Source organism: Dendropsophus ebraccatus, chromosome 9, assembly GCF_027789765.1.
Source record: "Dendropsophus ebraccatus isolate aDenEbr1 chromosome 9, aDenEbr1.pat, whole genome shotgun sequence".
NCBI lineage: Eukaryota > Metazoa > Chordata > Amphibia > Anura > Hylidae > Dendropsophus > Dendropsophus ebraccatus.
The window spans coordinates 63,466,729-63,712,417 of NC_091462.1; the positions used below are offsets into that span (position 1 = coordinate 63,466,729).

At 44.2% G+C, this 245,689-nt stretch overlaps 3 protein-coding genes across 9 annotated transcripts; 2 read left to right on the forward strand and 1 right to left on the reverse strand.

Moving 5' to 3' along the window:
• The first annotated feature begins 19,144 nt into the window (after positions 1-19,144).
• Positions 19,145-49,732, forward strand: LOC138801076 (growth/differentiation factor 8-like). The gene is made up of 3 exons (XM_069983520.1): positions 19,145-19,609; positions 27,704-28,068; positions 43,414-49,732. The coding sequence occupies exons 1-3, from the start codon at positions 19,246-19,248 to the stop codon at positions 43,792-43,794; spliced, it is 1,110 nt and encodes a 369-aa protein (XP_069839621.1). The 5' UTR covers positions 19,145-19,245; the 3' UTR covers positions 43,795-49,732.
• A 20,687-nt stretch (positions 49,733-70,419) lies between these two features.
• PMS1 (PMS1 homolog 1, mismatch repair system component) lies at positions 70,420-185,632 on the reverse strand. Of its 7 annotated transcripts, none has more exons than XM_069983522.1 (13): positions 185,133-185,632; positions 171,457-171,602; positions 166,493-166,675; positions 152,302-152,404; positions 146,916-147,079; positions 100,297-100,413; positions 97,580-97,702; positions 95,888-96,025; positions 87,445-88,247; positions 81,164-81,649; positions 75,659-75,789; positions 72,708-72,865; positions 70,420-70,990 (listed from the first exon to the last, which is right to left on the reverse strand). In XM_069983522.1, the coding sequence occupies exons 2-13, from the start codon at positions 171,586-171,588 to the stop codon at positions 70,814-70,816; spliced, it is 2,715 nt and encodes a 904-aa protein (XP_069839623.1). In that variant the 5' UTR covers positions 171,589-171,602; positions 185,133-185,632; the 3' UTR covers positions 70,420-70,813. The 7 variants fall into 7 exon arrangements, 5 of the variants coding, with proteins under 5 accessions (XP_069839623.1, XP_069839622.1, XP_069839625.1 ...); XM_069983521.1 differs by having other exon boundaries at positions 185,079-185,632; XR_011364560.1 differs by lacking the exon at positions 70,420-70,990 and having other exon boundaries at positions 72,781-72,865; positions 81,436-81,649; positions 185,079-185,632.
• ORMDL1 (ORMDL sphingolipid biosynthesis regulator 1) lies at positions 185,169-217,113 on the forward strand. The gene is made up of 4 exons (XM_069983527.1): positions 185,169-185,374; positions 189,790-189,970; positions 193,436-193,587; positions 211,937-217,113. The coding sequence occupies exons 2-4, from the start codon at positions 189,797-189,799 to the stop codon at positions 212,070-212,072; spliced, it is 462 nt and encodes a 153-aa protein (XP_069839628.1). The 5' UTR covers positions 185,169-185,374; positions 189,790-189,796; the 3' UTR covers positions 212,073-217,113.
• The last annotated feature ends 28,576 nt before the right edge of the window (positions 217,114-245,689 follow it).

Below are 245,689 nucleotides of genomic sequence, written 5' to 3' on the forward strand. Positions count from 1 at the left end.
TATTTGCAAATACACTTAATTATTTTTTTAACTGTATTTTTTAGATATACACACTTTACTTTCCTGTCTCGCGCCGGCTCTTTTCAAAAGAGCCGGCGCGAGACAGGAAGCTCCCGTCATGCAGAGTGGCAGCAATGCCGGGGGCGCCGCCATATTGATGACGTCACTGTGCGTTCCACCGCTGGAACGCAAGTGACTAAATTAAGATGGCGGCGCCCGGCAGCGGACAAAAGGATTGGGTAAAGTATAAGATACAGACTGCAAAGGCAGTCTGTATCTTCATAAATAGACAAAATGAAGATACAGACTGCCTTTGCAGTCTGTATCTTATACTTTACCTCATCCTCTTGTTCCGTACAGCAAGGCCGGCCGCCGCCATCTTGAATACGTCACTTGCGTTCCAGCGGTGGAACGCAAAGTGACGTCATCAAGATGGCGACACCGGCCTTGCTCCACCGGAACAAGTGGATTAGGTAAAGTATAAGATACAGACTGCAAATGCAGTCTGTATCTTCATAAATAGACTTCATAAAGATACAGACTGCATTTGCAGTCTGTATCTTATACTTTACCTACTCCTTTGTTCCGGTGCAGTAATGCCGGGGCGCCGCCATCTTGATGACGTCACGCTGGAACGCACGTGCGTTCCAGCGTGACGTCATCAAGATGGCGGCGCCCCGGCATTACTACACCGAAGAAGAGGATTAGGTAAAGAATAAGATACAGACTGCAAAGGCAGTCTGTATCTTCAGGAATAGACTTAGGGAGAGAGGACCTTTAATAATAGGGACAGTGATTTTTAGGTGATAGGTTCTCTTTAAGAACATTGTTGTAGTGCCTCAAGGGCTTGTGTACATATCTTAGAATATATATTTTATACTTAAAAGCAATGTAAATCTGCTTCAGAACCTTTAGATATATCTATGGTGAAGATAAGACACAGGAGATGAAAGTAATAGGTCCTAAGGCCTGATTCACACGTATCAGTACAGTGGCATGAAGATTTAAGTATTTCGGAGCTCACTACATCATCATGAATGATGATGCCGGGAGTTCCAAAGGCAGGTCTGTAGCACATAGTCCATAAATACTGTCTGTGCATGTGTGAATCAAGCCTAACTGTTTTACCGGCATAGTCTGCTGCTGTTATTACAATTGCCTGTATTTTTAAGTGAAGTGACTGAAGATGATAAGATGTAGTTACTGTAAACAACATGCCTCCCAGGAAAAGTACAGTAAATACTTCTGCTTCCTGCTGGATCCAGTTCTAGCTTTGCCTCAAAAAATTTGGTTTGTTTTTCCAGCATTAAAGATGTATTCTGTTTCATGTCTCACACAGATATTGGCTCTGATTACGACGATTTAGCAAATGTTTTGCAGTGCTTCCATGGATAGGCATACAAAGATGTTCTCTGGGAAGGGGTGTGCTTCTAGAATCACCTACAGGTAGCTACCATGTAAATAAATGGCCACCATCTTAAAAGTCTTTACAGCATGTACTTTAAAAGATGCATTAAGGAACCTGTAGGGAGTAGAAATTTTAATAACATATTTAAAAATGACAAAATGTTACTGATTTTACACTGCAAACCTTATTTTATTGTTTGCTTACTTTTGTACATAAAATAAATAATGCTTAAATGATAACATTGTGTTGTAATTTTAATCCATCCAATTTAATCATCCTGGTTCCCTGCACACATGCGTCTAAAGCAGGGCAGTTTCTAGGCCATTTTGTCAACAGGGCAAACCTTGATAAAAGCGCCCCCACCCCCACCCTGCCCTCCCTCTGTTCAGCCCTGGGGAAGGGAGGGGGGCTTTTATCAAGATTCAGGTTACTAGGAAGAAGCAGTGTGTGTATTACGGCATAGAGCGGTGTTGCACCCCCACCAAATAATGTTCTACTGAATACAAAAAAATCATTCAGGGACTCACAGGTGACGTATTCTTTGATCTGAGGGGTCACTTTTCTTTTCCTCTCCATCTGGCCAACCATATCCATTGCCCCATATATACTTATAGTGTCCCCCTGCATTGCCCCCATATACTAATAATGCCCCCCTGCTTTGTCCCCATTTACGGAAAAAAAAAAATACATATACTCACCGAATACTGGCATGGAGTCTTCCTCTCTTCTCCCCTGTTAAGCCTGTCAGCCTCTGGAGAGATCCCCCAGCAGGTGCGATGACGTCATTCCTGTGCCTGCTGTAGGATGCGTTGTCAGCTGAAGAGATGGGGTGAGATCTGGGGGAAGGAGGAGGGGGCTGCGGCGAAGACATCAGTGGAGTCTAGAGGGAGGAAGAGTGGTGTCCACATCCCAGAGCGGTCCATTACACCGTCCTCTGGGGGGGGGGTGCCGATGATGCAGTGACTGCACATGAGCTGTCGGCACCCATTGTATCAAAGATACCAACTACTACTCAAGCCTTCCTCCTGTTCTCTGTGCTTTTTACAATTTGTTACTATACCTGTTTTAGCTCCCCATGCCAGTGTACCTTCCTTCCTTGTCCTTTCTCCCACTCTCAGTTTCTGCAGAGAAGTCAGCTAGTCTTTCACTGCTGATTCTCTCAGGCCCTATTAGACACCATAAGAAGTGCCTCTTACGTTTCCTTCTAATAGCTGCCCATATGGTCATACCCAGAAAATAGAAGTCATCTGTTCCCCCAGCGGTCTCTGGGTTTCTTAAAGAAATTCTCAACATATATTGAATGTAAGAGGATAGGGCAGAGCTTAATGATAGTCAGATTTCCAATGAAAAGCTAGATATGAACAGGCAAATAAAGCAGGGAGAGTTTTATTCTACAACATATATATCTCATCTTAAAAATGAAACAGGAGAGGCTATATACCACCCTAAACAAATTATGGGGCTTTAGCAGAGAACGATCTTGATGATAGGATCCTTTCATAAATGCAGGATACTGCCCTTCTTAAAGGAGAAGTCCGGCCAAAATTATTTTTTTATATTTTATTACTTATGGAAAGTTATACAATTTTCTAAAGTACATTAATTATGGGAAATGCTCATATACTGCTATTTCCCTTAATTTAGTGTATCAGGAAGCGTTAGAATTATCTCAGAAGCAGTGACGTCACGACGAAAGGTGTAATTCCTATGGAGTGTCCAGCAGGGGGCCCTCTATATATAGAAGTCAATAAGTACCATTGACTTCTATATATAGTGCACCCCTGCTGGACACTCCATAGGAATTACAGTGTATGTAATGTAATCTTATGCACTGTACTTTTGTGACTTCATGAATACATTTATGGAATACTTTGGGAAGCAAGTGTCCTTGCTCCCCAAAGTATCCCATAAATGTATTCAATGAATACATTTGCTGGGCACCGAGCAGGGAGGGAGAGAAGTGCCATCTATCTCCCCCCTCCCTCCCTCCCTGCTCGGTGCTGGGAACATATACAAAGTACTACTCCCCCATTATCTGCAGATAATGGGGGAGTAGTACCTTTTGCTATCCCTATCACCGCCCGCACCGCCGCTGCCGCTCACACAGGGGCTGCTTTTCATGCCCCCCGCCGCTCCCCCTCCTCCTCAAGGCATCAAACTTACTATCGCGCCGCTGATTCCCCGCCGCCCGCGCCGCTCCTCACTGGTGTCCCCGGCCGGGGTGGGGGCGGGCTGACGCGGCCGGCATGCAAGAGCAGAGAGCGGTGGCCAGATAGTGTGAGGAACAGGGCGTGCGAACGGGCGAGCGGACGGGCGAGCGGGCGGATAGTGAGGAGCGGCGCGGGCGGCGGGGAATCAGCGGCGCGATAGTAAGTTTGATGCCGGGAGGAGGAGGGGGAGCGGCGGGGGGCATGAAAAACAGCCCCTGTGTGAGCGGCGGTGGCGGCGGCGGCGCGGGCGGTGATAGGGATAGCAAAAGGTACTACTCCCCCATTATCCGCAGATAATGGGGGAGTAGTACTTTGTATATGTTCCCAGCACCGAGCAGGGAGGGGGGAGGTAGATGGCACCTCTCTCCCTCCCTGCCCGGTGCCCAACAAATGTATTCATTGAATACATTTATGGGATACTTTGGGGGAGCAAGGACACTTGCTCCCCAAAGTATTTCATAAATGTATTCATGAAGTCACAAAAGTACAGTGCATAACATTACATTACATACACTGTAATTCCTATGGAGTGTCCAGCAGGGGCGCACTATATATAGAAGTCAATGGTACTCATTGACTTCTATATATAGAGCGCCCCCTGCTGGACACTCCATAGGAATTACACCTTTCGTCGTGACGTCACTGCTTCAGAGATAATTCTAACATTTCCTGATACGCTAAATTATGGGAAATAGCAGTATATGAGCATTTCCCATAATTAATGTACATTAGAAAATTGTATAACTTTCCATAAGTAATAACATATAAAAAAAATAATTTTGGCCGGACTTCTCCTTTAACATTACTTTAGAGGACATGGAATTCCTTGACATGACTTTGCAGACTTTGAATTGAGCTTAGCCATCTCTGAAACAAAAGGAGGGAAAACTCCGGGTACGCTTGGATTTACGTCCATTTTCTATCAATCACTCTGAACCTTGTTGTCGTCGACAATGCTTCTGGGGTGCTTTAACAGCATTTCTGACACAAGTCTCCCAAACAAGCTCTTGAGGCACATGGTGGTCCTGTTCAAACTTGGCAAGGATCCAGCATACTGTCAAAGTAATCGCCCGATATCTCTTGTTAATTGTGATGTTAAACTCTACTCTAAAATGCTTGCTAATAGGATAAAGGGCCTTTTACACAGGCTGATTATTGACCATAAGTATTGCCAAAAGCACTCCTGTGGCTGATAATCTGCCCGTCTAAAAGTGACAGTCAGCCGAGTCAGTTGGCTTGGCAGGTCTTTAGAGCAGGCTTTTAAATTTATTGTTGTTGGCCACACATCATCCTGTGTAAACAGGGTTATGTGTGTCCGGCAATGACAAAAGAAATTGACAGCACAGATCTGTATATATCTTTGCTGTCAGTTTAAAGATCACAAACAGCAGGCTATACTTACATCCACGCTGCTTGTCATCCAGAACTCCTCCAGTCCAGTAGCTGGCTGAATCTTCAGGCCCTACCTCCTCCAGAATGATTTACAGCCGGAGGATGCGGGGCCTATAGATATAGCCGGCGGACAGACTGAAGGAGACATGCCGGATTACAGGCACTTGTTTATGGCCTCTACAGCTAATGGTTTGTGACCGCCTAAGGGTCCTTTTACACACAAAGATATCTGACCAGGAATGGATTTGAAAAGAGGACAGATCTCAGTCTTTAATTTATGACCTGTTCTTTGTTTAGAGAGTTCCTGGCTTTGGCTTAAAAAATCTGTCCGATTAATTGGTCAGAAATTTGTGTGTAAAAGGGTCCTAGGTTGTAATCAAAATGGGTTTTGTGCTCAAAGCAGGTAAGGGACAACACCCTCCAAACCATTGCTTACCCAATGATCTGGAACCCCAGTGTGCATTTTGTCAGAAGATGCCGAAAAAGCGTTCAGCAGAGTTCCCTGGAGGTTTCTAAGAGTCTCTTTGATTGAGATAGGCCTGGGTCCTTAATTTGTTGACAGGGTTATGGCTTTGCATTTTATGCCCACAAATAGAGTTCACGTTGAGACATGTGATGGTGTCTCTGCGGTGTTTTGGTTGATCTCCCTGAGGTTAACCAGCGTCCTTTTGCATGCACTTACTAGTCATTGCTCCCACTAGCCAGAAACCTACTCCACACTGATGAGGGGCAAAAACCCCGAAACAGCTGTCTGTGGATGGATACCTTGCTGAGGTGGTTTCCTTGACTGGAGAACGCTTTGGCTTGGTTGTTCCTTCCCGGAGGGAAGGTCTGGCTAGTTCACTGACGTCGAGACATGTGATGGTGTCTCTGTAGTGTTCTTTTGCATATTTGATTTCCCAGGGGGCAATGTTCTAGAATACACTGACGTTGAGACATGTGATGGTGTCTCTGCGGTGTTTTGGTTGATCTCCCTGAGGTTAACCAGCGTCCTTTTGCATGCACTTACTAGTCATTGCTCCCACTAGCCAGAAACCTACTCCACACTGATGAGGGGCAAAAACCCCGAAACAGCTGTCTGTGGATGGATACCTTGCTGAGGTGGTTTCCTTGACTGGAGAACGCATTGGCTTGGTTGTTCCTTCCCGGAGGGAAGGTCTGGCTAGTTCACTGACGTCGAGACATGTGATGGTGTCTCTGCAGTGTTCTTTTGCATATTTGATTTCCCAGGGGGCAATGTTCTAGAATACACTGACGTTGAGACATGTGATGGTGTCTCTGCGGTGTTTTGGTTGATCTCCCTGAGGTTAACCAGCGTCCTTTTGCATGCACTTACTAGTCATTGCTCCCACTAGCCAGAAACCTACTCCACACTGATGAGGGGCAAAAACCCCGAAACAGCTGTCTGTGGATGGATACCTTGCTGAGGTGGTTTCCTTGACTGGAGAACGCTTTGGCTTGGTTGTTCCTTCCCGGAGGGAAGGTCTGGCTAGTTCACTGACGTCGAGACATGTGATGGTGTCTCTGCAGTGTTCTTTTGCATATTTGATTTCCCAGGGGGCAATGTTCTAGAATACACTGACGTTGAGACATGTGATGGTGTCTCTGCGGTGTTTTGGTTGATCTCCCTGAGGTTAACCAGCGTCCTTTTGCATGCACTTACTAGTCATTGCTCCCACTAGCCAGAAACCTACTCCACACTGATGAGGGGCAAAAACCCCGAAACAGCTGTCTGTGGATGGATACCTTGCTGAGGTGGTTTCCTTGACTGGAGAACGCTTTGGCTTGGTTGTTCCTTCCCGGAGGGAAGGTCTGGCTAGTTCACTGACGTCGAGACATGTGATGGTGTCTCTGCAGTGTTCTTTTGCATATTTGATTTCCCAGGGGGCAATGTTCTAGAATACACTGACGTTGAGACATGTGATGGTGTCTCTGCGGTGTTTTGGTTGATCTCCCTGAGGTTAACCAGCGTCCTTTTGCATGCACTTACTAGTCATTGCTCCCACTAGCCAGAAACCTACTCCACACTGATGAGGGGCAAAAACCCCGAAACAGCTGTCTGTGGATGGATACCTTGCTGAGGTGGTTTCCTTGACTGGAGAACGCTTTGGCTTGGTTGTTCCTTCCCGGAGGGAAGGTCTGGCTAGTTCACTGACGTCGAGACATGTGATGGTGTCTCTGCAGTGTTCTTTTGCATATTTGATTTCCCAGGGGGCAATGTTCTAGAATACACTGACGTTGAGACATGTGATGGTGTCTCTGCGGTGTTTTGGTTGATCTCCCTGAGGTTAACCAGCGTCCTTTTGCATGCACTTACTAGTCATTGCTCCCACTAGCCAGAAACCTACTCCACACTGATGAGGGGCAAAAAACCCCGAAACAGCTGTCTGTGGATGGATACCTTGCTGAGGTGGTTTCCTTGACTGGAGAACGCTTTGGCTTGGTTGTTCCTTCCCGGAGGGAAGGTCTGGCTAGTTCACTGACGTCGAGACATGTGATGGTGTCTCTGCAGTGTTCTTTTGCATATTTGATTTCCCAGGGGGCAATGTTCTAGAATACACTGACGTTGAGACATGTGATGGTGTCTCTGCGGTGTTTTGGTTGATCTCCCTGAGGTTAACCAGCGTCCTTTTGCATGCACTTACTAGTCATTGCTCCCACTAGCCAGAAACCTACTCCACACTGATGAGGGGCAAAAACCCCGAAACAGCTGTCTGTGGATGGATACCTTGCTGAGGTGGTTTCCTTGACTGGAGAACGCTTTGGCTTGGTTGTTCCTTCCCGGAGGGAAGGTCTGGCTAGTTCACTGACGTCGAGACATGTGATGGTGTCTCTGCAGTGTTCTTTTGCATATTTGATTTCCCAGGGGGCAATGTTCTAGAATACACTGACGTTGAGACATGTGATGGTGTCTCTGCGGTGTTTTGGTTGATCTCCCTGAGGTTAACCAGCGTCCTTTTGCATGCACTTACTAGTCATTGCTCCCACTAGCCAGAAACCTACTCCACACTGATGAGGGGCAAAAACCCCGAAACAGCTGTCTGTGGATGGATACCTTGCTGAGGTGGTTTCCTTGACTGGAGAACGCTTTGGCTTGGTTGTTCCTTCCCGGAGGGAAGGTCTGGCTAGTTCACTGACGTCGAGACATGTGATGGTGTCTCTGCAGTGTTCTTTTGCATATTTGATTTCCCAGGGGGCAATGTTCTAGAATACACTGACGTTGAGACATGTGATGGTGTCTCTGCGGTGTTTTGGTTGATCTCCCTGAGGTTAACCAGCGTCCTTTCACAAATAGAGTTCAGGCTTATGGTTTGCTCTCAGATACTTTTTCTATTAATGGGACACAACAGGGTTTTCCCTTGTCTTCCTTACTGTACATTATTACGATGGAGGACTTGGCGATAGCTTTGAGGTCCAATCCTCCACACCACAAGTTGGCATTACATGGCAACTAGAAATAAGCGAACTGGGTTCAGGTTCGAGTCCATCCGAACCCGAATGATCGGCATTTGATTAGTGGCGGCTGCTGAACTTGGATAAAGCTCTAAGGTTGTCTAGAAAACATGGATACAGCCAATGACTATATTTATGTTTTCCACATAGCCTTAGGGCTTTATCCAACTTCAGCAGCCACCGCTAATCAAATGCCGAAAGTTCGGGTTCGGATGGACTCGAGCATGCTCGAGGTTCGCTCATCTCTACATATCAAAAACAGAGGGGCTAAAGGGGTCACTTTACCACAAAATGAGTTCCAAAGTGTTAACACTTCCTATTCATTCAATTGGCAGAGGGGTTATCTGGTATACGTTATAGATGGCCACCCTGTGTTGTCCCCCTCATAGATGCCCCCCATGTGTTGTCCCCCTCATAGATGCCCCCCATGTGTTGTCCCCCTTATAGATGCCCCCCTGTTACCCCCCTTATAGATGGCCCCCATGTTATCCTCCTTATAGATGGCCCCCATGTTAACCCCACTTATGTTGCCCCCCAGTCTGTGCAAAACAGATATGGGAAAAAAAACACACCTCACCTGACAACACGCTCCCCCGTCGTGGCTCCTCTCATCTGCAGGCTTGGTCTGGCCCCCGACCAGGGGCGGGCTGGGCCGGGGGGCAGGGGGGCATATGCCCCCTGGGCTGGTCTTCCCCCAGCTGTCAGGGCCGCATGGCTGCTGACAGCTGGCTGGAGTCCTCAGTACCTCCCCTGCTTACAGCCCTGTCCCTCTTCTGTCATATTTACCTGTGGCTGTGGATCCGGACTGTGATGGAAGCGGCCGCTGAAGCCCCGCCCCCATGATGTTAAGCCCCGCCTCCTTTATGGCCATTATGCTTTCCTATAAGCCTATGAGGCTTATGGTAAAAAGCAAACTGCTGTAGGCAGTATCTTCCTCCGGCCACCAGAGTGCGCTCTCTCCTCCCAGCTGGTTCTCCTGTGTCTGGGCTAGAAGAGCCTGAAGACCGAGAAGATGGTGTCTGCAGGAAGCCAGGTACCTATACAGCAGGACATCTACACAGCAGGCCATAGGGCAGGGGGAGGGGACCAAGGCTCTCCAGATGTTGCAAAACTACAACTCCCATCATACCTGGGCAGCCATAGGCTTACCATAGATGATGGGAGTTGTAGTTTTGCAACAGCTGAAGAGCCAAGGTTCCCTATTCCTGACATAGAGGATACATATATACAGGAGGATACATATATACAGGAGACCTACACAGGAGGATACATATATACAGGAGACCTACACAGGAGGATACATATATACAGGAGGAGACATACAGAGGAGTATATAGAGGATACATATATACAGGAGGAGACATACACAGCAGTACATAGAGGATACATACAGAGGAGTATATAGAGGATACATATATACAGGAGGAGACATACACAGCAGTACATAGAGGATACATATATACAGGAGGAGACATACACAGGAGTATATAGAGGATACATATATACAGGAGGAGACATACACAGCAGTACATAGAGGATACATATATACAGGAGGAGACATACACAGGAGTATATAGAGGATACATATGTACAGGAGGAGACATACACAGGAGTATATAGAGGATACATATATACAGGAGGAGACATACACAGCAGTACATAGAGGATACATACAGAGGAGTATATAGAGGATACATATATACAGGAGGAGACATACACAGCAGTACATAGAGGATACATATATACAGGAGGAGACATACACAGGAGTATATAGAGGATACATATGTACAGGAGGAGACATACACAGGAGTATATAGAGGATACATATATACAGGAGGAGACATACACAGCAGTACATAGAGGATACATACAGAGGAGTATATAGAGGATACATATATACAGGAGGAGACATACACAGCAGTACATAGAGGATACATATATACAGGAGGAGACATACACAGGAGTATATAGAGGATACATATATACAGGAGGAGACATACACAGCAGTACATAGAGGATACATATATACAGGAGGAGACAGACAGAGGAGTATATAGAGGAGACATATATACAGGAGGAGACATATATACAGGGGTAAATAGAGTATACATATATACAGGAGGAGACATACAGAGGAGTTAGGGCTGGGCGATTAATCAAATAAATTTGCCCAGAAGGTTATAATCGATTTCGATTAAAATCATAAATTAAATTTTCACAAAAAATCATTGCAGGTGGAGCAGCGTAGAGTGATGGGTTGGCGGCTGGGCTGGAGTTGCAGGTCAAGCAGGCGGCGCGGAGGTGAGGTGCATGGCGGGCGGCGGTGCGTGGAGTGTCGCGCCGGAGGTGAGGTGCAGGGCGGTCGGGCAGTCCGCCTAACAGAGCCGCGACTGACCTGCCCCAGCTATACATATCACGTCCAGTTCCCCTCCCGGCCACACGTGCAGGTCCCTGGTCTCTGGAGGAGGCTGCAGGGACTGTAGTGGTGATAGCGTCGCTTCAGGTCCTGGAGCTGAACAGCGGGATCTGCATCCCCCGATCCCGCTGTACAGCTCCAGTAATGGCAGTGACGCTATCACCACTAGAGTCCCTGCGGCCAGGGCCGTATTTACCACTAGGCACCTGTAGTCCGATGCCTAGGGCAGCACCTTGCAGGGGGGCAGCACCAGGGAGCAGGGGGACAGAAAAAACTAATTCTTTTGTTTTTATTTTTTTAGTTTCCTTTCTCCCGTTCAGACTTGCCAGTAAATCTGGTGTCTTTTCCAGGGGGGTGGGGGGTATGGTGGTATTGGTCCGGTCTGGTATCGCCAATAGGTGCGTGAAGATGGGGCGTCTTCAGGTTTAGTGCCTAGGGCAGCAGAAGCTGTTAATACAGCCCTGCCTGCGGCCTCTTCCAGAGACCGGGGACCTACACGTGTGGCCGGGAGGGGAACCTGTGTGCCGGGGTGAGAGGAGGAGGGATATGTGCACTCCTGCCCCAATCACGCCCAGCTGCCCCAGTTTCCCCCAGTATGCCCCTGTCACCTCTCATTTATACCTTTATTACTACTTCACCCCTCATCTTTACCTGTACTACTACTACTACTTCTACTACACCCCTCATCTATACCTGTACTACTACACCCCTCATCTATACCTGTACTACTACTACACCCCTCATCTATACCTGTACTACTACACCCCTCATCTATACCTGTACTACTACACCCTTCATCTATACCTGTACTACTAATTCCCCTCATCTTTACTACTAATACACCCCTCATCTTTACCTGTACTACTACTAATCCCCCTCATCTGTATTACTAATAAACCCCATATCTATACCTGTACTACCTCACCCTTCATCTTTACCTCTACTACTACTACTATTGCCCCTCATCTGTATTACTAATACACCCCATATCTATACCTGTACTACTACACCCCTTATCCACTATACCTCCACTACTACACTCTACCTAGATGGAGGCACCATGTGTCCCGCTATCCCCACCCCCACCCCCTCGCTTATCCCGGAAATGCCCCTGCCTGCATGTGTCTCTGCTACATAGAGGATACATATATACAGCAGTACATAGAGGATACATATATACAGGGGGAGGCATATATACAGTAGTACATAGAGGATACATATATATACAAGAGTACATAGAGGAGACATATTTACAGGAGTACATAGAGGAGACATATATACAGAAGTACATCGAGTGATATAAACTATTGTAAAAATACAGTAACCCCAGCTTTCCCAGCATCTTCTACTCAGTATGATGGAGGTCACCCAGCTCTCCAGCATCTTATACTCAGTATGATAGAGGTCACCCAGCTTTCCTAGCATCTGTCTATGGGACCGTTTCGTGTCATCACTGAGCCGCCCCATAGACTTATACAGGAAAGTGAGTTCTGACCCTTTCACAGGGCACAGTAGGATATTTGGTCACCAATGACTGGAAGGACCGAAGATGTTATAGGTAAAAGGTTAGAGGCCAGAGTGGTCCTTTAAGGATGGGCCGCCAGCCTGCTACTCATGGGCCAGTGCTGTATACTTGCCCCCCGGGCTAAAATTTGCCAGCCAGCCCCTGCCCCCGACTAACACGCGGCTCCTGGCTCTGTCCCGTCCCCGACAGCACGCACACCAGTGAGCTCTGTGTCCACTGGGGATGTTACTTCCGCCACAGGGGGCACATGTTATAGATGCTTCCTGTGCCGAAAGTACTTCCCCTCCGCACACTAAGCTCACTGGTGTGTGTGCTGCCGGGGACGGGACAGAGTCAGGAGCCACGCGTCAGCTGCGGGGCCAGCCTCTTGTGATAGCAAGCAAAACAATGCTTGCTATCACAACAGGGAGTGGGAGGGGGGCAGTGCGGTGGAAAGGGGGGCTGTTGGTAGTGGCCCGGTCGCGGCGGCGACTCCTGCGACCACAGTCACTAGGCCACTGACCATTACTTTCTCCTTCAGATCACCAAACGGTAGCTTTTTGGCCATATTTTGCAGTCTGGAATAAATGGGTCTCAAAGATCTTAATAGTCTATAGACCAGGTCCACAGACACCATTGTTCCAGATACAAGCTTTGAACGAGGTTTAAAATTTACAACCCTTCTGCTTCGAAACAGAGCCTTATGCCCACACATGAGAGCTGTCATGGCTTCTTCACCAACTTTACAGGCTCTACAAGACAGGGCTGAAGGTCGGAATCTCTCATGGTTGGAATATAAGCTCTCCTCATATATGAGGACCACGTTTCAGGATGTACAGTATATTTATCTCTGTTAGACTATGAAAATTTGGCCTTTCAGAATCCCCCATACTGCACTGTTTATCCCAAGTGTACCAGGTTCTTTTACATACACACAAAAAAGTTCTCTTACAGCTGAGCAATCAAGTAAGGGTGCCTTTCTTTGATAAGTGGGAAGCAGATCTAGGAATATCTATCAATCAAAGTTTTATCATGAAAGCATGCAAATTAACTTGTGGTCTCTCTGTGGCATCCAAGGCTTAGGAGAAGAATTATAAAATCACTTCACAATGGCATTATTGTCCAACAAAATTACATTCAAAACAGCTCGGGGTAGGTGCAGCTCACTTAAATAAATCCCAATGCTAAGGTTAACAGAAAAATGCCAATACCCAAGCATAAACAAATAAATATAGAATAAAAGAAAATGGATCTGTCCTCTAAGCATTAAGTCCTAATAGGGTGTATAAAATACATAAGCCACAGGGCCCTTGTGGTGTAATAAAATCAAAAGAAATATTTAAGAAATAAAATACAAAGCGGTAAAATAACAATGTCAAAGTCCTTAAAACATGATACTTCAAGCACACAGAGTTCACATAAGCTTCATTTGATGGGTAATCTGGTCTTTAGATTCAGATCTGGAGAGTTACTCCCATCATCCTCTCAATAGCTTGCAGCAATGCCTGTCAGTGATAGTGGACAGATGAGGGTTATACTCCTTCACCACTGTCCTCGTGCAGCACTGCTGATGCAGCAAAATTCAGTTTGCTTAAAATAATATATGCGATGTTCCCCCTTATATAGGGTATATACTGTATATGTATCTACAACAAGACAAATAGTACTGCCCTCCTGGCGTTCTGTCTATAGTACAATGTTTATTCTCAGTCTCTCTGGCTTTACAACTGCTAGTTGTCATAGAGGGAGAACTTAGACACATGCAAGTCGTTTGGTGCAGGTGCACCTCTCACCCATGCAGGATTAGCGTGTCCTCCGGGGTCACCGGCATCCCGGTCTGCCCACGGTAAGTGTGATAACGTCACCAGCCTTTTTTTAACTCTGCTCCAAAGTGGGGCCCCGCTGCTGGTATATAAACAGAGTGATAGCGGGGCCAACTCCTTCCAGACTTGTACAGTTGCAAAAGTGGATACCGAGGTGCTCTCAGATTTGTTGTTGTGGGGTGTAAACAAATGTTGGGGTGACTTCCAGACGCTTTTCGGGGTCTCTGCACCCCTTCATCAGTGGCCAATGTGTTCCATGGCACCTTCATTCTTACTTATACCCCTTATAGGGGAGTTTCAAAACATGGGCTGGACTGCATGGATTCCCATCTTGGTGGCTAGTCCAGGCCATATTTTATCAGCCTTGGTAGTAAACAACATGTGACTAACTATATATAGAGAGGCATACAAGTTCTTCACAGGTCTATATTCATAGCGTGTATCTTCTCAAATGTAAAAGCCAATATACAGACATAAAAGGAGATACAAAAATGTAAACATGTTACTGTCCTCAATACCAATGATATGCATAAGAACTGGACATAAGACATTTGTGGGTATAAATAAAGGTGGTGAAAATATGCCCATTGGTCACAACCAGGGTCGGTTCTGGCGCTGATAAGACAGCCAGGCACAGGACCGACCATGGCCATGACCATCGGGACTTCATCAGAATATGTCACAAAAAGCCAAACAACTCTATTTCAGCGTTTAACCCGTTTGGTGCCAATGAACCGAATTCAAAGATTTTCTGGGACTCTGCCCTTGACATCTTGGCAATATGGTCTCCTCCTCTCCAATCTCTGCCTACCTTCATGAGCGCACAAAATGTCAAACTAGAAGGGTCTTTGGCATGTTGCTGTGAGAAATGAGAGGATAAAGGATGTTTTTTATCTCCCTTCTTAATATTCATGATGTGTTCTGAAATTCGGACTCTGAGTGTTCTCTTTGTTCTGCCCACATATTGCTTCCCGCAACCACATTGTAAGATGTAAATAATACTCGAGGTGTTACAGGAGAGAATATCCTTAATCTCCCATCTGAAGCCATTGGTGGTGGAGTGGACATGAGTGGTCTTCCAAGGAAAGGAGGTGATCTTACAGTTAGAACAGGTACCACATCTGTAAAAACCAGGGATTTTAAGCCAAGTGGTTTTGGAATTGAGTGTCATATGAGGCTGATATTCTTCACACTTACAATTGGACACTAAGGTCAGTGGATTGCTGGGATATTACAGATGTGATGGGCCTGAATTAGATGCTTACTTGCTGATCTATATTTGGATTTGTTATCCCCTAGGGCCTTTTTTCCTGTCTTTTTTCTTCATTATACCATTTAAAGGGCTATTACAGTAGAAGTTGCCAGAGGTCTGAGACCTGGACCATTACGTTTTTGATTTATATAAACAAGTGATGAGGGGGCTTGTTAATCAGTTGCCTTTATTTTTGTTACAATATACTAATGCAAGGTTTTATATAAAAATGTACCTGTCTTTCAATGTGTTGTTTGGGACCTGTGTTGGGACACCACACAGTGATTATATGCTTCCACCAGTTGATGAAATTTAGGCATTGGTGGTGAAGATAGGGAATATCATGCTGATTGGTGGGGGTCCAACCACAAAGATTCCCACCTATCCTTAGAATGGGACCAAAAATGGGTCCTTAAATGAATAGTGTGCAACCAGCACTCCTTTCATTCTTTGTCGAAGTGTCAAACATCTCGGATTTCAACGCTTGTCAATGTTTAGCAGCCCATAGAGAATTAATGGAATGCTGGACACATGCACTATTCATTTCAAGGACAATTTATTTCCGTTTTTTAGATTGGTGGGGATAATGGGAACACTTTCTCAGAGTTCTCCTTTAAATAACTTCCCAATACTATACATGTTCTTAATGTAGAGTTACATCAGACAGGTGATTTTGAAATTTCACTTACTAAGCCAACCAACCCCGCCCGACATACTGCCCTTAATTAATATATAAATATGATATTGAAATATTTGGACAATCTGATGTGAGATTCTAGGTCTGGAATTTTGCTTCATGACCATGCTATCTTTGCTTTGCAGGGGTAAATCTGTCAATAATTTCCTAATGTAGAAAAAAGTAAGGAACATTTCCCTGTTCAAAGAGTACCTGTACCATTACCAGTAAATTTTGACATGTCCTCAGGCATGTCAAAAGTTATTGACCACAGCGTCTCACTGCTGAGACCTGCTGCAATATAAAGATACAGTTGGGCAGTGCAGCAGCGGTGAGATCAACACTTTAGCCTAATAAACTATAATGTGGCTTTACTGTTGGAATTAGTGAGAGGCCAGTAGGGGATTGCACTGTTGCTAGGCTCTCTCCCCAGATGTGAAATTATAAAAAAGACTGCTGCCATAAGGCAATGTAGTATGGTAGAGTTGAGTGAAAACACAGAACATCGTACTTCGCAGTGGTGTAGGTACAGGTTTTGCAAAGGTCATATTTGCGCCCAGGCCCCTTTACCACTGTAGTGTGAAGTTGCTACCACATAGATATTTCAACTTTAGATAAAAACAAATGGAGAGCTGGAACAGCAGCCCTAGGATTGACAAGAAAGAGATAGGGGAAGAAGACAGAGAAGGGATAAGAAGAGGAACTCTGAGCCCACCCCCTCCTAGGTGTCATGACCCGCAACCCGCTGTCCGCATCTTTCCGGGTAGTCCTCCTGCTTCAATAAGTAGCAGGTAGCTGCTTAAAGAGGTACTATAAAGAACCACTTATACCATAACACTGACCTTTCATGGAGAGCAGTGCAGTATACATTATACAGGACTGATGCATTAGATCAGTGCTCTATTACTCTGGGCTGCTGCAGCCCTCAGTTTCAGTGTGATCCCCCCACTAGACACCAGGGATGGGCTTTAGGGGACCTTTAAATGCAGCTGTCAGTTATGACAGCTGCACTTAACTGTCTTAATTAGTGTGCACGGCGATTGGACCACGCCCGCTAATAGCCACGGTCCCAGGAGCGGCGGGATTCAGAGCGGGGTCTAGGCGCAACCCCTATCTGAATCTATAGATACAGCTGTTGGTGTATCTGGGCTGGGCTGGGACTTTAAAGAGGACAGGTGACAGGCTCCCGACCCCCCGCTAGTTCACCTTATACTTTCCTGATAGCACCAGGTCCCGCTTCTTGAGACGGTCGGGTGACAGAGATTTCAGCGCCCAAAGCCCGGCGCGTGCGCTCCTGAGATGAGTCCAACTCTCACAGAGAATGACTGGTGAGTCCAACGCTCCGTCATTCTCTATGAGCGTTGGGCCCATCTCAGGAGCGCGCGCGCCGGGTTTCAGGCGCTGACATCTCCATCACCGGACCGTCTCAATAAGCGGGACCAGGTACGTATAAGGTGCTCTAGCGGGGTCGGGAACATTTCACTCCAGCACGGGAGGTGACAGATTCCCTTTAAGTTCCATAAGTATCCTCACTTGTCTAATGCTCTTTGCCTGTGATAGCGCCTAGTTCACCTTGACCTAGCGTTGTTTTGCCTGTACTTGATTCCTGATTACCTAACTACTGCTTTGCCCTTTAGACAACCCTCTTGGATACGACTTTCTACTTTCTGCTCGTTTTCAAACTTCTGACTACCCCTGATTGTGTTTGTATTGTCTTGTATTGTTTTATGTTCACATAGTGAGGTATAGGGACTGCCGTCTAGTTGTCCTCTTGCTATTTAGAGCATCTGAGGCAAGTAGGTAGGAACAGTGGGGCGGGTGCCAGCTTCAGGGCTCACCTGTCCTTTTGTCTTCCTGTCGCAATCCTAACAGTGTGTCTGTGTTTTTGTTTTTTTTTTAGGTCCGCCAGAGTACGCCTTCAGTTTGTGAAGTTTGGTTCGCTCACCTTTTAGTTGCTAGATCTTAGAATCAAATGTTGGCAAATACTGTAGTATTAATAATAAAAAATACAATACAATGATTTCTACATATTATTTGATATTATGCTTCAGTCACATTTACAGAATTGCTTTTTCATCCACAGAGGAGTTTGGTCTTCCTAAGCTGTTGATATCTGTACTTTAAAGGCTCTATAAATATCTGCAAAGTCAACAGTCTTTCTCACTGCAGCTCCTGCCAAATGTGCTTCCCTATGTTAATTGCTTTAGTTATGGTTGCAAAAAATAGTTGCAGTATATAGTTACAAATTATTATCCCAAAATATCCTATCTGTGCTGGAGTTTTAATAAGTTTCAGATGGACTCTCTTAAGGAGATGTACTCTGTAAAATGAATAAATATTAGCTTAAGCCAGGACCTAAACAGAAAATAAAATAATAAGCACTAAAATAAAATATATTATATTTTAACAACCTAATGTACCATACTCTTCCCAACTTTTTTTTTTATTGAATATTACATTTAAACTTAAATCTTCAAAAACAAATCTCTCTGTACTGTCACCAAAAAAAAAGCTCATGGTTATACAATTCCAGAAGGGTTTACGTGTATTGTATTTAGATTCTGTGTGACAGAAGTTCTGTATATGTCCATGCGCATATTTTAGTCTGTATTTTTACCCGAGACCCTTTAGCTCTCCTAACGTTATAGATTAAGAAACTGCTTAGCAATATAGTGTTAAAATGTTTCTTACCCATAAGTGTCACTCATTTATACTGTGTAAAGCAGCCTGGAATACTTGCTAATAGGAAACAGCTATCAAATCTATTTCACTATCTGGTTCTGTGAAGATACTAATAGAACCATATACAAGTGTCATTATCTGTGTCAATGGAAAAATAATTTGTGTCTTCCAACAACCTGCCAATATGCTAACGCAACGTCATGTTCCTGCCAGCTGAAGTCATTGTTTATGTGGCAAGCAATCATTGGTTGTGATGATGCAAGTGAAACCTAAGTTGCAGTATAAAAGTACAGGTTGCCTGAATGTGTTGGATTAGTTTGACAGTTCCATCAACTCCTCTTGACATAAAAGTTCAGTTAAGAGGGCTTTGGATCTTTTCTTTTGGGTTATTACATAAAGACAAATATTTCAGTGTAACTAAATGAGAAGATGACAAAGGTATGTGTCCATTTTTATTTTTACATGTGCATTTTAGTAGTATTTCCCTTGGTGGATTTAAGCAACAGCAACAAAGCAGACAATAAGGACACCTCATGCACTACATGTATCTGGAGGGAAAATACCAAACTGTCAAGATTAGAAACGATAAAATATCAGATACTTAGCAAACTTCGACTCGAGCAAGCTCCTAACATCAGTAAGAATGCTATCAAATATATTTTGCCCAAAGCTCCACCATTGCAAGATATAATCGACCAGTACGATGTTCAAAGAGATTCTGGCAGCGATGGGTCACTAGAAGACGACGATTACCATGCCACCACTGAAACAGTCATCATTATGGCAACTGAACGTAAGTACAAATAAAATCATGAAATTGTGACCTTTTATATAACCATATGTTTACTATCTGCACCCTGCTACCTGAAAAAGCCAACAATGTTATTATTATTTGTAATGTGTATAGTTTAAATGAAACTTTGCATTTTGCTGTGGTTGCTCTTTTTATAAATATATAAAAATATATAAAATAATTAATCCCCATTTACAAGTAGTTTGCCAAAATACAGTTGAAGGCCTTGCTGTGCGTTTCATTAGGCGTTCAACACTGCAAGCATATCAGTGACATTAATGTGCTTATTTTATCCCATTCCTGAAATCACGTCATTGTCATTAGATGTAAGATGTCTAATAAATTGCAGCTATCTCTTGGAACATACAGTTTAATTATTTCTCTAATGTGACATGAGATTTATTGCAATAAACATATCTCACCATGGCAAGAAATTCTCCAAGTCTAAATTTACAATTGCAGATTTTGTTTTTAGGATCAAATAAAAGAGATGATAAAGAATAATATGAATAAAATCCTTTTAAAGTGTAATCATGAAAGTGTAACAATCATTTCAGCCCCTTGTGCCCATGAGGATTTCTCTCCACTATATAATGTGTAACTAGAATTTATCACAATTTTTCCTTTCTGTGGGCTCCGTCTTTAATTATTGCTTAAGGACTTGGTTTATGATTAAAGGCCCTATTACACTGAAGGATTATCGTCTGTATTCGGCCTATATTCGTTCCGTGTGATAGAAGGCAATGATCAGCCAACATGAACGATGTCGGTTGATTGTTGCAGTCGTTTGTCTTTCCACAGACAAACGACTCATAAAGCAACGATCTGCTACCGTCACTCTGTAGAATAGGAGCGGTGGCAGCAGACCACCGCTATCCCCTATGAGCTGCCTGGGCAGCCCCCCGGCGCCTCCATGCAGCCCCCTGCACTTACCCGCTCACTGCCACCACAAGCAATAGCGGCGGCAGCGAGTGGGGAACGCGTAGCAACCTAGCGCTGTCAGCACTTATTTGCTTCTCAGTCGGCCCGTGTAAAAGGGGCTTTAGAGTGGAATGAGACTTGAGACTACTGTAAATGATTAGTGCATGAGGCAGGGATAATGGGGGAAGAGTCTACTGACTGTGCTATTGATTTATAAAAAACTATTCAAAACAATACTATTTCTTACAATTACTTTAAAAGCTGCATACCACTTTGTGCGTGCGGCAGGATCTCTGTTCTAAACTCCCACAGCTCTGCACTATATCCTATGTCTTAGTATGGACCTGTCGAAAGCTCCATAGGCTGCATTGTAGTACACTTAAAATCAGACTATGGAGCTTCTGCCATATCCATACTACTTATGGCAGAGTGAAGACCCGTAGGAGTTTCAGACAGGGATCCTGCAACGTGCATGAAGTGGTATGTAGCTTTTAAAGAGCCTTGAACCAGGACTAGACTTATCAGTCAAAAAATAAAAAAGACACTCATCATGTTTTATACCTGAATAAGATTAATACAGTATATTCAACTCACAGAAGAATCATATCATTTTTTTTTTTAGCAAAACTTTTTTCGTTTAGTCATGTTCACATTATGGAATATGCGAGGAAATTTCAAGCAGAGACCATGCAACAGACTCCGCTTGAAGTTCTGCCAGTCCCTTTGAATTTCTCAAGCTCAATCTGCCATCCACTCAAAGAATTGATATGTCTATTCTTTAGTTGGACGGCAGATTGAGTCCCATCTGTCATTGGGACAGACGGAACTTCAAACGGAGTCTGTCGTGTGGCCTCCTCTTGAAATTACCTTGCATATTCCATAGTGTGAACAAACCCTAAGGGCCACATGTATCATCCGGCGAACGGATGATTTTCGGCGGAAAGTGCCGATTTGCGTATTTTTTTATTCGCAAATGGCCGATTTGCGAATAAAATATTCGCAAATCGGCACTTTCCGCCGAGTACACCAGGGGGGCGGAAAGGAGGCGTGTAGTGGGCGGAACGGAGGGCGCGGACTCAGAGTCCGCGCGATTTACCATCCGTTTCGCCCAAATGTACACCGAAGACCTACTCCAGTCCTCAGCTGGCGTAGGTTTTCGGCGGTGCGCACCGGCGCGCACGGGATTTCTGTAGAGGCAGTCCGCCTCTACATAAATCTCCGTAGCGCCGGAGCTGCGGGGACATTTATAAGTCCGGCTTAAAAAACGCCGGACTTAATAAATGCCCCCCTAAGGGTCTATTCATACGGTTATTAAAAAACGCGCTCTTTGGCATGATTTTGAATGTGTTTTTCGGCATGGTTTTGGTGCAAAAGCACATTTTAATGCCTAGAACAAGCACAAATGCTCCTAAAAAGTGAAAAGTCACTTAATTTAAAGTGTGACTTTCAAACTTGCATTTTGGACACTTCTCCTATTGCAGTCAATGAGACATTAAAACTTGCTTTTTTTGCAGGAAAAAAACCCCTGATTTTGAGGCAGTTTTCACGTCAATACAGCCTCTATAGTCCCACAATTTTAGCTGCAATCGTTTAGCTGTTTTACTACAGTTGGGACGAACCCGAACTTTGTGGCAAATTTCAACTAGCCTGACAAACTTAACTTTTGAAGAGACTGTTTATCTATAAATATCACAATAAGAAGGGTTTTACTCACCAAAAGACATGGTCAAAGTTGACAGATACCATTTGGTCCAAACCTTATCAATTTTTTAAGTGTATTCATGTGAATATAAAGAAAATCATAGAAGATTTTATGCTTTTGATCCACAGGGTCAAGTGATAATATTGTCATTCAGCAAGTTTTGTCCTATATGCTACAAGACTTTATCATCTTACCAGGCATTGTATCCAGATTCAAGATGTTTGGGTTCAAGTACTGAAGTTAGCTTTCACCCATATGTAAAGGATATAACTATACCTCCATCCCATCCTCCAGGGTTACCTATTAGGCTTGCTGGACCACATAAATTGCCGCCTCAGACTTTGTTTGAAATTATTAAAGGGATATATTTGGTATAATAAAACAGCATAAATTTGTCTGGGCATATTGTAAAAATAAAAAGCATACATACCTGCTCCTGTCCCCAACAGGTCCCATGGAGTTGGAACAAGATCAGCCAATCAGTTAACACTGTTCTCATTTTTTTCTAATAAATACGGCATACTGAGACAATGTGCAGGTAGCAAATAAAGTCAACTTATTGCTCATTAGAAATGTAAATATCAATTAAAATGAAGATTAAAATATAGCATTAGCATTAGCTATCCACCTTGAAACAGAGTGTTTGAACAGTTTACTATGCTATTACAGTCGTAAGAAGTAGCTTTAAATCATATCTTGTTGGGAAACAGTCTTACAAATGGAATGTAACTGTTATCTTGGCAGGAGAAGCAACTGCTTATATATAATACAAGTGTAAGTGATAATGCTTTTCCATCCAAAGCATCTAAAACATAGCGATCCTGTAGCAAAGTATGCCTCAGCAATTTTTAATTTGCATAACTTTATGGTCATAATTCTTTTCATGATTTCAGAGACAGGATAGGCAGCGGCAGCTGCAATAAAAAGAACTTGTGTGCGCAAAGTCTGTTTCTTACTGCAAAGGACTATGCACAGTTCTTAGGAAAAGGTAACTGGATGTACAAGCCAGCAATGTAAGTGATCCAGTGTCCCATACCTTCTCAGTTTCACTACCAATTATAGACATGAAAAAGTATTTTATGGAAGTTGTGACAGACATCTGCCAAAATGTAGATAATTACATAGATGATTTATTTTTAGTGGTCATAATTACATAGTACTGTATATCCAAAAAATATACATCCAAAATCAGCTTGTTTATATTACTGCACAACATCATAGTTACATAGTTAGTATGTTTAATAAAAGATCCATCAAGTTCAACCAAGGAGGGGATGGATGATAGGTGATTGTTATTTTGTTCTAAGAATTTGTCTAAGACTGTTTTGAAGCCCTCCACTGTTTTTACTGTGACCAGATCCTAGGGTAGACTGTTCCACAGATTTACTGTTTTTATAGTAAAGAAGGCTTGTCGCCTCCAGAGATTGAACCTTTTTTCTCCAGGCAGAGGCAGTGCCCCCTTGTCTTTTGAGGGAGTTTTACCTAGAACATCTTTCCCCCATATTTCTTGTATATGCAAATAAGAGCCTGTGGAGCCTCATTTAAGAGTTTTAAAACACAAGAGTAGCCAGATATTCCTCTGGAAAGGACCCAGCCAAAACACCCAAACCACCATATTAAGTGGTCCTATAAGTCAATGTAATGACAAGGGAAAAAACAAGGCCAGGTAACCATCCACAGACAGCTGTTTCAGGGTCTTGCCCCTCACTAGTGTGGAGCAGGATTCCGGCTAGGTGGGAGCAATGCCAAGTAGAGCCATACAGGAAACAGATCATTGATCTCAGGGAGATCAGCCAAAGATAACACTGTAGGGGGGACCGTGATCCCAACCTTTTGGAAGGTAATTGGTTAATTGCTTAGTTAATTTGCCAAAGGCAATAATACCTTTATTTCCCAAAAACTTTAAAACTTAACTTTTATTAGTATAATTGATTAAGATACGATTCAATGTGCTTCAGTGTTTGTGTATGTACAGTGCTCCTAATAAAATAGGTGTACCTTCAGAACTATTTGTTTAACCAGCGTTTTTACTAGTCTGTAGTACAGTATGTACTGAATGTAGCAATATAAATAATCATAATTAGTAATGTGAACTGTTTGTTGGGGGTGAGGTCCCTCAATAATCTTATGTTCACTGGTATTGTGTTAGAGATAATATTATACACACACTAGGGTGTTGGGAAAAAAACGCTGCACCGCAGCGATATGAAGGATTTTTTGCTATCGGTACGCGATAGTGTGTGTATATAGAAGAGCTATCATACAAATGATGCTTATACTCGAATGCAACGTTGCTGGTGGCTCTCGGGCTGTCCCGCGTCCGGGACCGAGATTGTGATATCGCCGTTCCAGCAGTTGCAATGATTATCGTTGCGTACTCGAGGTCTGCCGCCCGTATCTCTTGACACAATCAGGTTAGTCTATTGGTTGTGCTGCTAAGTTGTGCTGGCTATATCGTCGGCTGGGCATGTGGCCTCTTGCTGACGGCAGCCGCTAAGATTTGCGATACCTGCTAGCCTAATGTTTGTGGGCTATCCCTGACCGGGACACCAACCCGTCTATCTCCTACATTGAGTCCACTGTCTAATACCAACGACTATTCTATTATCAATAATTGCTCAGTACAAAATTGTGTTTTTTTAGGTAGGAGGAAAAAACGAAAACGCAAAAACTGAAATTGGCCGGGTCTTCTAAGGGTTAATGCATGACAATATCCTGCTGGCCTTAGAAGCAGCTGACTGACATTGTGTGTTGTTCTGTAGTCTATTATCTACAAGTACACCCAGATCCTTCTCGACCAGTGAATCAGTGACTCCCAGTGTAACTCCCCCTAGGACATATGATGCATACAGGTTATTAGTACCCCAGGCGTATAACTTTACATTTATCCACATTGAACCCCATTGACTAAGTGAATGCCCAAACAGTGTGTCTAGGTCAGCCTGCAACATCTGCACGTCCTTCCATGTAGTACTGTACTACAAAGCTTGGTGTCAAAGATAGAAACAATGCTGTTAATTCCATCCTCAATGTCATTAAAAGGGATGGCCACTTTATAGTAAAATTGTTCAGTGCATAGTATTAGTAAGTCTATTTACTGCACTTACTGACAGCAGCTCCCTGTGTACCTCATAGAGCTAAAGTTAGACTTCTCTCCTCCAGGCTGTGGTGCCCTGCTCTGTGGTGAGTCTGTCCATAAGCTGGCTGACATAGAGAAGCATGTGACCATGCCCCGCTACCCATTGTCCATCACTGAGCCTGTATCTGGCAATGGAGAATACTGGGGGCGGAGCATGGTCACGTGCTCCTCCATGTCAGCCATTTTATGGACAGACTCACCATAGAGCAGGACAGTACAGCATTTTAGCTCTATGAGATACACAGGGTGCTGCTGTCACTAAGTGCTCTGAGTACACTTACTACTACTGTACACTGAAGAATTTTAATAGCCAAGCCCCTTTAATAAACAAGATAAACAGTGGCGTACCCCAACTGATCGTTGGGGTACGCCACTTATAGAGATTCAGAGTAGGGATCATTGACCACCAATCTCTGGGTACAATTAATAAATTAATAAGCCAGTTTTAAATCCAGCTTTAAACTTAACTTTCTAAACCCATAGACCTTAAGTTACCCATCAGATGCCCATGAGGGACAGTGTCAAATGCCTTTGCAAAATCAATAATATAATAATACTATAACTTCCTACATATTCATGTATGTAGTTTCTTATAAGCCCGTGAAATAGTTTTCCACAATGGACGTTAAGCATATCTGTCTATAGTTTCCTGGGGAAGTCCTAGAGCCCCCTTTTTTTTTTTTTTTTTTAAGGGTAATAAAATTACAGAACTGAGTACCCTAAGAACTACAGTAAGCCACTTCAGTACATTACACGTGTTACCAGTGCTGACCCCGCCCAACTCAATACGGGCTCTGCCCCCTTTGCCTCCATCCTCTTCTTTTGTATATACAGAGCTAAAGAACCCATTCTCAGCTTTCTCTTGATTCCCAGTAATGAACTCCCCGTCACCATTATTTAGCGGTCCTACATGCATTCATTTATTTGTAGAATTTTGGGGGGTTTCTTTTGCTATGTTTGGCTAAATGCCTTTCATTGTGACATTTTGCTGCTTTTTTATACCTTTTTTTCTCTCTAGGTTTTATTAACCTCTTTGTCATTTATAAAGTCTACAGCTGACCCCTCTAATTTCTTTATTGCCTTTTTTGTCATTTATAGCCCTTTTAACCACAGTTGTAAGGCATTCGAGATTTAACCCCTTAAAGTGTCATTGTCATTATAACTTTCAAAATCTAAATCAACAGTAGATGTGATATAAAGCAAGTTTGCAATTTACATTGATTATTTTTTTTTTTAGTTATCATGGAAAACACTAACACAGCATTTAAATGCAGCCGTCAGTTCTGACAGCTGCATTCAAATTATTAATGTCCTGTGTCAGCTAATAGCGGTGCTCCCCGGCTGCCGATAGCAGCCAGAAAGGGTGCCGTTCAGAGTATGGTCACACCACCACCCCTCTCTGAACCTCCCAGTGGTGCCATGACTTACCAGGTATGTCATGGGACACTAAGGGACAGTGACATCCCCAATCAGCTCTGCATTGTTAGAAATAACCAAATCCAAAAGCTCATCCCTTTTTGTTGGCTCGTCCACAAACTGGCCTAGAAAGTTATCCTTAAATAGATTTAGAAATTCTCTACCCTTTGCAGTTTTAGCTGAACCTTGACCCCAATCTATATGTGGATGGTTAAAGTCTCCCATTATCACTACTGTCCCCTACCAGGCAGCCCGCTCAGTTTGTCTATGCAATTGACCGTCTATCACTTTAGTAATGTTGTGTACTGAAAGAACCTTCCATCTCACTAGCCGTTATCCTTTTTGGAAAAAAAAAAACTGTAAAAAGGAATGAAATGTTGCACTTACCAGAACTTTTAACTCCTATTCAACGCCAATCTTATTCTCAGCCACTTAGCAGCAAGCCACCAGGAGCAAGTTTAGGAATTACTAGAGCCTGATCTAAGCACCAGGGATCAATTAACCCTGCCCCTAGATGCAGAGTTGACCAAAGGGCAGCAATACACACCAAACAATTGCAAAAACAAACAGTATACTCAGCCACTCCAAGCCCACAGAGTCACAAGGAACATCTCTACTCCTCTTTAACTGCATACATTTTTTATTTCGTATTTAAGCTCATATGTGTGAGAATTGGTTCTTCAAATGAAGAGCTACGTTACAAATACACAAAGAAAAAAATCTTTGTTGCCCATAGTAACCAATCACAGCAAGACTTTAATTTTATAGGTGCAATTTGAGACTTAGATGGTGGACTGAGCCAAAATACAGTGTGGGAACATAGACTAAGACTTGTAATAAAAATTGGTTGAAAAAATATTGTAAGGCAAATGTCAAAAGAACTTTAATGTGATTTATGATCCTCTTTATTTTACAGCTGAATTTGTAGCTGACATGACAGAGAAATCAAACTGTTGTTATTTTAAAGTGAGGTCCAAAATTCAGTTAAATAAAATATCAAAGGCACAGTTATGGATTCATCTGAAGCCTGTCCAAAAGCCTACAACAGTTGTGGTGCAAATCTTAAGACTCATTAAGCCTTTGAAAGATGGTTCAAGACACATTGGAATCCGAGCATTAAAACTTGAAATGAATCCAGGATCTGGATCTTGGCAAAGTATAGATGTGAAAACTGTGCTTCAAAACTGGCTGAGACATCCTGAATCCAATCTAGGCATTGAAATTAAAGCATTTGATGGAAATGGAGAAGATCTTGCAGTTACCAACAATGAAAATGGTCTGGTAAGTTTATATTTTAATTAGTATGGTTTTAATATTGGACCTATTTTAATAATTGTTACTGATGTAAGCTTTATTAATCATTTTTAGTTACAGTATTGTTTTCATATACAGTATTTATTGTTTATTATTAAACATACAGATTTGATAATTATTTGCATAATATAAAACATTTGCTAAATAGCCAATACTAAACTTTGTGCACAAAGAATTGATTTTATTTAAGGCAGGAGCAGTTTTATACCTCCAAGTTAATTTCAATCAATTCATCTTTTTGAACCAAAGCTAGAAGCAGATCATAAATGGAGGACATGTATAAACAAAAACTGAGATTTCTTCTCTTTTAAGGCCCTGTTCACACTAAGGAATCTGCGATGAGATTCAAGGCGGAACCCCTCTGCCCGGACTTGGCGCAGAATCCTGCCTTCTATCAGTTTCAATTGGAGAGCATGCGCGCCTTCACTCTCCGCGCCTCTCCGCTTAAAGAATTGACGTAGGAGGCAGGATTCAGCGCCGAGTCCAATCGGAGAAGTTCCACCCAGAATCTCTGCACAAATGCTGTAGTGTGAACGGGGCCCAAATGTATCCTTGTCTTTGGCTTTAAAAACAAATGTGGGATTTTGTAACTAGACATTATTTACAGCATCTCATAAAATATATCATAGGTTAGACTTTCTACTTGTCATGAGGAGACTATGCAACACAGTAGGCATTATTATAGGTGAGCAAACTTTAAAAAAATTTGCGTTCATTGGAACCGCTCCTTAAACAAACTGCACTAGGACATAAAACATGCTATGATAATCAAATATTAGTGTTCAGTGAGTATGCTCAGATGGTGCTCAATTAACGGACAAACGTTAGGTCGAGTTATAGCTCCTGACAAAAATATTTCATTTTCTTTGTTCTTATATTTGTATATTTTGTTCTTTCAGGCGATAGTTAAATGAAATATATAAGAATTAGGATGGAAAAAAAATGTGATAGCTTTATGCAAAACACATTACTAATGAGACGGGAGATGCTTGCAGTTGCTAGCATTCCCCGCAATAATTGGTAATGTGTTTTGTAAACTAAGGCTTTTTTTTTTTTTTTTATGTAACTGCTTGATTAAGTAGTTGCATATAGTTTTTTGGATGCAGATTGCTTTCTCCCCTGTTAGCTTCTTATGTGTATATTTACTTATCACAACATGTTTTCATTCCAGTGTTGCTATTGGAAACAAAAACAGCAACATTGGAATGAAAGCATGCTGTGATAAGTAAATATACACAAGAAAACCTGGCGGGAGAGAAAGCAATCGGCATACACAGGGATTGCGTTTATGCAAAGCTAGCAGAAAACTAACTGTATTCAACTGCTAAAAGGGAACCTGTCACCCCTGTTCCGGGGTGAAAGCCGCCCAACCCCCCATCCCCCCCCCCCCCCCCCCCCCCCCCCGCTAGAGCCCCAGATACTTACCCCATCTCGGCAAGTCCCGGGACGGAGATATCCTTTTCGAAAGCCCGGCGCGTGCTGCAGAGATAAGTCTCCATTCATTCTCTATGGGGGTCGTACTCAGCTCCAGGAGTGGGACATGGCGAGATGGGGTAAGTATCCGGGGCTCTAGCGAGGATCGGGCAGCCTTCATTCTGGCACGGGGGGTGACAGGTTCCCTTTAAAGGGGTTATCCAGTGCTACAAAAATATGGCCACTTTTTCTAGAGACAGCCCCACTCTTGTCTTCAGCTTAGGCGGGGTTTTGCTGCTCAGTTCCATTGCAGTGAATGGAGCTTAATTGCAAACCGCACCTGAACTGGAGACAAGAGTCATGTTGTCTCTGAAAAAAGTGGCCATGTTTTTGTAGCACTGGATAACCCCTTTAATCCTCTAAAATAATATAATTTGCTAAATAGTAGGTGATCTATCCATGCTCCTATAGCCAACAATTGTACCCCTGCCATACAGGTCAGTATTGCAAATTCTTGCCAATAGAAGTAACTGTTGGCTAATCTTACGACATATGCAGTAGGTCTAAGTTGTCAGACAGGATGTCTGGGCTGTAATGATGATATTCCTGCTGATATTAGAGATGAGCGAACCTGCCGAGGTTCGGGTTCGTATGAACCTGAACTCTCGGCTTCTTACTGCCGCTGTCTGCCCGCTCCGAGGAGATGGTGGATACAGCTAGAGGACCGCCTGGAAAACTGGGATACAGCCTATGGCTAGGCCTGTATCCCAGTTTTCCAGGCGGTCCTCCGGCTGTATCCACCCTCTCCACGGAGCGGGCAGACAGCAGCAGTCAGAAGCTGAGAGTTCAGGTTCATACAAAACCGAACCTCGGCAGGTTCGCTCATTTCTAGCTTATATAATTCTCAGGCGTTGTTCTTTTTCTGCTGGGCAAATCTTTTATTTTTCCACCTACAGGGCTGGTTGGGTTGTCATGTTTTGAACCATGATCTATAGTTTTTATTGATATCATATTGGTGTAAAAAAAATGGATTGTATTTTATTAATTTTATTCTGATATATAATTTTATGCTATTGCATAGCATTGATAAGTACTATTGGTGATCTGCACATATAGTCTGCCTGAGGGCAGTCTCTTTGAGGGAGATTTATAAACAGATAAACAGGGACAGATTTCCCCCTTTTTTGTGGCATACACCAGCAGTATTCCCCGCTTGCCTGATGGGGTGGCAGCAAGGAGGGAGAAGGTGTGGGACTATCTTGCATGCCTGATTCATCATATGTTATGCCGTCTCGCAGGTGTAAATCAACACCTTCACCTGCTCCCCAGCTGATGTAGAACTCTGCGCAATGCCTACGCCAGGCAGGCGCAGGGACGTCAGGCTTTACTTGGAGGCATGTGTTTCTTAGTAAATCTGTCCGGGAAAAAGGGTGCAGGGCTTTATCTAAGACTGGCGTACGAGTAAGCTAGTTATGATAAATGTCACCTTAAGAGAAGATTGCCGATCAGACAGGACGGAGGTAATTATCATACCCCGTCTGTCAGGAAAAGTACTTATTCTGTCACTGACTTCCTTAAAGGGGTAGTGCGGCGCTAATCATTTATTTACAAAATAACACACATTACAAAGTTATACAACTTTGTAATGTGTGTTATGTATGTGAATGGCCCCCTTTCCCGTGTTTCCCCCCACCCACGCTAGACCCGGAAGTGTTGGTGCGTTATACTTAACGCATTCGTGTCGACCCCCGTCCGCCATCTTGTGACAATGACGTCATCTTCGGGACCCCTCTATTGCGTCACCAGCTGCTCAGCCGCAAATGGCTGAGCACAGATATGCTCAGCCAATCGCAGCTGAGCAGCTGATGACGTGGCATAGGGGGGCCGGCATGAGGGAAGGATGGAGCGGTTCGGCTGGCCTCCCAAAGATGACATCATAAGATGGCAGACGGGGGTCGACACGAATGCGGTAAGTATAATGCCCCAACACTTCCGGGTCTAGCGTGGGTGGGGGAAACAAGGTTGAAAGGGGCCATTCACATACATAACACACATTACAAAGTTGTTTAACTTTGTAATGTGTGTTATTTTGTGAATAAATGATTAGCGCCGCACTACCCCTTTAAACGTTGCAATCACTATAGATGATCCTTACGAAGCTGACTGTCACTATCCACAGCTCCTGGGAAACTAATATGTGTGTGGCTGATCACATTGAGGTAGCCCAACATACATTAAACCATTTCCGGGCAGGAACATTTATATATGTTCCTACTACATGAGGCATTGGCAGTAGGAACTAGACTTATTATGGATATGAAGGGGTTATTGATACTTGTCCTGTATAAAAGGGCCTTTAACCAACAGGTAAAATATAATTACATACTCAAAGATAAGGGGTCTAAAATTATGGCCAAATGCTAGCTTGAAGTAAAAAATAAAATGTTAAAAAATTACAACCTTGTCATTTGAGGTGTGTTTTTTGGATAATCTTTCTAAACTACATTCTTTAATAGAAATCTTTAAATCAACTGATTATAGAATCCCATATCTTATAATGAGAAAAACACAACAAAAAACACCCACTAAAAACATGTATGCACTATTTTGGGAAGAAGCTGTTTGGCTGTGAGAAGAGCAAGGCAGAGAGAAGCCACCAGGTGTCCTGATGAGTCATGATTTAGTCAGCATGCAAGTGATGACCCCTGAGTTGTGGTTGCTAGGGAAGCTGCCTCACAACAGATCCACAGAAATAAGTGGTAGACCCCCTACTTAATCTATACAGTACATGTATACAGGACCCCCTACTCCATCTATACAGTACATGTATATACAGGGCACTACATGTATACAGGACCCCCTACTCCATCTATACCGCCACACTGTGACTGGATAACACTGCCACACCAGACCTGACCAATACCGGCACACTGTGACTGGATAACGCCTCCATACCAGACCTGACCAATACCCCCATACTGTGACTAGATAACACTACCATACAAGACCTGACCAATACCGGCACACTGTGACTGGATAACACCTCCATACCAGACCTGACCAATACCCCCATACTGTGACTGGATAACACCGTCATACCATACCAAATAACACTGCCATACCAGACCGCACCAATACCGCCATACCGTGACTGGATAACACTGCCATACCAGACCTGACCAATATCGACACACTGTGACTGGATAACACCGCCATACCACACCTGACCAATACCGCCACACTGTGACTGGATAACACCGCCATACCACACCTGACCAATACCGCCACACTGTGACTGGATAACACCTCCATACCAAACCTGACCAATACTACCATACTATGACTGGATAACACTGCCATACCAGACCTGACCAATACCACCATACTGTGACTGGATAACACCGCTATACCAGACCTAACCAATACCGCCTTACTGTGACTGGATAACACTGCCATATCAGACCTGACCAATACCGCCATACTGTGACTGGATAACACTGCCACACCAGACCTGACCAATACCGCCTTACTGTGACTGGATAACACTGTCATATCAGACCTGACCAATACCGCCATACTGTGACTGGATAACACCGCCACACCAGACCTGACCAATACCACCATACTGTAACTGGATAACACTGCCATACCAGACCCGACCAATACCACCATACTGTGACTGGATAACACCGCCACACCAGACCTGACCAATACCTTCACACTGTGACTGGATAACACTGTCATATCAGACCTGACCAATACCGCCATACTGAGACTGGATAACACCGCCACACCAGACCTGACCAATACCACCATACTGTGACTGGATAAAACTGCGATACCAGACCCGACCAATACCACCATACTGTTACTGGATAACACCGTCATACCATACCAAATAACACTGCCACACCAGACCTGACCAATACCGCCACACTGCGACTGGATAACACCGCCATACCAGACCTGACCAATACCGCCATACTGTGACTGGACAACACCACCACACCAGACCTGACCAATACCGCCATACCAGACATGACCAATACCGACACACTGTGACTGGATAACACCGCCATACAAGACCTGACCAATACCGCCACACTGTGACTGGATAACACTGCCATACTAGACCTGACCAACACCACCATACTGTGACTGGATAACACTGCCATACCAGACCTGATCAATACCACCATACTGTGACTGGATAACACCGCCATACCACACCTTACCAATACCGCCACACTGTGACTGGATAACACTGACACAGCACCTCCACCAACTCTATACTACAGGTATACAGAACCCCAAACTATACACTACAGGTATTCAGGACCCCAAAACTATACACTGCAGATATACAGGAACTCCACCAACTATATACTACAGGTATACAGGACCCTCAAACTATACACTACAGGTATACAGGACCCCCGAACTATATACTTCAGGTATACAAGACCTCCACCAACTCTATACTACAGGTATACAGCACCTCCACCAACTCTATACTACAGGTATACAGGACCCCCTATACACACTGACACTTTATACCCGTGCAGCGCCGGGTACATTTTCTAGTTGTTCATATAACTACAGGTGCACTATAGCTATTTGGGACTTTTCATATTCAGCGAAACCAATCATTTTTCTCAGTAGGTAAGGTTTTTTGTTTTTTTTTCAAAATGTGTTTTATGAAAGTCATCAAGGGGTTTAATATAAAATAATGTACTACATCTGTTCCTTTTATCAATTCCCAACATATTACTCCAGACCCTTAAATACAAACACTGTACCCCAAACTCTCTAAGTGAATGCTCTCTTATGTGCCCCCTCTCAACCCAGACTTGTCACCCTGTACCCCCTGGCCTGTTGCCCACCCAGACTTGTCACTCTGTAACCCCTGGCCTGTTGCCCACCCAGACTTTTCACTCTGTACCTCCTGCCTCTTTCTCCACCCACCCTGTTCCCTTTCCACATACGAATAACTTTTTTGTTCCTTCTCCTTTGTGCAGAGTCTGAAGGACCTGCAGGAACATCATGGTCACATGTTAAGGTCCTTTAGAATTTACACTAACTTTACTAAATAGGCTCCCTGTTGCTGTTTTGCTGTGAGTTGTGCAAAATTGCTGTAAAAAAGCTGCAATTTTGCACAAATCATGACAGATTTACAGCAAGGAGATAGTAAAGCACAGAAAGTGCCCGCCAGGCAAAGAAATTCCCTATAATACCACTATTGTAGTTGCAGCTGTTTTAGTAAGGGTTCCTTTAAGGTTTGGTTTGTATGAACCAGAACTTTACACCAAAGTAAACCTGCCAAACTGAACTTTTGAAAAGTTTGTTCCTCTCTAACTGATCTCTGATGCAATCTGCAATGGAGAGGGCATGCAGCACAGACCTCACTAGAGCAGTTATTGTAACGCTATGCGTAATTATACTGTAGATCTTACCACTTCATATAAAATGTAAAAACTCTCAATAGGTATTGTAATTGTATATTTAAAATAGTTTTGTTTTTTTACTAAAGTGATTGATGGTCTATCTCTTGGATAGACCATCATCAATCACTGGTGGGATGCTGACACCCGGTACCCATGCTAATTAGCTGTCACCACAGTCACTACACAAAGACTTGCTTAAAGGGGTAGTGCAGTGTTTAACTTTTATTCACTAAATAACACACATTAAAAAGTTATACAACTTATACAACTTTGTAATGTGTGGTATTTAAGTGAATGCCCCCCTTCCGCGTGTTTCCCCCACCTCGGAAGTGTTGGTGCATTATACTAACGTGTTCGCTGTCGACCCCGGCCGCCATCTTGAGTTGACGACATCATCTTCGGGAGGCCGGCCGGACAGCTCCTGCCATCCTTAATGCCGGCCACACCTCTGCCGTGTCATCAGCTGCTCATAAGTATAATGCACCAACACTTCCGGGGTGGGGGGAACACGGGGAAGGGGGCCATTCACTTAAATAACACACATTACAAAGTTGTATAACTTTGTAATGTGTGTTATTTAGTGAATAAAAGTTAAACGCTGCACTACCCCTTTAAGGCCGTTTTAGGCCAGGTTCAGACTATGTAAGTGTGCGGCTGTATTTACGGCTGTAATTGTGCGGCGGTATTTTTGGTGGTTCATGCGTACGCTGGAAAGTATAGGATATACGGCTGCACAGTGCACACTATGTATGAATCTACGGCCCGATCGTAAACGGACCCGTAAAAAATGAACAAGACCATTGTTTGCGGCTGGAAACGCGGCCGTGGATTGACAGGCGGTCCGTACGGATTACTTCAAAAATAGCCAGCAATAATGCCGAATGCCGATGCCTCTAATAGTTAATATATTCAATTAATAAAACACATTTTCTTTGTAATAAAGTCCCTTTCGTTGTTCAATAATTTAATTCTAACGAATCCATCATTTTGCAATTAAATATACTGTTAAAATAAATATATATATATAAATGTATATTTAAATATATATTTATTTTTTGACAGTATATTTAATTGCACAATGATGGATTCGTTAGAATTAAATTATTGAAGAAGGAAACTGAATTTATTTAATCGAAAATGTGTTTTATTAATTAAATATTAATTAGTACAGGAAGCTCCATAAGCCGTTAATTCATATTGCCGGCAAAAGAGCTTTCTGTACTAATCATCACTTTACTTTAATGAAAACATCAAATGTTTCTTCTAATTATGTTATCACAATAGCATTATTAGAAGAAACATTTAGAATTATATGTGCGCTCAGCTGATTGGCTGATCGGCTGAGCGCACATATAAAGAGCCGGTCCGCAGCACAGTGACTTCATTGTGCTGCGGACCAGCGAAGAGGACACATCGGGGTGAGTATACAGCTCTCCCCACCCCCTCCCCAGCACTGCACCCCTCCCAGCAAGGAAGGGGGGGTCAGTTAACCCCTTCCTTGCTGGGATGGGTGCAGTCTGACATCAGTCTGGCCCCCAAGGGGTTAAGGGGGATGCAATACATCCTCCCTTAACCCCTTGGGGGCCAGACTGTAAGCAGCGATCTGTAAAGATGCTGCATACTGTAAGGAGCACAACACCGCTCACAATGATGGGTGTTGTGCTCCTGTTTGTGTGTTTTTTGTGTGTTTCTCCCTTTTTGTTTTTCAAATATCGGTATCCTGATTACGTCGGATTCCGTGGACTACGTTGATGACCAGCGTTTTTTGTTTTTTTTTTATAAAATGGTCAATGAGGGGTGTGGGGGTGTTTTAACTGCTGCTGTCGTTTGGTTTTTAACCCGGCTGGTTATAAAAATAGGGGGGACCCTATGCGTTATTTTTATAACCAGCCGGGTTAAAAACCAAACGACAGCAGCCTGGTAACACCAGGGTGGAAAGAGCCATTGGTTTAGGCCCTCCGCAGCATAAATCTTACCAGCCTGCTGCCGCCCGGTCCAGGAGCGCCAATTTTGACGCTCCGGGACCACTGGCACCTGGCTCTTCCCAGTACCCCTGGTGGCATTGGGTACTGGGGTAATAATAGGGGGTTAGTGTTAGCCATTTTATACCGGCTAACACTAGGCCCCGACTTAGTAATGGATTCCGTCTATTAGACGGCTTCCATTACTAAGTCTATAAAGTAAAGAAATAAAGACAAGACACAAGTTAAAAAAATTTTTTATTCAAATAAAAACACCCCCACACCCCTCATTGACCATTTTAATAAAAAAAAAAAAAAAAACGCTGGTCATCGACGTAGTCCACAGAATCCGACGTAATCCCCAGGATACCGATATCTGAAAAACAAAAAGGGAGAAACACACAAAAAACACACAAACAGGAGCACAACACCCATCATTGTGAGCGGTGTTGTGCTCCTTACAGTATGCAGCATCTTTACAGATCGCTGCTTACAGTCTGGCCCCCAAGGGGTTAAGGGAAGATGTATTGCATCCCCCTTAACCCCTTGGGGGCCAGACTGATGTCAGACTGCACCCATCCCAGCAAGGAAGGGGTTAACTGACCCCCCCCCCCCTTCCTTGCTGGGAGGGGTGCAGTGCTGGGGAGGGGAGAGCTGTATACTCACCCCGATGTGTCCTCTTCGCTGGTCTGCAGCACAATGAAGTCACTGTACTGCGGACCGGCTCTTTATATGTGCGCTCATCCGATCAGCCAATCAGCTGAGCGCACATATAATTCTAAATGTTTCTTCTAATAATGCTATTGTGATAACATAATTAGAAGAAACATTTGATGTTTTCATTAAAGTAAAGTGATGATTAGTACAGAATGCTCTTTTGCCGGCAATATGAATTAACGGCTTATGGAGCTTCCTGTACTAATTAATATTTAATTAATAAAACACATTTTCGATGAAATAAATTCAGTTTCGTTGTTCAATAATTTAATTTTAACAAATCCATCATTTTGCAATTAAATATACTGTCAAAAAATAAATATATATATAAATATACATTTATTTATATATATATTTATTTTAACAGTATATTTAATTGCAAAATGATGGATTAGTTTAAATTTAATTATTGAACAACGAAAGGGACTTTATTACAACGAAAATGTGTTTTATTATTTTTATAGATTAACCATGAGAGACATCGGCATTAGTGCAGAGGATCGCAAACCCCGGTAATAGCAATTCATGTAAACTGTTTCCCTGCTTTCCCAGATGCATCCAGAGGTGTTTGCATCACTTTCTTAAGATTTTATTTGTTATTTTTAGTTGAACCAGATTTCCAAGTAAATGACCGTATGTTTTGAGCCGCATGTCTATTTTTTCCCACGGCCGTAGTTTCATCCGCACATTTACAGCCGCATAAAAAATACAGCCGCACAGTTACATAGTGTGAACCTAGCCTAACAGTGTAAGCGAGAACTAATCTGCGAGATTGGCACTCGCTTACTGATCCTATTACATGGCTTTTTCCTGCATTTCCGGCTACCCTCAGTCACCTCTGGTACTTCTGGCCCTGTCTCTTCAGTAACAGTGTGGTGTCCCACCACGGATGTTACTTGTCTTTACCCCTCTCGGAAAAGCCTGTACTTCAAAGTAGTAGTGGTAATGAAGTAGTATCTAAGTTTCAACACTAGATGTCACTAGTATGTATACTGTATGCTTAAGTATTGCACAGCTGTGTTTCTGTAGAGGAAGGACGCAAGCAAGAAAGGTCCCTACAGCAGTCAAGTTGGGCCCTAGCTTATGCCAGGTCCCCTGTTAGAGGACAAGTTCAGTGTAGTCTGAGGTGTGGTAGTGGACACACACATGGGATGCAAGAATTCTCTTTTCTTGAATGCAGTACTTCCACACACTATGCAGTGCTAAGTACTTTTAGAGAACAACTCCACTACGGACCACCGTGATAAGCGCCCAAGGGACCCCCAAACAGCCCGGCAGGTTACTGACTACAGGGGAAAGGGTATAGCCAGCCTCATTAAATTAAAAGCAGATGTGCCTCTATACCTGTGTGCCCAACCGGCACTGGCGTCACGACAGCATAACACCTGACTGAGCTATATCTTGACCACCCACTACACCAGTGGAGTCACACAGCACCACCTAGCAAGTGACCTGTCACGCTGCACAGTAGTGCACCACCACAACAGGCTGTTCAGCCAATCACTGGCTGAGACGGGACAGCCCCACAGCCAGTGATTGTCTGAATGTCAGTACAGACACAGGGCCAAAAACTATCAGAGGTGGCTGCAGGGAGCTGGGAAAGTGCAGCAGGATACTGGGGGGAATATGGACATAAATAAGACATATAAATAAGATTATCGCTCTGTGTAATAGGGCCTTTAGTGAAGCTCCCTTTAAACATGAATGGGGTATCAGCTCCCACCAATCAGTGATTGATGGCCTTTCCTGAGGGTAGGCCAACTATTATTTTAGCGTGAAAAAAACTTTTAAGCCATTCCATGTAACTCTAATTTATTTTTCTATACTATTTGTTACTATCATTTTTATTTTTGTCCTGGTGCCTTTCTTGGGGTGTGCAATGCTGGCACTTGAAGGAAGTCTTGTGTTGTAAGCTGGTTAAGTAGGTATTATACAGTGTGCCATCCTCTGTCTACACACACATCTCTTATTACCGTATATACTAAACTGTGTTTGTGGACTGTTCATGTGCTGTAGCAAAAGTGTATTGGGAGTGGACAAATGGCACCATTGTGAATAAACATTTCAAAAGTGCATTAATGTAAGAGTTGAACATTGGCTACGAAGGGGTTCAAATGCAGACTGACATGCTACAGTGGAGCAGCGGCCAAAATGAAACAAGGGGCTAAAAGATATAAAACAACAATGCAATGAACCCCAATGCATATGGGTCTCTGAAGCAGACAGATGGTCACTGCAACTCTGTCAACAATGTTGCATCAGGTTTTAATTTTCATGGCAGTATCAGAATTGGACCTATGCTGATGTCCAATGAGCATGTTTTCTACTTCATTGAACGGATGTTAGCTTTGGCAGCGGCTGCCTGGGCTTGATCTTTTCGGAAACAGTTTTACCCAGTGTTTTATTTTATATTACATAATTGTACTTATTATTTATACTGTCTTGGTAGAAATGGGTCCTATTCAAAACCTCTCTGAGTTGGGGTACATGTCAGGGGTGCCCCCTCTCCCACTTGTTCTTTGCTCTGAGTATTGAGCCTCTAGCAAGTATGATAGGAAAAGAACACTGATTTGGGGGGTTAGGGGTTTAGGGAAAGGGTGTCACCTTACGCAGATATGCAAAAGAAGAGCCTGTGGAGCCTCATCAAAGAGTCTAGCCAGATATCCTTCCGGGAAGGACCCAGCCAAGGGGTGGCTCCTGTAAGGAAACCACCAAAACCAACATATTAAGTGGCCCTATAAGTCAATGTAATGACAAGGGAAAAACCAAGGCCAGGTAACCATCCACATACAGCTGTTTTGGGGTGTTGCTCTTCATCAGTGTGGAGCAGGATTCGGGCTAGGTGGGAGCACTGCCTAGTAGAGCCATAAGAGAAACAGATCGCTGATCTCAGGGAGACCAGCCAAACAACAACACTGCCAGCTGCTAGTGAAAGCGCTCAAAGCAGTGAAGTCCTAGGTGCATTGCCCCCTGGGAAACATAAATATGAAAAAGAAGAGCCCATGGAGCCTCATCAAAGAGTCTCGAAACACAGGACTAGCCAGATATCCCACCGGGAAGAACCCAGCCAAGGGGTGGCTCCTTTAAGAAAACCACCATATTAAGTGGCCCTATAAGACATTGTAATGACAAGGGAAAAACCAAGGCCAGGTAACCATCCACACACAGCTGTTTCAGGGTGTTGCCCATCATCAGTGCATTGCCCTCTGGGAAACATAAATATGCAAAAGAAGAGCCCGTGGAGCCTCATCAAAGAGTCTCGAACACAGGACTAGCCAGATGACTTACTCAGTCGACCTTTTCTTGTTTCTGGACAATCAGGCCTGGCTGTTCCTAAGGTTATAGAACTTATAGAGGGTATGGGTATATTTTCAGGCCCCATGAAAACATTGGAAGGAGGTAATTAAACCCCTTAAGGACAGAGCCTAATATGGCCTTAAAGATGGCCTTAAAGACCGCGACAATTTCCTTTTTTGCATTTTCGTTTTTTCATCCTCACCTTCTAAAAGCCATAACTCTTTTAATTTTCCATCTAGAGAACCATGTGAGGTCTTGTTTTTTTCAGGAAAAGGTGTATTTTGTAATACAGCCTTTAAATCTACCATAAAGTTAATGAAGGAACCCCAAGAATTATATTATGGGGTGAATTTGGGACAAATAATGCAATTACGCAAAGTTTGGGGGGTTCGGTGTTTACGTAATGCAGTTCACAGTAATACTGGCATTTTATCTTTATTCTATAGGTCAGTTTGAATACAGCAATATGCATGTATATAGCTTTTCTAATGTTTTACTATTGTTAATTACAGTAAAACTTTTTTTTGCAAATAGGTATCTTTAAAATGGCGTTATTGTAACTCCTGTAGCGCATTTATTTTTCACCTACAGGGCTGTGTGGGGCACCATTTTTTGCTCCATGATCTCTAGTTTTTATCAGTACCATATTTGTTTAGATCAGACATATTGATTACTTTTTATTAATTTTTTTATATATAAAATGTAATTTTTAAAAATCAGCGATCCAGGCATTTTTTAACGCTTTTTGTTCACATCGTTCACCATCCCATAATAATATTGTTTTATTTTAATAGAGTGGACAATTACGCATGTTACGACATATAATATGTTTATTTATTTTATTACTTTTAGACTTTTATTGGGTGAGGGGCTTTGGGGCATTTTTTAAAAACATTTATTTATTGTATTACACTTTTTAAGTCCCTCCAGGGGACTATTACATAGGTACATTAGATTTCATACATACCCGACGTGCGTTTTACGTGTTGCTTTATCGAGGGTGATGTTGATCACCCTCGATAAAGCAACACACGAAACGAGCGTCTGGTGAGAGGTGCGGTGGCCATTGCAAGGACACGATATATGAGTAGTATGTACTAATTGTATCTGGTTAGTGTATGATTCTTTACTGACTTATAGTTTAGACTTAGACTGAGTAGTTTATATGCCCAGTGCCCAGGGCTTTGTGTACGTAAATTAAAATACCTTTTATTTTCTTATATCTTATTTCTGAGGATTTACTGTGTAATATAATTTACTACCACCTGCTTGTTGGGGATCTGTGAATGTTTCAGCTCCTGTATTGATATTTTATCTTTGTTTGGAAGAAATGTTTCTATACATTTATATATTTAATAAAGGATAAATTTAATAAAGGATAATAATACATTTTTAATATCTTGTCCTCCATTTTGTTTGTGGGTTAATCCCCCCTTTTTTTGGTTTAATGTATAGATTGGTATGCATGTGGACTTTGACATTGAGTCATATATAGGTGCATATAAAAAGTTATGTTTAAGCAGAATACCCCTTTAAGATACTCCAGTATAGCATCTCTTAGAAAACCCTCAAATAATTTACCCACAATAGATGTTAGACTTATAATGTGGATCAGCACTCCCCATTGTCCTCCCACAAGGTCCATTTTTGTTCTTGTCCTTGTCATTAGGTGATGTCTAGTATCTCACTGCTATTCGCCGCCTCAATACCCTCTTCTAACCTTCCCTTGATCTTCAATGAACATCGTAACCATAGCTAATGCTAATTGTGTTACATTTGATTCTGCCATACTGTGCTATATTGAACTAGAAAACTTTGTCAGTTCTGGGACACAAGCTTATATGGAGGTTCTGTGACATCCTTCACCAGGGCTGGGCTGGGGTACCAGCTGCACTGAGGGTAACAGCCCATCTGGCATATGCCAGAAATGCCAAATGGGCTGGTACCCTCAGTTGGTTGGCCCCATCCTCTTCTTTTGCCGTTGACTCCCTCCACCACCCAGAGTTGACCAGTCCATGGAGCATCAATGTTGGATTGGCAGGACAATCAGTGAAGAGAGGGGTACAGGGTGACCAGTCTAGTGTGGGGGCAGGGGGATACAGGGTGACCAGTCTAGGGTGGAGGCATGGGGATACAGGGTGACCAGTCTAGGGTGGGGGCAGGGGAACTTCAGACAAATGCAAATTAAACATACAATTAAAATAAAACACATGACTGAAGATGCAGTCATAGCCATATACCAAAAGCCAGGGACTGTGCCGAGCTCCAAACAGGCAGGGAAACCTAATTTATCAAAGTCGGTGCAACAATTTAATAAATCAGGCACACAATCCAAAATTTTGCTATGGAACATCTAACTAACAATGGATAGACCAGATGCCAATAACAATGCAAACGATAAATTCCCCCCATGTGCTTTTTGTATGCTATTAACAATATTGTGTTGTTATACCTATTTTATATGTTTTTTTTTTCAACAGATGCCATTTATTGAAGTGAAGATAATAGACACACCAAAACGGTTTAGAAGAGATTCTGGAATAGACTGTGATGAGCATTCAGCTGAAACTATGTGCTGCCGATACCCATTAATAGTAGATTTTGATGCTTTTGGATGGGACTGGGTAATTGCACCCAAGAAATATAAAGCAAATTATTGTTCTGGAGAATGTGGACTAGAATTTCTGCAAAAATATCCCCACAGTCACGTTGTTAATCAGGCAAACCAGAATCGTCCTGCTGGACCATGCTGCTCCCCGATTAAATTGTCTTCTATTAACATGCTTTATTTTAATGAGGATGCAGAAGTTATTCAAGGTAAAATTCCAGGAATGGTAGTTGACCGTTGTGGGTGCGTCTAAGCATTTTTTGAAGGTATTTTCTGGTGGCATCCTGATATCTAAAAACCTGCAGCTAAGATTGTAATGTGCTTGTAAAACATGAGGGTCTCTCTCTATGTTACCTGAAGGCTAGGTTCACACAGTAAAATAAAAGCAAGGCTATGGTCACTTGTTGTAGAAACAAAGGCTGTAAAGCGTGAATGGCTTATGCTACTTATAGCAGGAATTAATGATTATGATCATCAATTCTGGCTGTAGGTAGCATTAAACAAGGGCCTAACAGCCTTTGTTACTATAGCGTGTTACCATAGCCCTAAATACAACCATAATTTTGAGTGAAAATGAAACAATTAAAGATGAGAGAATATCGAGCATGCTCGAGTTCGTCCGAACCCGAGCGATCGGCATTTGATTAGTGGTGGCTGCTGAAGGTGGAGGAAAACATGGATACAGCCTATGGCTATGTTTGCACAATGTATATTTTCGTACGGCTATTGTTGCAAGTACCTGGTTCTGTCAAGCAGCAAGATTTTAACTTGGATATGAAACAAAGTACGATGTTTTAACTATTCCTTTGGAGTGGTGGAACCACCTTCGTACCTCTATTTAGTTTAAACATCCCCCGAAGGAACAAAATATACAAAAATGAGAACCAAAAAATAAATAGTTTTGTCGGGAGCTATAACTATAATAACCTCCGGCTGTCATTTGAGCAGCATTTGAGCATGCTCACTAAACACTAATTATCACCATCCAAATAATAAACACCCTCATTATTTATGCTTTTGCAAAATATGTTTTTTCTTTAAATCTATTCGCACATTGTTTTATTTTCACTCCATACGCCGTAATTTGCTTTTATTTTACTGTGAGTGAATATTGCCAAAATGTGAAACAATTTATTCATGTTAGCAAAAATGTATCATATGGGGGGGGGGGGAGGGGGGAAGTGAAAATGTATAAGAAAAAAAAAAAAAGAGGAAAAAGAAACTAGAATTTTTAACACAATATGTAATTAAGAAAGCATTGGGTACTAAAATGTACTTACAAAGTCGTATCTTTTTTGCCAATGACAAATAGTTAATGGACAAACGAGTTTATATAGGGTTTATGTTAATATTTTGAACAGATTCCTGTTTATAAGCCATGCAAAAATAAAATAATAACAATTTCAATCTAATCAGTATGTAGGCCAGTCTATAGGTTCTTTGGGGGAATTTATTAAGACCTGTGTATCTGTATGCTGGTTAAATCCTCTCCCACGTGCTTCCATGCTCTTTTGTAGATTATCCCCATGATTTACACAATCAGGCTATGTTCACACAACGTATATTTTCGTAAAAGTACAGCCTTTGTTGAAATCGGCAACAACGGCCGTACTTTTTACGGAAGTATACGTTGCCTTTTGTTCTATGGGATCCTGGCCGGAGCGTATACACAGAGTATACGCTCCAGCCGGGATCCCTCGCAGTGCCACAAAGAACTGACATGTCAGTTTTCTGCAGCCGCTATTCAGTGAATAGCGGCCATAGAAGACCATGTCAGTGCACACAATGAAGCGAGCAGCTCCGGCCGCAAGCTTCATAGTGTGCTGTGGGGAGTTCTGATGCGCCCGAACTTTGCGGCGTAAAAGATCATCCAGCCAGTACTGCAGTACTGGTCGGTATTATCTTTTTAGAGACCGGCCGTTCCGTGACCCGGCCAGGTCACGGAACGGCTGGTCCAATACGCTGTGAGAACATAGCCTCATGGTAAATTAGGTGTGGGAGGAGGCCATGCTGCGCCCTCCTGTCCATCGTTATAAGCAGCACTCCTTTCTATTTTTTAATTCAATTCTACATTTATTTTTACACTGTGTAAACACTATGTCATCTATAACGTTAATGCTTGCACAATCACATCCCCAATTATAAGAGGGTGTGTACATAATTTTAGCTTGGTTATTTAAATTTTCTCCAAGTACCTGTTTTTCAATGGAATTGGACTAATTATAGGTCACTTAAGTTGGAAGTTAATCTGAAATTATTTGTGTGATGGTGCATTTACACAGAGAGAATAATCTGAGAGACCTTTGAAGCCAAAGCCAGGAACAGACTATAAACAGAGAAGAGGTCATAAAAGAAAGACTAATATTTCTTCTCTTTTTAAATCAATCCCTGGTTTTGGCTTAAAAAATCTGCCAGATAAATGTGTAAGCGCGTCCTTAGGGCCCTATTACACGGGATGATTATCGTTCTGTGTAATTGCAGGCAACGATCGAAAAATCATTCGTATGTCGTTGATTGTTGATTTAGATCTGAACTTAAAATTATTGTTAATTGTTTGCTAATTGTTCGCTAATCGTTTGCTGTAATTCCACATTCGTTTGCCCAAGTTTTGCATTTTTTCACTAACCGTTGAGTGTAATTTCATATTGTTCATTGTTTTGCTGAGATCAGCAGGAATAAATGATCATAGTAACGATCTCAATAAAGATTTTAGTAACAATCGTAACTAATGACCATCGTTCTGTATAATTTGGTGATAACGATAAACAATCTAATTTGCGATCGTTTATCATTTGTCATTAATCGTTAAAAATTGCTCCGTGTAATAGGACCCTTAGACTAATGTTACATGAAAACCACCAAGGGAAGACTTTTTGTATCCACTGTAATAAACATTTATTTTTGTATGTACATGTAGTCATTATTTCCCCTTAAGATTATGTTCACACATAGTATTTCTGTCAGGCTTTTTTCAACCAAAGCCAGGAGTAAAAATGACGTGAAAATTATAATAGAAAGATTTGCACTGTTTTCTGTGTTTTCAACCCACTCCTGGTATTGGTTGAAAAGGGACTGACCAAAAGACTGATGGAAATACTGTCAGTGAACATAGCCTTATGGTGTCATCCCATCAGTAGTCTATGGTAACCATGTTACATCTCTATACAATTTGAAGGTTGTATTAAGGTGTAAGATGAGCCAGCAACATGTATCTATCATTTTCCATATTGTATTAGTCTTACCTGCAGTCTATCTATATGTTGTTCTTATTCTTTAATGTATGCTAAAGGGGACCTGTAAGCTCAGTACCAGGTACTGCGCTGCAGAAACAGGCAAATAGGGAGATAGAATAAATTATGTCTTTGTCTTCGATGATTTGTCTGCCATTTGCAGTGTAAGAAAATAGCATTTTTCCTTGGAAGTGCCACAGAAGTGATGCTAAGCCACAGCTCTTCCCTATCACATCCTCTCACACCTCTTCCCTATCACATCCTCTCTGTCTTGACTTATTGACATACAGGGCTGAGCCACTAAGGCCACGTACACACGGAGCAAAAGTGGCGGAATTCCCACAGAGCAAAAGTGGCGGAATTGTCCACGGCGGAATGCCACCAGCCTCCGTGTCATAATGACACTCTTTGGGCGTGCTCTGCTCTCTGCTCTGACAGTGTCAACAGCGTCCCTGGCGACCAGCCTGGCTAGTTGCTGGGGGTGCGCCGACAGCGTCCCTAGCGGCAGGCCAGGTTGCTGAGGGGCATGTTGGCTCTTTCTAGTTATCTGCTGCAGGGATCAAAGGGAGATTGACAGTTAACACTGCCAATCAGATAGTCCTGTTATCCTGGGATTAGGAGCCCAGCCCCTATAAGTATCATCCCCTATCCCAGTACTTTGCCTGCGATAGAGCCTCACTTGTGAGAGTTTCCTTGACCTAGCAATTGTTCTGACTGTGAGTTTGTTTGTGTTATTAGATTTCGGCTTGGACTTTGACTATTCTCTGGATCCTGTTTATGTACTTTGCTGACCGGCTGTTTTCTGACTCGGACCTCTGACCCTCCCTTTTCTGTGTTTGTTCGTGTGGTCTTTGTTTTTGTGTCGCACTTTGCCTAAGTTAGGGATCGCCGCCAAGTTGTCCGCTGTTGCCTAGGGCAGTCGAGGCAAGCAGGCAGGGACAGCTGGGGTGGGCGCTAGGGCAGCACTTGTCTAGTGTCTTTTGTCCCAACCCTGACAGCCGAGAGATGCAGTGCCTGACAATTCCGCTGCGGAATTCCACCACTTTTGCTTCGTGTGCATGGGGCCAAACCCTGTACCTCAATTAGTCAAGGTAGGGAGAGGTGGAAGAAGAGGTATGCATGCTGGAGTTCATATTTAGATGAGCAGGAGTTCACAAAGTGACACCACTATTGCTTGTAATGCAGGGGATAATTTTCTATTTGTACTTGTATAGCAATATATATAAAAAAATGTATGTATGTATTTATGTCACAATTGTCTTTACATGTTATTATGAATAAGTTTACTGAATCAGAAATGAAAAAAGTAGCGTTACATCACAACAATAATCAATATCACAACAAAGGATAATACTTTGTCTTAGTTTTGTAAGAGATAAATTACCAAAAAAAGCATGGTGCAAAATTTTGTAAATAAAGGGTTCTGTTTGCTACTTTTTTTTATTATTGTAGTTCATGCATGTATGCAATAATTGATGACTGCTTCCAATTGAAAAGACACATCGGACCAGATTTATCAAAGTGTACACAATAGAAACTGGAGAAAACTGCCTAAAACAACCGTTGTGATTAGTTGCTGTAGGCAGTTTGATAAATTTGGCCCACTTTCTTTAATCCCTTTAGGATTTGGCCAATTTTGGCCTTAAAGGAGAAGTCTGCCTGGGAAGTGAAAAATCATTACAGGCAGGGGAACTTTAAGGACCATGGCGCGCATTTTAAAAATCTCATCACCCCCTTACATGTCTGTACATAACGACAGAAGTAACAGTTACAGTTATGTTGCCATATTTCGCAGATCATAACTTTTTTTTAATCATTGATAGAGCAATGTGAGGGCTTAACTTTTGCAAATTGAGTCAATGTTTTTATTTGCGACATTTTTTGGGTTCATTCTAATTGCTTTTTGTTTCATTTTTTGGAAGGAGGTTTTTTACAGCATTCTTAATGTAGGCTAATTGACAAAATAACTTTATTCTGCAGGTAGGTACAACTACGGTTATACCCAATTTATGCACTTTTTTAAAAATGGTTTCCTACTTTTGTGCAGTAAAAAAACTCCTGTTTTTTACCAACAGAGCTGTGTGAAGCCTGTTTTTTTGCAGAAGAGGTAAAATTTTTAGTGGAACTTTGTCACATGCGACATCTTGATAACCTTCTACGTCATATTATATATCTATATATGCAGTGTCCCAGAACAGAGGTTTTCTCTAATTTCTCCTAAAAGTGTATATTGGTGTCAGGATTTGTCTGTATTCTATTGTTCCTGTTCTGGAAACTTTAATGGCCACTGCAAACTGCTAGTATTATGTCGCCCCCCAGTGTTCAAGTCTAGTATTTCTTATGCATATGTATCTGCCTATGGTTTAATGGAGTGATAATGCAATAGGCTTGGTGTCACGTGACTTTTCCCCGGCTGCCATAGTAACCCCAATAGCAGGTGAGCTTTGGCTGGGGATGCTATGTCACTTCATGTCCACCTCAGTCCTCCCTCTACCCTCAAGAGGGAAGGTTGTGTTTCTCTGCTGCTCCTCAGTAGTCCTTTCCTCTACCTTCAAGAGGGAAGGGGTGTGTGTGCCTTCTCTCCACCTTCAGGGGAGAAGGAGTTATTCTCTGCTACTCCAGCGTTACCTCAAAAGGTAACCAGTCAGGACCTTCCTCACCCTCAAGATTCTACAAGATTCTCATCTCACAAAGATCTGGGTGTCGCTCTTCAGTCACTTCTTTCATCTACTATCGTCAACAGCAAGTATTCATTTTAACTCCATTCCGCCCAGTATCATATCTCCGGCACTACTACTTCCATCATTCAGTCTCCTTGCTCAAAGTAACGCTATCATCACAGCCTATTGCAGCATCACCCATTACTTCGTTATATCCAAGTCTGCCTTATTCCTGGTTGCATCCAGAGAGACTGTTGCTATTGGTTACCACCGTTGCAATAAACGCACAACTACCGTTGTTTCTGAACCCTGGCATTGGTCTAGTTATTGGTGCCTTGACTAGGGACAACAAAGAATTGCCCGGGCCCCGCATGGTCAGGTCCCCATGGGTCAGTCAGCTCCCCTCGTGCCTATACCGTGACATAACATCTGGCAACTGGCTGCCTGAGTCCTACCCAGTACTACCACCTACTACTCTCAGCGGGAGGCCCCAGCGCGCATATATATATATATATATATATATATATGTGCATGTGTGCTCTGATAACAACGTAGGACATAATACAGTACATCTTTGCGATCTAACCTATCATTGGACTAGACAGACTTACGTTTTCTAGGTGTAGGATCAGTCCCTCCTGGCGTTTGGAAACACCTGAACCATAGGACCCCTATTTAGCAGTAGGCAGTGAAATAGGTACTCCACACTGGGTTGCAATTAAAGTAATTTTTATTTGCATAGTTGGTAAAGCAGACATAAAATAACGTTTTGGTCTATACGACGTTCATCAGACTCATCATGAATTGGATATAAATGGTGAGGAGTCCTGGTAGAACAGCTTGTGAAAGCTTGTGGGAGTGGAGGTCTTGGTATAGGCACAGACTGAAAAGTCCTGGTATCAGTAGGAGAGCTGTGCTGGCTGTCAGCGTGATGACGGCAGGAGTCTTGTACTGGGAGACGCTAGCTGTAGACAGGGTGCAATAAGGTTTACATATTGAATATGTACCCAGTCATTCCTTATCCACCCCACAATGATACACTCTATGTTTGTGTGTCTTTTTTTTCACCATTTGTTTGTATCCTAGCGTTGGCAGCAGACGCTGCTGTATCCTATGGGCTGCCCGGACGATCAGCGATCCCCCAGGCAGCCCCTCCGCAGCTCCCTGTGGCTCCCCCCCAGACTCACCGGCTCGCTGCTGCCGCGCTGAATAGTGGCAGCAGCGAGCGGGGAACGAGGAGCAAACGAGCGCAAATTGCGCTCGTTTGCTCCTGTCAGTCGGCCCGTGGAATAGGGCCATAAGGCCGTACTTTTAAATGAATGGTTAATTGATTTGCAGACACACCCAATGTCAATTGTAAAAAAAAAAAATGTTCCTGCAGCCAATACAGCAGTATGTATGTGCTGCAGGAATGACCTGGCAGCCAGCAATATAACACCGTCTGTTCTTATGCAACAGATGGTGTTAGACGCTGTCTGAACATAGCCTTATACTGACAAATACAGTCTTAGGACAGAGACTGATCAGCTTCTGTAGCCAGGATATCAGGGTTTTCAATGAAAAAAAGTAAAAGCCACCTATTTGTATGCAAAAAAAGGTGCTATCTGACACACAAATTCACAGTACAGAGTGTCACAGCTTTGTGTGAGCACACAGATGATTGGGACTTCCTGAGTTTGGCTTTTTTTTTTAACCAGCACAAGACTAAAACCTTCAGGATACTGGACCTGGTTTTCAGAGAGAAAACATAGACAGATTTCTGTCTCTAGTAAAAGAGAGACCAAGGACAAAACACAGAAAGTGGGGGCTGGAGTTTAGCATTGGAAATGTGCAAGAGAGCGCAAGATAGTCTGGGCTAAATGCCTATAAGCTGAGCCAGTCTGCCTGCTGAAGATAATCCTCAAAGGTAAATTAAGGATTCCCTCTTGGCTCTGACCTCTCATATAAACAATGAAGAAAACTGTGTACAAGGTTGTGCCATTGCCCCAGCTGCATTTGCCACTTTCTCCTCCTCTGCCTTGTCCTACCACTGAGCACTTGCTCTTTTAGATGAGAACTGCACCAGCAGTGCGTCTACCACCATGCGCTTGGTATTCCCTTAACTGCTGATCACGCTCCAGTGGCAGAAGTAAGAACACAATACTGTCCTTGTAGCACAATTCAGCAGGGTGGGCATCCAGTAATCAGCACTGATCAGAATGCAGGCAACTAAGTGGTTGTCGCACAGATAACTCTAATGAGCCAGGCTGCCTCTCTTTGGTGGGAGATGTCTCCTCTGTGTCCTTTGCATCTAACCGGAGGAGGATTGCAGCACGGATCCCCCAAAAGGAGTGCAGCCCCACCTTTGCAGCCCAGCAGCAGAGATGACAGGATCTGCAACCACGGAAAATTTTACGGGACATGTGAATGCAGCTTTATTGTGTTTTCAAGCTGAGTAACATGACCACTCTGCCTATGTTTTCTTTACTTCCTGTGATGTCACGCTCCCCTGTCTATTTCCTGTTCCTTCCAGTAAGCGGGGTACACAGGATAGAGCCAATGGTTCATTGTTAGAGATGAGCGAACCGGGTTGGGGTTCTAGTCGATCCGAACCCAAACGTTCGGCATTTGATTAGCAGTGGCTGCTGAAGTTGGATAAAGCTCTAAGGTTGTCTGAAAAACATGGATGCAGCCAATGACTATATCCATGTTTTCCACATACAGTAGCCTTAGGGCTTTATCTAAGTTCAGCAGCCACCGCTAATCAAATGCCGAAAGTTCGGGTTCGGATCGACTCGAGCATGCTCGAGGTTCGCTTATCTCCAGGGCCAGATTAAGGTAGGTGGAGGCCCCCACTCCCCCCCCCCCAAAAAAAATTTTTTTAACTATACTGCGATCTATACATATGGCAGCTTACTGTAGGCGACTTAGCACAGACCCCTCCTCGCTCCTGGCTGTATGGCTCAGCATCCTCCTCTGTAATGCACAAGATGGTCACTAGAGGCTGCAGTGCAGAGGAAGATGCCAGGCCTAGAGACAGGAGCAGGGAGGGCTGACTGTTAGATTGCATTATTAACACAATGTGGGAACACAATGTGAGAACCCAGCACTTGACAAAATACCGAAAAAATGTGTAATTCAGTAACTCACAGGTGACGTCTTCTTTGATCTGAGGCGATCACTCTCCGTTTCCTTTCCATCTTGCCCAGACCTCCATGATGATTTCTTCAAGCTACAATTCATCTCTTCAGAACCTGTCAGACAAACATCTTAGACTCCGCACATTTCCAGCAACTTCCTTCCCTTTTTCCCACCTTTAGGCTTTCATACAGTAGTAACTCCGCTGTTTGGTGTCATGTGCAGTAAAGTAAGGAGGTTTGTGGGTCCCGTGCTGTGCCCCCCATATAGTAATAATGTTCCCATGCTGTGCCCTCCATATAGTAAAAATGCCCTCTGTCCCCATAGTAATGCCCTCTGCCATGTCCCCATAGTAATGCCCCTGCTCTGCCCCCATAGTAATGTCCCCTGCTCTGCCCCCATAGTAATGTCCCCTGCTTTGCCCCATAGTAATGTCCCCTGCTCTGCCCCATAGTAATGTCCCCTGCCCTCCCCCCATAGTAATGTCCCCTGCCCTCCCCCCAAAGTAATGTCGCCTGCTCTGTCCCCAAAGTAATGTCCCCTGCTCTGCCCCCATAAAAATGACCCCTGCTCTGTCCCCATAGTAATGTTCCCTGCTCTGCCCCCATAAAAATGCTCCATGCTCTGCCCCATAGTAATGTCCCCTGCCCTGCCCCCATAGTAATGTCCCCTGCCCCCATAGTAATGTCCCATGCTCTGCCCCATAGTAATGTCCCCTGCCCCATAGTAGATGCCCCCTGCTCAGCCCCTATAGAAATGCTCTCTCAACACAAGAAAATTAAAAAATAAAATCATACTCACTAATCTGGGTGGGGGACGGGTTCTCTTCTCCCTTGTGTGCGCATTGTGGATCCACCAGCAGGAGTGATGACGTCATCGCTCTGCGCCTGCTGGTGAGATCGGATCCACGCAGGGATGAGACTAGAATGAAGTTGTTAGAAGGAGGTCCTCCCCCTGGAGTCTGTATTCTAGCTTGTTCACCATAGAGCAATGGAGTTTCCAGACATTATTACAATCAGGAGGCATTGCATGAGGTATACCGGGGGGAACTATAACTCCCAGCATGTCCAGCCTGTTATTATGGGAGATCAGAGGACATTACAGGAGAAGGTATAAGAGGACTACAACTCCGAGCATGGCCAGCCTGTTATTATGGGAGATCAGAGGACATTACAGGAGAAGGTATAAGAGAACTACAACTCCCAGCATGGCCAGCCTGTTATTATGGGAGATCAGAGGACATTACAGTAGGCGGTATGAGGACTACAACTTCCAGCATGTCCAGCCTGTTATTATGGGAGACCAGAGACATTACAGGAGGAGGTATAAGAGGACTACAACTTCCAGCATGGCCAGCCTGTTATAATGGGTGATCAGAGGACATTACAGGAGAAGATATAAGAGGAGGACTACAACTCCCTGCATGGCCAGCCTGTTATTATGGGAGACCAGAGACATTACAGGAGGAGGTATAAGAGGCATACAGAGGGGAGGTATAAGTGAGCCCCGCCCTCTGAAGTCACATGACAATGATCACAGGTCCTTCATCCACCAGCATCCTCCCGTTCTCAGCCCCGCCCCTTATGATGTCACCACATGTCCTTCCCCATCAACGGCAGGTCCTTTACACCTCCTTCTAACAACGCCATTCTAAGGAGGGAGGGCCCCCCGTGACTCAGGGTAGGCAGCACCCGCACCTGGGGGCCCGAGTAAGCCGGGTGCAGACGCTGGCCCTGATATACACCAGCCTGAACCCGGAACTCCGCTTCCGGGTTCGGGCTGGTGGGGGCCCCTTGGCACGTGCCCCTTGTGCCCTCCCTTTAATTCCGGCCCTGCTCATCTCTATTCATTTTTTCTTTTCATTGTATTGTTTGGAAGTGTATCCTTATAGTACACAGCTTTTTACTTCTTTTTCCTAGTATTTATATCAACAAATTTACAGTACTGCAAATACTGAATGAAATACTTGCCTCCTTTCTCCACAAATCATCTCAGTTGAGTACCTGTAACACAGTTTACATTAATTAATGCTCTAGGATAGCCCTTTTTATGTAACATTCCTTAATTTTATTAAGTATTAGTATTAAAAAGCAGTTTTTATTTTTACAAGTGAAATAAAAAAAATCAAAAATGGTGAGGAATTCCTAGGGCCCAGGTCATTCTCAGTCCACACGTAAATAGCTCAATACTGTTAACCTCTAGATGGAAATGATCTACACAGCTGGGTTCCTACAGGATCTGCATGCCTTAGGTTTAGGTTACTATTAGTATTCCCAGAAGACAGCCATTTGCAGATGGCTAAAATACTTATGTTTGGAAATGTCTAGCATAAGCAGAATTGTAGAGGGTGTCAATGAAAACACGTATGTAGATTAATGCTTTCGAATCCATTGGTGACTTCATTTATTCAACTATACAAATACTCAAAGTTCATATACGTAATTTGCATTTCATATTAATAAAATGTGAATTATGTTTTCATTTTTAATTTACATTGAATTAAGAAAGTAATTAAAGCAACTCTGTTCCCACAAAGTCATGTACCCACATGTTCATTCTTCAGCGCGTACAGAGCAGGAGCGCGCGCCTCCCATAGACTCCCATTATGAGCTCCCATGAATTCCGCTACCTTTGCTCAGTGGGAACGGGGCCTAACGACCACTGAGTTGCCCACTTTATCAGCAGTGCTGATTACTGGGAGCCGACCTTACTGTATCACCCATTGGGTTTGACAGTGAGGGCTCTGCAGTAACACAAGGCTCAGGTGGAAAAAGTGGCAAGCTAGCTAGAATAAAAAAAACTTAGAGGGGATGGTTAGCATAGGCACAAGGTGGAACACCCTTATGAGTACTCCACAACATCCCCGTACTGCATGTGATATGGTTGTATACGGGAGTATGTGTACATAGCTGTCCAAGTAAAGAGCAGTGGGTGTTCCCCGCTCAACCTCTGAGTGGCAAAATTAGACGGATTTTGCGCTTCATAACTTTAAAGGGGTTGCCCAGGATTTTTCAATAAACTAGCATTTTGTGGGTGTTGTATAATCTACATATACATCTATTTTCTTTATTTTATTTAGAGTGCTTATTGTGTTCTCAGACTAAAGGCCCTATTACACCAAACAATTATCGGCCTTATTTAGCCTTTGCCGACAATAATCGTTTGGTTTAATAGGTGATGTTAAAAGGCAACGATCAGCCAACATGCACAATTTCGGCTGATTGCTGTCTTTAAACATGTAGAAATACTACGATCCTGTCTGCTTGCTGCTGCTCCGTGCAATTGGATCGGCAGCAGCAGATCACCGTTATTTCCTATGGACTACCCGGGCAGCCCTTTCCGCAGCTCCCCGCGCCCCTGTTCTTAGGGCTCTGTTACACCAACAGATTATCTGACAGATTTTTTTGAGCCAAAGCCAGGAATCGACTATAAACAAAGAACAGGTAATAAAGGAGGAGGACTGAGATTTCTCCTCTTTTCAAATTTATACCTGGCTTTGGCTTAAAAAAAAATCTGTCAGATAATCTATTGGTATAATAGGGCCCTTACTCATTCGCTGTCGGTGCCTGTAATAGCACCGCCAGTGAGCAGGGAACCAGGAACAAGCGAGCGCTGACCTGAAGAGGTTGGTGCTCGCTTACTCCTCAGCATTGGTCTGTGTAATAGGGCCTTTAGTCACATAAGCATTCTCCCTGTATTTTCTTTACTTCCTGTGATGTCACGTTCCCTTTCTGTTTCCTGTTCCTCCCTGTGAGGAAACAGTGAATCATCAGGTTGGTTATGCATCCATATTTCTTTAGCCCCACCCCTGTAGGAGGAGCTAATATCCGAGCCCAGTAGTAACCGCAGCAGTAAGAGCAGCATGACAGGAGGAGACTAGGAGCTGACAGCTATATTGTGGGGGGCACAGAAGCTAGCCATGTTGCTTTGTAGTGTTGGAGTCCTGGGATTAAATGCAACCATGGATAACATATGCATGTATGTTCCCCAATGTTTGCAAGGATTTTACCACACTCGCCGAAACATTGTGAGCTCCATTGGAGACAGGGACCAAGATACGTAACTACAATCTCTGTACAGCACTGCAGAATAGGTTGGAGCTATATAAATAAAGGAACTATAGGGGGAAGGGGGCGATTTATCAAAACTTGTGCAGAGGAACAGGGGACACAGTTGCTCATAACAACCAGTCAGATTCTAGGTTTCATTTTTAGAGGAATTTTTAAAAATGAAGAAGTTGCTATGGGCAACTGCTCCATCTTAATCTCCCCCTATATGTTCATTATTGTACTGTAAAGATGTACGGTGTTAGGGCAGTGCTGCTGCTGTCTGTAATATGGAGAGGAGAGATGATACTTGACTTCATGGCAGTCACCATTCTATCCATTGCTGAGGTAAACATGCAACAGAATTCTGGGTTGATGAAACCCCTCCCACCTGTAGGATGGCTACTGTAGTGTATATGTAATCCAGGACTACAGCTCCTAACATGTACATGTATGCTGGGGTTTGTAGTACTACTACAGATAAAAGATTCAAAAAGCAAGTTTATTTAATAATATAAGTAATTGGCAGACACTGAGCCACCATGCCTTTCTTAACCCCTAGGCGACCTTGGACGTACCGGTACGTCCTGGAATTCTGTTCCCAGACGACCCTGGACGTACCAGTACGTCCTGAGCTATGAAGTGCGCTCTGGAGCGGAGCGCGCTTCATAGCAGGTGGAGGCCGGCTGCAATTAGCAGCCGGCACCTCACCGTTAATGACACGCTGCAGCGCGGCATTAACTCCTTAAACGCCGTGGCATTTAAGTGTAAGTGACAGGGGGAGTCCCCTGTCACTTACCAATCGGGACCCCCGCAGTGTGACTGCGGAGGTCCCGATCGTTAAAACGGACCGCTGGAAATCTCTCACCTGCCTCCGTGCGGTCCGATCGGCGCTCTGGTCACTGAGCCTGCACAGGCAAGCTCAATGAGCAGAGCGCCGATAACACTGATCAATGCTATGCCTATGGCATAGCAATGATCAGTGTAAAAATCAAAGTTATGTGTGTACAAGTCCCCCAAAGGGACTTAAAATGTGTAAAAAAAAAAAAGTTGAAAATCACTAACACACTACTCCTAAACCCCTCCCCCAATAAAAGTTTAAATCACCCCCCTTTCCCATTATATAAATAAAACATATAAAAATAAATAAATAAACATATAATATACCATAGCGTGCGTAATTGTCCGATCTATTAAAATATAACAAGCGTCATTGTGATCGGTGAACGGCGTACACGAAAAGAGGGGAAAAAGTGCGCAGATTACCGATTTTATGTTACATTATATATTAAAAAAAAAATTAATAAAAAGTGATCAAAACGTCCGATCTTCACAAATATAGTATAAATAAAAACTAGAGATCATGGCGGAAAAAATTACACCCCATACAGCCCCATAGGTGAAAAAATAAAACTGTTATAAGCATCACAATAGTCCCATTTTATTAATATTTATTTGCCAAAAAAAAGGATTTAATTAAAAAAATATATATAACATTAGAGAATCTGTGTAAACCTGCATATGGTTGTGTTCGGACTGACCTATAGAGTAATAGTATCATTTCTCTTTTACCATATAGTGCATTACGTAGACACAGGAACCCCCTAAACGTTACCATATTGCATTCTTTTTTACGATTTCACCTATTTATATCTTCATAAATAATATATTTGGGATTCCATCATACATGTTACGGTAAAATGAAAGACGCCATTACAAAGTACAACTATTCCTGTAACAAACAAGCCATTAAATGGCCTTGTAGATAGAAAACTGAAAGTGCTAGAGCTCTTAGAAGGGGAGGAGGGAAAAACGAAAGCGCAAAGATCAAAATTTGTGCGGTCCACTGGGTCATTTTGGGCCTGGTCCTCAAAGGGTTAACAGGTGTTTCACACGCCAGGGGTAGTCATCATAGACAATATTACCCACCTACCCAAAGCCAACATGGACAAGCTGACCTTCATAACAAATAAACTAGCTGAAGTCCCACAGGTCAAGATATAAATGAACTGTCACGTGAGGGAGAAACACTTTGAGCCTTGATCTACCCCCAGCCACTCTTCCTTCCTGCTTGGTAATCTTGCACTAGGCGCTAAAATAAATAAGACTGCAATTAACACGTTACCGAGGGAAAGTACAGGGACTTTTTTGCCTGCTAGTGAATGGTTTGAAGGAGAACTCTGCCAGAAACATTAATGACTTTCTTATCCAGACAGAGGCTATGTTCACCTAACATAACCCCACCAAAAAAAACAGGGAAAGGTTGCAAGATAGGTTATACATTTATATTACATATAGGGTGGTATTGGGAAGGGGGTTGTTTTTTGTTACTGGGAAAACCCCTTTAAGCACCTGGCCACAGGTGTGACAGGAGCCTGGGGTGACTATCTTATTAATTCTTGGAGGTAGGGGCAAATAAATAACAATACTGGAATTTAAATGAACACACGTTCAATTCTTTAATGACTATCTATGAAAGGGCAAGTATGACACTGACAACAAGGGACCTAAAGACAGTATCCATGCCAAGCCTGATGTTCAATTGTGAAGAACTCAATGTGGGAAAGTACTGTACCTGGTGTTTACCTTGGAATAAAATTTTATATTCGACATCATATAACTTAAATTTCATCCGAAATGTTTTTGTTTTTATTATTTTAATTTGGCCAAATTTGCCATGCCCTGGAGAAAACTCTAATTTTTCTTAACTCTAATTTTTTGAGGGTAAAAGAGGAGAAACTGCTACAGGTGGGTGTGGTGATAACAAGAGATGAGCTAACATTATAGCTTGAGCTCACTATTCACTTGAGTATCGGATACTTGAAAGCACTTGATAGCTGGATAGCACATCCTGCTATCAAGAGACATATGTTGGCTGCAAGCATAGCAGTAATTGGCCTCTGCTGATCTGGGTGTACAATATATAGACCCAGGTCACCTGACGCTCAATTCCCTTGTGGTCTGTTAGATGACAGGGAGAGCTACTGGAGCAGAGACAGAGTAAGTTTAGGGCTAGTATGACTAGTTAGGTAGGCAATTAGCTTACAAAAACACTCAACAGTCCTTTTTAGGACTAGTAGTCTGTCAGTGTGACTGAAAGAAAAGTGTATTCCATACTCTTGTGGTCTGTTATATGACAGGAGGAGCTTCTGGAACAGGGAAAGAGCAAGTGGATGGCTTAGTGTAATTAGCAAGGTGCTGGCGATAAGCTTAAAACAAAACAAAAAAACCCCCAACAATAATCCAGGACACAAGAATCTCAGCAGTGCTAATGGCTTCGCATGAGATGACTAGATTAGATGCTGGCTACACTTGTGGATGAATATTCTGTAAGAACCTTTGGAAAATCTGTTGAAATGTGTAAAGGAGTTTGTGATACAACAAAGCAAACAGTTTTTTGAAGCAAAGCAAGAAAGTTTTTTTTGCAATATAGATTGGTGACCATGATGAATGATTTGTTAGCTATCTATCTAATTTAGCCCAGAAAGCCTCTTTAATGGTTTGCAGTTGTTTTTGCTTTCCTATTAACATTTTTGTACTACCCCTGGCTGGTTTATTAAACTTGTCAGTGATCCAACTTACCTGCATCTGAACCCTCTTAGGATACCATATCCTGTAATATTTGTGGCTACAGGTGATCTCCTTCCTTTTATACTAAATCCTGAATTTTGTCTGACCACAGCTGATTTGTCTCCCTCTGTACTGACTGCAGTACAATCTGGCTTCAATTAAGAACTGTCATCTGTCCCTCCTATTGGATTCCGGTTCTGAGAAGTAGTATCATTGCAAAGTGGCAGGTTACCAGGTTTACAAACACTCATCCTTTGGGAAGACTATAATCTCACCTCATTACCTATATAAATATTATCATTAGAGATAAGCAAAGCAAAACTGACTAATTCAGATTTGCACCGAATGGGGCGTTAAATTCGCCTAGTTGAGATTCGCAAATTCTCCAGATTTGCTTTGTTAATCGTTTGCTAGTCAATCGTTGTAATCCCACATTTATTCGCTGTAATTCAACATTTGTTAGCTGTAATTCCGCATTTGTTCACTAATCATTCAGTGTAATTCTACTTTGTTCATTTTTTTCCTTGGATCAGTTGGAGTTAGGGTCCATTTACACAGAAAGATTATCTGACAGACTATCAGCCAAAGATTTGAAGCCAAAGCCAGAAGCAGACTATAAACAGAGATCAGGTCATAAAGGAAAGACTGAGATTTTTCCTCTTTTCGAATCCATTCCTGGCTTTGGATTCAAATCTTTGGCAGATAATCTGTCAGATAATCTTTATGTGTAAATGGACCCTAAACGATCGTAGTAATGTTATAACAATTGTAACTAATGACTATTATTCTGTGTGAGATTCATTCGCATGCGATTCACGAATATTTGCGAAAACTTTGCGAAGCGAACTTCATAGTGATTAGCTCATCTCTAATTATGATATTTTAACACAAGCTGTCTCACCATCACTATTTTTCATAATTAAAAATTATGCGGCTGTATTATATATATTTGATGAACCGTGATAGGAGCCAACCATCATTTTCATCTCCTGACGATATGATGGATACATCATAGGCTTTAGAAGTATCAAATCTTTTGGTAAAGTAATTGAAATACCTGGTCATATTTTTCTCCAACTATGAAATTGACTACCAGCTCCTAAATAGCTACCATAAACATTGTAGGTAATGATTCTTGAGAAAATACAAATAAAAAGTGGCTTATACCTCTGGACAGCAGCTGTTATAAGGTTAACATACAATCAGTACTTAGAGCAAAGTGTATTATGAGAATATTTGCTTGTGGCAGAATGGATTAGCAAGATTGCATTGTGACATTCTTGGACTTTCTGCATCTGTTTATTGACAATAAAAAAGCAGCTGCACCGAGCAGTAGACTAACAGGTGGCAAATATTCACGCTGAATGCTAAACTTTACATGGCTTTTTAAGGGATTTCTGCACAACATAAATACTTAATGTATTTTAATGCTGCACCTCCTGCCTCCATTCTTACTTCTAAATACATTTGGATTCTCTTTCTCAGAGTGTCTTTTCAAAATCTGGAACACACTTTTGCCTAAATTTTAGCTAATGAATCAGATTTTCCACATCTTGAGCTAATTGTCGCAGATGTCTTTCCAAAACCTGTTCCGTCACACAATTCAGCAACTGTTCAATATCAGATTTACAAGCTGAAGGCAAGGTAATTGTTAAGTAAGTGTATCACATTAGTATTTAACAATTTGGCCTAAGTATGAAAATAAAATTGAGCTTGAAATTGCATATTTACTTTAACTTAGTCACTCAAATTATTTGTGGTTATGTACTTAATTTAAGAATGTTAACAGGAGATAGATTGTTTCTACATATTTGCTATCAATCATACAACACATTATACTGAGATAACATGACAGCCTATACATTACATGACCTCAAATAACTGCAGGAGATGAATGTATCTATTAGTGTAATACTATCCATCTAGGATAAATATTCACAGTATTAATTACTCCTTAGAAAACTTTTCTAAGGAGTATTAATTACTCCTTAGAAAACAACCCTATTGTTAGTTTCTGTACCACAAGATTAGACACCTTCAAGACATTAAATCTATGTTATAAAATACTTTTTATATAGTGTACTAGAAACTATTTTTTTAACCTTTTTATGCATTACATTAACACAAATGTGAAATGTCCACCATAACTGTAAGGCTTAGTTTAGACGCTTTAAAATGAAAGCAATAAAAAAACAGCTATAATATTAGTATAAAAACATGAATTTCTTAATATATAGTAAAATGTTCTACTAAAGTCTATGGAAAAGCTTCTGCCAGTGCATATATTGTATAAGAAAATGGCTTTGATTCCAATGTTGGACGTACTAACATGCTTTTGTGGTGACCCAGGGGAGCTAGGTGTTGTGTACTTGGGTAAGATGTTATGTACCACTAAGGCACTTGTCATGGTGGCCAGGAGTGGTATACCAACACACACTTTTGGAATAGAACAGTTGTAGTGCAGGTGTAGGTGTGTAATAACCACAAAGTCTCAGGTAACTTAAACAGGAATAACTGTTTACTGTACAAATCCTTTTGTAGTGCAGTATACAATACAGAGTCCTTTCTCCAATACAATGCAATACACTGCATAGTCTGCTTCACCGTTTTCTCAGTAATAGTAGCAGACAAATATACTCAGCCTCTTGTTGGTTGAATTAGATAGACATAGATAAATTCTTTAAAAGAATTTGAGTTAATCTCTGTTTAGCACAGGTACACTGTAGAATAGACTTGAGGAAATAGAAATAAGACTCAGCTGCTCGCCGGATGAATAGTAGCTTTATGATACCTTAACCAAGGTGCTGGGCACATTTTGAAAGACACAACTGGGAAGGACTTAGGGCATATTCCCACATCCCGTATTTTATGGATGCTACAGACAGAGAAGCCCTGTAGGGGGGTGTTTTCTTCCCGGCATGATGTATCAATATCATAAATCAGAGATTCAAACAGTTTTCCCACTTCCGGAATGGTATTAATACATCACGCCGGGCAGGAAAACACTCCATTACAGGGCTTCCCGTCCGTAGCATCTGTAAAGTACAGGATATGGGAATTAGACCTGACTTTCAGCAAATGGACGGTACCAAAGGTTTGTTCGGGGGGGAGATGGAGTGGTGGATACAGTATCGCTTTAATGTACAAAGTATAAATAATTGTATGTACTGTACATAAATATAACAAAGCAGATATAGATGATCAAGAACACTATTTTTGATCTTGAACCACTCAGTATAAAAATAAACCTTTTATTAGAATTTAATTAAAGGGAATCAGTCAGCTGCAATTCACATTCCAAACTGCAAACACTGTTAGACAGCTGTTAGGTAAAGGAGACACATGGTACCTTCCATCCGTCTCTGTTTCCACAATGTAGAAAAATGGTATTCCATAGTAAAGAGAATCAGAGAGGCTTTCAAGCTCCTTAAGTACAGCAAGTTGTAACCCCTCCTTACTTCCTCCTCCAATACCTGACCCTGATTGAGACTCAACTTCCAGGTGTTTATTAAGCAGTAAGCGGAGATATTTCAGCTAGCAGCTTTTCAAGTCTCAGCACATCCTCTTTGAATAAAAGCACATGAAAGGTGCATTTCCTTGACCGAACAGCAGTAGTTTGGAAAGTGTATTACAGCTGACAGATTCCCTTTATGTACTTGGTTTCTATTGTAAAGAATTTTTGCTTTGACAAATGAGAGGCTTTAATTCAGAGAAAAACTGAAAAATAACAGAATTTTTTTTACAGTATGGATAAAAACTTTTTGCCTAGAAAACAATACATCATTGGAATGATTTCTGTGATATCATGCCACTTGTACATGAGCCGATTATCAGCTAAATGAGCACTTCTAGACGTTTGTTGTTAATAATTGGCCTGTGTTAAAAGGCCTTATGAGTGTTTTATATTGGATCCATGAGGTACTCTAGCAAACAGTTTTTTAAGCCACCTTTTATTAGTGATTTCAGGGCTGTTTTAAATAGTTCCTAGCTTGTTTCACATTGTTGCACATCTCTGACCATACAATGGGCTCAATTCTATGGTCGGGCAGAATCAGCCATCCACCCAAAAAAAAAATTTAATGGTGGAAATGTGCACGGCCACAAGCGGCGGAATCCGTGGTGAGTGATCCGTCCGGATTCCTCAGTGTGAATGCACCCTTACTATGCAACTCTCTTTTTTTTCCAGTTTCACACCTAGAATTTAGGTTTAGATGACTGACTACACCTAACTATGCACCTACTTTGTTCTCTGATTTCTCTGAATAGTACTTGTGGTTCTTGTCTCTATTCCTCAGTGTCCAGACTCCACCCAGATGACTTCAGATGACCTTGTTCCTGTGATTCAGCTCATGGACTCAGTCCTGGTCTCCATGCCTATTATTTTGATTTCTGGCCAGAATTTTGGGCACCATCTTGAGCTCCAGACCAAGGTGTCCTTGGTTCCTATTTAATTTTCCACTTCTAATGGCAATTCTAAGAACTGTGAACTGGGGATGTTACTGTAAAGCTCTCACGGGAACCCCCAGACTGCACCCCAGTCTAATCGGTATCAAACCATGCATGTATAAGAAATGTGCATTGGGTTTTATTCAGAGGGGTGTTTTACAGCTCTGTATATTTAAAGCAGACTTAGATTTAGACTTTAGGCAAAGCTTAGTTGGTTTAACCATGTTAGCCCTGACTGTGGCATGCTTATTCTTTCTATTTTGCACACGTGCAGCACATCTGCTACAGCCCACCCCTGCCGGCTGACGTCACTTCCTGGACATGCCGCAGAGGATCCAGGATGGCAGAGCAAAAGACGCCGTCGGAAGCAGGAAAAAAGAAGACAACGCTGCTGGGGTCAATGGGACAGGCGAATATGCTTCTTTTTTTGTTTTTTTCACACTGGTGCTGCACAGCTGTGGCTCACATTGTATACAAGGTTATTACAAGGAGAATGTTGAATCTTTATAGGGCTGTTACAATGGATAGGGGGGACTATTCTGTATGGTCATATTACAAAGGGGGGACTATTCTATATGGGCATATAACAAGGGGGGGAAACTATTTTATAAAGGCATATAACAATGGGGAGGACTATTCTATATGGGCATATAACAAAGGGGGGAACTATTCTATATCGGCATTTAACAAAGGGGGAACTATTCTATATGGACATATTACAAAGGAGGGGACTATTCTATATGGACATATCACAAAGGGGGAACTATTCTATTTGGGCATATTACAAAAGGGGGGAATATTCTATATGTGCATATTTCATATTGCAGGGGTGGGTGGTATGGCTTTAAAAGTGCTTCCCCTTTCTAGTAATAGAAGAATCATGTCTGAGGAGAAATGTTCTCTTTATCTCATGCTTGATGTTCCCTCCTGACAACTGCGAGGCAGAAACAACTATATCCAACCAAATGAATGCTCTGTTACCACATTTGTATATACAATTACTTTTTAAAGGGGATCTATAATCAGTTTCACGCTGACCTATCTAAATGCGCTATGAGGTGTTGACAGGGAATTTTATTCCAGCCATGGTAACTTGTTGCATTACTTAAAATTAAAAGCTTAAAAGCTAGGGGGAAGGGAACTGAATGTTTTTATTGATTACTCAAAGTCTGAGTGTTCAGATAAAAACTTTTGACATGTCTCTTTAACATGTGAAAAGTTTTTTTTTCCCGGTGACAGGTACACTTAATCACTTCTAAAAATTGCTAATTCTTTAGGGCAATTGAGATCATAGAAGCGACTGGGTCAATACTATACTTCTGTATACCTATGATGCAAATGAAATGAGGATTTAAAAGAAATGTCATAAATTAAATGCTGTTTAACAGAGGTATCCTCACCTAGAGGCATTGCTTATGGGGTAAATGTAGTAATGTACAGAGAAGTGAAGAGCCAACACTGAAGTTCCTCTACTTTGAATGTGGTCAATTGGAACGCCAACCTAGATTAAGGAAGATCGAAACCACTGAAAATCAAAGTGCAGTAAAAGGCCCAGAACCTGATAAAGCTGGTTATCCAAGCCAATTTGACAAAAGTGTCTTTATCAAATGTGTTGTATAGAGGCAGCCCATGTCAACACACACAGAGCCTAAGGTTCTGTAATATATATAACTATGGACACAATGAGAACCTTGGGGTCCATATAAAACATATGCTTTGAAAGAATGGTTGGGAGTTTTTTTGTGGACATCATTAAACCAAACAGCACTGAAGATAATATCATTAGTGAACATGGTTGAGATCCTAACACTGTCATTATGCGGTAAGCACCCTAGAGCCTCTTTGAATACAAATAAAATATTCTGTATGCCATGTATGTGGCGCATTCAAAGTGTCAACTGTTTAATTAGAAAGGAATTATAAATTAAATAGACATACATAATGACATTGACACCTCAAAATCTCAACTGTTCTGCATTACATCATGTTATTCAAAACGTAAATTTTTATTGTCCTTTTTTAGCGATTCCCACATCTCCCTAGAAGCTAAATTCATTTAACTTCCAAGAGCCTTTCTCACCATTAGACAACATGATTATTATGAAATCTGGGACACTTTTTATGCCCGATTAATTAGCTTACATAACTCTGTTTCAGCATCGGAAATGCTTTGTATGGAATTACTCATGCATCTCAAATAGAGGAGGTTTCAATAGGTCATGCAATGTAAGAGTTGTTTAAAATGAGTTTAAAACAAAAGGCACAAAAACAGCTAAAATAGGAATTTCCTTATGTGAACTCGAAGCATAAATTTAAATAAACGTTTTTCTGTTTTGAAATTACAGGCTTCTTAGAAGCTAATGCTTTCAGTAACCCTGCTGCACCCCATTACATCTCCATAGAGGCTCTTGTACAGAGCAGTAATATGGCAGTCTACAAGGGAATGGGCACTTATTATACATCTGTGTGCCCCCAACATTAAACTGTATTGTACACTATATTGAAATATAAAAAAAACAAACATGCAATACATGGAAAAGCAATAGTGCTTAGATTTAGGCTATGTTCACACGTTGTAATATAAAAGCTATTGTTCGACATGAACGTTGTTCTGAGTGTCAAGCCGCTCCAGTTCCTTATATACCAGCGCTCAAAACTGTCCACATTATTTCATATGTGGTCTGACCAGTGATTTATAAGGAGGCAAAACTATGTTCTCATCTTTACACAATAGAAGAAGCAAGCTTTGTGTCATAGGAAGCTACACACCTAATAATTCTTGTTAAAAAGTCATTTTTATTGAACAATTTTTATTGAGTAAACATTTAAGTAAATCACAATAAAAATACATATATAACAAAGACCGTGCAAAGACTTAAAAACCCTTAAAACCTGCAACAGCAGTAGCACATGTTAGTCTCCTATGTGTTACGATATGCACCTATATATGATCCAATACATAAAGGTCCTTCTGCAAACCTCATACACCAAACCAAAAGAAAGCGGGAATAAACCCACCAACAAAAAAATGCAGGACCAAATATAAAGAGATATATTATTTTAGGAGGCACCCCTTGGCGACGGGCTTCCTTCTCTGGAGAGAGGGATATCTGGCTATTCCCGTGTTTTGAGACTCGTAACTGAGGCTCCACGGACCCCTTCTTTGCATATTCAAATTTTGTAGGGGGCAATCAGTGGAGACTCTTAAATGAGTACTCCATTGGATTTTTTCGCTGTTCTCCCTGAGTTCAGTGATTGTTATGTTTTGTTGGTCTATTTTTCATTGCCCCCGGTAGCCAAAATTCTACTCCAGACTGACGAGGGGCAAATACCCCGAAACTGCAGTCTGTGGATGAATGCCTAGCCTTGGTAACCCTTGTCTTATGTCGTTATACTTCCCACAGAGTTAGACTTTGACTTATAGGGGCCACCCTGGTGTTTCCCTATTTAGGTCCGAAAGCTTGTAACTAAGTGAGGACCTGAGGGACTACGTATGAGGGTGGTTTGGTGCTCTCCCCACTAGGAGACACCCCTTGGCGACGGGCTTCCTTCTCTGGAGAGAGGGATATCTGGCTACTCCTGTGTTTTGAGACTTGAGATTTAAAAAATCACAGTATAGGAGCTGACACATAACCAGATCCCCAGGATATTGGTGGTAATAAATTAAGTGACGCAATAAATATCCACAAGACCAACGTATGTGGAGTATGCAGTGTTGTTAATTAACACAGACAAAGCACTGGGCATCGGACTAACCAGTATTATGCATAATAGCATGCAAAACATATACAAATCAAATGCTATATATTATATATATATATATATATATATACACACACACACACACACACATACACACACATACTACCCATAAATATTGTCCTTAGTGCAGCCACCACCATACCACTCACCCGACTCGCGTTTTGTGTACTTGCTTTATCGAGGGTGATGTCACAAGTGGCAGGCTCTCCTTTTTTATATCATGGTCAACCAATCCTAAACGTACCCCCCATGTGTTGTGCATAGATAGTAATCAGTCGCCATTAAGCGTCTATTTCGGCAGACCGCAAGTGACGTCACATCCAAGTCACGAGTGGTCACGTGACCGGGGGCAATCCCACTCATATATATGTCAAAAAATAATATATTGCCATGAGCCTATATCTTGCATGGACCTCATGCATTGTTGGAATATCAGGCATGCTGTAATAAATACAAAACTCACATATCATCCATCCATGACACACGCTGAACCGTATGTGACAAAACGTCACATGATCACTCCGGCCTGTCACGTGGCGTCTGGATGACGCCGTGAACCGGAAGTGTCCCGGACGTCATGCTGACCTGGGTCACAAGTGCAATCAGGTGATTTTTTTGTTGGTGGGTTTATTCCCCCTTTCTTTTAGTTTGGTCCTATGTGTTACAAGTCTACCCCATTTACTGGATAAGTATGTTTTCCATCCTATCAACAGGCTGACAAAATAACCATTGTCAATACATATGTGAAACTAGCAAAAAAGCCTGGTAGAGGAAGTATCAATAGTGACCCATTGTGGCTAGAAATACCCCACACGTATCGCTCCCTTTTGGAGCTTCTTCAGGATACCTTGACCCAATTGGATGTTCCATCATTGACTACTCTCGGCTTCCTATCACTTAGCCAGTGGAAATAAAGATAAATAAAAAACTTATTATGTTGTAGTGAATATAACCTAGGGACCCAACATATAGACAAACCCTTTCTCCTTTCATATTTTTAAAGTAATTTCTGAACAGACAACTCTGCAGATTAACCACCCAGTCATAGCTATCCTCCAGCCATGTCTAGCTTATCCCCACTATTTTATTCCTCTTCCACCATTATCAGTTCTAATTCCTCAGTTTTATTATTGAGACTTCTGGCATTAGTATACATACACTTAATATATTTATCCATATTTTCTTATCAATAGTGACTGATCTATTCCCTCCGGCCACTCCCCTCTTAGTTGCATAACTTAGTCCCAGCCCTCCATTTACTCTGTGTTCACCTTCTATATTATAGTTGCCCTCCCCCAAGTCCCTAGAGTAAACATTCCTCCAACCTCTTAGCCATCATCTCCCCCAGCACAGCTGCACCCTCCCCATTCAGATGCAGCCCGTCCCTACTGTAGACCCTGTAACCTACAATTCAGTTCTCCATAAATCCAATACCCTCTATTCTACACCAGCTCTTTAGCCACTTGTTTACCTCCCTAATCTCCCACTGTCTCTCTGGTGTAGTAAAGGTAATATTTAAAAAAATATCACCTTGGAGGTCCTTTGTACTGGTGGTCTTTCTACGTGGGATCGCCGCTGCCATTTATTATCTGCGGCCCCCGGCCACACTGATGTGGGCTGGAGCGCTCACACTGCAGCGGTCCTGCACACATCTAAAGCCCCTAAAGTCAGGAACCTTTATATGCGTTCCTGCTGCACAGGTCATGGGCAGCAAGAACGTAAATAAATGTATTGCTGACGTGAAAGGGTTAATATCGGCATATAAATATGGGGGCAGGGTTTAAGACTGGTAAACTCATACTTAACTGTGAATTACTGTCACTTCTAGTGTTTTGCCATTATTTTTGCATTCAGCATTGTCCGAAGTGTCCACGCAATGTCATGCATAACTATGAAGTCAGCAGAGCCTAACTCTTGCCTAGTTAAAGATATGCATGAACAGACAAATCAACTTTAAAACAACAATACTGAACCACATAAAGTAGAGTAATAAAAATAATTTATTTTTTAATACAATAGTACAAAATAAAACAAAAACCAATAGAAAACAAATATAGAAATATCATCTTTCAGACTAAACTTACTTACAGTTTCTCTTTATTAAGTAATTATTGTGGACGCAGTAGCAGCATCATAAAATTATATTACTGTATAGAACTCAACACCCTAGTTGTAATGTTAAGAAAATTCTTAAACCATGAAAAAAAATTCTAAAAACCTGAGTGGGGAAAAAAAGTAGAAAAGTTCAATATTCTTTAGTTCTGTCTTTTTGCTCAACTATATAATTTCCTGATATTACAGTCTCCTTTCATTTCTTCAAAGAAAACTTTCCTATGAGCATTACAACTGGGGTATGCCGACTTTGTGTCTGGGCCCCTATTTCCACTATCACAACTTTTATAGCTGAATTTCCATACTGCTATATATCCTACTCTCTGACTTTATGAAGAACAGTCATCTGATTTGGGAATGTCTGAGAGGTGATGAAAAAAAGGCCGACCATGGATACATTCTTTTTGGTTACCACTGAGCTGTTCTTTCATTCGATGCATTGTGTCCTGGACATCAACGTTGGAAAGGTTTAAGGGCAGTTGGCGAGCTAATCGTACAGCTTCCCCCTAAGAAGTAGAAAAAAAATAAACATTTGATACATTAATATTCTTATATTCATGTTAATATTCTCATATAAATGTTATTATTGTTGATTTAGTTTAGGGATAGGATAAGTGTCCTGTGGTTTTCATGTCATCTTTGTGTTAGGGGACATTAACAGGACATCAGACTGCTCAGCTACATACATTTTGGGAGATAGTTGGTACTGCAATAAACCTAGTGTTACCTTTGATGTAGATGATGATGGTGGTTCCAAATCTTATAAAACTCACTATTTCTCCATTTAAGTGTCAAAAAGACAGCACTGAGCTGCTGTAGTGCTGCAGATTGGCATGCTTTCTTCTCATCCATTCCCTTTCCTTTATTAATTTACCTGTCCTCGTCTGGAAATCCGGCACATGTGCCAAGAAATCAGCAATGAACTGCACTTGGTGAGTACTTTGGGCCAGTGCTCTTGGCAGGGATCCTCAGTGTGTGTGCGCATCACTACCGTTTTTCACCTATTTTACAGTGTTCTGATCCAACTTGCTAGATAGAGCCAAGAAAAGTAAGCACTAAGGGGGAGATCTATCAAACATGGTGTAAAGTGAAACTGGCTCAGTTGCCCCAGCAACCAATCAGATTCCACTTTTTATTCCTCACAGACTCTTTGGAAAATGAAAGGTTGGATCTGATTGGTTGCTAGGGGCAACTGAGCCAGATTCACTTTACACCATGTTTGATAAATCTCCCCCTAAGTGTTTTGTTACCTCACCTCTGAGCATGTGACCGAGACACATTCCTAATGTAAATCTAAGGAACCATCTCATGTTGCAGGAAGAAGTGCTTGTCTGCCTACTTCCCCCTGTTCATCTACTGATCAGTGGGGGTCTAAATACCTAAAACCCCCTCTTCAAAAACTTTTGACATATCTTGCATCAAATGCAATTAAATGCCTACTTCCCTTTTTCCTATTATTCCAAATTTATTTCCAAAACTAAACATGCTAAAAAATAAATGTTGTTTAGTGTCGCCACTTGTGGAAGTGTTCTAACTATTAAATAATAGCATTCCTGATCTGCATGGTCAATAAGGAAGTTCACTTAGACCCCTGTAGGAGGAGTTTTGCACTGGTGAGAGGAAGTGGAAGTTAGTCAATTTAAGTGAGGTTCCTGTACAAAGAGGACACAAGACAAGACAGTCCCTGCTGTAGTCAAACTGGGCCCTGGCTTAAGCCAGGTCCCGTCTCAGGGACAAGAGTACAGCCCAGTCCAGTGTAGTCTAGCTGTGGTAGTGGAAACACGTATGGAGAACACAGAGACTTTCCTTTCAAAAGCTATCACTACAGAGAAGATGCAGTGCTGAACAGCTTAAGAGGACAAGTCAGAGAACACATCAGCCCATGCCACGAACCTCTTTTAAAAAAGCGGTATCCTAGACAGAGGAACTGACCCGGATAGAGCAAAGTAGGCATATCTTAGGCCTATGTACTCTATCTTGCAGTGCAGGGCAGAAGGTGGTTATAGCGACATTCAGGTCGAAACACGGGCCCAAGTATTCTCTTCTTCTCAAGTACAGTATCTTTCAAGTATTTCTTCACGGCAGAGCCGTGCCGGCAGAGCACATTACTAAATTGGGTTGGGGCTCTCCCGACAAACTCCTCTTCACTCTTCATGGTGTTCTTTCCTATTGGGTACCCATAATAATATCTCTTCCTCAATATTTCTTTGTACATGTACTCACCTCTAAATAATTTAGAACTTTCAGAGGCCTACACTGAGATAGAGTTGTATTTCCATTCATTACAGAGCTTAAAACTTCCTTCAGATCAGATATACCATAAAAAGGTATATTTCTGTTCATAGCTTCAATCTCTACATGGTTGACAAATTCTGAAGACGCTGAAAAACATGTTAAGAGCAAACATTACTTTATTGTGATTTCATGGATCAAAATACTAAGAAAAATTACAGGAGATGCTCCTGTTAATGACAGGCTGCAGCGCAATCCCTGCAGCCTGTCATGAAGGGTGAGGGCCACCACCTGCTGTGAAGCGAGCTCTGCTCCAGAACTTGCTTCATGGCAGCATAGCAACTCAGGGTATATGGGTACGTCCAGGGTCGTTTGGTGACAGACGGCCATGGCATACCTGTAAATCCTAGGTCGTCTATGGGTTAAGAGGGGTTAGGGGGTACATCTAAAGAAATAAATGAAGAAATAAAACAAAATTAAATTAAGGGAATAAATGAAATAATATTAAAAGAGAATGTGGACGTCTAAGTTGAAAAGGAGGAAGAGTAGGTGGAGGTGGAAGGTAGAGACAGAGGAGGAGGTAATAGGTAACAGCAGATCTGCAGATAGGCTCCTTAATCGGGCACTGGGACAAGTTGTCTGGAATCCACGCTTTCCTCATTTTAAAGGGAACCTGTCATCCCACGTGTCGGGGTGACAGGCTCCAGCCCCCCCCCCCTCCCCCCCCCCCCCGCTAGAGCCCCCTATACTTACCTGATCGCGTTGGGTCCCGCTTCTTAATCTGGTCCGGTGACGGAGATTTCAGCGCCCGAAGCCCGGAATCGGACTCATCTCCGGAGCATGCGCGCCGGGCTTCGGGCGCTGAAATCTCCGTCACTGGACCAGATCAAGAAGCAGGACCCGGTGCGATTAGGTAAGTATAGGGGGCTCTAGCAGGGGGTAGGGAGCCTGTCACCCCGGCATGGGGGTGACAGGTCCTCTTTAAGGCAAGAAATAAAGGAAAAACAGACAGGCACAGTGCATCAGTAGGCGACATAACGATTCCAGAGGAAATAGTATAGGACAAAGGTGTATGCTCAACTGGTTTAGTTGTGCAAAACCACAACCATTATACAGTCATAATGTAGTAAACAGCAAAGGCCACAGCTACAAAGTTATTTTAACCATATACTGCCAAGTGATACAGTCCAATGAAGTTCCAATATATATAAAAAGCAGGTGACTCTTGACGCAGGCCATATATGTATTAAACAAGATTTATTCCAAGTATATAAAACATGAAGAGTAGGAAGAAGAGGAAATGAGGTAAGGATTGCCTTCCAGCAATTTTGGGTGGTGGCAAGAAACGTGGCAGGAATGTTCCCCTGGCAGTCCCAGCCTCCACCACATTAACCCAGTGGGCAGTTAGAGAGATAGTGACTGATCCATTGCAGCTCATGCGTGGCATTTAGGTGTCTTAGCATGCTTGTGGTGCTAAGGCTATTAAGGGTAGCTTCACACGTACCGTATCGCTGCGTTTTTAAATCATGTGAAAATCAAAATGCGCATGTAAAAAACGCAGCGATACGGTACGTGTGAAGGCACCCTAAAACTGACACCTTTGCTAAGGGCCTGGTGGCACAGCATCCAAACAAGCAGTATCTTGTCCGCACCCAATTCACTGAAAAAATACCAAACCGTTTTTTTTCAACTGTTTTGCCACCACTGGCCAAGGTATTGGCAATAGGCCCTCTGCTGGGCTTCTCCCTCTACCTCTGGATTGTCATGGCCTTCAGGCCATGTGTGGTCTAGCAATTTCTCAGCACCCCTTAAGGTCATCCTCCATCCACACCTCAATGCTGCCCACCACGACTGTCTCCACAAAGCTCAAAGTGTCATAAATTGGCAGTTGTGTTTAATCATCGTCTAACACGCCAGGTGCAGGTCCCCTGCCCATTTGCACTACCCTTGCCACATACTCATCCTCCATAAGTGGTTGGGCATTGGTGCATTGCAGATGTTCAACTGGGTCGGGGGATGGACCACTAAATTCATGAGAGCAGAATATTTGTTCCAGCAGCAGAGGAGCGGGTGGAAACTAGAGACTCTCTGTGCCATGTAATCAACTAAAGTCTGTACTTGATCCTGACTGATTATTTGCTGGCCAATATGGGAGACTATCAAATGACACTATAATCTCTGCCGTCTGCTTGCACTAGAGGAAGGTGTTATAATTTGTAGCGTAGCAGACACAGATCTCAAAGTACACTCCCTGCAACAGCAGCAGCCCTGTCACCACCAGCAGCAGCACCCCAGCCATGTCCCTTCTTTGTGTTGTTTTTCATATTTTTGGTCAAAACAACTGCCTTATAGACAGATCACTGTAACCTTAAAGTGAATGTACCATCATGGCGTGCAAATGGATAGAACGGCACCGGCACAGGGAGGTTGGTGCCGCGGTCCTTTTTTAAACCGCGGCCATTGATTCTAATAGAGCTGCGTCATAGAGGGCAGGGGGTTTCCACCCACTCTCACTCCCCTCCCAGTGCTTCAGCCCCGTCCGGTGCCTTTGAATAGAATGGTGCCGCGGGAAACGGGCTGTTGTTAAAAAAAAAAGACAGTGGCACCTCTCCCCTGATGGTACATTTGCCACAAAACCCTTATATTTTTACTATAGCTTGTGTAAATTAAAAGTTTCCAGTGGATAATACTGACAAATGCTAAAACATTTTACACAATTAAGTACAAATGAATGTGCATGTCATGTGAAGGAGATAAAGGACCTCTTTTCTGATTTCTTATTGAGGTATGAATACTGCTAAGCAACACATGTAATAACTCTATTACAAATGCAGTCTGGGGAAATCCCTACAGTACATTGTTCAGACACACAATGCACAGTGAAAATAGACACTATGTTACTCTTAATGACAACAAGATAAAGAAGTGTCGCAAGCAGATACCTGGTAAGACTTTTATCTGAAATCCATTATATGTGAGTCTTACATCTGAGAAGTAAGTAAGTGCATTCGCCCTTGGACTATCCTTTTGCATATTTAGTAGAGCTGTGAAATACTCTGATCCTCCAATCAATCTAAAAGCAGAAAACAAAGCAAATCAAGACAATGCAAAAACACACAGTAAACAAAGAAACAAAGGACACTCTCAGCAGAAAAAGACCACCTGATCCATCTAGTCTGCCCTTGTATTACTTTATGATAGATAATGTATATGCTTATCTCAGGCGTGTTTAAATCACTAACTATAGATTGAACATCCATATCTGCCGGAAGGTTGTTCCAAGCATTTACTACTGTTTCAGTAAGATTTTCTCACATTACTTCTATTTTTGTATAAGGGTGCGTTCACACCTACAGGATCCGCAGCAGATCTGCAGCAGATCCGCAGCAGATTTGATGGTGCAGATTTGATGCTGTGTTCATTTATTTAAATGAAATCTGCTGCGGATCTGCTGCGGATCCAGTAAGTGTGAACGTACCCTAAATCAACCTGACAATGTAATTACATACATATGTCATGTTACCATATAGACATGATGTAACAGGGAAAACATAAAGCGGTTATCCAGTTTAATGGTGCGTTCACACCTACAGGATCTGCATCAGATTTGATGCTGTGTTCAGTTATTTAACTGAAATCTGCTGCAGAAAATCATCTGCAGATCCTGTAGGTGTGAACGCACCCTTAAAAAACCACATCGCCACTTTCTTTCAGGGGCAACACAACTCTTGTCTCCAGTTCAGGTGGGGTTTGCAATTTAGCTCTATTTACTTTAATGCAACAGAGTTGCAAAACCACGCCCAAACTAGAGACAAAAGTGGTGCTGTCTCTGGAAGAAAGCGGGCATTTTTTTAACACTGGATATGTGGTTATGTCTCATGTGGTTATAGCTCTGCGATGAGAAAGTTTTTTCGTGACATATTGTACTTCAGGTTGGTGGCAAGTTTGGGCCGATATCCTTACGATTTTCTTGTGAAAAATGCCCACATCTGTCTTAGAATTTTTTGCAGTCATCGTGTGGATTATATTATGTGTGGTAATCTTATGTGGCAATACCGAGGATCCAGCATGAAAATATTTATTCCAGATGCATTCTTACTAGAGTTCTATACAGCAGGATCACAATCTCCCTCGTCTACTGGTTTAACCTTTAGCTATACAGCTAAGGCTGCATTCCCACGTTCTGTGATCCTGACGGATCACCGACGTGGAATGCATGTACCAGAGTCCCCCCGCGCCCCCGGACAGCATCTGTAATTAGATGCTGGGAGCGGGGGAGGCTGTATTCATAAGCGCCGCGCTGTAATGAATCAGCCGCGCGGTGCTGTTACTACAGCGCGGCGCTTATGAATACAGTCTCCCCCGCTCCCAGCATCTAATTACAGATGCTGTCCGGGCGCGGGGGGACTCCGGTACATGCATTCCACGTCTGTGATCCGTCAGGATCACGGAATGTGGGAATGCAGCCTAAGCATTTGACTTGCTTTCCCTATTACCTTGCTACAAATGTTGAGGTCAGAAATCACTGACCCTAAATCATTCTCTTCTGAAATCTTCACTAAGGGTCTTATTGGACAAAGTGACTTTTAACCATTAAGGACTAATGATAAACATTCACAAAAGAGATTGTTTATCGTTAACCTGCAATTGTTCACCAATCACCATATTACACAGATCGAAAGGCGTTAGTTATGATCGTTACTACAATCGTTTACTCCATCTGATCCTAGCAAACGAATGAAGGATTTGCAATTACACTGAATGATTAGTCAACAAATGTGGAACTACAGCAAATAATTAGCGAACAATTAACAATGATTCTAGGGTCAGATTTAAATCAACGACACACAATTTTTTGATCGTTTAAAGCGACTCTGTACCCACAATCTGTCCCCCCCAAACCACTTGTACCTTTAGATAGCTGCTTTTAATCCAAGATCTGTCCTGGGGTCCGTTCAGCAGGGGATGCAGTTATTGTCATAAAAACAACTTTTAATCCGGCAGCGCTGTCTCTAACGGCCGGGCTTACATTTGTATATGCATTAGGCTGGCACCAACTCTCTGTCCTTCCTCCCCACCCTCCTCATCATTAGGAATGATCCAGGAACATTTACTGCTGTTTGAGCTTTGCACAGGTGTATTAACGATTCAGCCCATGTTCATTATACACACAGCTGGGGAATAGGAAGCAATCTGCCTGGAGCATTCCTAATGATGAGGAGGGTGGGGAGAAAGGAAAGAGAGATTGTGCCAGCCTAATGGATTTACAAATGTAAGCCCCGGCCTTTAGACACAGCGCTGCCGGATTAAAAGTTGTTTTTATGACAACAACTGCATCTTCTGCCGAACGGACCCCAGGACTAGGGATGCACGATGCACCGAAAAATCGATACTACTATCGATTTTCGGGGCAAAAAAACAGTTCGGTACCAGGATTTCCTGGTATCGATACTTTGTTAAACTACAAAATAGCGTAGTTTAACAGAGTATAGTGCAGAGAACATGACAGGCGGCTACTTAAGCGCCTGTCATGTTCTCTATGTGCCACCCCTGCAAACACAGACCTGGGACCCCGATCTTCCGCGCACCATGCTGCTGCCGCCGGCCGTTCCTGCCTCTCACATCGCCGCGGGGTCACGGGTCAGTATAGCATTACAGAGCAGCGTCGGCGGCAGGAGAGGGAAGAGAGAGGCTGAGAGCTGCACCGTCCGGGGGAGAAGGCTGGAGGTGGGGGAGGCGAGGAGGAGATCTGACAGGAGGTGGGTGGCTGTAAGGTGGGAGCCGTCAGGACACTCCCGGGCCGGCATCAGCAATGTGGGGGGTGAGCAAAAGGTCGGCCTGGCTGCAACTGGGAAGGGGGGCGGTAGCCTGCACATTACTCTGCCGCCCGAATCCAGCTGGAATAGTGCAACTACAACCCCCATCATCCCTGATAGCTGAAGTGTATTACATGACTACAGTTCCCATCATCCCTGATAGCTGAAGTGTATTACATGCCTACAACCCCCATCATCCCTGATAGCTGAAGTGTGTGTTACATGCCTACAACCCCCATCATCCCTGATAGCTGAAGTGTATTACATGACTACAACCCCCATCATCCCTGATAGCTGAAGTGTGTGTTACATGTATACAACCCCCATCATCCCTGATAGCTGAAGTGTGTTACATGACTACAGCCCCCATCATCCCTGATAGCTGAAGTGTGTTACATGCCTACAGCCCCCATCATCCCTGATAGCTGGTGTATTACATGACTACAGCCCCCATCATCCCTGATAGCTGAAGTGTGTTACATGCATACAACCCCCATCATCCCTGATAGCTGAAGTGTGTTACATGACTACAACCCCCATCATCCCTGATAGCTGAAGTGTGTTACATGACTACAACCCCCATCATCCCTGATAGCTGAAGTGTGTTACATGACTACAACCCCCATCATCCCTGATAGCTGAAGTGTGTTACATGACTACAACCCCCATCATCCCTGATAGCTGAAGTGTGTTACATGCCTACAGCCCCCATCATCCCTGATAGCTGAAGTGTGTTACATGACTACAACCCCCATCATCCCTGATAGCTGAAGTGTGTTACATGACTACAACCCCCATCATCCCTGATAGCTGAAGTGTGTTACATGACTACAACCCCCATCATCCCTGATAGCTGAAGTGTGTTACATGACTACAACCCCCATCATCCCTGATAGCTGAAGTGTATTACATGACTACAGTTCCCATCATCCCTGATAGCTGAAGTGTATTACATGCCTACAACCCCCATCATCCCTGATAGCTGAAGTGTATTACATGACTACAACCCCCATAATCCCTGATAGCTGAAGTGTGTGTTACATGTATACAACGCCCATCATCCCTGATAGCTGAAGTGTGTGTTACATGTATACAACCCCCATCATCCCTGATAGCTTAAGTGTGTGTTACATGACTACAGTTCCCATCATCCCCCTGATAGCTGAAGTGTTATTGTGCATATTATAAGATTATCACCTTCCTGATGACGCACGGTAAATGGTGCAAACGGAGAAACCACCAAATTCAGTACCACATAAAAACGTACTACTAAATAAAACTACAGATTGCCCCACAGCCATGCAGGCTAAAAGATAAAAAAGTGTTAGGAGTGAGAATAGGGCAATTTTTTAAAGAACATTTATTTTAAATAAGGCAAACTTTAGTTTTAAAATAATATGGTCCGTACGGGCGCATCTCTATTCTTGTGGGTTTTTTTAAAATAAAATTTATTAAGTATCGAATTGGTATCGAGCATTGAAAAAAAAAAAAGTTGGTATTGGTATCGAACTCAAAATTCTGGTATCGTGACAACACTACCCAGGACAGATCTTGGATTAAAAGCAGCTATCTAAAGGTACAAGTGGTTTGGGGGGGGTCAGATTGTGGGTACAGAGTCGCTTTAAGTTTGAACGATAAAACGATTTTTCGCACAATAATCGTCCCGTGTAATAGGGCCTTAATTTTTGTTTCCCAAGTGCATTATTTTACATTTGAAAACAATGAATTGCAGTGTCCATTGTTTTGACCACTTAAGGTATATTCAGTAAATGAGGTGGAATTCCACAGTGGAACTTTCCACCACGTAATCCCGCCTGCCTCAGTGTGCCATAGCCTCTCTAAGGGAGAGCGCGCGCTCCTCCGTTGCCGACGCTCTCCGCCCGAAGAAGTGACATGTCACTCCTTTGAGCTGAGAGCAGCGGCAGTGGAAGAGTGCGCGCTCTACCATAGACAAGCTATAGCACACTGAGGCAGGTGGGACTTTCCGCCATGGAATTCCACCTGATTTACTCAGTGTGAACATACCCTTATCCAGTAAAGTGGTCCCTTCACTCCACTGAAACTGCTCTCTCCAAGGTGTAAAAAGATCTCCTGAAGGCCAAGTCAAAATGAAACTACTTGCTGATATTCGTGGAGCTACACAGCTATACACCCCTTCCCGTGACATCACCCCTGTTTTCCTACAAAACCAGTGACTTTCTATCCAAGCTCTATAATATAATGACCTCTCTGTTTCTCAAACTCAGTCTTTCCAATGTGGAACTTCTTGCATTCCCCTCTCTTCAGGTACGCTTATGACATTCCCTAAAGCTGTCCCCCCTTCTGCTGTCCCCTCACCTCCTACTCTATATCTCTGATGGTTCTATGCACTGTATCTGTACCCAGAGATTTGCAGGCCTCAACAAGGCCTCAACAAGGCCAGCAATGGAATTTCTGGATTTTCTGTGGCATCAGAGTCTGCACATTGCACAGACTGGTTCTCTCCTCTTCCTGCTCACTCATCCCCCTCCAGAGACCAAAATGGGCAGTGCAAATCTGTCTTCACTTTGCTATTATAGACTGTCTTATATTCGCTTGTACAGACTGGGGTGCCTTTAATACATAACCTTTGAAGTTCTAACTGCATTTTACCTATCAGTTAATATAATTGGCACATCCAATTTTTCCACTGGGATTTTATGGTTTTCCACAAGGCGTTTGTACATTAAGGCTTCTTCTACTCTATATGGGTTAAATAGTGCTATGCCATCCTTTGATGCCACAATCCAAGCACCAGGTAAATTCAGTTTCCTTATTAAGGTCATTTCTCCAAAATCAATCATTTTTTTTCTTCCAAGCTTGTAAAGCTGTTGCTTTAGATTGTTCAAGGTAAAATCTATTTTCATAGTTTTGATGGTTGTTACCACATCTTTCTTCTCTGCTTGAGAATGAAACAATTTATCCAAAATTTGCTGATTGGACATGGGAGTTTTCAGTTTCGTTCTTTGAGCGGGGCTTTTGTTCATCATCAATTTTAGTTTCTTCCCAGTTTCTTTGGTCATTTGTACTGTTTCTTCTGTAGCTTTTACAGTATGCATCTTGTACCTCTGCATGTCTTTAGCTGCCCTTTCTTCATATCTGCAAGTAAAAACTGTAAGTTATGTTAAACTATAGGTGTACAGAAAAAAAAATCCATTCCTGGTTTTGGCTTCAAAAATCTGTCAGATAAATCTCTGTATGTAAAGGAAGCCTCAAGGCGCATTCAAATGTACAAGATCTGCAGCAGAGTTCATGGTGCAGATCCACAGCAGATTTTATATCAATGTAACTAATGTAACAGCATCAAATCTGCTGCAGATCTGCAGTAAATCCTTTACGTGTGAACGCACCCTAAGGGTTTATTGCTACACTCTGTAATACACAGAAATTACGGAGGGTGAAGCTGCGAAGTGGACTTGCAGCTCTCCCAGCGTCATGTATCAATACATATGAGCAGTAAGTGTGCAGCTGTACTCATTTTTACCTCGCATGCCTGACTGCTTTTCTTGTTTGAGTTAGCATACAAGAAGAACTCTCCTTACTAAGATTTACCGGTCAACATTACACTTTGTATTTTGATGCAGCATTGTTTTTGTTTGTTTTTTATTTATCTTTGAAAATAAGCAAAATAAGCAAACCCGATGTACTCTAATGCTATGATCACATCTAATTTGAAACTTTTTGTGGTATACATCAGTGATAGAATGGTATTCTGGCGTATATCATGTACTTCCTTCAGACAATCCATTGAATTTAAAGGACCATATTCTAACAGTGAATTTTAAAGACTATGGGGAGATATATCAAACAGGGTGTAAATGGCTCAGTTGCCCCTAGCAACCAATCAGATTCCAACCTTTCATTTCTCACAGACCGAAAAATGAAAGGTGGAATCTGATTGGTTGCTAGGGGCAACTGAGCCAGTTTCACTTTACACAATGTTTGATAAATCTCCCCTTACACTACTGTTCAAAAGTTTGGGGTCACATTGAAATGTCCTTATTTTTGAAGGAAAAGCACTGTACTTTTCAATGAAGATAACTTTAAACTAGTCCTAACTTTAAACAAATACACTCTATACATTGCTAATGTGGTAAATGACTATTCTAGCTGCAAATGTCTGGTTTTTGGTGCAATATCTACATAGGTGTATAGAGGTCCATTTCCAGCAACTATCACTCCAGTGTTCTAATGGTACAATGTGTTTGCTCATTGGCTCAGAAGGCTAATTGATGATTAGAAAACCCTTGTGCAATCATGTTCACACATCTGAAAACAGTCTAGCTCGTTACAGAAGCTACAAAACTGACCTTCCTTTGAGCAGATTGTGTTTCTGGAGCATCACATTTGTGGGGTCAATTAAACCCTCAAAATGGCCAGAAAAAGAGAACTTTCATCTGAAACTCAATAGTCTATTCATGTTCTTAGAAATAAAGGCTATTCCATGCGAGAAATTGCTAAGAAATTGAAGATTTCCTACAACGGTGTGTACTACTCCCTATAGAGGACAGCACAAGCAGGCTCTAACCAGAGTAGAGAAAAAAAGTGGGAGGCCGCGTTGCACAACTAAGCAAGAAGATAAGCACATTAGAGTCTCTAGTTTGAGAAACAGACGCCTTACAGGTCACCAACTGGCATCTTCATTAAATAGTACCCACAAAACACCAGTGTCAACATCTACAGTGAAAAGGCGGCTGTGGGATTTTGGGCTTCAGGGCAGAGTGGCAAAGAAAAAGCCATATCTAAGACTGGCCAATAAAAGAAAAAGATTAAGATGGGCAAAAGAACACAGACCTCGGACAGAGGAAGACTAGAAAAAAGTGTTGTGGACGGATGAATCCAAGTTTGAGGTGTTTGGATCACAAAGAAGAACGTTTGTGAGAAGCAGAACAAATGAAAAGATGCTGGAAGAATGCCTGACGCCATCTGTTAAGCATGGTGGAGGTAATGTGATGGTCTGGGGTTGCTTTGGTGCTGGTAAGGTGGGAGATTTGTACAGGGTAAAAGGGATTCTGAATAAGGAAGGCTATCACTCAATTTTGCAACGCCATGCCATACCCAGTGGACAGCGCTTGATTGGAGCCAATTTCATCCTACAACAGGACAATGACCCTAAACACACCAACAAATTGTGCAAGAACTATTTACAGCAGAAGCAGGCAGCTGGTATTCTATCAGTAATGGAGTGGCCAGCACAGTCACCAGATCTGAACCCCATTGAGCTGTTGTGGGAGCAGCTTGACCGTATGGTACGCCAGAAGTGCCCATCCAACCAATCCAACTTGTGGGAGCTGCTTCTAGAAGCGTGGGGTGCAATTTCTCCAGCTTACCTCAACAGATTAATAGCTAGAATGCCAAAACTGTGCAATGCTGGAATTGCTGCAAAAGGAGGATTCTTTGACGAAAGCAAAGGTTGATGTAAAAACAATGTTATTTCAAATACAAATCATTATTTCTAACCTTGTCAATGTCTTGACTCTATTTTCTATTCATTTCACAACGTATGGTGGTGAATAAGTGTGACTTTTCATGGAAAACACAAAATTGTTTGGGTGACCCCAAACTTTTGAACGGTAGTGTATGTTTTTTTTTTGCACTCAAGAGTCCTGCAAAAAATTTTAAAAAAAAGACTCTCAGATCCTGGCCATTTAAACCTCTGATTGCCATGGTAACTGGCCAAAGCACGATCAAAAGTGACTCTGTTTCCCAGTGGACCAATCGACACTGGAGAAATGCTGTGAAGTCAGCTCTGGGGAATTCAGAAGGGCCACAGGGCTGTTTCTTCAGTGAGCCTGCTGTTAGGACCCAGTAATTGTAGCCCTTGCAGCACCCTGTGTCAGAGTGTGACAGAACATTATAAATTGGTGTACCACAGTAACAATAAAGCAAGAACATAAGGAAGTAGTTTTTCAAAAAAATTCCATCCAAAAATACAATGAAAAAAATTCACTATATTCAATACAAATACGTTAACCACCCATAAGCGCTCAGACGTCCTTCAAAGTCACAGTCCTTTTATATGGCTAAGTTGACAAGAGGAGTAAGCTCAGCCAAGTGAAAGATAGGCAGCTTTTGGACTTCGACTCTTGAGTTCCCATGTGGCTATGCCAGGACAGACCTTGATGGACGTTTGAGCACTTATGAATGATTAACATATTTGTATTGCATACAGTGAATTTTTCCATTGTATTTTTGGATAGAATTTAAAAACAAAGAATAAATATTAAGCATTTTTTGGTATCCTTGCTTTATTGATGGTTCATGAAGACAAAATAGGGCTAAGCGAAGCCTTTAAAGGACATTATACCCCCACTAAAAGGTCGATATTCAGAATATATGATTGATTCCATACAGTAAGCTAATACAGTATATGAGCATATGTGCACACAGTTTTTTTACTGTAAAAAATTGGTGAATTTTATGCAAAACAGCTGAACAAAATCCACCAATTTTTAGTTGTCTTTGCATAAAAGTTGCCTTTTATGTATTGTAGGAAATACTGGGAGCAGAAAATGGCAGATTTTAAGCTAAATCCACCGCAATATATAACATAAAAAATGCTGATATTTTACATTGCCTGTGCACTAAATTTGTGATTTTCCATTGAGTACAACAGAACACAACTAAATCAGACCATTTTAACATATTTTTTTCACAGATTTTTAAGGCTCAGATAATGGGTATAAATACTGTGTGTGAATGTGGACTATGTTTATACACTCTTGTTTGAGCCATAATTTTAATTATTTCAACACATATATCTCTACCAGCAACAAACCAACAAGGCAGAGTATTAAGACTTTGCCATCAACAACACACCAACGCAGTATGGAAATAAATATTTCTCCACCTGTAACAAACCAACAATGCAATGCATCAATAAATACATCTCTACCAGCAACAAACCAACACCACAGTGCAGCAATACATTAAATACTTTTCTGCCACCAACACTAACAACACCACAATTCAGCAATACATGTATCTCTACCAGTGACAAACCAACATGGCAGAGCAGCAATAAATACTTTAGCACTAACACCACAGTGTGGCAATAATTACATCTCTACCAATGGCAAACCAATGCCACAACAATAAATTCTTTTTCACAAGTAGTAAACCAACAGTACAGTACAGAAAAAAAATACATCTATACTAACTAAAAAACAACACCCTAGTACAGCAATAAATACATCTCTACAAGTGACAAACCAGCACTAAAGCAAAGAAATACTTCTCCATCAGCGCAAACCAACACTGCATTGCAACAATTAACTTCTCTCTTTACAGGCGGCAAACCAACATGGCAGAGCAGCAATAAATACTTAACAAGCAACAAAGCAAAACTGCAGTGCAGAAGTACTTCTCCACCTGCAGAGACTATAATGGGCAGCGCAGTACAGTGCAGCAATACTACTCCACGTAGTGATCGCTCACTAATAAGTTGACAGTTGATAGGTTGCAGTTGATAGGTTGCTTAGATATGATGCCTTCATAGTCATGTACTAAAAAGTCTACAATCAGAAAATAGATTAGAAAAAGAAATGTCTCGGTATGTGGTTTTAATTAGTACAAACACTGAACTAAGGGATGCTGTTGTGGATTCAAGAGTAATCATTGGTTTCCCCATTCAGCAACTTAAGCCTGTCGTATTTTTGGGTAGCTGCCTAACAATTTTCTTAAGTTTATTTAAGTTACCTCAGCTTACTAAGTGGATACTACCTTAGTAGAGACGGGGAATAGGTTGTTTGATCCACCAGGCTATAAAGCTCTTGCTAGATTTAATTTCCTTATTTGACACTAAGGGTGCCTTTACACAGAAAGATTTATCTGACAGATTTTTGAAGCCAAAGCCAGGAACAGACTATAAATAGGGAACAGGTCATAAAGGAAAGACTTAGATTTCTCCTCTTTTCAAATCCAGATATCTATCAGATAAATCTCTCTGTGAAAAGGCACCCTTAGGGGAACTTTTACATGGTCAATTGCCCAATAATTGGCATGTGTAATGGGTCGGCAATTTGCTGACAAGCAAGCAAATGTTTGATCCTCAGCTGATTAGATCTTTTGTGCGGCCATTTAATCATCCTTAATGGCTGCACTTATCTCCGTCTAAACCTGCAGGTGTCTAGGCTTTGGAAAGATTCTTGTTTTTTTTTTGTCCAGAGGCAAGAATATCAGAGATCACTAGACAGTTTTTCACTAGACCTTCCTTCTGAAAAATCTGTGGCGAGGATGTAGGAGGTGTAGCCCTTAGGGTACTATAACACGGAACGATTCGGCCGATTGTCGTTCTGTGTAATAAATACAACGATAAGCCGATGACAACGATCATCGGCTGATTGTTGATATAGGTTAGAACCTATATTTGACGGGCGCCGACCGCGCACCACTACATGTAATAGCGATGCGCGGTCGGCGACTGACAGGCCGCTCTGAAGCTAGAGCGCGTGGGACCTGGGAAGAAGCGGACCGCAGGAGCAGGCCTGGAGAATGAATAGGTAATGTATATAGTTTAAGAAAGGGCTGCAAGGACATCAGTAACGATGTACTTGCAGCCCTTGTTAAACGATTATCGGGCTGTGTAATAGGCCCAGTAAACAAGCGCCGATCTAGCAGATCGTTTACAGGTATTATCGGGCCCGTGTAATACCACCCTTATGGTGCGTTTACATCTTTGAAGCCAAAACCAGGTACAAACTATAAACAGGGATCAGGTCATAAAGGAAAGATTGGGATCTATCCTATTTTCAAATCCATTCCTGGCTTTGGCTTCCAAAATCTGTCAGATAAATCTTTCTGTGTAAACGCACCCTTAGTCTCCAGTTTCCTGCCCTGTGAGTGGGTGGCCCTCTCTCACAGGGGGACTGTTACATTGAAGAAAAAAAGCTTACCTGAGTTTCTCTTCTTCGCTGAGTTTTTCCCAATTTGCCAAAATAACTGAAGGAACTTCATCAAACGGAACCTTTGGATTGTCCGCGAGAAACCGCTCTCTTTGTTCCTGAGTAAATATATCTATTGCAGACTCAGGTTTTCTAATTGCTCGATGATTCATGAGATTATAGGCCGTAACAAATCCAGATTTTTCAGTTATTAGATTTGTTGTTTTCTGGTCTGCTTTTACATTACGACTCTTATTCTCAGACACTTCATCTGGCTTTTCATGTCCATGGCTTACAGATGAAGGACACATTACCATTACTGGCTGGATTTCTACCCCTGAGGAGTTACGGAAAGCATTACCTCTGCTCCAGGCATCATCCATTATTGTAAGATCATCACTGGAGGTTCTACTTTTCAATGCTTGTATTTCTGTCTGAGAGACAGCAGAAGGACCAATTTCCACATCTTTTTGATCATTCTGATTTGATGTACAATTAACTGTATGTGCACCAGAATATTCTTTGTCAGTAACCTGCTCCAAGTCAGATTCAAGTGGATGATTATGGCTGGATGACTGAAGATCTGAGTACACGCGTGATAGTACCTTATCCTCAATATTACTATTTTCTGAAAGCAAGGACACATTGTGTTCTTCTCCATCATCATTTTCAGTATTCACTCTCTTGAGATCTATACTTGATGTTTCTATGTGATTGGTGTAACTGGACTGTGCATCAGGTTTGCCATCTGACATAGTTAACTGAGCAGGATACATAGATTTTAGCACATTCTCCACAGCTTCCAGAACAAACTCCTGTGAGAGGACAATGCAATTTATGTTAAATTGTGGTCATATTATATATTCACATTTAAACCAGGTACATATAACAAATTTATATACCATCTAAAATAGTTTATAGATCAGGTAATAATATTAAAGGGATTGTCAGGGATAACCTAGAAATCTATGATCCTGTTGGGGCTTCATGGGACATAACAGTGCACTATACTTACCTGTACCGCTCTGCTGAAGCTGCCCGATTCCCAGGGGAACTGGGAACAGTTGCTGCAGTCATTGTTTTGACAGCATCCACTGTGCATAGATTATGTCCCTTCATTACCCCTTCCATCCCTATCCCTGCGTAAAGGGCATAATTAAACAAAAATTATCACAAAAGAGATAATCTTTGTGAGAACAAAACATTTAAAGGGAATGTATCACTTCGCTTACTGAAAATATTTTTTATATTACCTGGTCGGTGCTGGCACATATATCCCAGTGGTGCGGTCCCCGGTTCACGCCATCAGGCCTAGTTTTTTGATCTGCAATTTGGCTCGGTTTATGCTATGGAGTCGGTCCAAGTGCCCCCAAGTTCACAGATATCCCCTCCTCCCAAGGACGCAGCCAGGCTTAATTCTGATGGAAGCGCGTCACCCAAGGGAGGGCATATTAGTTCACTAGGGGTGCTGGGCCCAACTACAGTGCATACAGCAGGTCGAATTGCAGACAGAGAAACCGGCACAGATGGCCGAAAGAGAGTGTCAGTTTGAAAAATGTTTGGTGTACTGCTGTATACCAAGTAAGAAGGGAAGAGGAGGCAGTTCTGACAGCTAATCAGTGGAGGGGCCAGGGAGTCAGACTCCTATTCATCTGATGTTGACGGTCTATCATTAGAGGTAACCATCACCTCCCTGAAGGAGAGTAAGTTGGCCCGGTACCTTAGAGCTGCCAGGCACGGCCCTACAACGATGTGCCCGGCAGTCTTTGGCGAGGCAGCAAATTAAAAATCTTTATCTTAAATTGTTTATCCTGGTGCCCAGTAAGAAGACATGAGGGCGGAGCAACAGTGGCATCTAGTCACGCTGCCTTTGTCTTCTTCTGAGCCACTCACACTTGATTGGCAGCCTCTGTGCTGGGCTTTGCAATAAATTCCCAGCACTCAGGCTGCCAATCAAGTGTGAGTGGCTGGAAAGAGGGCAAACACTGTGTGACTATATGCTGCTGTGGATCTGCCCTCATGCTTGCTTACAAGCCGCCAGGATGGGTAATTAAAGATTTTGGGGGGCGGGGATTTATGAAGACCGGCGTATGGGCAAGCCGATCTTAACTTAGGCCCCGTCCCCTTTTCCCAGGCCGAATTCACTAAGAGGTGCCCGCCTCTTAGTGAATCAGGGCTACCGAGCGCCCAATCCTGTGTCCGGCGTACCAATCTCAGAGCAGGCGTAAATCATGCTAAATGCGGAGCAGGAGGAGGGATAAGGGCGGGCATAAACTAGGGAGATGGGGCCAATCTGGGCCTTCTTTCTGGCATATGCCTCTTGTGAACCATTCATAAATGTCCCCCTTCGACTTTGCCATCCAGACGGAGACTGTCGGGCTTGGCATAGGAGAGCTTTGCCTGGGACCTGTAAAATACCAGGGACAACTCACTCCTCCCTAGGGACTCATTATATTCCCTTTTAGGGCATGTGCACACTGAGTAATTTTGACGGAAACGCCGTCGCGTAATTCTCAGCTTGCGGACTGCGGTGGGCGTGCGCGCGTCTCCGCCCGTGTCATAGACTCCATTCTTTCATGATCAAGTTAATTCTCTACACAGATGAAAGAATCCGCCGGTGCATAGAATCGAGTCTATGACACGGGCAGATATGGTCTATGACACCAGGTGGTACTGTCATTTGTGATAACTTTTGATATATCATTAGACCAGAAGTGTAAAAAATCCAACAACACCATGTAGTAGTTTTTACTTCAGATAGAAGAAAGAATCCAAGCTGGAAAGCCAACTATCTCAACTGAAGGCTATGCAACATGAACAATTGAAAGAGTCCAACAATATCCTTATCTTTAAAGTTTATTCATTATTTTAAATACATTACTGCAACATTTTGCAGTAAAGACTCTGTGGGTCGTTGTCAAGCATTGCCTACTGAGACCAGCTGCAATCCTGAAATGGAGCTGGGAAGTGCGTCAGTGCACTTCACTCCCCAGCCGGCTGAACATCAGACTCTTTTGATTTGTAGACAACAATTAAACAAAAGATTCAGATTTGATGAACAGCTGGCTGTATCTAAGGGTCCTATTACATAGAGCGATTTTTAACGATAAACGATCGCAAACAAGATTGTTTATCGTTAACCTGAAATCGTTCACCATATTACACAGAACGATGGTCGTTAGTTACAATCGTTACTATGATCGTTTATTCCTGCTGATCCCAGCAAAACAATAAATAATGTGCAATTACACTGAACGATTAGTGAACAAATGCGGAACTTGAGGTTCACATCTAAATCAACGATCAACGACATACTAACGATTTTTCGATCGTTTCCTGCAATTACACAGAACGATTACCGTTTAAATCCGAACCATATAACGATTTTTCGCACAATAATCGTCTCGTGTAATAGGGCCCTAAGGATCACAGCAGGCATCAGAAGTGAAATTCAGTACGATCAATAACTTTTGACATATCTGATGATATTCCAACAAACACAGAACGTTCAACAGCACCTTGTGGGAACAATCCTCAGAACGGCCACTTAGTTTAGGGTAGGATGCAAGCTGGAAGGCCCACTATCCTCGTGGTGGGCACTGAAGACTTAAAGAAGAATTACCAAATATAAAAGGCCTTTTGTGCCTTCTTGCCCAAACAGCCAGGGGCGCCGCAATGATGAGGCGACCTGAGTCGTCTGCCTCAGGCGGCGCCACCAGCTATCTTCATGGGGGCGGCATTCAGGGCCGCTTTAACCAGAGGGCACATGGTGCACGTGCACCGGGCCCACTGGTTAAAGGGGCCCCCCCCGAGCAGGCCGGCCGTTGCTATGTGCGACCAATGCGGTCGCACAGGGCTCCGGCCACCAGCCTGTCAGGGGGGAGCGCCATGGATGGGTAATCTACTTACCCCTCCATGGCGCCCCCTGCAGGGCCCCCCCGTCCGCCGCTGCCCCCGTCCGCTGCTGCTGCGGCGCTTCAGCGCTGCAGCAGCAGCGACACTGACAGAGAGAGAGCCATTGGCTCCCTCCCTGTCAGTCACTCTTGTGGCCGCACTTCCTGCGGTCACAAGAGGCCGCACTCTCCCTCTCGCGGCCGACGTCACTGGAGCGTCGGCGCGAGGGTAAGGGGAGTGCAGCCTCTTGTGACCGGAGGAAGTGCGGCCACAGGAGGGAAGAGAAGAGGAACGTGTGGACCTAGGTGAGTAACAGTGTTTGTTTTTTTCAATGTTATATGGGAGGGGGAGCTATATACTACGGGGGGGGCGGGGGGGGGGGGGTTTAGGGGGGGCACAGGGGGCTATATACTATGGGGGGGCACAGAGGGCTATATACTATGGGGGAGGACGGGGCTATATACTATAGGGGAGGACAGGGGGCTATATACTATGGGGGAGCACAGGGGGCTATATACTACTGGGGAGCACAGGGGAGCTATATACTATGGGGGAGCACAGGGGGGCTATATACTATAGGGGAGCACAGGGGGCTATATACTATGGGGGAGCACAGGAGGCTATATACTATGGGGGAGCACAGGGGAGCTATATACTATGGGGAGCACAGGGAAGCTATATACTATGGGGGAGCACAAGGGGCTATATACTACTGGGGAGCACAGGGGTCTATATACTATGGGGGAGCACAGGGGAATATATACTATGGGGGAGCACAGGGGAGCTATATACTACTGGGGAGCACAGGGGAGCTATATACTACTGGGGAGCACAGGGGAGCTATATACTACTGGGGAGCACAGGGGGCTATATACTACTGGGGAGCACAGGGGGCTATTTACTATGGGGGAGCACAGGGGGCTATATACTATGGGGGAGCACAGGGGAGCTATATACTGTGGGGGAGCACAGGGAGCTATATACTACTGGGGAGCACAGGGGGCTATATACTACTGGGGAGCACAGGGAGCTTTATACAATGGGGGAGCTTAGGGGGCTATATACTATGGGGGAGCACAGGGGAGCTATATACTATGGGGGAGCACAGGGGGCTATATACTATGGGGGAGCACAGGGGAGCTATATACTATGGGGGAGCACAGGGGACCTATATACTATGGGAGAGCACAGGGGACTATATACTACTGGGGAGCACAGGGGTCTATATACTATGGGGAGCACAGGGAATCTATATACTATGGGGGAGCACAGGGGGCTATATACTATGGGGGAGCACAGGGGGGCTATATACTATGGGGGAGCACAGGGGGCTATATACTATGGGGGAGCACAGGGGAGCTATATACTATGGGGGAGCACAGGGGAGCTATATACTACTGGGGAGCACAGGGGAGCTATATACTACTGGGGAGCACAGGGGAGCTATATACTACTGGGGAGCACAGGGGGCTATATACTACTGGGGAGCACAGGGGGCTATATACTACTGGGGAGCACAGAGGGGCTATATACTATGGGGGAGCACAGGGGAATATATACTATGGGGGAGCACTGGGGAGCTATATACTATTGGGGAGCACAGGGGACTATATACTATTGGGGAGCACAGGGGAGGTATATACTATTGGTGAGCACAGGGAGCTATATCATATTGAGGAGCACAGGGGTCTATATACTATGGGGGAGAGCACAGGGGGGCTATATATTATGGAGAGCACAGGGGGGCTATATACTATTGGGGAGAGCACAGGGGGCTATATACTATTGGGGGGAGCACAGGGGGGCTATATACTATTGGGGGAGAGCACAGGGGGGCTATATACTATTGTGGGAGAGCATAGGGGTCTATATACTATTGGAGAGCACAGGGGGACTATATACTATTGGGGGAGAGCACAGGGGGGCTATATACTATTGTGGGAGAGCACAGGGGGGCTATATACTATTGTGGGAGAGCACAGGGGGGCTATATACTACTGGGGAGAGTGCACAGGGGGGCTATATACTAATAGGGGAGCGCACAGGAGGGCTGTATATAACTGGAGGAGCACATGAGGGTCTATATACTACAGGGACACCTTAAAACTATGGAGGCACAGAGGGGTGTAACTATGTAGGAGTACAGAGGGGTGTAACTACTGTATAGGGGTACAAGGGACCTAACTACTGGATGTGTTGGAGCCTAAAATATTTGTCTGGCAGATTCTGGAGAGAAGATTCACAGCCAGGAGAAGACTTCAAGGTGGCCCAGGCTGGATGGAGAGAAAAAGAAAAGGTGACAGACTCTGATTGGAGAAAACACCCCCGGTGAGTCACTGGATGTAACTGCACTCTGTTATAGGATTGTAGTGTTAGGGGTCATGATGTGGCGGTATTATGTAATGGTATCATTGGTAATATCTTTCTGTTTTGTTTAGTGCAGTTTTTATGTAATATGTAATCACTGTATTGTGGAAATAGTGTTATAAGGTAACTACTGTATGTATTGGGGCTCTTGATACAGTGTGGGGGCAAATTCAGTACATTATACAATGTGCAGAAAGGTAAGGGGGGGGCCACTCTTGAGGGCTGTGCACTGGGCCCACCAATGTATTAAAACGGCTCTGGCGGCATTCAGTGGCAGATTATAATATGGGCGGTTCGGGCGGCCGCCCACATTATAATCCGCCACTGATTGTACCATGTACTGGAGTCCCCCCGCGCCCGGGCAGTATCTGTAATGAGATGCTGTGAGCGGGGGAGACTGTATTCATAAGCGCCCCGCTGTACTAAATCAGCCGCGCCGTGCTGATACTACAGCGCGGCGCTTATGAATACAGTATGAATACGCTCACAGCATCTCATTACAGATACTGCCCGGGCGCGGGGGGGGCTCCAGTACATGCAGACGGATCACGGAACGTGGGAATGCAGCCTTAGTCCCCCGGGTGATGTGCGGCTGCCGGGGGTGTCCCGTCCTGTCCCCGGCAGCGCACGCATCAGAGAGCTCCCTGTGCGCCGGAAGTCACAGGCGCACGGGGAGCTCTGTGATGCGCGCGCTGCCGGGGACAGGACGGGACACCCCGGGCAGCCGCACATCAGCCGGGACCAGACCAGAGAGGCTCGACGGGGGAACGGAGGGTAGGTGAGTTGTGTGCTGTTTTTTGTTTTTGTTTTATCTGCTGTGCAGGGGGGGGGGGGGAGAGGGGGACCATCTATAAGGTAGGGTGGAAAGAGGGGGACGATCTATAAGGGAGGGGGGAAAGATGGGGACGATCTATAAGGGGGGACCATCTATAAGGGGGGGACCATCTATAAGGGAGGGGGAGAGGGAAGAGGGGGACTATCTATAGGGGGGGGAAGGGGACCATCTATAAGGGAGGGGGGAAAGAGGGGGACCATCTATAAGGTAGGGGGGGAAGGGGACCATCTATAAGGGAGGGGGGAAAGAGGGGGACCATCTATAAGGTAGGGGGGGAAGGGGACCATCTATAAGGGAGGGGGGAAAGAAGGGGACCATCTATAAGGGAGGGGGGAAAGAGGGGGACCATCTATAAGGGAGGGGGGAAAGAGGGGACGATCTATAAGGGAGGGGGGAAAGAGGGGGACGATCTATAAGGGGGGGGCCATCTATAAGGGAGGAAGAGAGGGAAGAGGGGGACCATCTATAGGGGGGGAAGGGGACCATCTATAAGGGAGGGGGGAAAGAGGGGGACCATCTATAAGGGGGGGAGAGGGAAGAGGGGGACCATCTATAAGGGGGGGGGGAGAGGGGGACCATCTATAAGGGGGGGGGGAGAGGGGGACCATCTATAAGGGGGGGGAGAGAGGGAAGAGGGGGACCAACTATAAGGGAGGGGGGAGAGGGGGACCATCTATAAGGGAGGGGGGAGAGGGGGACCATCTATAAGGGAGGGGGGAGAGGGGGACCATCTATAAGGGAGGGGGGAGAGGGGGACCATCTATAAGGGAGAGGGGACCATCTATAAGGGGGGGAAGAGGGGGACCATCTATAAGGGGGGAAGAGGGGGACCATCTCCTAAAAGATCAGCACCCTCCTCTCCTGACATCCTCTGTGCTGCTGGGACTTCTCCTATAGGATTAGCACCCTCCTCTCCTGACATCCTCTGTGCTGCTGGGACCTCTCCTATAGGATTAGCACCCTCATCTCCTGACATCCTCTGTGCTGCTGGGACCTCTCCTATAGGATTAGCCCCCTCCTCTCCTGACATCCTCTGTGCTGCTGGGACCTCTCCTATAAAGTCAGCCCCCTCCTCTCCTGACATCCTCTGTGCAGCAAGGGACCAAACATTATGTTTATTGGGGACAGCAGTGGGGGGGGGGGGGCAGTAGTGGATTATAATGTGGGCGGATTGACCGGGGGGGGGGGGGGGGCGTCATTCTATAGTTCGCCTCGGGCAGCAGAGAGGCTAGAATCACCCCTGCAAACAGCTATGTAAAAGTGTCAGCAATTTGACGTGACTTGCAGCTAACAGATTCAGGTTACAGACTTTGAGGTTGCCTAAGAATTATCTGCTATATGAAAATAATAGTTACATACCTTATTATGTAGCAACACCTTTGTTTTATCTGGTGTTAAGTTAACATCAACAGATGAGGCTGGAATAACAATATTCATGAAAAAAATTGGATAGCAGCGAGAAGCATCCTTGTTTTGATTACAATACATACGAACCACCTAAAAAGTGTGAGAAACAAGATGTAAAATGCAGTTACCTTGGTTAATAAAGCACATTATATAGAATACTGCCACTTAAATGTTTTTTTTTTTTATCTCAGCTAACACAGTTAAACTTGTAGAGCAGGGGTGTCAAACTCTGGCCTGCCGTGCAATTTTTGTCCTGCCAAAGAACTCTATTAATTTCCTATGTTTCTCGCCCGAGAGGAGCCAGTGCACTAAGCTGCAGTCCATTCCTCCTCAGAGGATGCTGAATGGGAACAGCACACGTCACTGCTGCACATACCGCTCATGATGCTTCCTGCCATTGAGGAGCAGCATACCAGGCTACAGCTCAGCCACCCCTATAGGACATGGTTATGTGATTAATGGGTGGGGCGTGTGGCAGTGATGTGAAGCCTTTCCCGCAACAATGCTGACTGCTCTAGGAGCACACCACAATTGGCTACCACTAGTGGCCACCTGAATAAACAGATGTCCATTTCTCTGCCACTGCCTCCTGTGCAGTGAAGTGGTTATAAGGAATACATGCAGGTGGCTGCTGGGGGGGGGGGGGGAGGTTCTAACTGCAGATTTGGTGGGGCTTAAATGGGGATGTAGGGGTGGAGGGGGTTATTTGCAGACAGTGGAGGGGTGTATGTATTGGGGGTGGCAGATATAGATGCAAATAGATTCTGTATCTCACAGTTGCAGTTGTAGTGTACCTATGATAAAAATTACAGACCCTTTTATTCTTGCATAAACGTCAGTGTATCAAATATATATATATGCACAAAAATAAATAAATGATACTCACCTACTGCAGTTCCCTGCAGCTCCTGTTCCAGTTACTTCTGGTCCCTTGCTTGCCTCCACTTGTGCCATTTGCATCTCTCAGCAAGACCTGACCGCTCAGCCAATTCCTGGCCACAGTGAGTAAGAGTCCAATTACACGGAGTGATTATCTGCCGATCGCTGTATTTAAACAAGTATAAATCAGCCACCGGCTACACATCTCCTCATGTAATAGGTGATGCATGGCCGACAGCTGATTAAAGCAAAGGGCTGCAAAGACATCGCTAGAAATGAGCGAAGTGAGCTTCGCTCTTCACTAGACTTCGCTAATGATGTTTATGCAGCCCTGCCGCACGATTATCGAACCATGTAATACAGTGTGGGGTCTGGCTGTGTAAGATGACCCTAAGTCATGCTGAGAAGACTTGTCTTAGAAGTAACAAGTTAATAGAAAAGAGAGACCAGAAGTTGCTGAAGCGGGAGCTGTACAGGATCATTTATTTTTTACCCTGCCACCAGGAACATATGAAAATGTTATTATACTGGAATACTCCTGTAAGCATAACAATTAGCATACAGCAAGAAAGAGCATAAGGTAGTTAAATAAAATGTTCCTTTTTCTTACTTCACGTTTGACTAAAGGGAAGATCCACCTTTGCAAATTTATTATACTAATAATAATATTCATCTGCTGAAACCTTAATAACCAATTAAAGCGTAAATAACCAATTAAAGAGTAAAATATCTGATGAAGAAAAACTGGAAAAACTTTGATGTTACCTTTAATATGTCCTTGTGGTGAACAGGGCGCTGGTTTACGAAGATAAAACTCTTTTCTGGACCATGGACACTAGTAAGCGTGCTGTCCGCTTCTGGTCTTGGAAGATATCCATTAATAAATATCTGTTGTTACAAGAAGACTGTGAGACATGTTGTTTAAAAGAATATTATTTTGGAATCAATATTTGCAGAGTCTAAAGACAAATTGTGAAACAATGCTTTAGTACCTTATCGAATGTGAGCATAAGTCAAATTAAACAAGGTAAACATAAGCCATGTAAATAAATATCTACAGCCGAAAAAATTATTTCATACACTGCTGATTGTTTTCCCGCCTACAAAGAATGGAGATGGCTGTAATTACTTAGCATTTCATTGCAACAAATATTTGAAACAATGGAAAAACAGAACTACTTGTTTGGTACAAAAAACTTTGTTTGCAATTACAGAGATCATATGTTTTCTGTAGTTCTTGACCAAGTCTGCACATACTACAGCAGGGATTTTGTCCCACTTCCCCATGTAGGTCTTCTCCAGATCTTTCAGTTTTCGGGGCTGTCACTGGGAAACATTAAGTCTCAGCTGCCTCCTAAGATTTTCTATTGGGTTCATGTCTGGAGTCTGGCTAGGCCACTCCAGGACCTTGAAATGCTTCTAAGGGATCGGTCCTCTGTAATATACACAGAATCAATCTCAATGGGAGATCAATGTTGTGTATATAGACATTTTTTTTTCCCATTAATAAAAAAAAAATCCCCTCCCCTAATCAAAGTTCAAATCACCCCCCCCTTTTTCCATTTTATAAAAAAATAAACATATTTTGTATTGCCGCGTGCGTAATCGCCCGAACTATTAAATTGTCACATTCCTGATCTTGCACAATAAATGGCGCAAGCGCAAAAATCCAGCAAAGAAAAATTGTAATAAAAAGCGATCAAAAAGTCGCATATACGCAATCAAGGTACCGATAGAAAGATCACATCATGGCGCAAAAAATGACACCTTAACCAGCCCCATAGACCAGTGCTTCTCAAACTGTGAGGCGGCCCCTAGTTGTTGGTGAGGCGCAGCTGAGGAGACAGTATTCACAAAAGTGACTATAAGCTGCACAGTTCTTTCCCTAAATGCAACAATCTCTGGTTAAGGAACATTATTGACTGATTTTATGCTTACTTAATGTTGTACAGAGGTTAGGAGACAAATGAAGGGTAGTAATAGACTGAGCAATAGTTTTTTTTAATCTTTGCATGGACTTCCACCACAGATGGTGAGGCCCAGCCTCTTCTTGGTCAGTCTGGTGAGGCCCAGCCTCTTCTTGGTCAGTCTGGTGAGGCCCAGCCTCTTCTTGGTCAGTCTGGTGAGGCCCAGGCATCATTTTGTCTATTAGGTGAAGCTCCAATAGAAAAAGTTTGAGAAGCACTGCCATAGACCAAAGGATAAAAGCTATATAAGCATGGTCATAGAGCAATTTTAAGGAGCATTTAAAATTTTAAAGAGCCATCAAATAAAATAAAAGTTACACAAGTTACATATCGTTGTAATCGTACTGACTTGAGGAACAAAGATAACATGTCAGTTTTTCGCAGCATATTTTATGGACAAAATTAAGTCTGTCATTGCAAAGTACAATTAGTGGCGCAAAAAATAAGGGTTTGTGTGGGCCTGTAGGTGAAAAATAAGGAAGTGCTACGGCCTTTTAAACGAGAGAAGGAAAAAACCAAAGCGCAGAAATGAAAATTTGTACCATCCTGAAGGGGTTAATGCTTTTACTGAGGTGAGGAGGTTGTTGGCCAAAATCATGCGATACATGGAATTAGTGAAAAACAGAATCTATTAAAAAAAAAGTAAAAAATTGTATGATTTTTAAATATTTTATTGCAGGACAGCGGTGACTACATACGGGCGGAAAGCCGCCCAGATGACTACCTCCCCGTCTCTGCCTGTCATGTGCCCAGGGAATAAAACTTGTTTTTCTCCAGTATGAAACTTCTGCAGCAGCCGCGGCCGGGACGTGCCGAGGCTGCTGCAGGAGCTTTATACAGCGCTCCTGGGAACCACATCAGCCCAATTGGGCTGATTGGTTCCCTTTAAAAGGTTAGATAAGAATATTTTTTCTATTTTTACCTGGCCTCAGCAACATAATATTTGAAAACAAAAAACAGTGGTATACCCCTTTAGAGGGAACCTGTCACCCCCCGTGACGGGGTGACAGGCTCCCCCCCCCCCCCCCCCAGCTACAGCCCCCTATACTTACCTGATCCCGCCGGGTCCCGTTTCTGGATCCGGTCGGGTCACGGAGATCTCAGCCGCTGCAGCCCGGCACGCGCGCTGAGAGATGAGTCCAACACCCATAGAGAATGACAGGAGAGTCCAGCGCTCTGTCATTCTCTATGAGAGTTGGACTCATCTCTCAGCGCGTGCGCTGGGCTTCAGCGGCTGAGATCTCCGTGACCCGACCATCCAGAAGCGGTACCCGGCGGGATCAGGAGAGTATAGGGGGCTGTAGCGGGGGGTCGGGAGCCTGTCACCCCGGCACGGGGGGGTGACAGGTTCCCTTTAAGCTTTACTTATTAAACAGTGGAAACCTTTACATTTACATGGATGCAAACCTAGGAAAAACAAAACTACAATATAACAGGGAGGAAAACTGAAAAAAACTTAATATACCCAAACATTTAAATAAGAAACATATAAATATTTGTTTAATAGCCACATACCTCTGGATTTTCACAATGGTGCTGAAAAGGTGCCATTGCATTCATGACTGAAGTTCCCAAAACAGAAATGAGAGCCATTTTGTGGTCAGATGCCTTATTTTTTTGCCAGAGTACCACCTATATCAAAGACACAAAATGTTCTAAATTTAAATCTTTTGCAGAAACACAAACATTTAAAGGGGATCTCCAGGTAGAGGCAAAAAAATGAAACTTCTGCAGAAGTAAATAGCATTACTTACCTATCTATCCCAGTTTTGAAACTACCAAAAATCCATTTGCTTTGGGGGTTTTTGTTCCGTATTGTGTGGCTGTACTTCCTGGTTGAGCAGTTGTACACAGTACTACAGGTTCCAGAATGCAATGCTTTCCCTCAGCTGTTTATCACTGTCCCCCGCCCTGCCCATTTACCGCCCAATTCTGTTGCAGAACATCTAGGCTGTGTTCAGTGATCAGTAAAGTAAATCAGTGATCAGTAAAGTGATCAGTAAAGTTGCAGCACCTGCTTCTGGCTGGTCAGAGATGGTGAATTACTCAGGATTGGGGGATCCAGCCAAGCCCCCTGTGACATCACGCCCTGCCACCTGTCTACATCATCAGACTGCGCTCAGCAAACACACACAATGTGAAACAGAGGCATGGAATATTTGTCTCCTAAGGTGTGTGTGTGTGTGCGGGGTTTCGTGTTTATGTAATGCACTTTACAATTGTTCTTTATTCTATAGGTCAGTCTGAACACAGCGATATGCATGTTTACTAGGTTTTCTAATGTTTTACTATTTTTATTAGCAGTAAAACTTGTTTGTTTTTTTTGCAAATAGGTATATTTAAAATGGCCCTATTGTGACTCTTATAAGCGCTTTTATTTTTTCACCTAAGGGGTCGTATGGGGTGTCATTTTTTGCGCCATGATCTCTAGTTATTATTAGTAACATATTTTTCTAGACCAGACATATTGATCGCTTTTTATAAATTTAATACATAAAATGTAATTTTAAATTTTCTTTACAGCTTTTCAGAGGCGGACTTATCACTTGTGCAGCCTGTTCAGCTGCACAGGGGCCCAAGCTAAAAGAGGGGCCCACTAGGCTCAGACTCAGGTCAGGTCAGTATGGCACATGTCTGTAGTGGGCCCCCCATGCAGACTTTTAGCAGAACGAAGAGCTGACTGCACGAAGGGAGGTAAGAGACCTCTGGCAGTCAGGCCATGCGATCGGTACCCCTGCAGACACGCTGCGGGGGTCCCGATCGGTAAGTGACAGGAGATGCTCCTGTCACTTACACTTAAATACCACTTAAAGGTCGCTGCGCAATCATAGGGTTTAAGGGCTTAATGGCGGGCGGCTGCCCGATAGCGGCAGCCCGCCATTGAGGGTGAGGGCCTGGCTGCTGGTAGCAGCCGGTCCTCATCCGCTCTAAAGTGAGCTTAGCTCCTGAACTTGCCTCAGAGCGTGGCCCCCCCGGCAGGGTGTACATGTAGGCCCAGGTGGCGGGCCTACATGCACGCCTGCCGTCCCTTAAGGGGTTATAGATGTGCCCAGGGAGGAGGTAAATGAAAGAAAGTAACCGGCTCTTACCTTCGTGGCTCCTGCACCAATGCCGGTATCATGTATCTCCAGCCATGCTTTGCCTTCAGTTTGGGGCGCTACATTACAGGTCCACTCAGACAATCAGTGGCTGAAATAGGACACCACTGCAGTTTTTGATAGGCGGTAATGTCAGGTCCTCTGACCCTGAAGTACAATACAGCAGGATTCAGAGCTGCATTATTCCACCAGTGGTGAGCACACCAGGAAAGTAAACAATTGTTTGTTTGTTTTTACCTCCTTCCTTGGGCATATATCTGAAATGTATCCTCCCTGGAGAATTTATTTAACACCATAGTCCTGATAGCTGAAAAACAGTTAAACATACAATCACACAAGCATTTACCCAGCTGACTAGGTTATTAGTAGGGCCAACTTGATGTATTGCTTGTAAAGTATGTACCAGAAAGGACATCTGAAAATACAGGCTCATAAACACCAGCATCTGTTGGGTTTTAGCAGTTCTCATGCAAGAGTCTTGATTTCAGCTATGGAGGCTTGATCTCCATGCTCTGACAACTCTAATTGAGATGGATACTCAATACAGATCTGTTACTTATTATGAGCATTAACTAATCAAACCAATTATATTTTCCAAACTAAGATTATCATGACCAGTAAATAAAGAACAAACATGGTTTTAAGTAGACTCTAAATACAGGCATTAATTATGAATATAAAAACATGGAATAAAAAAACCAAGTAAGCAACTACAGTACTAAAACTAAAGTAATATGTACCTGCTAATAGCACACTCTTAGGGTATGTTCTCCTTTGGACATGTAACTCCTTTGAGCGGAGAGCAGCGGCAGTCAAGGCGCGTGAGCTCTCCCATAGATGGGCTATGGTACACTGAGGCAGGCGGAATTCCACGGTGGATCTTTCGCCTGATTTTTGAGATTTCAAGGGATTTCTGTGGTTAAAACTCCAACTATGTATACCGATTTCCCCTTGTCAGGCAAATAAATAATCCAAAAGCCTGAAGCTAATGAACAAAGAAGAAGCAAAGACACCCCCATACATTTAATTTTAAACAGAAATTTGACTTTGACTTTCATTTGTATAAGCCCATTAAAAAATTACCGGGGTAAGTAAACTTTAGGTCAGGATCATTTGGATGTTTTTGGTTGTCATTATGATGTAAAAGAGAAAACACAGTAGTTTGACTAGTTTGACTATAAATGGTTTCTTCCAACTATTCATATTCGTTGAAAAAAGGACAAGAAAGAAAAAATTCTGCTGGGGTATATAAACTTTTAAGCAAAACTGTATAAATGCCCTCTCCATAGACTTATATAAGTGGCATGTAACCTCACTGATCTATTAGCTTGATCCCGTACTTCATTTTTCCCATAATTCATGCCAATGTTTCTTATATGTTAATATGCCTTTTAAGTTTATATCCATCACACTGTAAAAAATACAATGACCCAACACCCCTCCCTTTTGCTTTAATAACCAGTCTTCTAGTTTTCACCTTTTAGCTCCAGTACAGGGACGTTCATTTTGCTGCAGGGTGCCACCCTGCATTACCTCTAGGAGTGGTCCTGGTGTAGGTGACAGGTGGTCTTGCTGACTATGAGACACTTGTTAGAAGCCTCAAGGTGTCAGGAAAGAGACTACTCTAGGAAGAGGCAGAGTTTAGGGCTGACAGAGCTTGTGCTTAGTAAGTGGGCAGGCAGAAGGCTGGGGTGGGTAGCTGAGATTTAGTTTTCAGGATCATCATGGGTATGCAGCAGAGTAAAGAATAGCAAACAAAGATGAGGTCAAGCACCAAAATAGATCAGCAAAAGCAAAAAACAGAATACCTTTGCAAGACACTAACAAGGAACCTTATTTCTCAGTCAGGGTGTGGCCAGGATTGTTGCTGTGTGAACACTGAGCTAATTGAGGCACTGACTGAGGTGCAGGTTTAGCAGCAGGTGACATAGCATCCAGGTGAGCAGAGATGGAACTGTCGCAGCATGTCCTGGTGATTGCCCTCATACTCAAAAACATCTTATGAACCGTATCTAGGCTTGCCAGTGGGGCCCATGTACAATGAGTGACATCATTTTGCAGATACATGTAACAATGGCAGGACACAAAGTCCTGTGCTGCTCACTGCCTCCAAGAGAGAAAAGGAAAACTGCTGGACTTCTTCCCCTAGCACAGGTGCACTGTTCAGACAAGTGATGAATAGAAGAAAACCTACCCAGGGGTATTCCTAATGATGAAGAGGGCGGGGAGGAGGGACAGAGAGGCAGTGCAAGCCTAGGGCACAAGCCCTCTAGGCCACACAGGGCTGCAAGTTTAAAAGTTGTTTTTTATGACTATAACTGCAACCCCTGCCGAACGGACCCCAGGACAGATCTTGGATTAAAAGCAGCTATCCGAAGGTACAAGCGGTTTGAGGGGAGTTCAGATTGTGAGTACAGAGTCACTTTAACCACTCCCCCTAGTAAACATTCTGGGCTCTAATGCTCAAGTAATTTTTTTTTTTTTTTTTCATTTTACTATTGTCTCCATTACCATATGAGTGCTTTTTTTTTGCAAAACAACTTTTATATTTTAGTACCATTTTGGAGTATTTATGACTTTTTGATTTGTACAGATCAGGAAGTCTAAGCTTAGTTTGCAGCCTAGCAGCCGAAATTAAAACTGTAACATTTCAGGATTAGATCATACAGATTATTATAGTTAACAAATGCTTCCAATAGTAAATTGTAAACAGCAAATTGAAACTTGATTTACACAATAGGTCATCTGATGACACCCTCTCTTTAACCCCTTAAGGACAGAGCCTGAAATGGCCTTAATGACAGAGACAAATTTTATGAATATGACCAGTGTCACTTTAGTCATTAATAACTTCGGGATGCTTTTACCTATCCGGCTGATTCTGAGATTGTTTTCTCGTGACATATTGTACTTTACATTTCTGGTAAATTGGAGTCGATACTCATAACAAATCTTTATGAAAAAAACCCAAATAATGTGAAAAAATGTGAAAAAATGCATTTTTCCAACTTTGAAACTTTTTTGCGTATACAGAAAGTGGTTATACCACATAAATTATATATTAAATAGCATTAGCAACATGTCTACTTTATGTTGGCGGCATTTATTAAACTATCTTTCATTTTTTTTAGACGATAGGAAGCTTAAAACATTAGCAGCAAATTTCCAAATTTTCAGTAAAATTTCAAAATCAGATATTTTTAGGGACCTGTTCAGGTTTAAAGTGTATTTGAGGGGCCTGTATGTTAGAAAGCCCCACAAAGCACCCCATTTCAGAAACTGCACCCCCCAAACTCTGCAAAAGCACATCCAGAAAGTGTTTTAACCCTTTAGGGGAGTCACAGAAATAAAAGCCAAGTGTGTAAGGAATTTGAAAATTTTAATTTTCTGTGCAGAGATTTTATTGTAATCCAATATTTTTCATAATTATAAACCTATTACCAGAGAAATGCACCCCAATAATTATTGCCCCGTTTCTGCAGTTTATAGAAATACCCCATATGTGGCCCTATTGCGCTATTTGACGCAACCACAAGCCTCAGATATAAGGGAGCGCCTAGTGAATTTCAACGCCTCCGTTATATTTGGTCATTTTTGACTGTACCACTTCAGGTTGGCAGAGGCTCTGGGGTGTCAAAACCTAAAAAACACCCCTAAAGGGACACCATTTAGAAAACTACACCCCTCAAGGAATGTAACAAGGGGTGCGGTGAGCATCTGGACCCCACAGGTGCTTCACAGATTTTCCGAACAATATGGCGTGAAAAAAGAAAAATTTATTTTTTACACTAAAACGTTGTTCTAGCCTTCAATTTTTCATTTTCTTAAAGGGATAAGAGGCAAAAAAAGACAAAAAATGTGTAGCGCAGTTTCTCCCGAGTACAGAAATACCCCACATGTGGCGATAGAGTGCCAAGGGGGCGCAGGACGAGCCTCCAAAGGGAAGGAGCGCCAATTGGCTTTTGGAAGCTGAATTTCACTGAAAAGGATTTCAAGGGCCATGTCGCATTTACAGAGCCCTCGTGCTGCCAAGACACTGGAAACCCCCCACAAGTGATTCCATTCTGGAAACTACACCCCTCAAGGAATCTAACAAGGGGTGCAGTGAGCATATGGACCCCACTGGTGACGGGCACAAATGTGGAACAATGTGACGTGAAAGGGAAAAATTTCATTTTTTCACTTTCATGGCACAAATGTGCCCGTCATCAAGGGGTCCATATCCTCACTGCACCCCTTGTTAGATTCCTTGAGGGGTGCAGTTTCCAGAATGGGGTCACTTGTGGGGGGTTTCCAGTGTTTTGGCAGCAGGAGGGCTCTGTAAATGCGACATGGCGTTCATCATCCATTCTAGCCAAATCCAACCTCCAAAATCCAAATGGCGCTCCTTCCCTTCGGAGGCTTGCCCTGCGCCCACATGGCGCTTTATGTCCACATGTGGGGTATTTACGGACTCGGGGGAAATTGCTCTACACATATTGTGTGTTTTTTTCTCTTTTAACCCCTTGTGAAAATGATAAATTCAAGGCTAAACCAACATTATAGTGTAAAAAATGTAATATTTCATTTTCACGCCACATTGTTCCACATTTGTGCCCGTCACCAGTGGGGTCCATATGCTCACTACACCCCTTGTTACATTCCCTGAGGGGTGTAGTTTCCATAATGGGGTCACCTGTGGGGGGTTTCAACTGTCTTGGCAACACAGAGGCCTTTTGAATGCAACATGGCCCCTCGAAATCCATTCCATCCAAATCCAGCCTTCAAAAACCAAATGGCGCTTCTTCCCTTCGGAGGCTTACCCTGCACCCGCATGGCGCTTTATGTCCACATGTGGGGTATTTCCGTACTCAGGGGAAATTGCTCTACACATTAAATGTTTTTTTTTATCTTTTAACCCCTTGTGAAAATGAAAAAACATGACAAGATTAATGATTTAGAGTAAAAATTTTACAAAAATTACACTAAATGTTGGTCTAGCCTTGATTTTTTTCCATTTCCACAAGGGATTAAAAAAGAAAATGAACACAAAACGTGTAGGGTAGTGTCCCCTGAGTACGAAAATACCCCACATGTGGACATAATGTGCCATATGGGCACAGGGCAAGTCACCAAAGGGACAGAGCGCCATTTAGAGGCTGGAATGGAGGATGGAGGCCATGTCGCAATTACAAAGCTCCTGTGCTGCCAGGACAGTAGAAACCCCCGACAAGTGACCCCATTCTGGAAACTACACCCCATAAGGAATCTAACAAGGGGTGCAGTGAGCATATGGACCCCACTGGTGACGGGCACTTACGTAGAACATGTGCCGAGAAAATAAAAAATACAATTTTTTTCATTTTCACGTCCCAAATGTGGCCGTCACCAGGGGGCCATATCCCCGCTGCCCCCCTTCTTAGATTCCTTATGGGGTGTAGTTTCCAGAATGGGGTCACTTGTGGGGGGTTTCTACTGTCCTGGCCGCACAGAGGCTTTGTAATTGCGACATGGCATCCTCTAATGGAAATGGCGGCCATACCTACTTAGCTGGGGAAAAGGGACAATTCTAATTTATTTGGGGGTATTAGGCCAATTATTAGTTTATAAGGTTGGAAATGACAGGTGTCCATCAAATTCAACCTGTGTTGATCCAGAGGAAGGCAAAAAACCCTCTTAAGGCAGACGACAGTAGCCTCATCACAGGGGAAAAATTCCTTCCTGACTCCATAATGGCGATCAGAATAATCCCTGGATCAACGTGACCCCTGAAATAGGAATAAGGGACAGAATTTAGATAATGTAGAACCCCAATGACGTGTGGTGCGCCTTGGAGCGATCCAGTATGCAGAGGCCGGAGGGATCAGGACAGGCGTCACACTGGAAAATGTTGTCCTTCCTGATCCCCCTGTTACGCCACACTCTGCACTTCTTCTGGGGTCTCCCGTTCTCCAGTGTGGGGGACGTCACCTGGAAAATGTTGCCCTGGTGCGATACGGGGTCCTTCATATCCAGAAGCGCTGGGTCCGCTCCATGGCTGCTAAATATTAGGGCGCTATTACTGCTTCTGATATGTTCGGATCGTGCCGCAAGCTACAGGGCAGCGAGAGACCAGAGGAGGGGGCGCTGGTATAAAAGTTATCCCCGTACAGGTGGTGACCTTTATCCAGCAGTGGGAAGATCAGTTCCCGGACGATCTTCCCACTAACTCCGAGGATGGGGGGGAGGGGGGCATCTGGGGGCTAGATTCGGGTGTCCCTTCCTACATACACTCTAAAGGTACATGCACACTGCGGAATCGCGACAGATAACCCTTCGTGCATTCCACAGCTGGCACCCACCGGCGGACTGATGCAGGCGCGCGTCTCCACACGTGTCATAGACTCCATTCTATGCACGGGCGGATTCCGCTCTCCGTCCAACGTGTTCATTCTTTGGATGGACGATGGAATCCGCCCGTGCATAGAATGGATTCTATGACACGGGTGGAGACGCGCCCCTGCATCAGTCTGCCGGTGAGTGCCAGCTGTGGAATGCACAAAGGGTTATCCTTCGCCATTCCGCAGTGTGCACGTACCCTAAAAATCTGTAAGTGTACCCTAAGGCACGCTCACAGAGTTTGTAGAATTTCACACCATACCGTCATCTCTTATTGGGACGGTACTGGCGGAAAAGATGTGTCTGGGGGGCAGCGTACGCTACGCTACCCCCAGATACGTCATTGGAGGATGAGGATGATGAGGATGAATGGAGGAACGAAGGACCCCCCATTCATCCTCACTGGCTGTTTCGGTGTCGGAGGTAATAATAACGTATCCCTCTGACGCTGAAAACACCCTGGGGGCCATCTTTATACGGGGATTGGTATATGGGGTATGTAGTGGTGTAGTGTCAAACTTTATTCAATGTAGTGTGGTGTAATGTAGTGTTTTTTACGTGTTTTTTTACAGTAAGTATAAAAAAAAAACCTACGCCAACAAAGGAGTTGCTGATAAATGCCGCACTTATGTGCGGCACTTATAAGCAGACCGTGGCAGTAGAATATAGAAAAAAAAACACCCTACGCCAAAAAGGAGGAGTTGCTGATTAGCAGCGCACTTTCGTGCGATGCTGATCAACACTCAGCGGCGATAGGGTGCGGAAAATAGAAAAAAAAAAATTTGAAAAAAAAAAAAAAAAAAAAAATTTCTACATTTGAACATCCCTGTAGCTGCTGATAAGTGTATTACACATATCAGCCGCTAGAGGGCAGCAGAGCGCAAAATACGGAAAGAGCCGACGCTGGAGCCGAAAATAGCCGAGAGAAGCCGAACGTGACGTCACGGAAGAAGCCGAAGACCCGAACGAAGACGAGGATGCCGCGAACCCGGAAGACGCCGATCAGGAGCCCGGGACAGGTGAGTAATGTACAAATACCTGCTCTGGACCCCTCGGCTACCTAGCTGAGGGGTCCAGGGCAGGTATTTACTATATTGTGGGACTCTGATCGCCGTGCCACCGGCCCGATCGCCGTGAATGGCCGGCCGGTACCGGCCGGCCGTTCACGGCGATCGGGCCGGTGGCACGGCGATCACCATTACTTTTTACAGTAATGGCGGTCGGTGCCGTCCTCGGACAGCACCGACCGCCATTTTTTTCCGGGTCATCGGGTCGCCGATGACCCGGAAAGGTTCCGATCGCCGCTATTGGCTGATCTGAATTGATCAGCCTATAGCGGCGATCGTAAGCACGGGGGGTGTTAACCACCCCCCGTGCCGTGAAGCTAAGGTGGCCTGCTATGATTTATAGCAGGCCATCTTCCCCGACCGCTGTGTGTGAACACGCAGCGATCGGGGAAACATCGGGCGTAAATTTACGCCCTGATGCGCCAAGTACCAGGGCGCGAGGGCGTAAGTTTACGCCCGATGTCGTTAAGGGGTTAAAGAGGTTATCCGGCGCTACAAAAACATAACCAATTTCTTCCAGAGACAGGACCACTGGTGCTATCTCTGGAAGAAAGTGGCCATGTTTTGGTAGCACTGGATACTCCCTTTAGCTTTACACTAACCCTTCACTAACCTCTTCACGTCAGTAACATGTATATATACGTTCCTACTTCACACACCCCGTGCAGTAGGAATGTATATATACGTTCCTGACTGACAGGGTTCTTGATGTGAGCGGGAGTGCTGCAGGTATAGCGCTGCCACTCACATCACTGAGTCCAGGGCCGGAGGTAATGAGAGTCGGCTGCGATCCCGCAGCAGACTCTCATTAACCCCTTAAATGCTGCGATCTACAGCGATCACGGCGTTTAAGGTGCTCAGTGACAGATCAAGCATCTGTCACTGAGTGATCGGGACCCCTGCAGCCATGCTGCGGGGGTCCAGATCGCATGTACTGACAGGCGGGGTAAGCTCCTTACCTCCGTCCTGTTGGTTCGGCGATCTATGTGTAGAGTCTGCTCTCAGGCAGGCTCTATACATCGATCGCCGATAACACTGATCTATGCTATGCTATGGCATAGCATAGATCAGTATATGCAATCTAATGATTGCATTTTTTTAAGTAAATAAAAATGCTTAAAAAAAAAAAAAAGTGTAATAAAAAAGTGTTATAAATGTATTAAAAAAAACCCTTATAATTCCCCCCCCCAATAAAAGTTTAAAAGACCCCCTTGCCCATTATAAAAATAAATAAACATATTACATATCGTAGCGTTCGGAATTATCCGATCTATTAAAATGTAACATTATTGTTCCCGCAGCATGAAAGGCGTAAACGGAAAAAACAAAAAACGCACCAGGATTGCTGATTTTATTAAATTATATATCACAAAAAAATTCATAAAAAGCAATCAAAATTTTTCTGTTACACCAATATGATATTATTAAAAACTAGAGATCATGGAGCAAAAAATTACACCCCAACCAGCCCTGTAGGTGGAAAAATAAAAGCGTTATGACTCTTAGAAGGCGGGGAGGAACATTGCATTAATTTGACCCAGACTTTTGTGCATCAAAGGGCTCTGTCTTGAAGGGGTTAATAACTGACAGCTGAACAATTAGAATGTTTGTTATCCCACCCGCCCTCCGCTCATACACAGAAACATTTGCATCTGATCTGTCCCTTAAAAAGAGGGTGAGGCAGTGATTTTCCATCACGACGGACCCCTATAATCACTAGCATAATCGGTCAGTGGTTATTTGGGAGAGCCCCATACACCTTTTACCGAAGGCTGAACTCGTTGTCTGAAATTTAAGGGTCCCTTTACATACAGAGATTATCTGATAGATATCTGGCAGATTTTTGCAGCCAAAGCCAGGAATGAATTTGAAATGAGAAGAGAAATCTCAGTCTTTTCTTTATGACCTGATATCATTTAATAGTCTGTTCCTGGTTTTGTCTGCAACAATCTGTCAGATAATCGCTGTAATGGGACCCTCAGGTGAAAACCACGCTCATTCATTTAAACAGGACAACAGCGCAGCCTTAACTTCGAAACTGAAAATTGCTGGCAAAAAAATAAAATAAATAAAATCATCTTTTTTCATTTAGTTACTGTAAATTTACTAATAACACTTGCTGAAAGTTTGTTACCAAGCATTTACTATTACTTTAACCCCTTAAGGACCGGGCCTGAAATGGCCTTAAGGACCGGAGCAAATTTTATGAATTTGACCAGTGTCACTTTATTCATTAATAACGTCGGTATGCTTTTACCTATCCGGCTGATTCTGAGATTGTTTTCTTGTGACATATTGTACTTCACGTTTCTTGTAAATTGGAGTAAATACTTATAACGCATCTTTATGAAAAAACCCAAAATAGCGTGAAAAATTGTGAAAAAATGAATTTTTCCAACTTTAAAAACTTTTCTGCTTATACAGAAAATGGTTATGCCACATAAATTATATATTAAATAGCATTAGCAACATGTCTACTTTATGTTGGCGGCATTTATTAAACTAGATTTCATTTTTTAGACAATAGAAAGCGTAAAACATTAGCAGCAAATTTCCATATTTTCAGTAAAATTTCAAAATCAGATATTTTTAGGGACCTGTTCAGGTTTAAAGTGTATTTGAGGGGACTATATGTTAGAAAGCCCCACAAAGCACCCTATTTCAGAAACTGCACCCCCTAAACTCTGCAAAAGCACATCCAGAAAGTTTTTTAACCCTTTAGGGTAGTCACAGAAATAAAAGCTAATTGTGTAAGAAATTTGAAAATGTTAATTTTCTGTGCAGAGATTTTATTGTAATCCAATATTTTTCATAATTATAAACTTATTACCAGAAAAATGCACTCCAATATTGATTGCCCCGTTTCTGCAGTTTATAGAAATACCCCATATGTGGCCCTATTGTGCTATTTGACGCAACCACAAGCCTCAGATATAAAGGAGCGCCTAGTGCATTTCAATGGCTCCGTTATATTTGGTCATTTCTGACTGTACCACTTCAGGATGGCAGAGGCTCTGGGGTGCCAAAACCTAAAAAACACCCCTAAAGGGACACTATTTAGAAAACTACACCCCTCGAAGAATGTAACAAGGGGTGCAGTGAGCATCTGGACCCCACAGGTGCTTCACAGATTGTCCGAACAATATGGCGTGAAAAAAGACAAAAGTATTTTTTACACTAAAACGTTGTTCTAGCCTTCAATTTTTCATTTTCACAAAGGGATAAAAGGAAAAAAAAAACACAAAACATGTAGCGCAGTTTCTCCCGAGTACAGAAATACCCCACATGTGGACATTAAGTGCCAAGCGGGCGCAGGACAAGCCTCCAAAGGGAAGGAGCGCCAATTGGCTTTTGGAAGCTGGATTTCACTGGAATCTACACCCCTCAAGGACTCTAACAAGGGGCACAGTGAGCATATGGACCCCACTGGTGATGGGCGCAAATGTGGAAAAATGTGACGTGAAAGGGAAAATTTTAAATTTTTTCACTTTCACGGCACAAATGTGCCCGTCATCAAGGGGTTTATATCCTCATTGCACCCCTTGCTAGATTCCTTGAGGGGTGTAGTTTCCAGAATGGGGTCACTTGTGGGGGGTTTCCAGTGTTTTGGCAGCACAAGGGCTCTGTAAATGCGACATGGCGTTCATCATCCATTCTAGCCAAATCCAACCTCTAAAATCCAAATGGCGCTCCTTACCTTCGGAGGCTTGCCCTGCACCCACATGGCGCTTTATGTCCACATGTGGGGTATTTACGGACTCGGGGGAAATTGCTCTACACATTTTATGTTTTTTTTTTCTCTTTTAACCCCTTGTGAAAATGATAAATTCAAGGCTAGACCAACATTATAGTGTAAAAAATTTAATATTTCATTTTCACGCCACATTGTTCCACATTTGTGCCCGTCACCAGTGGGGTCCATATGCTCACTACACCCCTTGTTACATTCCTTGAGGGGTGTAGTTTCCATAATGGGGTCACGTGTGGGGGGGTTTCAACCGTCTTTGCAACACAGGGGCCTTTTAAATGCAACATGGCCCCTCGAAATCCATTCCAGCCAAATCCAGCCTCAAAAAACCAAATGGCGCACCTTCCCTTTGGAGGCTTACCCTGCACCCGCATGGCGCTTTATGTCCACATGTGGGGTATTTCCGTACTTAGGGGAAATTGCTCTACATATTGTGTTTTTTTTTATCTTTTAGCCCCTTGTGAAAATGAAAAAAATCAAGACAAGATCAATGATTTAAAGTAAAAATTAAAAAAAAAATTACACTAAATGTTGGTCTAGCCTTGATTTTTTTCCATTTCCACAAGGGGTTAAAAAATAAAATAAAAGCAAAACGTGTAGGGTAATTTCCCCTGAGTAAGAAAATACCCCACATGTGGACAGAATGTGCCATATGGGCACAGGGCAAGCCACCAAAGGGGCAGAGCGCCATTTAGAGGCTGGAATGGAGGATGGAGGCCATGTCGCAATTACAAAGTTCCTGTGCTGCCAGGAGAGTAGAAACCCCCCACAAGTGACCCCATTCTGGAAACTACACCCCATAAAGAATCTAACAAGGGGTGCAGTGAGCATATGGACCCCACTGGTAACAGGCACATATGTAGAACATGTGCCATGAAAATAAAAAATACCTTTTTTTTTATTTTCACGTCCCAAATGTGGCCGTCACCAGGGGGCCATATACCCGCTGCCCCCCTTGTTAGATTCCTTATGGGGTGTAGTTTCCAGAATGGGGTCACTTGTGGGGGGTTTCTACTGTCCTGGGGCACAGAGGCTTTGTAATTGCATCATGGCATCCTCTAATGGGAATGGCGGCCATACCTATTTAGCTGGGGAAAAGGGACAATTCTAATTTATTTGGGGGTATTAGGCCAATTATTAGTTTATAAGGTTGAAAATGACAGGTGTCCATCAAATTCAACCTGTGTTGATCCAGAGGAAGGCAAAAAACCCTCGTAAGGCAGACGACAATAGCTTCATCACTGGGAAAAAAGTCCTTCCCGACTCCATAATGGCGATCAGAATAATCCCTGGATCAACGTGACCCCTGAAATAGGAATAAGGGAAAGAATTTAGACAATGTAGAACTCCGATGACGTGTGGTACGCCTTGAAGCGATCCTGTATGCAGAGGACGGGGTGATCAGGTGTCACACTGGAAAATGGTGTCCCTCCTGATCCCCGTTACGCCACACTCTGCACTTCTTCTGGGGTCTCCTGTTTTCCAGTGTGGGGGACGTCACCTGGAAAATGTTGTCCTGGTGCGATACGGGGTCCTTCATATCCAGAAGCGCTGGGTCCGCTCCATGGCTGCTAAATATTAGGGCTCTATTACTGCTTCTGATATTTTCGGATTGTGCCGCAAGCTACAGTAGCTCGGGCAGCGAGGGACCGGAAGAGGGGGTGCCGGTATAAAAGTTTATCCAGCAGTGGGAAGATCAGTTCCCAAACGATCTTCCCACTAACTCTGAGGATGGGGGGGGGGGGGCGGGAGGGCATCTGGGGGCTGGATTCGGGTGTCCCTTCCTACATACACTGTAATGGTACCTGCACACTGCGGAATGGCGAAGGATAACCCTTTGTGCATTACGCAGCTGGCACCCACCGGCGGACTGATGCGGGCGCACGTCTCCGCTCGTGTCACACTCCATTCTATGCACAGCCGGATTCCGCTCTCCGTCCAACGTATTCATTCTTTGGATGGACGATGGAATCTGCCCGTGCATAGAATGGAGTCTTTGACATGGGTGGAGACACGCGCCTGCATCAGTCCGCCGATGGGTGCCAGCTGCGGAATGCACAAAGGGTTATCCTTCGCCATTCCGCAGTGTGCACGTGTTTTTACGTGTTTTTTTTACAGTAAGTATAAAAAAAAAACCTACGCCAAAAATGGTGTTGCTGATAAATGCCGCACTTATCAGTAGACCGTGGCAGTAGGATATAGAAAAAAAACACCCTATGCCAAAAAGGAGGAGTTGCTGATTAGTAGCGCACTTTCGTGCGATGCTGATCACCACTCAGCGGCGATAGGGTGCGGAAAATAGAAAAAAAAAATTGGAAAAAAAACCCCAAAAACTTTTACTACATTCTGAACATCCCTATAGTGGCTGATACGCATATTACACTTATCAGCCGCTAGAGGGCAGCAGAGCGCAAGATCCGAAAAAAGACGCTGGAGCCGAAAAAATCCGAAAAAAGACGACGCTGGAGCCGAAAAAAGACGATCGGGACGTCACGGAAGAAGCCGAAGACCCGACAAGAAGAAGAGGACGCCGGGAACCCAGAAGACGCCGATCAGGACCCCGGGACAGGTGAGTAATGTACAAATACCTGCTCTGGACCCCTCAGCTACCTAGCTGAGGGGTCCAGAGCAGGTATTTATTACTTGTGGGGACTGTGATCGCCGTTCACGGCGATCGGGCCGGTGGTACCGTGACCACCATTACTTTTTACAGTAATGGCGGTCGGTGCCGTCCTCGGACAGCACCGACCGCCATTTTTTCCGGGTCATCGGGTCACCGATGGCCCAGAAAGGTTCCGATCGCCGCTATGGGCTAATCAGCCAATAGCGGCGATGGTCGGCATGGGGGAGGTTAACAACCCCCCATTCCGACAGGGAGAGATAGCCTGCTATGTATTATAGCAGGCTATCTCCCCCGATCAGGACCCGGCCGGCCGCGGCGCCCTCTTAAAGAACCCGCGTACCGGTACGTCATGGGTCCTTAAGTGACAGTGATCCATGACGTACCGGTACGTCATGGGTCCTTAAGAGGTTAAAAAAAAGTTATATTTCCTCATGTTGCTTCTAATCTTTCTCCCAACTAACCTCAACACTTCGTCAGACTTGATCAGGTTTGATGAAGTGCCGATGATGGTTTGAAACAGTTGTTGCCTGACAGAGGTTGCTGACGTCTGTCTCATATGTCCCAGTTTATTGTGTGGAGGAATTTGCATGGAATAGAGCATTTATTTATCTTAGTATTACTGGTGAGTTGCTGCTCCATACACACACTTATGCACATACACATACAGGAACCTTCTGTGTCTGTCTCCTTACTTAACAAATATAACATTTAGTCAGAACAGCAGTGGAGGGGTTACATACAGTCAGGGCAGAAGGGGATGAGTTACATATAGCCAGGGTAACAGTGGCTGCCATAGTGAATGCATCTAAGTAAAAAAGTCGAAGAAAAAGTCGCAAAAATTCAAAAATTGCACAAGCATATTCACCCGATATTGACCAGACATAAGCCTGCACCAGTTTGTGCAACTTTTTAAAAAGTTGCAAATGATAAATTGGGTGCCAATCCCGGATTATGCAACCTTTAGGCTGGGTTCACACTACGTATATTTCAGTCAGTATATTTCAGTCAGTATTGCAACCAAAACCAGGAGTGGATTAAAAACACAGAAAGGATCTGTTCACACAATGTTGAAATTGAGTGGATGGCCGCCAAATAACCGTAAATAACTGCCATTATTTCAATATAACAGCCGTTGTTCTAAAATAACAGCAAATATTTGCCATTAAATGGCAGCCATCCACTCAATTTCAACATTGTGTGAACAGATCCTTTCTGTGTTTTTAATCCACTTCTGGTTTTGGTTGCAATACTGACTGAAATATACTGACTGAAATATACATATACTGACTGAAATATACGTAGTTTAACCCCAGCCTCATGAGGGTGAATACTCAAAACAGGCAGATTTTTTTTTTAAAAAGTCACATTAAAAAAATATTCACCTGTGAAATACTGGGTTCATAAACAGCACTTGGAACAAAAATGGACAAAAAAATCATATTATTCACATAAAAAAGGTGCAGAGCTCTTGGCAAATTTCCCCCTTAGACTATTCATCACTTGTTTAAACAGAGCACCTCTGCAGATGCACTGTTTAGACAAGCCACTTATAGAAATCCTGTCTGGGGGTGTTTCTAATGATAAGGAGGTGGGAAGGTAGAAAGGAGAGGCGTCACAGAACTGGGGCAGAGATGCTCTATGCCACACCTCTTTGACTCGCCTGCTAAAGATTAAAAGACACTAAATCGTAATGCCATGATTTTGATATAGAGGAATGGTAAGGTCCCATGGTTGATGCTGCATACAAAGACGTGTGCATATGTAAGATGGACCAGATCGCTATCACTTTTGGAGACCATAAAGTCATTATTTTAGAGAAAACTGTGACAAATGGCTTTACGAGTGTTAGATTAAAATGCAGATCTGGGTGCGGCCGCACCCAACATCCCGCCCTTTCCCCAAGTCTCTGGCGCAAGCAGGGCAGAGGGCCGAGATGCGAATAATTTATTAAAACAAAAACGATAGATTTGATTCACATCTCGATCCTCTGTGCAAGAAATTACCCCTGAGCCAAATGATAAAAGTCTCCCAATGTTTCCATTGAGTAATTAAACACCCGTTACCCTTCATAGGGCAAATTAAAAAACATGATGTTGTTTACTTAGGAGTACGTTCGAGCAGAAGCACAGGTACAGTAATAAATCTGGGTTGCTGATTAATGCAAGGATGTTATTACACTGCTTGACCTCCTGAGTGGCTGATATACTTAAGTGTAAAGAGATCACTTTAGCAAACAGCTTTTCCGAAAGCTGCGAAACATGAGGACATATTAAATGCAAACTTTGTGATAGTGGATACTGATAATAATTTTCAAACATGTTGCATTATAAACACAGTTTTTTTTCCCCCTCTGTATGGAAACTGAGCTCTTAATATGTATTATACGTGTAATGTAAGTTGAGAAGACGGAAAATGTACGGGTTTTAATTACCAACTTGTTGGCAAGTAACATAGCAGTAAGCAAGTGCAATGGACATCAACAGCAATGAGGGGGTTAACATATATCAGAAATGAATGTTGATATCTCTAAGAACTAAAACAAACAGTTAAATATCTACATACAGCCAAGTAAAAGAAAAACCTTACAATGTTGTAAACAGAAGTTGCATACTTACAGTGGAGCCGCTATGTAATGCATCTCTCTTCCCAGTGTCTGACAGGGAGCAGTTCCCTGTTCCTCAAGGAACTCCTAGTTTGTTTGCTGTGTCCCAAATCTGTTCTTCATAGACTGAATTCCCGTTGCAGGTACAGAACACATGCAGATTACTGACCTACTGTTATGTTGTGTACTGGAGGTGAGGCATTCTAACAAAATAAGGACTATTAAATGGGTTATAGAGGTCCTACCTGTCCCACTCAACCGAGCTCCACTTCCTCCCACTGGCCGTCTAGGAATATTACCTTCTGAGATGAGAGGAGGACAGGTTCATATTTTAAAGGGGAACTCCGGATAAGAAAAAATTGTTTTCTATTAAAAGTACATTAAAAGTTATATAGATGTGTCTATACACTGTATTACTGTATCTGTACGGTTCTGCCACACTGGTAGCTGACAGAAATCCAGGAAGTGAAAAAAATGGCCCCTGTGCCAATTCACATTGTCTCCTGCTCCTGCTGCTATCCCCCCCCCCAGGAGACAAATGTTACATGTCTGTGTCTCACATTGTGTGTGTTTGCTGATGTTGCATACAGGGGGCAGAGTGTGATCTCACAGGAGGGTTTGGCTGGATAACCCAATCCCCTAACTGATCTCTGACCGAACAGAAGCAGCTGCTGCACTAATTTAATTGATTGTAATGGGTGGGGGCTGTGATGATCACATGAAGGAAAGCATTGCATTCTGGGAAATGCCAAACCAGGAAGAACAGAAACACAAAACAGAGCAAAAAAACCCCAAACAAATGGATTTTTGGTAGTTTCAAAACTGGGATAGACAGGTAAGTAATGCATTATGCTTCTGCAGAAGTTTCATTTTTTTTTATCTCTACTTGGAGTTCCCCTTTAAGCATTGCGTACAAAGGAAACCACACCCACACGCCATATTCAATGGCTGTTAAATGCTATAAATGTTGTACAGACATTTTGCAGCTATTCGACACTGCCTGCAGGTATGATTTGACCTGCTGCACTTGTCTCTGAAGGTGTACTTCCAAGACGGCCATAGGGAAGAAGTGGAGCACAGGGGGATCTGCTCCCCAGATAACCTCTTAACCCCCAATCTTCCTCCTCGTCTTCTAAGAGCCATAGCCCTTTTATTTTTCCACGCATTTTGCAAAAGCGTTTGACACAGTCCCTCATGGGCGTCTGATGGGGTTAAGGTCTATGGGTTTGGAAAGTTTAGTTAGTAACTGGATTGAATACTGGCTTAATAATCGTACCCAGAGAGTGGTGGTCAATGATTCCTACTTTGAATGGTCCCCGGTTATGTGTACCCCAAGGGTCAGTACTGGGCCCCATTCTGTTTAACTTGTTTATTAATGATATTGAGAATGGAATTAACAGCAATGTTTCTATCTTTGCAGATGACTCCAAGCTTTGTAGTACAGTACAGTCTATGGAGGATGTGCAGATGTTACAAGCTGACAGACTCACTAAGTGTTTGGGCGTCCACTTGGCAAATGAGGTTCAATGTGGATAAATGTAAAGTTATGCACCTGGGTACTAATAACCCGCATGCATCATATGTCCTGGGGGGAGTTACTCTGGGAGAGTCGCTGATGGAGAAGGATGTGGGTGTACTTGTAGATAATAGACTACAGTACAGCACACAATGTCAGTCAGCTGCTTCTAAGGCCAGCAGGATATTGTCATGCATTAAAACAGGCATGGACTCACGGGACAGGGATATAATATTACCGCTCTATAAAGCTTTGGTGCGGCCTCATCTGGAGTATGCTGTCCCGTTTTGGAACCTGATTCATAGAAAGGATGTTGTAGAGCTGGAGAGGGTACAAAGACGGGCAACTAAACTAATAAGGGGAATGGAGCATCTTAGTTATGAGGAGAGATTAAAAGAATTAAATTTGTTTAGTCTGGAGAAGAGCAGTTTAGGGGAAATATGATTAATTTATTTAAATATATAAATGACCCGTACAAGAAATATGGGGAAAAGATATTCCAGGTAAAACCCCTTCAAAAGGACAAGGGGGCACTGCCTCCGCCTGGAGAAAAAAAGGTTCAATCTCCGGAGGCGACAAGCCTTCTTTACAATGAGAACTGAGAATCTGTGGAACAGTCTACCACAGGATCTGGTCACAGCAAAAACAGTACAGGGCTTGAAAAACGGCCTAGACAAGTTCTTAGAGCAAAATAACATAAATGCATATGTATAGAACCTATTATCATCTGTCCGCCTTCCCTGTATCCATCCCCTCCTTGTATATCCCCCTTCCCTGCATCCATCCCCTCCTTGGTTGAACCTGATGGACATGTGTCTTTTTTCAACTATATAAACTATGTAACCTACAGGGCTGGTAGAGGAATAATTTTTTTGCACCATGATCTCTAGTTTTTATTGGTATCATATTAGTGTAAGAGAATTTTTTTTTATTAATTTATTTTCCAATTTATAATAAAAAAAAAATCATCAATCATCAATCTTTATTGGGACATTTTATTAGGGTTTTTAAAAATATGTTTTAAATCTTTTTTATTTATTTATTTTTTTTACACATTTTCTATTTTGTAAGTCCCCCTCTTAGGGGACTTATATATGTAATGCTCTGATTGCATATACTGATGAATGCTATGCCATAGCATAGCATAGCATTCATCAATATCAGTCATGGCAAACTCTGGCCGGCGGGCCAAATTTGGCCCGTGGTGCCATTGTTTTTGGCCCACCACGCTTTTCCACTGCTGTGTTAAATTTGGCCCTCCTGACGTTGCAGCAGATTATAATATGGGTGATCTGGATGGCTGCTCAGACCACCCATATTACAATCTCATAGGACACAGGCTACTATATAAGAGACTATTTTAGGGACTGGCTTCTATATAAGTAACTATTGGGGAGGGCAGGCTACTTTATAAGACTATTGGAGAGCGCTGGCCACTATATAAAATTATTGGGGAGGACTGGCTACTATATAAGACAATATTGGGGAGGGCTGGCTACTATACAAGAGAGTATTTTAAGGACTGGCTTCTACATGAGAGATTATTGGGAGGGCTAGCTACTATATAAGACACTATTGGGTGGGCTGGCTAATATATAAGAGACTATGAGAAAGGGCTGGCTAGCATATAAGAGACTATTGGGAGGGCTGGCTACTATATAAGAGACTATAAGAGAGGGCTGGCTACTATATAAGAGACTATTTGGAGGGCTGGCTACTATATCGGCCACAATTGGGAGGGCTGGATACTATATAAGACAATATTGGGAGAACTGGCTACTATATAAGACACTATTAATGGCTGGCTACTATGTAAGACACTACTGGGAGGGGGGCTACTATATAAGACACTATTGGGGGCTGGCTACTATATGGGACACTATCGGGGGGCTGGTTACTATATTGGCCACTATTAGGTGTGCTGGCTACTAAATGGGTCACTATTGGGAGGGCTGGCTACTATGTGAGGCTCTAATAGTAGGCCTGGCTAGTATGTGGGGCACTATGGGGGGGGCTACTACATGGGGTACAATTATGGGATTACCTACTGCTTGAGGGATATAATGGGTAACTACCATGTGGGGACAATTACTTTACGATAGGCAGTGCCAGAAACGCCACATGCACTTTTCAATAAATATCAAGGTTGGCCCGCGACTTTGTCTAGCTTTTTAATTTTGGCCCACTGTGTATTTGAGTTTGACACCCCTGATCAATATTATCAGCGATCTGTACATAGAGTCTGCCTGAGAGCACAGATCAAAGATCTGACAGGACGGTGGATAAGTGGCTTACCTCCGCCTGTCGGTACAAGTAATCAGTCAGTGACAGGTGGTTGTCCTGTCACAGACTACCTCAAATGCCGCAATCGCTATGCATCAGAAAATGCATGCAATGTCTATGAACTAATCTTGGAATATCTTTTCTTATAGCTCTGTGATGTTCCTCTTTTATTCTTTATTCTTAGTAGAAATGTATGACTCAATACTGAATAACCTACTGAGTAGAGTGGTGCCTTGGATTGTGAGCATAATTCGTTCCGGACTGTGCTTGTAATCCAAATCCACTTTTAAACCAAAGCAAAACTTCCCATAAGAAATAATTGAAATGCAGACAATTGGTTCCACACCTTAAAATAATGATTTTCTTTTTTCTAAATAACATGTAAAACAAATGAAACAAAGATTTAGAAAATGCTGGATATGTTATATTATAAGTTACTGTCCAGTCTAATAATCAGCATGTGGTGTATAATGTACAGTAAGTGCATAAACCTGAAAACACAGCAGCTATTTGTAGATACAGGATGGAACTGCAGATTCCCATAATGGCTGAGTGTGAGTGCAGGCGCAGTATAGCAGCAGTGTGTATAGCTGAGTGTGAGTGCAGGCACATTATAGCAGGAATAGAGAGGATGGGAAACACAAGGACTCACAGAGACTGCAGGGAGCATGAAGGAATGAGCAGGGCAGATGTGGGCACAGTACAGCAGCACTCTCTGTCCGGGAAGAGAGGGGTTACAGCTATGGAGAGATTACCTTCACAGTCCTGCCCTCTGAGGCAAGCGACAGCCTGAATTGGATCTGCTATGATTTGGAAGGTGAGGGGGACTTACTGGGTCAGAGTACAGTGCTGTAGACCACCCTGTTCAGGCCATGTCCTCTCCCTCCGACCCAGTACTGGGAGCTCTTTACCAAAGCAATGCTGCTCTTAAACAAAGTCAAAGTCAAAAACTGTGAGCTCTTATAACAAAACGCTCTTAATCCAAGTTACTCTTAAACCAAGGAACCACTGTATTACCAATTGGGGACACTTTGGACCCTATCCAATTAGATCTACCCCCCCCCCACACACCACCTTTAAACCCACTTGGTTAGTCAAACAGCACAGAGTTGTAAGAGATGTTCCAAAACAGTTTTTTCATGGCGACTGCATGTATCTGCTAGAGCAGACAGGAGGGATACAAATAATCCATGGCAGCACTATGTTTTACTGCTTTAAAAGGGTTTTATACCAAAAGGTTGCATGGTGTAAATAAAGGCTTGCTTTTGTTTGGCACATTACTGCCTTGAAATACTTCTACTACTTCTACTATTTAGACTTTGGATCAGGTTTGGTAAGGTGTGAATGTTAACATTTTGTTACGCTGTGCTGCTACATTTGGCATTTTTACAGAGCAGAAGTGGAGACAGATTGAAGTATTACAGAACCAACTATTCATTTGTCCTATTTAATGACAATAATGCACTTTAGCAGGACAGGTTTATGGCTATATTTCTAGTAATATTCTTGTGGAATAATGATTTTGACGTGTAAATGTTTATATAGCTTTTACATTCTTTGAAAATCTGCAGCATTTCCCCTATGCATGATCATACTGCAGCATTTCTGCTATGTAAAACCATATCCTATTGGTAAGACACATTTCTTTGCAATATTTGACACGTTTGAGGAACCATTTGCAATAAATATGGAAACATAAAGGGTTGTTGACATGGCTCATCTGGTCCGCCCTTATATTGTAGCTGCAGCCACATGGTATACTCACTGATATTACAGCAGTTACATACAGGTACAGCATGTCACAGATGTCACTGAAGTAGTATGAGACGGCCTGCATCCTAAAGTAGTTTAAAAAATTGGCAACCAAACTAACAGCATGAAAAGAACCTATTATGCTGTTTGTTCAAGCGATCAAACTCACAGTTGGGACAGCATTTGTAGTAACAGCAGCAGAAATATGATCATTGCAGTGTTCTTTAAAGGAGAAGTCCGGCGAAAAGTCAGAGGTCAAGTTGCAGTTCAAGTGAAGGTCTGGGGTGTTGGAGTTCTTTTTTATACACACCCACTAATTAACCAATCAATTAGTGAGCACAGGTGAGGCTGTAAACTAGGATTGGGTGCATTATATGACATGGCGACAAGTTTTGTCTTGCCAAAATCGGACCTTTCTGTGTTAATTAAATGATCAATATTTCTGCAGTAAAGCAAATTTATTTTTGTTTAAAAAAACATATTTGAGAGGGTTTCAGCTTTCATACAAGTCATTTCTAAAACCAATGGATGAATTTTTAAGTCAGGTTATAAACTGGTTTCCACAACATGGAGAAGCGACAGAACTTCTGTCAGGGACTGTAGGTCAGTTAGGGTTACTGCTGCTTTTTACAATGAAATAAAAGACTGAAAAGTAACACCTTTCTGTAACGTTTATAAATGAAAATGTCAAATAGTGGGGCAGCTGGAGCACAGCTGCAGTTTTCCTGTTACAACTAAATAGCAAACACTGTGCTATTTGTAAGTAAGCACAACAGATTTTAAGTGACAAAATCTCCCATTCCCAAGAAGTAGTTCTTTATCCGCAGGAAGCAGAGATAAGCATAACATTTCCAATCTCTATGGGTTATAGGAAGCTGCAAAACAGCTATAGGACATATTCTCCCAGGGGAGAACATCTTTCAGAAATTACACTGACAATTTGTTATTGTACCATTCATACTCTCTCATCTATCTATATAGAGATATCAGTCTATTCTAGCTTATCATGAACAGAACAACACTTGAATTATGGATAGAAGCAGAGGAATATTTGTGTATGTCAGTTTCCACTAAAAGGGTATGTACATATCTTGGGTTTATGCTGTGTATTATGAGAAAAAAAAAAAAAGAGGTAAAGTCTATGGTGTGTAATCAGTGCGTTTTAACATTCAGTTTAATCCTCTATCTGCGGCATAAAATCCACAATGAAATCCTCAAAAGGCTAGAATAACCCATGGAAAAGTTCAGATCACTATACTAGTAATGTATAATATTACACGCTTATCTCAGCAGTGCGTGGTATAATCTGAACACTGAACCTAAGGGTACTATTACACGGAACGATAATTATCGTTCTGTGTAATAAAGACAACGATCAGCCGATGATCGTTGTCATCGGCTGATTGTTGATATAGGTTCTGACCTATAATTGTCGGACACCGACCGCGCACCGCTACGTATAATAGCGGTGCACAGCCGGCGACTGACGATATACATTACCTTCTAGGTTTCAGGGCTCCTCTTCCTCTGTACTTCTCCCCGGGTCCGCACGCTCCAGCTTCAGAGTGGCCTGTCAGCTGACAGGCCGCTCAGCCAATCACAGGCCGGGACCACCGCAGCCAGTGATTGGCTGAATGGCCTGTCAGCTGAGACAGGCCACTCTGAAGCTAGAGCCCGCAGACTCTGGGAGAAGCACAGAGGAAGAGGAGCCCTGCAACCTGGACAGGTAATGTATAATGTTTAAACAAGGGCTGCAAGGACATTGGTTACAATGTCCCTGCAGCCCCTGTTAAATGATTATGGGGCCGTGTAATAGGCCCAGTAAACGAGCGCCGATATAGCAGAACGGCGCTCGTTTACATTTATTATCGGGCCCCCATCGGCCCGTCTAATAGTACCTTAAGGAGAGTGGCAGTGTCTAGCACAACGAGACAAGCTACAATACAAGGTACTGCCCTATCAAATGTACAAAGTTGTGCAGCAGAGCTTGCACAAGCACTATGGCTCTGCGTGCTGGGAATCAGACCCCCACAATCTAATAATTAGACATGAGCGACTTGAGGGGGGCATGGCTTGGATGCCGAAGCGAGCAGTCGCATGACACAGTAGCTCTGAGCTGACCCCATGCAAACCTTAACCTGAGCTGCAAACATCAAGCCACTGCCGAAAAGCTGCAAGCATTTGCCCGTGTGGGAACCCAAGATGGCGCTAGGCTATCATTGCCTAAGTCTCGGCAAGCTCCTGTCACGGCAGTGGACAATGCTGACCCTCCAGCCACAGAAGAAGAGCCAGAGCCTACACTTCGGGAGGTTTCTGCACAGCCCCTCTTTGCCATACCTGCCTGCAAAACGTCCCAGACAGGGATGCTGGAAGAGGTTAGGGTGGACATAAGCTTGCTGTGCCATGATTTCTAGAACCTCAGGGAGCGGGATCGTTACACACAGGCTGTCGGCAAGGCCATTCCTTGCCCGCCTACTTAACAGCAATGACCTGGACTTGATACTTCGGCTGGCAAGGCATTTGCAGAGTGACATGTTCAACAGTGAGCTGGTCTCTATTTTTCCTGACTTATCGGCAGATCTCCAGAAAAAAAGGGCCACATTCACAGCTGTCAAGAGGAGCCGTAAATAAAAGGGCATATTGTATGCCATGGCCTATCTGGCTCGACTCTAACGTGAGGCAGAGGAATGGCTGAGCCTTAAGAGCCGTGCCCCATGAGTCCACCTAAACATGTGCCACTGCCAGAGACTGCATAATCTGTCAGGGTGAGACTGTCTTGCTGTTAGTGCCCCGAGCAATCTTACTCTTTTCTCCTTCTTCCCCTCTCTTCCCATATTTCTGTCATCATCCTCTCTCTTCTCCCCTTCTTCTTTCTTTTACCCTTTTGCTCGTGCCCAGCAGCACACACTGATGCTGAAATATGTGCTTGCCCTTGAGACATGTAAAGTGCAGTGCTATAACATAGATTCGTGAACTATACTGTATTTTTGTGGTTCCGTAGGTTTCAGTGTGCTCTCAAAGTTCTAAGAGATGAGCTCAGTCAATTCACTTCATTCTGCAAAGTGAATTCTCAGCGGTTCCTGGAGGCGGTGTTTAGTGGAGAGTAGGTTGAATGGTTGCATTTTGGTTTCTGATGCCTAAAACCCTGAAGGGATGTGCAGCTGTTTTTCAGCCACCTTTTAGTACTATGGGACAGGCAGATAATACAAAGTTCAAACTACAAACTACCTAGATCAACACTTAAACTGCGCATTTCCCACATATTACTGACCGGCATAAAGATCCGCAGATGGTTTTATGTTTTACGTGGCAGCCCTCGAATGACATGTGAATGCACCATTAGGGTGAGGTTTCTTGGGAGTGACCAATGCGAGGGTGTAAAGGTTATTCCCAAACCCCATCTGTGTTATCCCCTTCACTGTTCATTTAAGCTAGTGACAGTTTAAGCACCACAAGAGATGCATTCATGGGTTAGTAGTTTGTCAAAATCACTTACCCGGTGTTGATGCATACTTTGGAAAAAGCCAAAAGCCCAGATTGAACAAGGTTTTTGAACGCATTATTTCTGTCTTTCTTTTTTAATAAAATACAGTGCAGTGGCAAAATCTTTTCAAACTTAAGGTTGTTGGAAACTATGCCACTCTTATTTTATTTTTTTTAATCAAATAGTTTTTATTAAAGGTTTTGTATTTTTTTGAAAGACACATAACCACAGGGAGGCCAGTACAGTAGCCCAAACCCTGCGCAAAACAGTACAGAACAGAAAGTAAAAACAACAAATTGGCAACAACCAAAATAGTCCGAAAGGGTAACACTTCAGAAGAGGAGGGGTACGCAGCAGTAAAGACAGTAAACCATTAGATAGGCTCTATAACCTCCATTATAAGCAGAAACTCCTGGACATATGTCTAGGTGGCCGTTGAGGGAGAGAGCCTGCCTCTAGTAAGTGACGGCGGCGCCGTATCTAACCAAGGGGCCCAGATCTTCTCAAATTTTTTCATCACCTTCCGCTTTTCATAGGCATATTTATCATTGGCAATGAGCCAGTTAACTTTAGCTACAAAGACAGTACTTGTCGGAGGGTCCTGGTCAAGCCAGGATTGAGCTATCAGCTTTCTAGCCATATACAAGATCCTAGCAACAGCTACTTTACCAGGATTGGGTAAGGCTACGTCCTCTACGTAGCCTAAGATGCAAACTAAGGGAGACTGTTCAAGGTGAACAGAATAGACTTTGTGGATAATTGAAGCAACCTCTTGCCAATACCTCATTAATTTTGGGCACCGCCAGAACATGTGCAGGATCCCTCCCTCGTCTCTCCGGCACCGAGGACACAGGGCATCGGGACGAAGTCCCACTCTAAATAAGAACTCCGGAGTTCTGTAGACACGGTGTAACAGGTACAAATGGGAACAGTCGGTGCTGCTCCCCCACGGACAACTGGGGCGTCATCTCCAAAATTTCCTTCCATAACTCATCCTCCAGGGGACCCAAGTCAGCCTCCCACTTCTCCTTTATGGTCAACGGATGTTTTTCTAAAAATTTGTCGTGAAAGTGGATATATAGCAAGGAAATGAGACCAGATGTGGAAGTAGATGCACCCACTATATGGATAGGCGGAATAATTACCCGCTCCCGGGACAAAATGTCCCCCTCACTATCACACGCATGGCGTAACTGGAGGTATTTGTAAAAATGTGTCCTAGGGATGGGGAATTCTTCACACAGCCGCTGGAAACTTTTTAGCTGGCCATTAATGTATAACTGCTCCACTCGTCTAAGACCAAGTGCCCGCCATGGTGTAAACCCTTCCAAGAAGAACAACTCACTCGACCAAGGGGTATCCCATATAGAGGTGTATGCAGAGCATCTAGACAACCCATACATGTCTCTAACCTTCCACCAGACTCTATGATAAAGCTGAAGTGTAGGGAGGCCTGCTGCAGCCGTTGAGAAGCGTTTAGCCTCCAGGACCTCAAATAACTGCCCCGTTCCAAAGTGGGCCTGTAATAATTGGAAAGTAGGGTCCGTTAACGTGTCTGTCTCCCACCCCCTAAGATGTTGCAGCTGAGAGGCTAAGAAGTAAATCATGGCATTAGGCACTGCCAACCCCCCTGCTGTTTTAGCTCTTTGCAAAGTCTCTAGCTTTATACGAGGGCGCTGGGAACCCCAAATGAGGTCTCTCAATAAGCTGTGTACTTTATGAAACCATTTAGGAATCCATATCGGGGAATTATGCAATACATATAGTAATTGGGGCATCCATACCATTTTTATCAGATTAGAGCGTCCCACCACTGATAAAGGGAGCTTACGCCACACCCCCATTTTGGCCTGAAATTTGGAAAGAATCGGTGTGAGATTCAATCTCTCAAAGGCTTTGATATTCTTGGAGATAATAATGCCAAGGTATTTAAATTCCGTGACAATCTTGAGAGGGAAGGGGAGGACAGGCATGTGTGCTACATCAACATCCAGCGGCAGCAGCACCGACTTGTCCCAACCAATGGACAATCCTGAAAATCTGCCAAAGTCATCAATAAGCGTGATAGCCGTAGCCAGAGATGCATCAGTGTCATTTAGATAAAACAATAAGTCATCTGCGTATAACGCAATTTTCTCCTCTTGGGGACCCCTCTTAAAACCACACACACCTGGGTGGCCACGGATCAGGGATGCCAGCGGCTCTATGGCTAGTGCAAAAAGCAACGGCGACAGGGGGCATCCCTGCCGCGTACCCCGCTGCAAATCAAATCTGGCAGACAGGCCACCATTTATTTTCACACGTGCACAGGGTGAGGAATATAACAGCCGGATCCAAGAAATAAAGTGTGGCCCAAAGCCCATTTTGTTCAGTACTGCCCACAGAAAGGCCCACTCGACACTGTCAAAAGCTTTGACAGCGTCGAGTGAACACACCGCCCTCCCTCCCGAATCCTCCGAGGGCCACTAAAGATAATCATTTATTTCTTCAATTAATTCTTGGCCCGGTTCTAGGTAAGGGCTCTTTTTTAGTTCAACCTCGACCTAATCAGTAGTATAATTGTGAGCTGCACCTACATATTCTTTTGTATTTGTTTTTCCTCTAACATACAACCGTCTAATATTCATGGCAGTGGACCTGGCTGGAATAAAGCCCATTTGGTTGGGATGAACTAGAGCACTCATGTAGAGGGAGAGTCTGTTAGCTATGGCCTTGGCCACTATCTTGATATCTGTAGATAACAGAGAGATGGGTCTATAGGAACCCGGCAAGGTTACATCTCTCCCAGGCTTGGGCAGGACTATAATTATTGCTTCCCTCATGGACTCCGGAAGGGAGCCTGATTCCACAGAGGCCTGCCACACCTCCAACAGCTTGGGTAACAGCACCTCTCCCACCTTTTTAAATAATTCCCCTGGCAACCCATCCATCCTCGCTGCCCTGTTGGTGATAGAGGAGGCCGCAGCCTCTAGCTCTTCCAAGGTCAGCGGGGCCTCCAATGTTACCGTACATCAGCAGTTAGGACCGGGAGGGAGATAGAAGACAGGAAATCCCTGATATGATTGGGAGTGGCCTCCAATTTAGAGCTATATAGATTGGAATAATAAGAAAAAAAGACTTGTAAGATTTCAGGGGTAGAGGTCACCAGGACTCCCTCATTATTCTGTATGTGGGTGAGGAAGGTCGAACTTTTTTGAGCACTCGTAATAACAGATAAGAGATGCCCAGTACGCTCGCCTTCTACAAAAAACATGTGCTTAGCAAAGTTTCTCTTATGGGCAGCAGATTCAAGGTCAAAATCTGTAAGTACCTGTTGGGCCTCTTTAAGTCTAGCTGAGGTAACAGCAGAATTACCTGCAATGTGATTCTCCTCCGCCTGAAAAAAGGAGTCCTGGAGAGCCGACCGTAGACGGCCTCTTGCTCGCTTAGTTCGGGTAATTGTTTGTATAAAATATCCTCTTAAATACGCCTTCATGGCATCCCACTCAATCTGCGGAGTTGCAGTACCAGCATTATGATTAAAGAATTCTTCCGCTGCCATTTGAATACCAGGCGTCTCGAGAATAGAAAGCCAATGCGGATTAAGGCGCCAAGACCGCACTGTGGGGCGCCACACCCAAGGGTGTTCCAGGAGGAGACTCAAGGGGGAGTGGTCAGAGAGTGACTGCGGCAAATATCCTACCTCTATCACCAAGGACAGCGTCCGAGCATCCCCAAGGGCAAGGTCAATACGAGACAGACTATTGTGCGTGGCCGAGTAACAGGAGTAGGAGCGCACACCCGGGTGCCGTGCCCTCCAAAGATCAAAGAGAGCTACCTCGGGTAAGAGCGCACCGAAGGGGCTCAAGCGCGCATTTGAGGTCGATGCCACTACAGACATCCTATCAAGGGTGCCATCCACAACAGAATTGAAATCTCCTATGAGGAGCAGTGAGGCATCCGGGTGTGCTGCACCAAAACTCAAAATTGTTTTTAAAACCGAACTATTGTAAGGTGGAGGTATATAGAGTGAACACAATACCCACTTAGTAGCATAAATGGAGCAATACAAACAAATGAACTGACCGTGAGGGTCTACTTTAACCTTTAAACAAAGAAACGGTATATTTTTATGGATCAATATGCTCACCCCCCGGGAATACTGTAAATAGTAAGAATGATAGCTCCAGCCTATCCATGACCTGTGTAACAGATGAGCTGTGTCTTTAGTAAGGTGGGTCTCCTGCAGACACAAGATGAGAGGGTGGAATGTAAGTAATCTATCAAACAGTGCGTAACGCTTATCAGCCTTACCCAGACCTCTTATGTTCCAGGAGACCACTCTAATGCCATTCGCCATAAGGGAACAGAAAGAAATACATTTGCAAATATAAACACATCAATGCACAGTGCGTAGTACAATGAAAAATATCGGAGGGTAGAGAGTACATGTATAGTGTGTGGGAGTTGCCAAGAAACACAGGGCCTGGTAGACCCAGCAACCAGAAAAAAAAAAAACAAGTAGAAAAAAGAGAAACAGAAAAAAGAACAAAAAACAGGAAAAGGGACAATTGTCCACTACGTGTGGACAGTGGGGGCCACCAGTTCTTCACACTACCGGGTGTAGGTGAAAAGCTCGCATCTTCTTCGGGCCACCCCGCTTCAATCAGGATACAAGGTGTAACTGCGGGCTGAGGACAAAAGGCACTAAAAGGAAATATATATTCTCCACAGCAGAGGGAGAAACCTTCCACACACCATGGAGGAAAGCAAAGGGACGTGGAAGACATCAGGGGTTGGCCCCCTGCCGAATCTGCTTCTGGTGGGCTTCAAGCCAGCGGTCAGCATCTCGTGGTTCAGTGAAGAAATGCGTGTCTCCCATAGCAACAACGCGCAATTTGGCTGGGTACAACATGGCATAGGGAACATGAAGTTGGCGTAGCCTGCGTTTGATTTCCGTAAAGCGTGCCCGCTTCTTTTGAATTTCTGCTGAATAATCCGGATAGAAGGAAATGCGACAGCCATTGTAGGTAATATCAGGGTTTTGGCATGCAGCCTGCAGGATAGCATTTCTGTCTTTATAGTGTAGCAGTTTCGCCAGAACCGAGCGTGGCTGAGCCCCAGGTGGCAATGGGCGAGCAGGGACTCGGTGGGCTCTTTCTATAGCATACAAAGGTGACAGCGTCCCATCTCCCATAGCATCCTTAATCCAGGATTCAAAGAAACGAGTGGGATTAGGGCCTTCTGCTTTTTCTGGGAAGCCCACAATGCGCACATTGTTGCGTCTCAGTCTGTTTTCCAGATCATCTGCTTTTAGGAGGAGAGCAGAGATTTGCTGATCATGTCTGCGAGTATCTGTAGCAACAGGGCCTAGCTTGTCCTCTAAATCACTGATTCTGTCCTCAGCAGCAGCCATTCTCTCATTAAAGTTTTGCACATTTTGGCGCATAAAGGACAGTTCTTCCTGGATAGAGCCTACTTGTTGTTGTAGGGAGGCAATGGCCATGTTGCCTTTCATTACTGCTCGAAAAACCTCCCTCAGTGTGGGCTCAGGCAGGTCGTCCTCCTCCTCCTCCTCCCTGTGGATCTGGGCCTCATGACTCTGCTGCCCAGTAATGGCAGGCCCCAGTGAGGATTGGGCGGGCAGGATTGCGTCCGGGGAACGCGGGCTCCGGTTTTGGCTGGTGCCTGGGCTGCCCCCCTGGCTGGTCCCCGGCACACACTGCCAACTTGCCTGCAGCCTGCTGTATGGGCGCCCCGCCGGACCGTGGCACAGTGGAGCCGGCGCCATCTTGGAGGCCTCTGTGGGATGGCGCCGCCGTGTCCCTGGGCTCCCGGGTGTTCTTTTTGGACGTCCCGCCGGCCATGTCGGATCCCCGCCGCGTCCTCGGTCCTCCGGTATGTGGGGTATGTGGGTGCCGCCGTCCTCCAGCCCGCAGGAGCATGTATAATGCGGCGGTATGCGGGAGCTCACACGGCGCGCGTCTCACTCCATCCCCGGTCAGGCTCCGCCCCCATGCCACTCTTTTATTTAATACAATCAATATAAAGTCTTCTTGAATCTGGAGTTTTCTCTCTCCCATTCTCCATCACATGGTACATGCTTTTGTGGGTGGGTTATTTCGGTCTGTTCAAGTGTATCCCAATTGGTTAGGTGTTCATTTCCATTTTTTGGCAGTTGAGTGGCCCATTCAGCTCAACTGTCGGATTACAGTAATTCTACTTGACATGTTAAAAAAATTAGGTTGTGTGTGTCTATTCATTGGGGGGCTTTTTTTTTTGTATATTTTTAAAGGGGTACTCCGGCCCGGCCATATTTTTCAGATATGGCCGGGGAAGGGGTGGTTATGGATGCCGAAAGTCACTTACCTCCCCGGTTCCAGCGCCGGGTCCCGGATCGTGGCGCCCCGTACCCCCGTCCGCTTCCTGGTCTGAGCTGCCATACGAGACATTATGTCTCCAGGCAGCTCAGCCATTCAGCAGCCGAGGCTGAAACCGGGGGGGGGGGGGGGGGAAGTGACTTCCGGCATCCATAAACAGCCCCTCCCGGGCCATATCTGAAAAATACGGCCGGGCCAGAGTACCCCTTTAAAGAAAAAAAGGAAAGTCCTGTTACAGTTACCACCCTCAAATGTCTGTGCTAGGCTCTTCAGGGTTGAAGAGAGTCAGAGTGCTGTCACTGCCACATCCTGGTGTCTGTTCTGGAGCCTTCTAGGACTATGGCCCCTTATGGGGCTTCAGCTTTACAATGTCTATTGCTGTCCTTACTTATGCATTAGGTTCCTCCTTTTCAATCTGAAAATTTTGTCAGGTCCATTGGTTATTTTGGTGAAATAAAGCTGGGCATGAAGATAAATATATACTTAAAATAATACTTACCTACCTTGGTCCTCATCTACTCAGCCAATCAATGGCCATGATAGAAAACTACTGCAGTTAATAATTGACCAAGTTCTGACTTTTTGCCTTAGAAACATTAAAGAGATTATCCAGAATTAGAAAAAAAAAAGCACAGCTACTGTTTTCAAAAACAGCACCACCCTTGTCCCCAGGTTTTTTGTGGTTTGCATTTCAGCTCCATTTAGCTTAGAGGAACAGAGCTGCAAAACCACACCCAATCTGAGGACAGGAGAGGTGCTCTTGCTGGAAGAAAGAAGCCATGTCTTTAAAGCCTCAACAACCCCTTTAAATAGATAAGCAACATCTAAAAAAAATGTTAGCTGAAATACACCTTTAGGCCACGTTCACACTATGTATATTTTGAATAAATAAATGTTTATTGACAGTGTGGCTTAACATTAGATTGTATAGAACTACATCCGTAGTGTATACACACTGCATACACTACAGTCGGTGTTCTGTGTGGCTACACAAAACACTGACATGTCTATTATCTGTGGCCGCTATTCAATGAACAGCGCCCGCAGAAAACAGCCAGTGCACACAATGTATTAAAGTTAAAAAAAAAAAGCGTTTAACCATCAAATACATGCATTTGTGGCATAGCCAATCAATGTGACATAATTACAGGCAGTATGGTGGCGTTGTGACTGTGTAAAGCTCAGTCTTGAGTTCAAATCCAACAAAGGGCAACAATCTTCCCACTACGGGATTAAATTTTTTGCAGGCATCATTTTTAATAGATGGCCTCCTTTTCCTGATAAATCACAGCCCCTTTTCCTGATAAATCACAGCCCCTTCCCCTAGTGGGAACAAAGGCCACACCTGTGTATCAGTACTGGCCCCCCTTCAACACACTCATACAAGCATCCTAAATTGGTTAATTGACTTGCTATGAAACTAATGGTGCTTACACAGATTTATCTGACAGATCATTGAAGCCAAAGCCAGGAAAAGACTATACACAAAGAACAGGTCATAAAGGAAAGACTGCGATCTATCCTCTTTTCAAATCCATTCCTGGCTTTGGCTTCAAAAATCTGTCAGATAAATCTGTGTAAACTCACCATTACCCTAGTGTGCATCTCAGACAGGAAAATTAATATTTGAACCTTACTGAGGACAGGACAGTGTATGACAAATCTTGGTGCATAAGCTGAACACTAATATTTGAAAAAACTAACTGAAACAAGTAAATTTTTTTACTTTTATAAAGAAAATGCTAATAAAATTATCAATGACAAAAGCCTATAGCATAAATTATAAATAAAAGCCTAAAGGAAGCCTGGCAAGCAAAAATGTACATCACGTAATCAACACCTATACTGCATTGAACAAACCCCCTCTGTCAATGAAATTTAATATGAGTGTTACTTCCTATCCCAGCAAAAGGCAGGTGTCTTCTGTGCATGCAAGGATGACCTGTGACCTTGCCATGAACTGCACATGTTGACTAAGACTACACTGTGAAATCCCCTACAAATTTCCATGACAAATCTACATGGTAAGTTATTGCTATTCAGCATGCCTGCTCAAAGTCTTGCCAAGAATTCGAAAATGACAACACGGGCATAGTAAATTAGGAATGAAACCTTTACAACAGAAATAGCAGATTGTAGCAAAACATCATAATGGTACAAGCTCAATATTTAGAATAAAATTAGGGCTGGGCAGTTAATCAAATTATTTCGGTTGAAGGGGTTAGCAAGGATCAGAAAAACATAGATACTTTCCTGTGAAAACAGCACATCACCTGTCCTCATGACCTGTACTACAACTCTATTCACTTCAATGGTACTGAGCTGAAAACCACTCCCAAACTGAAGATAGGGGAGGTGCTTTCCCTAGAAAAGAAAAGCCAGGCTAATGTAGGCCCCTTTAAGTTGGGTGTGCCACAATTCTGATTACAGAATTGTGAAACCTATGATATTTGCTTGGAAAAAAAAAAGTCCACCGCAATTGCAGCACTGTGATGCCGCCACTGGTTGCATCAGTTGCTTTAAAGGGGTATTCCCCCCAAAACCAAAAAAAATGTAATGCCCCCAAACCTAGCTATTCACCAAGTCCCCCCGAGTATTTTAAGCCGTCTCCCATCTTTCTAGCTGCTGCCGTTCCCGAGTTACAAGTTTTTCTAAAACATGGTCTATAATCAAGATAGGAAACTACATTTCCCATCATGCAATGCTTATGTCTGATGATGATGCAGCAGAACTGAGATGATGATGGCGGCGTAGCAGAGCTGAGATGGTGATGGCGTAGCAGAACTGAGATGATGATGGCGGCGTAGCAGAGCTGAGACGGTGCTGCAGAGCTGAGATGGTGAGACGGTGCAGCAGAGCTGAGATGGTGAGATGGTGTAGCATAGCTGAGATGGTGATAGCAAAGCTGAGATGGTGATGGCATAGCAGAGCTGAGATGGTGTAGCAGAGCTGAGATGGTGATGGCATAGCAGAGCTGAGATGGTGAGACGGTGTAGCAGAGCTGAGATGGTGATGGCATAGCAGAGCTGAGATGGTGAGATAGTGTAGCAGAGCTGAGATGGTGAGATGGTGTAGCAGAGCTGAGATGGTGATGGCATAGCAGAGCTGAGATGGTGATGGCAGAGCGGAGATGGTGATGGCATAGCAGAGCTGAGATGGTGATGGCATAGCAGAGCTGAGATGGTGAGACAGTGTAGCAGAGCTGAGATGGTGATGGCATAGCAGAGCTGAGATTGTGAGACAGTGTAGCAGAGCTGAGATGGTGATGGCATAGCAGAGCTGCGAGCGGCTCAGAACTATTGATGGAAGGGGGGGGAGTGCGGGCGAGCGGGTCTGAAAAATTGATGGACGGGGGGTGCGGGCGAGCGGCTCTGAACTATTGATGGACGGGGGGGGGGGGGGGGTGCGGGCGAGCGGCTCTGAGCAATTGATGGACGGGGGAGAGGGAGGGGTGCCGCGGGTCATGCGGGTGAGTGGGTGACGGTGGTGGTGAAATAGTGTACATGGAGATGGGGGTTGACAGGGGTGCCGCGAGTGATGGGTCACAGTCAGGGAGTGAGCTCTGGGGCTGGGGGCACGCGGTACCGGAGACTGGGGTGGCTGCTGTTAGAGGAGTCAGTGACAGCTGCACTCATTGATCACTGTCTCCCTCTCTAACAGCAGCCACCGCCGTCCTCCTTCACTTCAGATTGGCTGGGTTAGAAGCGCTAACCCGGCCCATTGAAGAGAAGGAGGACACGTGATGCCGTCTCGGAGGGTGCGGGCCAGGAGCAGGGACCGTGTCGGAGTGGACTGAGAGCTGATGATTCTATGCAATCCGTGGGGGTGGGGGCACCTAGATAACAGCAAAACTGTGCAGAATCCTTAATAACATTATATTGGAAAGATGGAAAGCTACGGGTGGGCAACGTATTAATGCAAAAATAATTTTGGGGGGAATACCCCTTTAATATCCCTAGAATGATTTTCCAGGCTACATGTTTTATTTTCTCTTATTAAGAACAGATTGACTTAAAAGTTACCACACTTTTAGTGCTATAAGGAAAAATCTTGTTAAAAAATCCCTTCTTATAGTCCTCAGGGGGTGAGTAAAACCAGACTGCTCTGATAGCTGCACTAATTATTCTGCAAAGCAATAACAAAGCTCTTTGTCCAGTAGCCTAATTTGGTGGGGGCAGAGAAGGTGGCCGCTTCTTGGCCCACACAGGCAGGGCGCCCACTGAAGTTTCCGCCAGCTTTTGCAGACAGCCTTAACAAATGTCTATTGGGTGTAGTGGGCCTCCGGCCAGCACCCAGTAGGTGCGGGCCCCCTTCTCTTAGGGAGCCAATCAGCTGCCAGGTGCTGTGTATGACCATTTCACTGCACGCCTTCCTAAGGAAAGATAGACGAGAAGGATTGGCTTATGGGATGTGCTGGCTAACTGAGAGGGGATGCCTAAATTGGGGGTACAGCCCACTGGCGGGGGGGGGGGGTCTAACCATCAGGGGAATTACCAGTGAGATGACTGCTGGGGGAGGGGGGTACTTACATCGGAGATGGTTCTGGAGAGGGATGCCGACATGGAGATTACTACCTCCTGCTGAGGGGCGGGGGAAGGGGGGTAACCACCAGAAGGATTACCAGAGAGATGACTGGACAGTACAGAGATCTTTGTAGTGATCTTTTTACTCCTAGGACTGTAAACATGACAAGGGGGCATCCTCTACGTCTAGAGGAAAGAAGATTTTATCATCAGCATCGACGCGGGTTCTTTACTGTACGAGCGGTAAAACTCTCTGCCACATGATGTTGTCATGGCCGATTCAATAAATAAGTTCAAGGGAGGCCTGGATGCTTTTTTTGAACAATATAATATTACAAGTTATGGGCATTAGATTTCCGGTGATACGTTGATCCAGGGATTATTCTGGTTGCCATTGGAGTCGGGGGGGGTTCTCCCTGTGGTGGGGCAATTGTCGTCTGCCTCACAGGGGTTTTTGCCTTCCCTGGATCAACACAGTAGGGTTCCCCTGGGTTGAACCTGATGGACTCTTGGCTTCTTTCAACCTTATTTACTATGTTACTGAAATCTGCCAGAGGGGGTATCTGAATGGGGAATACATACTGGGGGGATAAACTACATGGGAGATGGTGCTGGAGAGGGATGCCTACATGGAGGATACTACATCCTGCTGGGTATTGCTTGCACAGATAGGTCTAAATACTATAAAGATGCACAGAGAGAAGTTTAACTTCTACATGAGGGTACAGAGGGCCCTAATTATTACTACATAGAAACATAACTACTGTATTGGGGCACAGAAGGCCTAACTACTATATGGGTGGATAGAACAGGCTTAAAGCCTAATGAACCTGCTGATATGTCGCAGACGTACTTTCCATGATGTCTCCAGTAATCTTAATGAATCTTCTCTTCTTCTTTTCTTTCTTTAGATATTGCCTAATTGCCCCTATGCTAATGAGGGGCTTAAGAGCATTTGGGGTGTTACCCGACGGGCCGGAGCACCAGCTACGGCCACCCAGTACGCCCCCTCCATTGCCGCTCACTATGCTTACATGAATATGCATAGTGGGCGGCCCTGAGCACCCCCCCCTTCGCCCGCCCAGCCTGCTTCCTCCATTGCCGCTCACTATGCTTATGCCTGGGCTGAGCTGGATGGTAAAGCTCAGCCCAGGCTCCCAGCGCCAATCACACTCCTGCTATCTGAAAACTGTGGCAATGAGCAGCATACTTTCCAGGGCTCCTGATCGGCTGTCAGCTGAGTGGCAAGGGAGGGGGCGTGCTGGGCTGGCTGAGGGGGTTGCTCAGGGCCGCTCACTATGCATAAGCATAGTGAGCGGCAATGGAGGGGGTGGGCAGAGGGGGTTACTCTGGGCCACCCACTATGCATAAGCATAGTGAGCAGCAATGGAGGCGGCGGGCAGAGGGGGGTGCTCAGGGCCACCCACTATGCATATTCATATAAGCATAGTGAGCGGCAATGGAGGGGGTGGCATGGGAGGGGCGGACTGGGCGGGCCGAGCTGGTGCTCCGGCCCATCGGGTAAAGCCCCAAATACTCTTAAGACCCTCATTAGCATAGGGACAATTAGGCAATATCTAAAGAAAGAAAAGAAGAATAGAAGATTCATTAACATTACTGGAGACATCATGGAAAGCATGTCTGCAGCATATCAGCAGGTTCATTGGGGAGAACCTGCTGATAGTGCCGCTTTAACTATTGCACAGAGCAGGCTGAGCCTGAACCTGTGTACTATATAAGGGCTAAAACTAGGTCTTAATACTATATGGGAGCACAAAGTGGGCAATAGTGTGAAGTAATACAAATAGAGATGGATAATACACAAAGAGGGGGAGAACAGAGAAGTGGGGACAGAGTGGACAAGGAAGTGAAGATATTCAGCAGCCTTAGGGCAGACAGATAGCCCAATTCATTTTTTTTATGATACAGGATTCTCCTCTGTGAATACAGTAGTTGAGAACGTACAGTATTTAGTAGATTGGCCTTTTTCTTATCCCCCTCCACCAGTACACCCAGATTATTTTTGAGGGGGCCAACATTTTTAGTTCATTTAAGTCAGTTATATAGGTGAAAAACATTTTGGGATTCTTTTTACTTTCTGTGGCAATTATCCCTTCTGTTAAAATTTTTACTTTTTTTTTAACACAATTAATTTTTCTGCCTATAACTTTTTTTATCATTTATTGCATCGCTAACAGCCGTAGTTAACACATTGGTTTTCTCCTATTTCTAGTATGTTTATTCCCATAGGGTATGTGTCGTTTCCAAGATCTACCTAGGATGCTCTTTAATATCTCCCATTTCTCTTGGGTATTTTTTATTTCTGAGAACACTGTACCAGTCACCAAGGTCTTCTCTTAGTTTTTAAAATTTAGCCTTCCTGAAGTCTAATGTTTTTGTTGCCCCACTACTATACATTTTATTAAAGGATAAATGAAAACTTATGTTATTCAGAATAGGATAGGAAGGATACATTTATGAAAGGTGTATGCCAACCTTTACAGTCCAAATAATACTATAAATAATTACGTCTGAAAGAAAAATATAAGTGTTAATAGGCAACTGCTGATAGCATCCAGGAGCCACGCACTTCAGGGCGTAATCACAGCGTGGCCCCTTTCTGAACTCTCCTTTTTTAAATCACCACTCGGTTCCACCCATCTGTGCCAGTTTGTTTCTATGCACTGCTTCCAGTACACCAATATCCCCTCCCCTTGGTGACACAGCCAGACTTGATTCCGAGGGGAGGGGATATCAGTACACTGGGGGCCCACCCTTAGTACATAGAGTGGCCCTATTTGCATATGAAGAAACTGGGGCAGATGGCGAGAATTGGGCGGTGATTTGAAAAATAGACCACAAAATTGCGATCTATGTGGCGGTGCTGACCAAGTCATGTAAAAAAAATATAGGTAGCGAAGTGGTACATTCGCTTAATGGCCCTTTGTACAGTACCACGTAGTGTATTTCAAGTTAAGCATAAGGCCTTTTTTTTGATCTGGGTGTAAAGTGTGCTCTATAAACTTAAAGCCATTTCACAAAGAAGCTTTCAGTGTTTTTTTTTTTTTTTTTTTTTTGCTACACAGAGCATGTATCCTTTCCCAATGGAGCATTTCACAATGGCCTTGGTAATGCCCATGATAGAGGTAGTCGACGTCTGCTACCAGTTTTTTGTACACACTTATTGTCAGGTGTAGACCTTTGAAAGTTATTAATCCTTTGATCTACTTGCTCATGTCAACTGGGGCATAATGGAAGATATAACTGACCGGGTTCATTGGCAGCTCATGTCCCCACATAGATTTAATGATCGTTTGGATTTGCTTCCACCAGGATTGCACTGCTGGACAATTCCATATGCCATGGAGAGGTCAGATCTAGCAAGATGAATTTACGGCAATGGTTTAAGTATGAATCAGAGAAATGTGCATGTGTGAGGTTAAGGGCATAAACCTTTCTCCTTACCATTAAGTGTGTACTAAAAAACTGGTTGGAGACGTCAACTGCCTCAATCATGAAGATTACCAAGGCCATGAAAGAAATGCTCCACAGGCAAAGGACACATGCATGCTCTGCATAGCAAAGAAACCACCACTGAAAACGTCATGAAATGGCATAAGTTTATAGAGCACTCTTTGGACTAAAATGTACCTGTCAGCATGGCGTCGATAAGAGGTACAACTTGACTTGCGAAAAATAAGGCCTCATATAACTTATTATCGATCCTAAAAAGGGTGAAGGAAAAAATGTAGCCAAAAAAACAAACAAACAAACAACAAAAAAAAACACAGCAAGGAGAGGAAGTTAATAGCTAAATATTCTGGCTTTGTAAAACACACCTTTTTTCCAACTCAACTAACATAGTTATACTTGTAGAGCTTGGGAAGTTAAATATTTTTGCAAATACTTTCATTTCGCTCCTAATATGCTGCTCTTTTCCTCCCATTATTGACAGCTCGTTGTCTAGGTTATTGATCACCACTCAAGTCTAAAAGCAATGGTCTGGCTGGTGTCTTTATAGCTATAATGTAGATGTAATAGAGATATAGGGGGTGTTTAGATTTTCTCTGCACGGAAATTAAGCAGCCGCGCAGCTATTTCATTACATTGCCAGGAAGAGTTAAACACTTTATCCCTTCCTGGCATTATGTATCATCAATATATATATCCTCTTTATTAAAACAAATGTTTTCTTTAGGCAGTCATCTGTATATGTTTCATAGGATAGGCACCAAAAAAGTACAGACATCTACTTGACCAATACATATAGGTGACTCACTGATTATTTCCCATCTAACCAGCCACACTTCAGGATTGCTTCTTTTTAGTCCTTCTGTTTATGTTAGGTTTTTACTGGGATTTACTTAGTATTTCTTCATTTTATTCAGCCAATTTCTTACATACAGAGCAATGAGCAGCAAAACATGAAAAAAGAACCTAAACAGATACATTTTAATCAATAGCAGCATCATATTACATCATTCTATTTGACACACTTGGCAAAGGCCAGACAACCAGAAGCAGCAGCTGGCAGGAAACTATGATGACATGGTTGCTAATGGTCCATGCATCTGGAAGAGGTAGCTTAAAAAAAATGTAAAGATCACTTTTTAACGTGATACTATTTTATGTGCTGGATAAAAAAATGATGTCCTAGATATTTTTCTATCATACAGGTTTGGTGAAGCAAACAATATGTGATACAATGTTATTACCCAGGTGTCTTAAGTGTGTCTAGAAACAGACTTCCTAGTAGTGGGTTAGTTAAAGTAAAAGCCATAGAAACCATTTATTCATATGGCTTGTGAATGATTCTTCTCATTGTTACGGGTAAATGTACCTCTAGCATTAAGAATTTTGTGAACATGTACAGTACTAACACTGAAAATACATGGCTTGTCTGTCACACTGATCCCAACACCTATTTCCTTGCTTTCTAATTGATGTAATAAATGTAGGTCCAGTGAGAATGTCAGTCTACCTACAGTCCATGAGCTCTGGTTGTAGTTTTCACCATAACTACTGCAACTGTTTATAAAGCCTATATTTATCATGTGTTTATGTCAGGATTCTCTAGACCCCCAATTGAATAAGGTTTTTTGTGTATCTACTTTGGACTTAGGTATCTAACTTTAAGGTGACCGTTTTTCACTTTAGTAACAAGATTGGTGAATTTAGGTTCCTGGTGGATTAAAATGGTGCAAGTTACAAAGTTACATGTGTAAAATCAGCCAGTTACACTAGGGGAAAACAGACAAATAATAAATCTAGGAGGATGATACAATAAAACCCTAATGTGTAGGGTTTCAAAACCTCGACAATCTTAGTAAATCTGGGCCAATGTGTGCTGAATGCACACAATAAACCAATAGGAAATGTATAAATATATAAATGTAGTGAAGTTAGGGCTGGGCAATATGGCCACATTTTTTTTTTCTATTTAAATCTCTCTTTTTTTTTTTTGCTAGTTATGATGGGTGCAGTAGTAAAGGCATAGTGGATGAGGGGTGTAGTAATAGTAGATAAGGGAAGTAGCAGTAGTGGGAGTAATAGTAGCAGTATTGGAAAAATTAAAAATTAGATATATAATAGACTCTTCACACAAAACAAAAAGGCTACCCGATCTATTCCACATCATTGTTCAGTGAGTAGTGCTGAAACGCACGTACCTGTACTCTAAAATGCAGCTATAATTCTGTCTTACATAAGTCTAGAGTAGCTTATCTCTGGAACTATGACCTGCTGACACCATATTCAATCTTCGGGCAAATGCTGACCTGACACAGAGCTGCCAACTTCCCAATCAAGATTCCTATGCCACAGATGGAATAGGAACCCACTGCTGAACTTTGTGCTCATTCAGCGAGCTGGCACAACTATCTCACACAGCAGCTCCATTTCTACCAGCGTCTGAAGTTATCATATGATTTATATTACTAATATCCTAACCATCCCTGAGTACTTCTGCCAACATACACATTACATTTCTCTTATCCTTTTTCATGCTTGCACCTGTAAGAATATTTATGTGCTATCCAGAACAAAAATAACATAGATATCAAGTGCAAATCTAGTTACATGCTAAACTCTGGTGTTTAATAGGGAACTATTAAAACTAAATAAAATAACTAAATAAAACTATTTCAAAACTATTCCGATAATAATAACCTGAACAATTTCATTTATTCATAATTAATAGTTCTTTACTTTTAGTGTCCTGTTTTGAAGTGAAAAGGAACAGTTTATGTAAGCAAATGATAATTTTTTTTTCTATAGATTACAATATATAAAAATCTTAAAGACTGCATGCATGTATCTGTACATATAACTGAGCTTACCAGAAAGTTTTCTATAGTTTAAGTGTAGATGATCATTATTTGATCATACATGGTGTTTTGTGTTGAACTTACATATACCACTTGAGGCTGGGTTCACACTACGTATATTTCAGTCAGTATATGTATATTTCAGTCAGTATTGCAACCAAAACCAGGAGTGGATTAAAAACACAGAAAGGATCTGTTCGCACAATGTTGAAATTGAGTGGAGTGCCGCCATTTAATGGCAAATATTTGCTGTTATTTTAAAACAACGGCTGTTATATTGAAATAATGGCCGTTATTTACTGTTATATGACGGCCATCCACTCAATTTCAACATTGTGTGAACAGATCCTTTGTGTTTTTAATCCACTCCTGGTTTTGGTTGCAATACTGACTGAAATATACTGACTGAAATATACGTAGTGTGAACCCAGCCTTAAAGTACATGTTTATATTTCAAAAACATTTTACAGTGTATGAATATATGTATAATTATAGAGTAAAAAAAAAAAAAAAAAAAACTTTTGTAAACCCTTTTCTTTCTTCTTCTTTCAGTTTCTCCCGATTTTCTGCAATTAATAATTCCCGAACCACTTTGTGTACAGGCTTTGTTAAAACTTAGACTAGCCTCCCCCCTCCCCTGCCTTATCAGGTGACTCAGCTTGCTTAGCTCCCATTGGCTGAACAACTGCAAGCCATCACTTGTCACATGTCACTTGCTTATCTTCCCTCCGACTGACTCCGGCACATAGGCAGCTCCCCCCTCCCCTCATACTCTCTCCTGCTGCCGTGGACTCAGTGAGTGAAGGAGTCATGTCACTAGAGCAGATAAGCAAATGACAATCGGAGCTGAGCAAGCAGAGTCCCCTGACCAGGAGGGGGAGGCTGGTGTAACAGGACCTAGAGCAGCCCTCCTGCTGATGACTCATCCTCACAAGAAGGAGCTGCCTGGTGACGGTGACGACAGTAATCAGGTCTGTGTGAGTCAGGACACTTCCTGGTGGGGGGTGGAGGGGGGAAAAGACAGGGAAGGGAGGCAGATAGGTGATTGAAGCACATTACAGAGTTATATAACTTTGTAATGTGCTTCAATTACTGGGAAAAAGTTTTTCATGGCACTTGTCCTTTAATACAGATTTTCACATGATTGTCATAGTAACCAAGCAATTTTATTTACAATTATAAAGCTGCCGTGGATGTCACTGTTAAGGGGTCTGTATCAAGGGCTGGTACTGAATTCGCTACCAGCTAAAGGGCTGGTACGCAATTCGCTTTAAAAAAAAAAAAAAAAAAAAGGAAGGCACTAAGATCGCTCTTAAAAAGCCTGAAATGAATTTGCTCTTCAAGGGACGGTACAGACTTTGCTCTTAAAGGGTCGGCGTCAATGTCGCACTTAAAGTGCCGGTACTGAATTATCTCTTAAAGGAACCATACAGAATTAGCTCTTAAAGGGATTGTACCACATTTGCTTGTAAAGGGCCAATACTACATTCACTCTTAAAGGACCAGGGCAGAATTCACTCTTAAAAATCCGGTACTGAATTCTCTTTTAAAAGGGCCAGTAGTGAATTAGCTCTTAAAGGACTGGCACCAAAGTCACTCTTAAAGGGCCAGTATAGAATTTACTCTTAACCCATTGAGGACCAAGCCCAAAATGGACTGGGACATTTTTGCGGTTTCATTTTTTCCTTATCCCCTTCTAAGAGCTCTAGCACTTTCATTTTTCTATCTACAGGGTCATGTAAGGGCTTGGTTTTTTTTAGGTATAGGTTAACTTTGTAATGGCGCTTTTCATTCTACCATAACATGTATGATGGAACCCCAAAATATTATTTATAAAAATATAAGTTAGTGAAAATCAATCAAAAGCTATGATACCTGCAGCTCCATCTATGTGACTTATCTGCTGGAATGCCAACGTGGCCTCCAGTACCATCCAAACACTAAGATGTCCGATCAATAAACACCGAGCCAATGTCACTCAAGGTTTCAATCTTCAGAGCAATTTCTCCAAACTCTCATTCAGAATAGATTCCAATTGACGGTGGCCAGATTTCAGACACTTTGTGAGGCTAGATTCACACACAACAGATCCGCAACGGATTTCACGCTGCGAGTTTGCAGCGAAATCCGCTGCGGGTGCCATTTTCAACTGTCATTTTGAATTAGATTACATACTTGCAGCAGGATTTTCATCCTGCTGCAAGTATTTAAATGACAGCCCCCTTAACCCACCTTACTGCTTGTAAATAAATAGCTGTACATTACCATGCATTAAACTTGGAATACAGAATAGGCTAAGAAGTTTTTAAACAAAGATACACTGCTATTTTTCCAAATATGGCCTCATTACAAATACACTGATCAAATATAGTAATGGGTAAAATAAGCTGAATTACCTTATTGTGTACAAGTACCATCCTAACATCTGGTTTAATAAGTCCATAGCAAATGAGTAGATCCTGAATTTTCTTCAGCTCTTCTTTGCATTTCTTTGCAGTGGAATAATACTGCTTTCTTACTGGCAAATTTTTAAATAATTTCATTACAGAGACTGTAGTGCCTGCAGTAGTAAAACAACAGAAAAGCTTAAAGGGAATGTATCATCACACAATAACCTACTGTTAAAAGCATTAGTGTCATTTGCAATAACTTTTGACACGTTGTTAGATGCTGAGATACAGTCATGGAGAGAGCACGGCAGTGCATGTTTCTCCCCAAACCTTTAATCAAATCTAACTTTTTTTTGCTTCATTATAGCTCATAAAGTGGAAGAGTCGGATCTTTGGCTGGCCAAGGAGTTGAGCGTGTTGCCGCAAACTGTCCTTGGCTGTATCTCGGGATCTCTGGAGTGGCAGTTAAAAAACAATAAAAATAAATAAATAATATAAAATAAATAAACTGCCATGTGTGAAAACAGCCTGAAACAAGTTTTTATGTTAAACATTATGGGGGAGATTTATCAAACTGGTGTAAAGTAGAATTGGCCCAGTTGCCCCTAGCAACCAATGAGATTCCACCTTTTATTTTCCAAGGAATCTGTGAAGAATAAAAAAAGGAATCTGAATGCTTGCTAGGGACAACTGGGCCAATTCTACTTTTCACCCCTTTGATAAATCTCCCCCATTGCCATCCATTTGGTTCCATTTTTCCAGTGACTTCTATCAAAAAGTGATATTTTTTCTACCGTACACAAAAACAAGGTTGACCATGTTTTTCTGTACGTTAAAAGTAACCACAACGCATTGTGAACCCAGCCTTAGACTTCTTGTCTGTGATGATGAGGAGCAGGCGGCTGTAGATCTGTACAGAATTACAATGAATGGTGAACAGGAAATACAAAAAAAACTATAGCAGCATAGCTTAGCCTTTAGAGATGAGCGAACCGGTTTCGGGTTCGAGTCCATCCGAACCCGAACGTTCGCCATTTGATTATCTGGGGCTGCTGAACTTGGATAAAGCTCTAAGATTGTCTGGAAAACATGGATACAGCCAATGACTAGATCCATGTTTTCCACATAGCCTTAGGGCTTTATCCAACTTCAGCAGCCACCGCTAATCAAATGCCAAACGTTCGGGTTCGGATGGACTCGAGCATGTTCGAGGTTCGCTCATGTCTATTAGCCCTCTTTTGTAAAATGGCCTCTGCACAGGTTGCATGCTTACAAACACATCCATACATAGAATAGGTCTGGAGACGTTCACTGTGCCTATGTTCATGGGGATTATAAAATAGAAATAGATTAGATAGATTAGGTTTTTTTTTTCTGTCACAAATCACAAATCAGAAGAGAAACAAATTATTATAATTATTAGAAGAAAAAGAAACAGATCCGTTACAATCCGTTATTTTGTAATGGAAGTCAATGGAAAAATGGATCTAAACAGATGCACACAATTGCATCCCCTTTTTCCATAAAACTGATATGTTAAATAGACTGCAAAGCCAAAGTGTGAAAACCAGGCTCAGTCTTTTTAGGTAAAATAATGTCTGTTGTTTTTAATCCCCCCCCCTTTTTTTTTTTATCGTGGCGCAAATAATGATCATGATCATAATTAACGTCCGAAAATATCAAACAATGGAGTTTTTTTTTACATTGTGAGAACAAATCCTTACTGTTTAACAAAAAATAGACTAGATGTAATGAGATGTTTTGACAGTGGTTAAGAAAAACACAAATATATAGATACAGCTTTGATAAACAACTATTTGCTCTTTCATTCCGCCATCCCTAAATCATCAAGTGTGTACTCTGGACAGGTCTGCAGCACGTTTCATTAGTGAATAATGCCATCTAGTGTGTATTTAAGATAAGCACAGCCCTAAATGTGCCCTCTCAATGGCTTCTATCGAAAGCACTTCCTAGAGTAGGATTGGCAGCAATACACAACATGATCTTGGTGATACTTTGTGCCACACAAGTTCAGAGTACAATGCTGATGGCAGAGCATCAATTCCATATGATATGCTTACTATAGGATACACGATTATTAGAGGTTGGTGGACTTGTTTGGCTTCACACACACTGTCTGCAAGACATATTCTCCCTGTTATGTGAAATTCAGACAGGTACCTTACACATTACATGACAAAACTCTGATAACCAATATGTAACTAAAACAGACTTGATCAGACTAGGTGGTATTGTACTCCTGGTTGAACAAAATTGACCTGCTTGATAATGATAGGTGTTGGCATTGTGGTGTGGGCTCAGGCACTCTTTCTCACATACTTGCATCCCATGTTCACTACCATTAAAAAGGTTATGAGGAAGTATATCCACTTTTCCAAATCACTGATTTGTTTATGGGCTCCTACTTCCTCCTTCCGGACTGGTAAATCTGGTACATCAACTTTCCTTCTCATGGCTGAAAAATTACTTATCCCGCTTTATTCGAGGTCAGTGGAACCAAAAATTGGTTTATTAAGGTCGACAAGATGGAAGAATTAGTAAGCTGGGAGACAAGCTTTGAAAAAATCTGGTCTCCTTGGAAGAAGTTTAGAAGGATTTCCAACCCTGATTGACAGATCTCCATAACCTTTTCTAGTTCTTTTCCTGGCTTGTATATAGTTTTTTATCCATTTTCACTCTTTCATCTCCCACCCTTCTCATCAAGAGTATATAGGAATGAAGCAAATCGCTTAATTATGATCGTCCGGCAGCTTTGAAGTCTGTGCTGCTCCGCTCCGGATGCCGAAAAAAGCTGGCTCCAGTCCTGGGAAACAGGGAGAAGTTTCCCATGATTGGATCCAGCTTTTCTCGGAGAAGCGGCATGGGCTTCAAGGCCAGCAAACTGACAAGCTGGGCGATGATCATAGTGAAGCGATTTGCTTCATTCCTACTGTAAATCCGCTCATCCCTACCATAGACCAAAAAAATAAAAGCGTTATAAGGAGGGTAATAGAGCAATTTGAAACATATTTAGTTTTATCTTAAAAGTTGCATAAAATAAGGACTCATGTGGGTCTGTAGGTGAAAAACTGCAAGCTCTATGGCCTTTTCAACACGAGGAGGAAAAAAACTTAGAATTAGCCCGGTCCTGAAGGGGTTTAAAAGAATATATAAACAAGAATAATAATACATATATGCTATTGCCACATGAGGAATTGGTCACAACACATCCAGAAAATTTGGAATAAAAAAGTGATAAAAAAAGATAACATATACACAAGTAAGGTACTGATAGAAAGTACAGATCATGGCACACAAAAAAAAAAAAAAATGGCACCTCACACAGTCCCATAGACCGAAAAAATGAAAGTGGTAAAGAAGCAATTTTAAAGTGTCACTTTTGTTTCATTTTATTTTGCAGAAATCAATAGTCCAGGCGATTTTAAGAAACTTTGTAATTGGGTTTATTAGGCAAATATGCCATTATCTGCATTCAAAAAGACTTTTCCCAGATGGGGAACTCTCCTCTCTCTCATCCACTCCTCATTATCAGGAAATCTCGACTGGAGTCGGGTCCTGTCTGTTCTATGGAGAGTAAAGGAGGACGGAGGGAGATTAGTTGGCAGCAGAGAAAAAAGGATTACATAGTGGGAGCTGTGTGAAAGCCTTTTTCAGACGTCAGTGCTGATCTCAGGGGATAGCCTGGAGATGTAGCTGTAAATTAACTCTTTGTCGTCCTGTTTTGGTGCCTCATCTCCCTCCACCCCTCCCCTCTCCAAAGAGAACAATGAAGACAGCGTGGAGAGCCTTTTTTCGGCTAATAAACCTTAATTAAAAGGTTTCTTAAAATCGCCTGTACTATTGATTTCTGGAAAAAAAAAATTAAACAACAGTGACACTTCAAGTTGAAGTTTTAATTTTGTAAAAGTAGTAAAATAAAAGGTATATAAGTCACCTATTGTTGCAATCGTACTGACTTGAAGAACATGGATAACATGTCAGTTGTACCACAAGGCTATAGCCGTAAAGACAACTGGGGACAACTGGGGACAGACTTCCATGACTTAACCCTACGTCCAGGGTCGTCTAGGGGTTAAAGAGAACCAATCACAGGCGAAAATGTTTTTTTTTTATTTATTCCCTAATTAGATGTAAATCCTAATTTTAACAATATTTGTAAATATAATTAATTAATTTTAAAGCTGCGTTTTTTAAATATTTCTGTTTTACTTTCCTGCCTCGCGCCGGCTCTTTTCAAAAGAGCCGGCGCGAGACAGGAAACTCCCGTCATGCAGAGCGGCAGCAAGGCCGGGGGGGCCCGCCATCTTGATGACGTCACTTGCGCAAGTTACGTCTTCAAGATGGCGCCCCCCCCCCGGCCTAGCTACACCAAACAAGCGGATTAGGTAAAGTATAAGACTGTAAAGGCAGTCTGTATCTTCATGAAGTCTATTTATGAAGATACAGACTGCCTTTGCAGTCTGTATCTTACGCCTTACCTACTACTCTGTGCCGGTGCAGCAGGGCCGGCGCCGCCATCTTGATTACGTCTTTGCGTTCCACCGCTGGAACGCAAATTACGTCATCAAGATGGCGGCACCGGCCTTGCTGCACAGAACAGAGGATTAGGTAAAGTAGAAGATACAGACTGTAAATACAGTCTGTATCTTCATAAATAGACTTCATGAAGATACAGACTGCCTTTACAGTCTGTATCTTCTACTTTACTTACTCTGTTCTGTGCAGCAAGGCCGGCGCCGCCATCTTGATGACGCAACTTGCGTTCCAACGGTGGAACGCAAATGACGTCATCAAGATGGCGGCGCCCGGCCTTGCTTACACAGAAACGAAAGAGTAGGTAAGGCATAAGATACAGACTGCAAAGGCAGTCTGTATCTTCATAGATAGACTTAGGGAAAGATATACTTTAATATTAGGGACAGTGAAATTTAGATGATAGGTTCTCTTTAAGGGGTTAAAGCACTGCCACTGTTCTGTTCTCATGCATCGGCCCGTTTCTATGCACTGGAGATGGGCCGGGCACCCCCAGTGTAAAAATATCCCCTACACTCTGTGACGTGGCTCTATTAGAATCAAGCAGGGCCGCATCACAGTGGGAGCACCGGGCCGGTGTAGAAGAACAGCGGCGCCAAGTGCAGGAACTGGGCGATGGTTTGAAAAAAAGGCCGCTCTACTGGGATCCCCGTACTGATGTTATGTTTGCTTTAAGTGCGTCACTACAAAACACTATTGGTGTTGCAAAAGATAAGAACTCATGTGTGCAAAAATGAAAGCGGCATGGCCTTTTAAACACAAGAATGAAAAAACAAAAGTGCAAAAATGATTAGCTCTGTCCTTGAGGGGTTATCTCTGTTGTGTAGGTCGCACTTACCTTGTCCAAGGTGTGATGGCTTCTGCGACACAATGTGTCCATTATTATCCAAAACATAGTGAGTACTAATAGGATCAGTGGCGGTCTTTGTTGCAATGTGTACCTAAATCATGTGGAGACAAACAAACCCTATTACTCAGTGAATAATACACCACAGAACCATGAAAAACAGCATTAAAGTTTACGTTTTTTCTTTTACTTGTTCCATTCAAAAATGGAATAAAAAAGCGATCAGAGTGTTACATGTGCATTTTTCTGCAAACACCTGTTATGGCACCGGAAAAATGGTAAAAACTGAAAAATGAGCGGGGGAAAAAAAATTAATAAATAAACAGTCATTTTAAACACTGTTGTTTTTAAAACACAGTAATTTATGGGTGTTACTATCATACAGGCCTTTTAAATCCATTGTAGCCCCTCTGCCGCTTCTGGGTCTCAGCTGCAGCTTGAGACATAACGTCTCAAGTCACCTCAGCCATTTAGTGGTCGTAGCGGAGTCCCGCCTCGGCCCCTGAATAGCTGAGCTGCCTTGAGACGTCACATCTCAAGCCGCAGCTCAGACCAGGAAGCGGCAGAGGGATGGGAGAGCGGGGTGGCATGATCCGGTAAGTGACTGGTGGCCTCTATTCCCACCCCTTCCCCTGCCATACACTATAAATAACCCAGCCCGGAGTATCTCTTTAACCTCTTGCCTCTTAATGCCCATGGCCTATATTACAAATCTGACCTGTCTCATTTTATGTAGTAATAACCTTGTGATGCTTTTAACTGTACTGGCTATTCTGTGACCCCTTAAAGTATTTAAAGCAACATTTTGTAAGTTTATCAACCCTTTAGGTGTTTTACAGAAATTTAAGTTGGAGGGGGAATTTCAAAATTGCTTTTTTTTTGGCAGATATATTTTATTATTTAACACAGTAAATAATAATTGAGAAATGCAAAAAAAAACCCCCACAATATGTATTTCCCTTATTTCAATGTTTCCAGAAATAGCCCATATGAGGCCTAATGGTGCGTTTACACAGAGAGATTTATCTGACAGATTTTTGAAGCCAAAACCAGGAACAGACTTAAAGGGGTTGTCCGGCGATAAAAAATTATTCACAGAATAACACACATTACAAAGTTATACAACTTTGTAATGTATGTTATGTCTGTGAATGGCCCCCTTCCCCGTGTCCCCCCACCCCCACCCGTGTACCCGGAAGTGTGGTGCGCTATACATTACCTGTCACGTGCCGACCACGGTCTCCGATCCTCAGCAGTGACGTCTTCTTCGGGAGGCCAGCGGATCTTCCCGAGTGCCGGCCGCCCTCTGCAGCGTCATCCGAAGCTCAGCCGCGATTGGCTGAGCATAACTGTGCTCAGCCAATCGCGGCTGAGCAGCTGATGACGTGGCCGCGTCATCAGCCGCTCAGCCGCGATTGGCTGAGCACAGTTATGCTCAGCCAATCGCGGCTGAGCTTCGGATGACGCTGCAGAGGGTGGCCGGCACTCGGGAAGATCCGCCGGCCTCCCGAAGAAGACGTCACTGCTGACGATCGGAGACTGTGGACGACACGAGATGCGGTGAGTATAATGCACCACACTTCCGGGTCTAGCGTGGGTGGGGGGAAACACGGGGAAGGGGGCCATTTACAGACATAACATACATTACAAAGTTGTATAACTTTGTAATGTGTGTTATTCTGTGAATAATTTTTTATCGCCGGACAACCCCTTTAATGAAGAGAACAGGTCATAAAGGAAATACTGAGTTTTCTACTCTTATCTAATCCATTCCTGGCTTTGGCTTCCTAAATCTGTCAGATAAATCTCTCTGTGTAAATGCACCATTAGTGTGTCACCTGACTCAACCACAGGCATGAATTTTGGGGTCTCCTTTTATTTAGGTTTTTTTTTTAAGCCATTATATCAAGCGACAGGCCTTGGGGTGCCAAGTTGATATTTTCATTTTATTCATTGGTACCATTCTGGAAGACATGGGTCACTCTGATCAGTTTTTTATTAAATTTTTATGAGGTGGTACAAAAAAAACAAAAAAAAAAAAAAACCATTCTCTGCACAGTCTATTTCAAGCGGCCACTATTCAATGAATAGCAGCCACACAAAACAGACTTGTCAGTTTTCTGTGCAGCGGCATGGAATCCCAGCCGGAGTGTATACACTCCGTCTGGGATTCCATAGTAGTTAATGCGATCAAATTTGACACAACAGACATAGTTTAAAAAAAAAAAATACGATGTGTGAAAGCTATAATATTTTAACTTTTTCACAGAGCAATATGAGTTGTTTTTTTGTGACATAAGCTGACGTTTTTACTGGTACACTTTCTTGGTACATGTGACATTTTGATTATTTTTTTTAAATGTTTTAAGGTGCAGGATTAACAAAAAGTAGTATTTTTAATTTGTTTTTTAATTTTTTTCTATGACATCAATAGTGTGGGTTAATTATTTTTAATATGTGAATAGCTGGGGTCAATACAGACGCAGCAATACCAAATATGAGTATTTTATTTAAGGGATTGTTTATAATGGGGGAATGTGTATATTTATTTATTTCCTATTTATTTAACCCCTTCAGGACCAGGCTAATTTTCGTTTTTGCGTTTTCGTTTTTTCCTCCTTGTGCTTAAAAGGCCATACCACTTGCATTTTTACACCTACAGACCCACATGAGTCCTTATTTTTTGCGTCACTAATTGTACTTTGCAATGACAGGCTGAATTTTTGCATAAAATATGCTGCGAAATCAGAAAAAAATTATATGCGCGGTAAAATAGAAAAAAAACCAAACTTTTTCTTTGGGGGCTTCATTTTTACGCCTTGTTTTCTATGGAAAAACTGACATATTACGTATGTTCCTCAAGTCGTTACGATTACAATGATATGTAACATGTTTAACTTTTATTGTATCTGATGGCTTGTAAAAAATTCAAACCATTGTTAACAAATATATGTTCCTTAAAATCGCTCCATTCCAAGGCTTATAGCGCTTTCATCCTTTGGTCTATGGGGCTGTGTGAGGTGTAATTTTTTGCGCCATGATGTGTTCTTTCTATCGGTACCTTGACTGCGCATATGCGACTTTTTGATCGCTTTTTATTACAATTTTTCTGGATTTGATGCGACCAAAAATGCGCAATCTTGCACTTTGGGATTTTTTTGCGTTTTCGCCGTTTACCGTGCGAGATCAGGAATGTGAAAAATTAATATTTTGGGTGATGACGCACGCGGCAATACCAAATATGTTTATTTATTTATTTATAAAATGGGTGATTCTAACTTTTATTAGGGGAGGGGGCTTTTTATTAATAATGACACTTTATTTTTAACTTTTACACTTATACTAGAAGCCCCCATGGGGGACTTCTAGTATAAGTACACTGATCTCTCATTCAGATCTATGCTGCATAGATATGCAGCATAGATCGATGAGATCGGCACTCGTTTGCTTTCGGCTGCTGCAGCCGGAAGCAACCGAATGTCGAGCCGGGATCAACGCCATTACGGCGCAGACCCCGGCCGGGATCAGTCACGGAGATCGCTCCTCCGTGACAACGTCACGGGGGAGCGATCTCCCCACTAGACACCAGGGAAGATCTGCTCTGAAGTCTTCAGATGCAGCTGTCAACTTTGACAGCTGCATCTGAAGACTTAATTAGTGGTGATCGGACCGTGCCCGCTAATAGCCGCGGCCCCGTGCTACATGCGGCAACCGGGACAGCGGCGGTTCAGAGCGGGGTCACCGCGCGGCCCCGCTCAGAACGCCCCCACCCGCGCGAGGACGTACAGTTACGTCCTCGTGCGGGAAAGGGTTAATGTGTGTTTGTTTCTGGGTTGTTGTTCTTTTTTACTTTAATTTTTTTGTCCTATCAGGGGACAAGTTTATGTGATAAGCTGATCACAAATATAATAAATGACAGAACACAATCTATGCTGTAATGTATTATAATATATATGAGCTGTCAGTTCTACACTGACAGCTCATGGAACCAGGCTCCTGTCTCAGTGCAGGGGCCTGATCACCACCCAAGCCAGCAACCCAGAAGCACCATCCGGCTTCTGGATTGCTATGGCTATCTCTGAGCCAGTGCGATTGCTTGCATGGCTCCGAGGAGTGACTGAGGGAATCTCCCTTCGTACACCCCAAAGAAGTCTGTGGCATCTACGGGGTTACCTGCCCGGATGTGGTTTCTCTCCGGGCAGTGGTGGCGGGAGGAAGCAATGTGTAACAGGGATCCCGCAGCTGCTTGTCCTTAACACCTTAAAGCGACTCTATACCCCCCCCCCCCCCCAAACCACTTGTACCTTCGGATAGCTGCTTTTAATCCAAGATCTTTCCTGGGGTCCGTTCGGCAGGTGATGCAGTTATTGTCCAAAAAAACAACTTTTAAACTTGCAGCCCCGTGCCCAACTGGCGTGGCTTAGAATATCTGTGCCCTAACTTTACACCACCCTTCTGTCCCTCCTCCCCACCCTCTTCATCATTAGGAATGCCACTGGAACATTTTCTCCTCTCTGAACATTGCACAGGTGCCTTAACGATCCAGCCCATGTGCCGTGCTGACAGAGGTGGGGAATAGGAGACAATCTGCCTAGAGCATCGGCAATCTGTGTATACAGTCTGCTCTCAGGCAGGCTTTATGCATAATTCGTCGAAAACATGTCAATCTATGCTATGATAGCATGAATCAGTATATGCAATCCAATAATTGCATGTTTTAGTTTTACAGTGGAAAAAAAAACTGTAAAAAAAAGTGTCATTTAAAAAAAAAAAATTATTTAAAAGTATTAAAAAAAACCTTATTCCCCCCATCAAAGTTTAACCCCTTAATGTTTCAATAATTTTTATTGAAAATTTTACACAAGTTTTGACATAATGCGCAAATAATGTAGCAAAGTACAACACAGTAATGCAAATATAAAGGTGAGATATAAACACAGTAATGCAAGTATAATCGTGAAAATCTAAACATAGTATGCTGACATAATAGTAGCTAGATTTATGTAGCTGCAATAAAGAAGCTGGCATGGATTGTGCAAGTCGCAAGAGCCTAACGTATATATAAAAGGGGTAAACATAAGGAAGAAGTAGAGTGTGGTGTTATGTGGCTATTATAAGTTAGAATGTGCTTGCAGTAGGGTTATCCCAAGGTAATATGTTGTGACGGCTAAAAGCATAAAAGAGGAAACGCTAATACATTATGTATAGCATTGGCTGTCCATTTCTGTAGAAAATGCAACAGCTTTTAAACAGATACCGATTCACAATTAACAACACACTTCCAGCAGGGTTAGACAATAATTAAACATATATACATATACACAAGGCACGAAGAATAAAACGCTGCGGGTGGTCCGGTGTAATGGGATTAACGCAGCGACACATCGGGAGAGGAAAGTAGTCTGGTTTAAACTGAAGGGGTTATCGTTGAGAGTGCTAGTTAAAGTTCCGCCATGAGGGATCCTGCACACGAGGTAAATCACAGTCCTGTATATCACTGAAGACCTTAAAAGGCTGCAGCGCCTTTGTGAGATGATGTCGCTGTATCTTCTCCATTCCAATGGGTTAGTTTGCAGTCTCTGAGAAATTGAAGGCCAGCATCCACATCTGGTAGCAAGGTAGAGCCAGATTCATGATGGACCACAAGTCCACCCGATTTCCCCCATCTATATGGTATCCCATGTTTCCTCAAGGGAGCGGTAACTGAGGAAAACTGCCTCCGTGCGGCCAGGGTGAGGGCAGAAAGATCTGGGAAGACCAAGACGTGGGCATACCTGTGAGATGTTGCAGTCTGTTTCCTAGTGACTGCTAGAAATTGATTCTTAACATGAAGATGGCATAGTCTTACAATAACATCCCTTGGAGCCTCTGGGGGAATATAATCAGGCTTAGGAACACGGTGTGCCCAGTCAATAAGAATCTTGTCCTTCTTGAAAGATGGTATCATATGCTCAATAAATCCCCTGGTGAAATCAGACAGTTCAGAGGATAAGATTGATTCAGGGATGCCTCTCAGTTTGAGATTTTGATCTCTGGTACGATTGTCCAGTGTGGCTAAAGTCTGTTTAAGAGTAGATAATTCAGATTCCAGTAGGTGGTGAGATATCAGCAATGAGTTATGTTCAGTTATAACGGAGGATAATGTGTCTTCGGGGCATTTAATCCTTTCTGTGGCTAATCGTACGGAGTCCGAAATTGCTAAAATAGCGCGGTCTAAGTCTGCCCGAATAGAATTCCGAAGGGCTAACAGCATCTTTCTCAATGAAGGCATAATAGAAGGGTCCGACTCACAAAGCATGTCGTCCAGAGGATCATGTATTACTGATGCAGGTGACCTTCGTGCCTGGGGCAATGTAGTAATTACCGTCCTCTGTCTGACTTTCTGAGGGTTAACATCGGGAGAGGAAGTAAGTGTAGGGCAGGAAGATGCGTTCAGATCATCTGAAAAAATTGCCGGCAAGCATAAGTCAGATAATGATTGTTGGTGGTTGTCATCTCCAAGCGGTGAAAAAGGAGGCATCGGGAAGGGGGCGGCATATGGTGATAAAGAAGAATACTGCCGCTGCTGCTGCTTTGACAAGCCTAAATCTGTCTGGTTAGCGTTAGTACCAGCTCCCCTCCGTTTCCGATTCCTCTTCTTTGGACGAGAGGGGGTTGATTGCTCACCCGATAAGTGCCTCTGTTGGCGAGCCGATGCGTCGGATGTCGGAGGAGCTTGCCGCGCTGCCCCGTTATCAGAGAAGAGTCGGTCCCATTGCTTGTTCAGATAGGTGCCGGCGCCATCTTGCTGTATTCTGGCCGACGGCAAGGATAAGAGAAACCGCAGTTTGGCGGCCGCAGAAGCTCTCCTCGAGGTCGTCATCGTTGCTGGGGAAGAGCCGGAGGGATCGGGTGTCCCCCAAGATGTAGATGAAGTCTAGGATTGCTGTAATATCGCTGCTTGTTTGTCCGATGTGCAGGAGCTCCGGAGGTACGCGACTGCTCCCTTCAGCGGCAAACCACGCCCCCAAGTTTAACCCCTTAAGGACGGCTGACGTACATATACACCACCGCCGCCACACAGTGACCGGGTAAACATGGCTGCTATTTTTGATAGCAGGCCATCTGTGCTTGTAGTCCGGGTGGGTGATTTCCTCCCCCCAGGCCGACGATCGCTGTCATTGGCTGGTTAGTATAAACCAGCTGATGACAGTTGAACACTGTATTTCCAGGCTTCGGTGACCTGGCAACCCGGAAAGTAATGGTGACTGGTGCTGTCTGACACAGCAATAATCATCATTCAGACCATGGACCCCTTAGCCATGGTGCCCCCCCAGCCCCCCCGAATGCCGTGATTGATCGGTTGGGACCATCCGACCAATCACTGCAATACGGGGTTAACCCAAAAATCATCCCTCAGTTAACTGTGGTGTGCAAAGCAGGTGTGCTGCCACCATACTTACCTGATCCAGGTGTGCAGAGCCGGGGATAGCCACCGGAGACAAGCTGCTGCAGGTCCTGCTTCGGGTCCTGGTCCTCTTCAGCCGGATTCGACTACACTGATCAGCAGCTTTGGGGAGTGAAAATAGTGCGTGTTCCCCCCCCCCCACACACACACACACTTTTTTTTACTTTACAAATTTTATATATATATATATATATATATATTTATTTATTTACTTACTTATAAATAAATATAAAGTTTCAAACTACACTACACATTTACATTCCCCATATAAAAATGGCCCACCAGGTGTTTTCGGCAAAGGAGGCATATGCTCTTATTGCCTCCGACACCAAAACAGCCAGTGAGGATGAATGGGGGTATCCGTCTTTCCTCCATTCATCCTCATCATCACCATCCACTGATGATGAATACCCACGTAGGCGTCCCAGGAGGACGCCTCGGGCTGCCCCCCAGACATGCATTCCCCTCCCTATCCCAGCCCCCCAGACAGGTGTCTCCATCCCGCCCCCCCCAGACAGGTGACCCCATCTGGACCCTAGCCCCCCAAAATTATGAGCCCCAGATTCCTGGCTTTGTAGCACGAGCAGGAATCAAAATTGACCCCTCAGGCTTCACAGAAATAGACTTTTTCAAGCTCTATTTCTGTGATGACCCTATGAATTTGATGGTGGCGCAAACAAACTTGTAAGGGCACCAATTTATAGCCCAGAACCCCTCCTCTTCTTTTGCTAGGCCCATTGCGTGGACCCCTGTTGATGCAACCGAAATGAGAAAATTTTGGGGGCTCCTGCTGCACATAGGCCTAATAAAAAAAAAAAAAACAGTTTGGCATTACTGGAGTGGGGATATTATATACATATATGTATATATAATACCCCACTTTATAGTATGGCCATGGGACGGGTACAATTCAAAACCATCCAAAAATTCTTTCATTATAATGACAATGCAAGTTGCCTCCCGTGAGATGATCCTGCATATTACCGCCTGTACAAAGTACGGCCAGTCAGATAATTTCGCATCCAAATTTGCTGAGATGTATATCCCAGAGAAATACATCTCAGTAGATGAGTACCTCCTCACCTTTAAAGGAAGGCTTCTTTTCTGCCAGTACCTTCCCAATAGGAGATTGCGGTATAGCGTGAAATTATACAAACTCTGTGAGAGTGCCTCAGAGTACACTTACAGATTTAGAGTATATGAGGGTAGGGACACCCAAATCCAGCCCCCAGAATGCCCCCCCATCCTCGGAGTTAGTGGGAAGATCGTTAGGGAACTGATCTTCCCACTGCTGGATAAAGGTTATCACCTGTATGTTAATAACTTTTATACCAGTATCCCCCTGTTCCGTTCCCCTGCTGCTCGAGCTACTGTAGCTTGCGGCACAATTCTGAAAAATCAAAGAGGCCTCCCAAGTTATCCAGTAAGACAACTGATGCCAAGGGGTGAGAGCAAGGCCTATGCGTGTGAAAATATGTTGTTGGTCAAATATAAGGACAAACGTGATGTCCTTATTTTGACCACAATTCACAGGAATAGCACCACCCCTGTCCCTGCCCGTGGCGCACAAACCTGATTGTGTTCTAGACTACAATCAGTATATGGTAGGAGCTGATCTCTCAGATCAAGTCCTCAAACCATATAACGCCACGAGAAAAACCAGAACGTGGTACAAAAGGGTGGCCGTACACCTGTTCCAAACAGCGCTGTACAATGCTTTTGTGCTGTACCGATGTGTCGGCTACCCGGAGAAATACCTTCATCTCCGGGAAGTAGTAATAAAAGCCCTAATATTCGGCAGGCATGGAGAGGGCCCAGGCGCTTCTGGATATGAAGGACCCCATATAGTACAGGGACATCATTTTCCAGCTGAAGTCCCCCACACTGGAAAAAAGGGGAGATCCCAAAAGAAGTGCAGAGTGTGCCACAAAAGGGGGATCAGGAAGGACACCACTTACCAGTGTGACACCTGTCCTGATCACCCCGGCTTCTGCATAAAGGATTGCTTCAAGGCGTACCACACGTAAATTTTCTAAATTCTTTCCCTAATTTCTATTTCAGGGGTCACGTTGATCCAGGGATTATTCTGATTGCCATTATGGAGTCGGGAAGGAATTTTTTCCCTGTGATAAGGCTACTGTCGTCTGCCTCACGAGGGTTTACCTTTCTCTCGATCAACACAGGCTAAATTTGATGGACTTCTGTCCTTTTCAACCTTAAAAACTAATTGGCATAATATCCCCTACAAGAATCGGAGCTCCACACACAGTATAATGCCCTGAAAATGACCCAACACTGTATTAAGAGCCCCAATACATACAGTAGTTACCTTATAACTAGAGATGAGCAAACCTGGGGCATGCTCGAGTCGATCCGAACCCGAATGTTCAGCATTTGATTAGCGGTGGCTGTTGAAGTTGGATAAAGCCCTAAGGCTATGTGGAAAACATTGATATAGTCATTGGCTGTATCCATGTTTTCCAGACAACCTTAGAGCTTTATCCAAATTCAGCAGCCCCAGCTAATCAAATGCCGAAAGTTCGAGTTCGGAACGACTCGAACCCGGTTCGTTCATCTCTACTTATAACCTTATAAAGATATCATCAATGATACCATTACATAATACCGCCACACCATGACCACTATTACTACAGACCCTATAAGAGAGTGCAATTACATCCAGTGACTCACAGGAGGCGTCTTCTCTGATCAGAGTGTTTCACCTTTTCTTTCGCTCCATCCAGCGTGGGCCACCATGATGTCTCCCACGGCTGTGAATCTTCTCTCCAGAATCTGCCAGAGAAACATTTTAGGCTCCAAAACATACAGTAACAAGGTCCCCTGTACCCCTATACAGTAGTTACCCCCCTATGAACCCCTATATAGTAGTTACCCCCTCTGTGCCCCTATTTAGTAGTTACACCACTCTGTGCTCCCACTTAATAATTAGGTATGCTCTGTGCCCCAATATAGTAGTACGGTCCCTATATAATAAAGGCACCTCTGTGCAGCCCCAATGTTAGTATAGCCCCCTGTGTGCTGCCCCCAGTAGTATAGACCCCCTGTGTGCTGCACCCAGTAGTATAGAAAGCTGTGTGCTGCCCCCAGTAGTATATAGACCCCTGTGTGCTGCCCCCAGTACTATAGACCACTAGGTGCTGCCCCCAGTAGTATATAGACCCCCTGTGTGCTGCCCCAGTAGTATATAGACCCCATTGTGCTGCCCCCAGTAGTATATAGACCCCCTGTGCGCTGCCCCCAGTAGTATATAGACCACTAGGTGCGGCCCCCAGTAGTATATAGACCCCTTGTGTGCTGCCCCTAGTACTTTAGACCACTAGGTGCTGCCCACAGTAGTATATAGCCCCCTCTGTGCTCCCCTAGTTATATATATCCCCCAGTAGTATATATACCCCCTGTGCACCCCCCAGTAGTATATACATATCCCCTGTGCTCCCCCGAGTAGTATATATATCCCCTGTGTGCCCCCAGTATGCTTTCCCAGTTATATATATCCCCTGTGCACCCCCCAATTATATATATATCCCGTGTGCCCCCCAAGTATTTTATAGCCCCCATGTGTGGTCCCCGTTATATATACCTCCCTGTGCACCCCCAGTTATATATACCCCAGTGCACCCCCCAGTTGTATATGTATCCCCTGTGCGCCCCCAGTAGTATATAGCCCCCTCTGCGCTCCCCCAGTTATATATACCCCCTGTGCACCCCCCAGTTATATATACCCCCCTATGTGCTCCCCGTTATATATATACACCATGTGTGCCCCCTCCAATTATATATACCCCCTGAGCGTGCCATCCCCCCCCAGTAGTGTATAGGGCACCCCTAGTAGTATAGACCCCCGCTGTGTGCTGCCCCCGTTATATAGAACCCCTTTGTGCTCCCCCTTCCTGGCCTCCCATATAGCAAATTACAAAAAAAAAACTGGTATACTCACCTGGGTCCGCGCGTTCCTCTTCTCTTCACATTACCCCTGTGGCCGCAGGCAGTGCTTTGCCTGAGGTCACAAGAGGCCGCCGTCCCCTCTCGCGATGCCGGCGCTGAGTGACGTCACTCAGTGCCGATACCACTACAGGAGAGCGGCCTCTTGTGACCGCAGGTAAAGCACTGCCTGCAGCCACAAGGATGACTGACAGGGAGGGAGCCAATGGCTCCCGACCTGTCAGTGACGCTGCTGCTGCCTGTACCTATGAGCGCTCGTAGCTACAGTGCAGAGCGCGGGGGGGGGGGGGGGGGGGGGGGAGGGAGGACCTGCAGGGGGCGCCATGCATGGGTAACCTTACCTATCCCGATGGCGCCCCCTTGGCAGGCTGGTGGCCGGAGCCCTGTGCGACCGCACTGGTCGCACAGAGCAAAGGCCGGCCCTGCTCAGAGTGGGCCCCTTTAACCAGTGGGCCCGGTGCACGTGCACCATGTGCCCTCTGGTTAAAGCGGCCCTGGTTTGCCATATTGCACTTACAAAGCTTCTGTGCTGCCAGGACAGTGGAAAGCCCCCACAAGTGACCCCATACTGAAAACTACACCCCTTAAGGAATCTATCAAGGGGTGCAGCAGGGATATGTACCCCTTGGTGATGGGCACATTTATGCTGTGAAAATGAAAAAAAAAAAAAATTTTATCATTTCATCTTCACAGCACATGTTCTACACATGTGCCTGTCACCAGTGGGGTCCACTTGCTCACTGCATCCCTTGTTATATTCCTTGAAGGGTGTAGTTTTCAGAATGTGGTCACTTGTGGGGGGTTCCCACTGTCCTGGCAGCACAGGAGCTTCGTAAATGCGACATGGCCTCCATCCTCCATTTTAGTCTCTAAATGGCGCTTTGTGCCTTTGGTGGCTTGCCCTGTGCCCATATGGCACATTATGTCCACATGTGGGGTATTTTCATACTCAGGGGAAATTACCCTACACGTTTTGTGTTTTTTTTCTCTTTTAACCCCTTGTGGAAATGAAAAAAAAAAATCAAGACTAGACCAACATTTAGTGTAAAAAAAAAATAAAAAAATTATGGAATATGTGGAACAATGTGGCGTGAAAATGAAATATAACATTTTTTACACTATAATGTGTAAAGCAATTTCCCCTGAGCCCGTAAATACCCCACATGTGGACATAAAGTGCCTTGTGGGTGCAGGGCAAGCCTACGAAGGAGCTCCATTTGGATTTTGGAGGCTGGATTTGGCTAGAATGGATGATAAATGCCATGTCGCATTTGCAAAGCCCACGTGCTGCCAAGACAGTGAAAACCCCCCACAAGTGACCCCATTCTGGAAACTACACCCCTCAAGGAATCTAACAAGGGGTGCAGTAAAGATATGGACCCCTGATGACGGGCACAGTTGTGCCGTGAAAGTGAAAAAATAAAGTTTTTCACTTTCGCGTCACATTGTTCCACATTTGTGCCCATCACCAGTGGGGTCCATATGCTCCCCGCACCCCTTGTTAGATTCCTTGAGGGGTGTAGTTTCCAGAATGGGGTCACTTGTGTGGGGGTTCCACTGTCTTGGCAGCACGAGGGCTTTGTAAATGACACATGGCCCTTGAAATCCATTCCAGTGAAATCCAGCTTCCAAAAGCCAATTGGCGCTCCTTCCCTTTGGAGACTCGTCCTGGGCCCGCTTGGCATTTAATGTCCACATGTGAGGTATTTCCATACTCGGGAGAAACTGCACTACACGTTTTGTGTTTTTTTTTTCCTTTTATCTCTTTGTGAAAATTGAAGGCTAAAACAATGACAATGTTTTAGTGTAAAAAAAATTTTTTTGCCCTTTTCACGCCACATTGTTCTGAAAATCTGTGAAGCACCTGTGGGGTCCAAATATTCAACGCACCCCTTTTTACATTCCTTGAGGGGTGTAGTTTTCTAAATCGTGTCCCTTTAGGGGTGTTTATGTTTTGGCACCCCAGAGGCTCTGCCAACCTGAAGTGGTACAGTCAAAAATGACCAAATATAACAAAGGCGTTGAAATTCACTAGGCGCTCCTTTATATCTGAGGCTTGTGGTTGTATCAAATATTTTATTAATAACACTTTTTTTTTCTTTTACACTTATACTAGAAGCCCCCCTGGGGGACTTCCAGTATAAGTACTCTGATCTCTCATACAGATCTATGCAGCATAGATCGATGAGATAGGCACATTGATTGCTTCCGGTTGCAGCTGGAAGCAAATCGAGTGCCGAGCTGGGGTCAGCGCAATTACGGCGCAGACCCCGGTCGGGGTAAGATGTGTGGATCGCTTCTCCATGACAACATCCCGGAGGAGCGATCCACCCCACTAGACACCAGGGAATGGCTGCATCAAGTAATCGGATGCAGCTGTCAACTTTGACAGCTGCATCCGATTACTTTATTAGCGGTCACGGCGATCGGACCTTGCCCGCTAATAGCCGCGGTACCGGGCTACGAGCGGCACCCGGGACCGCGGCGGTTTAGAGCGTGGCCACTGCGCGCCTAGGGGTTAAAGAGGATGTACCTGATGGTACATCCTCTTTATATACACTTATAATTAAATATACTTTTTCTTTTAGAAAAAGCTCTGACCACCACAATTCTCCAAAAGATGCATCACAACTTCTTGCCCCCGGTTTCTAATTTTCTGGAACCTCTGGTATATACTAAGGAGGGAGGAATCACTTTCCTTATAAATACAGCAGTCTCATGCTAGAAAATAACATAGAAACTGAATTTTAATAACAAATTCGCACAACTTACCTCAGCGATAGAGCAGATTGAACCCAAGGCTTCACCACGAAAGCCATATGTTTGCAAGGTTTCTAAATCTTCATGGCTGGATATTTTAGATGTATAATGCTTAATACCCATAACAGATGTGTCTGCTGCTTTAACACCAATCCCATTATCTCGGACCTCAATCTTATCAAAGCCAAAGTTGTCCTAGAAGTAACAAGAAAAAAATGTTATGGAGCAAAAAAATATACAGTTGTTCTCAAAAGTTTACATACCCCGGCAGAATTATTGTCCTTTTTCAGAGAATTTGAATGATAGCACAAAAACTTTTTTTCATCTTGTGGTTATTGGTTGGGTGGGCCACTTGTCTGCTTTATATTCTCCTCCCCCCGCCCATCCAGGAAGCAGAAAACACTGCCTGTGTGATCCACTAGTCTTCGCTCTACCTCACTCCTTGGAGACAGAGGACACGTGATGTCTGGCTCATGTTTGCTTGGTATAGGGTAGAGGAAACTGTTATCTTAGAAGGCATCTTTTAAATATTTTAATGAAACCAGGTAGAGCAATTTTTAGAAAGAGTCAGTTTGGTTCTACAGAGAATATTATAAAAGTCAGCAATGTTTGTGCACAACAGGGATATCATTGGGCACTTCCACTGCATGTAGGACATTTTCCCTGGAAAGCTGGGAGCAGAAGTTTAATAATAAAGTAATACTTACCTTTTACGCAATCCATGATGTCCTCCCTGCTCACCGCAGCCATCACTGAAGCTTCTGAGCCCATCGGTGCAGTGACAGGCCACTCAGCCAATCACTGGTCACAACACTGTTCTGTCTTAGGCAACAATTGGCTGAGTGGCCTTTAACCTCAGAGACAGCCTCAGAAGCTTCAGTGGTGGCTGCGGCGAGCGACAGAGGTTAAGAGGACAGTTAAGAGGACACTGGGGAGCATGGACATGTAAGTATTACTCTATTATTTTATATATACACAGTAATGATGTCTGTGCAGCCCTTGCTACTCGATAATTGAGCAGTGTATGGGCTTGGTAAGTGAGAACCGTTCTTGCACATCGTCGCTCGCTTACAGTGCAGTGAGTTGGGTATTGTAATATGGCCTTTAAAAGAGGACACTTAAAAACTTGCTTCAGACCACAGAATGAATAGGAGAGATTATGTCCTACCAGTTGGGAAAGTATATCACCCCCAAGCAGGCCTGCATTTAGAGTTCATGCTGCCCTAGGCACTTTGCATGCAGAGGCGCCCCCCCCCCCCCCCCCACGTTGCTGTACATGCATGGTATATACCCTGGCACTTGGGTGCCGCTCTCCTTGATGCCCGCTGTTCTCATCAAACAGACGTGATGGAGGGAGGAAGGAGGCCGGGGACGTCTTAGTTTGGGGACCGGTTCTGTCCAGTGTTGGACTGGGGTACCTGGAGCCCACCAATATAGAACCAGTGAGACACGACATGCTGACCCCGCTCCTTTCCTGAATTCATCTGTATCTGTGACAAATCTCAGAACACCCTCCATTTATACAGCTCTCAGGGTATGCTGGGAGTTGTAGTCTCTGAGAGGATAACCCTGAAATAAATCACTGTGTGCAGAGTCTTCTGGTGGCTGCAATCTGTGGGTGACAACCATCAGCCCTGAAGGTCCAGCAACACATCTGTCTACAGCGGCAGCTATCAGAGGATTGTACTACTGTACTACAACTCCCAGCATATGCTGAGGGCTGCAGACTGTCAGTACATGCTGGGAGTTGTAGTGCCTGCAGCTGTTGTAGTTGGGTCCTAGGTGCATTATACACTGGATGCTTTGTGGCATATAAGAATAAAGAGATCTGTGGGGGCTCAGTATATAGAAGTGACCCCAGAACAGCACTAATAGGGGATAGAACAAAAACATTTCCCCTATATCTTATTAGTGATGTTCTGGAGTCACTTCCCTGCACTGAGCCCCCACAGATCTATGTATTCTGATATGCCACAAAGCATCCAGTGTATGATGCACCTAGGACCCAACTACAGCAGCTGCAGGCACTACAACTCCCAGCAAATCCTGAGGGCTGCAGACTGTTCTGGGAGTTGTAGTGCCTGCAGCTGTTGTAGATGGGTCCTGGAGGCATTGTGGGAGATCAGAATACATAGATCTGTGGGGGCTCAGTGCAGGGAAGTGACCCCAGAACATCACTAATAGGGGATAGGGGGAGATGTTTTTGTTCTATCCCCTATTAGTGATGTTCTGGGGTCACTTCCCTACACCGAGCCCCCACTGATCTCTGTATTCTGATCTCCCACAAAGCATCTAGTGTATCATGCACCTATGACTCAACAACAGCTGCAGGCACTACAACTCCCAGCATTTACTGACAGTCTACAGCCCTCAGGATATGCTGGGAGCTGTAGTGCCTGCAGCTCTTGTAGTTGGGTCCTAGTTTAAAAGTTTGCGCTAGTGTACTGTAGTGACCGCGGGGCTGTGTCAGTACACTACCGCAAACAATACACTGACCCATTGAGACCCCAATGGTACACAGGCTCTGCACACTATAGAAGTGATTACAGTGCAGTGCAGTTACTAATGACTCACAGGTGACGTCTTCTCAAATTGCCGTCGCTCACTTTTTGCTTTCTTCTCCATATGGCGCAGCATCATGAAGGCTGGGGTCAGGGGAGACGCTGAGGGTTAGGTGGAGAGGCTGGGGGGGCAGGGGAGAGTCTGGGGGGCAGGGGAGAGGCTGAGGGTTAGGGGGAGAGGCTGGAGGACAGGGGAGAGGCTGAGGGTTAGGGGGAGAGGCTGAGGGTTAGGGGGAGAGGCTGGAGGACAGGGGAGAGGCTGAGGGTTAGGGGGAGAGGGTTAGGGGGAGAGGCTGGAGGGCAGGGAAGAGGCTGAGGGTTAGGGGGAGAGGCTAAGGGTTAGGGGGAGAGGCTGGGGGGCAGGTGGAGAGGCTGGGGGGCAGGGGAGAGGCTGGGGGGCAGGGGAGAGGCTGGGGGTTAGGTGGAGAGGCTGGGGGGCAGGGGAGAGGCTGGGGGTTAGGTGGAGAGGCTGGGGGGCAGGGGAGAGGCTGGGGGGCAGGGGGAGAGGCTGGGGGGCAGGGGAGAGGCTGGGGGTTAGGTGGAGAGGCTGGGGGGCAGGGGAGAGGCTGGGGGGCAGGGGGAGAGGCTGGGGGGCAGGGGAGAGGCTGGGGGTTGGGTGGAGAGGCTGGGGGTTAGGGGGAGAGGCTGGGGGTTAGGTGGAGAGGCTGGGGGGCAGGGGAGAGGCTGGGGGTTGGGTGGAGAGGCTGGGGGTTGGGTGGAGAGGCTGGGGGTTAGGTGGAGAGGCTGGGGGGCAGGGGGAGAGGCTGGGGGGCAGGGGGAGAGGCTGGGGGGCAGGGGAGAGGCTGGGGGTTGGGTGGAGAGGCTGGGGGGCAGGGGAGAGGCTGGGGGGCAGGGGAGAGGCTGGGGGTAGGGGAGAGGCTGGGGGTAGGGGAGAGGCTGGGGGTAGGGGAGAGGCTGGGGGCAGGGGAAAGGCTGGGGGTTAGGTAGAGAGGTTGGGGGGGCAGGTAGAGGCTGGGGGCAGGGGAGAGGCTGGGGGTTAGGTAGAGAGGCTGGGGGGCAGGTAGAGGCTGGGGGTAGGGGGAGCGGCCAGAAGCAGGATGGGCAGGCAGGCTGGTTCCCTCCCCCCATGCAGGTCCGAGGTCCGGGGTCCAGGGTGCGGGGTCCGGGGCCGAGCTTCCGGCACACACAGCTTGACAGAGGCCGGAAGCTCACAGCTGCAGCCCCGCGGTCCCGGATCTTCTCTCCTGTTCGGCGATGACGTCACATCACGTGAGCGCCGCCGAGCAGGAGAGAAGATCGTGCATCGCGGGGCTGCAGCTGTGAGCTTCCGGCCTCTGTCAAGCTGTGTGTGCCGGAAGCTCGGCCCCGGAATCGGGACCTCGGACCTCGGCGCTGCATAGGGGGAGGGAGCCAGCCTGCCTGCTGCCCATCCTGCTCCTGCTCCCGGACGCTCCCCCTCCCCCCCTCCCCCCCGGCGCGAACTAGGCACCCGTGGGCCGGTGCCTACAAAGATTTTTTTTTTTTTTTTAAATAATAAAAAAAAGTGTTCCCTGCAGGTGCCGCCCCCCGCAGGGCGCCGCCCTAGGCACCGGACCACGGGTGCCTAGTGACAAATACGGCCCTGCCCCCAAGATAGCTTCCTGAAACAGAAGTCATGTTCCGGAGTTGGCTAATGTCAGGACCATAAGTGACCTATAGGTTAATGTGTACAGAATATTACGGTCTACAGTAACCAGTATGCGCATGAATGCAGGAACACAACTTGGATCAGCAAGGCAAGAGCCACTCACCCAGCCAGACAGCAGGGGGAAGCAGCATTGGTAACGGATGCATTGACATCATACTGCGTGTGCTACATACATGTTCTCCTGGGGGGAAAAGTGTGACTGGCAATTTTCTGGGAAAAGGTGCCTCATCCAGGATCCCTATCTGCTAGACAGGAAACCTGAACTAAGGTGTGGAGAGGTGTGTAATTTTCATCTTCATAGGTTATGGTTGAATAGGCAAACAATAGAACAACTACATAGCAGGTCAGCACTTCCACTATAAAAACAGCCTTTATTAAAGATACATTAAAAATGTATAAGTGAACATCCATATAGAGAGACAAAAACAACACAAATGTGACTCGTTTCTGGCCCCTCGTAGATCACTTTCTATGAGCAAGGGCCTCCAGGCTAGAAACGCATCAGATGTGGTGTTTTTGTTTCTCTATATGGATGTTATTTATGAATTTTTAATAAAGGCTGTTTTTACAGTGGAAGTGCTGACCTGCTTCATCTGTATTCTATTGCATCTACCATCTGGGAAATCTTTTGGTCCTGCACTAACCAGCTGGCTTTTTTTCTATACATTTTAAGAGGCAAACAATGCTTCATTATTTTAGGGAAAACTCACATTTTTTACTATACAGACATTACACAAAACTACACAGATTCAAACTAAATTACCTACCAGCTTCACTTCAATATTTGTAGCAAATGCATCTAACGAATTTTCCACAAGCTCTTTTACAACACTGACCACCGCTGTTATCACTTGGGAGCTAGATAGGAGACGAATTGTGGATGAAGGCAACTGGTGCATCTTGAACAGCAGAACTACAAGGCAAAGGCAGAAAATTTAGGCCAAATACTTTTATTGGAAAAGTAGTATAAATGTTGAAAAGGGCAGTCTTACAAAAAAAACAAAAAAAAAAACAAAAAACTTTTGATACGTCATAGAAATATGACAGAAGTTTATAATCAGTTGGGGCCTGAGAGACCCTGACCACTCAGAAGAACAGGTTAGAAGAACACACTTAGCACACTCTCTTCTGGCTCCATGTCACATAACCGAGATGAATGCATAATTTCAATCTATGGGGCCACTCAGCACACCTCTCCCAGTCGGTTCTACTGATCAGGGTCCCACAAAAACATTTGATGTGTCTCAGTGACTTTTTAGAAGTTTTTATTCATGTTTTTATATTTTCAACAACAACAAAAAAAGACTATACATACAGTTCCTGTAAGGAGAATACAACACTTTGGAAAAGTCATAGCTTTGTGTATTTATTTAGGATCTTTGACCAACTTTAGCCCTTTTACACACTCTGTTCATGCACTGGAGAAATATAGCTTTCAGCCGGTATATGACATTTGCCGCTTGCAAGCAGCCACTGAGATTGAAAATAAATATTCACTGAATCAAGGCGGTTAGACAGAGGGTGCTTTTCTATCAACTTGAATGGGTGGGGATAGGGTTAATAAATCTATTCAAAACCCAAAAATGCCTTTTTCCCACTACTCACATATAGAAAGCAAAATGAATCCCTTGAAGGGAAATTTAAGCACGTTATGCACTATAGGGACACATCAGCAGGTTAGATACTTCTAACCCCGGGCTGTGGAGTTAGTAAGCTGCAGCTCCGACCCCAACTCTTGAATTTTATCAGAGACCGACTACAGCTCATTCATAAATGGCCAATCAGACACCAGGGGAGTTACGTATTAAAGGGAACCAATCAGCCCGGTCTAAAGCTTCTGCTGCAGTTGGTACGTGCCTCGGGCTGCATGGGATCTTTATACAGTGCTCCAGGGAACCAAATGAGCCCAATCTCGCTGATTGGTTCCCTTTAAACTGGTGTAAAGTAGAATTGGCCCAGCAGCACTTCTTTCTAATGCCCAACATAATCTTGGGACGAATTCTGAGTAAATAAGGCAAAGATATAAAGCACATTCTCCACTTTGTGTGTAGTGGATGCAGCTAGTCTCCAGCCACTGTGTCCTGAAAGACTCACTACTAACTAAATATTCACCATACACAAAGAAAAACTGCTAACAATGCCACATACCTGTGATATAGAGGTCAGACATAGGCCCAGATTTGTCAGCTTTAGGTCAGTGCCCACGCTCAAGAATCATCACAGTTCCACAGGAACTACTTGCTCAGCTAGTAAGTGACTTCAGCTGTGCCCCGGCTCACAGATTGGCTGAGCGGGCAATTCTGAGTGGGGCCGTGACATCACAGGATGGGGAGCCCGGCTGGTTACCATGAGCTGTGGCACTGCACTGCGAGGGCACAGGGAGGGGTAAATAGGATTTTCTTTATAATTATACCACCACCCCCCGAATTTTTCCAGAATCTGCTAGAGGAGTCCTATAGAAGTCAATGGGTCTTGAATTCTGCTTAAAATTCTGCTTGAATTCCGCTTCAATTTCACTCAAATTCAGGCCCTTCTGCTCGGAGCAGAATTGAAGAGGAATTTTTTTTTTTTATATAAATTGTTTATTTATAAAGATGTTTCTTTTAATAAAACATACATTATAACAATCAAGAAGAGGTATCTTGAAGCATGAAAAACTGGGCAGGCCAGCGGTAACGTGAGTTTACTGCGTCATACAACAGCAGAAAGCAGCCAGTACCCATGACATTAGCACCACAGATCACACTCACAAAAGTGAAATAACAATCCAATGGGGATGCAAAAAGCCAAACAACAAACCCGTAAGAACATGTCAAAACACCAAGACAGTGGGAGACAAGACCTAGACAAGACGAAGACCTGGGAAGGGAAAGGGCAGAGCAGAATAGGAAAAAAAAAAAAAAAAAGAACAAACGATTTTTCACAAGGGGAGCAGTCAGGTTGCCGAAACATTATAGGATCAATCGTAGTACTTGTCCCATAAGGACCAAATTTTTTGACACTTCTCCATCCGTGCCTGTCGTTGCCGTTATCATTTTCATCCTTCTAATTTCCAATATGCGAGCAAGGAGTTCAGCCGCAGTGGGGATGGAAGTCTGCTTCCAGTATTTGGCCAACAGACACTTCGCGGGTATCAGTATTTGGAGGAGCAGTCTGGCTGAATCTTTAGACATAGTTTTGGGCGGTACATTAAGAAGAAATAGCATGGGGTCCATCAGAAGAACTTTACCAAGAACTGCGGCCAGTAGACCCTGAATTCCCCCCCAAAAAGGGCATAGCTTCAGGCAATCCCAGAAAATGTGTTGGAGTGAGCCAACTGCAGAAAGACATCTCCAACAGGTGGATGGGGTCTCTGGATATAGGCGATGGAGTAGTTCAGGGGTATGATACCAGTAAAGTATAATTTTACAATAATTTTCCCTGAAGGAGACACAGGAGGAGGACTGCCTGGGACCAAATGACCTGCCATAAAGAGGGGGGGGGAATTCGTGGGATGAATGGTGTCTATGGAGCGCCGGAACTTCTCTGCGTGGATTCCGTAGTCTGAACCTACCCAGATTCAGCTAGAGCAGAATAGAAGAGAAATTTTAAAGCAGAAATCTTTCTTCTTCAATTCCTTGTCTATTGCTCAGTGTGCATGAGCCCATAGAGAGGAAATGCTTCATCCTTTCTAACTAAATTTACCGTATTTTCCAGCAGATGACTTTTTAACCCAAAAAAATCTTGTCAGAAGTCGGAGGTAGTCTTTTACTCCAGGTTCGGTCACCCCATAAGGTGGGGGGGGCTCAAAAATGGCTGCATCCTCACTATATGTGGCGACCATTTAAAAAAAAAACAAAAAAAAAAAACAGTTAACTCACCTGGGCCCCTTCCCGGCCTCCGCGCATCTTCTTCTCCGCTCGCGTTCCAGCCAGTGTGACGTACACTGACTGCTCCGGGGATGCCTGAAGCCCTCCCGAGCAGCCGAGCGTCTAACCGGAGACGCTCGGCTGCTCGGGAGAGCTTCAAAAGAATGACAGAGGCTTCGGGCACTTCTGGGTCGCCCCTCGCCTTTGTTTTATACTCAAATAGAGTCCCCTCAATATTTTAATTCCTATATATCCACAAACCACGGTCCCTGGTCCCTTAGAGAACCCATGCTCACAGTCCCTTTTAAAAGCCTCAGATCCATATTATCACCTTATCAAACCCTCTTCCTCTATCCCCTAACAAACACAATAAGAATTTTTTAATATATAATGTAAAATGAGTCAATTATTTTTTTAAATTTAAATTCTTTAAAAGTTTTTTTTTCTTCAAAATATATTTTTATTCTGAAAGTGCAAATAGGAGGGGTCTTTTTTTCACACCGTTCACCGCGTGGTCAAACTTAAAGGGGTAGTGCGGCGCTAATCATTTATTCACAAAATAACAGATTACAAAGTTATACAACTTTGTAATGTGTGTTATGTATGTGAATGGCCCCCTTTCCTGTGTTCCCCCCACCCACGCAAGACCCGGAAGTGTTGGTGCATTATACTTACCGCATTCGTGTCGACCCCCGTCCGCCATCTTGTGACAATGATGTCGTCATCGGGAGGCCGGTCGAAACGCTCCATCCATCCCTCATGCCGGCCCCCCTATGCCGCATCATCAGCTGCCTTAGCCGCGATTGGCTGAGCAAAACAAATGCTCCCATAAGAAATCATAGAAATGCAGACAATTGGTTCCACACCCCAAACATAATGATTTATTACTCTGAATAACATGTAAAACCAATGAAACAAAGATTCACAAACAGCAGAATATGTGATATTATAAGTTACTGTACAGTAATGGAGAGGATGGGAAACACAAGGGCTGATAGAAACAGGGAGGGAAACAGGGAGTATGAAGGAATGAGCAAGACGGATGGGGACACATACATGCAGCGCTCTCTGTCCGGGAAGAAAGGGGTTACAGCTATGGAGAGATTACCTCCACCGTCCTGTCCCCTGATGTAAGTCCCATCCTGAAGTGGATCTGCTATGATTTGGAAGGTGAGGGAGACTTCCTGGGTCAGAGTACAGTGCTGTAGACCACACTATGCAGGCCATGTCCCTCCTCCACTCGCGCTCACACCCAGTACAGGGAGCTCTTAAACCAAAAGAATGCTCTCAAACAAAGTCACAATTTTGAAAAACTGTGAGCTGTTAAACCAAAACGCTCTTAAACCAAGGTACCACTGTATATATTTTATTTTTTTTAACATTAGAGAAGTGTTTTGTGAACTTGGAAGCAAATTCCTGTCAGCAGACGAATGTCTCCAGATATGGATCAAGCTGTAGTTCCAGACGCACATTTTACACTTGAGACCAAGCCTTTGGATACACTTACTTTACCTGACTGAACAGCTACGAGAGTGTTCACACTTGTGTGTGCATTTATTATTTTGTCTGGGTACTTAGGCTGCTGGAGACCACATAGGTGTGATGCGAACACTTAGTGGGACATTTATTAAGTCAGGTGTTTTTTACGCTGGACTTATAGATGTCCCCTCTTTTCCGGCGCTACAGAGATTTATGTAGAGGCGGACTGCCTGTACATAAATCCCGTGCGCGTCGGTGCGCACAGCCAAACACCTACGCCACCTGAAAGGTGGAGTAGGTTTTCGGCGTATCTTTGCGCTGAAAAAATTATAAATCGCGCAGACTCTGAGTCCGCGCCCCCCCCCCCCCCCCCCGTAACACCCCCTCCCTGCCCCCCCCCGGCGTACTCGGCGTGAAGTGCCGATATGCAAATATTTTATTTGCAAATCAGCCATTTGAGAATAAAATCATTAGCATATCGGCACTTTACGCCGAAAATCATCAGTACGCCAGATGATGCATGTCCCCCTTAGTCTTCCCCACAATAAATATTGGCAAGTATGCCCAGAATGGGTAAGGTTTTAACCAAATAAAGCTGCAAATGTAGATCAGACATGGGTATCAACAACATGCCCAGTTCCACTACACCATACCTGGTAGCAGTGCTGATGCATTACCCCATCCTGGGTAGTTGAGAACTACGTAAGCATCAGTTGTTATGGTATCACCTGCAATAGCCTAACCCATGGGTAGTCGAACTGCGGCCCTCCAGCTGTTGCAAAACCACAATTCCCATTATGCCTGAACAGCTAAAGCTTTGGCTGTCCAGGCATGATGTGAAATGTAGTATTGCAACAGCTGGAGGGCCGAGGTCTGGAGACCCATGTCCTAACTACCCAATGGTAACAAGAAGCACAGCTGCAATATTAGTCCAACACATCATTGGTTACCATACGCGGATTCCAGACAGAAATTTTAGCTGTGTGCATAGACATACGGAAATCCCGTTTTGCTCTATAGAAAGGAGCAATGTTGCATTTAAAAGGGAAGATTCCGCATGCCTTTTGCCACGAAATTCCGTGAGAACTGCTCAGTGTGCACATACCCTCAGGTCCACTTCACACTGCGCAAAAACGGCGGAATTACGCTGCAGTATCTGTATGGGAGGGCGCGTGCATCTCCGCTTCCTCCCCTCTCTGCTCTAAGAATTGACAGGGTACGTGCTCTCCCATAGAGCCCTCCACTGCGGAATTCCTCCGTCTTTGCTCAGTGTGAACTGAGCCTTAGGGTATGTGCACACTGAGAAATAGGCGAAGAATTGAAGCTTGAAATTCCTTCTGTAAAATATGAACAAAGCAATGTCCCATTGTGTTTAATTGCAGGAACAAGCAAAGACAGTGTTCTAGAGGATTACAAACAGAGTTAAAGGTGGACTCCCTCACCTGGTGGAGTTGTGCAGATCGAGGCACAACTCTCACAACAGCGTATGCAGGACTATGGGACTGCAGCCCTCCTGTGAATGTTTAATGGGAAAAAACAGTAAACACCTCCAATTCACTGTATCCAAAACTCAGGTGAGTAGGTGCAGGTCGTCCACCACAAGGTCCAGATAATAAGGAATATAAAATTTAATAAACAAAACAATAAAATACATAAAAGGGTAAAAGCACAACGTGTTGCATGCACTTGAGGAAGAGGCCTGTCCTGTCTGGAAATGCAGTGTGATTTTACCCTTATGTATTTTATTGTTTTGCTTATTAAATTTTATATTCCATATTAAATTTTATATTCCATCTGGCCCTGGTGGACGACCTGCGCCTACCTGTGTTTTGGATCAAGTGTATTGGAGGTGTGGTTGCCATTGTGTTTAATGGAATTTCCGCTATTTTGTTCACACTACAGAATTTCCAAGCAGAATTTTCTGCCACAGATCCGCTTTCCGTCCAAAGTAGTAACATGTCAATTCTTTGGGCAGATTCTGCTAGAGGAATCCCATAGAAGTCAATGGGGGCTTAAATTCTGCTTGACTTCCACTCAAAGGGCGGGTTCACACTATGGAATTCTCGCGGACAATGTCCGCGGAATTCCGTCAGCTGTCCACCTGCACGGGCACGTGCTTTTCCGCCGGCTCCATAGACACCATTCTATGGGCCGACGTATTCCGCGATCCGCTAAAAGAAGTGACATGACACTTCTTTCAGCGTATAGCGGAATACGCCGACCCATAGAATGGTGTCTATGGGGCCGGCGAAAAGGCGCCCAGATGTGCGGGCGGACAGCTGAACGAATTCCGTAGTGTGAACCCGGCCAAATTCTGCCAGAGCTGAATAGGTGAGAAATTTCAAGCAGAAAACTTTCCTCTTCAATTCCTGGCTGAAGGGTAAACATACCCATGGCCTGTGCCATAGACACCATTCTATGGCTGGGCGGATTGAATTAGGTCTATGGGACGGGCGGAGATGCGCTCAGCCGTGAGCAGGTATGAGCGACGGAATCGACCAGAACTTATCCGTGTGGATTCCGTAGTGTGGCTCTGCTCTGGCAGAATAGGAGCGGAATACAAGCCGAATTCAAACCCCCAATGACTTCTATAGGATTCCTCTAGGAGATCCGCTCAAAGAATGGTCATGTCCATTCTTTGGGCGGAAAGCAGATCTGTGGCAAAAAATTCTGCTCGGAAATTCTGCAGTGTGAACAACAGAGTGGAAATTCCATTAAACACAATGGGACATTGCTCTGTTTATATTTTACGGGAGGAATTTCAAGCGGAAATTAAGAGCGGATTCCTCGCCTAGTGCTCAGTGTGAACATACTCTAAGGGTACAAACACACTGGGTGTATCTGCAGCGGATTTCTCGCTGCAAATCTGTGCCCTGTAAACTCTATGGGCAGACAAACTCGCAGCGGGATGGAAATCCAGCTGAGAGTATGTCAGGAGCCCGCCCCATTAACCCCACTACTCCCCACTCCAGCTTACTTCGGGGCTCCCGTTGTGTCTTCATGTCCCGCTCAGCCGATCAGTGCGCTGCGGCGGGGCGGGCTGCTGGCTAACTCACAGCTGGATGTCCATCCTGCTGCGAGTTTGTCTGCTCATAGAGTGTACAGGGCACAGATTCACAGCGAGAAATCCACTGTGAATACGCCCAGTGTGTTTGTACCCTATGGATATGTTCACACTGAATAAATCAGGCAGAATTGAATCTTGTCTGCTTCAGTGTGCCATAGCCTATAGTCTATGGGAGAGCGCGGGCTCTTCCGCTGATGCCGCTAAAAGTAGTGACATGTCACTTATTTGAGCAGATAGCGGCGGAAGCAAAGGAGCACACGGTCTCCCATAGACAGGCTATGGCACACTGAAGCAGGCGGGATTCAATTCTGCCTGATTTACTCAGTGTGAACATACCCTTACACAGAACAAAGAAAAGAGAAAATAAGCAGAAAGGGAATTAAGACCCTATTACCCTATTACATGGAGAGATTATCTAAAGAATCAGGCATACATCTCCCCCTGTAATAAAGACAACAATCAGCCGAGCAGCGAGTAAATGTTCTCTCGTTGGCCGATCGTTGTCTTTCAGCATGTTTAAAAATCGGCTGCACATTGCTCCGTGTAGTAGCTCATATGCAGCAAATTCCTGATTAAAACAAGAGCACCAGGGATATTGCTAATAATGTCCGCGCAGCCCTGCCTACATGATTATTGAACCATGTAAAAGGCAGATCTTTGCTCGCTTACCCTGTGGCTCAGGCCTTTAATCCAGGGCTCCAGACTAAAAAATTTACCTGGGAGCCATTGGCTCCTAACCTGAAAAATTTAGGCGCCAAATAGAATATTTGGTCGCCAACATTTTAAACCATGTAAAATTAATGTTATGTTAAATGGGACTTACTGTGTGCAGAGGCCGCGGCAGCATCCTCCTCCTTTAGATTCTTTCTTTTCTTAGTTTGAAAATGTTCCACATGGAAACTTGCAACTTGACAACCATATACAGTCTGACTCAGTACTTCAGCTTCACTTGGTTAGCCTTTTAATGAGGCTTACTCTTCTGAACTTCAACTTAAAGGGAACCTGTCGACCCCCGTGCCGGGGTGACAGGCTCCCAACCCCACGTTAGAGCCCCCTATACTCACCTCATCGCGCCGGGTCCCGCTTCTGAAGATGGCCGGGTCACGGAGATCTTAGCCGCTGCAGCCCGGCGTGCGCTGAGAGATGAGTCCAACGCTCATAGAGAATGACGGGAGAGTCCAGCGCTCCGTCATTCTCTATGAGTGTTGGACTCATCTCTCAGTGTGCGCGTCGGGCTGCAGCGGCTGAGATATCCGTGACCCGACCATCTTCAGAAGCAGGACCCGGCGCGATGAGGTGAGTATAGGGGGTTCTAACGGGGGGTTGGGAGCCTGTCACCCCGTCACCGGGGGTGACGGGTTCCCTTTAAAAGCTTGCAACAGTCTATACATACTGAGCTAGACTTATGACTGCAGCCATAGTGACCCCCCACAAGATGTGTATATAGATAGATATATCTCTCACCTAGTGACTAATGCAAGTGACCCCCTACAATACAGACACCTGAGGGGCCCTGATAATAATAATTGTGCATATATCTATCTCCCAGTGTCTGCAGCCAGTTTGCCCTACACTTATAGATACCCCCTCCCCTTATAGATTACCCCCTCTACCCCCATTATAGATGCCCCCTCCTCCCCCCCATTATAGATGCCCCCTCCTCCTCCCCATTATAGATACCCCTCTTCTCCCCCCCTTATAGATACCCCCTCCCCTTATAGATGACCCCCTCTACCCCCATTATAGATGCCCCCTCCTCCCCCCCATTATAGATGCCCCCTCCTCCTCCCCATTATAGATACCCCTCTTCTCCCCCCCTTATAGATACCCCCTCCCCTTATAGATGACCCCGTCTACCCCCATTATAGATGCCCCCTCCTCCCCCCCATTATAGATGCCCCCTCCTCCTCCCCATTATAGATGCCCCCTCCTCCTCCCCATTATAGATGCCCCCTCCTCCTCCCCATTATAGATGCCCCCTCTTCTCCCCCCCCTTATAGATACCCCCTCCCCTTATAGATAGCCCCCTCTCACCCCCTTGAAGATGGCCCCTCTTCTCCCCCCATTATAGATGCCCCCCCCCTTTCCTCTATGCTAAGCAATATTTAAAAGAAACAAACACACAAACTCACCTGACAACCCGCTCCCCCGGTGATCCTCTTCTTCTTCGGACGCTGTCCCCGGCTGATGCGCGGCTGCCGGGGGTGTCCCGTCCTATCCCCGGCAGCGCGGCGCATCAGTGAGCTCCCTGTACGCCGGGGCTGTGACTTCTGACACAGGAAGCGTCTCTGACGTGCGCTTCCTGTGCCGGAAGTCAGGGCCCCAGGCAGCTCACTGATGCGCCGCGCTGCCGGGGATAGGACGGGACACCCCCGGCAGCCGCGCATCAGCCGGGGATAGGACGGGACACCCCCGGCAGCCGCGCATCAGCCGGGGACCCGGACTTAAAGATACAGCACGCCGCCGCCGGGGCCAGTCGCAAATGGCACCCAGATTAATAAATCTGGGCGCCATTTGCAAAATATCAGTCGCATTGGCGACCATTTTGGTCGCCATCTGGAGCCCTGTAATCATAACATCCTGTTCCAATAGCCATCTGTGCAACCATGATAGTAAGGTAGAAGTACACCCCCTGGCACAGCTCCAGTGACTGACAAATAACTACTAGACACCAGGATTTTATGCAGATTTATTAACAAAAAGAGGCAGAAATATAAATAGGCTGTCATGGGAGACTATAGAAACTTGAATCATCAGTAAGTCATAATTCTACCTTTACACGGTGTCCATAATGGAGGAGCAATACCGAATAAACACAAAACGTAGGTAGGGAGAAGGGCACAAAAAAAAAAAAAAAACGTTTCTACTAAAAGACAGAGCAGTATTATCATACACATCTAGGCTGGGTTCACACACAGTATATTTCAGGCAGTATTTGGTCCTCATAGCAACCAAAACCAGGAGTGGATTAAAAACACAGAAAGGATCTGTTCACACAATGTTGTAATTGAGTGGATGGCTGTCATTTAATGGCAAACAACGGCTGTTATATTGAAATAATGGAAGTTATTTACCGTTTTATGGCGGCCATCCACTCAATTTCAACATTGTGTGAACAGATCCTTTCTGTGTTTTTAATCCACTCCTGGTTTTGGTTGCTATGAGGACCTGACATGAGGACCAAATACTGCCTGAAATATACTGTGTGTGAACCCAGCCCTAGTCTGCAATGCTTAAAGGGGTAGTGCGGCACTCAGAAATTATTCACAGAATAACACACATTACAAAGTTATACAACTTTGTAATGTATGTTATGTCTGTGAACCGCCCCCTTCCCGTGTCCCACCACTCCCACCCGTGTACCCAGAAGTGTTGGTGCATTATACATTACCTGATCCGTGTCGAGGGCCGTCCGCCATCTTGTGCCAAACGTCATCTTCGGAAGGACGGCCGAGTCGCTGTTGCCCGTCCCCCCTCCGCACAGTTATGCTCAGCCAGTTGTGGCTGAGCATCGGATGACGCTGCAGAGGGCGATCGGCATTCGGGACAGTCGGAGCTGTTCGCCGGCCACCCGAAGAAGACATCACTCAATGAAGATCGGAGACTGGTGTCGGCACGTGACAGGTCAGTATAGCGCACCACACTTCCGGGTACACGGGTGGGGGTGGTGGGACACGCGGAAGGGGGCCATTCACAGACATAACATACATTACAAAGTTGTATAACTTTGTAATGTGTGTTAGTCTGTGAATAATTCTTTACTGCCGCACTACCCCTTTGATGAAAGTGTGTGAGTTTGTCCACATAGCAGCTCTGCAAATTTGTTTTAAATTGCCTCCATGCCAGAGATTGCCAGGCATATTGGGGGAGATTTATCAAACATGGTGTAAAGTGAAACTGGCTCAGTTGCCCCTAGCAACCAATCAGATTCCACCTTTCATTTTCCAAAGAGTTTGTGAGGAAGGTGGAATCTGATTGGTTGCTAGGGGCAACTGAGCCAGCTCTACTTAACACCATGTTTGATAAATCTCTCCCATTGTGTTTCCCGAAAATAAGACAGTGTCTTAATAATTAATATATAAAATTTTGCTCCCAAAGATGCACTAAGGCGTTGCCTTGTAATTCTAAGATTGGAAGACTATGCATTAGGTCTCATTTTCGGGAGATATCCTATTTTCAGGGAAACATGTTGCATCGGAGAGCAATAACTACATCTCCATCAGCGACAAGCCAACACCACAGTGTAGTAACCCCTCTCTGTCAGCAATAAACCAACACCACATAGCAACAAACACTTTACCGCCAGCCATAAACCAACGTCACAGTAAAGCAATAAATACTGAAATACCCCAAGATCACAGTGCAGAAATAACTACTCCTCCACCAGAGACAAACCAACACTAATAAACAATAAATACGTAAAGGCTGTGCTGTAATTGTTGCTATGGGCAACCAGGACCACTCTGCTTTATGGGCATCTTATAAGGTCCCTTCAGTAATGCTAGGTGCACATTGTGTCTGAGAGATGTATGTAGCGGGGAAATCCTGTGTACATCTAATGTTGGCTTATGATGGATAGCGCATAGCGGAATGTCACAGGTTAGTAGCAATGCTAAAAAAAATGCATAGCACAGTATAAGTTTCTTTATATATGCCCTAGTACCACTTACATGTCTGTGCCCCATGTGAGCCTGCCCCAGTACCGCTTACATGCCTGTGCCCCATGTGAGCCTGCCCCATTACCGCTTACATGCCTGTGCCCCATGTGAGCCTGTCCCATTACCGCTTACATTCCTGTGCCCCATGTGAGCCTGCCCCATTACCGCTTACATGCCTGTGCCCCATGTGAGCCTGCCCCAGTACCGCTTACATGCCTGTGCCCCATGTGAGCCTGCCCCATTACCGCTTACATTCCTGCGCCCCATGTGAGCCTGCCCCATTACCGCTTACATTCCTGCGCCCCATGTGAGCATACCCCATTACCGCTTACATGCCTGTGCCCCATGTGAGCCTGCCCCAGTACCGCTTACATGCCTGTGCCCCATGTGAGCCTGCCCCAGTACCGCTTACATGCCTGTGCCCCATGTGAGCATACCCCAGTACCGCTTACATGCCTGTGCCCCATGTGAGCCTGCCCCATTACCGCTTACATTCCTGCGCCCCATGTGAGCATACCCCATTACCGCTTACATGCCTGTGCCCCATGTGAGCCTGCCCCAGTACCGCTTACATGCCTATGCCCCATGTGAGCCTGCCCCAGTACCGTTTACATGCCTGTGCCCCATGTGAGCATACCCCAGTACCGCTTACATGCCTGTGCCCCATGTGAGCCTGCCCCAGTACCGCTTACATGCCTGTGCCCCATGTGAGCCTGCCCCAGTACCGCTTACATGCCTGTGCCCCATGTGAGCCTGCCCCAGTACCGCTTACATGCCTGTGCCCCATGTGAGCATACCCCAGTACCGCTTACATGCCTGTGCCCCATGTGAGCCTGCCCCAGTACCGCTTACATGCCTGTGCCCCATGTGAGCCTGCCCCAGTACCGCTTACATGCCTCTGCCCCATGTGAGCCTGCCCCAGTACCGCTTACATGCCTGTGCCCCATGTGAGCCTGCCCCAGTACCGCTTACATGCCTGTGCCCCATGTGAGCCTGCCCCAGTACCGCTTACATGCCTGTGCCCCATGTGAGCCTGCCCCATTACCGCTTACATGCCTGTGCCCCATGTGAGCCTGCCCCAGTACCGCTTACATGCCTGCGCCCCATGTGAGCATACCCCAGTACCGCTTACATGCCTGTGCCCCATGTGAGCCTGCCCCAGTACCGCTTACATGCCTGTGCCCCATGTGAGCCTGCCCCAGTACCGCTTACATGCCTGTCACATAGATAGATAGACACTGACCGCCCCTGAGTGTAGCACATCACCGCTGACACTCCCGGGCCCCCTTACTCCCCGTCCCCTATGATGTGCACAGGACACAGCAGCGCACAGCTACCTGCAGTAACGTCTTCCAAAAACACTCCGCAAATTTCTCATGCGTCAACTTTACCCAGAATGGAGCGGAAGGCCCACCCCGATGACGTCACGCGGACCGCCCACCAGCCTCAATGGATGGAGCTTGCGTCAATCAGACGCGTCGATTCTTCCGTACTGTGCGTTCCATTGGGATAGTGTCCAATGTTCTAGAACCTTTGTGAGCAATCGTCCGATTCCAGCTGCGCTACAACCCGGTTCGGCCCGGTAATCGAGCTGCTTAGAGGCCGCTGCCAGGAGCCAAGCAGACCGTAACCGGTGAGAGATGATGTGCGCAGCTCCTCAGCTAACAATATGGCTAGCGCTACATGGCTGGCTGCTGCGGAGATGGAGGGGTTAAATTCCGTGGTGATGTGAGGGGACGCGGCTGTGGTGGGCTGCAGGTCACCGTACAGTCAACTGGTGTCCGCACGGCAATGCGTTTCTGTTAGCCGAGTGTGCAGACGTAGCGATGGCTGCTGTGCGGGCTTGTTTACCAGCGAGCAGATGTGGAGCAGAGTTCATAGGTTGTGCTGTCTGTCATATGCAGGGGAGTGTGGCCCCTGCAGGAGCGGGGCCCTGCGGCTCTAGCTGCCTGGGGGGCGCTGCTCAGTGTCTGTACAATACACAGCATCTCCTGGAAGCCTGTCCTATAGACAGGGGGCCACTATGTCCTCATATAGAAGGGCTCCTGGGGGCCACTATGTCCTCATATAGAAGGGCTCCTGGGGGCCACTATGTCCTCATATAGAAGGGCTCCTGGGGGCCACTATGTCCTCATATAGAAGGGCTCCTGGGGGCCACTATGTCCTCATATAGAAGGGCTCCTGGGGGCCACTATGTCCTCATATAGAAGGGCTCCTGGGGGCCACTATGTCCTCATATAGAAGGGCTCCTGGGGGCCACTATGTCCTCATATAGAAGGGCTCCTGGGGGCCACTATGTCCTCATATAGAAGGGCTCCTGGGGGCCACTATGTCCTCATATAGAAGGGCTCCTGGGGGCCACTATGTCCTCATATAGAAGGGCTCCTGGGGGCCACTATGTCCTCATATAGAAGGGCTCCTGGGGGCCACTATGTCCTCATATAGAAGGGCTCCTGGGGGCCACTATGTCCTCATATAGAAGGGCTCCTGGGGGCCACTATGTCCTCATATAGAAGGGCTCCTGGGGGCCACTATGTCCTCATATAGAAGGGCTCCTGGGGGCCACTATGTCCTCATATAGAAGGGCTCCTGGGGGCCACTATGTCCTCATATAGAAGGGCTCCTGGGGGCCACTATGTCCTCATATAGAAGGGCTCCTGGGGGCCACTATGTCCTCATAAAGAAGGGCTCCTGGGGCCACTATGTCCTCATATAGAAGGGCTCCTGGGGGCCACTATGTCCTCATATAGAAGGGCTCCTGGGGGCCACTATGTCCTCATATAGAAGGGCTCCTGGGGGCCACTATGTCCTCATATAGAAGGGCTCCTGGGGGCCACTATGTCCTCATATAGAAGGGCTCCTGGGGGCCACTATGTCCTCATATAGAAGGGCTCCTGGGGGCCACTATGTCCTCATATAGAAGGGCTCCTGGGGGCCACTATGTCCTCATATAGAAGGGCTCCTGGGGGCCACTATGTCCTCATATAGAAGGGCTCCTGGGGGCCACTATGTCCTCATATAGAAGGGCTCCTGGGGGCCACTATGTCCTCATATAGAAGGGCTCCTGGGGGCCACTATGTCCTCATATAGAAGGGCTCCTGGGGGCCACTATGTCCTCATATAGAAGGGCTCCTGGGGGCCACTATGTCCTCATATAGAAGGGCTCCTGGGGGCCACTATGTCCTCATATAGAAGGGCTCCTGGGGGCCACTATGTCCTCATATAGAAGGGCTCCTGGGGGCCACTATGTCCTCATATAGAAGGGCTCCTGGGGGCCACTATGTCCTCATATAGAAGGGCTCCTGGGGGCCACTATGTCCTCATATAGAAGGGCTCCTGGGGGCCACTATGTCCTCATATAGAAGGGCTCCTGGGGGCCACTATGTCCTCATATAGAAGGGCTCCTGGGGGCCACTATGTCCTCATATAGAAGGGCTCCTGGGGGCCACTATGTCCTCATATAGAAGGGCTCCTGGGGGCCACTATGTCCTCATATAGAAGGGCTCCTGGGGGCCACTATGTCCTCATATAGAAGGGCTCCTGGGGGCCACTATGTCCTCATATAGAAGGGCTCCTGGGGGCCACTATGTCCTCATATAGAAGGGCTCCTGGGGGCCACTATGTCCTCATATAGAAGGGCTCCTGGGGGCCACTATGTCCTCATATAGAAGGGCTCCTGGGGGCCACTATGTCCTCATATAGAAGGGCTCCTGGGGGCCACTATGTCCTCATATAGAAGGGCTCCTGGGGGACAAGGGTCACTATGTCTTCATATAGAAGGGCTCCTGGGGGCCACTATGTCTTCATATAGAAGGGCTCCTGGGGGACAAGGGTCACTATGTCCTCATATAGAAGGGCTCCTGGGGGCCACTATGTCTTCATATAGACGGGCTCCTGGGGGACAAGGGTCACTATGTCCTCATATAGAAGGGCTCCTGGGGGACAAGGGTCACTATGTCCTCATATAGAAGGGCTCCTGGGGGACAAGGGTCACTATGTCCTCACTTCTGACTTGTTTGTCAGAGTTTCACAACTGTTAGAAGGACAGGGGGGAAGGGAGTCATTTATAGCCGCCATTCTCATGCCTGCTGTGTCCTGTGTCGGGGTCCTGTGACAGTGCTGACCTGCTGCCACCCAGAGCACACAGCAGGATCATGGGGGCTCCTGACAAGCTGGAATAAGGCACAGGAATACAAGATTTTTTATTTTTGTATTAAAATCTGTACACAATTTTTTTTTTTTGTGCTTTCTACTTACTATTGAACTACATACAGTCTAACAAGGGTTTCTCTATGACCTTAGGCTATGTTCCCATTACATAGTAACAACGGCCATTTAGTAAAAGGACGTTGTTTAATGCTAAACCACAACTGTTGTTGTAAAACTATGGTCGAAATTATTAATCACGAATATTCATTCCAGCCGTAGTTTTACAACATTGGCCGTTGTTTGCACGTATTTTTACATTTTAGCCTTACGTTGTAGCCTAACATAGCCTTACAGGGAATGTATCAGCACATATGCTGGTAGATGTTTTTCATACTCATCGATCAGCGGTGCCATTTGTCTGTAGTTATGGCTGGTTTTCATTATACTGTATATAGATGAGCATGGTTTGTGCTCATGGGAGGAGAATTCGGTGCATTGGGGGAACTAGGCCCGCCTCCAGTGCACCAAACATGCTCATTTACATATAATGGAAACCGGCCATAACTACTAAACAGGATGGAAGATCTCCAGATAAGTCACCACTAGAATCAGGGCAGCGATTGGTAAGTATGAAAACCTGCTACCAGCATATGTGCTGGTACATTTACTTTAAAGTGAATGTACCATCAGGCCTGGGCTGAAGCACTGTAGTCCTGTAGTGACTGTATACCTGTATATACACGTCCTTTAGTATATATATATATATATATATATATATATATATATATATATAATATAATGTACAGGTCTCTGCTGAGACCCCCTAATAATGACAAATAATAATAATGACTATAGACTAAATGGCCCAGCCGTGTGTTGCTGCTCATTGAGTTCCTTTTTTTAACTTTATTGAAACAACATATTACCAATATCGGCCAGCCCTACTTGTTTGTTATGTTGGCAGCATGCCCTGCAGCCCAGCATTTTGCCTGCACAGCTTCTTTAAAGAAAGGGGGATGCATTTATGAGGCAGCACTGTGTAAGACTCCGTTCACATCTCTCTGACTTATTGTTCTGCTTCATCATTGAGGCAGCACAATAGAAAAAAAGCTGTATTGGTGAACACATTGCACACTGGACTCTCAACAGTGCCTGAGAGACCCCATTTCTATCATGGTGTACAGCATTTTTTCTGACAAATGCAACGTGCTATTTTGTACAGCATTTTTTAAATAGAAACTAATGGAAGCACCAAAGGTACTCTCTTCCTTTTGCCCCTGCAGCTGCCACACTGATGTTCTTGATTCTCCGCTGCTTTCATAACTGAGTCAGGACACCACTATGGCCACTAGAGATGAGCAAATCGGGTTCGGAACGACTCGAACGTTCGGTATTTGATTAGCTGGGGCTGCTGAACTTGGATAAAGCTCTAAGGTTGTCTGGAAAACATGGATGCAGCCAATGACTATATCCATGTTTTCCACATAGCCTTAGGGCTTTATCCAACTTCAGCAGCCACCGCTAATCAATTGCCGAAAGTTCGGGTTCGGATCAACTCGAGGTTCGCTCATCTCTATTGGCCACTGATTGGCTGAGCATGCAAGTCAGGGGTCAGGAACAGACTAGTGGGGGACCAGGAGTGTTGGTGTAGCAGCTGCCAGGGTCTGGAGGAGGTGAGTATAGCATGTTTATTATTTTGACACCACCCCCAGCCGGGGAGCTAATTTTAGTTCTTCTTGGACAAGCCCCTTCAAGTCTTCTTGGTATTGTGTACATTGGGAACTAGCAGGGTTCTTGAGATATCCCAAAGTTTCTCAAGTCATGATGAGGTCAGTATGCTGGTTTAGTATATGAGTTATTGAAAGTAACAATTTTTCTCTTGATTCTTTTCATTCACAGAACAAAAATGAATGTGGGTGTAGCACACAGTGAGGTCAACCCAAATACGAGGGTAATGAACAGTCGTGGAATGTGGCTTACATACGCCTTGGGGGTTGGCATGCTGCACATTGTCCTCCTCAGCATTCCCTTCTTTAGTGTACCTGTTGCTTGGACTTTGACTAATGTAATTCATAACTTGGTAAGTTCTCAATTTATTTACTTGGATTTGTTTACGTAATAATAACAACAACTTATATATATATATATATATATATATATATATATATATATCTCAATCACCTGGCCTTTTTTTTTTTTTTACCGATTAGAGCCAAATACTTATTCATTTTTTTTGTAATCTTTCCATTATGTGATTGCATTTTTTGTTTATACATTATGGGTGCGTTCACATGTACAAGATCTGCGGCAGATTTGATGGTGCAGATTTGCACCGCCATGCCTCTGCAGAGGCATATACATTGTAATCCCAGGGGGCCTTTAAAATTCAAAATAGTGACAGTAAAGTCAGCCTCTCAATTAATAAAGAAGGCAGTAGTCATGGCATTGAAGATTTTAACAGATGCCTCATATTATCTTGCCATACATCCAACTTCTCAACTTTACACTGAGCCCTGGCCCCATGCTGGGACTGCAGCTGCTAGTAGGGACACTGTACTTCACACTTTACAGAATTTCTGTCTTTTATTTTAACTGGAGAAGCTGGAGCCTCATGCCTACCTCATACAGTGCCTCTTATATGGTTGCATACTGCACCATCACAGCAGCATCTGACCATGGGATCTGTCTTGTAGGTATATGAAAGCTATTGGATGCAGTGAAGACATGAGGCACTAGCTTTCATATACCAGCAAGACAGATTCCATAATCAGATGCTGCTGTGATGTTATGGGAGCTATATGCAGCTATTAGAAAGCCCATAAGAGACACAGTACATGGGGCATGAGGAACCCCAACCAGTCATTAGAACTGTTGTTCTCCGCCCCAAATCCAGCAAGGAGGAGTTTGGATGCAAGGAGAAGATTAAGATGTCATCCAAGTAGACTACTATGACGGTTGGCACATTACCAGGTACTTGTCCGTTACGGTTGTTAAACGCTGTCTGCCATTCGTCTTCCTGCTGAATCCAGATCAAGTTGTAAGCCCCATGTAGATACAAATTTGTAAAAACCTTACCTCCCCATATACAGTCAAAAAGTTCAGGGCACTGGATCAATGGCAGTGGACTTTTGTTCTTGACCATAATTTTATTCGGTCGCTGATAATCTATGCAGGGATGCAGTGACTCGTCTTTTTTCTTGAAAAAGAATAACCACGCTCCAGCAGGTGACGAGGATTTTTGAATAAACCCTCTCTCTAGATTCTCCTTAGTGTAATCACATTGCCTCCGTCTATATGAGAGAGAGAAAGTATAAACCCGGCCACGAGGCGGTGTTCCAGGGAGTAGATCAAGGCAGTTATATGGTCGGTGTAGTGGCAGAACCAACTGCCAGTACTTATGAGACAGATCATGTGATTGAACTAGGCACGGATGCCCGCTGGGCCATAACCAAGGGCAACAGATAATGAAACAAAACAGCAGTGGGGGGATTAAGTGAGTCTGTCAGTCAAATTAAACATTTTAAGAAATGCACGTACATTTTAAATCTGTTTTCATTTTACACAATGTATCAGTATGACCTAGTTATCTTAGGATCACCAGCCCTTTTAAAGTTAGCCACATTCACAGTCCAGTTTTTTTTTTTTTATTATTCTCTCCCAACATTCATCCTCTGTCTGGATGCTGTGGTGAACATCCTCTGAAGGAAATGCGACAGATGCCTACATTTAGAAAACGTTTTCAGTGTACCTAACTCGCCCACATTAAATCAGTAGTGTGTTTCTCATCTAAGTAGTAATCTTTCAGGAGAAAGAAAGATTACTGGGGAGGACTAACAAGACTTGCTCTAATGTAAAGAACCTTTAACTGAACACAGTTCAGTCATGTCAATTCTTTCAGCGGAGGACGTACGAGGCATCCTACTCATTGAATAGGACAGGCAGAACTTCAAACCAAGTCTGCGGCGCAGGCTGCACTTGAAATTCCACCAGAATTACTCAGTGAGAATGGCACTATAAATGCCTGTATTTATATTTTTGTGGCCAATCGCAAAAAACTTTTATTTTAATTATTTTAATTTTCCTATACCCATTAAAAAAACTGGTATGGCTTATATAGAAAAGAGATTTACAGTTGTATGTTTCTGTTGTGTTTTTTACTGATAGCCATACAAGTATATTCACTTTTTAATATTTTATATTAATTTGAAACAATCGTGATTCCTCTATATAAGGCTGGGTTCACACTTCATTTTTGCAGTCCCTGTAGGGGTCCCTTTTAATTTACAGAAAAACGTGGTCAACCAGGTAATAAAGACAACGATCAGCCAATGACAACGATCATTGGCTGATCGTGTCTTTTGGTCCAGACCTAAAATCGTCGTCTGCCAAGTGCTCATTGCTGTGTGTTATAGCGGTGCACGACCGGGGGCTGATGAATCTCTAAAGAAAATAATAAACTGTATATGTTGCTTCTCCATGCTTCCCAGTGTCGTCCTGGCTTCTCAGGCTGCTCTGCCAATTACTGGCCAGTACAGGACTGCCTCGGCCAGTGATTGGCTGAGCAGCCTGTCACTTCAGAAACTCGCTTTGAAGTTGCACCAGCGGCTGCAGGAAACGTAGAGAAGCCAGGAAGACACTGGGGAATGTGGATAGGTGTTTTATACAGTTTGTTTACTGTATACAAAGGCTGCACGGATATTACTAATGATGTCCACGCAGCCCTTGCTGCACGATAATCAAGCTGTGTAATAGGCTTCGTAAACAAGCGCCGATCTAGCAGAATGGCACTCTTTTGTTAAAACAATCGGGCCATGTAATGCACGAAGCCATATTAAATCTCTCCTAGTTTATTATGCTCTATATTGTATGATGATAGTAAAAGCTCAAATCCAGCTTTATTAATGAGACCCTCCGACCTGGATTTATCAATGTTTTTAAAATAGAAACTTCTGTGAACTACCCACAGCAATCAGCCCCAGCTCAGCTGTCATTTTATCAGAACTAAAAGCTGAGCTGTGATTGGTTGCTGTGGCCAGTATACACCAGTTTGTTTTACACACCTTAAAGGAGACCTGTCACCCCCCGTGCCGGGGTGACAGGCTCCCGACCCCCCCGTTACAGCATCCTATACTCACCGGCACGGGGGGTTACAGGTCCTCTTTAATAAATCTGAGCTAGAATGTGATGCTTTGAAGTTCCTCCCAATTTTCTAGAAAATTCAGGCTTCATTCACACGTACGTAGTGCGGCCTGTGACCACGGACTGCACTACATTGAAGATATCGATCCATGCCGCAAATGCAGGGTTTTTGCAGCACACGGACATGTGAACGAGGCCTTTGAAATATACTATGTTCTGACATCATAAATATGGTATTTCAACCAATTTTTTTCAGTGTGTGTGTAAGCCAGACATATGTCATATCATGCTACCACATAGAAACCTTCTATATAGAAAGCTGCAGACTTAGTTTGCATGTTGAAATAGTATATTTTTGTTTACTTCATTACGTGTATGTTACATATCTGTTTTATTTCTTTAACAGGGAATGTATGTGTTTTTACATGCAGTGAAAGGAACACCATTTGAAACACCAGACCAGGGCAAAGCACGACTACTAACACATTGGGAACAGCTAGATTATGGGGTGCAGTTCACTGCATCAAGAAAATTCTTCACAATCTCTCCAATTATTTTGTAAGTCGTATATATATATATATATATATATATATATATATATATATATTTTTTATTTTTTTTTTTATTTTTTTTTTACTTAATATAAACAGTCATCACAATACAGTGCTGGACATGTCATGTGATGGATACCACTGCCATTGACTTGTAATTGTCTTGGGTATGTCCATTAACAGAATCTGTGAATGCAGCCTCCAACAGAAATATGAACATAGTCTAGGGTTATGTACTAATTAACTAATAATATATCAGAAAATGCATAGGAGGAATTCTAGGTCTGTCGTTTAGTTTTTAGAAGAAACAAAAATTAACTTTATTATAAATTACACTGTTTATGTTTATTTCAGAACTTAAAGACTGAAATAAAAATAAAAGAATTAAATAAGACTTAAGTGTGAGTTAAGGGGGTTGTCCAGTGAAAAATTATTATTATTTTTTTTCTCAAATCAACTGGTGTCAGAAAGTTATATAGATTTGTAATTTACTTCTATTAAAAAGTCTCAAGTCTTCCCATACTTATCAGCTGTTGTATGTCCTGCAGGAATTTTGTTTTATTTTCAGTCTGGCACAGTGCTTTATGCTGACATCTCTGAATGAGACAGGAACTCTCCAAAGTAGGGGAGGCTTTCTATGGGAATCCCTATAGAAAACCTATACTTCCCTGGAGAGTTTCTGTCTCGGTCAGAGATGTCAGCATAAAGCACTGTGCCAGACTGAAAATAAAACAAAATTCCTGCAGGACATGCAGCAGCTGATAAGTTTGGGAAGACTTGAGACTTTTTTAATAGAAGTAAATCTATACAGTATATACAAATCTATATAACTTTCTGACACCAGTTGAACGAAAAAGATTTTCACTGAACAACCCCTTTTAAAGCTGCAATGTCTGAGGTTACTAGAGAATTTTCATGTAAACTTAGGGTTTTTTGTTTGTCCATTTAATGCTTATTCACCATCAGTATTCCTACAGCATAATCTGTTTAATTCAAATTTTACTACATCTAAACATTTGTTTACTGCAACAGAGTCATGTGACCACCAGTAAATTACATGCTTTTGCAGTACATGTAAAAGAAAGCAAACTCTTCCTTGTGGCTGAGTTCCTGTGAACTACAGATTCCTCCAGGCAGTTCTTAGTGCACTCTTACAGTGCACTAATATAGGAGGTGGGGCATACAGTGATGATAGATATTCAAAATAATACTGTAATAATAGCCTGTGTTCTATAAACATAAATAGCCAGAAGGTATCTTTAATATAAGAGTGTACATATCACACTGATTTGCCACCTTTGGCTCTCCATTTTCTGTAAATTTACTAGTCGTAAGGATCTACCATTGTGTATGGGTATGGGGTATTGTAGATTTCAAAAATCTGAATACTTAACCCCTTAGGGACAAAGCCTATTTGAGCCTTAATGACCAGGCTCATTTTTCAAAATCTGACCTGTCTCACTTTATGCGCTTATAGCTCAGTGATGCTTTAACATATGCTAGCGATTCTGAGACTGTTTTTTTTGTAACATATGGTACTTTATATGAGTGGTAAAATTTGGTCACTATCTTTTGTGTTTTTTGTGAAAAACATAAAAATATGAAAAATTTGAATAATGTGCACTTTACAAACTTTGAAAGTCTCTGCTTCTAAGAAAAGAAAGTTGTATCACTTAAATTAGTTACTAGGTCACATTACCAATATGTCCTCTTTATTCTGGCGTAATTTCGTAAACATATTTTATCAGCAAATTACCAATTTTTTTTTTTCCAAAACTAATTTTTTTAGGGACCAGTTGTTTTTTGAAGTGTGTTTAGGAGGCTTGTATACTTAAAACCCCCATAAATGACCCCATTTTGGAAACTAGACACCTTAAAGAATTAATCTAGGGGTATAATGACCATTTTAACCCTACAGGGGCTAGAGGAAAGTCTTCACAATTAGGCCGGAAAAAAATGGAAAATAGAAATTTTCAAATAATATGTTCGTTCAGATTAAAGTATCTCATTTTCACAAGCAACAGGAGAGAAAAAGCACCCCAAAATTTGTAACGCAGGTTCTCCTGAGTACAATGGTACCCCATATGGGGGCGTAAACCACTGTATGGGCACACAGCGGGGCTCAGAAGGAAGGGAGCGCCAATTAGCATTTTCAGTGCAGATTTTGCTGTAGAAGTTTCTGAGCGCCAGGTGCGGTTGCAGAGCCCCTGTAGTGTCAGCAGAGTGAAACCCCCCCCCCATAAGTCACCCCATTTTGGAAAGTGCACCCCTCAAAGAATACATCTTGGTGTGCAGTGAGCATTTTGACCCCACAGGTATTAGATAAAAGTATTCAAAATTAGACAGTAAAAATGAAAAACTAGAATTTTTCCAATAAAATGTTCCTTTAGTTTGAAATTTCTCAACTTCACAAGGAAAGGGAGAGAAAAAGCACCCCAAAATCTGTAATGCAGGTTCTCCTTAGTACAACGGTACCTCATATGTGGGCATAAACCACTGTATGGGCACACAGCGGGGCTCAGAAGGGAAGGAGCTCCAATTAGCATTTTCAGTGCTGATTTTGCTGAACAAGTTTCCGAGCGCCAGGTGCGTTTGCAGTGCCCCTGTAGTGTCCACAGAAGAGAAACCCCCCAAAAGTCACCCCATTTTGGAAAGGGCACCCCTCAAAGAAGTCATCTTGGGGTGCAGTGAGCATTTTGACCCCACAGGTATTAGAGGAAAGGATTCAAAATTAGAAAGTAAAAATGAAAAAAATGAATTTTTTTCAATAATATGTTTGTTTAGTTTGAAATTTCTCAATTTCACGAGAAACAGGAGAGAAAATGCACTGCAAAATTTGTAAAGCATGTTCTCCTGAGTACAACGGTACCCCATATGTGGGCATAAACCACTGTATGGGCACGCAGCAGGGCTTAGAAGGGAAGGAGCGTCATTTTGCTGGTGCAAAACCGCAGCTAGTATCGGTTATTAGAATAGCGCAGGTGCTAACAAAAATTTTTTTTAAATGAGATTACAGGTAATCTGGGGTAGTGACGGGCAACCTGGGAGTGTTTACTTGCTATCTGGGGTGTGTATGGGCAATCTGGGGTGGTACGAGCAGTCTGTGGCAATCTGGGGTGTTTATGGGCAATCTGGGGGTGTTTACTGGCTATCTGGGTTGGTTACGAGCAATCTGGGGGTGTTTACTGGCTATCTAGGGGTGTTTACTGGCTATATGGGGTGGTAACTGACAATCTTGGGGGGGGGGGGTGTCACAGGCAAACTGGGGTGGTGATGGGCAATCTGGGGGAGGAGTGACAGGCATTCTGGGGTGGGTATGGGCAATCTGGGGTGGTTACGGGCAATCTGTAGTGGTTGTGGGTAGCCTGTGGCAATCTGGGGTGGTTACAGGCAATCTGGGGGTGTTTACTAGCTATCTGGGGTGGTTACGGGTAATCTGAGCAGTTACAGGTAAACTGGAGTGGTTATGAATAATCTGGGGTGGTTACAGGTAATGCGAGGTGGTTACAGGTAATGCGAGGTGGTTACAGGTAATGCGAGGTGGTTACAGGCAATCCGGGGCACTTGACTTTTTATCCTGTTACCAATGATTTTTGGTGACGGGACAAAAAGTGCCGGAAGCATTTGGAACAAGTGATCAGTGGTATATAGTATATACCGCTGATCACTTGTGCCAGGACCACATCGGCTAGTCCCTGATCATTGCCCCATGCTCTCCGCCACCTCTGGTGGTGGAGAGAATGAGAGTTTGATCTTTTTTTAAGGGTACAAACACACTTGTCGTATCCGCAGCGAGTTTCTGGCTGCGTATTCGCAGTGAGACTCGCTGAGGATCCCAGCCATGTGTACTCAATGGCAGACAAACTCGCAGCAGGGATGTACATCCCTGCTGCGAGTTTGTCCGCAGCTCGCCCCGTTAACTCCCCAGCCGCCGGAAACTATACGTCACCTAATCCCGGCTACAAGCCTCCCGACGTCTTCACTGCCCGTTCAGCCAATCAGTGCTGCGGTGGGGCAGCGCACTGATTGGCTAAGCGGGACGTGCCTGGAAACGGCGAAGGACCAGGTGATGTATAGTCTCCGGCGGCCGGGGGGTTAACGGGTCGGCCTTTGGACAAACTCGCAGCAGGGATGTACATCCCTGCTGCGACTTTGTCTGCCATTGAGTACACAGGGCCAGGATCCTCAGCGAGAAACTCGCTGCGGATACGGCAAGTGTGTTTGTACCCTAAGGAATTACTCACTGTGAACACTAAGGTTATTCCGAGGGGGAAAGGGGGGGGGACATTGATCTCATCTCACTGTGGATTAACGGTGAGAGGAGATGAAAGCATGCAGTGCCCGTTACTGGTGGCTGCCGTTATACTGGTAATAACAGCGATCGTCGGTGCGGGGACTGTCCGGGACTGAGCCAACACTCTGCCCCAACTTCTCAGCGACCTCCGGTAGCTGAGAGGAGGGGGCTGCGGGCATTACCGGCGCTGCTGCACTATTCTGTGCCATCGCTATAAAGAGCTGATGGCAGCAGAATAGAGCCCATTAGTGATCGCCGTAAAAATCCGTAGCGGCGGTCACTAACATAATACATGTATTCTCTGGGTCACTACGGTTACGGCGATACCACATTTGTTTAGGTTTTTTTAACTATTACCACTTTGGCGCAATAGAAACTATCTTCCTAGCAAAAACCCACAAAAACTGTTGCCGCATTGCAAGATCCATAGCGTTCTCATCTTTTGCGCGACAGAGCTGGTTTTGGGCTTATTTTTGCGGGAAGATCTGTAGTTTCTATTGATACCAAGTTTTATATGTATATCACTTTTTGATCTCTTTTATGGCGTATTTTCTAAAGCAGATTGATAAAATACAGCTATTCTGGTACTGTTTTTTTATTTATTTTTTTTACAGCGTGTGTCGTGCGATATAATTATTGATATCGTTTTATAGATTGGGTCGTTACGGACGTAGCGATACCAAATATGTATAGGATTTGTGTTTTTGATCACTTTTATGTAATGCTTTATAGTGTATGGGGAATGTAATGCATTTTTATTATGGGGGAGGGGGGGGCTGGGGGGGATTGTGATTGGTGCACTTTTTTTAACTTTTTTTACACTAGTGTACATTACTGTACACTAGTGTAACACTTAGATCACAGTATACAATACACTGTAGTACAGTGTATTGTGTCATGTGACCATCCTGCTGACAGGCAGTAGCACAGCCACCCCTGTCAGCAGGATGGCTTATCCATGGTAAGCCCGGGGGCCTTCATTAGGCCCCCGGAGTTACCATGGAGACGCCGGAGGGACCGGACACCGCCGCGGGACCTCCGATCGCGTAAGTGGACCTGCGGCGCCGTCCGGTACACACCAGAACCCGTTAGATGCCGCTGTCATGCTTTTGACAGCGGCATTTAACGGGTTAAACTGCCCGGAGCGGAGAATCCTCCGGGCAGTTACAGGAGGGGGTCAGCTGTCACACTGACCGCTGATCCCCCGACCTGCTGCCACCGCCGGGAGGTAATTTATTCTGATGCGCCTGCCGTTAAAAGGCGTACGCATCGGAATAAAGCCCATTAGTGGCCGCCTTTGATAACGCCAGCGCGTCTGGCGAAACTAGTCAGGCTACGTTAGGCATGTCCTTTTAATATAGTTAGCGTCTTGATATTTCAGATCGATTACTACTATACAAACACTGGTGAGAACACCAGCCTCCGTCCTCTTACCAGTATTAGCGCTGATTCTTGCTGACAAAATGTTAATTTCATTAGACCGTGGAATACATGTATCCCGGTATCTCTCTATATAGATGTATCTAACTGAACTTTAAAATATACCAGCACTGGCAGCGCAAATGAATTAACATTTACCATATGAGGTTTCAGCATCGCTTGCTGTATAGCACATCAGGCTGACAGCTAGAGGTGCACTTCCTAGTTTAGGACTACTAAATACATCCTAGCGCAAGTTGCGCTCTCACCCTATGCAATCTTGGTGAACACATGCACATTTTTGTTGAAGCTCCTTCTAGCGGTATTTTTTGCCTGCCTATATGAGTATAAGCAATATAAGACTGGCCGGCGGTCTCACGACTCATCTAGGTAGCTTCAACTCTGAAACAGGGAACACTCGCAATTTCCCTTGTTCCGAGTCTGTCCTGTACCGACACATTTGTGCCTAATAGCGCTGCCTTGAGTCTTTATTAGTGGCTGTCCACACAACAAAATACATTACTATACGACTCCGGTGCATAAATGCACGGCTTATTTGTATACTGACTTAGTGTGAACAGCACCTATTGACTCACTTATAGCAAATTATACTGGTTAATCTGCAAATCAATTGACGCTTCTATTTTTAAAATATAGCACTGTAAATATGACCACTAATTGTTTCTGTAAGTATTAAATGCATATCAATAAAAGTTAATTTTTAGTCCCATTGGGAAACTGGTAATTGTTGCTCCGCAACACTATTTTGTGAAAAGGCAGCTTGGCGGTCACTAAGGGGTTAATGAGTCACTGTCGTATTTTTTATTTTTTTGCAGAAATCAATAGTCCAGGCGATTTTAAGAAGCTTTGTAATTTGGTTTATTAGCCAAATATGCCATTATCTGCATTTAAAAATCCTTTTCCCAGGTCCCCCCTCCTCTCCTTTTTTCCATCCACTGCAAAAAATCAGAAAATTGTGACTTGTTGCATGAGTCACACTCTGTCTGTTCCTATAGAGCGGGGAGGGGGGAGGAGGGAGTTAGCCAGCAGCAGAAAGCAGATAACAGGATTACAGGCAAGGAGCTGGGTGAACGCTGTAATCAGAGCTCAGAGAGGTCAGTGCTGACTGTCAGAGGAGATAGAGGGTGAGGTATTTGTAGATTAACTCTTTGTTGTCCTGTTTTGGTCTTTTATTTAGCTCTCTCCATAGGAGAACAATGAAGACGGGGGGGAGAGCTTCAAACTGCTTTTCCATGATAAAAATGCATTTTTCGGCCAATAAACCCAATTACAAAGTTTCTTAAAATCGCCTGGACTATTGATTTCTGCAAAAAAAAAATTCACGACAGTGACACTTTAAATAGAAGAGTATAATTTAAAGAGTCACTGTCGTATTTTTTATTTTTTTTGGTAGAAATCAATAGTCCAGGCGATCTTAAAATGACACTGTCACCCCCTTTGTGCATTCTGACATCTCTACACAGGTGTAAAGGGTAAATTTAGCGGTTTTCATACATTATCTTTTATCAACTGCAGATTGTGTTAAGTGGGAGGGGCCTCGCGGCATTAGCGCCACTTAGCCCCACCCCCTCGTCGGCCATTGGAACAGGCTGGCCTAAACGGTGGTGTTGTGGGCTAAGTGGCGCTAATGCTGCGAGGCCCCGCCCACTTATCACAATCTGCAGTTGATAGAAGATCACTTTTTACTTAAACAAGCACCATGACATATGATATAAAATAAGGTATGAAAACTGCTAAATTTACCCTTTACACCTGTGTAGAGATGTCAGAAGAGGGTGACAGTGGCACTTTAAGAAACTTTGTAATTGGGTTTATTAGGCCATAAATATGCCATTATCTGCATTCAAAAAGACTTTTCACAGGTCCCCCTTCTTTTCCATTCACTGAAAAATATCAGGAAATTGTGACTTGTTGCATCAGACACAACCCTGTCTGTGTTATGGAGAGGGGGGAGGAGGGAGATGATCGGCAGCAGAGAACAAAGGATTACACAGCCGGGAGCTCCATGAAAGCCGTATTCAGAGGTCAGGGAGGTCAGTGCTGACTGTCAGAGGAGATAGCCAGTGATGTAGCTGTAAATTAACTCTTTGTTGTCCTGTTTTGGTGCCTCATCTCCCTCCACCCCTCCTCTCTCCATACACAATGATGAAGACAAGGGGGAAGAGCTTCAAACTGCCTTTTCGTGATAAAAATGCATTTTTCGGCTAATAAACCCAATTACAAAGTTTCTTAAAATCGCCTGTACTATTGATTTCTGCAGAAAAAAAAGGTAAACGACAGTGACACTTTAACCCTTTAACCCCTTAAGGACCGGGCCTGAAATGGCCTTAAGGACCGGAGCAAATTTTATGAATTTGACCAGTGTCACTTTATTCATTAATAACTTCGGGATGCTTTTACCTATCCGGCTGATTCTGAGATTGTTTTCTCGTGACATATTGTACTTCACATTTCTTGTAAATTGGAGTCGATACTTATAACGAATCTTTATGAAAAAACCCAAAATAGCGTGAAAAATTGTGAAAAAATGCATTTTTCCAACTTTAAAACTTTTCTGCTTATACAGAAAATGGTTATACCACATAAATTATATATTAAATAGCATTAGCAACATGTCTACTTTATGTTGGCGGCATTTATTAAACTATATTTCATTTTTTTTAGACAATAGGAAGCTTAAAACATTAGCAGCAAATTTCCAAATTTTCAGTAAAATTTCAAAATCAGATATTTTTAGGGAACTGTTCAGGTTTAAAGTGTATTTGAGGGGACTGTGTGTTAGAAAGCCTCACGAAGCACCCCATTTCAGAAACTGCACCCCCTAAACTCTGCAAAAGCACATCCAGAAAGTTTTTTAACCCTTTAGGGGAGTCACAGAAATAAAAGCTAAGTGTGTAAGAAATTTGAAAATTTTAATTTTCTGTGCAGAGATTTTATTGTAATCCAATATTTTTCATAATTATAAACCTATTACCAGAGAAATGCACCCCAATATTGATTGCCCCATTTCTGCAGTTTATAGAAATACCCCATATGTGGCCCTATTGCGCTATTTGACGCAACCACAAGCCTCAGATATAAGGGAGCGCCTAGTGAATTTCAATGGCTCCGTTATTTTTGGTCATTTTTGACTGTACCACTTCAGGTTGGCAGAGGCTCTGGGGTGCCAAAACCTAAAAAACACCCCTAAAGGGACACCATTTAGAAAACTACACCCCTCAAGGAATGTAACAAGGGGTGCGGTGAGCATCTGGACCCCACAGGTGCTTCACAGATTTTCCAAACAATATGGCTTGAAAAAAGACTAAAGTATTTTTTACACTAAAATGTTGTTCTAGCCTTCAATTTTTCATTTTCACAAAGGGATAAAAGGAAAAAAAAAACACAAAACATGTAGCACAGTTTCTCCCGAGTACGGAAATACCCCACATGTGGACATAAAGTGCCAAGCGGGCGCAGGACGAGCCTCCAAAGGGAAGGAGCGCCAATTGGCTTTTGGAAGCTGGATTTCACTGGAATGGATTTCAAGGGCCATGTCGCATTTACAGAGCCCTCGTGCTGCCAAGACACTGGAAACCCCCCACAAGTGACCCCATTCTGGAAACTACACCCCTCAAGGAATCTAACAAGGGGTGCAGTGAGCATATGGACCCCACTGGTGACGGGCACAAATGTGGAAAAATGTGACGTGAAAGTGAAAATTTTCATTTTTTCACTTTCATGGCACAAATGTGCCCGTCATCCAGGGGTCCATATCCTCACTGCACCCCTTGTTAGATTCCTTGAGGGGTGTAGTTTCCAGAATGGGGTCACTTGTGGGGGGTTTACAGTGTTTTGGCAGCACAAGGGCTCTGTAAATGCGACATGGCGTTCATCATCCATTCTAGCCAAATCCAACCTCTAAAATCCAAATGGCGCTCCTTCCCTTGGGAGGCTTGCCCTGCACCCACATGGCGCTTTATGTCCACACGTGGGGTATTTACGGACTCGGGGGAAATTGCTCTACACATTTTGTGTGTTTTTTTCTCTTTTAACCCCTTGTGAAAATGATAAATTCAAGGCTAGACCAACATTATAGTGTAAAAAATTTAATATTTCATTTTCACGCCACATTGTTCCACATTTGTGCCCGTCACCAGTGGGGTCCATATGCTGACTACACCCCTTGTTACATTCCTTGAGGGGTGTAGTTTCCATAATAGGGTCACTTGTGGGGGGTTTAACTGTCTTGGCAACACAGGGGCCTTTTGAATGCAACATGGCCCCTCGAAATCCATTCCATCCAAATCCAGCCTTCAAAAACCAAATGGCGCACCTTCCCTTTGGAGGCTTACCCTGCACCCGCATGGCGCTTTATGTCCACATGTGGGGTATTTCCGTACTCAGGGGAAATTGCTCTACACATTGTGTTTTTTTTTATCTTTTAACCCCTTGTGAAAATGAAAAAATCAAGACAAGATCAATGATTTAGAGTAAAAATTTTAAAAAAATTACACTAAATGTTGGTCTAGCCTTGATTTTTTTCCATTTCCACAAGGGGTTAAAAAAGAAAATGAACACAAAACGTGTAGGGTAGTTTCCCCTGAGTACGAAAATACCCCACATGTGGACATAATTTGCCATATGGGCACAGGGCAAGTCACCAAAAGGACAGAGCGCCATTTAGAGGCTGGAATGGGGGATGGAGGCCATGTCGCAATTACAAAGCTCCTGTGCTGCCAGAACAGTAGAAACCCCCGACAAGTGACCCCATTCTGGAAACTACACCCCATAAGGAATCTAACAAGGGGTGCAGTGAGCATATGGACCCCACTAGTGATGGGCACATGTGTAGGACATGTGCCGTGAAAATAAAAAATACCATTTTTTTCATTTTCACGTCCCAAATGTGGCCGTCACCAGGGGGCCATATACCCGCTGCCCCACTTGTTAGATTCCTTATGGGGTGTAGTTTCCAGAATGGGGTCACTTGTGGGGGGTTTCTACTGTCCTGGCCGCACAGAGGCTTTGTAATTGCATCATGGCCTCCTCTAATGGGAATGGCAGCCATACCTACTTAGCTGGGGAAAAGGGACAATTCTAATTTATTTGGGGGTATTAGGCCAATTATTAGTTTATAAGGTTGGAAATGACAGGTGTCCATCAAATTCAACCTGTGTTGATCCAGAGGAAGGCAAAAACCCCTCGTGAGGCAGACGACAGTAGCCTCATCACAGGGGAAAAATTCCTTCCCGACTCCATAATGGCGATCAGAATAATCCCTGGATCAACGTGACCCCTGAAATAGGAATAAGGGACAGAATTTAGATAATGTAGAACCCCAATGACGTGTAGTACGCCTTGGAGCGATCCAGTATGTAGAGGCCGGGGGGATCAGGACAGGTGTCACACTGGTAAATGGTGTCCTTCCTGATCCCCCTGTTACCCCACACTCTGCACTTCTTCTGGGGTCTCCTGTTCTCCAGTGTGTGGGACGTCACCTGGAAAATGTTGTCCTGGTGCGATACGGGGTCCTTCATATCCAGAAGCGCTGGGTCCGCTCCATGGCTGCTAAATATTAGGGCGCTATTACTATTTCTGATATGTTCGGATCGTGCCGCAAGCTACAGTAGCTCAGGCAGCGAGGGACCAGAAGAGGGGGTGCTGGTATAAAAGTTATCCCCGTACGGGTGGTGGTGACCTTTATCCAGCAGTGGGAAGATCAGTTCCCGGACGATCTCCCCACTAACTCCGAGGATGGGGGGGGGGGGCATCTGGCGGCTGGATTCGGGTGTCCCTTCCTTCATACACTCTAAGGGTACGTGCACACTGCGGAATCGCGAAGGATAACCCTTTGTGCATTCCGCAGTTGGCACCCGCCGGCGGACTGATGCAGGCGCACGTCTCCGTCCGTGTCGTAGACTCCATTCTATGCACGGGCGGATTCCGCTCTGCGTCCAACGTGTTGATGGAATGATGGATAATGGAATCCGCCCATGCATAGGATAGAGTCTATGACACAGGCGGAGACGCGCCCCTGCATCAGTCCGCCGGCGGGTGCCAGCTGCGGAATGCACGAAGGGTTATCCTTCGCCATTCCGCAGTGTGCACGTACCCTAAATCTGTAAGTGTACCCTGAGGTACTCTCACAGAGTTTGTAGAATTTCACGCCATACCGTCATCTCTTATTGGGACGGTACTGGCGGAAAAGACGTGTCTGGGGGGCAGCGTACGCTACGCTACTCCCAGACACGTCACTGGATGATGAGGAGGATGAGGATGAATGGAGGAAAGAAGGATCCCCCCAATTCATCCTCACTGGCTGTTTCGGTGTCGGAGGCAATAATAATGTATGCGTCCGACACCGAAAACACCCTGGGGGCCATCTTTATATGGGGATTGGTATATGGGGTATGTAGTGGTGTAGTGTAAAACTTTATTCAATGTAGTGTGGTGTAATGTAGTGTTTTTTTACGTGTTTTTTACAGTAAGTATACAAAAAAAACCTACGCCAAAAATGGTGTTGCTGATGAATGCCGCACTTATGTTCGGCACTTATAAGCAGACCGTGGCAGTAGGATATAAAAAAAAAACACCCTACGCCAAAAAGGAGGAGTTGCTGATTAGCAGCGCACTTTCGTGCGATGCTGATCAACACTCAGCGGCGATAGGGTGCGGAAAATAGAAAAAAAAAAAATTGGGAAAAAATTTTTTTTTTTACTACATTCTGAACATCCCTGTAGTGGCTGATACGTGTATTACACTTATCAGCCGCTAGGGGGCAGCAGAGCGCAAGATCCGAAAATAGACGACGCTGGAGCCGGAAAAATACGAAAATAGACGACGCTGGAGCCGGAAACAGCCGATCGGGACTCACGGAAGAAGCCGAAGTCCCGACAAGAGGAAGTGGACGCCGGGAACCCGGAAGACGCCGATCAGGACCCCGGGACAGGTGAGTAATGTACAAATACCTGCTCCGGACCCCTCAGCTACCTAGCTGAGGGGTCCGGAGCAGGTATTTATTACTTGTGGGGACTTTGATCGCCGTGAACGGCCGGCCGGCTGGCCGGCCGTTCACGGCGATCGGGACGGTGGTACCGTGACCACCATTACTTTTTACAGTAATGGCGGTCGGTGCCGTCCTCGGACAGCACCGATCGCCATTTTTTTCCGGGTCATCGGGCCACCGATGGCCCGGAAAGGTTCCGATCGCCGCTATGGGCTTATCAGCCAATAGCGGCGATCGTCGGCATGGGGGGGGTTAACAACCCTCCATGCCGACAGGGAGAGATGGCCTGCTATGTATTATAGCAGGCTATCTCCCCCGATCGGGACCCGGCCGGCCGCGGCGCCCGTTTAAAGGGATGACGTACCGGCACGTCATGGGTCCTTAAGTGACAGTGATCCATGACGTGCCGGTACGTCATGGGTCCTTAAGAGGTTAAGGACCAGGCCCAAAATGACCCAGTGGACCGCGCAAATTTAGATCTTTGCATTTTTGTTTTACCATCCGCCCCTTCTAAGAGCTCTAGCACTTTCAGTTTTCTATCTACAAGGCCATGTAAGGGGCTGTTTGTTACAGGAATAGTTGTACTTTGAAACTGCGTCTTTCATTTTACCGTAACATGTATGATGGAATCCCAAATATATTATTTATGAAGATATAAATAGCTGAAAACGTAAAAAAATGCAATATGGTAATGTTTGGGGGGTTCCTGTGTCTACGTAATGCACTATATGGTAAAAGCGACATGATACCATTATTCTATAGGTCAGTCCGAACACAACCATATGCAGGTTTACACAGATTCTCTAATGTTATATATATTATTATTATTATTATTTTTTTTTAATGAAATCCTTTTTTTTGCCAATTAATTATAAATAAAATGGGCCTATTGTGACGCTTTTAACAGTTTTTTATTTTTTCACCTACAGAGCTGTATGTGGTGTCATTTTTCCGCCATGATCTCTAGTTTTTATTAATACCATATTTGTGAAGATCGGACGTTTTAATCACTTTTTTTTATATATATATATATATATATATATATATATGTAACATAAAATCGGTAATCCGCGCACTTTTTCCCCTCTTTTCGGCTACGCCGTTTACCCCTCGCAACGACGCTTGTTATATTTTAATAGATTGGACAAGAGACCTCCCCCTGTCACTTACACTTAAACGCCGTTCCGCGATCACGGCGTTTAAGGAGTTAATGGCACGCTGCAGCGCGATTGCTACAGCGTGTCATTAACGGTGAGGTGTCGGCTGCTGATTGCAGCCTGCCCCCACCTGCTATGAAGCGTGCTCCGCTCCGGAGCGCGTTCATAGCTCAGGACATACCGGTACGTCCAGGGTCGTCTGGGCACAGACTTCCAGGACGTACCGGTACGTCCTAGTTCGTCTAGGGGTTAAGCCCACAATCGACCCTATGCCTCCCCATGTCATGAAAAACAAAAACCTGCATGCTTAAAGAGGACCTGTCACCCTCCCGCTAGAGCCCCTCATAGAGCGCCGCTGAGATGAGTCCGACGCTCATAGAGAATGAATAGAGGGTTGGAGTCACCATTCATTCTCTATGAGTATCGGACTCATCTCAGCGGTGTGATCAAGTAAGTATGAGGGGCTCTAGCGGGGGGTTGGGAGCTGTCACCCCAGCACCGGGGGTGACAGGTCCTCTTTAAAGTATAACTTACAAACAACTTTGCATAAATCAATAGTACAAGTAAATATAAAAAAGTGTGTAATAGATTTTATAAGACAAAAGAGCTTTCTTCTTTTCCCTGTTCTATTTCCGCCCTCCCTTTTTATTTGTTCATTATCAAGGCCAAGTTGTCCACAGCAGAGATGAGCAGAGTAAAGACTGGTTTGCACTGCCATTTATAGGTAATGGAGGGGGGAGGGGCTGAGGGGGATGAGTGAGCAGGAGACAGACAGACTTTATGGCCAGGTAAGACACTGGATTCATAGACTGTTAACCCCTTGCCTCTTCAGCCTGTTTTGGCCCTAATGCCCAGGGTCTATTTTTCAAATCTGACCTGTATCACTTTATGTAGTTAAAACTCTGCGGTGCTTTTAACTATCGCAGTTTTTTGTAAAAATCACATTTTCGCAAAAATTTGAAAAAGTTAAAAAAAAAAATATTTTCAAAACTCTTTTCCTAAGAAAGATAGTCATGCCACATGAACTTATTATTAATGCAACATCTACAAGATGTCTAACATCTATAAGGGGAGAAGAGGGAAGAGGGGGACCATCTATAAGGAGGGAAGAGGGGGACCATCTATAAGAGGGGGGCCATCTATAAGGGGGGAAGAGGGGGACCATCTATAAGGGGGGAAGAGGAGGACCATCTCCTATAGGATTAGCACCCTCCTCTCCTGACATCCTCTGTGCTGCTGTGACCTCCCCTATAAGATCAGCACCCTTCTCTCCTGACATCCTCTGTGCTGCTGGGACCTCTCCTAAAGATCATCTCCTGATATCCTCTGTGCTGCTGGGACCTCTCCTATAGGATAAGCACCCTACTCTCCTGACATCCTCTGTGCAACAAGGGACCAAACATTGTTTATTGGGGCCAGCAGGGAGGGGAGGCAGGCAGGCAGTGTTTATTGGGGGGGAGCAGTAGTGGATTATAATGTGGGCGGATTGACCGGGGGGTTGGGGGGGGCCAGGTTGGGTGGACAGCCCGGGGCCCGTGGTACATTTAATCCGCCACTGTTTAGGTGTTTGGCTGAAATTTATGCAAGTTAGAGGGAAAATTTAAAATGTTCATTTTTTTTGGCAGATATTCTATTTTAATAAATTTTTTCCTCTTACACAGCAAATACTAACAGAGAAATGGAACTCACTATTTTTTCACCCTTATTCCATATGCCCATATGTGGCCGCAGTGCGTCACCTGACTCAACCGAAGGCCTCAGATGTGAGAGACCTGGTGAATTTTTGGGACTTTTTTTATTTCAGTTTTTTTTTTAGCCATTATACCATGTCACAGAGGCCTTGCGGGGCCATTGTGTAAGACAAGTTGACATTTCCATCTGTACCATTCTGGGGGACATGTGACACCCTAATCATTATTTATTACATTTTTTATGAGTTGGTATGAATAAAAAACACAATTTAGCAGCAGTTTTTCACCATTTTTTTTATACGCCATTTACTATACGTTACATATGACATGTTATCGTTATTCGTCAGGTCGGTACGATTACAGCTATATCCATTTTATATAGCTTTTGTTATAGTTGGTATAGTATGGCATTTATACTATAAAAACTTTGTGACTTGCATATTGTAAGAGCAGCAATATTTAAATTTTTTCGTCAATGGAGTTATGTTAGGACTTTTTATTTGTGGCATAAGCTGACTTTTTTTAGTGGTACACCTTTTGGGCACATGTGACATTTTGATAGCTTTTTATCTATATTTTTTAGGGGGTAGGATTAACAAAAAATTGTCATTATGATTAGTTTTTTATTTTTTTTTGGGAGCGTTAATCGGGCGGAATAATTAGTGTAACAGGTTAATAGGGTCATTACGGAAGCGGCGATACCAAATATATGTATCTCATTTATAGGGGATCATTTATAAAGGGGGATGTGGAATGTGTATATCTATCTATTTATTTAATTTATTAATTTTTATTTATTTATTTGTGTATTTATGCATGTATGTATGTGTGTTTCACTTTACAGGTGCCTCTATAATACATTACAGCACATGATCAGTGATGTAATGTATTAAAGAATGAATGAGCTGTAAGAAGGGGTGGTCGGAGGGAGCGGATCTCCCTCTTGCTGCTCCATAGACACGGCGGTCTCCCTGACCGCGGTGTCCATGGGGTTAACTGCCCATATGACACAGCCTCCTCCCGCTGCCCGATCGCTGTTAGTGACAGAGGGGGAGGCAGGGAGAAAATGACGTTGCGGGATGTACCTGCATCCCATGACGTTCCTGGAACGTTATATTGCGGCAAGGGGTTGGAGAAGTCCAGCGAAAATGTTTATTAAAGTATTATATTGTCCCCCAAAAAATTATACAAATCACCTATATACACTTATTATGGGAAATGCGCATAAAGTGCTTTTTACCCTGCTCTTACTACTGCATCAAGGCTTCACTTTCTGGATAAAACGATGATGTCGCGACCCGACTCCCAGAGCTGTGCGGGCTGTGGCTGCTGGAGAGGATGATGGCAGAAGGACACTTAGGGCCCCCGGCACTGGAGGGACACTGAGCATCCCTCTGCCATCATCCTCTCCAGCAGCCACATCCCGCACAGCTCTGGGAGTTGGGCCAAGACATCATATTATCTAGGAAGTGAAGCCTTAATGCAGGAGTAAGTGCAGGGAAAAAAGCACATTATGTGCATTTCCCGTAATGAGTGTATATTGGTGATTTATATAACTTTTGGGGGGCAATATAATAATAACAATTTTCGCCGGACTTCTCCTTTAAGAGCTGGTCTGGAAACTTTTAAAGGTTTGCGACAATGAGGTAAGATTACAGGATCCTTTTAGTGTGTATATAGTGTATAGGAGGCAACACATTGGCTAGTCTGCATCCACACTGCAGCTAAGCATAGGTAAAGCAGACACCCAGATGGAGTTTGCAGGGTAGTAAGCAGGGGTGAAATGGCATATACTTGTGGTAGATAGGCCAGATATAGTCATTCTCCTCATATACTTACACAGGACCTCTTTAAGGGAACCTGTCAGCCGTGATACCATGGCGGAGCCCGGCATACGTAACCCTCCCTAGGAGTCACACTGCTGGATTCTGTCCCTGGGCGGACACAATCGTGGCCCGAAGCTGAGCGAGAGCGTTATGCAAAGCAGTGGAGATGGGTCTTTCGTCCATAGAAAATGACTGGGGTTGGGCGGGCTTCGCCACGGCATCCCGGCTAACAGGTCCTCTTTATTCTGAAAAGTCAAAAGAAATGACTGTTACACTTTTAAGAGTCACTATTGTTATAACTTTAAAACTCTAAATCAACAGTATACGTTAATTAAAGCAAATTTGCAATATACAGTGGGTTTTTTTTCTTGTCATTTTTTTTCATGCTGTAAAACAAAGACGAACTTACCAGAAATCCAGGTCCAGTCTCCTGAAGGCAGATTTTCTGACTTGTGCCAGTACAGAGAGTCACAGCTCAGTGTGTCAATCAGTCACATGACTGCCAGCTCTCTGTGAGGGTTCAGATGACCTGGGAAACAAAAGACTTCCTGTTTTCTGACTCTTTTTTTTCTCTGTCAGTCATAAAACAGGAAGTGCCGTGTTTTCCATGATAAGGAAAAGAAAATAATGAATGTAAATAGCAATCTTGCTTTATATCACATCTACCGTTGATTTAGATTTTGAACGTTGTAATGACAGTGACAATTTAACTCACCTGTTGCTGCTATGATTTCTTCCGGCCTCAACTCCTGTGTTATTCTTGCCTTCTCACATTGTAATTGGCTGGAAGATATGACAGCTGTAGTGCTGGGGGTGCGGTAAGGTAAGTATGCTGGCATTTGTTTTTATGGCAACGTAGGCTGAGCTCTATATTTTTCATGGAAAACCTCTTTTAGTTGCTTTGACTTCCTGATGTTTAATATTAAAACTATCTTTTTGTTTTCTTTGTTCCTATAACAGGTACTTCCTGACAAGTTTCTATACAAAGTATGATCCCACTCATTTCTTCATCAACACGGCTTCTCTTCTCAGTGTTCTAATTCCCAAATTACCTCAGCTGCATGGAGTCAGAATCTTTGGCATTAATAAATACTGAACAGGAATTCAGCAGAATCTATTATTTTGAGCGCACAACTTACTGGCTCTGGCTGTTTCTGGTAGAGGAAGAGATAGCCAGCTAGACCATTTTAACAGTTTATACAGTAAATTTCTAACTGTCCCTTCTTTTTAAGCTGTCGGAATCCACACAGACTTAAAGAAGGTACCTCTGCCAGAATCCTCTGAGAGCAGGAGGTCCTATGTAAAGGTTAGCCTTTGCAGGCTGGGCTGGCCCAGCTATGACCCGAAGTTTGCAATGCACAAATAAGACTGACAAGAAAGGTGGAAATTGCACAGTGAATATGGATGATCAGATCGTAAACACCATCTATTGAGGACAAACCATATATCACTTTTTTAATCATTAAATGATCAGGTGTAGTCATCCGGTCTGTAACCAGCAACAGCATTCACTAGCTGACATAATGGTGTGCAGCATGCTGTGTTGATAATGATATGCACTAGTCTTTTTTTTTTTTTTCTTTTTTTCATTAGTTCATTAATACCTGCATGATCCTCTGTTTAACATGTTGGTTGAACTTACTTTGAATAGTCATTCATCTGTTCTCTATAGGCATCTCTTGGCAAACAGTACCATTATTAGACATCCTTCAATGTTATAGATATTTGATATCTTTGGGCTTGTATAATTTAATTTAAGGTAAGTTTGCTTGCTTTATTTTCTGTGTTTGTGAATCAATCAGGCAGTGCATTGAAAAGTTCTAAGCGGTGGCATAATTTTGTAGTGTCTTGTTTTATGAAGAATGTAGAAGTGTGGTGTTATTTTATTTAACGTTTTATAGTGTGAATACTAGCTTTAAGCTCTGTCTTCCACCAGCAGTGTTTATAAGGCTAATAAACAATCGGTACGATACAAGTTAGATCTGTGATGCGTTTGAATAATTGAATTGATAACTATTAATAAATAGGAAGTGTTCAGCTTGGTTAAAAAGCTCCCTGTTATGTTATGTAAGAAACCATCTCTATCAGTCCCAAAGAAAAGGGCATTCAGTGTTTTTGTTTTTTGTGTTTCTTTTGTCCCAAGCTGGCTGAAGACAGGTTATTTATACCAGTCTTTGATTCTTTGAATGGGGGCTATAGTTAGCAGCGGTCGGAATTCTTGTTTTTGGATCTGTGGATAGTCTACCCCCACTATTTTAATATTTCCCCACCTTGCAGCAAAAGCTAGTCTGTTAATATTAATTAACAAGGGTGTTGCTAATAAATATAATGTCCTTACATTTTATAGGAAGTTCCCTCAAACCAATGATTGTAATGCGTTTACACAGTGCAAGTCTTCAGACCATTTCACATTTCGTTATGTTGCGCCCTTGGGCTAAAATATATATAATCATGTTTGTCCCCATTATTCTGCACTCACTACCTCATAATGAGAAAGGGGAAAAAAGAATGTTAGAAATCTCAGCTAATTTATTAAAAAGGAAAAACTAAAATATTGCATTGACCGAAGTATTCAGATGCTTTACTTAGCTGAAATTCTATTGGCAGTGATAAGAGCCTCCGGTCATCTTGGTATGATGCCATAAGGTTTGCACACCAGGATTTAGCACGGCCCTTCTTGTCTGCAGATCCTCAGGTTGGATAGGGAATATCGGGGAAGGCCATTTTCAGGTCTTTCCAGAGATGTTTGAGTTCAAGTTGAGGCTTTGGCTCGGCCACTCAAGGATATTCTCATAGTTGTCCCTAACCCGCTCCTGTGTTGTCTTGGCTGTGTACTTGGGGTCCTTGTTTTATTGTAAGGTAACCCTTCAGCCCTGTCTGAGGTCCAGAGAACACTGGATTGGTTTTCAATAACCTCTTAATGCTCTGCACCGTACACATATGGTGCACCACTCATCCTTGTGTCTGACGCCTAATCGATACTGCCACAATGCGCTTGCCAAATGCCAAATGTTTACTTTAATAAAAAATACACACAGCGTTTCATAGTGTAAAACACTTTCAATGAAGAATTATAAACAATTACAGATGAACCATAGGATTTTTACCTAGAGTTTTTGTGCAAAGAGAGGCACAGAGCTTGATCCCACAGGATATCCCAGGTTAAAAGATTGCTGCCATTCCTGGGAATCCCACAAAGGGATGATATAGCAATGCACTACCTCCTCTCCCACACACAGGCTGGGACGGCACAGATCTCAGGCAGACAATGTGTGTGTGTGTTTGTGTGTGTGTATATATAATAATATATATATATATATATATAATATATATATATATATATATATATATATAGTTACAGTCATAAAATTGCTCAACATGTTTCAAGGCTGTTCTGGCCTCTTTTCAGGAGCTTCCTCACAAGTGGTCTTTCTCAGCTTCTTAGGAAGAGGCTGGACTGGCCTTTATAATGTGTTGCACATTTTTATTTTTGATTGATATTTTTTGTTTCTATCCTTTGTTGGCCTGAGATCTGCATTATCCCAGCCTATGTGTGGGAGAGGTAGTTGTGCATTGCTAATCAGTTACTGTGGCAACCAGAGGTCTTTATTAGGCTCTTGTACCAGTCATAAGATCTGCTGATTGAGTATGCCTGAGGTGGACTTTACCAACTGATCAGTGCTATGCAATAGCATAGCACTGAATACAAGATTGCCTATAATAGTATCCTATGGGGACTTGAGCGTAATAAAAAAGAGTTTTTTTTTCTAAAATCCTAATAAAAGTTCAAATCATCCCCCTTTTCCCATTTTCCAATAAAAATGTAAACAAAAAGTAAATACAAACATATTTGGTATTACCATGTGTGAAATGGAGGTACAACATTTTTAATCCTGCATGGTAAGCGAAGTAAATTCAAAGAAGTTCCAAACCTAAATTATTTTTGGTCCCATCATACAAGAAAAAAATAATCAAAAGCAACCAAAAAGTCTTATTTAAACCAAATTGGTGCAGGCAAAATCAACATATCACAGCCCAAAAATAGGCCCTCATTAAGCTCCATAGATAGAAAAAATAGAATTGAGTGATTTTAAGCAAACTATTTTTTAAGGACATATTTTTAAAAGCAGTAAAATAAAACAAAAGTTGTATAAATTGGGTATCTTATTCATACCGATCCACAGAATACAGATAATGTCATTTTTACAAAAAAATGCACTGCATAAATAGGAAAGCCCCCAAAAGGTGCAAAAATATCAGTCCCCTTAAGGGTCTGTTGGCCACGCTGCCATAGAGCCTAGATTATGAAGTGCTGCAGTGATGGTTAAGCTTCTGGAAGTTTTTCCTATCTGCACACAGGTTTTTTGGAGCTCGGCCAGAGTGACCATTGGGTTTTAATCACCCATCTTGCCAAGGCCATCTTAAGCTCCTCTCAAAGGGGTTATCCGATGCTACAAAAACATGGCCACTTTCTTTCAGAGACAACACGACTCTTGTCTCCAGTTCAGGTGTGGTTTGCAATTAAGCTTCATTCACTTCAATGGAACTGGGCAGCAAAACCCCGCCCAAGTTGGAGATAAGAGTGGTGCTGTCTCTGGAAGAAAGTGGCCATGTTTTTGTAGCGCTTGATAACCCCTTTAATGCCTCTGCTGATGTCATGTCAGAGGATGTCTTGCATTTGCTGTCAAGAAAGATGGCACAAGAGGCCAGGCAGTACAGAATATTGGTGGTGGAGGAGGAAGAAGGAGTGATGAGGCATGCCAGAGTGTGGCACAAGCGCTACACTATAGACTCCTCTTTGACTCTTTATTACAGTAGGCAAATTCATATTGTGCAGCATAGTCACCTCTGACTAAATAGCCAAAGGTTACCTGCTCACTAGTGTACTACCACCTACTGCACACTGTCAGCACCTCAGGGCGAGTCCGGGTGCTGACAGATTCCCTTTTAAGTGAAGCAGAAACTTTGTGTACCCTTCTCCATAACTGTGCCTCCATGCAGTCCTGTTTCTGAGCTCTAGAGGCAGCTCTTTTCTCTTCATAGCTTGATTTTTGTTGTGCTATACATTGTCAGCTGTCAGACCTTGTATAATAGGGATGTGCCTTGCAAATCCAAACAACTAAATTTACCACAAGGGACCCCAAGGTGTAGAAACTTCTCAAAGATGAGCAAGAGAAACAGGAGGTCCCTATATTTCATGTGTCTTAGTAAAGGATCTGAATACCGAAGTACATGAGAAAATGTCGTTTTTGTTTTTAGTAATTGTCAAAAGTTTTTTTATTAATTTCTCATTATGGTGTATTGAGTGCAAAGATTTTTTAATTTTTTTTATTTTAGCACAAGGGCCTCAATATAACAAAACGTGATGAACAAAGTGAAAAGGACTGAAGTCTTTCCAAATACATTGGGAAGAGATGCAAGTTACTTTAAGGTTTATATAACACATGGCCATGTTATCTGTCATACATTATACTGCTTTAACCTGGCAATTATGTTGTAGTAGCTTGCATTTTGCAGGCGATTAAAATATTAGGTAGAAATTATTAATGCTCAAGAGTATACTGTATGTATATGACCACATTCTCAAAGCAGACAATCTGTCTGTGCATTGTAGCTAATACTGTAATATGTTCACCTTAGATAAGTTATTTAACTGTAATGAATAGCTATAAAGCATACATAAACCTTAATTGTAACCTGATTGTATATTAGATTGCTTGCACAATGTTGCTGTTTCTGACAAGCTATAGCAATAGAACTGCCTGCAAGATGTAAACTGTATTCCAGCTGCTGCCAAGCTGGCCTCAAGTTCACTTTTTAAGTTTGTTTTTTTTTTTCTTTTAAAGTATCATTTCTGTAGATCTGATGGGTATAAAGTAAAAAAAATTAAAGCAAACTTATAAATCATTTTGAAGGTTAGGTAAATTAAAGAAGAAATAATAACAGAATCATGTGTGCAACTAAAGCATTGTTGGTCTCCTTTTTATTCTTTTTGATGTATTTTGTTTACAAATTAAGTCTTTTCTTTATAAATACAAAACTTTAGATCATGTCCTTTTCTAGAATGAAGTTGTTCAAAAACTATTTGTATTTGCACAAATTGTAGACATACATGTTTTTACTGTTAATTCATTGTTATTACTGGTGTAAACAGTTATAGTTTTATTTTTCCCTTTTTATATTATCTCAATTGCTTTTCAGTTTACTGAATAAAATTTTTTCAACTTGATACGGGTGTGTGGAATTATTTTCAGTGCTAAATGGGGGGGGGGGGGGGGGGGGAGATGCAAGTTATATTACTCTGAGCAGATCTGACTTTCAATGGAGTGCAATTGAGAACCAAAGCAAACTTTTCTTGAAAATACAGTTTGAGAACCGGGCAGTTCGAGAACCAAGGTACCACTGTATGTATGTATGTGTAATATAGTGGAATTTTATACTCACCGTAAATTCTCTTTCCTGTAGTCCGAAGCAGCAGCACATAATGGGGAAGATTCTATCTTCCTGCAATGATAGGACAGATGGTAACAAGCAATAAACAGTTAATTGCCCCGCCTATAAGGTCCTATGCTGACCCAGCCTCCTTGTGTACTTCTAACGATCTAGGAAAACATAACCCAAAACACTCAAGGTATGCTGCATAAACTTTTATAGGGAGGGTTAGTTTGTGCTGCTGCTTCGGACTACAGGAAAGAGAATTTACGGTGAGTATAAAATTCCACTTTCCCTTACGTCCTAAGCAGCAGCACATAATGGGGATATAGCAAGATCACATAAAGGGTGGGAGAATCATACAGCAGCCATGAGAACCGGTTTACCAAGATTGGTTGCCCAGAGGTTCTAATGTCCAAAAGTATAAGAAGACCACAATGCAGTTCTGTATATCTGATCAATGGGCATGCACATCTCCTCCACCCAGGATGTACACATTGCCCTTGTGGTAAGGGCCTTAATGGATTCAGGTACTTGGACTCTCACCTCTTGGTAACACAGAGTCTGCTGTATCCATCTGGATAAAGTGGCTTTTGAGGACTTCCAATTACTGTTCCTTCCTGAAAAAGATACAGATAAAATCTTCTGACTTCTCTGGTCTCACTAAATAAACTCAAGTCTCCGCCCACAACCAGAGAGTGTCGGCACAAGGCTCCGCCCACATCCAGAGTGCGCCGTTGTAATGCTTCCTCATTGGAGGAGTTTAGGCAAAAACAGGTAACTCAATCTGCTGAGTAATGTTGGATAGGGAAGGAACCTTAAGGGTAAAAGACGAAGTCCTGAAGGATAACAAGATATGGTTCAGTGGCTCCTAATGTCTGAACATACTCCTGCGTTTAGCAGATGTTATAGCTACTAGGAAGCATACCTTGAGGGTCAGGTATTTTAATTCAAGTAAAGATAAGAACTCAAAACGGAGCCGTGCAAGGTGATGAAGGACGAGTCCCGGAACCCTCCTGGGAGTTGAATCCATTACAGTTGCTTTAATCCTTTGCGTAGCTTTAATAAATCTCTGTTTTAGGGATTTATGGGACAGTCAGCTGTCTGGAAGAGCAGAGACATGTACTTTGACGGTCGCAGCTTCAGCTCATTCTCAAACTCATCCTGGAGAAATCGAAGGATCGCCTTTCTAGCCAGTGATATAAGTCCAATTCTTCACACCAGGATAGAAAACCTCCTTCACCCTCAGGGAGGTTCTCTTTGTGGGTTCTGCTCTTAGTAGCAGAATCATGTTTACCACCAATTCTAAAAAGCCTCAGCTCATCAGGCCTGTCAATCTTCAGGCTGTCAATCATAGGTGGTCCAGACCCATACACAATCTGCCCTTCTGTGACAGTAAGTGAGGATTCTGGGGAAGTCTCCAAAATGTCCTTTTGGACACATGCATCAGGAGAGAACAACCATGCCTTCCTGAGCTATTAGGAGTATTGAGGCATGATTCAGTCTTGTCCTTACAAGACTACTACGGGTTGTCGTCCCTAGCAGTTTTAGGGAGTAAAAACCACGTATTCTGGCGTTATCCGAAATGGCCATTAGGTCCACGTAAGGGTCGCCATAATATCTGGTGATTTGCCAGACATAATACGTCCTCATGAGGCAGTAGGTGAGGAATCTGGGGAAGTATCCAAAATGTCCTTTTGGACATATTCATCAGGAGAGGACAACAACTACCACAATGACCTCTTGGGCCAATCCGTGGCTATCAGCATTAATGAGACTTGATCCTGTATTGTCTTTTACCAGACTTCTACTGATTGTTGTCCACAGTAGTTTTTAGGAGTCAAAACCACGCATCCTGGTTTTACCCGAAATGGCCATGGGACCAATGGGTAGCTGTAATATCTGGCGATTCACTAGAACATCTCCTGGTCCAGAGACCATTCTTCTGTCAGGGTAATATAATGGCTTTAGCCTTTTACATTAAGGTATTGTGACTTCCCTTGTTGCTGGATAGATCTCTTGGTCCATGCAAAAACAGCTTCTGCTTTTAACAGTAATGCTACTGGTCACATGCAGCTCTGAAGATCGATATGCACCACTGTAGATGCATTCTTAAGCTTACTCCGATAGCTTCCCCATAGATGGATATGCACCACTGTAGATGCATTCTTAAGCTTACTCTGATAGCTTCCCCATAGATTGATGTGCTCAAGTGGACTGGAGCTCACTTACCGCTCTCATCTCTCACATGTTGGATGACAGCCACTTCTGTTAGGAACAAAGTCTTCTTCGCCTGTCTCACCCTTTGTTAGATAGATCGGTGGTTGCCTCCACCCACTTTGAGGGCGAGATTGGTCTGCCACTGACTGAAGAAAATGTTGAGGCCCTTGTATCTGTGGGTATAAACCATAACCCAATGTAGGCTGTTTATTCTTTGGTCCCATACTGACAGCATCTGCTGCAAGGGGATACATATGCCAACCTGCCGATTCAATTCGTTGCTTGCAGACGTCATGAGACCTGACAATCATTGGGTGAAGATACACCAATTGGGGAGTTCTAGGAATCCTGACCCAGGAATGGTTCCGGGTAGGTGAAAATATAGTACTGTAAGTTTTTGACAATTAACAATCACTGGTGCAGGAAGGAGACAATGGTGATCTTGGATTCTCTCCAGATGGTGACTACAGCTGACATAACATAGAAGAGTGTCCCATCTACTTCCCTTCTTATCTTAGGATAGATATATGTCATCCCAGGCCCGGCAGGTAACCTTAGTGAATGTAAAGGGAGCGGAGGTGATTTCAGAAAGATGCAAAGGAATATGCAGTCTTCTCTGTAGCCAGGTATATGCAGGTGTATACAGTCTTCTCTGTAGCCAGGTACATGCAGGTGTATACAGTCTTCTCTGTAGCTAGGTACATGTAGATATGTGTCTCTCACAACTAGCATGGTTAGTCACCTTTAGGAGGGGGAACACAGAGCATATGTTCTCCATATAGAACCTTCTTTGCTTAGAACTGTAGATCTATGGACGTTCACCAACAACTTACCTTCTTTGGATCGGAAACTGTCGAGAATTTGGCATCATAAGGTAATCCCACGGTTGCTGCCAGAGGAGCTTTTGTCACAAGCTTTTTTTTTTTTTTTTTTTTTTTTTTTTTTTCCACATCCACAAGACCTCTGAGATGGACGATCCCTTTTAGTGACTGATCCATCATTTCTTCCAGTACCTTCAATGCTGGAAACTTCTATAGAATGGGGAACAAGGGAGGATTTCCTTCTCCTTTTCAGACTGGGGCAGAGACTGTACCTTTCTGTAAGGAAGAGTCCTTCCTCAGAGTGTCCCCAATCCATTCAGGTGGATTCTCATGGTACACAGAGTATTATTAGAAAGAACATCCATCTCTGGCAAAGTCTAATGCTCCTCTCCAAGCGTGGAGGGGCCATGGATCGGAAAGCCAAATGTGGAGTGACACGCATACTCAGAAGTAAGCACTATAGTATCTTCTGTAATGGTTTACAATGAAGATACAATCTACAAACAAAAATCAATTCCACTGCCATCTGGATGTGGGATCTTGCAGGATACACATACATAAGTGACTGAGCTTTCCCAAAGGTTTCCTCACCCTGAAACCTTGGACATAGATTCCTGCATTAAGTGAGATAAAATGATAATAAACCTGTGCCAGGTAAAGAGGCAACAGACTGCTGTGTAGTGCAAGAAAACCAGATACCTCAGAGCAGCTGATACACAACTAGCAATTCTAAGGCTGTGTTCACACAATGCAGCCTCATTGTTTCAATGGATCATTGTTTCAATAGCAGAACTAATGTAAGACAGACACCAGGTATACTCGGTACACAACTAGAAACTCTAAAGTTGTGATCATACCATGCAATATCTTCGTTTTACTATTTTAAAAATAGCAGTACTATACAACTCTAGGAGTGTGTACACACAATGCTGTTTCATAGCTTCAATGCAACATTAAATATCAGTAACTGTGCTAGAAAAAACCCCAGATGCTCAATACACAACCAGGAACTTTAGGGTTGTGTTCATACAATGCAGTCTCATAACTGCACTGCATCAAACAAAAAGCAGAGCTATAGATGACATTAAGGTGCAATTAATACACCACTAGCAATCCTAGGGTTGTGTTCACACAACGAAGTTTCATAACTTTACTGTCTCATTCAATAGCAGTACTGAGAGGAACATCAGGTGTAATAAAAAAAAATAGCAACTTTAGGCTTGTGTTCACACAATGCATCTTTCCACAACAGAACTAGAGCAAGGAATCAGACATCAGGTCCAATAAATAGCAACTCTAGGCTTGTGTTCACACAATGCATCTTTCCACAGCAGTGCTAGAGCAAGGAATCAGAGGTCAGGTGCAATAATAGCAACTCTAGGCTTGTGTTCACACAATGCATCCTTTCACAGCAGAACTGGAGCAAGGAATCAAGGAATCAATATTCACCGAGCAACTCTGGGCTTGTGTTCACAAACTGCAGTCTCACAGCTTCACTGCACCCTTCAATCGCAGTACTAGAGCCAGGAATTACACTCAGGTGTAATTAATCACGCATCAGGTGTCACCAATACACACCTAGCAAATCTAGGGTTGTGTACACACAATGCAGTTTCATAGCTTCAATGCAACAAGAAAAAGCAGTGCCAGTGTAAGATACCAGGTGCAATCAATACACAACCAGCAACTAGTGCAAGAAATCAGCAACCAGGTGCACAAACAGCTCAGTGACTGCACAACTAGCAGCTCTATCTAAGGCAGCATACACATATAGCAGATCCATAGTTTTTACTGTATTATTACATAGCAGGACCCATACCGCATGATCACATAGCGGAACTGTCTCACCATGAAATTTATATCCATTAGCCTGCACACAGGCCTCCTGCAATACAGGTCAGTCTTCCAGGCAGAGAGCCTGCACAGGCACCATACAATTCCTCACAAAAAAGGCCATATGACTTACCTCTCTGAAGAGTGAGGACAGACACCAAGCGAGCGGCGTCCTGTCTGACCAGCGCCATGGTTAGCAGCCACGTGCAGCCCGGCAGCGGATGGCGCCATAATACTTACTGACCAGAGCATAGAAGCTGAGCGATCACTGAGATGGCGGCTGCTTCCATAAGAAAAATAAAATCTTTGCTCTGTACACAACAGAGCAGGATAGAAAACAAAATACATATACAAAATAACTCTCCCTCTCCACACGACCATGTGGAAAAGAAGAATCATTGGAAGGAGAGCAGAGAAACACACATAGGCCTGCTCCCTGCTCTCCTCCTACCACCTGTCCCACAGAAGGACAGAAAAAAACACAAGGAGGCTGGGTCAGCATAGGACCTTATAGGCGGGGCAATTAACTGTTTATTGCTTGTTACCATCTGTCCTATCATTGCAGGAAGATAGAATCTTCCCCATTATGTGCTGCTGCTTAGGACGTAAGGGAAATATATATATATATATATATATATATATATATATATATTATGAAAAAATAGGGAACCATATTCTATACTCCTCACAACCTGTACCACAACACCAGTATAGTTATAGAAAAAGAATGTAGTTGTGGGCACTGCATGTAACAACAATAACACTTCTGAGGTGCAAAATAGTTATCAAAAAGTAACCAATGGACAAAGAAAAAAGAAAGCAACCTAGCTATAGACAAATTATGCACACTCCAAATTACAAAAAATTACAATGTAAATCTTTATTTATGCACCAACATCAGCAAATTAATTAAAATCATTTAAAAAGACTATGAGAAAACACAAATGCCTCCCCAATATTTAGAGCAACAATATTTGGAGTGTGCATAATTTGTCTATAGCTAGGCTGCTTTCCTTTTTCTTTGTACAACACCAGTATAGGACATGAGCATGGACTGCGAGCAATAGAGTTCTTTTTCAGGAAAGGCAACTGGGACAACGACACAAACTGTAGAGATTTATTTTCCATTAGATTGTTTGCCAATCTTGGATATTTGGAAAGGGAGGTGTTCCAGCAGGATGATGGGGGGGGGGGGGGGTGTGTCATAGACTGCTTCCTATGTGCAGTGCTGGCTTAGATATACAGTGATGCCTTGGATTACAAGCATAATTCATTCCAGCACTGTGCTTGTAATCCAAATCACTCTTAAAGGAGAAGTCCGGCTAAATCTATTTTTTAATATGTTATTACTTATGGAAAGTTAGACACATTCCTAATGTACATTAATTAAGTGAAATGCACATATAGTGCTATTTCCCTTAATTTAGTAGATCAGGGAGACTTTAGTTTCTTTGAAATACTGTGACGTCACGAAGCGGGGGTGTAATTACAATGGAGTGTCCAGCAGGGGGCGCACTATATATAGAAGTCAATGAGTACCATTGACTTCTATATATAGTGCGCCCCTGCTGGACACTCCATTGGAATTACAATGGATGTGTATGTAAATGTAATATACAGTATGTTTTTGATTGAATACCTTTATGGAATACTTTGGGGAGCAAGTGTCCTTGCTCCTCAAAGTAATCCATAATTGTGTTTAACCAGTACATTTGGAGGGCACAGAGCAGGGAGGCAGAGATGTACCTAATAACGCCGCCGCTGCACAGCTGCTCCTCACAAGGGCTTTAGCATGCCCCCTCCGCCACTCCCCCTCCTAGCTAACAATTTCTAACTATCCCGCCGCTCACCGCTCCCACATACTGCCTCCTGATCTGCACTGCATGCCGGCCAGGGACAGAAAGCACCAGGAGCGCCGTGGGGGTGCTTCCTGTCCCCGTCCGGCATGCAGTGCGGACCAGGAGGCGGTATGTGGGAGCAGAGAGCGGTGACCAGCGGCGGTGGTGAGCAGTGGGATAGTTAGAAATTGTTAGCTAGGAGGGGGAGCGGCGGAGGGGGCATGCTGAAGCCCTTGTGAGGAGCAGCTGTGTACTATGAGCAGATAATGGAAGGAGTTGTACTGTGTATATGTGGCAGCAGCAGCACCACCGAGCAGGGAGGGAGGGGGGAGGTAGATGCATAGGCACATCTCTGCCTCCCTGCTCGGTGCCCTCCAAATATACTAGTTAAATAGATTTATGGATTACTTTGGGGAGCAAGGACACTTGCTCCCCAAAGTATTCCATAAATGTATTCAATCAAAAACATACTGTATATTACGTTTACATACACATCCATTGTAATTCCAATGGAGTGTCCAGCAGGGGCGCACTATATATAGAAGTCAATGGCACTCATTGACTTCTATATATAGTGCGCCCCCTGCTGGACACTCCATTGTAATTACACCCCCCGTTCGTGACGTCACAGTATTTCAGAGAATCTGAAGTCTCCCTGATCTACTAAATTAAGAGAAATAGACCTATATGTGAATTTCCGATAATTAAAATTATAATAATTAAATTCCTCTTTAACCTAAACCCACTGATCGAACGGCGCCGGAACGGGGAAGCCGGTGCCGCGGTCCGTTTTTCGGAACGAGGCCCCGTTCCCGTGAACGGCGCCGTTCTATGCACCGGAACAGTCCAGTGCTCAAGCACTGGAGGCGGGCCGGGCCGCCCCCAGTGGGAGGGAATTCCCTCCCCTGTATAACGCAGCTCCATTCATTCTAAGGAATTCCCTCCCACTGGGGGCGGCCCGGCCCGCCTCCAGTGCTTGAGCACCGGCCGGTTCCCGTGCATAGAAACGGACTGCGGCACCGGCTTCCCCGTTTCGGCGCCGTTCGATCAGTCGGTTTAGGTTAAAGAGGATGTACCAGGTGGTACATCCTCTTTAATGTACATTAGAAATTTGTCTAACTTTCCATAAGTAATAACATATTTCAAAATAGTTTTGGCCGGTGTTGTCCTTTAAACTATAGCAAATTTTCCGGTAAGGAATCATTGAAATGCAGACAAATGGTTCCACACCTCAAAAATGTTTTTTTTTTTTTTTTCTATTATAAATAACAGGTAAAACAGATGAAACATACATTTAAAAAGCTGGAGTATATAGTAAGTGCATAAGAGTGAAAAAATGGCAGCAGTTTGTAGTTACAAGATGGAGCTGCAGATTCACATAATGCAGTAGTGTAGTACAACAGGCTACAATAGAGAGGCAGGGCTGCTGTCAGAGGTCCGTGTGGTCACATGACAGCACTAGAAATGGACCAATCAGGAAGTAAGAATCACAGAGTTGTGCAAGAGGACAGTGGCAGAACCTTTTCTTTACATCACTGTAAATGGCTGAGTGTAAGTGCAGGCACATTATAGCAGGAATGGAGAGACTGGGAAACACAAGGGCTGACAGAGACTGTGGGGCAGATGTGGGCACAATATAGCAGCACTCTGTCCAGGGAGAGGGGTTACAGCTATGAAGAGATTACCTCCACAGCCCTGTCCCCTGATGCAAGCCCCAGTCTGAAGTGGATCTACTATGATTTGGGAGGTGAGGGAGACTTCCTGGGTCAGAGTACAGTGCTGTACACCCTGCTATGCAGACCATGCCCCTCCCCCACTCTGCCTCCAACCCAGCACAGGGGGCTATTAAACCAAAGCAATGCTCTTAAACCAAGTTAGTTTTTAAAAACTCTTTGTCGGAGCCTTTGTGGGATGATTAGATGTGTCCATGGAACTTGACCAGAATGGCCAGTTACAGACCGATTGACGAATAAAGCTGTCCCAGTTGAACAATTCTTTAGAATGAGGAGGATTTGTTCCACAAAAAAGTCTGTTTCAGGCACAATCACATGACATGAGAAATAGATTTGAGAAAAGGGGGTATAGTAGGAGACAAATAGACAAGAGGTATAGGAGGTCAGCAAATACAGTGAGAAGTGAATTATTGAGACCATCAACATCAGCATAAAAGAGTCAGACCAGGTGATATCCTGCATATCCCCCAGCAATTGCAGGTGGGATGTGATGCATGAAATAACTAAACATTGGCCTGTTTTGTTCACATACTCAACACTTGCCTCTCATCTTCCAAAATTAACAGCCAGAGAGGTAGAAGTTTAAAAGATCTTTTAGTCCAGAGCCACTATGTGGCAAAGGTAAAGAATCCCTTTAATTCAAGAGGGCCGAGGATGGGATGTTACCCATGTGGGGACTGGGCCGCTTGTAGAAATGTTGAGAGAGCAACAGACTTTACAACTGCAGATGGATGAAGGACATATGAGATTAAAGAATACATCTCGTGCAGCAGTACACATGTAATCTATTATGGTACACGTGGTTGTGACAAAATATATGTAGGATTGACGACCAGAGAATCGCAGCAGTTTAGGGTGCCTTCACAGGTAATGGAACTGCAGCAAATTGCCCTGTACACTCTATGGGCAGACAAACATCACCTGCTCCGCACTCCGGCTTGCTTCAGGGCTCCCAGTGTCTTCAAGTCTCGCTCAGGCAATCAGTGCGCTGCGGCGGGGCAGCGCACTGATTGGCCAAGCGGGATGTGCCAGGAAAACCTGAAGCAAGCCAGAGCGTGGAGAAAGTGATGTATATGGGCAGCATACATACTCACAGCGGGATGTCCATCCAGCTGCGAGTTTGGGGTACAGAGTGTACAGGGCAGGGATCTGTTATGTGTGAAGGCATCCTAACAGTAGGCACCCTACCCCGACATTTTAAACAGTTTTATAACAGCAATACAAATACTTTTAAAGTGAGGGGGTATTATAAAAGTTTATGGTGGTATAAAAAGTGGGAACATAAGAAAAATCTTATCGCATTAAGTCATATATGTGTGGCAAATTACCTTAACTGCAATTGTCAATGAATTGGCTAAAAAAAAAACAGGTATACAAAATATAAACAATGTAAAAGAGTGCTAAATCTCTCATCACAGTACACAAGTATATACATAGGTTGACTGGGGGTGGAGCATGAGGCGGGGCGGAGGCACGTCTCTTCCGTCTGATCTCCGGATGATCCTGTCCATGCCATGTGTATGACTAACGGCCCGGCGGGGGCCAGGGTGGCTGAATGAACTAACCTGACCGAGACAAAGGAGTTGTGGTGCCTGGTGCGTGGACGGAGCGGTACCGGCAACCGAGTAGGAGACGCTTGTGGCGCAAGTACCTGCAGCCACGTGGAGCGGCGTTCTCTGTTGGGCGCGACATAGCGGTTCCAGCGGAGACGCAGCGGGGCAGCGAGAGGAGCGCCCGTTCGGGAGAGTGGCGAGGTGCAGCTGGAGAGCCAAGGCCTGGAAGAAGACGAAGGAGGTACCGACAGCTCACGATCGGGGCCCGGGCTCGTAAACAAGAACGGAGCCACGGGGTGGTGAGCACGAGTACAGCCCGCCTAGTGAAGCGAGGTGGCGAGGCCAGTGAGAGAGGCCCGCCTACCAGAAGTTGGTGTGGCAACCCAGGCAAGTGGGTGCGTTGAGACTGCAGTAGGACAAGGCGTTGGAGGAAAAGAACCGGCTGTTGTCCGGCTCAAGCTGCAAGAAGGGTAAACTGTGTCCGGTGTAAACTGTACCTATTAACTAACTAACTGGATTTGAGAACCGGCTGTTGTCCGGCTCAAGCTGCAAGAAGGGGAAACTGTGTCCGGTGTAAACTGTACCTATTAACTAACTAACTGGATTTGGGTGCCGGTTGAAAGAGTTTTTTCTTTATTATTGAGCGGTCTTTTTAAGAGGGACCCGGCAGCGTGGTGGGCTGGGGTGTGGGTTCCCAGACTCTGTGAGAGAGGGTCGGGGGTCTGCACCTCTGCTTACTGCCTGTGGAGTAAGCTGGGACAGAATAAGCAGGGGACCGCATGATCTGATCTAGCTGAGGGGCAATGAGACTATTGGGTTTCTGAGGATTTACTATTACTAACCCAAGTAACTAACAAACTGACTAATAGGCTACTGTTGTATAGCATTTTTCATATCCTCAGGAAAGCTGGATCTCTGCCGGTGTTTGGGGACTGAGTCGGCCGCAAGAAGATAAACCCTCCTTTTATTAATATATGGTAGAAGAACAGAGGGATAGGGACCACCTGAAAGCCGGTGTTTTGAGTGTCTGTTGGTGGACAGGGACGGTTTTGTGAGGGACGGAGGTGTGGGGTAACGGCCCCGGCGAGAGAGGGTCTGGGACTCTACGCCCCTGTCACAGGCGGACAATGGGTACTGATCTGAACTGCAAGCTGCCTAAAACTTATGAGTGTGGTGAATTTATTTCTACAGGACTATATGACAAGATTTGCTGCTGGCATGGATCGTATGATTATTTTGGCACAGAGTGAGCTCTGGATTGGTTGGCCAGCGCAGGTGGGTGGAGGTCTGGAGAAAGGGGGCGGTTTGGGGTAAGTGGGTGAGAGTTTGGTAGTTGATCCTGAACAAAGTACAGGATCGTGTGCAAGCTACCAGTCCAGAGTGACCTCTAGGGAAGTGGGATATTGGTGTGCCAAGAGGAAGCACAGTAGCATCAGGGGTGGTAAAGTAGATGGCCCCAAAAAAAGCTAGTCCAGTAAAAGTGTCGGGAAAGATAGATAAGCTATTTAATTTGCCAAAAATGTCTACCAAAGGGAAAGGTGGAGGGAAAGCAACAAAGGAGAATCCCCACGACATGTCAGTTATGGAGGCTGAGCAACCAGGTTGGCTGGGAGAAGTGCTGGCAGCAATTAAAAAATGTGAGAGTTCGATTACCGGGCTATCCGGTCAGGTAGGGTCTTAAAGTTCAGAAATAGCAATTATGAGAGCTGATGTAGGCAAGTTGAGAGAGAAGTTTGGGGAGGCTGAAAACAGGATTGGCGGTTTAGAGACCGAAGTGAAAAAAATGAAGGAGGAGTGGAGTAGCTTTAGAGGACAGCATCAGGAAATGAGGAAAAAAATAATAGACCTAGAGGACAGATCCAGACGTTGTAACCTAAGGATCGTAGGCTTCCCAGAGGGGTCAGAGGGGAGTGATGCAGTATCATTCATGCAGAAATGGATTCCAGAAACAATAGGGATTGAACATCTATCTGCCTTTTTTAATATAGAGAGAGCGCATAGGGTCGCTGGGCAGGTTTTTTTTTTTTTTTTTCCCCTCTCTGTAGTGAATGATTGTTAATATTTTTGTTTGGAATGTTAGAGGAATGAATGATAGGAATAAGAGACTGGCAGTGATGAATTATGTGAAGAGTTACCTACCCGGAGTGGTGTGTTTGTGTGAAACGCACCTAGTGAGGGACAGTGTACACAAATTAAATAAACTGTGCTGGTCAGAGCAATATCACTCCTGCTACTTGAATTACTCCCGAGGCATCTCGGTTTTGGTCCACAAAAATTGAATTGGGCAGTTTTACATGATAGGATTGATCAGGGGGGCCGTTATGTGTTCTTGCATTGTAAAATTGAAGGGATTATTTGTATCCTGGCTTTTGTTTATGTCCCTCCTCCTTTTGATCCCACAGTATTGGAGTCCTTGTTTAGGTTTGCTAAGGATTTTCAAGACTGCCCAGTTTTAGTGGCTGGGGACTTCAACGCTGTGGTTGATGAAGGGCTGGACAGACTTAGGATAAGGGCTCCTACGAAAGTGCCCTCTGGGTCTCCTTTGCCTAGTTTGATGGGGGAGATGGGCCTGTATGATTACTGGAGAGAGAAGAACCCAGAAAAAAAAGAATTTTCATGCTGGAATAAGTCCAATAGTGTAATGTCCAGAATTGATTTATGTTTAGTTAATGAACACATGGCACACAAGATTAAGTTGGTTAAGTATTTGAGTCGTAGTTTTTCAGATCATTCACCTTTACTAATAAAGATAAGCACAGGGAAAGTTCAGCAAGCACGTTTAATCAAAATTAACCCGCATTGGTTAAACCTTATTCAAAATAAAGAGAAGATAAGAGAAGAGATTAAAGAGGTATGGGAGATTAATAGGGGCACTTCTAGTCCACAAGTGGTGTGGGATACTTTAAAAGCATATATAAGGGGGGTTTATTTTGGGGCCATATCGAGCACAAAAAAATAGTTGAGACAGAAAGAATTAGAATTAAGGAAGAAGGTGGGGGAATTAGAGGAAGTATATATTAGATCTCCTTCACTAGATGCACAGGAAAATTTAAATAACGGACAGGACTTGCTGGACAGATATTTGTTGGAAAAGGTTAAGAACCAAGCAGCTTTTCTGGGGGAAAATAAATATAAGGGCTCTGGTGCCCCAAATAAAGGGTTAATGGCTATATTGAAACATCAAGTAAGTAAAAGGGCGATTGAAGCCATTAGATCGAGAAAGGACAGATTATAAATTGTGAGGCGGAGATTGGGAGGGAATTTAGGAATTTCTTTGTCGGGATATATAAGTCAGAAGTGGATCAGGATAGAGAGAAACTTTGTAAATTCTTTGAGGGAGTTAGTATGCCAAAAATTAGTGACGGCTAAAGGGAGATGTTGGAGGGCCCCATCACCTTGGTGGAACTGTCTGACACTTTGGATGTCGAGAGGGGGAGCTCCTCACCCGGGAGTGATGGGATCCCGTTCGGGATTTATAAAGAGCATAGAGAGACTTTATTGCCTGCACTACACAGGGTGTTGGAGCACTCTATTGAGGAGGGAATTCTCCCTACTTCAATGGGAGAGGCCTCGATAGTATTAATTCCTAAACCAGGTAAGGACAAACTGGAATTTGACGCGTACAGGCCCATCTCTCTCATAAATACAGACGCAAAATTGTTCGCGAAAATTTTAGCAGGGAGGCTCAGCAGGGTAATAGGGGACATAGTGCACAGGGATCAGTGTGGATTCATTCCGAGCCGAATGGCGAAACACAACTTGAGAAGGCTCTGGGAGAATATTGAGTTGACTGGGGAGCCCTGCTCCCACTCCATCCTGTCATTGGATGCCACCAAGGCGTTTGACAGGGTGGAGTGGGAGTATTTGTGGGTGTTGAGACGATTTACTGACTCACTGCCTAGGGAATTCACTAAAACTTAACGTTTAATATCTTATTAAAAACTGAGTGAGTCAGTATTTAGTGATTGGGAATACACAAATATAATTGGCAGTGATATTGTTGTTGAGACGATTTAGTTTTGGGGAAAATTTTGTGGGTATGATCAAGTTGTTGTATAGGCAGGCGAGGGCCTTCTTGTGTATAAACGGCAGTAGTACTGAGGCGTTTCCCCTTGGTAGGGGTACGCGTCAAGGGTGCCCCCTCTCCCCTTTACTCTTCGCCCTCAGCATTGAACCATTAGCTATAAAACTTAGAGAGGATCCAGAAGCGGTGGGTTTTGGGGTGGAGGGTGAAGAGGACAGGGTGTCACTATAAGCAGATGACATCTTGCTGTTTTTAAAGGACCCAAAAGTTTCCATCCCAATAATAATGGAATTGATGACGGATATGGGGGAAGTGTCCAGATTGGCCATCAACTGGGCGAAGTCTATACTGATGCCCTTAGATCCCAGTGTTAATTTTGCTTTCCCTCCCTTGCAACAACTAGGACAGACGGAAAGCTTTAGGTACCTGGGAATAAAGGTTTCGAGGAAGATCAGGGATTTTGGCCGTCTTAATGCTGGTTCTATTATAGAGGAGTTGTTTGGGAAGGCCAAAATATGGCTTAAACTCCCATTATCTAGGGTTGATAGGGTAGTATTAATAAAATCTATCATTCTTCCTAAATTACTGTTTCTGTTGGGTGCTGCACCGGTTTTGGTGGAAGAGTTATTTTAAAAGGATTAAAACGTTTAATTTCTTGATATGGGGGAGAAGGAGGGTGCGAATGAAACTTGAACTCCTCTGTGCTCCAAGGGAGATCTGGGACTACCGGATATTAAGATGTATGGCTTGGTATCCCAACTGTACTGGCTCTCATGGAAGTGTAATAGCAAATTTTTGGGTTATGTGGAGGAGGAGGGAGGTTATGGTTGGGACATCTTTCAGAAGCTTGAAGCAGGGGTACTGAAACAAAACAGATGGAAGGGTAGCTATATGGTGGCTGGTTTGATAAAAGTATGGGAGCAATTCAAAAGGGTGTTGGGAGTGAAGGGTCTGTTTGGTTTTGCCCCCTTATGGGGAAATTATAACTTACCATCTGTAGAGACACTGAGGGGCCTGAAGAAATTGCAGAGGGTTGGGATTATGAGTCTGGAAGATGTTTGGGAGAATGGAAGGATGAAGAGTTGGATTGCTCTAAAAGATTAGTTTAGTTTATCGGATAGTGCTTGGTGGGAATATGCCTCATTAAGGAGGGCACTGGGTGCCTGGTCCAGACTGGATGAGGGAAAGTTGGTTGAACTACACCCCATGGTTGGAGGAGTCCGCTCTCAAGGAAGTAAGAAAAAATGTATATCAATTCTATACGGAGGGTTGAGTAGAGCTGCTGGATGGTGTTTTCAGAGCCAGGGGAAATGGCAGAAAGATTTGGGAGGTGGTGGGCCAGAGGAATGGACAGTGATTTATAAAAATATTAGAAAAGTGTCGGATTCTGGCAATCATCAATTAGTTCAATTTTACATCGTACACCAGCTCTACTATACCCCAGTCTTTTTAACAAAAATAATAAGAAGAGCCGAGGACAGTTGTCCTCGATGTGGGATATCGGGGGCAGGGCTCCTGCATATATTGTGGGATTGTCAAGAGGTGACATCTTTATGGCGGTACGTTTACGATAAACTTAAGGAAAAATTGGGGGTGGGGGTTCTGGATGGGCCACATATAGCTATTCTGGGAGATACGTCCAGTTTAAAAATTTCCAATAAAAAGAAGAATAAGATACTTAGGTACTTCTTTTACGTCAAACTACTGTTGGTTAGAAGTTGGCTATCTGCAAGATCACCGGGTAGAGTTCAATGGGAAAGATGTTGCGCACTATATGAAAAGTATTATGAGAATACAAGGAGAGAATGATTCGATCATTTAAGGTGGTATATAATTATTTTTTTTTTCCTGCCCAGCGGTGGGGGTGGGGGTTAGGGGTTTGATTTCTTTCGGGTTTTATATGTAAAGTTGTTGAGATATTGTGATAATATATGATATGTTGTATAAGTTTATTATATGCTGGAAAATTAAATAAAGCAATGAAATATATAAAAAAAAAAAAGTATATACATATTCATCCAAAAGTGTTCATTGCTCCGTTCCGTGTATATAAATATTCCATTGCAATATCATTGTGTAAATAGATATTCCCCACAGTCCATATCCCAGGTGTAAATGTGTGTGTACACAGCATCCATATTTGGAGCTGCAGCCTAATGTCATTAACTTTGATAAGGAGCCGAGGACATGCACAGTATGGTATCATCCCTCTTGGGTGCCATGACAGGTAAGGCCAAATGTTCTACCTGTATCGGAACCCATTCACATTTTCAGACAGTGACTCGTAGTTTAAAATGTTGAACGTATCAGCACGGCCATACAGTTGAGGTGCAATTCGCTCTGTGTACCAAGGATTCATGTAAAACATTCATGTTCAGGGTAAAAGTTCTCACGGTCTCTGTTGGACCCTACATAGGAGACTAGTCTTAATAGACTACACTATGGGGGAAATTAATCAAGGGCTTCTAGGAAGTTCTTATAAAAATCCTTAGGAGAAACTTAAAGGGGAACTATCAGCAGGTTAGATGAATCTTAACTGACAGCTCCCTATTGCGTCAAAGGCACCAAGGAGGAAGGTATGTTTCTTCCCTTCCTCCTCAGCGCTGTTCCTGTTCTTTTTGCATTGTTATCCTCGGTCCCAGGCACTGTTAGGAGAACTGCCGCCAGAGCACCATTCCGGCCCCCACACTTCAATGATTATTATTAGGAGAAGACTGGCTCGGCACAATGGGGGTGGGGCAGTGCTCCTAATTGATGATTACAGCGCTAACAGCACAGGAACTGCACCAAGGAGCAAAGTATGAGACATACCTTCATCCTCAGTGCGCAATAGAGAGCTATCAGCAGGTTAGATTCGATCTGAGCTGAGTGACCGATCCACTTTAAAGTTTAAAAATGTAATAAAAAATAAACCACACTGGGAATTGTTGGAACTTGTACATTATCCCTAACTCTGCCAATGCGCAACAGGAAGGGAGACGCATCCCTCAACCAGGTCAGGATGTTATTCTTTGCCTGGCTGCTACTAGATGCTGGCTACCAGGGAACTCCTGCCCTGAGCAGGAGGGAACCCTACTAGTTGTTGTTTTTTTTTTTTTATTAAACATGTAGGGTTTTCCTTAATTCCATAACCAGCCAGGTTAAAAAACCAAACAGCAGCAGCCTAGTAGTACCAGGGTGGGAAGGGCTCTCTATTTTAGCCTTCCCCTGTCTAATAATATCAGCCTGCCACCGCCCAGTCCAGGAGTACTGGTACCCGGCTCTCCCCAGTACCACTTGTGTGGTGGGTACTGGGGTAATAATGGGGGGAGGTTTATTTTAGCCATTTTATATTGGCAAACACTAAACACCTACTTAGTAATAGATGCCATCTATTAGACAGCTTCCACTACTAAGCCTGTAAAGTACTGTAAATAACAAAACACAATTGAAAAAAACGTTTTATTAAAAAATACTAACGCCACACCCCTCGATTACCTTTTTATTAAAAAAAAAAAAAAAAAAAAACCTGGTCATCAGAGATGAGCAAATCTACAGTAGGAACTAAGCAAAGTGCTTCATTCATACGAGGATTCTGCTGATTAGGCTGCAGGCTTTGAAGCCTGCCCTGCTTCCTGACACTCCTCCCCGGGTGCTTAAGAAAGAGGTATCCAATCCTCTGAATACTGGTATCTTAAAAACAAAAAAGGAGAAACGAAAAAAAGCAGAAGCAAAGGGGACATGGCCAGCACGGTATGAGAGAGGACGTGTGAGACCTGAGCTCCTGCCTGATCTCGGCGAAAGTGGCACAAAGCTTACAGCACACCCGACCAAAGTGCACAGACCTGACCCTGAGAGGTTACCCACCTATTCCAGCATGGGAAGGGGAAGAAAAAAGCATGCTGCGCTGAAGTTAGCCCACTTTTTCAGTTAGACCACTTTTTTTAGCCGACGTCCGGCCTGGGGGGTCCCAGAGTCAGTGTGAACCGACATGCTGCACGAATATGTAGTTGACTTCCTATCATGTCTGATGCCCCATGCCTCACCAACAGACCTGATAGTGGACAGAGTACACAGTCTGCCGAAACCCAGGGGGATGGCCCCTGAAGTCCCGCGGGACGTTATAATGAGGATCCACTTGTTCCATATTTAAGAATTAATGGCAACTATGAGGAATGCACCTAATCTCCCTGAACGGTTCAGACACATCTTAGTGTCAGCTGTCAACCTAGCCCGTAGGAGGGCCTTCAGCGCTAGTACAGCTACACTTCGTGCTAATGCTATACAGTACCGATAGGGCTTTCCGGTAAAACTCCTTATCGTTAAAAACAGCCAGACAGTGGTGGCCAACAGGCCGGAAGCGGCTATGAAACTGTGCGAAGAGTGGCAATTGCAACCTCCTTCTCCACGTTCTGCACCAGCCAAAAGGATCAGTTCACCCAATGCGCCAGCGGAATGGGCCACGGTATCACGTAGCGAGAGGCGCATTAACTGACTCTCCTCCTGTGCTCCATATGATTATACTTGCAGGTTTTCTTCTCAGGAGTTCAAGTTAGCTTCACTTATTCCCCGGTTGGGAGTGTTGCTTATCATGTTGCGGATGTTGGCGCATGTAATTCTGGTGATTACATCCGATCCCCCTGAAGTGGGAGTTATACCCGCTGGACACAACTTTTTATCCTTCACTTGGTTCTGTTATATGATTTATTATATGTTTTTCACTGTTCTCTGCATATCCTACTATTTACCACGCCATGTTTCTGATTGAATGCCTCACTGCATATCTGAGTATATACTAGCTGTAAATGTACGTTGCTATGATGAACCCACAGTTGTGTTAAGCATTCCCATAGGCTGCTGCAATGGTGATTAAAGTCATGTCTTTAAATGTCAAGGGGCTTAACTCCCCATACAAGAGGTCCCTGGTCTGGAAGGAAGCGATGTCATCGCAATCAGATATATTTTGTGTCCAGGAAACACATCTAAACGTAGAGGATCTGTTTAGATTAAAACATAAAATATTTCCACACATATTCTCTGCACCAGCGTTGCAGAAAAAGAGAGGAGTGTCCATCCTGGCTAGGGACACTCTGGCCTTCAAATTGCATCAGGAAATAGTGGACAGCAAAGGCAGATACGCAATTCTAGTGTGCTCCATTAACGACTACCAATACACATTAGCTTCAGTATATGGCCCGAACACCGGTCAGCATAAGTTTTTGCAACAAGGGTCTCTGATTGTAGTGGGTGACTACAATAAGGTGTTGTGCGCGGACGTGGACTCAACTACACCACATAGTAATATGACTATATCACCATTTACGCTTACCAAGAAAAAAAAAATGCAGACGCAAAGCACCCATCATTTTGACAGGTGTTCTGCACCTTACAGTATGCAGCAGTACCACCCGGATGATCTTTCCTGCCGTAGAGTTCTGATGAGGGCGCATCAGCGCGCGTCTGTATCAAAACTTGCCACTGCACACTATGAAGCAAGCGGTCAAAGCCGCTCGCTTCATAGTGTGAACTGACATGGTTTCCTACGGCCGCTATTAACTGAATAGCGGCAGCAGAAAACTGACATGTCAGTTCTTTGCTGCGCCGTGAGGGATCCCGGCCGGAGCGTATACGATGTGTATACGCTCTGGCCAGGATCCCATAGGATCTGGCCTCCTGGCGATCACTGCTGCCCACCTCCTGGGGATCCCTGTGGCTGAAGTCTTCAGGGTGGGGATGCTTTTTGGTTGCTGCAGCCAGCACACCACTGCTGCTCAGTTCCAGGTAGGTGTTGTAGTCTGGCAGGCACCACACTGCTGAGGTCTGGAGAAGGAGGAAGCCAACACTGCTGGCAGTGGCAGCAGGGCTCTCAACCTATCCAAAATTCTGGATGCTTTCCTAATGTGTGATCAGAAAAGCACTCGGATTTCCAGCGCTCTCATAGATTTCTATGGGGGTGTCCGTGGCAGAATTCCAAACGGAAATAGGACAGGGTCTATCCTAGGGTCAGGAAAAATTCTGACAGGTGTCTGTCACTAGCATACCCCTACGGGTCTGGAAATCCGTCCTGAAGCCTACTGATTAAGCCCTTCTGACAGTAACAACTGACACAGCTGTGTGAAGGGGACCTTAGCCTTACAAATGCCACGTTTTAGTAGATATTCAAATAAGCCCACTAGATGTTTTTCTCTGCTGAAAGAGTTAAGCAATGTTCTGCCCCTTTACTTACTAGCAACACCACTTGTTCAGCTGTCAGAAAAAAAAAAAATAGTTTAGGCCGAATTTTGCTGGACTTTTGCAGAAGAGGGGGACACCCAGTGTGCTCTCAAGGCTAATTATAATATCTACTAAACCAATCATATCTTGGCACTTGTAAAGCCCCTATTACACGGGGTGACTAGAGGAGCAAACAAGCGCTGTCTACACTCCTTCCCAGCTGCCGAGCAGGTAAGTGCAGGGGCAGCCCTCCCCGCACCTCCCCTGCACTTACCCGCTCGCTGCCACGCATTGTAGCGGCGACAGCGAGCAGGGAAGGAACGCAGAGAGCGCTTGTTTGCTCCTCTAGTCACCCCGTGTAATAGGGGCTTTACAAGTGCCAAGATATGATTGGTTTAGTCGATATTATAATTAACCTTGAGAGCACACTGGGTGTTCCCCTCTTCTGCAAGAGTCCAGCAAAATTCGGCCTAAACTATTTTTTTCTCTCTGACAGTGGAACAAGTGGTGTTGCTAGTAAATAAAGGGGCAGAATATTGCTTAACTCTTTCAGCAGAGCAGAACATCTAGTGGGCTCCAAGGGCTTATTTGAATATCTACTAAAACGAGGCACTTGTAAGGCTAAGGTCCCCTTCACACAGATGTCAGTTGTTACTGTCAGAAGGGCTTAATCACTAGGCTTCAAAAGGCTTCAGGACGGATTTCCAGACCCATAGGGGTACGCTAGTGACAGACACCTCTCAGGATTATAATTATATTAATTATAATATCTACTAAAACAAGAGGGGCAGAAGAGGGGGACACCCAGTGTGCTCTCAAGGCAAATAATAATATCTACTAAACCAATCATATCTTGGCACTTGTAAAGCCCCTATTACACGGGATGACTAGATGAGCAAACTAGCGCTGTCTGCGCCCCTTTCCTACTCGCTGCCGCCGCCACACTGCACGGCAGCAGCGAGCGGGTAAGTGCAGAGGGGGCTGCCCGGGTGATTGCTAAATTGACCAGGCAGCCCATACAGGATAGCAGCAGTCTGCTGCTTCGATTCCACGGAGCGACGGAAGCAGATCATGTTGAAAGACAAACAACTGCAACGATCAGCCGACATCGTTCATATCGGCTGATTGTTGTCTTCTATTACACGGGACGATTACTGGTCAACAGCCAAAAAGGTTCCGACAGTTGAACTTGTTTTGGGGTGCTGAGATTGAAAATGATACACGTGTACCTACTATATTTGGGTAGTGCATGCCCCAATTTTGGTTATAATTACTTGAGATTGAAAATGATGTTCAAATTTTGAAATTGGCTCTAATTTTCAAGATATAGACGTACTTTTTATACTTCTCACAGCCTGTGATACAATACTAGGAAAAGTTTGCATCATCAGTATTGCATCATCAACTGGTATATTGCATCATCTTAGAATGACCAATAGTTATGGTATAAGGCTAGATTTAGACTGCGTTTTTGCTAACCGTGTTTTTCATCCGTTTTTTGCAAAAAACTGATGAAAAAAACAGATGCATTTGTGTGCATCCGTTTTGATCTGCTTTTTCATTGACTTCCATTATTAAAAAAAAAACGGATAGAAACTGATCCTTTTTTTAACGGACAGAAAAGTAGTGTCAACACTACTTTTGTGTCCGTTAGAAAAACTGATCCGTTTCTATCTGTTTTTTTTTTTTTTAATAATGGAAGTCAATGGAAAAACAGATGCACACAAATGCATCTGTTTTTAGAAAAAAACGGATTGCAAAAACGCAGTGTGAACCTAGCCTAAGGTATCGGGGTAAATGGAACACATCAATGCTTGCAGATTACTGTTGGACAGTTATCAGAGACAATCCCATGTATGAATACAAAAGACGTGTAAATGCATTGAGCAGCCATTGAATAAGGACTTACCTTCCAGAGTTCAATAAACATAATTAATTTGTAAAAATTCTTAGATATGCCTGTAAATTGTAGTTGATTTCAGACAGAACTAAGTTTCCTATGAATATATTTCAAAAGTTTATGAACAGTAAACTTGCTTCCTTATGATTGCAGAAGTAATAAATATGTAGGCTATTATACTGTATTCTATGCTATTCACAAAACAGTAGCATGAGAACTCATCGATATCATAGAAACTGGAGCCAATTAACATTCTTCCTTGTGATATTTGAATTCAGCACATAAGAATCGTTAAGAAATGGCGAATTTTATTTCTGAACCAAACAACTTTTGAAAATATGTTGACCAGTGTTATCGGCCGAATACGGCCGATAATCGTTCCGTGTTATAGGGCCTTAAGGCTTGCGCCGATGCTTACTGTTGCCAGACTCCCCCTCTCTTTGTACAGATGGCATGCCCTTCTCCATAGCCTCTGCCATTATGCTAAAGAAATTGAACCTATGGGGAGGAATAACAAACGTTACCGCACTATAAACTGAAGGAATAACAAACATTACAGCACTATAAGCTGCATGGATGTTGGTTATGCAAAATAAATAAATAAATAAAACACACAAGTGACTCCAAGATCCACCATAAAAGAGGACTACCTTTACTAATAAATTAGCCATCCTTCAGCTCTTACAGCAACAATCTACTACAAGTGGGCTTAGAGGGTAACAAGACAAATGTTTTAGGCCGTGGAGGTCTGGCTGCCAAAAGTCGCTGCAATGGGGAGAAGTGTGCGGCTCAGCAATATTTCACTATGTTAAGTGCTCACTGAATATGGCTTCTATATACTTCAGTAGTCTAACACATAAATTGCTAAACGGTAATGTTGTTTACTCAAGCCACAATAGGAACCCTGCTTACCTGGGTGGTGCCATGACGGTACCCTGCTTACCTGGGTGGTGCCATGACGGTACCCTGCTTACCTGGGTGGTGCCATGACGGTACCCTGCTTACCTGGGTGGTGCCATGACGGTACCCTGCTTACCTGGGTGGTGCCATGACGGTACCCTGCCTACCTGGGTGGTGCCATGACGGTACCCTGCCTACCTGGGTGGTGCCATGACGGTACCCTGACTACCTGGGTGGTGCCATGATGGTACCCTGCTTACCTGGGTGGTGTCATGACGGTACCCTGCTTACCTCAGTGGTGCAATGAAGGTACCCTGCTTACCTCAGTGGTGCTATGACGGTACCCTGCTTACCTCAGTGGTGCTATGACGGTACCCTGCTTACCTCAGTGGTGCTATGACGGTACCCTGCTTACCCCAGTGGTGCTATGACGGTACCCTGCTTGCCTGGGTGGTGCCATGTAAACGAATAAACAGTGCCAAGCTGCATACTTCTCACTGCTTCTAATACCTCTTCTGAGAAAAATTGTTTACAAGTCAGTTACATTTTAAGTCCAGGTTGTACAAGGCGCCAACGAGCACTGATGGGCGACAAACATATAGCATCAACATTCACCTAGCATCAACCCTTCCCTTCTCTCACAGGTGTTGGCTCTAGTGCGCAGCCCCACGTGACGTCAGACCGACCTATGGCAGCTACATTCTAGCTACACCACACAGCCCTGACCCTGCAGAAAATCGCATAACAGTGCACCCATACACCGCTCACCCTGCAGAAAATCACATAACAGTGCACCCACACAGCCCTGACCCTGCAGAGCATCACATAACACTGCACCCACACACACCTCACCCTGCAGAGCATCACATAACAGTGCACCCACACACACCTCACCCTGCAGAAAATCACATAACAGTGCACCCACACACTCCTGACCCTGCAGAACATCACATAACAGTGCACCCACACCCCTCACCCTGCAAAACATTGCATAACAGTGCACCCACACACACCTGACCCTGCAGAACATCACATAACAGTGCACCCACACACTCCTGACCCCGCAGAACATCACGTAACAGTGCACCCACACACCCCTCACCCTGCAGAACATTGCATAACATTGCACCCACACACCCCTCACCCTGCAGAACATCACATAACAGTGCACCCACACCCATCACCCTGCAGAACATTGCATAACAGTGCACCAACACACACCTGACCCTGAAGAACATCACATAACAGTGCACCCACACACACCTGACCCTGCAGAACATCACATAACAGTGTACCCAAACACCCCTCACCCTGCAGAACATTGCATAACATTGCACCCACACACCCCTCACCTTGCAGAACATCACATAACAGTGCACCCACACACCCCTCACCTTGCAGAAGATCACATAACAGTGCACCCACACACCCCTCACCCTGCAGAGCATCACATAACAGTGCACCCACACACTCCTGACCCTGCAGAACATCACATAACAGTGCACCCACACACCGCTCACCCTGCAGAAAATCACAAAACAGTGCACCCACACCCCTCACCTAGCAGAACATCACATAACAGTGCACCCACACACCCCTCACCTTGCAGAGCATCACATAACAGTGCACCCACACACCCCTCACCCTGCAGAGCATCACATAACAGTGCACCCACACACTCCTGACCCTGCAGAACATCACATAACAGTGCACCCACACACCGCTCACCCTGCAGAACATCACATAACAGTGCACCCACACACTCCTGACCCTGCAGAACATCACATAACAGTGCACCCACACACTCCTGACCCTGCAGAACACTTCCCTCACTGTGGCTTACCTCCTGCTGATTGTATACACTACGGAGGTGTGATGTCACCAGAAGGGGCGGGGCCTCGACCGGAAGTAGGAAGCAGTGAGCTGCTGCACCATTTACTGTGGTAGTGTCTAAATCCCATACCGCAAAGGGACCTCACTGGGTGCGCGCACACAGCTCCCAGGCAAGCCTCGCCCCGGCCGGAATTCATTGGCTGCTCCACTCCGGGCTTCCTATCAGTTAAAATCAGACCCTGCCGGACCCCCGACCCTAATCCGAGCGTTTAGTATTAGGGTTAGGGTTGGGGGTCGGATTAGGGTTACGTCCACTGATTTCTCATGTCTAACCCTCCCCACAGCCCCAACCCTAACCCTAACCTTCCTGATTAGCACCAACCCCGAGGGTTAGGGTTAGGGTTGTTGTGTGGGAAGGGGATAGTTAGATGATTTTAGTAACCCTAAGCGACCCCCAACCCTAATACTAAACGCTCGGATTAGGGTCGGAGGTCGGGCAGGGTCTGATTTGAACTGATAGGAAGCCCGGAGTGGAGCAGCCAATGAAATCCGGCCGGGGCGGGGCTTGCCTGGGAGCTGTGTGCGCGCACCCAGTGAGGTCCCTTTGCGGTACCCGTCCAAGGCCTCCCACATCCGGCCGGCGAGCGCTGCACATGTGTGTGTGCAGGGATGCCGGCATTTCAGAGCTGGAGCAGCAGCTGACCTGTAGTCCCCTCAGTAAACAGTACAAGGCTATGTTCACACTACGTATATTTCAGGCAGTATTTGGTCCTCAAGTCAGGTCCTTATAGCAACCAAAACCAGGAGTGGATTGAAAACACAGAAAGGATCTGTTCACACAATGTTAAAACTGAGTGGATGGCCGCCATATGACAGTAAATAACTGCCATTATTTCAATACAACAGCCATTGTTTTAAAATAACAGCAAATATTTGCCATTAAATGACGGCCATCCACTCAATTTCAACATTATTTGAACAGAGCCTTTCTGTGTTTTCAATCCACTCCTTGTTTTGGTTGCTATACAGCCTCAAATATACGTAGTGTGAACCCAGCCCAAGGCTGTAACTAAGGAGGAATGGATGGGCTGCAGCAGGCAGGATGTCACACACAGCAATGTCTCCTATAGCTTATCCTCAGGGGCGTAGCTAATGTCTCCTGGGCCCTGGTGCGAGGGGCCAACTTGGGCCCCTCCCCTTCTTTCACGACCAAGTGATGCTATTGGTGTGTGTGTGTGTATATATATATATATATATATATATATATATATATATATATATATATACACACACACCAAGACAGATATTACCAATAACACCAGCATATTGGAAGAGAAAGTATTATCACCGTACATATTACCGCCATACTGTTACTGACCAAATCCTGTATACTGAGACCAATATTACCAGTATATAGGAAGGAAACATTACCGCCACACCACTCTGCCAGACAAACATATTAGACACCTCACTCTGGCACCATCCTCAGCTCTATACACACTGCACATCTGTATTGGCCCCTTCTACACCCTCATTTAGTGGGTAGCCCTGACTATGTGACCCCCTAATAATATATGCCCCCCTTTGTGTATTCACTCTCCCCCTATGTTGCCCCCCCCCCCCCCAAATAGATGGTCCTCTCCCCCCATGTTGCCCTCCTTATAGATGGCCCCCTCTCCCCCCACCCTCCCTTATAGATGGCCTCCTCTCCCCCCTCCATATAGATGGCCCCCTCTAACCCCTCCCTTATAGATGGCCCCCTCTCTCCTCACCCTCCCTTATGGATGGCCCCCTCTCCCCCCCTCCTTTATAGATGGCCCCCTCTCCCCCCCACCCTCCCTTATAAATGGCCCCCTCTCCCCCCACCCTCCCTTATAAATGGCCCCCTCTCCCCGCCTCCCTTATAAATGGCCCCCTCTCTCCGCCTCCCTTATAGATGGTCCCCTTCACCCCCCCTCCCTTATAGATGGTCCCCTTCACCCCCCTCCCTTATAGATGGTCCCCTTCACCCCCCCCCGCCCTCCCTTATAGATGGTCCCCTTTCCCCCCACCCTCATAGATGGCCCCCTCTTTCCCCCCACCCTCATAGATGGCCCCCTCTTTCCCCCCCACCCTCATAGATGGCCCCTCTTTCCCCCCCACCCTCATAGATGGCCCCCTCTTTCCCCCCCACCCTCATAGATGGTCCCCTTCCCCCCCCCTCATAGATGGTCCCCTTTCCCCCCACCCTCATAGATGGCCCCCTCTTTCCCCCCCACCCTCATAGATGGCCCCCTCATAGATGGCCCCCTCTTTCCCCCCCCCGACCCTCACAGATGCCCCCCTCTTTCTCCCCCCCACCCTCACAGATGCCCCCCTCTTTCTCCCCCCCACCCTCACAGATGCCCCCCTCTTTCTCCCCCCCACCCTCACAGATGGCCCCCTATTTCTCCCCCCCACCCTCACAGATGGCCCCCTCTTTCTCCCCCCCACCCTCACAGATGGCCCCCTCTTTCTCCCCCCCACCCTCACAGATGGCCCCCTCTTTCTCCCCCCCACCCTCACAGATGGCCCCCTCTTTCTCCCCCCCCACCCTCACAGATGGCCCCCTCTTTCTCCCCCCCCACCCTCATAGATGGCCCCCTCTTTCCCCCCACCCTCATAGATGGCCCCCTCTTTCCCCCCACCCTCATAGATGGCCCCATATTTCCCCCCCACCCTCATAGATGGCCCCATATTTCCCCCCCACCCTCACAGATGGTCCTCTTCCCCCCCCCCACCTTCATAGATGCCCCCCTCTTTCTCCCCACCCTCATAGATGCCCCCCTCTTTCTCCCCACCCTCATAGATGGTCCCCTTTCCCCCCACCCTCATAGATGGCCCCCTCTTTCCCCCCACCCTCATAGATGGCCCCATATTTCCCCCCCACCCTCATAGATGGCCCCATATTTCCCCCCCACCCTCACAGATAGTCCTCTTCCCCCCCCCCCACCTTCATAGATGCCCCCCTCTTTCTCCCCACCCTCATAGATGCCCCCCTCTTTCTCCCCACCCTCATAGATGCCCCCCTCTTGCCCCCCACCCTCATAGATGCCCCCCTCTTGCCCCCCACCCTCATAGATGCCCCCCAACCTGCAGGCTGATAAAAAACAAAACAAAACAAAACTTAACTCACCTGACAACGATCCTCTCTCCTCCTGGTCTGTCTGCTGCTGCCGGCGGGTGTCGCGTCTTATCCCCGGCAGCGCGCACATCCCAGAGCTCCCTGCGCGCCGGAACCGGAAGTCAGGGCCCAAGGCGCGCAGGGAGCTCTGGGATGCGCGCGCTGCCGGGGATAAGACAAGACACCCCCGGCAGCCGTGCAGCAGCCGGGGGAAGACGGCGCCGGACTCTTGTGACCGCAAGCAAAACAATGCTTGCGGTCACAAGAGTGATTGATCGGGAGGGCCCTGCTT

What these genes read in the sequence shown, in the direction of transcription:
- LOC138801076 (XM_069983520.1), top strand. Translation starts at nt 19,246, where the DNA reads ATGACAAAGGTATGTGTCCATTTTTATTTTTACATGTGCATTTTAGTA. An exon ending in CATCATTATGGCAACTGAAC is followed by an intron (nt 19,610 to 27,703) that starts GTAAGTACAAAT and finishes TTTATTTTACAG; the next exon opens with CTGAATTTGTAGCTGACATG. An exon ending in CCAACAATGAAAATGGTCTG is followed by an intron (nt 28,069 to 43,413) that starts GTAAGTTTATAT and finishes TTTTTTCAACAG; the next exon opens with ATGCCATTTATTGAAGTGAA.
- PMS1 (XM_069983522.1), bottom strand. Translation starts at nt 171,588, where the DNA reads ATGCACCAGTTGCCTTCATCCACAATTCGTCTCCTATCTAGCTCCCAA. An exon ending in CAAATATTGAAGTGAAGCTG is followed by an intron (nt 166,676 to 171,456) that starts GTAGGTAATTTA and finishes TGTTACTTCTAG; the next exon opens with GACAACTTTGGCTTTGATAA. An exon ending in AGGTGTTGCTACATAATAAG is followed by an intron (nt 88,248 to 95,887) that starts GTATGTAACTAT and finishes GTCCTCTCACAG; the next exon opens with GAGTTTGTTCTGGAAGCTGT.
- ORMDL1 (XM_069983527.1), top strand. Translation starts at nt 189,797, where the DNA reads ATGAATGTGGGTGTAGCACACAGTGAGGTCAACCCAAATACGAGGGTA. An exon ending in CTAATGTAATTCATAACTTG is followed by an intron (nt 189,971 to 193,435) that starts GTAAGTTCTCAA and finishes TTTCTTTAACAG; the next exon opens with GGAATGTATGTGTTTTTACA. An exon ending in ACAATCTCTCCAATTATTTT is followed by an intron (nt 193,588 to 211,936) that starts GTAAGTCGTATA and finishes TTCCTATAACAG; the next exon opens with GTACTTCCTGACAAGTTTCT.